This window comes from Platalea leucorodia (assembly GCF_965183815.1).
Source record: "Platalea leucorodia genome assembly, chromosome: 2".
NCBI classification, from domain to species: domain Eukaryota; kingdom Metazoa; phylum Chordata; class Aves; order Pelecaniformes; family Threskiornithidae; genus Platalea; species Platalea leucorodia.
Genome location: NC_138824.1, coordinates 65649901 through 65867045, shown reverse-complemented (window position 1 = coordinate 65867045; position 217145 = coordinate 65649901). Strand labels below are relative to the sequence as shown.

At 39.4% G+C, this 217145-nt stretch overlaps 1 protein-coding gene across 1 annotated transcript; it reads right to left on the bottom strand.

Annotated features, from left to right (window-relative positions):
- Positions 1-73820: 73820 nt before the first annotated feature.
- ATP11A (ATPase phospholipid transporting 11A) lies at positions 73821-205681 on the bottom strand. Its single transcript, XM_082330564.1, has 29 exons — positions 205511-205681; positions 140406-140528; positions 129496-129585; positions 128268-128348; positions 124598-124705; positions 120506-120634; positions 119914-120017; positions 117144-117194; positions 114806-114870; positions 113157-113238; positions 111735-111885; positions 110328-110525; positions 106562-106735; positions 104975-105138; positions 104622-104693; positions 102807-102880; positions 102451-102554; positions 100505-100686; positions 99564-99815; positions 96863-97037; positions 95509-95611; positions 95109-95254; positions 94078-94137; positions 92356-92483; positions 90723-90858; positions 84778-84843; positions 84348-84451; positions 82331-82496; positions 73821-75049 (listed from the first exon to the last, which is right to left on the bottom strand). The coding sequence occupies exons 1-29, from the start codon at positions 205547-205549 to the stop codon at positions 74792-74794; spliced, it is 3585 nt and encodes a 1194-aa protein (XP_082186690.1). The 5' UTR covers positions 205550-205681; the 3' UTR covers positions 73821-74791.
- Positions 205682-217145: the final 11464 nt, after the last annotated feature.

Here is a 217145-nt window from a genome sequence, read left to right as displayed (position 1 = left end):
AAGTGTTAATATTTAATTGTCAAGATAACAAAAAGCTTGTAAAGCCTAACATCTGTCCCTTTAATTTAAGCAATCTTATATTGCATATCTGAATTTCCTGAGGGTTAGCAATGAAATTGACCAGTTTCCAAAAGAACAAGTTCCTCCACCATTAGTAATAGAAAATACTCAGAAAACCACAGTGGATCAGACAAACAACTAGAAGAGAACGGCTCTTTATGACCAGTCAAGCAAAGTGCAGTTTAACATCTAACAAGACAGCTCTTCTAGTTTGCCCTTTAATGTAAGCCCTTTACCTTTTGAAGGCAACTAGCAATCCATTTCAAAACTTCAGAGATGTTCTGGGAAAGAGCAAGGAAACTGTGCTGATGCTGGTGAAGACCAGGAGGGCAGAACATGGGAAAAGCCTGGTTAGCACCTGGTGCCAATCCAAAGCTGTAGGTAAAGGCTACCATGATACTGGAGTTAATTAAGCAATTGCCACCACCAGTTCACTCATTTACTTAAATTCTATTACATAAAATGACCCGGCAAATGACAATTACAGGTTGGGATTGAGCAGATTTGTCAGAAGTATGAGGCCCACCTTTTTGTTCAGAAGTGAATGCATGTGAAGAACAGGAATCTGTTCAGATTAGGAAGCTCCTGGGAATTATTTTGGTCCTGTGCTTGATATGGGCCCACGCTTTCACCCAACCACACTGGCTCAGCTCTGTGTTCAGTACCCAACTGCTACTGCTGTGAGCACGCCACAAGCAAGGGAGATGACTGCGGCAGGCAGTGGGCTCACAGAGAGGAGATTTTTGTGGCAAAAGAAGGAGAAAGAAAGTGATGGGAGACCTTTGATGTCACTGCACAACTGTGCCTGCACACCACAGAGTCACGGCAAGGGGAAGCTGCTGATGTAAACCCGATGAAACAATGGCAGAGAAAAGAAGTTGCTTAAAATGGTCTATCAGATACAGCTTTATTGACATTGTCCTGTAAAGATACTACAGTTTCAGGCATATTGGCCATTCCCAGCCCATACACCCTAGGACACAGTGGTCATTCCCATCACATGCCAGCTACATCTGTAATCAACAGTAATAATCAAACTAAGGGGCTGAGGGTAAGCAGTTGCCTTTATACAATAAGTTATGCTAGTGGAAGCTCTGTTCAAAAATCATCTGCATCTGTGTGTATATATATGTGTATATACATATCTATATAAATACATATGAACATATAAAAATGAATAATACATGCAGTCAACAACATTGCCTGACCTTCCAGCAAACACCTCTGCGCAGAATCAGCTGGGGAAGAGAAAGTCAAAATTTGATGTTGAAAGAACTTTTGCTGGAATTCAGGAATACTTTAATTATTCTCAAAAGAGAGTTCTAGTTCAAACGTTGTATCTTTTAACAACTACAGCAGGTACACAACACTTTTCCATCTAGCTGATTTCTGGCAGAAGCAGCCAAAGAGGGAAAAGGGATTTGTATGCATTTACACTCTGGCCAGATACTGCTGCTCTCCCCAGCTGGGGCTGCCACATTTGAGATTAGTGATCAGCTCACCAATGAAACCTGCACTTCTTTATTTCTCTACAGGAGACAGAGAGAGCTCTTGCTTCACTTAGGAACATGTTTCTCAATTGTTCAGAAAGGCTGATTTTGCTGAGGTTCAGGACACTGCAAAATCTATGATTAGACGGGTGATTTTCAGAAGGTCCTTTCCTGAAGAGGATACCTTTGACAAAGTGTGGAATATGGTATAGACCGCTGCTGGATCTATGCATCTAGACAGCTCCCAGCAGGGGTGGGCCCTGGCTATAGCTTATGGTGTTCTCAATAAGCTAATGTGTACAGTGAGAAATGACTGCTGTGCACCTACAGAAATAGATGACATTGTCTTGCCATGCTACCGCAGGCCAGAAGAACCCTTTGAGCCTTCAGTCTCTGCTACCGTAATGTCCTTCCTCTTGAAAATGTTCTCTGTTGCCATGCATTTTGGACCCAAGGGATCCTGAGCTCAGCTCTCACCTCTTCCCTGTCAGACTTTAATTCTTTTCCACATTTCACAATCCTCCCTCTTTAGTCTTTCCATGAATGGGGTATTAATAAAGCAAAAGAGTTTTCAGTTGAGTAGCAGCTTTCAAATTCTTCTGCATGCACTGTTACACTGATTACGAATTTATATGGCGGTAATCCACTCAGCACAAAAGAAACAGTGCTATTAATGCTTCACAAAGCTGGTATGCAGCTATAAGTAATACCTTTTAGGGACCTTTTAGAAATGCTATAAAAATCACTAGGCTGTAAGAACCTATTATGATTTTTCTCCACTGTTAGGCCACTGTTAGGATACAGCACAGTAGGTTTTCTACTGCAACTTTCTGAAATGGCCATAGGGGTGCAAGAGTGATAAATCATGTAAGTGTTTGGAGAAAGAATGAGATTTTCATAAAGAATTCATGAACTGCTGATTTCAGTTATCACTCATGTAGGCCTCCAGCAAAATGGGATTTTCCTTGCCTACGGATAAACATATTTAGTTGAACTGGGATGAGGGGTGTTACCAGTGGGACATTCACCAGTTTACTAGACAGTCAAAGTTCTAGTCTGTTCAGAGTTAGTTTGCCTCATTCTGCTTATCAGCTAGTCAGTTCTAATAGACATATTTTAATTACACAATCATAATGAAAGACATTCAAACAAACAGATCTAAACACATAGTGAGAGAGTGACCAAGGTCTTTACGCCATCTGGAACCGCAAAGGACTAGCACAAGTCTGCATTTAAGTTTAAAAATGAAAAGCTCTTTGACAACTAAAAATCAACAGAGAATTTCCTTCTGAAAACATAAAACAAATGCTGTATGATACACAGTTACTTGGCAGTAATTCTTAGAAAGACTGAGAAACTCATTCCATCTATAGCGTCTTACCGGCAAGCACCAACACCGAATACAGCCACAATCACACAGGCACTGTCTTTGACCTGAGCCTGTGCTGCTGCCAAAGGGAGGATTCCTGCTCCCAGTAACCTCCCCTTCTTGCTTCCCTGGTGTGGGCATTTGCATTTGTGCAGCCACATGGTGAACGACACACAGATATGTTCCAGGTAGGACATGCAGGATAGGGACACACGACGTGGCTCCTGGTTAAAGTCAATAACCCTGGCACAAAATGCGGTATGTGGAAAGCTGCTGAAATTACAAACACTTATTGATTTCCAGGTTGGGCATACTGGTTCATGATTATTTCCTAAAATGAGTACTGCAAGCTGTGCTTGTCTCTTTTGGATTCTTCAGCAGAGATCTTCACATGATTTAATAAATTAGTGTTACTGATTACTATTTATGGCTATACACTTAGAGCTCCAATAAAGGCACAATAGGCAAATGCATCATTGGAGTTACAGTCTCCAAATGAATTATTACATCAAACATGTTGAAAGATATTGAAGCTTTTGTGAATTAAATACATGAACTAGAAATAGGTAGTGATGAAATCATGGCTCCTCTTCACATAGTCTCATTGCATGAAAACACTGAAGGATATAACATTGTTAGTAAGGAAGCTACTGAGAAAGGAAAAGCTGAAACATTACATAAAAAATTATACCCGAGCAAAAATATTTTCCTGCATATTCTCCCATGTGAATAGAGCCTACAAAGGATACAGAATGTAGATCCCCACAGCTGCAGAGCTGTACAACCAAAGGTCAATTGCAGTCAGTAGCCCTTCCCTCCCTCTCAGATTTTGGTCTCATTTGTTACATTTGGATTCACAGATTTTTTTTTTTTTCCAGACAATCTAAATGATGCTTCTCACTTGTCAGTTAAAGATAGCACTGTGCCAGCATTTGTCCCCATGCAGAATAAATGTTACACAGGCATGCTCTGCCATCCAACAAGGATGAGTTTCTGAAAAGTGTGATACTTAATATCATTACCCCGTTGCTTCAGTCTTCATCCTTAAGTGACTTGATCAATCCTGGTTTGTCTGAGGAAGATGATGATGACACTGAAAGTGCAACTCTTCAGAAAGAGGCAGCAAGTTATATCAGGGAAAAGGTTGTTACTGAGTGCAGAGACTTTGCAGAACACAGGCTTAACTATAGTTTATATAGCTCCTTATTAAACCATGAATTATACCATGCAAGATTTTCTGCATCAAACTTTAGTGGTAGAGCACTCTACAGCTACATGCCTCGACTTTGTTGCTGTCCTGGATACTTATAACATTTCCCTATATACAACCATTTAACTATCTTCAAACATTTAAAACCAATCTGGGAAAACTACTACAATGTATAGTATATGCATATAGCAAAACAAAACAAAACCCAGTAAATAACTAAAAGAAACAACTGGCTACTATGAAAATTAACAAACCCAGATATTTTAAGTAGTAAGACCTAGAAGTCTTCATAAAGCCGCTGTGTTTTGATCTATTAAAGTTCTACTTAGAATGAGCAGGAAATTTTTTGCTCAAGAAATAAACTCTGCCACAATGGCACTGGAGCTCGTGTGCTTTGCTGGAAAGATTTTAACCAGTGGGAAAATTTCTAACACGGCAGGCTGCCACCAAATTCCACCAGCCAGCCAGGCAACACGTCCCATGTGCCCTGCCCACATATCTGAGGACACAGGAGACTCCTGGAACATCTCCATCCTGGAACTCAACCGAGCATGTCCATAACAAGTAGATTAGCTTTGAGCAGGTGGTTGGACTAGATGACCCCAAAGAAGTCCTTTCCAATCTAAATTATTCTATGATCATCTTGCCCATTTAGCTCCCTTGCTATTATCCAGCCATGTTCACTGCTTTGATTCCCACAGAGAAAAAGGGAACTAATTTTGGTGCTTAATTTATATCAGTTGTTTCAATTTCCCAGTGAATTAATAATTTAGCAGAATTTTATCTTCCTCATTTTAGAGTTATGTGAAGAGGCCAAGTGGTAAAGTAAAACATTAAATTATTTATAAGTTGTACACACATGCAGGCAGATAAATGGTGTAGCATTATATATTTAACAGTTGTTGGAAAGTACAGGAACTACAAGCATGATAGCCAAACTCCTTTGTCAAAGGAGAGAAAAGTAGTCTTCAAGTCTGTTAATTTTTTTAGGCATTAGAAAGAGCTAAAGCAAATGTATTTAAGGTAGATCTAAAGCCTGTACAAACTTCAGAGCTGCCAGCGTAAGCAGTTTCTGGCTGCAAATGAAGGAATGAAGCTCCATTTCCCTATTGGCAGAATTCTTCATGAAAGGCAATTAAAGCCCTGCTCCGTGTTTTAGCAGGATGGAATTGAATAAATCACAAGTGTGCAGAACTTTCAAGTGCTGGCAGCTGATTAGGTTATCACAGACTAGGAGAATAAATTATAAATTCATTTGTAATGGGTGGACAGTGCTACAAAACAATGAACAGATCCTAAATCCTCAAGTCTCCAATTATCAACTCTATTCAGTTTGCTTAAATGAAGGATTATGTCTTCTTACTTTGGTGCTCAAGAAATAAAGAACTAAGAAATAATGTTAAACTGCTTAATTTTTATACCTTACAGCTCCAAATAACCTCTACACATGATGAAAACAAGTACAGAAAACAGAATTCCTCATAATTCAGCCTTTCTACACATATTTACTGTCTTACACATGCAGCTGAACAACCTCTTTCAAATAAAATTTAACCAGAAATAGGTTTGAAAAATGGAAACAGGTTTGAAGTATCATCCTGAGTATTTACTACAAAGTCACCGCAATACAGACCAAAATACCTCTATACTCTTTTTTTTTCCCCTGTAACTTCACATTTTTCTTGAAAACTGATTTAAAAGATATTGCTTTCTTAATGTTCATATATTTTACACAAAGACCTTCTGTTAAAATTCATCTGGCTATCTGACCCCCCCCTCCCCCCAAATGCACACAGACAGACATAGTCATTAAAAGATTGGCTGAACAAGATCTCCTTTCTTTTCTGAAGGGGGCCCCTCTAACAAAGGACCTCGGAAAGTACTCTTTATTGTTAGGCACCGGGTGATGCAATCTTTTACGGCCGTGAAGATTTAGATCCACTTCCTCTATGTCCAGACAAATAGTCACATCTCTTATCCACACTGTATTAGCATCCTCCTACCCTCTGGTTTTGACAAACTGTTACGGCTTGTCATTGATTTTAAGTTCAGCAGGAACCCCTCTGAGCACCCAATACAAGCTCCACCATACCCAGAAGGTAGTTTTCTATCCGTAACGTGTTAAGCCCATAGCCTCTGGTGTAACGACAGCAAGAGGAAAGGGTAAAGGCACCTCCAGCTTTGGGGCTTGCCACAGCTCCCCAGAAACACCCAATCTGGCCGGGAGCTCACTCCCTTCCCTGGTGCAAGCCCCTGCCTCCTCTCACCAGCAGATGACCACCAGGCACAGGAGGCAGAAGGATCCCCAGCAGAATAAAGGTGGCTGCCAGTGAAAGGTGGAGGTGAGCCTGCCAGCTCGGGGGAGGCCTCAGTGAGACTGCAGCACGAGGGGAAGGGAGGTTGGACTTGGGTAACAGAAGATGTTGGGCAAAAAGAGTCATCTTTTAGTGAGAGGAGACACTACGAGGAGCCCTGTGGAAGGGAAGGGACTTGGTACAGGGGAGGCTGGGGAGGGGCAGCAGCAACCGAAGGAGAGGGAGAGCAGAGGAGATACAGGCACTGGGAGAGGAGTAGTGTGGGGCTGGGTGCAGCAGATGGACCTCAGGCAGAAGAGCAGAGCAGGGACCTGCTTAGCACAGCAGCGATGGGGAACCAAAATGCCAAGATGAGAGTTAACTTTGCAGGACTTACATGAGGAGAGCAGAGAGCAGCTCTGCCATGTACGGAAAGCTGCTTCCACTTTGCCTGAATTCCCGCGCACTTGCTGTTTGGTGCTGGCTGACTGATACTTCACTTGGAGTAGCTGTTTTGCTGCAGTGTATTAAAGAAACCAGACAAGGAAGGTTTGGCATCATCCCATTCATATTCTATCAATGAAGAAACATTCCCTACCACGCAAGCAGGGAAGAGGAGATAGAGGAGGAGAGCGAGCAGTGCACATATGCAAGCAAGACATCCTGATAAGAAACAACCTAATGACAGCTTATTTTGACATTACGAGTATAGACTGTTTACGGACACAAATTTTAATCAAGTGTGGTAAAACACAACACCTTAGTGAGTGAGCTACTCTTACATGATCTTACAGACGACGATTAGTGGCCTACAGAGCAAAAAATGCAAGGCCCTGGACGAGCAAACGTTTGGCATTCAGACAAACCTAGATGTACCTTATTTGCTTTTCAGAGTGTGTCTTATGCCTCAAATCCATGATTTATGGCACTTTTCCAACTGAAACAAGAAACCTGAGAGCTTAAATATATTCTCATCAAACTGCAACACAACAGGAACTGATAGCATACGCAAAGTAGGGAGTATAAAAATATGTATTTCTCACATTAACTTAGCAAGTATTTTAAATAAATAATAAAAGTTAATAACCAGTAAATGACCAAAATGTTCTCAGATAACATTTAAGATAAATAATATAGCACTGCAAGATAATTTTATTATGAGTATAGACTTCTAAATGGAAAAAAACCCATATAACAAGTATGTTCCATATCAAGGCTAGCAAAACAGCATGCAGCTGCCATGTAATTGGTCTTTTCTTGGTCAGAATAGGATAAATGGCAAACCTTAACAGTATTTGTAGCTCTCAACACATGGCTTGGAAAAAACTCAAAAAAGGTGTCTCAGCAAAAAAAATTATAAATCACTTCTAGTTCTTCTTATCATTGCAGTTGATCACTTACAGGTACTTAGAAGTTTTTACTAGTATAATGTACACTTTATCTCTACTTTAGTTTAAGCCACAATGCTTTTCAGATTCTTTTCTCTCACTTAATTTTGGATTCAGCTACGGCAAAACTGTAAATTGCAACTGACAATATTCACTGAACCAGAAAGGAAGAGAAACTTACTGGGTCACTAAAGTAACAACAAAATGTCAAACTAAAAGTTACACTTTCAGATACAATCTGTACATTCAGCTTTCAGCCTTATGCGTTCCCAGATCATCATCATATTGCAGGTTTCTTCAGACATAGTGCAAGGGCAAGACGCAAAGGAAACACAGAGTCTAAGTCAATCACTGGTTGCATCTGCATCCTATTTACTCACCCTGACAGTTAAAAATCTGGTACTTGAAGAAATTCCAGTATTGGTTTATCCATAATAGAAACCTGAATTTCCCTGTAATTTCTAACTATACAGTTTTCATCTTCCAAGCCTTCTAAAAAATACTGCTTGAGGCATCACGTATTTGTTTAAGAGGTGTGAAGAATTTTGCAAAAGAGTTTGGATAAGTGGTGCCATATAAAATGTAACTATTGCTACCTTTTACAGCAGTGAAATTAAATATTGTGTAAAAACAAACTGTGTACAGATATCAAATCTTAAAGTGCAGAAGTCTTCAGTTACAGGCAGGAGAGAGAATGAGCAGAAATGTCACATGTTGCTAATTCATGCGACATGGAAGACTAAGAGCCTGATACCACACCCACTGAAATGAACCCCAAGGTAACTGCTGAGCTCAAAATTAATTAACTTGAACCCTGACAGAGGCATGCCTCAAGAAGTCAAAAGTCTCAGTCCAGAAACTGTTTAATGGGCAGTGGATCCATGCAGATCTCTGCAGAAATCAAGTACCCACAGTATTGTAATAAACAGATCAAGAAGCATCTTTCTGCCAGACAACAAACCAACAGCCATCATGTTCTACCACAAAATACCCATTTCAGATTTGAGGTTAACCAAGACAAGTAAACTTCTAAAGAGACAACGGTACTTGGCTCAGTAAGCCAGGAAACAAAAATTATGGGAGACGGTCACAAAGCCCAGGAGTTTCACCATTTCTCCTCTGGATTAACTGCAGAGCGCTAGTGAAGGGACAGTCCTACCCCATCCCTGTTCCTCCAGTGCCACAGCCATGTGTTCCCGCTGCTGCCCTGGTGCCAGCTCAGATGACCACAGGGTGAGGCAGGGCAGCCTATGGATTTGACAGTAAGCACACTTCTCTCCCCTCCACAAAAAAGCAGTTTTCTGTTGAATCAACAAACTGAATCAGTTCAATGGTTCAGACAATTGCCAGGTACCCATCTCTCGCCTGATGCAAGAGAAACCTTGGGAAGCCAAAGGCAAGGGAGAGAAAAAAAATAGGACCAACTCTTTCTTTGACAACTTGGTTTCACCAGATGGCGTGTGGTTTAAAAATTCATTTTAACTTTAGCCAAGGGTGATTAATATCCATAGATGGCTCCCAGGGCGGAGAGAGAGCAGCTCCTTCCAGATGCAGCTCAGGAGTTGGCTTCTGCACTGCTGGGTGTTCAGAGCACACTGTCCCTCTCCACTCACTGTAGAAGGCAGCTCGGATCATCCTTACTAGACTAAAACTGGCCTGTGCAAATACCTGCCTGTAATAAAACGCCATACAAAATCATTTTCTCTATCTAGATATCTGAATTCCTCAATTAAATGGAAGCAGGGCTAAGAGAAACTATATGCTTATGGAAGCACCTTTTGTCTACCTTGCAGCCAGTCAGAGTATTTACTAGTGGTTTGGCATGGAGCTCCTTCCACACCTCTGTCATGTTATCTAGAGGTAGGCTGGGAAGGTATTTCAAAATAAATGCAAACAGGTCGTAAGGCCAAGACTTCCAAAAGAGCAAACTTATCTGCATAAAACCATATGAGGCCGTCGTTTTCCAATTTTCCAATATTCATAATCAAGTACAGTGTGATACTACACTTGCATTCATGAAAAAGTATATCCAATTCTGACATTATTTTTTAAAGAAAGTATAAAGTTAAATTTAGGTGATTAATTGGTCTTGCCAAGGCAACTGATAGCCAGATAAAGCAAGTGCAAATTACATGATAACAGACTGAAAAGAATACATAGTCTCTAACTACAAAATTGAGCTGATTCTTCACACAGGATAATCCTCCCAACTGAATGACTTTAGAATTGGACAGTGTTGGGCAATTATTTCAGCATGCAAGCAGCTCCATTACTTCCTCAAGTATGTTATGTTTTGCTTTTCAGTTATGCATCCTATGACACAGTTTTATAAAACAGAAAATCAGGTTCTTTCCATAACTTATTATGCTGTCTTTGTCAGCTGCCTTCAGAAAGAATCATGATTTATTTATTTTTGGGGCAAAGTCTAATGTCTCTAACCTGTTTTTAGAAATGAAAGGAAGAACAATTTTAGATAATAATTTGGTTATTCAGCCATACTTTACACTATCTTTGCAGTAAAAGAAAAGATAATCTTTTTCACAGGCTTACGTGGTTCTGAATATGGCATGTAGAAGTAAAATACATTGTATTTGCAGTCACGAGAATATTAAATCCTCCTCTGCTTCAACACTACTGTTTTGCTAAATACAGCTAATCATAAATTTCCAGCAAACTTTTTCTTAACAGAAAATTTTTTGCTACATTAAATTATTTTTAGCCAAAAAAAAAAAAAAAAGTTTTTTCCAATGAACATTTCTCAGCAGCCAGTTGAAATTTTGTTTTTAGTAATAAAAAAATCTTACAATCAATTCCAGTTTGAAAAAAAATCACTGAAGTTTGCTTTTTTCCTTTTCGCTGATAGCTTTGGCAGAAAACTGCCTTATCATTACAAACATGGCTAAAGCTCTAATAAGGAAAACATTCTAATCCACACACTGAGGGCAAACCTAGGGAAAAAGATGTGCTTGCAAAGTGGTTTGGCACCAACTGTTTTCAAAAAGCTTCAAAATACGAAACCATAATTCTGCATTAAGCATTGTGAAATGTGGTATTTTATGCCATTTCGAATCAATTTCTCAAAAAAAATTAACGTTACAAAGATGAAAACTTAAACATTGGAGCAAAAATGCTATTTCATATCTTACTGTTCGTAACATAACTTCAGTTGCTTACTGACAGAAGCAACTGAGGTGAAGAACAAGACCAGGTAACAGCCCCAGATATCCAGGTTTACCTACAGCCATCGTCAAACAGACACCACGCAGGCTGCCTCCGGATGAGACAACACGGGTGTGATTGCCCTTTCCCTGGGGTCCCACCCTGGCCATGCCCTGACTTTATCAGGGGAGGAGATGCCTGAGTGCCAAGCCCTCCCTCGCCCTGCTCCCTCCCATCCCACCCCAGCCCAAGGAAAGGAAACCCAGGCGACTGAGCTGGGCGGGAACCACAAGAGGACTGCCACCTCCACAGGCAGAGGAACAGACCTGCCAAGAGATACCGTGGGGCACACACCCCTTGTTCTCCCAAATAAGTGCAGGCACAGCTAGAAAAACTGCTCGATGCCCGCTGAAGGTACTGTGCAGTGATGTGCCTGACCTTGTTTCTTGCTGGGAATGTTCTTCCCTCACCAATTCCACCACGCTTGTCTGATGTTTCCTTTTTTGCCGTGTCTAATACAGATAACGACTTACTCGAGGCAAGGAGCTGTCGAGTGCGGTATAGCTCATCTGCAAAGGGCTTGGCAGGCTGTGCAGTGCCATACCCAGTAACAAAAATAGAGCAGAGCAGATGACCAGCCTTTAAAACAAACACAGTTTCATTTATTCATAGCTTAATAACTTACTAATTCATTGCCTAATGTGTTATTAGCAACACACTTTAAAAATCAGGCTTTGACCCTCAAAAAACTCCTTTCTAAGGCATAAATACTTCAAACTAAGCTTTTTCCCCCTAAGTGTTTTGTGAATGCAATGGTAATTTTCAAAACCTGAGATCTCCAGTATTAATGATGATATAAAATTAAATCTGACACTTTTAATAACTTCTTCCTGAGTACTTCACAACTCCAGTAAACTGCAGCCAGTGCAGCCGCCTGTGGAGCACTCCGAGCGCAATGGGACGAAGGGCCCCTGACGGCCAGGGAGGCCCAGGCAGATCCGGACAGGCAGTCGGGTAGGATCTGCGCGGGGCAAGGCTCTGCAAACCCCTGGCACAGCACCCAGAGTGGCCCCAGCTCCCTGCATGGGACAGCAACGCACACACGGCAGGAACCGAGCAGAGCTGTGGGCCTTCCTCTTCTTGACACGTATGCGAGGCTTGTGAGGCCCCACAGAGGCTAACAAACAAAAACAGCCTCCATACGACTACCCCACAGCTGATCTGCTGCCAGAAGCAGGGAGCAGAGAGAAAGGTTAGGAAAGAGCAGAGAGTGGGAGTACAAGTTGTCTTTCTTCCTTTTCTTCCATGTGTATCTTTAATCCTGAGTACTATATACAGCATTTGCTCCTATTTAACGTCATAGGGCTAACTCACTATACCAGCCATGCATCTCACGTCTCACATGTCACGGAAACTCCCAGACTGGTTGTCAAACCAGCACGGCTGCTGGTCCAGGGCGGCGGTGATAATGAGCAAGCAGGAAGGCTCCTCTCTCTCGTAGCACTGCCTGCTCCTGCTTTCCTTCTCAGGCAGGACACACACCAGAGAGCCACCAGCGACGCCGCAGGTCAGGCAATGCCCACGTGCAAAAGGTCAGGAGCTACTTGATGGGAAAGGATGGGAGAGGAACTCCTGAGGGAACATGGGGGAACAGGAGGGGCTTCTCCGCAATGCGAGTGCCAAATGGTAACACCCAGATCCCTTCCTGCCTTGGCAGCTGCACATCGGGACTGTCCCAAATACCTGTATTTCCCTTCAAACCACTCTTGGATCTCTCGAAATTCTCGCCCTCCTTAGGGGATAAAAATTTAAATCCTGCCTGTTTTCACCAGCTCCGATAAGAGTTCCCTGCAGCATCATATACATGTCAGGCAGAGTCTTTACTGAATTCAGTCCTAGACCTTTACACTAAAAGAACCATCGGGGAGGTGAGGGAGCATTTAAAAATAATGTCAAATAAAGCCCAGAGTAATTGTTCTGTTTCCATGTTTTAAAAGGCAGGCAGTAGAATGTAGAAAAGTTTGTTCCCAATTTTCTGAAGGCTGGATGGGAACTGTTAGTACTACTTTAACTTACATAAGTGCAAAATTAACAACATAGTATTTAATGCATACCTTCACTCTCCTGATACCTTCACTCTCCTCTGTGCCATCCAGCTTTTACCAGACCTTATTCATTCCCTGTTAGATCTTAAAAAATGTAAACAATTGCTTTGAAAAACACCTCCACCTGCCACACTGAAATAATTCATCTTCTGTCTTCACACAACAACAGAGAGAAGCTGCTTCTATTAATATCCCTCTCCCACTCCGGGCTGTGTGCTCTCAAAGCAATTCAGGTATATTCTTCTCAAAGGAACTGACTGTGAAACAACGATGGCACCGAAGTCAGAGGCAGATTGCAATGTCCTTGAAAGGCAAGCACAGCATGAGCTAGGGGTAAGAAACACTGAAGAGACTCAGCAGAAGGAAATTAAGAAAGCATACAATTGGAAAGCTGGGAATGCTATATGTCGTTTTATATTTTTTTTCTTACCTTTCTTACCTTTACTTCATAAATTACTTCACAAGTGATTTGTCTGATGTGGAAATGACCATTTTTTTCTGTAAGCTGCTGACACCATTGCAAACACCATCAACAACTTCAATGGCTTCCTCTTGCTCTCTCCAACGCACTCAGATGCTCTTTGCCTGTCTTTACCTTCACATCTCTAGTATCAGAACTCCAAAACACATCCCACGGGTCACTTGCAGCCTCAGCAGCCCTCACACAGAACCCAGAAAGGGGATTTTTGGCTGTGGCTGTCCTCGACAAAACCAGCTGTGCCAGGATCACCGCAAATGTCTGGGTCCTGAGCAGACTGGAGCTGTCTCATAATTAGAGCCTGGAATCTACTCAAGTGTGAATTAAGTAATGATGATGAATTTTCATCACTCTTGTGATTCTGTGTATGTAGGTCATATTCCATCACAACTATTAAACATAAAGCTATTGTGTTTCAGACACTGTACTACGGGGGGCCCCACGTCCTACTAAATGACTATCTATGAGCAAAACAACCAGAAAATCTTTTTATATCACCTCATTTCTGCCAGCTTTCTAGTCTCATCCAAGCTTCACAACCAAACACACCTGTTCTGCTTCCTTACTCCATCTTTCTCCTTCTCTTCTCTTCTTCCACTGTTAATAGTCCTCAAAGTCAGCTGGGAAAATCCCTCCCTCAAACACAACCATGCTTTTTTCTCTACTTTGTTTCACTGAATGTTTGTGTGGGAGCTTTTATTTTGTTCTGAAGTATTTTTACAAGACTAGACCATTTTATATAAATGTACTTTGCCAGTACAAATATGCGGAATGTCTGAGTAAAATGTGTCCAAAAAGTGAAACACTAAGTAAACGAAGCATCGAGCTGCCTTTGTTAAATCTGTTGGGTATTAACAACCAAGTTACAGACTCGGCTGGCAGCTGACAACAAAACTCAGCAGAAGAATTACCTGGTGTTTGGAGAGAGGAGTGCAGGGTACATGGCAGCGAGAGGGGACAAGATGCGTAAGCCGCACAGCAGGCGCCTGCCTGAGAGTTCAGGCACTTCTCAGAGGCAGGCAGGGAATTGGACAAACCCACTCAGTTTTCATCTCTCCCCATGAATTCACCAAATGAGTCTCTCATTCTTCACTGCAGTAAATCCAAAAATTGAAAACGCTGAGATAATGGAAACAGGGAATAATCAATTCAATTACAGATACTCGGTGGCAGCAGGATACAGGGCCATAGGGAACACTAAAGTTTGGCAGGGCCTTTCCACGGCAGTTGCTTCGGGAGGCGCCATGCCTGTAGAAACACATGCAAGGTAAACACGGAAAGAGGAAACAAATGAGTCACGCAACACGCGGGTTCGTTTAGTGTACTCCATGGGCCACAAGCTGATGCAAGGCTGGGTTTGCAAAGCCTCTGGTAAAACACAGGCATGTCACATGAGGTAACCTCAACAAACTGGGTAAGGAACACAGGGTAACATGGAGCAACAACCAGCAGCCCAGGACAAGATACTGACCAAAGTAAAGCACTTTGCCCAGCCCAGAAGCCAGACACAGAACTGTTTACAGAAAGGCTGTAATTTATCGTTCAATATTTTTAGTAACAAAGGTTGTAGCCTGAAGGGTCATTTTTAAAATCAGCTATGTGTATTCTCATTATTTTCTCTTTATATCAGTTATCCTGTTGTTTCATATGCAAAGCCACCTTCCCTTTAAATTCATCAGGCTATAGGCAGGAGTTGAAAGAAAAGGAAGATACATTTCTGGCTCAACAAGAATTGAGACTATAGAAGAACTAGGACAGTCGCTTCTTGGTGCAAATTTTCTGCCTGCTTCACGAAGTGCTGAAGACAGAAAGACTTTTAGTAAGACCAGCACTTGGCAAATGCCTCAAGCACATTAAGGGGGACAGCGCTTACACCCCTGAAGTGACAGCACAGGTGGAAAGCGAAGGCCTACCTACCGCACAGGAGTGAGGTTCTCAACTTGCCAAATACCTGTTTGCCCAGATTATCAATTTTAAGAAGTCAGACTGCTGCCAAGCAGCATTACACACCCACATCCTCAAAACCAGGCAGTACCACGCTGCACTGTGCCTTATCAGCTTGCCACAACTTGAGCAGCACATTCTGCCATCTTCCCCTGTGTCCTCAAAAGGATTCAACTGCCTAAGGCCCTGTCACACCAGCTCCTCCCAAGCTCAAACACCATCAGCCTTCACATGAAGACAGAAACGTTTTGGGATGGGTATCACCAGGCTTCTCCATTTCAGTTTACTCTCATGCTGAAACTTGCAGTCAGTGCCACCTTTTGTGTGACCAAGTTTAACATCTCTCCATCGTAGCACAGGATTCATCGTGCCTGGCTCCCTGCTGCTCCAGGGAACCATGCGCGAAGCCCAACACCCAGGTCCATGCTCGTGACACACTACAACCCCAACAGCACTTCCAATCAGTCATCAAGAAATTCAAAGCATTAGTACAAAAACTCGAAAGCCACAAAAAGACCAGCAGTGACAGATTGAGGATATAACTAATATCCAAGACTGCTGTAAGTGAGGGGATCTATTGTCTGAAACTGCCCCGACTGTGCAGTAAGTCAACCTCCAAGATGATGATCCTGTCTCTACCTACACCCAGGACCATATGCCTATGCTCACTGTTCCACAAGGCTGCACCCACAGTCCTGTTAAAGGCAATGTTAAAGGCTGGACTACCAGACAGTTTGCCTCAACCACAATGCCTACATTCCTACACGCAGCAAGCCAGGTGGCTCATGCTCAAGCTATGCAGCTATGGGGATAACTGGAGAATGTAAAGTGAGGTCAAAATATCTAATGTGGTATTAAAGGCTTACCTCAAGAGACCTACAAGTGATTAATCCATATAAAAATATCCAAGATCATGCTCTTTCTGTCTGAAATAAAAGCATATCTGGCTGATATTTAATAGGACAAGACAAAAGAAACAATGAAACGAAATTAAAGTGGCTTTGCCAGATATTGTAAAACAGCAGGCTCCAACTTCCAGCTGAAATGCACTGCTTCAGATACCGAAAACCTTAAGAAGTTGTTGGGCTGACTCAGAAACAACAAAATCGCAAGCCTCTTCCGTAACTCACTTGATCTGCTTCGTTAAAGTGAGTGACCCAAATGCCTCCTGCTCCCCAGCTTTGCTCGACACATCAGCTTAGAGCAAACACCTTGAAGACAAGGCAGCCTGTATTACCTATCACCCCCCTGTCCCCGCACTGTGCCGCTCCTTTCCCGCAGAAGTTTCCTGTTACTTGAGATGCACGAGGTAAGCTTGCAGCTTGGCTCTCTGCAGTTGTACGGGTGGCAGGCAGCTGTGCCAGGCACTCTTACCAAGAAAGTATTCTGAGTCACTATGACAATAAAAATGCATCAAAGTAACAGGTTTTTTTCTTCTGTATTATGTACGTAAGTCCATCCTGCAATCCTCTGAAAAGCCACTCCAAATGTGCCATCGTTTACTGTTTAATGCCTATTTTGCCCTGATCTCCTGTTCGTCTGTTGAAAGATACCTGCACAGATTGCAATTTTCATACTGTAGTTCATCAACTGCAATTAAAACCAGTGAAAGACTCAGGTAGATTATATGATAAGAGAGGTCATTACTGTTGACAGTCCCAAAAAGCAGTGCACATGGATATAAAGTCAAGTGGGCATTTTCTTTTTTTCCTTCTTTTTTTTTTTATTGTATGTAACAAAAGAAAAAACCCTACTGAGCTGAAATGTTTTGGGATGCAATTTTTAAGTGACAATAGTTTGGTTAAAAATAAAATTTAATCAACCTTAATGTTGATGAAAATATTTTTCCTCAGATTACCAAAAAGGCAGCTCTCTTTAATAGGGACAAGACTGCTGCCAACTCCAAACCTTACTCCCACCAGTTTCACTAGATCTAGCTGTTTCAATAGTAAAATAAAGATTCTGATTTAGGCCAGAATATACTAAGAAACAGATGCCATGTAGGTGCACACAGAAGCCATAACAGTACATGCTCATACAAAACACGAGCAACCCACTCCTGATTGCTTAATTGCATTTGTTCAACTGCAGCTCCCACCCTTATTCTTGACATTTTAAACCTCATGCCAGGAAGAGCATGCCTGCTCTATACGCTCTGGCCTGGGAAATCAGAGGCATATTTCATGGTTAAGCTCAACTTGGGAGCAGGAGAGCTGAAATGCAGGGCCACCAAGCTTATACCAGACAGAGGCATTCCCCGCTACCGTTAAATGCCACCTGGGCGCAGTGGATGCACCAACAACCTGCTGATTTCAGAGCTCTCAGCTGGATCTCTTTGACTCCACCAGCTACAGAGAAAGCTGACAAAATTGCCAAGTAGTAATTTAATGCCCTTCATGCTCAGACCTGCCTGCCTGCCAAATTAACACGTGCACGCAGAGCACTCTGCCACACAGAGAAACATTTTTTTGGGTTCCCAAACTGGAAAATCAAGCAAACCGAGGACAGATGCTACAAGGGTAAGAGAGAGCAGGCAAGCTCGCAAGAGAGCAGGAATGGGGAGGACACACAGATCAGGTCTTTCCAGCTGCCCACAACTTTATAACGTCCCTTCGGTGTGCCTGAGGGTGTCCCCATTGCTCCTTGCAGTAAGCCAACTCTTTTCAGTGGTGTTGGGCTCTTGGAGGTGGTATGCAAGTCCATTCCTTCTACATCTGTTCCTAATTTGTCAAGACAGGTGAACCAGCCTTCAAAACTTCAAAAGCCTGCCTGTCAATAAGACAAAGCCAGGGAAATGAAGTGTAAAGTTTTGGCCCAAATTGTGAATATGACAGAAGATCTGGAGCTACTGAAAACTGACTGAAGCTGAAATGGCTAAGAGACGGTACCTGTACTTAAGACATTAGCACTGCATACATATTTACTAAGGAACTACATACCTGTTTATCTTCTTTGATTTGCAGATGTTTCTTCTTTTTGCAGAATGCTAAAATTTTGTTTGAGGGGAGGAAACAGATGGTAGCTGTAATAGTGGCACCTTTCCAAGGTGGAAAGAAACCTTTAGTGGGGCTACCACAGGCTTACGGCTGGGTATGCCAGATTTGTATTGCCTGTTTGCATGAATTAGACAACACCGTCACTGCAAGGCTTCCAAGCTCAGTGCCGATGCAAACGCAAGCAGTGACGGACAGAAAGAGCTGGTGCCTTAATGCCATTTCCCTATCAGTCAGACCAAATGGAGTCCTAAGCAGAAAACCCATGGCAGACAGTAATATGGACAACATACAAGGTCCCAGACCAGAACTGTTTATAACCTGGGGCTTCAACCTCTGAGCCACTGATCCACAGGGAGGAGACGTTGTGCCCATAAACAGCAATTTGTGGAAGAAGGTCTAATTTAACACAGAAACGGGACGGAAAAAGAGGAAGAAAAGTAAAAACTATGGTCAAACGAACAGAAATGATGCAATTATCCGTCAAAAAAAAAAAAAAACACGGACAAAACCAGGGATTTTTTTTTTTTAGTATCAATAATCATTTCACAGTTTTCCCGAAAAAACCCACAATTCTAATGGAAAGAAAACCTTAGGTAGAAATAGAGAATTTCTTTAAATCACTTCTGCCTTGTTTTAAGGGTTTATATGAAAACAGGGAAAGCAATAGTCTGGTCATCCAAGTCCAGGAGGCCATTTGATAGAAGGGAAGTGACCGGGAGGACTGAGGAGCATATGTGGGGGTAAACAGAGGAAGATGTCATGGGGACACCCTTATCAGCTGTTTGAAGAGGGCACGGTACAAGTTCCTTTAGAACTGTGGAGCACAAGTCAGAGAACGAATATGAAGAGGATGATACTGTTAAACTACAGAGCATGATCTTTATGACCTTAATAGCTAAATATGGTCAGAAGCAGAGGAAGATAACATATCTGCGAGGTGTTGGAGGATAAAATAGAGGTGAACAAGATGAGAAATAATCAAAGCTTTGCTAGAGAAAGCTGTGCAGATTTGTAAAAATGTAGCAGAGGAAGGCACTTGAGCGATCCTCTGAGAGGAGCACACCTTCACAAGGGAGTAAGGAGAGGTCAGTAATTTACCATGGGGGCTGGGACTGCCGAATTTAGTCAGAGCAGAGGGAGCAGAAGGGCCACTGAGGGAAGTCCTGGTGTGGCTGTGTGGGACAAGTAGCCCAGAAAGGCTGTGCCAGCACCAGGCTGACACAGGGGATGTGCTAGCGGGAGAGCAGCCAGAGGCGGAAAGGCTGTTGTGGTAAAACAGCAAAAGATTACGGGCTGCAACTCAGATTTACTGTATCTAACTTTAGGCATTGGGGAGATGCTAGGTTACGGGCTGAGCTACTCCAGGCTTCCCCCTGTCAAAGGAAGGACAAGTGCACCTCAGAAGGTGGAAGGACTTCCCTTCTGAATGTGCTCTCTTCTCTCCTTTCAGTGCACATGGATTTTAGGCGAATTCCTCTTCTGACTTAGATGCTTAAAACTACTTGGGATGAATCTCAGCCTGCTTACAGTATCGTTCAGAAAAACAAGCCATGGAAGAGGAACAGTCTTTTTCCTCGGGCGTACAGAAAGGTGGATAGCTGCACTAAGGGGCAGCCCAGGGAACCTTTGCATTTCAATTACTCCTCAGCAGGGAACTATTGAAAAATGGCCTTGGAAAAATCCTGCACATGATCCTGGGCTGTTAAGGCAATCTCGGCTTACAAAAGGTTTCTGAGTCAACAGCAAGACAGCTAGCTGTGAAGCCAGACAGTAGATAATTTGACCCAAGGACAGAATATAGCGCAAGAGTGGGAGAGCAACAGAGAAACAGTCCAAGAAACCTGAAAGGAACGGGGAAGGGGGGGAGAAAAAAGGAAAACTGAAAGAGTCACCTATAAATACAACCACTGGCTATAAAAAAGAGGTGCCTTTGGCTTGGGAATAGCTGTACAAGGATTACACAGAGGCAGAAAGAGAAGGATAACGGGGAGGAGAGGACCAGCTAAACCCCATGAACATGAAATTCGTAGTAAAGTAACAGCTGCTTTTTTTGAAAAATATGCAAGTTTAACCAGCTAAATATCAGCGCACAGTCAAAGCCTGCCGGCATGTGTGAAAACAGCACTCGGAGCTGCTGGTGGCTTACATGAAGGTCACAGTGTACCTACAGCTGCACAGCTGAGAGCCAGGCGGTGTCACGGGCAAACCAGCGAGCCTGCTGCCAGTCTGGAGGCTCTTTCTACTTCAATTCAGGAAGAAAAGTCTCCCATATTCCCAACCAATTCTACTATATGTTATTAAAAATTATCTTGCCTCATAAAAACTACAGCAACAATTTTAAGGGAGTGGAAAAAACAATGCACAAATTATTAAAATAAACTGCAAAAGACAGTATGCCCTAGCAAGTATCAGGCTGGCTTTCTTCTTACTTAAACATTCAGAAAATCAAAACAGGCAATAAAACAAATATCCAAGCATTTAATAAAGACATGTTTTGAAAATAGGATGATAATCAGGAGAAAAGTGCACAGGAAAAACAAGAAAGAAGAAAATAGTACGTATGGTGACATTTACTTGTAGTTTAATGGTTGTTCTCATCAGATTAAGTCTTGCTTCGCCCCCAAAGAAAATGTTACTAAGAAGGTAAAATACCTACTTCCCCTATCTAGGAAAGCTGATGCAGCTAATCTGTCCATTCCATGTTTGTCACGTAATCTATCTGTTCATCGGACTACAGCATCAGCCATCTTGCTAATTATCTCCTTGTAACACATGGAAATTGAAAAAGCTGAAAAAGGCACCTTTAGGAAACAGAGGACCAGGGAAATGGGAAGAAAAATTCCAAGTTTTGATACTGCAATGAATAATACCTTCGATATTCTGTATCAGCAAACCACCAGTTTACCTCAGATGACAAGAAGATGCAAGACTTCTGACATCTGTCAACAGACTAAGAATAAAGGGCAAAAGAAACAGTTTCAAAGGATGCAAAAACCACATCTCTTCTCTTTCCAGGTAACTTTTTATTCTTAAATATGTTTACATGTCTGCATGAGCACCAGCCAGGAAAACACGCCTAGATCTAATCACAGATCAGCTTATTGTACACTACTGTTCAGTTCTAGTTTTGAACACATAAGCATTTACATTTTCAAGAAAATAAGAAAACCTCTCAGAAATCATAATAATCTTTCTACAGTGCTAAAACCATTTTAGCAGATCTGCTGCAATTTTTAACCCACACAGATGTAAAACTACATTTACCACGACTAATGCATTCAACTCTTCATTCTCATGAAAGTGCAATGTAGACCCACCCAAAATACCGGCTGCAGTGCCTTACAGTTAGCCGGGCTTTTCACCGCTTCATATTAGACCCGATCTGCTTGACAAATCAGTAATTCCCCCTGCTTCTTAGCTACAGCTGACTCAGAGATAAAAAAGGAATCAAGACCCATTTAGAGTATTTGACTGGGCTAGCAGTTACCCAAAACTATTCAAGAGGACCTTTTAAAGCTTGCCTCATGAATATCTAAGCACTAAAAATGCAAATTAGCGTTAATACAAACAAAAGTTTAACCTGGTGACAAAAGCTCTTAACGTTTTCTTTCCTATTAATGCGAGCATGCATAAAGAATGCTAGTCAGATTACCAGGATTTTCTGTAAAACCTACAAAATCACTAACAGCATCCACACAACACATTATTTAAGACCAGCAGCTCCTCCTACCAGCGCACTGGGAAACCGCATTTAATCTTTGCATCAATTCTTCTAGGGCCATTTCTTCAATTTTCAGCCAGCATCTCATTCTCTGATAAAACAAAAAGAATCCACAGCAAACATGCTCCCCCTGCTCCAAGAATGAAGGGAAGGGGGGGAGAAAAAACCCCAAACCAGACCACTACAGCAGTGCTTCGCAGCCCTGCATTTCAATTACTCCACACGGATCCCCTCGGCACAAAGGGAGGCAGGGGTGCACGTTCCCTCCTGGCAGTGCCTGGGTGAGGCGGGCGCCGCTTGAAGCCGGAGCCGTGAATGTTAATGACAGCAGGACCGCTTAAAACTTCTCTCCCCTCCTCTGCGTATGGGTTTGCCCGCAGTGGAGTCCTCAAATGTCAGAATTAATGCAAAGCGTTGATTAGCCGACGTATCGCCAGTCTCTCCCAGCCTGCAGCGAGCGCTGGGAAGGGCTGCGCTGAATCGACAGCGCGGCGAGGGAACGCGAGCAGCCGGAGCTCGCAGAAAGCCCCATCCTCACGCTTACATGAACGCCAGGCTCCCTTCTACCTTCTTGCCAGTGTGCTGCAGGGTGAGCAGCTGTGGAGGAAAATGCCTTCCCGCTGACAACGCCAAGGCTACTCCGCTCTCACCAGCCTGCACGATGCCTTCATGTTCGGTTTGATATGGTCATTTTTGAAGGCTGAGGACTTCAAATTTCCTTTAAACATCGAAATAACCGCAGCCATCTTCCTGACTATTTGGAGGAGCTTGACACGTTGTGTCACAGCAGTCTCCGTAACTCCACGAAATCAAGATTTCCATAAAATCTGTACTACCACCTTAGAGAAAGGGTTTTTAGAGTCAGGATCTCTGGACCCCACAAGGCATATGGAGTATATACAAGAGAACTGCTGTAGAAGGTAACTAGGAAAAGCCAGCCTAATAGCCAGTAAACTTCCATTTGCTATAGAGGGTATACCACCACTGGAAAACTTTCAGGGATACAGAAAATCTGACAAGACTGAAAGCTGTACAATGCCTCTCTGTACGACTGCTCCTCGTAATTGATTTACAGTGCTTTTATACAGACTGGTTTACAAGTTTCAAACTATGAGGCTTTTAACACTTTCCTTTTTCAAGATTATCTCGATGCCTACTAAATCTCATTATTGGCCTGTTTTTGATGATGATCAGCTGAATTCTCAGAGTCTTCTAATAATCTTATTGGTTTTAGTTATGTCCTCTTATATTTTAGCCATTAAAATAAATAAATGGTCACCTATGGCTAAAAGAAAAAGGAATGGTTTTCTGTACACTTCAAAGGACTGTGCTGTGTCATTTAGGACAAAGATTCTTTTCTACAGATAACAGCACGCAAAAAGCAGCAGTCCTTCCCAGGAACATATATGGATACCTATAATGACTTGTTCATAACTCTCAACAATATAATGTTATTATATTGGAGGCCATGAACTAAAAAAAATTTTTTTAGGAGGACCCATCAATCTATCTGGGCTTCCTCTGTCAATAAAATTCATTGAGATCATATTTAAACACTCATTTTTAAAAAGTCCCACATTATTTCCACTCTAAGTATGATGGGCCTACACAGCAGCTCCATTTATTATATATGACTATAGTCATATATATTTTCATTTCTGTATTAATAGAAATGAAAAAATTAAGTCTTCAGTCAAGCTTTTGCCTAACAAAGTATTCCCACAGAAATACAGCATCTATAGGGACTTGATACAGGAAAAGTGTTTCGTTTTTCTGACTGCTATTTATGATTACATTTCTGCAAAGGAACAAGTGATCTGCAGCAAGATCACGATTACCAGGCCAGGCTCTGGCCATTCAGGTGATGAACCAGGAGCAAAGGAACCAGAAGATCCGTGCAAGTCCGCGGGTGCGTACGGATAGCTGAGGCTGGTTTTGAAATAAAGGCTGTGGGACAGAACACCGCGTCCAAAGACAGCCCAGGGAGAAACTCCAGATGTCAAGGAGTCAACGGGACTTGTTGGCTGCAGCAAGTTAGAGGCCTAAGACGTTTTAGCACATGCAGAACAGCAAAGTTCAGTTGTAAGATTACACTGTTTCCCAGTGCAGCAAGGAGTGCAGGAGACTCATTCATTCATAAGTATCTACTGCAATAGAAGATGCTAGTTCGATCCCAGCTTTCCTTGAGTGTCCTGCCTCAATTCAATAACAATTTCACATTTTCCTTGGAGAATCAGCAAACTGCTTAAGCCTCTCATGTATCACTAGGTCCATCTTTCCACGGCGTTTTCTCAGTGAAATAACAAATGAAAAGCAAGACATAAATGTACTGATGGATTTTATCACATCAGCGAGTCAACTTTCAGGAGCACACGCACGTAATATCTATTTATACTTGTGCAAAATGAATCGAGAACTCTAACACGCTAGTTAAGCCTCAGTTATACCAACATCACCACTATATATATACTTTCTACACCTTCAAACAAATTCAAAACACGCAAGGCACAAGCAGAGTATCAAAGTGAAAGGTTTCAGTTAGCTGGACTAAATGTTAGTTTACCTAAAACTGTTCTATTTATTAATCATTTACTTCATTTACTTGTGTAATCACGTTCATTTGGGGAGATCAGGCAGTCTTGCCTGGAGTGATACAGTAACAAGCTTAGGCGTAGTTTCTCTACTGAAGGAAACAGACAGTATTTTCAATGTACTTAACCACAGAATGAGAGATTAGGATCCCTGCTGGTTTGAAACTGGAATCGAACCAAATCATCCATGGCTTCTGAATATCCTTGAGTCAGAGGAAATCAACAGACCTTAAACTAATTAAAATCAACTCTTAACAAGAGAAGCCGACTGAGCCTTCTTACAACAAAAATCAAACCAGTACCTTACCGTGAGCTAGCTGGGGAATCAAAACAGTCCTGGAAATAATATTGTTAGCACAGCTCATGAACTAATGATTGCAATTTTCACTCTCTTGAAGCTTGCACTTGACACCCCACACTTCTGCAGGTCATCACGATGATCATATTTGGGAGTTAAACATGCCATTTCAGCCCCACACATCTCATGCTAAATTAAAATTTGTGTGTGAAAGGACTGATATCCAGTTCTAGCACTAAGAGTCTGTAAACACAATAGGAAATGTTTTCATTTTTCATGTAAAATGTGATTATTTGTAATATATATATATATATTGGTTTTACTGAAAAATTCAAGCTGCTTCTGGGATTCTGATTTTTAACTTCTGCTAATATATCACCACTAGCAAAAAATCCTTAGTGGTCCCAGGCAAGTCCCTGCTGCAGCAGAGGAATTTGTACTGAAGTATAGCACTGCGTAGAAATACTTTCACAAAGAAATTTGAGGAACACATGTCCTTTCAGTTCTGTCTTAGATGTTTAAAACGCAGTGAAAACATTTTTGTCAAATGGCCTGTACTCTTATTTCTTTCAGTGAAACTGCAAGAAGCAAATGTATTGCAGAATTTAATCAGTCAACCTCCAGGGCTACATGGATGTAATATTTGACCCGATTTCTGCAGGTTTGTATTGATTTTCTTCCAAACTTCTATTGGGTTTGAAAGCCACAACCACATTATTTTTTTTTCCTTCAGTACTCTACTTCGCTCTGGTTTTGGCTGTGGACTCCAACAAAGCCTGTTCAAACACAGCAACATTACACCCCTCTTATTTTCAAACAGCTCCAGCCAAAAAGCATTACCTAGCTTTTCAAGAAATTGTAGTTATTTTGAAAATGTTCCAGAAGTAAGATACAACTATCCTCTCATGTGAGGAGCCAAAGCAGTAACCTTAAGTCATTAACATATAATCATGTAATGAGTTTTGCCTGAGCAAAAGATACTTGCAACAATATACCTAAAGATTTCTCTGCTCACTTTACTTTGATCTCCACAATATCATTCACCAATGAGTTCCAAAATTTAACGATGTGCTGTGTGAAAAACTGCTTTTGTTTAAAGTACCTTCCTGAAATTTTTCTGGGTGCCCCAGATTGCCTTCTGTGAAGCAGTGGAAAAAAAACAGGAAATAAACACTCGCTATTCACTTCCCCAAGCCATTCATGACTATACAGACCTCCACTGTAGGTGATATTATGTCCCCTCCAATTGCCTTTTTTCCAGACAGAAAATTTCCTACACTAATTAGTTCCTATTTGTACAAAAGCAAACCCATACCTCTGACCGCCTTCGCCATGCCTCCGCGTACCCTAATTCTGCTCTAACAAAGCGAACAAAACTGGACATGCTACTCAAGAAGTAGGCACAGCAGAGATTACACAGTGACATAAGGATTTCGTTGTTCCCGGTTTCCCTCTCAGTGGTTTGCAATGCTCTGTTTGCCTTTTGGACCAACACTGAGTGCCGACTGAGCTGCTGCTGTTTTCAGGGAACTACCCACAATCAGCTGAGGTCTCTTACTGAGGGTACAGCTAGCTTAGGGAACACTGCTGTCTTTTCTCATACGTATCACTCTGTACAAACAATTAATTTCACCTACTCTACTGCTCAGTTACTTAGCACCCCCAATTTATCCTCCAACCATGTGCATTTAGCATTGAATTTGGCTATTTTTGCGTATTTTGTCTTTCCACGCTTCTTTTCTCTTTCCAGCTCATTTGGGATTATGTTGAATAGCTGAAGCTCCTGCAGAAATCCCTGCTTTACTCCACCAGTAACTCCCCTCCACCCACAGAAAACTGACCACCTAAAGCAACTCTCCATTTCTTGTTTTTTAATCAATTATTAATCCACAAGAGGGCTTCCATTTTAACCCCTAGGAGTTTAGTCTCTCTAAGAGCCTGAGAGCAGCTGCAGTAGGAGAAATACTATTTCTAGCATATAAAGTAGGACTACAAGAAATTAAAACACATAGAAGTTTCCCTGCCGCTTTGCATGGGCCCTACCACATCGCTTGCTGCGAAGAGAACAGGCAGAGCATATGGATGGTTATGCCTATGCAGCTGAATCCTCTGCCAAACGTCCCATACTGCTTTCCAGTGATGCCACGTGGTCAACATCAGGCAGGCAAGTCAGCCATGCTCTTCTCTGGATGGCCCCAACATCACATGCGACAAAACTCTATACACTGTGTAAACAATGAAGCTACAGGCATCCATGGCACCACTGCTGTCCTAAGACGCTGCAGACGTAGCCAGAAAGACTTACCTAAGCTGGGCTCCTGCAGAGCGGGAAGAGACCCACCGAATGTGGTTTTCATAATCTAGGTCCTCACAGGTCCTACAAAAAACTTCCACATACATCGACTGCACGAGAGCAATACTGATCCCCAGCCTTAAATAAAAGGGGAAAGAAAGGGGAGACAGGACAGTTGATATGAAAGATCCAAACAGAAAATGCATTTCTAACATTTCAACCTCCTCTTGGCACCAGTTCTTCCTTCATGAAGCAAAGGGATTTTTCCCTTTTATTTTTCTGAATGACTGAGTTCTCTTGGTAATCAGCCCAGTTAGGCTTTATTATGTAAAGCATCTGGGATTTGAAACTGGGATTCATAAGCAGAGATGGCAGTATTCTGGTTTTGGCAACACCTCACTCTTTCACAAGGAGAAAATTGTTCCTAGATTCACAATCTCAAGGAATACAGAGAACTTCGCATTGTACAAGTCATTACCCTGCAAATACATGCAGGACGGAAAAAAAAAAAGTCTTTTCTTCTTAAAAACTTGACACTCAAGCACCCGTACAAAGCCAGAGTATGGGCAAGGTTCATATAGGAACACAGACTAAAGAAGCCTTCAGATGTGCAGGAGCATTTAATAGAGGAATTCCACCAAAATAATGCCTTGCTTTACTAACCTATTAATTTACCAAATCCCTATCAAGTCCTCCATGTCAGATCAACCTCCATAATATTTTCTTTTGAGAAAGTAAGTGCCATACAGAAAAAAAAAGGCCTAGCAGCTGCTCTCTACGCTCCCTCACCTGGGATGTGTGTTAGCCACACACAGGGACCAGGCCGAGGTGGTACCCAGACCAAGTACTCAGCAGTAGGGGAAAAGCTTCACCCTCACCCTCTTTCTATGTAGGTGCTTCCCTTCCTTTCCACTATTGCTCAGGCCCATGGCTGAGAAGTAGTAGAAGATGGATGAAATGCAACATACACGTTTCTATTTGGTGGCCTCTTCCCCAGTTAGGCCCACTCTTGCTACAGTCCAGCTCCCAGTACTTTCAGTCTTCTTCCCTAAACATCTTTCTTTCCCCCTTATCAATTACAATCTAGCCTCTCCTTGGAAAAAAAAAAAAAAAAAAAAAAATCAAGATCAGTTCTTAAGTTTAGCTTAGCCACTAACTCTTCCATAATTCATTTTTTTCATATCCTGTATCTCAGTTTTACACTAGAGCAGCATTCCTCACACTTCTGTGAAGTTTTGCAGTTAGGCTCTTTGGCCTGAATGAACTTAAAATGATTGACCAGATCAAGGATTTCAATACTTCCTAGCATAACAGGCAGGGTCTTCTTTTTCCCCAGCCTCCCTTGCCTGTATGAAGCAAATGAATTAAATGTCATTCGAATCTCTTCCACTGATCTACTGTGTTTCTAAAGAGCATCAAGTTTCTCAGTAACTGCCACATTCAGTTTTCTTCTTCATCCTCCTCTTTTACCACATGGGATTAAGTAATCACTGCAGAGCCAACAGCCTTGAAAGAGTTTATTTAGTGTAACACCTCCAACTGCCCCTGCTCAGCTGAGGGCTGCCCCAGCCCTTTATCCCTCTCTAGACTGTGGAGCTGAACTACCCAGATGTGCCAGCAGCTGCACTCCTCTAAAAGCAGGCATGGCAATGAATGAATATTGCCTTTTTGCCAGTGCGATGCCAAGTTAAGACCCTACCCTTCTAAGTTTACTGAGATGCCTTTATAGATGAAGGAAGCGCTTTCTGTAGGAAGTCAGGAAGACCGAAGATGGGAATCATGCAGGTGAGCGGGGACAGAACCTGCTGCAAACAGAAATAATATGGAAAGAAAGGGAGTATCACTGTTATTTTCTTCCTTGGGACACTTCCACAGGTATGCATAATTAAAGGAAAGGCCACACAAGGGAAACTGTGCTCCAACCCCTAAAAACACAAAACCACAGTACTTTAAATGTAGAAGAAAGTAGAAATTGAGGAGCTCTTGTTTTAGAAGAGCAGATACTGAAAGGTACTATGATAATTAAATAGGTGGTAGAGTTTGGATGCAGAGATGTCATAGTCATATTCTCTGCCAGAGCTAGTATTTTCTATTTAAATGCAGAAATGAAATCGGTCCAGCAAACACATCTTTTGTTTTCTCTTGTCATGGTAGCTTTCTTTTCAAAGGAAATGCAGGGTGAAGAGCCAGAAAATTAATTTCTCCCCCCCTAAAAAGACAGTCCAATATTTTTTAAAGCTCAAACATTTGAGGTCTCCTAAAAACTATTACACTTTAAATCAATCCCTTTTTGTGTGTGTTCAGATTTGGAGTATTAAGAAAAGTCCAAATTTTATTACATGCCCCACTTTGTAAAAGTCACTATTTCAAAAGAACTGGCCATACACATAAAAGTTTAGCAGGTCTGCTACCATTCAAGAGTCAGGGCTGATTTAAAACATTCTCAGGAAATTACTCTGTAACAAAATGTGACATTTAACTGTCACTTACAATTGTTAATTTCACATACAATCAGCAATCTAAAAAGTATTCAGAATAAAAAAGTAGGGTATTTCCAGGACGATTCAATTTGATTGCACAGAATAAAACTGAAGTGCTTACCCCTGAGGAACAGACTGACAAGTTTTATCACAGATAAAGGACAGAGTAGAAGGATGTCAACTTTAATTCAGAACTTTTTTTAATGGGATGTACCTTAAAATTTGACTGCCCTTTTCCACTTTTACATCTTTCAAAATGCAGCATTCACTGGAGCTTTAGGGTGACAGAAAGCTTTTCCCTTCTCAGAAAAGGAAATAGTGCAATACTCAGGGAACGCACTGAGGACGTGGGAAAATGCACTTTGTGATCAGTCTGGGTGAGCTGCCCACCTCTGGAAGACGTGCCCCCCCCAAGGCTACTTACTATTCTGCCCTGGGTGCTGGCCTCCCTCCTGGACTGCACCCCAAGCACTGTTAAAGGACTTGGCTTTGTCCTGATGCAGTACAAGGAAAATTTAAGAAGTCTCAAAAAGTATCCAGGAATAGGAAAATCATTTCCAACAACCACAAGGGTATTTAGCCTGCAGCCAAACAGGCCAAATCCCGAACAAGATCTCAGTCCTGCTGCAGAACACTCGCCCTCACCATGGGTCCTTCAGTGGTGCCTTTGTGTCTTTCAAAACAGAGCTTGAAAAATTCTCTATGTTTCCTTAACAGGCCAATTCCCCCATCTATTTTATTGCATACAATCCTCAGTAAATAAAATAGCATTATTTTCTTACTCTGGTTATTTGTGTTGACAGATGCTTAATACAAGAGAGAAAGACCAGGTCAGATGTCATCAAAAGTGGCAGGAGATTCCAGGTAAGGAAAAAAAAAATGCCTCTGAAAAAAAGGCTTGTGCAGACAACTACAAATTTTTCATTTCTTGACAGGCAAAAATCACTACGTCCAGTTTACAATGACTTGTGGGGTTTTTTTAATTAGAATATGAAATAGTGAATATTTTCAGATCCCATCATTTTTTCCCATTTGATATTCTTTACAGAAGACACTACTTCCCAAACCAGCCAAATTAAATTGATCTTTCCTGGGAGCTGGTCTGCACAATACCTCACTAGATGAAGGAAAAGGATGGCTCTTCAGTTTATAGTTTCTCTGCCTTCGTTATGGTAAAGTAGGTAAATGTCATATAGGCTTCTTTACATTGTAAGCCACATCCAAACCACCATTTTATGCTTTCTTGAAACAGAAAGATTGAACTTTTGCTTTAATGGGCCTTCTGAAAGTGTTACTGTTCGTTTTCTTGAAGGACCACGGTTCTGAATAGTTACTGCTTTTGAAAGAAAAATATAAGTGTGCCTGTATGCATTTCCTTGTTATTTTGATTATGTGCTGCTGTTGCTTTTTCTTATTTTCCCGCCTTCACTCTTACAGCTATTTCCAATCCATAACAAAGATTCTTTTGTCAGTGACAAGCTTAATGCAATAGTGTTTCTTTTTACTTTCTTTGTCTTTAAAATGCAGTAAAAAAAGTGCTTTCTGACAAACTATCTATTACACATAAGAAGTTGCATGGGCTTTAATTTCAAATATTTTTTTAAGCTTTCTAACATCTGGATATTTTAAAAACCACCTTTTGAGTCGATCACAACCACAACCAAGAGCTGGCTCCATAAACCCACATAAATCCTGAGGGACCGGCTCACAGAGAGACTCATCCCCGGAGCACAGTACATCATTTCTTATTCCAACTCATGAGACGTGTTTGTTTCTAACCCTATCCAATCTTGTCAGGTCAGCTGCACAGTATTGGTAACTAATAACCTCCAGGATGCACCAACTGGTACATCAAAATATTTTCAACACTGGAATTGTCAACAGTTGCTTTGTAATTATGCTGTTCTTGCACTGTATTCTGTTGTCCATTGAGTCATGTCATGTTTAATGAGACCTAAACAAAGTTTGAAAGGAGATTTCCACAAAATTCCAGGTTCTGTACTCTTGCCATTTCTCAAGTTCTTCAAGTTTCTTTCTGCTAAGTTTTGCTCTCGGAGTTCTTCTCTTTACGAGGCCAGTTTCAATAGGCTGAAAATGACTCGCTCCTTCAGCTGTCAGCTCCCCCCAGAGACTCCGCAGAACATCAGTGCCGTCCTGTCCCGCACTTCTGCCACTTACCCATCTGCATTTACTCATCAAATGTAAGTACCACATTAAGATTGAACTGTATAGCACATAGTTCCCTCAAAAGCTCAGTAGCTCAATGCCTCCTGAAACACAGTTGTACAACTTGGATGTGCTGATTCAAAGGGCATATCTACAATGCTGGTTTTGGTTCAGCTCCAGTCAGATGTTATTTACGACACCATTAAAAAAAATTATGACAATAAAAAAATTCAGAAGTACACAAAAATTTCCAAGGAAGTAAAGGAAAAATACATTAACGCGTCTGACAAAAAACACAGCATCTCACACTATTTCATTGTACATGGTCGTATATTTGTCATAGCATACAATGCTTCTGCATGATTACTGTCAGGGTGTTAGGCCTGGAAAGGACATCAAGGAAAGAAAGAATTATGGTACTATACACCTCTTTCCAAGAGAGCAGATGACCAGTCTCCAATCACCTTCCTGCATACTTCATGGCAATGCCTGAATCTCTGAAGGAGAACATTTTGATCCTCTTCACCATTCCCACCTGCGTACCCAAGAGGAAGAGCATTTTTCAGAGACGAATACTGTCAATGCATCAGCAGAGCACAGAGGAGCAGCAGGGAGAACAGGGAGGCTAGAATCACGAAATATAATTTAAAAGCTGCAATTCCAAAAGGCAGCAGATAGACAAGGCTTGAGGATGCCAGATATCATGCACTGCAAGGCCTGACTTGAAACTTTAGCTATACCACACCAACACACATGAAAGGAAAAGTCTCTTTGGTCCCTAGAGACTGATCTGCATTAGCATCCCCCTAAGAGCCATTTACTTCCTTCAAGATCTTGGCCAACCCTTTAGAGAAACAAACAGGCATTAAGGAAGTAGTCACCTTTGCATCTGTGGTTATTAGTATGGCTGGATCTGCCATTGCTAGGATCACCTGCTACAAAAGCAAAAATCACTAAGTAACTTTGGCTGGAAGGCTCTACTGGGTAAAACAAAAGAAATGCATAAAAATAAACAACCTCGCAAATAATGTTTGAAATGATGTTATGATGTTATCAAATACAGAAGCCAGATATTCTTTAACTATCCAAAAACTTTCCGTAACACAATGTTACCTATAAAAACCTGCTACCCTACTTCATCTTTCTAAATACCAGATTTCTCTTTGCTGTCATCCCATTCATGTGTGTAAAGTAATTAGCAGTGGTGCACTAATGGGTTGCAGGCAAACAGCTCTCAAAAAGTAGAAGTAATTATGTTATTAGATGGTTTACCTTTAATTTTATTGCTTTGATGGGATTCGGCAGCATGCTGTTCAAGGAACTGCACTGTTTGCTTTACAATAGAATAAGTATTTTTGTATTAATTTTCTAGGTTTTTAAATGTGTACAGGCAACAAGGAGGGATAGGATAGGATTCGGAAGATAGATCATGAATAACAGCTGACATACCAATGATTCTTTCAGTCTACTTCTATCCCTTTCCTTCCTCTCCCCCTGACTTTTGCAAAAGAGTATTTAAAACTAAAGACTAGTTTCTCATGGAAATGACAGTACCTGCCTGCTCTCCCCACCTCCCCAATCCCCAAATAGGCTCAGTTTGTATACACAGAGCACATGGCCCATCCTAATGTAATAGTAGTAACTTAGAGCATCCAAAGCAAATAGTAATAAAAGAAAGTCCATGAAAACTTCACTTCAAGTCCTTTCTAGAGAGAGAACTCTTTAAAAAGATATACCTCAGAAATGACAGGCAACATTACCTGTGGGGAGAACACAGTAAGGTATCAGATTCAAAGGTTGTTTAATACTCATGAATAAAATCCCAAATGCAAAGGGCCTAGTGACTAAACTTACATACAATTTCATGTGAACAGCTGCCTCCTTTTAGAGAGGAAAAGGAGTTTATGAAACATTTTAAAGCCTATTTTAGCAAGCAATCCCACCATGGAATCACTGCCAGATGTCTCTATAATATTTGACAAGATACAGCCAATGTTTTGTCAACATGTGTTAAAAGTGTTTTTCTAAACAGCATAGTCTTCTCAGTACTATATGTTATTTTTCCAGTATATATGGCAAACCATTTTATGAACAGAAAGACAGTCACAAATGCGACTTCGACTTCAGGTACTTGTGACCCAGGTGACACATGAAGCTATGTTGAACATACCTCCCGAAAAACAATCCAATTCTTATGCAATTCTTGCTTAACGGAACTTCTCTTTCTTTAAGTACAATAACGCAAGTAAGTTTTAAATTAATTCTTCCTGATATAATTACACAACCACACTGTTGCACAGATTTGGTTTTGGCTTCAGCAGCTAAAGCTAAGCATCACTAAAATCTTCTAACACAATATATGAAATCATACTCCCCTCATAGACAGAACAAAAATACTAATCTGTGAGAACACATACATGTATCCCATATTGAATTAATCAAATAAACTACAAATAAAACCAATGTCCTGCCAAAATCTTATTATGAGGCAAACGTACCAGCAATTCCTTTCAGCAGCTCTTTGATCTCCAACTCCAAAAAACAGCCAAAACTGCAACAATATGTACACAATAGCACTGAGCCTTAAAAAGCAAGACTTCAAAAATAAGTGTTCAGAAACCTAGAGGCTGTCTGTAAGTAAAAATATATATATATACACACATACTGTCCATGTTTAGGCTTGTAAATACTAACCTTTCTTGTTGTTCTGTGCGACATGCTTTGGATGTTGGACATCTCCTTTGATCAAGTGGTTTATGCGAGAACAGCATAAATGACACAGCATTTGAGGAACAAATGTAGTAAAAAGGTCCAAGCGTGCATGTTAAACTCTTCTCAAATGCAGTAAAATTGACAGGCTCAGTGCAGTGCATTTAGCTTTTGCAGTGAATTTGTTTCCAAAGAAACCAATAGCTGCAGATGTTTTTCCATATAACAGGGAAAGAAAATTCAGCACTGAGATTACTTGTTTACTCAATATTTTATTCACACATTTTTTCTGATCAATAGCAAACCATTCCTCATACTCTGTTAGAAGACCAGATTGCATTTAAAAAATAAAATTAAAAAAAACAGCCTTCTCTACACATAATCTTATTGAACAGGTGTTGCTAAAGAAGGCATGCTACCTTTAAGTGTTTTCCTCTTTCAGTCTCCTCTCCCAAAGTGACCTGCCTGCCCTGCCTTGTCTCCTTCGATAAAAGCATGCAAAACCCACCCTGTATCACGAGTTTTCATCCTAAAAGGTGCTCCAACAACTTGGCAAAGCCCCAGCTTCCAAGGAAGAATGCTGACTTGGAGAGGCTACAGGAATGCCTATTCTTACCATATGGCATAGCTTTGCAAACTTGTGTCATGCTATAGAGATATCACCCTGACTGACATGATTTATGCTTCTTAGGATGAGAGTACAAAATATAAATACTTAGTAAAACCATAATGGAGACGCAGGGTAGAAAAATCCACTTTCCCTGCAGTTCTTCCACAGGACATTAAACTATAACTCAAAGTTACACATACAATCCTTACTTCTCATTTATGCTGCAGATTCCCAAGCTGATATATATAAATGAAAACACTATGGGCGCTGCTTTTTTTTTTTTTTTTTTTTTTTTTTTTAAAATCAGACCTCTTTTCTCTGGATAAGATACCAGAATATGTACCATACCTTCTGAGCTCTGAAAGCTTTTTTTCCCCCTTGTCCTCTTTCGGTGTTATTGATTCAACAGCAACATCTACTGGGCATGGAAGAGCAAGATTCAATTTCTTAAAAGAGATTAAAGGGCCAGGCACAGCAGCAGAAAATACTTACAGTATCTATTTCTGGATACTTTTGCATCCCAGTCACTGCAAAACCAGAACTGAAAGGAACAAAACTTTTAAATATGCATTTGCTCTCTACCGACCCCTCCAAAAGAAAAACAAACCCAACAAAAAGATGGATAAAATAATAGCAGTGACTTCTAGTTGCCATTTGGAGACAACATATTTATATTACATCTTCTAGGAGTGTTAGATACACTGGGCTAACAGAACCAGTTGACAGGAACTCTGCCAGTAAAAGTATTCAAACAACCTTCAAGCTCATGCAATGAAGAGGTTTATTATACACCTTTTTGCTCTTTAGATCTATTTTCCCTCTGTTAAACACTTACACAGATTAAAAAAAAAAAACAAACAGCAGTGACTAATAATCAGCCAGATCAGACCAAGCAGAAGTTCTTCAAAATTTCACGGAGAACAAGATGATCACATGTGGACCTATTAAATGCTAAAACCAAGAATCCCAAAGGACTTTGGCCTAATGACACCCAGCATTTGCCTTCCATAATGGACTCTACCGGGGTCTAAATTCCCTAAATGGAGCACAAGAAGAATTGAGGCCTTGTGAGAGGGACACAGGATAATCCACATTTCTGGCAGGCTCCATCTAAGCAAGCCAAAGACAACGACAGAGGGGTAGCTCAGCTTCATCCCTCTTTCTGCCCTTCTGCAGAGACTGCTGTTTCATCTGCCTGCTGAAAGGCACACATCACGATCAGGGTTCACAGTCATAGCCCTTGCCTGGCTTTTGACATCTACTCAATTCCTTCATTTAAAGTGCAATCAGATGAGAACAGGATCCCTAGTCCAAGCACTGATTAGGCATCACATATCAAGTGATTATTTATTAGATGTATAGATGTTACTGGAAACAGAGAGCAAAACTCAAGACTGCCATTTTACAAGTTAGGGCCTCCCTCAGTCAGCAGGGAACCAAGTTTCCCTTTGCTACCACCCCTTCTGGTCTAGTGAATCTTGACTCCTTCAAGACAGTGTCTTTGATGTTGGTAAAGATTAACCTTGCCCGTTTTATCCTAACAATACTATGGCATCGTGAAACAGGATATCTGTCTCAGAACAAGGAACCCCAAAGTGAACGATAGTTTGCTTCGTTAACAGCCCGTGAAGGACTGCTTAGTGTTGTCAAAGTTAAGTGAACTTAGGGGAAAGGTAATTCCGGCAGGGGGAGATCAGGACCACCGACTCAAAGACCACCCACTCAAGAAACCTGCCGATCCAAAAGGTTAAGGAAGTAAAGGTCTCGAAAATCATAGTGAGCATGTGTACTAATTTACATGGTAGGCAAAGAATTTTAACCAATCATTTAACAGAGTAACAATGACTATGTATTAGACGATTAAATATGTCAAAATCTTGTGTATAAATAACTTAGTTTACACCAACGGTGTGCTGGTTTGTACCACGCACCCGTATCTGTGCATTTATGTAATAAAGGAAAATATCTCGACTCTATGTGTAAATTGGGCAATGCACACCAGATAACGGACCCGAGGTTTTGGGACAACTTCTTCACCCAGGAAGAGCCCGGCAGCCGGGCAGCTGGGAATCCACCCAGCCCGCTAGGCTGAAGAGGAACCCAAAGAGTGCTCTCTTTTTGTGGGGCAAGTGCTCCAACCACTTCGCTACAACATCTGTCGGGAACCCCAACACCTCTGTATCCAGCCTGCACAAAGCTGACCATCCTACCTTTTGAGAAGCTCAGCAAGGTACTGGGCACAGGTAGCAGCTCAAGAGCATGGCACACGCCAAACTGCAGACAGCCTTCTCAAGAAGGCAGCAGCTCTGGGCAAAGTCAAGGGGACCCATCAACCCCAGGTAGCTCAATCCTCACCAGAAAAACTACTCAAGGAATTACAAAGAGAATGAGGGACGCTCTCTCGGACTTAAATATCTAAACGCTACCGAAGCCCCCCAAACACTGGCACTGTGCTCTCCCGCGCACTGCTGGTGAGCCTCTTCCTTTGCAGTGCAGTGAACCAAAGCAAGCCCAGCAGCCCTGCTGCAGCCACACCGGTTAGTAAAATGGGAAAGCAACCCAGCTGCTCCCTTGGGATCGGTCCTGGCTGCACACACGCGTGCCACTGTGATACCTTCTAGAATCTCATTTATAGCCTTTCTATGTAAATGTGTTTTGCCACAAAGAAAAGGGCAGGCACAGATGATTTCTGTGGAATGAAATATGCGAGGGTACATGATACAACACATCGTACTATTGCTCAGAGCTGGAATTATACAAAAGCATACTACAGCACACAGATGGAAGAGCAAATTTCTATACATAATATAGTTCTAGAACATACAGTACATGTTCTAAAATGAGAGGTGTTTCTCAAAACAAGCAGTAATGGGGGGCGGGGGGGAAGTAAACCTGCTTCCTTAACGAGTGTAATGGGGCATTTTTTCTGTATTTTTTTCCCCCCCACTCCTCTGACTGCAAGCCCTGCCTATGTGGAAAAAGAAACTTCCTGGAGTTCTCCTGGAAAAAACCTCTCCTCAGCACACAGAGTGCTAGTGAAGAGGACTTCAGGCAGCATTAAGAGAACTGACGCTGCTTTAGGCCCACCAGCCTTGTTCCAATTGGATTTTTTGGAAAGTCCTGACAGCATTACAGAGGTCTCCAACACATTCTCTGCACATGCACAATGTCATGCATGTATCCACACACCTCACTGAAAACAGAAGCTGCTGGCAAGACAGCCTGGTTTTTCGAGGATCTGTCCGCCACCTCCCAGAAACCTCAGCAGAAGCAACACTGATGTGGTTTCCCTGGAACTTTCACCTTTTGGACAGGTCTCCTTGGCAGCAGTTAATCCCAGGCAGCTTATTTTCCACTGATGCTTTCCCTAAAAGAAACTGAGTCAATCCATCATTTTCAGCATAGCTGTTTTGCCCCAAGATGATTCTTGGATGGAACTCACATGTGCTGCAGGGCTACCGCAGAGCCTTCCCTCCCTCCCTCCACACACTTAGTAATTAGCAAAAGTACATTTCCCCAGGTAAGCCTTTGCAAAACAGGTGCCGCAAATTTGATAGCAGTAAGCTTAAACTGACAGAGTCCAGATGCAATATCAAATTTACTTCCCTCCTCCTCTTTGCATAAAAAGTTTGTTAGTAATGGTCAATGGAAAATATATTTATCTGTTCAATAATTAGTTTAGATGACATTTTAAGACTACAAGCAAGAATCTAATTATATGCAACAAATAATTTTAATGAATCACAATTTTTCTAATGTACCTTATGATCAACAAATAGGCTTAAGCAGATCTGATAAGCTGAGCTGAGAAAATAAAACTGCTCATTAAGTAACTTAAATTGCATGTTCAAATTAAATAAACTCTCTTTAGCCTCTAGCAATTAAAATAAACACAATATCTTTAGCTGGAGGAAAAGGTTTCCCTTTGACAGCTGGCCATTCAACCAATTCCAGTCAACTCTAAACCAGCACAATTTTCAACAGGAAAGAAACCCAGCCATATCAGTATGCATCTAGTCTACAGTTTGTACCTGCGAATAATGAACAAAAGGAGTTCCCAGACAGCTGTCTATTTTCAGTGGTAGAAAGATTCCTACACGCCTTACTTGTGGACATAAATACCTGTTGTAGCTATAGCAAAATGCAAGAATAAACTTGAAAAAAAACCCAAACTTAAATAATTTATTTCATTATTTTCCAATATTTCTATCAAAGCTCCCTCCTCCTACGTAGCGATGGTTTGACTTTATAAACACTCAAAGAGGGTGCATTGATTAACCCCAACAAATCCATGCATTTGCATGAAACAGCCCTGAGTAATTCCTCAGTGCCAGAGGCAACAACTGAACCCAACATCTAATCTAGGTATTGGCTAGAACAGAGGCAAAGCAATTCATTTCCACGACAAATGGTCCAGCTGGAAGCCAGTGAGTCAATCTAACCCACCACTTTTTACCCTACAGATGTGTAGGTGATGCTGAAATGATATTAAGGCAGCACGTGAAACCTTGTAGCTCAGACAGTTTCTATTGCACCTATGCAAGACCTAATGTTTACATTCACAACTTCTCCATCTTCACAGCCTTAGGACCAAGTGCCAAATCCAGCAAGCAGTCTGCTATTACAGAAGCAGAGGAGGCAACAAGCGAGGAAGAACTCTGAACTTGCCATGCAACTGCTCTTCATTACACAGGGGGCACATTGGAGGTGTGAGATGTCTAAGGTCATGCACTATCCTGTCAGAAGAATAAGCCAGTTTCTATAAGAGTTTCTATTTTCCTGTTTAGATATTATAATCAAGCAGATTTACAAAGATAATCACTGCCTACAGATGCAGAAAAATGAGATTTACAGAATGCCTAAACAGGTTAGACATGTAACCCCTCCTGAATTTCAATTACACTGCTGCTTAGGCACTTTTCCAATTTCTTTGGAGCCACCTGAGGCACCAAAAGCACAAGGGTACTTATGTCAGGGACTAAACAGAATTGACAAAGCTTTCCTACTTTAGTTTCAGCAAGTTTCTAATGTTTCATCCTCTGCATGGAGAATATCTGAAAAGTGAAGCATAATTTAAATCAAAAGAGAAAGATTCATTACATTCAGAGGTATCACAAAAGCTATTAATTTTCATAATAAACTAAACGTTATTGCTTTCTCTTCTGATTAAATGGCTGTATATTTCAAGTAGATTATAAACAAAAGAACATCTATAACTACGTAATATTAAAATATATAAACCCAAGAAAGTTGTATTAATTTTTACTAGCTTAATGTTGCTAGAGAATAATTTCATACCTCCTTACGCAACATAAAAATGCCACTATTTGACGAAACGCCAAATTTCAGTTTACCTGCATCACATCGTACCATGAAAGTGTTCTGAACACCATGCAGAACAAAGCAAGTATAGCTTCCCTGTAATTTAATCTTAAAAAGTCCTTGCTTCTTTGTACAGATTATTGGTGTTTGCCTCTCCCTTGGCAAGGAGCTCTCCAGGCACAGAACAGGCAGCAAAATGAAGGCAGGCAGGCTGGCAGAGCTCCAGTTATACCTCCCAGGTTCACGGGATCTCACAGCTAACAAGGAACCCCAGCCAAACTCTTTCTGAAAAGCAAAAGACTCTCTAGGAAATGGGAGAATAGAAAGGGAAAAATAACAAATGCTGTGGCTGGGCTGCTTATTACAACAGAAAACAGGGAAAAAGTATAAGGAAGTGCAAAGTGCAACAACGCAGCAAAGGTATTTCCAATACACCACTAAAGGTTGCAATGGATCAGTATAAGCCACTGCAGCACACAGTACTTGGAACATCTCCCTAATATCTTTGCCAGTTGGGTTCAGGGAACTTTGAAGAAAAATTAAAAATGCTTTCATGCCTTCACTATAGCTGCAGGTGGTACCATAAGTTCTTCAACTTTATCTTAGTGTCCTGGCCAAAAAAAAGATGACTAGCAGGTAATAAAGGCTTAGAGTAATTTCAGGCAGCACTGTTTCCTGAAAAGGCCTTTTTTTTTTTTTTTTTTTTTTTTGAAGTGGCATGCTTTCTCTGTTACTGCATGAAATAGCCACACAAGCAGGAAAGCACACAGCAGTTGAACTGAAAATCCATCCAGTGTGGCACCAAATTACAGACATATATACATGCACACACTCTGAATTTTATTGCTGACATTACTGAAACACCTCTCCATAGCTCATTTTTAGCTGGCAATGCCTTTTTACACCAATGGAGCATTTCTGCTCTAACTTCTTTAACTGAATGCTGCTAGCTGAAAAAGAAGTTATTTTTATATATTCCATATTTGCTGTAATTCCCAGGAAAGAAGGAATTAGAGTAAGATGTTTAATATTAATTTCATTTAAGAGGCTGGTTAACCTGCATAGCTTAAAAGTCTTAAGATGAAAATCCTGACAAGACTCCTACTGATTTTAATCAAGCTGGGATTTCATTGCTCTATTACTTGAAGCAGCAACACAATACAAATGAGGCTTACTGTGCAAAGGTTCTCCTTTCCATGTTGTTAGATAGATTATTCCAATTAGCTTTAAACACGTCTCATTTTGAAGAGTTAAACTTCTAAGAATTTGCCAAATTCCTTCAGCAGAAATTCAGTTTTAACAAAAAGCAGTTCTTTTAACTAACAAACCCATAAAACATTGGCTCATAAACACATGCTGAGGCTGATACCAGTCCTACAGCAGCCAGTAAAGGAACAGGCCTGTAAAGACATTTATTTATAAAATTGGGTTCCCCTGTAAGCAAATAGCTTTGAACACTGAGAAATGCTAACTGTGCACACATAATATTTGCTATATCTTACTTGGACATGCACTTCACATCAAACTATCAGTACCAAACAGAAAGCTCAGCATGGATATACTTAACAGCTCCCACAATAAAATCCAGCCAGTCCTTTAAGGACAACCCACTGCCACCAAGCAGACAAAGAGAAGCATACAGCAAAACAAGTACTCTTCTCTGCCAACAGTTATGGTGATCCCAGCTCTACGTTCACAAAAAAGAAAATAAATCCCGAGTCCCCCATCCTTGAGCATTATGACAGATACCACCAGGGACAGCAATAGCTCCCAGCTCTGTGCTGGACTAAGTGGCTTGTGCACTATAGCTTAGGGACTCCTGCCCTAGTTGGCTTATTTTTAAAGGCAAAAAAGGTCATGGGCTATTCAGCATCTGCGTGGACAGGCTGAGAAGTCTACAACGCCATCTTCATTCCACAGAAGACGTACCAATGTTAATCAGATGACAGCATGCTGTTGTCACTCCCGTGAAAAAAGCGGTCTTGTCACAGCTGCAGATGGAATTCTAACACAGAAGAAATCTCCAACTGCCTCACAAATTTTGGTCTTAAATTGACATTTTAATTTTTTTTTTTTTTTTAGTATGCAAACAACCTCATAGAAAATACTTGGTATGTTGTTCATAGCCTCATTTTCTACATATACCTGCTAGCTGTATTAATCTAGTTTATAAGTAATCCCTCGATATTCATCACTTTTTACCACGTTGTTACTTCAGGTATGGTGTAGTGTACACAGCTTTGCAAATTAGAATTAAAATTCTAGTGAGATATTGAGCAGGATAAATCTTCTTGGAGAATATAAAGGAGCTCCAAGAATCAAGGAACTTTACAAATATATTGCGTAAATCTAGGACTTCTCCCCAAAAATGCACTGGATTAATCCTTGCAGTCTTTTAGTTACCAATAAAAGCAGCTTCTAAGAGATCATTTTAAGTATCTTATTTCAGCTAAGATTTTTAAAAGGTTGTATTTGTAGACATCAAGGAATAGAATACACTTGATCCAAACTGCATTAGCTACTGTTTTTCTGAAAAGTCACTTGATTTGAAACTATCATTATTACAATAATAAATGCCTACAATGCTTCCCTTGTACATTACTACTGAAATCTTGTATTTATACAGCTGTGACTAGTGGAAGCAAGGGGCTAATGAGTATAACTGAAATTCTACTCTGGGTTCAAAGTATAACTGGAGTTACCAGGATGTACAAGTGTTTAAGAGACAGCATGTTGTTAGTTTTTTCCCCCCTCTGATGTAGTTGATGAGCCATCAGTGGTCTTGATAATGTAACCTGGCCAGACTGTTCCAGACAGTGACGCTGTAGTAGGTATATAATTCAGTCAAAGCTGTCAGCTTCAGTAATGCCACTGAGCAGTGCCTAAAAGGTGTTTATGTATGGAAAACAATACAATTTAACATTTTGAGATGATACCAAGCACGTTTCTTTCCAAGAGCACGTGAATGTAACAGATGAGCATTGCAAGCGCCTGCGAGTGCAACAGTTGATGGTGTGTTTTGCAGCACTGTTACAAGTGCTAGAATTGGCACATCACTTAGTCACTCAGCCGCCTTTTGAGCTGCCTTGTAATTTCTCACACAAAAATCCTAACAATCATGTAAAATGGTAAAAAGACACCTGTTTTATAATTTAAAACTGTTTTAAAAATTTTTTCTACTCATGAGGTATGTCTTCTCGGGTAAATTGGGACCATGGAGACTTCAGACTTCAGTCAGTAGTCACCTGTATCCTTGGATTCCTCAAAACCTGGGCGGAGTCATGATAGTCCCCTTACTTTTGTAAAAGCTTTGACTGTAGCACCCTCATGGATGTTTGCTACAACGTCAGCAATTACAGTTCCCAAGACATACTAGCAAATCTTGATAGCACAAAAGGTTTCCTCTGCTTCCCTATTGCTTTAGCATCACGGCAGGAGGCTAAAAAACCCTGTGTGGAAGGTTTATATTCCAAACAGATCTGAACTGAACAAAGGAAAAAACAACCGAACGAATAAAAGGTGTCAACCGTTTGAAGGGGACCATCTCCAGAGCAGAAAAGCCTCATTCAAAAAAACCCATTGTTGTTATATAAACAGGCCTCCAAGCACAGCACTCCTGAAGTCCAACCCCAACCACGCAGAACAACATAAGAGACAGTGAAAAATAATAAAAATACTGGACTTTTTTTTTTTATTATTTATTTTTAAAGACTCAGGACTGTCTTCCATGCCTCTATCCTTTCTCCACTATCTTTCAATTTTCCAGCCTCTTCTGAAGACAAGAGGAGGAAGGACGTATTACGCACACAATCTGAAACGAGGCAATAGCACACACAAGTTGGTCAGATGTTATCACGCTTCCATCTCGGTTGTGTCCTGCCTCAAGCTGAATTTTGCATTCTTCTTCATCTACCACTTCTAAGCTAGGCTTTTAAGCCTTCCAAGATGCAACATGTTCTCAAGCAAAAGTGTGTAAACTCACAGACATAATGAAGACCTGATCTTAATTATAACTTCTAGGAAATCACTGCAGTAAAAATATTGCTGCTAATATAATATCAATAGCACAGCAGATGAGTTCCTGGGGAGGGGGAGGGAACAGAGGCGTTAAAACCTCAGCAACATATGGTTTAACTAAGAAGAGCAGCAAGATGCTCTCCATCCTACAGTATCATTAGTCTGCAAGGGAGACTAAGACCCCTCACATTTGCTTACAGAAGCCAAAAATAGAGAAGAGGGAAGACTCCAACAATATTGCTGGAGTTTATTTTCCACAGCAGCATTTTTCTTTCTGCTTTTTCCCACCAGAAGACTATAAGGCTTAGTTTCACGTAACAAGGCACTATGGCTTTCTTTACCAACCATAAAAATACTTGCTTCTTTTCCTGAAATAAGAACTTGAACAAGTATTAGAACTACAGCAAGACAACTGCTCATCCAACAACATACAAATTGCCCATTTTAGATATTCACCATGTTATGCTGCTGCAGTTCTTTTCAGAGCAGATTCTTTTTAGCAGTTCCTTGATAAAGTCAGAAATTATTAACATATAGATTGCATCAATTAAGAGCAATAATTTGTTAAAAATCAAAGCCCAATAAAATGGCCACAAACACAATGATCCATTCAATCCCTGATACTAGCAACAGTATTAGCTATGACATAGAAAGAGCTTTCGATACTGAATTTAGTTTTAAAGTTTAATAACTTCACCAGAAAACTATCTGCAACTAAGTTTCTCATACCTAGCTTTGGGAAAGCTCCTTTGCCTGTCTACATGCTGTTCTCCTCTTCTAGCCAAAAGAAAACAAACATTTTTTTGAAAACTACGTCCCACTTTTGCAGGCACAAAGAGTATTATCAGGTGCTTTTCGGTTTTGATTAATGGCTTGCAATTCAGCTGTCAAGCCAGGCAGGGATGTAATCCTCAATGGAAAATCTACTACATCTCAGGCCAGGAAACTTAGTCCAGAACTTCTTTCACTAAACTTCATATTCCTTTCACATGGACTTCAGTGACAGAAGGACAGCAGCCACAGCTAAAAGGTGAAATTAGCACAGCCAAGTATGTGCAGGTTATTATAGGCAGTCCCATGCCTATGAAGTATGTATATACACTCACTTCCTGGTCCACCTTCACTGCATTTGTTCTGATCTGTGCAGTTTACTAAGCTTCTTTCGTAGATCAACCCGTCAACGGTTGAATCACTGTTACACCAACAGAGAATACACAGGTACCTTAGTCTGAACCTAACACAGCTCTCTCCTGAACTTCTGGAAAGGAAGAATAGCAATTTTCCATTTTAAATCCTCCAGATAACACAAGACAGAACTATCTTTCCTCTGACTTCATACTCCAGGCCTGCCTTCCCACAACTCGTTTGTTTCTTCTTCCATCACAGAAGCAATGTACTAAAAAAACTTCTTGAAATCTCTTAGCCTAACTCAAAGCACTAAGACAGAATCACATACACCTACCTCACCTCCAGCAGTGGTTTGTTTCACTCAAGATTTCATTAAGAATAGGCTACAGGCTGCACAAACTCTTTAAGTAGTCTGTTTGGCAATCCCCCCAATTAGGTCTAAATCTTCTCTGCAGGAATCAAGTTTGCATTTTCTCATTCTTATTCTATTAGATACAGACAACAAGAAAATTAAAACAAGCTTCCTCCATAATTTACAAAGATCTCCACTAGAAAGTCAGAATATGTGCGCTCTCCCTTCTGCTTTCTCTTGTAGTCTAGATACGCCCTCCTTATTTCCATAGAAGTCATATTTTGTAAATCTCTGACCAATCCTGACATCCTCCTCTGGAATTTCTGCAGGGTTTTTTTGTATCTTTTCTTGTTGCCCTCAAAAGAAACCTCGTATTCTGGCTGAGACCTCACCAGTACACAAATAAAATGATTACTCTAATCACTACTTCCTGTTAAGCCAGAGCAGAATATGAATCATTCCGTAGTAGCATCAACATCATTAGCTCATTCAGGCTGAAAGAATGAGCTTTTTTTCTTTTATTACAAAGGAGTCATATCCTGCCTTGTAATTGTATATTAAATACAAAACTACATTTTAGTGAATTTCACCTTTCCGGTTTTGGATCATATTTCCAGCTTAGAGAGGTTTGCATGAGTATGTGTAGATATTTTTTAATTACCTAGGAGACTTTTTAAAAATTTATTTAACAAAATGAAATGAAGATGTGTTAATAAAGACCAATTGCTACCAGATGCAACTGCTAATCAAATTATAGAATTATAGTCCATCTGCACTAGGACCAAGGCAAAGGTCAGACAGTTCATATATGAATGCAACAGCCTCCTGCATGGGTAAATATAAGATCAGATGGCACAGGAAAAAAATGTATTCTTTATCTCTGTAACTATAAAATAGCACTCAGTACAGTTTCCTGCTTATGGACCACAGCAACAAAAGCAATGTGATAAGGTGCAGATGTATTTTGTACTTGCTTCTTAGCAGTTCTCTAAAGTATCACTTTAAAACTGTAGGAAGGTAGGTCGCGTTTCTCTGGGATGACTATTTTTTGCTAACCAATTAATTTATGGAATTATTTTAATTTCTTAGAGCAAGTATCAGTCCTCCTGAGTAAAGTTCTTCACTCTTCACTGGCTGCTACTAAACGTTTGTTTTTGTGGTGACATCATCCTCCTCCAAGTGAATACTTTGCTATTCCTTTATTTGGGCTCCCTGCCCTGCTCTCATTGCTAGTGATGATACACCATCGCTAAAATTCTTAAAGCCACCAGTCCTCCTCTTAACACAGTTTGGCAGCCAGCTGGACAGTTTTCAAAATACACTATATTTTTCTCACCTGCTGCGCTTTCTGGCACCTCCTGCTTATCTTGCACAAGCTGCATGATATCCGATACCACAACCTGAGGGTTTGTGTCTTCTTCTTTCTCTTCATTAGACTGGTTGGCTGTGGCGAAACAGTTGCAGCTTCCAGTTTCTTTGCATGGGATCAACCTCCAATACCAGTAGTCAGACATGAAAATGCTGTAAGTTGATTTCTGAAATTTAAAAACAACCAGAAAATTATTTTCTGCAAGAAGTAAGAAAAAAAAACCCTAGCTACTTAAAACAAAAGGCTCAAATAATGTTAAAACTGACAGTTACATACAGATTATCATATCTTCAATTTTATTTAAAGAGAAAATACGTATTTTATAATAGCCATTTATGGTATCATATGCAGTTCATAAAAGCCATCCATGGTATTGTATCCAAAATAAAAACTTCGAGACTCCCCTGTAGTTTCTCAAAATGCCTATATCATAGGTCAGGGAACTGATCACAAAAACCTCCAAACAATACAAAAATATCTGTATTTTCAGCAGAACAAGTCAACATTTATCTTAAAAGTACCCTCTGAAACCCAGTTTAACTAGGTGAAAGAACAGCCCAGAACATGGACTGTCAAAAAGTGAAATAATGTAAGAATAAAAATAATAATAATAAAAAGAATAAGATATGATTCCCATGATACGGGGTGCTGAAACTGCAGTTTGAAATTTTCATAAACAGATTAACTGAAGGAAACCTTGACACTGGAAATGTGGCAGTAAGAACAGATGCTTTGGTTTCTGACACAGCACCCAGGTCCTTTGGGGCTCCCTGAGCAGAAGAAAGGGGCGACGGTTCCCTTAGCCTAGATAGCGCTAATTACCAGGCTTATCTGTGCTTACAGGTAAGAGAGTGAGCATGTTCTTAAACACCTGCAGGTTTTGCAATTTACACATACAAATGCCAGAGAACTACAGCGTTTTTACTCTTTTACATGAACAAAAATCACCCCTTTCTTGAAATTACAACAAAATCACCATTAACTGCAAAAGATTTCTTCTACATGGGGAAGCAGCTTGAGCTTTCCAAATATTTACAGTTGCTGAACAGTATTTGGGAATTCTGCAAAGTGCTAGCAAGGTGTCATTTTTTCAGGAAATTACACCACATCCAGAGACAGGTTTGCTCTCCTCCAGAGGGCATGTGGGCAACAAAAAAAAAAAAAAAAAAAAAAAAAAAAAAATGGCCCAAACCTCCAAGCACAAGGGACGTGAACAAGCTTTTCCAAGTCTATCTGGAAAACACCAAGGCCAAGCAGGGGAAACGTACATCTCTCCAGGTAAATTTAATGGTTTTTGGATAAGGAAGAGATGCACGATCTCCATCTATCCTACAAGCATCGCATTCAAGTGTTTCTACCATATCTCTGTTTCTAGCTACTGATTAGCTTGAGTAAAAGCATCACTCCAGACCATAGATATTAACAATGATATGTGTAGAGATTCTCTAACATTACATTTAAAGGTGACAGTTTTATAGACCTGAAGAAAGTAAATGCCATAAAAAAAAAAGCTTCCTTGATATAAAAGGGTTATCTGCTTAAAAGCAAACAGTCAAAAATAAAAACAGCTCACATTATTTAGTACCAGATCTCCCAGGAATCACCTATGAAAGATTAAGTACTTTCTCTGTCACTTATTACATTACTTCTTCAACAGAAGAGAGGATTTCCAGACAAAACATTCTTCAAGTATTACTGCAAGGCACATCTTCTTACCAGTTTAAAGAGAGTAATTTTGTTTTATTTTAGCCAACATACTGCCAGTTTCCTCAATGCTCCCTTTGCCTGTTCCCAGGCTTTTCAGGCTTTGCAACATTTGTCGGAGGATGGGTAATGGAGTTAAAAGCAAATCGCTCCACTCTTTCTGTAGCTGCCAGAACCAACCGAATCAACAGGTTCAGGGCACGTATCCTCCTTGTCACACAGGTAGCGGCAGTTAGAGCTGTATTAAAGCACATGCTGCTTGTAAACAGTGTATGTATGTAGTACATAGTATGTGCTTTTAAGCTGCATCTGCCTCTGCAATTGTCTGACACACCACATGCAATGATGGCCATGAGCGTGCACATGCAGGTACCCAAGCAGCATGCACACAGAGGTCTTAATGAAAGAAGCATTTCATAGCACTTCAATAGATTTTGTTTCTTTTTTTAGTTCTATGGGAGCTGGAGGATTTCTTTCTACCACCCTTACACTTGAGACATTAAATAAATAATTTTTCTTCTTAAAGCAACTTAATAAAGTTTAAAGTTTTCCTGTCCAGAACTTCTCCTTTTTACCCCAAGAACTGGGACAGAGATGGGGAAGTCTCTTCTGAAGGAGACAAAAATCCCAGAAACTTCCAGTAGTTTTCCTTCCTGCTCCTGTGCAAGGTGAACTGAAAAGCAGCTGGATCTATGCTTCAGTAGTCAGCAAATTACTCTAGGAATAAAGTTTTAATTTATTGCCTTTCCTCAAGGAATGGAAACTCCTGAAGATCACCAGAAATAATTATATCCAAACACGCAGTTAGAGACACACATTTATGACCTTAATCCTACTCTAATTAATTAGTTTTCTGACCCACTCATCTTCTTTATTTTGATTTCAAGAGCAGTAATGTGAACTTAGTTTTTAAGCCAACGGCTCAGGGACTCAGAGGGCAAAAAAGTTGGGGAAAAAAATACGGGAGGGCTGAGACATAATCACTACATGTGTTGTTCATACTTTCACGAAGTGAAGCAGCTCACAGAGACGTTCACAAAATTGACTTGACCAGGATTGACTATAAAAAGGAAGCAACACATAAAAAAGGAGGGGAAAAAACCACCCGTAATTCTTTTGTCTTAAGAGCTAATGTAAAATGTTCCAAATAATAGTCACAGCATCCTTGACGGATATATGTCTACTTGGACAACTGCATTGATACTGCAGACACAAATAGCTTTCCTTATTATTTCAAGACATCCAAAGATAAACTAATGCCCTCACCTAGCCTAAAACCAGGTTGATGTACCAAGAAAACAAAATGAGAATGAAAGCTCCATTTGACATTTGCAAGTCTAAACAACTGCTCCTGAATCTCAATTTTGCATGCTAAAATCAATACTGCTTGTTGGGGGTTGGGGGTTGGGGGGGGGGGAGGGGGCAGACATTGTTCTTTGTGTTGTTTTTTGTTGCTGTTGGGGGTTTTTTCTTTTTGTTTTTTTAAACTGGACTGCAGACATCAAAGTTGGTGAAATATCCAAGGAAAAGCAAGGGCAGAATTTGGATCCATTTGTCAGGGCCTGAAGGCACCAGTAAACTTCACTGGCCCTGACCAGCCTCAGCTGGGACCTCTACGCACGGACCCAAGAGCTGCACGTAAGTTGAGTCTGAGGCCCTTAGTCCCTGCGTAAGCTATGCCACTGTCATGCCTGTCTGCAGCCCTGTCCCCTGGGCAGGCCTGTGCTGCAGCCTGCTTTGAGCCCTGGCTCTGGATCCTTTTGCTTCTGACTGGACTCCCTGGAGGGACCTGGTTCAATGCTCACCAGGTCAGGGATGGCTGGTAGAGCCTGTTACCAGCACCCAGCTCTGGTGTTCAGCCCCTGCAAGCGGGGCCCTCGTCAGGGAGTCAGTGTGGGGCCGCCCTCGGCCCCTCTTATGCAGCAGCCCTGCTCTTGCTGCTCCCTGACACCATTTATTACATTTATCAAAATATAACTCTAATGGGGATACAACAAAGCACACAGGAACACATGGGATTTGGCAGAGTACATCCGATGAACGTGGTAGTTCCTTACTGCTGTATGAGAACAGGCACAGATATGTTACAGCTTTGGCACGTGCTCTAGATTGGGAAGGAAGGAAGGTCTCCAAGAAGACAGTAGGTACAACGGGTCACTGTGAATTCACAGTCCCTGTGTAAAAGCTCTGTTCTCCCCCTGTGACGCCAGTCACTTCCAGAGGGAACGTCGGGTAGGGGTCACCATCCCCCCCATTTACAGCAACCAGTTGCCAGCTATTCTGTTATCAACTAGGTACGCTGTGTGCTTCATCTGCAAGGTCTGACAGCACACTAAATGGATGAGGTCTTAGCTTTGAAACTGTAATTACATATGGGGCCAATAACGCATTAATACGCAATGTTAAGAAGCAATATGTAATATTATTACGTAGCACTCCACATCACTTCTTATTTAAGGTGCAAACGTTTTCTGAACCATTGCTTATGAAATTCAGACAAAAGAACAGCTTTTGAAAGCAAGAGTCCTTCTATTTTCAATCACTCTGCACACATGCTTCACTGAATTTACTTCAGTTTCCCACCAGAAATCCCCCTTTAATTCAAGAATAGTGCTGCAAAGGGAGTAGTTAACAATTATCTTCAAACGCAGCCAGATTACGTAAGGCATCCAGTTATCTCAGAAACTTAAATCCATATTCTGCAACCACTTCACCACAGCAGTTAAACCTGACTCCCAGGGTCCCATTGCTCTGAGTCAATACACTACTACTGGATCTCTTGCGGCCACGTGGTGCAGTTTCTTCAGCTATTTCCCTCGTTATTTAGGCAGGGCATTATTTCTAATCAGGTGTAACATAAACATTTAAACATATCTCACTTGTAAGACCATTTGTCCGGTATTTTCAGATTATCCTGTGAATTACCTCACTGAGCATTTGGTCACTGCAACGTTTTACCATGCTTTCATCATTGCTCCATTTAAGTCACTGGGAAAAAAAATGTATTTACGTGGGGAAACCTGGTCCTAATTTAGCACCTACTAAGATTTCACACCCTTATTTTCCATAAACATGACACTTTATTCCAATGCTTTTAAAGAAAAACTGTTTAATACGTTATCCCGCCTGAACAAGCAGGCTTAAACATAATAATTCACCAAGCTCAGTACACCCATAGAGACAGGGGAGTCCAGCTGATGAAGTAAGAGCTCATCCATGTACCTCACAGGTCCCTGCAGGAGAATCGGACTGAACTGGACACCTAGGTCCGTACAGTATTAATTAATATTTCTTTATTTTAGAATGGATTAAAATACACTGAATAGTATTTAAACCCATCAATATTGTTCTGATGAGAATCTTATTTTAAGTGCACGTATCTGGGCTGCAGCATTCTGTCCAACTTTTATGCTTTGCAATACTGGCCAGTCATCGTCCCCATTGCACAATACACCAGGAAAGCGCGAAATACATAAGACACTCATACATGATAGCCCAGGTTCCTCCCACCTAAATTCAGGCATTAAACTGAGAGGTCTAAGTTAAGAACCTACTTGACCCATGTGCCTTCAGCATTCACTGGAGTAAGAGATGCACATCTCCTGAGGCTCATCGGCCCCTCGCATGGACTTGAGACAGTCCAAGGCAATTGTGGATGAACCTGAGTGTGTATGATGAAAAGTCCCACTTTTGTATACATTACCAATAGAGTGCCACAAAGAATGAGTCATGTAATAAAAGCAATAAAGCATTTTATGATTTTAGTAAAGCCTATTAAACTACTCAAGTTCTGCCTATGGAGATATTGTCTTTCTACTCTTGCCCCTCCCCCATTCTTTCACTTTTTTTTCAGAAAAACGGGGAGGCGGGGGGAAGCAGCAGCAACAAAGGCCCAGACAGTCTCATCTCTCTCTCTAGGGCATGCAGAATACCCTTACATGTTTTAAACCAAAATCAATTTAAAGACTAAATTTTTTCTCATTTGGAAGTTTACTGTGATCAACATTTAACTTGGGTACTAAGTAGTCCTTCAAGATAAATGTTCTCATTTTTTATTTAAAAGCCTTCCACAATGCATTAGAAATCACCAACAGACTTATGTAGGAAATACTAATTTCAAAGAAATTGCAAGACTATTTAGCAAGAGCTAAACTGAAGCCTCTTCAAAGGAAGGGAAAAAAAAAAAAAACCTCAAGTGTGCTTCATAAGAGAAACGCTTTCTCATTTATTCAACTTTTCATCTTATAGGGAGCCATTACTCTTTTGAGGAACAATTACAAGTTTAAATGAAGTCTCTCAGCTGTCTTTCTTCTTCCTTTTTGGGCAGCCACACAAGAAAGGTTTATCTTTTGTTAATTAACCTAGAATCATGCATCATATTTTAAGACATCTAACAAAAAGAATAAAAAAGGTAAACATACATACAGCACAGAGGGTAGCTGAGTTCTCCCAAGACTGGAGCAACCTTCCCTACTGCCTGCCTACACCGTTCTGCACGTAGGCACAGGAATAGCTTCAAGTACTCAGCCAGATTCTCTCTCCCTTTTCAGAGCTACAGGCCCAGTGCACACCAAGCTGCCCACAGACCCTCAGAGCAGAGCACGAGGGCAAGGGAACAGCTTCTTGCAGGTATGAAGTAAGGTACAGAAAAAGTCAGAAGTTCTTCCTCCTCCCCCACAAGCTACAAGCATCCTAACCTGAGCTGCATCTCAAGTCTTTCAGAAATCTGGGTCTTACACACGTGCTATTTCTACTTTGGATCCACCACAGGAAAAAACAGAGGCCCTCAGCTTTCCTATGGTATTGGATTTGCAAAGTGGCTTGCTGTCTGTTTTGTACAAACTCCATGTCCAATGGTGGGTGAAAGATCTTCCCTATCTTCAGTGAACATAACCAAAGCAAATCAGAGTCTAAGGAGTCCTAACGTAAATGTGAGAAAAGCACCATATTATAGAATTCTAGTTGCCTAGAGATCATTATTAGCAAAAGCATAATTTCCTTAGTCTTTAAAACTCCCACCAAACCACCTACATTCCTGAAAACTGAGCTTTTGGAATTAGGTATCTAAATTTCTTCTCCTCCTGCCCCCTCATACTGCCCCCACATGCCAAAGTTTTCTTTCCCACTCATTTCTCCTTCCATCCATAAGAAAACAAATAATCATACCGGCCTGAACGTGGTGTCCTCTAAAATGACATGGAGAGCAGTTTACATCTCTCTAAAACTGTTCACAGTCTGTATCCGTTTCCACTCAGATCATGTTTCAGAGATTTTTCTCAAGACCCCAGAGAATGACAAGCTAGGTTTCATTTTTAAATTAAGCCTGAAACACAACAGAAGCTGATAGTGCTACACAGCATTCTGTGGAGAATGAGGTGGTTCTGTGCTTGACCCCTTATTTTAAGGGGCTGACAAATCTCCCCTTATTCAAGTTGGCTCATGATAAACCCAACTCCCACCTCACCAATGCATTACTCTTGCACGTGCAAAGCTGCGACAAACACAAGACAATGCCATCAGCATGAAGACACCATGCAAATGCCATTTGTTTAACTCAGAGGTACCCATGGCCAAGCATGCAAATCCTAACTCTTAGACTAATTCAGTTGAAAGAAGCAAAATACACACTACTTTCTGAAGGTCAGTGAATACATGGCACGTTCTGTTTGGTTTTAATTATCATGGAAAAAAAGCATTAGAATATTAGCAGTTTCTCTTGAAATCAGAACGTCAAAGACCTTTCTCTGGAGAAAGCTCCTAGGACAGCGTTTTTGTTCAGTGACCACATAACAGGAGTACGTGCTTTCCTCAGCTTAGAGGACACAGGTCTCCGAGAGATCACTTGGGTCACTTCATCCCACTGACTTGCTGACAAACATATAATAGGTGTCCAGTTTCAAAGGGCTCACAGAACATCTACTCCACAAGTCCCTTCTCTTCCTCCTCCCTCCCAACCCCAGCCTGTCGCAGATCAAAAGCATTTTGCAATAACCCATAAAAAAACCTCAAGACTCGTAGCTTCACCGTTCAGCCGTAACACACACAGGGGGGAAAAAAAAGAACAGCTAAGGTTTCCTAAGGCTCAAGGAACCTTCCCTACCGCCTGTCTACTGAGATGGAGAGCACCGCCAATGTCTTGTGCCTGCAGAATCTGTTGAAGTGCAAGGTACAGGAGACCCTTTAGGAAAGAAGAGGTGAGTTCTCTTCTGCTCTATTTGGGATTTAATTTTCTGTTAAGTAACCATGCTGAATACTTCCTAATAAAGTTGTTATAGATTTACCCAGCATGGTAATTTTGTTAGAAATAGCAACTGACAACAACTTTCATCTTGAAAGGAGCATTGCATTAAAAGTTTCAAGTAGATGTACGTTTTAAGATGATTAAACCCGGTATCTATTTTGAAGCTCCTGCAAAGCCTCAACAGTGCACACAGGAGGCTGCCTTCAAGACTGATTTTACAGACATCTTTGTCATTAAAAAAAAAAAAAAAAAAGCCTTTCCATACAACTTCCGTAATTACTTTTGTATGGTCCAGTCCTGAATCAGTGAAGAATATCACTTCTGGAAGCCATCTGAAACACAGGAATTTCAAAGTTCAACAGAAAAAAAATTGCATGGATGTGGCCCAGACCTCCCTACAGAAGGGATAAGGACAGAAAAGAGGGTTGTGTGGTAGCAGCCAGGCCCAAAACACAAGAAATGACATCTAACATCCACAAGCGCTGAAAGAGTGCTCGATCCTCTACCCTATGACTGTGCCCTTCCTAGGCATGTGCTCTAGCACCTTCACGAACTGGGGTCCAAATCAAATTTTTGCCTTTCCCCTCCTACTTACGTGACAAGATGTGTATTTTTGTTTAGAATGGTATTCTTTATTTTCCAATATACTAACCAAACTTGCACTGGGTAAGTACACTTAATAAATAGAGACCATGTTACTGAACATTATTTTGACTGTTCCACTCCCTAAACCAGAAAGGCTGTACGTGTACTAATAAACTCCATAAAGCATTTGAAGATTGTCATAAAGAGGCAACATATAGGAGATCTTTTAGAAAATAAGTTTGGTTTATTTTTATTTGCTTTCTGAGCCTTTATTATTCACATTCTCAGTCATTCTGAAATCACTAAATCAGACTGGCTTTAAAAAAATGAAATAAACGGTTTGCAAGAGCAAATCTATTGCCAAGTCTATCAAGATAAAGTTTCACGTTCTTTTTCAAGGTTTTCAGCTAAAAATATCTTTAAACAAATCTTTCTTTCTGGCTTTTGGATTGCACAAAACACTTAAGTCCCCTTCCGTTTGCAGATACAAAAAGAAACAGAAGCAAAAAAAACCCCAACAAATCTACAGACAACACAGCTGGCTAATTTATTTTGATAGTCCAGCCCCAGTGAAATACAAGAAGTAAATAAACACCACAAGCGGCAGAAACATCCTATTTTACAGCCCGTGTGATTAACCATTGCAGGTAACACCAGTCAGCAAAGCCCCTCATCTCAAACATCTTCCCCATACCAGGGGACCGCTTTGTTTCTCTAATGCCGGGATGCTTAATTCATCTCCTCCAAACCCCAGAGCGCAAGCCCTGCTCGGAGCACCACAGCGCAGGGCGGGGGTGTGGGGGGCAGCCCCAGCCACCCCCCCACCCCACCCCACCCCGGGAGGAGAGGGCATCCCGCGGCGCCCACCGCATGTGTTTATTTATCCGTTCATTTTCAGGCAGGTTACCGTGCCTGCCTTTGTCTCCCTTCCTCCCCTAGCCCGGACCTATCGCCAACGCTACTGAGGGGGGCAAAAAAAGAGAGAAAGAAAGAGAACCCCGCCCTGACAAAACCCCCGGTGAAGTCCCACCGCCGGTGCCCGCTGAGGCGAGCCCAACCGCCGGCGGCGGCACGGGGCGCGCCCCCACACGCTCGCCCCTCACCCGGCTGGCGCGGCCCGGCCCGGCCCGGCCCGCCCGGCTGCCCCCCTGCCCGGGGGCTTCCCCACCCTCTGCCCGCGGGGGAGCGCTGCCCCCGGCAAGATGGTGGCGCTCGCCCGGGGCGAGCGGAGGCCGGGCGGGCGGGCTGTGCGGGGCTGCCCGCGGGCCACGAGGCGCCCGCCTCCACTCACCTCGGCGCCCTGCCCGGAGGACCAGGTGGCCGCTGCCGCCGGCGCTCAGCAGCTCGCCCGGGCGAGTGGGGCAGCGCCTCCCCCCGGGGCCGGCGGGATGGCTGGCAGCGCGGGGGAGGCGCCGCGGGGCCCCGCCCGCAGCCCGGCGAGGGGAGTGGAGAGCGGCTGCCTTTTGTCAGGGCCCCCCACCTCTCCCCGGCACCGGCACCCCCACCCGCTGCGTGCTCCCGGGGGAGGCGGGCAGAGGCCCTTTGTGTGGCGGGGCGGGGAAGGGGAGCGAAGCGGAGCGCTCCTCCCCGCCCCGGGACCCGCCGGCCCCGCTTCCCTCGAGCACCTGTAACGCCTCGCCCGCCCTGCCGCCAGCGGCCGGCCTCCGCCCGGGCGAAAACCCGGGCCGCCGAGGCGGGAGCGGGGCGACCCCTCCCGCCGCACCGGGCCCCTCGTTGAGGCCCTTGCGGCCGTTGGGATCCCGCCGAGGCGGGGCCGGCGGCAACGCCTCGCTTCGCGCCACACCCAGCCGGTCCGTTAACGGTTCTTTTTTGAGTGGGGGGTTAACCTGAGGGCTGAATCGCGCCTGTCCTTCAGGGCCACCGACAGGTAGGCGATGCCGCCGTGTGCCGGGGCCGGGGCGGGCCGGGAGGCGGCGGGGCGGGCTTTCCCGCGCCCCTGTGAGGCGGCTGTTCCGACTGGTGCTGGGGAGGCACCGCCGCCTCGCAGCGACGAGCCCGGCTTGCACAGGGCAGGTGTTCCCCAGGTAGGAGGAAGCGTCGGAGTTACTTAGGGTCTTCCCACGCCTTTTTCTAGGAAAAGCGGTTATTTCCAGGAAAGCAGTTACAGCCTGTAGGAGCATTTCCTTATCCTTTGGGAAACCACGGCAACTGAAAGTAAGGACACAGAGGTAGGATCTGGCTGAGCCACGCAAAAGTTTTGCAGCCTCGGTTCTGACGTTTCCTGGTATTTCAGTGTTTTATTTGGCTTTTATCAGAGTGTGTATATGAAGATAACAGCACTTCTTGTGTTTACACCTTGATTAGACAATTGAGCAGCTGGAGGTGAATTAAACAGCTTTCCCATTATAAAAAAAGAAAAAACAAAAACACAAAAAAAAACCCCAAAAAAACCAACCAACCAACAAGATGTATTTGCTTTCTTATTCGGGTACCCCCAAAGAGTAAAATCTTTGCGTATAAGCAAAATAGTGCACAGCATGTGCTTTTGTGTGCTGGATGTATAAATATGTGGAAAACGGGTGCTGCAGAGAAGGTGTGCGCTTCAGGGGAAGCACCCAAGAGGTGTGCATAACTCTGACCCCACACAGGCTTCTCCAGGCCCTTCTCCTCACAGGTGGTCAGCAGTCTTTCTAGCTACTCGCTCCATCCCTGCTGCAACAGTGGTGGTTTACATTCCTGAGAACTGAACTGCAGGTTTCGGGAGCTAAATTTTTCAGGAAGAGTGTTCCAGGTCTGAGGACAAAGGGGGGTTACCACGTATTTCTTGCACTTTCTTGAGTGAGAGGCATCTGATTTTTAGAAAAGCATCAGATGACAGAGATATGCTGTGTACACTCGTCTTCTTAATAACCTGAAGTGCTCTTTCTTAAAGCCCGGTGACCCAAGGCAGTGTCAGGAAATGGCTTACAGAAACAAGGTTTCAGTATCTAGCGGCTTCTTACAGCAGCTTAACCCAAAATGCGGGTCAAACAGAACCTGAGATGCGAGCAGGCAATCAAGCTGCCTTAGCAGTAACCATGCTCTGTTTTCCATGAGATACCCTGTGCTGCAGTATGCCACAGGAAAGAGTGACCCTGTGACACTTCACTGCAAAACAGGGGACTCTGCAGAGAGAAAGTGCAGATTCAGATAAATCACTTTTTTTTTTTTTTTTTTTTCTTCTCCCAGTACTTCACAAGAACGTTTTCAGTGTTGGTTGAAAAGATCTGGTTGTTTGTCCAGGGAAAAGGGCCAATTAATGATGACGTGAAAGCGCAGAGAGGACGCCTTAATTTGGAGATACTGGCAAAAATAGCTTTGAAAGAAGAGTCTGTGAAGCACAAGGGAGACATCGATAAAAGATACAATTTAGATTTCAGTTCTGCTTTGAGTTCCAGGCACTTTTTGATCTCTACCCCTATACCTACCCCTATCACAGTAAACTATGCAGGGCTAGGGTTCAGGCTTAAACCATGGCACATGGTCATTCTCCATACTGTTTCCTTGGTGGTGGTGTCCCCAGCGTGGTTCTGTCCTAGCAAACTAGCAGTGTCTGAAGCAATTCCCAGCGCAGCTCATGGGTCAGTGTGGGCCAGGGGCCATTCCCAGCAAACTGTCTGCATGCAGCTGACCTATTTCGGGAGATGATAAGAGAGTTTAGGCGTGCGTATGCAAAGCCATGCTGTGCCAGCTGGTTCCCGTGCAAAAGGACAGTTCCTGACCTGCTTTATTTGCTAGTAGAAACATGAGGTTTTTGACTTTTGCGATCCCCACTGTGTTCTGTGTCAAACCAGAACCTTAGGCACTGGCTGGTTTCAAGCAATGAGAAGTCAGACAAGAAGATCTGAGCATTTTTTGATCAAGCAGGATTTCTGCAGAAATCTTTGCTCAAAAGACGATACAGTTGCATTGGCTAGTAGTATCAGAATTTATGGAAGAAACTTATCTCATTACAAATAGCCTTTCTTTTGTTTCTTCACAAATGTTATTTCTTCTGCGTTAAATAAAATATATTCATTAATATAACATTGGCTTTGATAAGAGTGCTATATTCCATGGAAAATATTCTTTTGTTATGGCTATGCCAAGAAGCTGGGGTGAACTTCAGCAGGGAAGCAGTTAAGTTTCAAGCAAATGTCAAGAACAGATGGCATTTAGGAGTTCTGAAGAAATTAATACAGTAAGCAAGCCACTAGAGCAAATGTGTGCTTTCACATTACAACAGCTGAAGGTAAAAGTGGGTTGGAATGAGGTTGAGATATCTTAAGACATCCATCCTAAATAGGAGGAGTAGGGTGGGATTCCTAGGAATTGTAAACCAACAAAGTGTTATGGCTCTGGCAAAAATTGTACCACAGAGCACCTCCTTCAAATGCACGTACAAAGTATTTCTGGTGCCCCGTCAGTGTGAAAGTGCTATAAATAAATATGGGGATAGTTTTGCTGATTTTTTTTTTTTTTTTTTAAACTTTTCAGCTCAAACAAAAGCTGGGGTGAGAAAGCCCAGAAGGGTCTAACAAATGCTGAGGTGCTGGACATGCTCATCTATTGCACTATGAATGGGGATTGCAGACTACGAATGGGGAAATTCTGCAAGGTGTCTGAGCCTTGCTGGCGTAGCTGTGCTTTGGGAGCCAGGTTGGGAAGACAGGCGACAGTATTTTCAGTGAAGGGCCTTAGTTCAGGAGTTAACTTCTCCCCATCTAGTGCCCCGTGCCTGTTGCCAAATTTATCCAGAAGAACACTCTAGAATGCACGTTAACTTCAAATTGTAAGGAGTAAGAAGAGGTGTACAAAGGTATCTAAATAGGGAATCGTTATTGTGTGCATTGTGCAGTCTGGTGTGATTGTACACGCACGTATTTCAAGTGAGAGCAGAACTAACTATGGCACTGTGGGAAGAAGTTCTCTTAGTATGAGCTGTACCCTTTTCCACCAGTGATGAAGTCTGGAGGAGCTACAAAATGGCAACAGGTTGGCTTTCAGGGAGAGAGTACATGAATTGTATCTATCAAATATCTGAGACCTTTCTTTACTGAGCAACCGGTCTGAGCCACGTCTTGTACAGAATCAGAAACTGTCTGTAAAATCATAGTAATCTACTGAGGAAAAAAATATGCAGAAAATTAAGCCTCAAAGCTGTTGTTTGGAGAAGTTCTCCAGGGTACGTTAGGAAGATTTTTGAAACATGATGAGATAAAATAGTAATGATTGTCCACAGGGAAGAGGAAATTAAAAAAAAAAAAAATTTAATTGACTGACAATGATTCTCTTTTTTATAATTGTGGCAATAATTAGTGAATGTTGTAAAACAATTTTGATTGAAACAAAGGCAGTTTGAAAAAAAATCAGAGCAACTGAGGTATGTGTAATAAAGCACTGGGCTGAACAATTTATTAGTGGCAAATATAACGGAAATGTGATAAAGTGGGAAAAGGAAGAGCCCAGACTTTAGAGAATCCCATTGGTAGGCTGCACTATTCCATGTTTTTGCAAGATGTGAGCAAAATATGTTACCAGAAAACCTAGCTCGTCTTCTTATTACACCATCAACTTTAACAAATATGACTCAGGTTCAGGGGACACTGTGCAATCATACTCTGCTTTCTGATGGTGTAAAGTATCTCTAGAAATTCCTTCTCCTCTGGTATGAAATATTTACCTTAATACAAATCCTAAGAACTCCTAAAAATAACAGCAGTCTCTCCATAAATAATAGAAAGACTCTTGATTTCAGAATTATTCTATGGCTGAATATTCTATGGCTAGAAATAGTGTGGCCAGCAGGACTAGGGAAGCAATCGTACCCCTATACTCAGCGCTGGTGAGGCTGCACCTCGAATACTGTGTTCAGTTTTGGGCCCCTCACTACAAGAAGGACATTGAGGTGCTGGAGCGTGGCCAAAGAAGGGCAACGAAGCTGGTGAAGGGTCTGGAGCACAAGTCTTATGAGGAGCAGCTGAGGGAACTGGGGTTGTTTAGTCTGGAGAAAAGGAGGCTCAGGGGAGACCTTATCGCTCTCTACAACTGCCTGAAAGGAGGTGGTAGTGAGGTGGGGTTGGTCTCTTCTTCAAGGAGCAAGTGATAGGACAAGAGGAAACGGCCTCAAGTTGTGTCAGGGGAGGTTTAGATTGGACATTAGGAAAAATTTCTTCAGCAAAAGGATTGTTAGGCACTGGAACAGGCTGCCCAGGGAAGTGGTTGAGTCACCATCCCTTGGGTCATTTAAAAGACGGGTAGATGTGGCACTTAGGGTCATGGTTTAGTGGTAGACTTGGCAGCGTTAGGTTTACAGTTGGACTCAATGATCTTAACAGTCTTTTCCAACCTAAATGATTCTGTTCTATTCTCAATACCAGCGTAGCCCGTAGTAGTCCTTTTAGCCTATAGCAAGTTAGACTTTATCAAAGGGCACTGCTGAAGATTCAGCTTGCTATGGCTGGATGATCCTTTTGTGCCCACCAGAGTTCTTGATGAAGCACAGGATGATTGCTGTAACAAATGGGATTGTGTCGAAAGGAACTGGCTTGGGGAGGAATCAAATGGACAAGACGCTCAAATATGTGCATTGACTTGGAAGAAGGCTAATTAGCTACAAGGAAAAAGAAATGTGCACACCAACTGCTCTTTGATGCCCTTCCTGGACTCATTTTGATCAAAAAGCAGTGTACAGGCTTGGGCTTTAAAAACCAGATGGTAGCATGGGAGACTTCTTAAGCATTGTCACAACCTGTGTGAGGCCACACAGGGTTCTGGAGATGAAGTCATTCATTCTAAGTCTTATGATTCCCTGAGCTACTCACTGGAACAAAAGCGAAGGTAACACTCTGGTCTTGTAAGATGTAAGAGGAACGAATAAACCAGAAGAAAATTATCTCCAGGGAATCAGCTGACAAAGGGGAATCCTGTTGGAAGGTACTAGGAAATCTGCAGCAACAGGAGCAGGGACTAAGGGAAACCGTAGCTCATGTGGAGGAAGACTTTTCATTTATATTGCTCTAAAAGGGCAGGTTAAAAATTCCAAACTCTTCTGAAATCCAGAAAGGGCTTTTCTGTGCCTTTTCATTCTAATCGAACCAACACTATGTGGAAAGCGCTAGCAGCACAACGCAGGCAGTGTTTGTGCCACTGATGCTTGCCATAGCTACTCCCTGTGGCAGAGCCTACAGAAGGGGCCTCCAAGAGCTGGGTATGGCGCTCCCTGAGCAGCACAATCTCAAAGGCCCGTCACAAGACAGAAGGCGGTTTCCTACAGGCATGGGGAAATCTACAGGGCAAGCATCTCCCTGTATGTTGATTTAGCAAATATGTGAGATTTCTAGCAAATTTGTGCTGGAACCAGCCATGGAAAATCTGTCCTGTTGTTTTCCTCGGTGGTTGGCACAGAATCAGACTCTTCCAACTTCTGGTGCCTGTGAAGCATATGTGATGTGTGGAGCATGTGATTCTCTTTCCTGTCCTCCCTTCCTTCCTTTCAGGGTTGTAAGAGTCAGGCCAGGCCTCTCATTAGCAGTCCCACGGCCGTTAAAGGTGTTGGGAGGACTGGGAGATCTGCCTGTAACCCTGAGCGTGGAATACATCTAAATGGAAGGAGGAAGATTCCCTGGCTAGAGACCTGGGACTCTAAAGATGCTTAGGTCCTACAAAACCCCCCAGCTTCAGGCTGCAAGGTCCAAACCTTGTCAGCTAAATAAGATTAGTCCTAATCTGTGTATTGGGAACACGGCCACAAGCAACAAAAGTCATGTGGGAGGACGAGGCTGTAAGTCCATCCTACTAATGGCTTGGGCAAGAGCCCCAAATTCTACCTTTGCTGTTCACATTTTGAATTTTGCGTGTCTCTGTGTCTACGTTGTCATAGTGACAGAAGGCACTGAGAATATTTTGTCTTTTTTTTCTTGGACATGGATGCAAAACATCCTTTGCCATGTATGTTTTCTTTCCCGCCTAGCTGATTTTTTTCTTGGCTTTCCCAAGAGTTTAAAAAAGAACTGAAATAATTAATGGAGTTCACTGTGCTTATATTCAGTACCGTTAGACAATAAATATACATTTTTAATGTCTGACAAACAAATACAATACATAGTAAAGGACTTGGGCTGAATGTCGTGATTAAAAATATGTTGTTGGTATTATTTGTTGTTCTTATTCTCAGTGTACCATCCAACAGAGAATCTTCTGCTGGCTGTAATGGGAGCTTAGGCACCTGCATTGTACACACACAGCTGCCAGTGCCTGAACCTGAACCTCACTCTTGGCTTCTTGGATTATATTTTGATGTTGAGTTGTTCAAATACTCAGCTCCCACTTAATTCCTGCCTTGGCTTATGCAGAGAAGAGGCAGAGAGGGAGAGGAGAGTGGAAAAGTTGCTGGTACTAGAAATACGGTGTGCTTTCGGCTGCAGTGTGTAAGGAAGGGATTTCAAAGTCATAACGTGCTGCTGTCTGTTCTGCGGGAAGCACGAACTGCAGCTCAGGGTTTTGGACTGTGCACTATGAAACAGCTGAATAGTGCACCATCGTAATTGTGAAGACTAATAGTCAGGGAAAGAAAGTGTTTGGGACTGGACGAAACCATGGACTTTCTTTAAAAATATTAGTAAGGAAGAGCATGTTAGTTTTGACTACATCCCGTGTGGCGGTAGAGAATAAATGGATTTGCAACCCATAAAACCTATTAGAAGAGTAGTGTAACATGGCAGTAAGATGAAATGTCTGTGAAACAGTAATGTAAAAGACGAGTTGCAGGCAAATGTTCAAAACGGCCAGTCATCAGATTGAGAGGTCAATCCATGTGAGAAGATGACTGAACTCTACTGTGTATCAGTGAGATCTATTTTTATGCTACTATAATACTATCCTAACTCCCAAGCCAACATGTGTTAATATAGCATCCGTAGTGGCCACGCATAGATGATGAGAAGACAGACAAGAGTATTGTGGGTCCTACGGGGTAGTGTCTGGCAGCAGCAGTCTGGGCTTTTTGCACAGCATCCACTTCGTTCTTTAAATCAGTAGGATTCCAAACATACTGTCTTGGCTCAATACCTGGATATAAAATTAATTATGATAAATCAGCATTATTAAGTGTGCACCTCTGGAAAAAGTTAGGGGAACGTAAATCTTCATCAACTGAAGCGGTTAAAAAGTTAATAGGGCGGTTGGATATTAACCTTATGAAAAACATGAGTGCCTTCTAGAAACCAATTATTTACTGTTCTAAAATAGTAACAGCTCTTAAACAATGGCCGAGGGCGGAGACTTCTCGAATGAGCAGATTAGTTGCCAGTGAAATTAAGATAATCTCTTAACTTTCTGTATTTCAGTATTCATACATATTTGGAAATAAAGAGTTGGCAGATGGTTCTCATGAACTCCATCTGGAAATATAAGATGCCAAAGTTGAGTGCATGAGTATTATTCAGATAGGCTACGATGGAAGGATTCATGGCCTCGGGATAGTGGCATATTGCCAAAAGTTACTTGAAGGATATAATCGTGATTGATGCAGAACCAGATCAGTGTAAGGGAAATGCATCTTTCAGATATGGATAAGAATTTCTTTTTTTTTTTTTTTTTGGGGGGGGGGGGGGGGGGGAATTAGAATTTAAATAGCCATTCCCTTTCTATGTTACCTTAAAGTCTTTGGGTATATATGAAAATGGACCTTTTCTCTTGTCTTACAAATACTATCACTCAAAAAAAATTCTCCCTGGAGACCCTCAAACATGTGAGTAGTCAGGTAACGTGTCACTCAAGCTAAAATTGTAGGATACAGGTAATTTGCAATAAACTGAGTGGGTTAAAAATTCCTTTTTTCCAATACCTTCAAATCACAACTTTGTATAAGAAAAAAAAAAATTGAAAAAGCCCCATGAGACCGCGTATCCTTTTTGAGCAACTAGCATAAATGGACTCCATAGGGAGAGGGTTAATTTCCAAAACATGCACAATTTTAGTAGAGCAAAGGACGGATGAGCTTACTTTGAGTTTTAATTTGCTTAGAAAGCAACCTGGGAAAAGCAACAGGGCTGTATGCAGGAGGAAGGTTGAGAGAGAGATTAACGCCCAGGTGAAATTCACACCGGGGGGGGGGGGGGGTGGTTTGTCATCTTTGTGTGCACATGTTCCAGTATTTCTTGGACAGAAGTGACCAAGGCAGTAACCATTGTGGTGGTGACCATGTTGCTTCAGATCTGCTGGTTTCCCTGCTGAATGCTCCTCCGAGACAGCATGAAAGAGAGATCTCTCTTAGTACCGCGTACGGGACTATGCCGTGCTCAAACGTGGTTTGGAATGGTTTCCTTCTTTCAGAATGAAGCGTGGAGCGCTAAAAGAGACTTCTGGGGGAAAGGGAGGTGCCCCAGCATGTCAGGTACTAGAAAAGAGGCAAGAAAGGGGCAATGTAAACATAGGTCTCCCATTTGTTACTTACAGGGAGAACAAGAGTTGAGCAGGCATTAAAATTTGAAGCCCTAGTCGCACTCTTAGAATGGACAATTCTAAGTTACAGACAGCTTTTTTTTTTTGCATATGCACATTTTTTTACTTAACCAGATGTGTGTGCTCATCTAATTATGTATGTCCACTCTAAGTTCCTCCTGCTGGCTGGTCAGAGCAGTTGCTATTATCCAAATTCCCTCAAACTCTTCGTTATCCCTCAGTCGGCACATCAGACTGCATACAGCGCAGCATGGGTGCGGCCTCCCCTCAAGTACTGTGCGCGGTTTTGGGCCGCACAGTATAAGGAAGATGTGAAAATATTAGAATGTGTCCAAAGGAGGGGAACAAAGATGGTGAGAGGACTAGAGGGGATGACTTACAAGGAGCATCTAAAGATACTTGGTTGTTCACCTTAGAGAAGAGGAGCCTGCGGGGTGACCTCATCACTGTCTACAACTACCTTATGAGGGGGAGCAGAGAGGGAGGTGCGAGTTTGTCTGACAATACGACGTGAGGGAAGGGCTTAAAGCTGCGTCAGGGGAAGTTCAGATTGGACATTAGAAAAGAGTTCTTCATGGAGAGGGCGGTCAAGCACTGGAACGAGCTCCCCAGGGAAAGTGGTCATGGCCCTAAGCTTCTTGGCATTCGAGAAGTGTTTAACAGCACTCTCAGATGTACGGTTTAACTTTTAGGTTGCCCTGGGCGGAGTCAGGAATTGGACTCGGTGATCCTCATGGGTCCCTTCCGACTCAGGGTATTCTATGAGTAGTTCATGTTTTACGTGAGAGACTGGGAGTCACCTTTTGTTTAGTGTTATGACAAGGAAAGGAGATCAGAGACCTCAAAAAAAAAAAAAAAAACCCAAAACCCCCAAAACAACTCAATACTCTCGAAATGGCTGTAGTGGGACTTGCTAAATTTAGGTCAGCTGACTTAGCCAGCACTGGTACTATGATTTACAGAATGTTTTTAATTGCTGCATATTAAAAGCTCTTTGCTGCAATACCATGAATTCAACTTTTCTGTGCAGATGGCAGCAAAAGACTGTAAACTGTGTGCAATAACAAAGATTTCAACTAAATAATCAGCTTTAGGAGTAAAATCTCATTTTAAGAAAAATGTTCTCCAAAGGTTTACCTTATGGTTGTATAGAGCATTTTAGCTGCTAGTAAAAGCTGCTGGTATGACGCCTAACTAGAAGAACAAGATAATTTTAAGACAATGAGCAATCTGGCAGGGCAGGGGGTGAAGCTGATCAGCTTTACTCTCATTGTAGTGTAAAGTGGCAATGCTGTGGATTTTTCTTTCCCTATTTTACTGTTTTCAGAATGGAAAACAGAAGTAACTGAATAGAATACTTGTTTAGAAAAATCAAATCTCTTATTTCTAGGCTGAGAACAAATATGTGAACTTACACCTCCCCAAAAAAGCAGATTTTAAATGAAGTCCCAGAATTATCTCCAACAGCTCTAAGTGTTTGCAGTAAGCACCTGCTCTATCATACATAGACCAGTACTGCCCTAGAAGTTCAGATCATCTTGGACTCAAACCTGTTAACGGCAGGAACGCTCTTCTGGACATGCGCTACAATGGACGCAAGTTCACTTTCTGTGCAGCCGCTCTGATAAACCCCTCTGAGGTCAGAGGGCATCAGGCAGCTGGGCACTTCCCGTAAGCATGCAAAGTCCAGGGCCTCCAAGGAAGGTGGATTCCAAATCATCTGCTGTGGGCCTTATCCGAGAGGACAGAGAGGAGCAACTCATGCTGCAGTACAACCTACAACAGAAGGATCTTCAGCTTTTTTCCATCTGGACCAGTTCCTTTCAGCACAATGAGGCACGAACACTGCTTTTGCGCTAAACTAAGATGTAATTTGGACTTTCTAAGAAGAGTCACTTAAAAGCTGAGCGAATCCCAACCGTTGCTGAGCTCTGTCACTGCACCAGTGTTAAGCTTTGTGGTCTTGTGCCTGAAGTCCCTTAGGGGATGAGGTCTGTCTTTCTAGACTGTAATTTTATCGGAATAAAAGGGAACACAGGACGTCTTTGTAGCTGGGAATAAACAATTAGACTTCAACCTAATTAATATTGACAACTTTCTGTAGCTATGCAGTTTATAATCGTCTTAGAAGCAAGCTGCTCAGCATTTCCTAGAAGAATACTCTCCTAGGCTAGCTACTTGGTTGGAAGTATTTTCTGAAACAGAAGTCGACATACCACTTGATGGTCTTGAACCTTGACCCAGGATTTGTTTTCCTTCTTGTCTAAAGCGCAGTGTTTATTAGATTGCAACATCTACCTTTCAAATTTGGTTAACATTTCAGTGTGAAGTATCTTTACAGAATATGTTTAAAATCTCAAGGTAAGTGTTGATGTGCTTTTTGAACAACTATTAACATTGCTTTCCTTGCTAGGGATTAAGAAGCACATCAGTTTTTCCCACATTAAGTAAGGAGACTGGATGTTAACAGTTCTTCCCGATATCATCTGAACAGGGAGCCTCCGAACCTAGCAGGACACTGCATCGTATGTATTTCTAAAAGCTTAATGCACCATGAGATTTCTTAACCAAAATGAATAATGGAAAACAACAACAAACCTTTTGGTAGTGTAAAATTGAATACTCCTCCTATTTGTCGTCTTTAAATGGAAAATAAACACTTAAATTATTAAGAGTCACCACTATTAACTTACTGCAGACTCACCAGTTAAAAAAGAACTGATTGCACACTGTAATTTTCCAATAAACACATCTACACCTCTGTGGGGGACATTAAGGAACAAACTGTTCTGTATAATGAAATGACTTAATGGCCATATTTGATTTTATCCCTGGCCTATCACTTCACAGTGTAAATGAAGCCTTTGAATGGCTATCGTTTTTGCTTTAGCATTTAAATGAAATTAAAATGAAAAGAGCTGTGAGTATGTGTAATGGAAACACACAACAACAAAGCCTTATTAGAATGGTCAAATACTATTTTTAAATTCCTGTAGAGTATCACCTGAGGAAATCAGAATATGCAGAAAACAAAACCAAGAAACTTCAGTCTGTCTCCAGCCTATCTCATTTCATATCAAAATAACCTTCAAGGAAGGATTTTATACAGCAGTATTGCATATATTGCAGGAAAAAAAGGTAGTCTTGTTGTAGAATATAAGAAACAGTTTTCAATTAATTCTACAATGTAACTTACTAAAAGAGCATAATTTAAAGAACTAAAGGAATACAGGGTATTCAATGTCGAATACTGTTCAGAAACCACTGACTTTCTATCCTTTTTTTCCTTTAAATAAGTAAACATATTTTTACATGCAAAATAAAAAGTGGTCTACTTATGAGGTAATTTGTTCCTCTTACTACGGTGTTCCTCCTGAAATCCAGATGCATCATCACATTTTTTTCAAAAACAGTTTCAATTTAATATTTCTATCTAATTGCAATTTGTGCATTTTTTCATCATTACATGAATAAAGGGAAAAACATCTTCCATATTTACCTTTTCCCCTCAAACTACCTTCTCCAGAAGCTCATTCAGTAGAAACACAAAATTTCTTGATGTACAAGAGGGAGATGAGTACAATACACTTGTATTGTTTGGATAAAAAGTTCATATAAATACCAAAGCAGTACTCTAAAATCTTTATTATGGGAAGTGCGAAATCAATACAAAAGGAGGTGCCCAAGCATCCTACGTAGCCTCAGAGTGGAAGAGGAAGGTACCTAACCTAACGCTCTCACTTGCTTTGCAGAGGCTGCCTAGGATGCCTTCAGCCTGACTGCGTCAAGGTACCGTATAGTCTGTAACGGTTTTGAAACTAGAGAAAGTCCCATAATATTCTACCAGCAAATGAAAGAAAATGATGGTATTTCTGTGCACTCAGCCTCTTTTGTAAGAATCTGTGAACGCTGCTACCAACTCGGATGGCAAAGCACGTTGTTTTCGCTTTTAATTCAGTTTCTGTAAATTGCCGACATTGCAAAAGAAAGGAGAAATAGCTCTGGGCACCCCGCACAGGAGCGCCGTAAGGAAATCCCCATCTTCTCAAGTGTAGCTTATGAGTTTAGTTTGGAAAGAACTTCAGCACTTCGCCAACCTGCACAGGAGGAACAAAGCTCTCCCGGACTGCTACCGATTTCTTTGCTTTGCAACAAGCCCCACTCATGTTCCAGCTTTATCTGAATTTCCCTTTCTGCTAGCTTGCTTTTTTAGCTGGCTACATACACTCTCTGAAAAGAAATGTGACTACAAGCATATTCAATAACAGAATCAAACACTCATTCCATTTTCTGTTATCTACTTACATTTTATTACAGACTAATATGAAACCGTCTCATATTCATACTAGAATTATTTTAATTACTCGTGAGCAAACGTAAACCAGTCTTGAATGTTTATATTTATTGCAAGCAGATTCATGTCTCCTGCTTATATTCTACATAAGGATCCAAAATGTGACTGAACATAAACAAGTTATATTTGGTTATCTACAGAAATAAAAGTTAAAAATAGCACTGAAAAGAAATTTTGCAGTAACGTATTCACACACGGACTCTTCAAATCAAATAAATGAAGTGGTATAGGATAATCTAAATATTAGATTTGAAGGCTGATTTATTTTCAAATAAATGCACCTATAATTGTACAAGTAAAAATAAGTGTCAGTATTTGGTGCTGATGACTACAGACATCTTTAATGTTTAATGCACAGATAACTACCCCCCAGCCCCCATACAGCAACTTCCGCAGATTCTACTTTACATTAGATCATGAAAGGACATTTAAAATGCAACGCGTACATAGCACAGAATTTATGTCAGAGACAGTGCAGATTAAAATTCCGTGACTTTTCGTAAGGTAAAAAATTAAAGCTATATAAACTGATTTTTAGATTCTTCTGCAAAGTAGAATCACATACTTTTACACTTCCATAATACTTCCACAAATTTCCATTAAAGCTTTTTTAACAGAGACAGTAGCATGAGCACAATGATCCCACTGGCTTCCAAAAGAAAAGTAGTGCAGTTGCTCAATTAAGTTATTTTTTCCTTTTATATTTGCAAGCCAGTTGGGTCAAGACAAACAGGCTAATGCAAGCAAGAAAGTAAACTGTAAGCTTTTACATTAAGTGGCTGAACAAACAATTCTTGTACATGGTAAAACAAAAAAGATCTTTTGCCACAAGCCACTGCAGGAATATATGAACTTCAGTGGCCGAAAAGCTTGAAATACTTTCTAAGTCTTCACATACATTTGGTTAGTGCTTACCAGTTTCAAGACATTTATAGAAGCAGTTATGGAGACACTATGCTGTTAAAGCTGCAACAATTTAAACAAGGCAAGTTAGGAAGTTATATAGATTTTTCTGCTTTTCTCCTCTAATTCTGTTTTTTAAATACATAAAAATCTGTCTCTTTTCAGTGTCCCATCCATCATAAAACATTCTAACTGATTTTGATCTAACTTCTACTGTTTCATCTTTGTACGTCTGATCCATTTACAATGAAACTCCAAGTTAACACCTGCTGCAGTGGACTAGGTTTGCATGGCAATAGTGACAGGGACTGAAGCAAAAGCACATCAAGTGAAACTGAGTTGACGTTATATGTTTTTTCCATTAAACGGCCTATTTTAACAAACATCAAACAGTACCAACTTTTAAAGGTAAAAGTATTGCTAAATCAAAGCAGAAACCTCCACTTAAATTCAAGCATTCTTTCTCCTCCAAAAAAATGACACGTTTAACTAGAACTTCCCAAGCACTTATGTAGGTGTTTCAGCCCGAATAACGTTGTTGATAATTTCTAAGTGCTGGGTGACATGAAGTTTGCAATGAACTGCTTTGTTAGTCGGCAGAACAGGAATGCAGCATTTTCAAACACATCAAGCAAAAAATCTCCTTAGTTAAGGCTAAAAGGAACTCAGAAAAGTAAAAAAGCAGGAGGCTTTATAGAGTAAAAAGCTAGCAGTAATAGTATAGCGCTGTAAGTGCAGCACTCTAATTGCCACTATCACAAATGCCAACAAAACATCAATAGTTTGGGTGAGACCGACAGCGCAACAGACCTATGTTTCTAACTTGACATTCATTAGAATTTTAACATTCAGCCACAACTCCACTCTAAGCTAAATTTAAGTGGCCAAAACTCATAGGTATAAAAAAAGCCTTCAAAACATATACTTAAAAAAAAATAGAAATGGTGTGTTAACAAATGTATGCGTAAAACAGATTTATAAATAGCTACAGTATGAAAAATATTTCAGTGCAAAGGCAATTTTAAGATTCCTAAAAAATACATTACAAATAATTTGTTAACTACACACAAGAAATTTGTCACTGCTACTGGTATAAAATTTATAGCCATATTAACTTTTTAAAAATATATACACCAGTGTTTTATGTAGGGGACGGTTCTAACTGACCAACATTCAAGTCTGCAATGGCAAGAATATGTACACACACCCACACACATATGTATATTTCAAAATGTTACTGCTATGAGGACATTCTTTGAAACTTAAAAGTGCTACATGTTAAATGGTAAAAATACCTTCATCTGTGGTGCTCATCATTAGACTTTCTAAGATTCTCTTATCTTTGGTATACGGAAAATTTCACAACTCATTTTACAATCTCTGCTTGTCCCAGGGCATTTTAGTATTATTTCACTGTTCGTTTAATGTGAAAATCACTTGGAATATTGTGAAGAACATTTCCTATTAAGTTGATTTTTTTTTTTATTAAAGAGTAAATTAGTAAGTAAACTATTTTGCCTCTGTTTTTTTTAAACACAAAAAGGGAAATAGTTTTTCTCTGCCACCCTAGTCCATTCGAAAGACGCCTAACAATGTCTTGGCCAAGCCTTTTAATAAAGGCCGCAGCTCGGATGCCAAATATTTTGTTTTCACATTGTAATACATTTTTAGCTAATGTCCTCCCAGAGGTATTTAATGACACTGGTTATTAACCAGTTCTAACCACCAGGCTGAAACTGATCGAAATCAGATTACTCCTTCAGATATTTTTGCACCCCAAAATAAAACACTGGACTAAAGAAACAAGACAAGGACACAGCTAATAGTTGAATTAGTGCAAGGTAACATAAATGTAGCAGAGAAAACAGAAGTGCAAGTTGGCTGTCATTCTTAAAAGAATTCAAATTGAATCCTTGCAGTCAAGCTAGTTTCTATATTGCAACTATGGTTCAACTGTTAGTAAACAGCTGCGTGCCACCTCGTGGTTGGCTTGCTAAAGTTAACAGTTGTGTGCTTTCTAATACATCTACCAAGCCCATTAGCCAGTATTTAACCACACACACACACACACAAAAAAAAAAAAAAAATCAAAATTAACAGGATGACTCCAGATAGTAAAAGACACTTATTTGGAAAAACAGCCTTTCTTCTTTTAAGGAAAAAAACGTGTCAAAAAAAGCTTAATATATAATACTTTCTGCTATGCATATTTTACAATCCCAGGGATAGGAAGTGGGAACACCGGGTAATCTGCATCTTTGACAAATTCACAGAGACCTTCTAGGCAAAATGCTTACATTCTGGTTTTGAGTGGATTTCAACACTGATGGTATTTACCTATTTAACAGCCAACTTGACTTCGTATAGTGTGTACATACTCCATACAGGGATTGTTTTGCCTGTCTTTCTACGGGGGAAAGCTAACTGAAAACCAGACATAGCCCTGATTTGGCCACTTACAAGGAAGTGAACATTAGAGAGTGTTTCTTGAAAGCAGATTTGCACAGAGGAAACACCAGTTTGTTCTACAGAAAGAGCAAAGAAAGAAAAAGGACAGAGGAAAATCAGAAACAGCACTTGTTAAATACGCTTTAGGAGACTTTCATTGGAGATAACTGAGGTCATTGCTTCTGGCTGAAAATTAAAACTGTTGATCTCAAAATGTAGGTCACTGACTGAAACTATGCACTTCAAATAACCAAGAAAATGACTAAAGATGACAGAAGCAGTAAATGCACAAAAGTCTTGACACAGGATGAAGAGAATTTTTAGTGCTACCAGTCTCACAGTACCAGACTGTGGAGATTGTTCATTGCTCCAGTAGTTCAAAACATAAAAAGAGGCCTATCGGCCTGGAAGGGTTCATACTTCTAGCTCTTGATCCTGTTTGTCTGAACATTACCTCAGACAGCAAAAGCCACGTATAGTTTAATATATTTCTGTGACATGTTTGTTTCCTGAAAAAAGAAATGAACAAAAATACAGTTTTTAAAGGCTTGACTTGGTGTTCTGTCATACAGACGTTTCCAAACCTGACCCACTGTAGCGGTAGCCTGCACTGGAACGGCAATGCTTATTTGAATAGCCAAAGACAGATGGAAGTACTGAATAATCAACACCTCTCCAGTGCGTAAACATCATTTTTTTAGAATGAGAATTAGACCTTCTTGCTGGGGAACTGCTGCAGTCACTGCTCCTGTATCTTGGGCTTTTCAGACAGGTAAGAGGTGTGAATTCCGAGATGCTCTCCCGACAGTGCCTCGATGCATTCTGTTAAAAGGAAAAAAAAAACAAATACACAGTAAATAGATGATTTCAGAGCTAAGAGTTTACAGTTGTTCTTTCATAGGGCCACTCTGCCCTTGGTATAGTAACGCCTTTCACTAGATCACCACTCTGGCTATTTGTTTTATGTAAAGGTATAACCCCTCGCGTGTTGTTGAGCAATCAACCACTTTCAACATGATCAGTTTTATATTAAGACCTACAGAGCCAGGCATAATTTTACATATAACCTCTAAACCTGATAATGGGCTCCTTAGAGAACAGATGAGGACACAGAGGACTGCTTCCAAGTTGAGTTGTGTTAAATCAAGTCTATATTTCATTTTGCAATCTCTCCTGGTACAATTTTTTATTTCTGAACTTTTTTAGTCAGGATTTTTTTACAGGGAGTTTTAAGACAGAACATATTCAAGTACTTCACCCTGTACCTCCAAAGAGAGGGAATTCTTTACAGTCAGTTTGTGCTAATAGATGAAAGTTCCAGAGGTTTAATGCACTTGCTTTGTACTTACAAGCAGCATCTGATTTTGGACTTGCTTAGGTTACATGTAGCATCTATATAGGCAATTTATACTACACATCACAGTACTATCTTGGTCTAATTGTCCATTAAAATTTATCTGTACCACATAATCACTCCACACGCTGGCAGAATCAGCACTTCCACTCGGGAAATAGGACTACAGTAACACCACGGTGGCATGACAAGACCCTGGAAGATGTGCACAAACTAAAAGAAAATTAGCACAGCACTGTCCCCAATGCGTTTATCTCATTCTTCTCACTAAATGCACATATAATTTCCAGGCATAGAGGTGTGGAGGTTATGTGACAGCATTTAAGATATAAATGCACTATAAGCATCATTCAAATCAATGTTATAAATTTCTCTCTCCATGAATACTATATAAACCAGTTAATCCTTTATTCTTAATCATCCCCTTCCTCCTTCTCTGTTAACATCAGCACAGTAGCAAAAGGGACGAAATCACAAAATACATATTAATGATGTAGCTTACAGAAGTTTGACTGAGTTTTAATATTATGCTTTTAGTGCCAATCACGAGCTTGAAACACTACTCTTGCATAACCAAGAGCCATCAGAAAGCTCCCTTACAACAGTTACTCTTGGAAAAGTCAGCAAACGATACCAAACTGCTCAGTAACAGTGAGGTCTGGATTCTTTTAAACACAGATATAGACCAAATACCAGCATTAATACAGGAAAGTGTAGATAATCAGGTAACGGTTTAGCAGGCTTTGTTTTGGAAATGTCAGAGGGAGTAGGCAAACACTGTATGGTAACTACTTTTCCTATTCCAGCTAGAAAGTGAAGTATTTTAGTTACCATACATATTTCTAAAAATAAACCAGTTTTTTTTTCTACACATAGCTCCAGGCCAGCGCTTTCAATCTGCCATGCCTGAAGCTACTCAAGAAAGCTGGGGTTTTTTTACTACTACTTGTCCAGCAGTCATTAAATCAAAAGCACCCCTCAACTACCTTTAAGCCCTACAGCCCGCACCAGCACATTACATTGCATTTGTCTTCTTCACGTATTGGTACTCTGCACCTTCACTTGGTTCCTCATGTGCTGCTTTATGGGGTCAGGAGAGCATGAAGGGACGGAGGCAGACACGGCATCCAGGTGGGAATATATCTGAGTGAAAAGTGTACCTTCTTACTTATACACGTTAGCGGCATGGCAAGGAGCTGATGTAAAGCAGAGATCTTCATTCTGCTGCCCTAACGTTTTCAGGATTGAGGAGCTCACCACTCATGCTGCTGTCTCAGATACTTGGCAAGACCACCACGCTTCGCTCTTGATCCAAGGCAGCGATGCAGCAACGCGCTGGTCTATACAGCACACGTTACTATGGTAAATGCCGTCAGATATACAGCCCCGGTCTCCGGACCCAAGGTCCTGTTGACAAGTAACTCACTTCCTTTGGTGTGGTTATCTTCCTGTTTTACCATCTGCATTTGGTCTATATATGTATTCAAGAGCATGAGAGAGGATGGATAAACTGCTAATGTGTGAGAAATACTTCTGACTTTATGTATTCTATGCCATGGTGTAACATGAGTACGCTCTGCAATAATGACTGCAGTTCTTATAGAAGAAATGTCAGACAACACCTGTACATAACACAATGTATTTACAGGCCTTTAATAGGGGCATAGTGATTCATTGTTTTGCCTTGCACGAGTAAGTGTCTGAGACAAAGAGATCTTACCTGTGGCATGGAACATCTCTTGCAAAAACTAGGCTCTCCAAGTAAAACATAATGATTTTGTATCAGTATTGATACAGTACATCAAAAACTCTGGAGGAAACAGTTGATTTGTAAATAGCACAGTTCACCAATAGAAATGAATCCAAACTGGCAACACGTACAGTACTGTTACCTAGCTTTGATCTAATTATGGCTCGGAAGCTGAGAGATTTCCTTCAAGAAGTGGCCCATCGCTGTTCGGCAGTGCATTTAGAGCTGTTTTATGTCTCATACTCTTCTGCAAGGACGAGGAAAAACAGTGAGACTCTTGCTGAATACAAGAGGGAAAAGTGAATGAATTGTACCATTTGGTACAATGTAACTATTGTAGCAAAGTCCTGTAAAAGTGACAGATTTTCTGATATATTTAAAAGGGAAAGGTTATCCAGTGTAAAACAAGGTTTCTATTTCTTGATCCTGAGGTTAATCCTTTGCGCTACTCTGAGGATGTTTTTAATTCCATTTCAAATTCTGTTAAAAATACTTAATTACTCTCGAAAGCTCTTAAACTGTACCACGACTAAGTACTGTGGGCTGCGTGTCCTGCCCCTCTAACAATAACCTGTACGGAATGGGAGAGGTGCCCGTGATATGATGAGGCATAATCGATTCCAAATTAAGGCGCAGACGTCCCGCTTCACTGCTCCCCAGCACGACTGGTACACGGAAGGGAGCGCTACAAACGGGGGTGACGGGGCCGGTGCTAACGAAGGCTGGCTTACAGCTTAGCCATGACACCTCGGGGAGAGAGGGCAGGGGAGTTACCAAGGTAACTGCTTCCATGGGATTCAAATATTGCAACAGCGACATCCATTTCTTTGTTTTCCACAGAAGAGGAGCCCAACACATGACAAAGGCGACAGTTTGCTGGTGACCAGTTTTCTAAGAGCACTGCGGGGTTGTGCAACAGCAGCTAAGCCCATTGAGGAGCAGAAGAATGACGAATCCCCAGAGAGGCTTCCCCGGGCAAAAGTACCGCAGCAAAGGGTAGAGATCTCATAACGGGGCTGATGGGCCGATCTTGTGACTGAGGTGAAAGTGAAGTAAAAAATCATCAGTCAGAAGCGAAGAGCAAAAGAAAAACGTGTCTTAAAAAGGGATGAAAGCACAGAAGTTATTTACAGCTCAGAGTCAAAACACCTGGCATTTCAGCTACAAAATATTTGGGATTGCTGAAACACTGTCAATTGAAGCGACAATTACAAGAACGAAAAGAGGATAATTTAAAGTGAATTTATATTTTCCATAACAGAGCTGCCGAGCTTCTGCTATTAATGAAAGAAGAATAAAGAAAAAGGAAAGATAATCAATTAATGCAGATTGGATATATTAAAAAAAAACCACACCAAACTATTACTTTTTAAAAGTAAAGGCTGAAAGAAACCTCACAGCTGCGCAAATTCCAGCTAAAGCACAAAATTCAGCTTGTTTCATTGAGCCAGAGAGTCACTGGGACATGTGAGACACGAGCAGATTTGGATCGAAATTACCAAAAGACAACAGATTCCTCCAAAGCTTTTGCCAAATTACTGTTTTAGCCCAAGACAGACAACAGTTCGTATGTGTGCACATAGATATAGAAAATATACATGCACATATATATACACATATACTTGCACATACATATATGTATGTGTATACATACATACGTGGGGGGGTGTGTGTGTGTGTATATATATATATATATCACTGAAAAGCGCTCTCAAAAAAACCCAGAACTAGATGTGGAATGTTTAAAAACCTCTGAATGATAATGACAATGATGGTAAACTACCACCCACCACACACTGGAGTGACTCAAATAACTGAAAAATTTAGAAGCGTAAGAATTGCTTCAAAGGCTCCATGCGATCTTATTGCCTGAGGAGAACTAATGTAGTCACCTGGGAGGTGGCTGCTAGTCCTATGTTAATCTTTTCAACTGTTCCAGAAGCCCTTTTATTACAAAGAAAGCAACATAGCTTTTTTTTTATAGGAATGCAGTTAAGTTTAAAAATAATTGGTTAAAAGCTCAGTTCAAACCAATCCTAAGGCACTTAAAAGCCGCTTTTAGCCAGAATTTTCAATAGTGAAAAAAACTTTTGTGTGTTTTTCCTGTGACTTACATAATGCCAGTCATTTTTATTGACTGTACATTTTTTGAAGGGGGAAAGAAAGAGGAAATGTATTTTTTACCTTAACCAGTTAAGAAATACAGATATAAAATCTGCAATGGAAACCAACAGTCTCCTAGTCTTAAGTCACAAGGAGTTTCCTTGCAGACTGTAGGGAAGCCAATGTTCACTAGCATTTCTTCTACTTTTATATTAGATTAAAATTCATATACTTCTGGATCTTGAGCTGTTTTCTTTCTAGAAAGAGCACAGAATTTAATAAAATGGAATATAAAGAAAGCTCAGTTTCAAAATGTATGCTGGAAGTAACTTATTAATAAAAAAGCTGGATATTCTTCTATCACAGCAGAGCAGATATATTAATTTATTCCAGAGATTGCTTAAATGGCTTCCAGTACCACATTTTCTGTATTACGCTAGTAGCATCAGCATAATCAGAATTATCACTTCTTTGTGTGGCAGCTATTCCATTTACTCAGGTACAATGCAAGAATGACATGCATTCACCTACAGATAGACCAATGATTCAAATGAGGATCTAAGAATCCTGGATTCATGAGGCAGAAACATCATGTAAAATTCAGTAACAACAGTGACAAAAATAACAATAGTGATGGATTGTGACAATGATTCACAGAATCTTTGCGATAAACAGAAGGAAAAAAACTACGCTAAAAAGTATTCTTCTTCAACATATAGCTGACGTGAATCAGAAGTGGAGATAATGAGTACGGTAAATAACTTCTGATGATAAACTTTTTACTGTCCTTTGAATGAAATGGCCAAGCATGCAGAAAGGCAGAAAAAAGTCACCTTTTGTTCCATTAGAAACTTAGACTGCTTGAAGTCTGAGAAAGCATAAAGATGGTGGACTGCTCAACAGAAAGGCACTGATGTTTAGTCTGATTTCCCCAGAAGATTGTAGGAAGCAACCGTGCACATCATTTACGTTTAAAGCAAGGTAGCAGTTATTTAGACAAAGCGGATTGGAAGACAGGAAGAAACAAAGAGAGGGAAGAAGAAACACAAGGGATATATCTGGTTAAAAGTCAAAGATTTTCTACTAAATATTAAAAAATGAATATTGCCAGGGTTAAGCCCAAAGTCTGCTTTACAATTGATTCATTTTCCAGCACTAACATACAATGTCTGTAAGAAATGCAGTAATACCTTTGTTTGGGGCTTTTGTTTGCTAGCTCGTTTCTTTGCATTAACCCATCCATATTATCTCTCTTTAGACTTTTAAATTAAACATGCAGAGCCTATACTGAGATCACCTTCTTCCACAAGTAGCATATATGGCAAAGAGACATCTATTAAAGATATCGAAATAGAAAGACGCTAAATGCTGATCTGCCTGGGAATACTTTTCTGCTATTTATTCTTTCCTGTCCTCCTGAAGTGGGGCATTTTCACAACTGTACGTTCAAGGAATACAAAACAACGGCAAGGGGTTTTACTTTGCAGATATGAGAGAAGAATTTTTCACCTTTGCCAAAGCGGAAATTTTACTTTCGTGGGAAGTATTTTATTCCTTGATTCCTTTCCTCTTAATGCAAAGCATCTTCTCAAATAAACATCAAAATGCTAACTAATCGCTACACACACTGGTAACTCGTTATTTTAACCTAACAGTGGCATTTGATGGGCTGAAAAGGGCAAGCACAATAACATTAAGTTTCAGGTTCAACACCGCTACTGCCCTTCACCTTCATATAATATATGAAAGTTTGCTGGCGTCAAAAATACAGGTAAAATTTTCTATTGGCGTTGGTTTGTTGGCCTCAGAACAGTACCATGCGTCCCACAGAACCTGACTTCCCTTTCAGCCTCAGCAGAACAAGTTTTTATTTACACAATAGTTTCTCCTTTGGGGCTTATCAGAAGAGAGGTGGCAACAGATTTTAAAATAGTCTTCCCATTAGCACAGCAAGGCACATTTATGTAGAGATAATGTATCAAAACAGGCAAAATGTAAGTTGAAATATAAAAGAGGAAAAATTATTAATAGAATATGAATAAGTTTTAATACACATTTTTGTAACAGGCACAACATCAGTACAAAATAGTTTGCTAAGGAAGTACTATATTGAACAGATCACGCAATATAAACGTTGGCATGAATTTACTATACATTCCTTAACAGCATACTATATATTTATCATATTTATTTTAAGTGTATAAATTCTAGATTTATTCACTAATAAACACACATGCAGTTGTAGAGTCCCTTAGTATAGGACTGCAACTGCTTGTGCAAATCCCGGCTTTAAAGGGGATTTCAATAAAATCACATGCTCCCTCTTCCTACCAGTTTTAATTTGAGTTTAGCTTATTTTAGCTGGTTTTCCATTTTAGATAACTACGCTCAGCTTGCATGGTAAATGCTGGAATGTCCACATTAGAGTTTCATTTATGCAGTAGAATGACTTGGTGTGAAAGATAATTACTTCAATTCAGGTGTGTGGGCAGTGCCTCTGAACACTCCGCAGCAGCAGGAACAACTGCTGTCCAGGCCAATGTAAGTGCCTCCTGCCTACCCTTGCCAAGATCCCAATCCCCTTACCCTTCTTATCTCCTCAAGTCAGGAATCATGTTGAGCCATATACCTGTCTCCCACCATCCTCATCAGCCGATTTCCCCGTGGTTGCTGGTAGGGAGGCACAGGGGTTGCCCCAGGGTTCAGGTAAATACCTCCATGTAAATCATAGGCAGCTTCTTTCACCATGCTGCTCAAAAGTAGCTGGTATACAACCAGTGATACACACCACAGATGAGGAACCTCTGTTCTAATCTTGTCTCTAAGCTTGAAAGAGGTCTAATTATTAGAGACTTGTGATACAAAAAAATAATTCCACAGTGAAAAATATTGTTACCTGGATTCTTTCTGTTGCTGTAGGCCACAACTGTCTGCATAAGACCTTCTTGAGAACATCTGGAAGAAGGCTGACAGTTATGAGCAGAATTATACCCAGCCACGCAGGACCACTAGACAGCATTTGCATGAACACATAATACATCCTCTGATAATTGAGAAAAGGCCTAGTAGGAAAAAGATTAAATTGGTATTACACTTCCATACACAAAAGAAAGATTAGCAATGTTAAATATAAAAATTATGACACTGATGAAGTATTGCATGTTCAACTTCCCAGTTTGTGGCAGTTCATCTATCATAGTTTTCTCAAAAGGAGATCTAAACATTCCCTGACTGGAGAGAACTGCCTTACTCTTGTCTTCCATGCTGTAGGAAATACCGTGCTGTCCTCCCTCCCAAGCTGCCTCTCCCTTGCAAAGGTAAACTAAGTTACATTCTTATCCTGTTTACGCTCTTCTACCTCCTCCTTATCTTGCCCCAGATATTTTCCACCTTTCTTCTGCGTGTCCCACCTATTATTACTTTCCTCCTCTTTCCCATCACACACTCGTTTGTACGTATCCTCAAAGTACGGCTCATTGAGCACACCTTTATTCATACCTCTCAAGCTCCCCTAAGTTTCTCCGATGGTTTCATGTTATGCTACCTAACCTATTCACCACGTTTTTATCTGCCCCCAGTTTCACTGCCTTCACTTCCATGTTTCCTTGTATCTCCACGGCAGTTGTCTGGTCATGAAAATGCCATCGCTGTATGGTAATGGGAACCAGAGGCCATGTTTACTGAGAGCAAAGATCAATGGATAGGTCGTAGCAATACTGCAGTGTAAAGCTCTCCTACCAGTAGGGCAGTTTCCCGCTAGTTTCCAAAATTTGACAGAAGTCTTTGCAATCTAAAAATGTAATTAAGTGAAAATACATTGCTGCGTGTAAATAGTCACATCTCTCATACACAGCAAGGCTGGCTGGAAAACATTAGCAGGGAAAATGTCACGTCTGCAAACTGTTTTCATTCTGATGCTGAAGAAACTAAGATCTGATCTTACTGAAAAAAAAGAAGAGGCTGCTGAATATCCAAGGAGTTGAAAGGCGGTTACTCATTTGCAAAGGACACATTGAAATACAAATCCTTACTCCAAATTAAATGGCACCTTAATCACCATGCAACAGTTAGGCTCTGCTTTCTCTCCAGATGTTTACTTATGTATACAAAGTAGAGCAGTTCCAGCAGAGGAGGTTAGAAAAGAGAACCTTGTAACTGGGCACTTCATAGGTGAGAAATGCAAATTCAAGGTCCTGACGGCAATCAGGCATAGTAAGATCTTGAACCTGTTTCAACTTGATCTCCTTCCCAAAAATTTCAGTTTCAAGTACACAGAATTTTTTTAATAGAAAAAACCCCACCACTACTTTCCATCAGCTATGTACAAGAGTTATACTAATTCCTAAAAAGCTTCTTACCAACAGTAGAACAAGTAGGTGCTCAGACATCTACAGTAAATCTACTTTGCTAAGTAAGGGGGCAAATAATGAACTCAAACACAGGACTCCTGGTCATCCCCACAACTTCAATGCCAGTTCCACTCCCTGGCCCTAGTTTAGACAGCTAGTTCCCTCCAAGACAAGACAAGCAGACGGGTGGCTAGCCCCAAGCCGCACAGACGTGACCCACTCTGTGACGTTTTGCCTTGGACAGACAGCCTCAGCTACTTGAACCAACCCTTGGACTGCTTTGACTGCTACTACTGAGATAGCCCCAGTGGCAGTCTGAGGTCTGACATTCTTCTCTTCATAGTCTTCTCTAAGAATATTTTAGCAGCCATTCAGTGACAGAAGAGCTGAGCATTGTGTAATTACCATTACTGATGTGTTTAAAATGTGACTGCTATTGGGAGTTCTGCAATACATAAAAGCTAATTTTAATTTATTAGGGACAAAAAAGCAAAATATGTAACAACTTTATAGCAACAGGTTCTGAAATAACATTTGCGATGCAATTTATATTAGGGATCATACCAAATAATTCCTCCCCAGAGCAGAGAAAAGACAATGTAGAATGCCAGTGATCCCCAGATCATGAAGTGATTTATCCACGTCCAATAGTGTGTATCTAGTGCAAGCTGAAACAAAACCAAACGAGATTGTATGGTGTTATTACTATCTAGCAGCAACAGAACACTCGGCAGATGACAACATAAAATGACACCCTTTGAAAAAAAGGGAAGGATTCTACACAGAATTAGCTAAAAAAACGTTCTTCAATTTTGACCACAGTTAAGAAGGCACAGATAGCAACATCTGTACTTAAACTAATTTAAATCTATATTTAAACTGATTTAAACTAATACGACAATATATGGTTGTAGAGAGAAACCAATATAAGTAAGCAGTAATTAGAAAACAAGCTCTAGGAAAGTCTCAATGGATAAAATACAGCATACCTTACCTTCAATGTAACCGTGAATACAAGCACAGTAAACACCAGTGTTCCAAAGGTCCAGTTTCCAAACATCTATAAAAAATGGTCCAAAGCAGTTATAGGTAATATCGTCCACTACTTTGTGAATTGTCCAGAACAAACCTCTTAAAGCTGCCTATTGCTTTGTATCAGGAACTGACACTTCAACACCACCACTGAATTCTTACATAATCTATCCAGTGCAAACTGTTTTGGTTTCTTGCCCTTGCATGTACACACCTCAGATTTCATACAGACAGGAAAAAAAAACACAATCAACACACTCAACCTAAAGTTCACAGGTATGTTTGTTAATAAAGTGTAGTGCAGTTAACAAATCACTGAGATTTACAAACGAACTGCAGTAGTTTCATCAATCTTCTTGGATGTCATCTTTTTTCTGATCTCCTTTCTCTGCTGTCCTTGGTGTACCACAATTTCTTGGACGTTCAATGGCATGTTATACAGACGAGTAACAGTACAAGAAAGTACATCAGTACATCAAAGGCATGTAAGTACATAAATGTTCTACATACGTTTCAAGATAAAACACTTTTGAATTGTGGTTAATTTTCTCCTCATCTGCATAATGAAATAAAAACACTTTAGCTTTTCAAGTCGGCAGAAATGATCATTAATGCTGATGGAGGGAAGAACTGGTGGTGAATATGGTCACAGAGGATTGCTTGGGCTGCAGCAGCTATGAGATGAGCAAGTTTAGGATCCAGAGAAACGTTGGAAAAGTAAGCAACAGAGTTAGGACACTATTTTTTGAGAAGAGACTTTGTTTTATTCAGGGCATCGCACCCATGAAAGAGAAGGGTGCCCAAGAGAGCTGAATGATTTTGAGAGAGAAAACTGCTGAGATCTCATGAATTCTTCTGGAGGAAGACATGAAATTTCAGCAGAAGACTCAGTTGGCCAAGCAGGACATTTGGATATGAACTAAAAGGCAAAATAGGAGCATACAAGAGATGACAATATGGGCAGGCAACAAACAGGTAGCATAAAAGCATTACTTGGGTACAGAGGAACAAAATCACCCAGACAAAGCCCAGCTCAAACTAACATTAGTGAGGGGTGTTGAGCATGACAAAAAGGATATTTACAGGTATCCTTGTTTCAAAGGGAAAATATAAGTCCACTGATGGAGTGGTAAGACAACCTACTGGAAGGTGTTAAAGAAAATGCTGAAGTAGTCAATACTCTGGGTATTAGTCTTCAGGAGCAAAACCAGCTCCTTGCATTTAACAGCAAAGCTTGGAAAGGAAAGGAGCAGCAAACAGTATGGAAGCAACAGGTTAAGGAGTTGTTAAGGAAGGAGAGCAGTGGATGCTATCTATTTCAAATTTACCAAGGCATTTGACGCTTGGCTTGGACGGGCAGCATTCTCATTTGGAAGATAAGGAAGCCAGGGCTGAGTAAATGGACTACTACTAGAGTTGAAAACTGGCTGAACCACTGGACTCAGAAGTGTAGTGATCAATGTTCTTGATGCTTGGTTGGCTGCTGGTAATCGGTGAACTACACCAGGGACTGGCACTGGGGCTGATATTGCCAAGTATCTCTGTGAGTGGCCTGGATGGTGACACAGACAGCATCATGAGCAAATCCCAGGTGACACAAAAATAGAGAATAGTTGACATAATGAATGGCAGAGTTTCAATCCAGAGGGACCTCCATTGATGTGAGAAGTGGGCTAACAGATATCATATGAAATTAAACAAGGAAAAGTGCAAAGTTTTACAGCTATGGAGGAGTAATGCCATATATTGGAACTGACTGGCTGAGCAATGGCCCTGCTGAAAAGGAAGCTGCAGCGGGCTTACAGTGGACTCCAGGCTGAATGTAAGTCTATAGGGTGCTCTCTCTATACACAAGGGAAACTGCAAACTGAGCTGTATTGGGAGGAACATGGCCACTGAAGAAAGGTTATGACTCCCATCTACTCAGCTATAGTGAGGTTGAACCTGGAACACCTTGCCCGGTTTTGGGTCCCTCAGTTCAGGAGGGACGTGCAAAAATTGGAAAGGATCAAGTGGCAGGCAACCAAGATGCTTAGCGATCCATAGCTCTCCTGCGAGGAGAGGTTGAAGGACTTATTTAGTCTGGTGAAGGGGAAGTTAAGGAACAACTTAGTAGCTGCCCACAAATATTTGAAGAACAATTACAAAGATGAAGAACTGGAACAGACCTCTCTTCAGCAACAAGAAAAATTCTGCTTATGTATTAGGAGAATTTTTTTCCCCATAAAGGCAGAAAAACATTGGAACAGGTTGCCCAGAAGGTTATGGAATCTCCATCCTCAGGGATATTCAAAACTTGAAGAAGACTAGACAAAGCCTTGAGCAACTGCACAAAGCAGGAGTTGAACTGGATCACCTCCAGGGTCCCCTCCCATCTACCTTATTCTAGACAAGCTCACCCAATATTAGATCACAGGAGATTCACATGGGCAAGTGATCACACAAATGTGCTGCTGTGGGAAAAACTCTGAATGGAGACACATCCAGCCACAAGACAGAAATCTGTAGGAAACTAGGCTGAGATAATCTGATCAACTGGGAACAGAAAATCGTTTAAAAAATAAACAAATGACAGGCTGAAAGATTAATTATTCTGAGTAACCACTTCATTATTTTAAAATTACTCAATGTGTGACCAAGTGTACAGGACACAAGATAAAGTGCAGAAAACCTTCAGCATTTTGACCTTTTACATTGATATGTAATAGAACAATTTTATAGGGTCATACCATTGGTACAATATTTTGCGTGCCCTAAAAAAAATCAGTGCAGTTAAAACTGCACAGGAATCTGGTTCAGGAGCTTCAGATTATGCCATTTACTGACTTTCTTCTTGTAGTTAAATTTTACAACACTCTCATGTCATATCTGGCATGTCTCAGAGAGCCTAGTGTCAGTCTAAGTTTCTGCATACTGAGCAGCTGTGTCCGTATTTCCAATAAAAGCTGCTAGATTAAATAAAAAAGTTGAAACAACCTTCCCCTCTCTCTGTTTGTCAGGCTAGATAGAAAGCATCAGGATGCAACCAAACCTTTCACCTACCCATCTTTTTGGCTCAGAAAATGAGGTCATAGCACAGGGACACCAGACTCCATAAGGCTGCTAATTTGGCACAGAGAAAGCTAAGCAGAGCAATATGGGATGGTGTGAGTTACAAAAACTCAGAATGTATTTTCAGGATTGACTGTCTCAAGATACTACTTATGTCTTCAGGCTGTGAATCATTTTTTGTAAGTCTGTTTGTTAACATCTAGTTCATTAACAAACATTCTTCTATGCTCTGCTCCCAGCATATCCAAGATCTCCCCTCCTCCTTCTGCAACTGTGTTTGTTGTATCTTCCTGTCCTCCTTTCAGCTGGGACAGAGTTAATTTTCTAGATGTTCCAATTCATCATTCTACTCACTTCTCTTCCTTCCTGCTGTTTTGTATTTCCCATTCTGTTCTTCCTTTTAATTTAGTTTCTCCTACCTATCTCTGAACTCAGCTTAACAATTATATTTAATCCGCTCTGCATCAAATGTTAAAATAAAAAAATCACACAGGAAATATGTTTTATTGTATGGGTAAACTAAGATGACATTTACAATCTGCAATTACTTCTATGGTGCCTTCTTTTCTTCTTACCTTCCTTATGTAGTTGGTCTCTGACTACATGTTTTTACATTACCAACCATGTCACATCCAAAGTGGAACACCATACACAAAGCAATATCACAAATTAATAACAATTAATAAGAGATAAATCTTTGGCATCTTAGTTTTGTTTACCAGGAAATGACTGAGGCAGACCTTTATGAAGTAAATCTCAGCGATTAAAACTACACTTCTCCATTATACTAGTAACATCACTCTACAGCATGCAGTTTCAAACAAATTTCTAAATACTGAGAAACATCCTGGGGGGATTATGTTTGGAAGCAAGGTTAATGGTATATAAATTTTAGTCTGACACAGGCATCAATCTAAGTGAAAGACATTGACCTCCTTCACTTTTTACTAGTTTTGCAACAATGGTGATTAGTTCATTTCTGGAGGGAAAGAAGAATTCAAAATTTTTGCTTCAGCACCCATTTTAACAATTTGGAACCTTTTATCCCCTTTTCTGCTTTCTACCTTTTTCCTGTTCCATAATAACATAGTGTTGCGGTAAACCTTTCCAATCTTCAAACCTTTCATTCACTTTTTGCAGATGTGAGTGTAATTTAAATACTTGGAAATAACCATCAGCACCAACTAGCATTTATGTATGTATGAACTCACATGTGTATATCTGACTATTCCTGAACATTAACATTTTCAAGCCTTTAAATCTAAAATTGCAACTCAAAACCTGAAAGTTTTATACATACACGCAAGCATGCATGCTGAATGATGATGAATTTTCTAACCCACTCTGACACTCAAGAGTCAGAATGTCTCATCAAGCAATACATTTTATCATCAAATATTAACATGGGTATCTAGTTGTAGACATACACATTCAAAATTTGGAAAGTAGGCACTAGTCTGACTTTAGAGCTTTATCAAGAAGAATCTGATTTAGTAAGTGCAACAGGAGTAGACTAAAATTTCAAGAAGGAACCCAGTCAGAATATTTGCAATACAAACCATTTACAAAATGTGTATAGGTATGAGAAGTCTAATTTACAGGACTATAAATGTAAGCTGATGCAGAGTTTTGAACATCTAACAGAGAACATAATGGTACCAGAAAAAGAAGTGCTGCAGCGTAGTTATGTCTAATGGAAATTCATTCTGTCCTTAGAAAAGCTCTTTCTACCAAGTGTTCTCTCACACACTAGAAGTTCATTTCCATGGTAGATGTCACAAAGATGGTATTTAATGATAGTTGAATATTGCATCTCAAGCAAACGTGTATGTTACATATAGGCAACAAAATTGTGCTAAGTTTATTTTCTCTCGCTTTGAGGGTTTTTTCTAAAGCCATTCAAGCACTTTAGAGCATAAACTATAATAAATTTTCTACAGCAGAGAGAGTCAGCAACAAAATATAGGTCACAGAAATGCATAGAACAAAATAACAAAACTCAAGGAAGCAAAAAGCCTACTTATTTTTTAAAGTTCATGGCTCTTTACCACACCACATATACCTTAATATACCTTATACTCTATATAAGTTCTTTATATTTTAAGCACTTATAAAGTAGCAATAAAGAACATTTCTATCTATAGGTTTCAGTGATATTTTGAAATAATTATAGGAAATACTGAACTGCTCTTTAACAGTTTAATTAAAGAACAGTGAAAGATGAAATGGATATCATGACAAATCCACAATAGTCTTACCATGTGAGTGCTGGTTGTCATTAGCTGAGGATAGGAAGAGAAGCAAGTAGCAAAAAGAAAAAAAAAAAAGCACACAAATAAAATAGACCAAAATATCAATGGGTAAAATAAATAAAATGCAAAAGTTGTTAAAATTTGCATTCATGTGGCCGCAAAGCAAGTAGAGATAGATTATTTTAAGCTGCCATATGTAAAAAATAATTTAAATATTAAAAAGCTTGTTACATTTAAGCTCTTTTATGATCATTCATAACTACTCTACCAAGAGCCTTCTGATATGTTAATCAGATATTCATCAGATGCATGTTAAGCATGAAACAAGAGAGTTACTATGTAAATTCTGAAGGAATACTTGGAATTTACAATATATATTTCTCCTAAGTTGTATCTACTCCTATGCCTCTGTTTACTGATACACAGAACTCCTATTACATAGTTCAGATTTTGCTGAACAGATAATCCATCTATCTCACCGTACTTCATAAAACAGTTATCATCTGTACTGGAAATCTTGAAGAAAACAATTAAAACTATGTTCATAGCACACTTGATATTAAAAAAAATTACCTTTGATTGACTGATCAAATCCAACACTAACCTGTCCATTGCTGGTCACAATTGTGTTTTCAAACAAGAAATAGGCACCAAAGAAAAATACCACAGCATCAAACACTCCTAGGAATGTCCAATAAATAAATGCACGCCAGCGCAGCAAAGCATTCTTGGCAACATCTCTGTGTTAAACAAGATATATGCATTCATTATCAGCATGTTCAAAAAGCTTAGACAAATGATGTCACTCATATCGTTTTTTGAGGGAAAAAAAACAATTAAGAGATTGCATGCAAAACCACCACATTTCCACGTGTCAACTGTCTAACCCTTCACATTCAAATCCTTCCTGAACATCTCCTGTTTGTTGTTTTTTTGGTTTTTTGTGTTCCCCCCCCCCCCCCCCCCGAATCATAGAATCGTTAAGGTTGGAAAAGACCCTTAAGATCATTGAGTCCAACCGTTAACCTATCACTGCCAAGTCCACCACTAAACCATGTCCTCAAGCACCACGTCTACCCGTCTTTTAAATGCCTCCAGGGATGGAGACTTAATCACTTTTGTTTAACTGCTGCCTGTAATTCTGCTTATTTCAACTGTATGGTAAATTCTTCTGTGCTGCACCCTTTTACTTCTCAATCTTTTTACAGAAGGTATCTTTTTTCTGGTATTTGCTATGCATGTCATGATCCCCTGTAGATTTTAAATGGAAACACTAGAGGTCTCTGGAGACTTTGTTTTATTTCCCATGGGGTACTTCTATACAGACTATTGCAATAAAACAAAATATTAATTTTATGTGGAACACGTGAAACAAGGATTTTGCAGTTCAGTTGAAGCTTCAGGTCAAATTGGATTTCTTGAATGTTTTCCCACAAAAAATACAGGATTTGGTCAACAATAGAACTGTTCACTAGCATGCATTTTTGTATTACAGAAAAATTAAATATTACAGCTTTAGTTCTTGCCCATAGAATGAGTATATATCAACACATCACTGCACTGATTAACCTTTGGGCATCTAATATTACCTCTCAAAAAATGTTTTCCCTTTGATTATCTGCTGTTACCACTCTCTAAAATGTACTGGTTTTGCAGCTACAAGAATCAAAACTGGTTACTGTTCCTAATTTAGATGGCCACATGCAGTTAATTGGCAAGAACTGTATTTCAGGTGGCTAAGAATCTAAACCAGTCACAATTTCAGTGCACAGAAGTGAGTCAACAATATGCAGAGGACAACATTGGACACCACACAGAATACATCCTATGATACAACACTCTACCACTCAGTCCTCTTTTCTTTCAGAATAAAACATGTATATAGAAGAAACAGTATACTTTCTCTTTTTAAAATACTTCTGTTCCCCATGGCTGGAAAAAATAGAGAGTACTAAAATAAATCATATTTTGATTTGTAGAACAGTAATTTCTATTTTGCTTTCACTCACTAATGTAGCAAATGAATGGTGTGGATTGCAGTATGTAAATATACATGTAAAAGTGCATGTGTATCTATTGTATTTTATAGACTGTGCACGCGGTCTTCAACTCTTCTGTTGCAGTGTATCTGATGTTCTACTGCAACCTTGTACAGAAATCCTGAGGACTTTGGTTGTAACAGAGAGAGATTCCACAACTGAACAGTCAAACTTTGGGGCATAAGATATTAGTTTTACCTGTATAGGGAAGGCTCTCTCTTGAGTGTGTCTGCACTGACATGTTGTTCCATTAGACCATACAAGAGGATAGGAAGGGAAGTGAAGCTGATATTGTACAGTGTTAGATACGCAGTATCGTATAAAGTCTGTAGATGGAAAAGAATCAAATCAGCTAGTTTTAATTTTAAAACACTATGCACTGCATGCCATTTGATTTAAAAAGAGTGAGTCAACTTCTTCAGAAAAAACAAAACTATATCTCTTCACAATGGAGGCAAATATCCCTGAACAGCTGCTAACTGATAGGACACAACTCTGCACTTATACCCCATTCATCTGGAGGACACAAGGTCAACTAAAAGATGGATTTAATAGTCTGGTCCACATATTGGCCCCTCCTATCATTTCAACTGTAAGACCAACTCCACACTACCCAAACTGAACAACAGCAGATTCCTGTAGAGGCAGAAATTCCTCCCTGGCACATCCACCCCCTTTTATCTCCTCCATGTCCACATAACATGGAGCCATGCAGGGAGGAAGGGGGAGTACTCCAGAGGTTCTTCAGCTGTGGGTGACTGCAACGTGCTGTACAAAGAAACACCCCAACGTATCTTTGATTCTTCTTCCCTCTGAATGACTTTTCCATGTATGCATCATCATTGTAACTAGCACTCAAACTTACCACATCGCCCCATAAAAAGAGTTGTTTATTTCCCAAAACCTATGTGGTGAATCATTTATGCCACAAAAATTGCTGTCAAAACCCCCTTTTTGATTCAGATTTATAATCAGCACTTAAAAGAACAGGAAATTTTACAACTAAATTTTCACCAACACATGCTTTCGTATCTAAATCCTAATAATGCTTGATAAAAACCAACAAAGTTTTCAATGGTCATTTGAAATTAAAACCAAAACAGACCAAAAAAAATAGTTCTGTCATTTTTACTCCTCCTGGAGCTTTCTTTTGAGACATTCCACAAATTCAAAGCAACAGTACTATTTTCTCCCAATTAAATCTTCCTCTTGTCCAATTTAATCCTGAAAACTTAATCCTCTTTTTGTCTAAGTCCAGTCATTCATTCCTTTGTTTTTTGCTCCCTCATTCAGAAGAAAGAAGAGGTAGATTTTCCTGCACAAATTAGATAAATTAGAGCAAAGGGGAGAAGCAAATAAACAAAAATTTAGAAAGGAGAATACTGGATCCTCTGCCATCTGCCATCATCTGCCATCCTCATCCAGAATGATGGCACTCCTCTGGTGAGCAGCAGTTCACTTTTCCTCTTATCTTTCCGTGTTTATTTTTCCTTTTCAGCTATTTGAATGCCACTATTTGTCTGAAGTTTGCAATTCATACCTGCGCACCCCAGAGAAGACTAGTTTATTCTTCCATTTTCATTCTGAAAATGAACAACTAGTTCAATTACTTGTCTTTCAGGATTGCCTCTGTCCATGTTCAATAAGCTTAAACCTAACAGACTTTGCATTGCCATTTCCTAATTTTGTTTTCCTGTATTCTTTGACTTTGAAAATAAACATTTCATTTATGATAATTCATAAAATTGTTTTCTGTAACTTAACTGCAATTGCCACTAAAAACCATGATGCTGCTCTTTTTACAATGTGTAAACTAACCTAGAAATTTTCTCAGCTGAACAGGCGCAGTGTTAAAGGATCCATTTTAAAAAAAAAAAGCCGAAGAGAAAATGTGGCAGTGAGGGAAAAAGAACAACTAACCTGTTGTGAAAACCCACAGAAGAACTGATATAAAAACTGAGGAAAAATGAAGCAGACATTCTGAAAGACAAAGTGACACAGTTGTCAAGTGAAATATAAGCACTAATTTATATGCTGTACAATGCTATAGCTATGTATATCACAGTTTTATAACACTAGTAATAATAAACACCGCAGGAACAGTAGAAAGTGCTGCATACATTAAACATCAACATCCTCATCTACAGTAGTACTGTTAAGAAAAACACTTAAAATATTTTGAAAGCAAACTTATAAGGCTACAGTCAAAATTCAAGGGCAATGAATTTTGCAATTCAGGAGCACAGCTCAATTAATGCAAGGCAAATAAGGTACAATCCACAGTAGGACACAAACTGTGATAAGCAAGCATGGATACTCCAGTTAGCATGGTTCCCAGCAGAGTAATTTTAAGATGTTTCTAGCTGTGACCCCAAACTTCATCCTCTCCTAACAATACATATAGTCAAACACTAAGACCTTGAATTATCTTCTAGAAGGTTCCTTTCTATAATCTTCCATTGCTTACTGAAAGAACTTTGATTGGATCCCAAAATTTAGACATAACAAAACCGTTTAAACAGGGGGATGCACATTATCAACTTTCTCCACCTACACTATCCTAATGAATTTAGAAACTAATGTAAATTAAGTTACACTAAGTTCTCAAATACTATTTCCATCTTGATCTAAAAGGCCACGATAGAGAGAACCCAGAAGGTACTGAAAATAAGTAGAACAGTCTGTGTTGGAATTGTGGGGGCAGAGGGAGGACAAGGCAAATTTTGCTTTTAAACATACCATAGATTGCAGAATATATCTATATAAAAGCTATTTCACTTCATGGTCTGGATAAAAACAATAATCCCATTTCACCTTTGCATCTGGCACTCAACAAAATCTCTTTATGGAATTATTGCTTTTTTGCACCATTGACTACACAAACTGTATATAGTTAGATATTACCACGTAAGTTCTTGAGATTTATGTAATTAGAATAAGCATTCTCCTACCTTATAAAAGAAGTATTGCACAAGTTCAGATATCCTAACATAATAAAAATGCCCATGAACAAGCAACATTTTTTTCAAATGTTTAAATTTAGGTATTGCATAGTCACTGTTTCTTGCTGCTTGACGACCTTCTTTGCCAATGAGTCCTTTAAAAAAAAAGTGACGAAGCTGTTTAATAACTGAAGAACTATTTCAAGGATACAATTATTTAAAAATTATATAATAATGCTATGACATTGATCTAATAAGAGATCACCACCGTACCTCACAAAATTCCTGAGGTAAATTCACTAAAATTTGTCTAGAAAATGTATAAGCTGATTCTTTGAGATGCTTGTTGTTAAGAAGTAAATGGGTTTTGTCATTTCACTTGAACTAATATTCTAAAAAGCACACTTACCTATACCAACATGTGCTTCTAGAATCATACTGACATCATTTGCTCCATCACCAATTGCTAATGTGATAGGATGCTCCTTTGATAACTTAATCAATTTTACAATCTGGAAAAAAATAGTGTTAAAAACTCTTCTCTGTAATGGTTTGCTTATTTTGCATGAGTGTACAATTAATCAAAAATGACCAACACAGTTATATAAGAAATTCTGTGAAGGGACACAAAAAACAATATTACCCAATGCAACTACTATGCATAAAGATCACAGTAGTTTCTTGCTATTGAAAGTATTTGTTCCAAATATAAAATAACACTTTTCAAATACTTCCAAACTATTTTGAGAGAGATGCACAGGAGGAAGGAAGAGCAGAAGAAAGGAAGATATTGTTGAGATTGCTTAATGCTGTGTAAGTGCATTAATAAATTAAATGGGTTCCACAGACAGAGCGTACAATTTCAAAGAAATCCTGAAACTAGAGACCGAAAGATTCTTTAACTGTGCTGAAATTTTTTCTTACTATTTAAGAAAAGATAATAGGACTCTGTATATATCTAAACACTGTTGACATAGAAACTGTCCAAAAAGTTGACTTAAAATCTCTCCATTCTAAATGATCACCTCTGCAAATCTGATACAGAGTCAGCTGCAACTAAAAACTTCTACAAACTTCCAGACAGTTAGAAGTGCTGGCTCAATACATTTGTTAAGATGAATAAGGGCTACATAGGCTGTACCTGAGCATTGAGAAAAAGACATGACAGTTTGAAACGAAAAAAGAAGTGTATATTCCAATGTTTGTTTCCTTTAAAAGTTCTTCAGCTATATTGAGATGTTTCAGTAATGGAAGGATATGGTTTTACTTGATACAAACTAGTACACAACAGTCAAGAAGTATTTAAAATGATAATGCACACATTTTTCTGTCTGGATTCTTCTTTCATAGCTTCCCACTTACGTTAAAAATAGAGAAGAAACACCACTCTACAGTAATAAGTAACGCAGGTTCTTGTAGTATCAACAGATAGTAGACTATTCAAAGCTTGTTAGGTTAAAAAGGAAGCAATTAGTTCAGTTCATTAAATATGCTCATTTATCAGCATGTACCAACCATAAAATTTGCACAATATGTACATAAATCAAATTCAGGTGCACAGCTGGGTGCCATTTTAGCATATCATTATCTAAATTGCTTGCCAGTAGAAATTTTCCCCCTCCCCTTTTTTCTTTACTTTTTCCATTTCAGAAGATACAAAAGCGAATGATAACATTTTAAGTTATCATAGTTAGTCATACAGAATATTAACTTTCAATATTTACATACGTGCACAGCTAACAATTACGAAATGAAATACAAACCTGTGCTTTTTGCAGAGGCGCCATTCGACAGCATAACACAGCACTGCAGTTCCTGCAAATTTCAAGAAAGAGCTCTCTGTAGTTGCCAGAGCTCCCATCTTGTCTTGGCTTCATTATTAATGATAATGCTGCTCCATCAATAATTAAACCATAATCTTGCATATCAGTTGAAAGTCTGTTCAGGGATAAAATATAAACTAAGAGTCACTGTAAAATTCTCAGACATTTTAAATTTGACAATAGTTCTTTTGTCAAAATTAATTAATGAAAAAATAATGAGTATGGAATACTGAAAAATTAATATACTTCTAAAGGAAATTCCTCGTATAGGACTGCTATTTATGAAATTTTAAAATTCTAGGTTATGTTGAAATACTCAGTGCTTCACCAGTTCAAAGACAGAAATCTGATATCTCAGTGACTTCACCAGTGAGTATGAGTGTATAATTAATGACCTTTCAGTTTGGTTTGAAAGGGCTCCAAGAACTGCAGTGAGGTAAACTGAGTTGCAGGAAGAAAGTTAATTTTGTGGCACATTCCATAATATAGAGAAAAAAGTTAAAGGGAAAGGCGTTTGGTACTCTGAAATCTACTTGATGAAGCAAACAACCTTGTTTTTCAAGGGTCTACATTTAAGGAAGTAAACCGTGCTTTCAAGGAAATGCCTAGAATGGACTTGTTGGCCTGGAGAGATAAGGCCACTGCCTACATTTACAGTATGTATACTTTGCGTTTAGTGTGCTAAGTCCACTACAGGTATACCTGTAATTATAATTATTATATATGTTATCTATAAGATTACAATGTATTATTATATCTATTAATCTATTACGGGTATACCTGTAATAATTTGGACATTGCTATAAGTGTAACCGTGGTCGAATGAAGCACAGTTTACCACAACAACATATGCTGAACAATGGGGGAAGATGGTCCGTCCACACTGACTGCTGCGCTACAAGAGTAGTTTTCTGCAGCATCCAAACTCGTTATTTCAGAGCACCCTTGCACTTGCCTTCATTACACAGCAGCCTCAGGCTCAAGCTCAGCAGTGAGCGTTCTATAAACATACATCGAGGTTTATTTGTGCTCTAGTTTCAGTGCTCCAAGGTTATACTACTGTGCGCGGGTTTTCAACAAACATGGCTTCGCCAGGACCAATGTTTGTGAAGAAAACACCATATTTATTAATATTAATGTAATTTAAGTATCTCCATCTTAACTACTAGAACACACGCTATTTTTGAGAAATAACATAAAGTACTGTAAACTGTATTTAATAACAATTCACAGATATTTTCAGCACTTTGTCACTATCGGCACAAATAGGGCAACACCATTAGTATACAATGATATCAACCAAAAATGTATTATGAAGTTGAGGCAATGTACTGAATGTTTGATGTATTATAGTGAAAAATTGTCAGCGTAAATTTGAACATCCAGGCAGAATCCTGCTATTACTATCTTAGCACGTTCTCCAACTCTGGAGGCAAAGACAAAAAATTCTTATGAGTCTTAATGTCAAGAAAATTGGCATTGCATAAAAAGTTAAACAAACATGTTTAAAACATATGTTGTAAGAGCTGTGGGTTTTAAGCTAAATATAGTACAGATGATATAGAGAAATACGATTTATTTAACTGAATATACAAATGCTCTTGATTAGACCAAAGGGACTAAAAGTATAAGAGCTAAGAAAAATGCTCAGGCTCAGAGTTTCAAGCTGTAAGGCTAAGAGTTTTAGAAACTGTCTGCTAGAATACCACAAATGATTGTTCGCTTGTTGTTCCTTTACTACAAACTTATTGCAAATGCATATTAAATGGACTTGCTAGCTGGTTCCATATTAAGTAGAAAAACAAAGCAAATATCATTATGTCTGGAAGACAATAACTTCTTTTCTTAACATCTTAAGATGATAATGTTTTAGAACCTAATTCTTAGATTTTTACAGTGGGGCAAAAAAGAGCAAGTAATGTGTACCAATTACTAAGCTTCAAATAAGTAGCCTAATTTACTACCTGTATTTACATTATACCTGTTTTTTGCTTTTTAATGCCATTTTCTATCTTCTTCTATGTTATGTTTCAGGGAAATCACTTCTGTATACATGATACTTATCCTTCTTTGGATATTCAAAATACACAGAAGTCAATGGTTTCTTTATAATTTAGGGCACTTTAAGTACTTTTATGCACACCAGAAGATTTGGTACTATGCTGTTGCCTGTTACCTGTCTGTAAATGTAGCATAATCTTCCTTAGAAATAGCCCAGTAGGGCCAAATATTGTTGCTCCCTGTGGCCTTGGTCTTATCAAGAAAGTCACATCACGTTCTAACTCTGATTACAGGAATAAATCATATCTGCTTCCTTTTTAAAAGTTAGACACAGTATTTTGCTTTACTATTTTTTTTGCCAAGAATAAATATTTTTGCAGTGGGAAAAATACATAATTAAAACGTCAGTTGTGATTTTTCCTTTAACAGTTAAAGCAGTACCAGTAATGAGATAAAGACTGCGAAAATTTAAACTTATATAGAACAAACTTACACTTAATTGCCATACAATAATTCACACTTTAACAACAGAAACTGAAACATAGTATGTTGCCGCTCTTAAGGTAATTGATCAATCATTCAATTGTTTATGAAATGCACAGAAGCCCATTACTGGCTAAAAATTCAACTTTTTCCTTACCCTGAGAAAGTATCCCTGGTTAAGCTGCCATTGTGTCTTAGGACAGTCTTGCTTAGGTCAAAAAGCACATCATGTAAACTCTGTTCCTCAATTTTCTTTGTGGTTAGCTCAAGTATTTGTGTATTTCTCCGGAACAGTTTGCAAGCGTAGCAAGTAGCTGCAGCAGTCTCCATTTTGTCTCCCGTGAGAACCCAAACTTTAATTCCAGCTTTCTGGAGTGCTTCAATAGTGTCAGCAGCTTTTTCTTGTAGTCTGTGGAAGTCAAATGACAACATACATTGATAGAGTGCTTGGAAATGAGAAATTCAGAGGTCCTTATTGAAAGGTTTCCATAACCAAATAAAACATTTCAATAAAAGTTATCAGATCTAAGAATTTTCCCCAAGGTGTGAATCAAAAAATGTTTAGGGGAGTAGTACATTATAAATAATTAGTTTTGACACTTTCAAAGTGCTCAAAGTTTCACCTTTCATTTATATAGCCTAAAAGACAAGATGCTTCATTCCCCAGACAAGTACTTCAATTGAAACATTTTCAGTGCTTTTAGCTAACGACATCAAACAGCGAAGTACTGCTGAGTTGAAGTTATCTCCCAGTTTTATTTTTGAATTTTTTTAAGACCTAAAGATTCTTCCTTCATTTCCTCAGTACCCATTTTGTAGTTCTTTCCTCCAGAACTTTTCCCTACAATTTGTTCTACAACGTAGTACATGAACTGCATCTAAATGGCTTGAATATACTGATTTTTGTACACTTAACTATTGTTACTAGCTTACTAAATTACAAAGTTACTACGTGTAACTTTAGTAAGCTACGGGTATGGAATTGATTCAAATAAAGGGGTTTTCAAATAAATCTCTAATCCAGAAAAAGAATTACAAAAGAGTCTTCAATTACTTTGGTCACATTACTAAACATAAAAATCTAAGAAATGTACCAACCTATCTTCAACAGCTGTAGCACCAAGTAAAATAAAATCTCTTTCTATCTTCTCATACACTTCTGCCAATTTCTTTTCCCGGTCCTGGAGGGCCAACTTTGCATTCTGAAGCAGCTTCTGTGCATTACTATATTCTTCTGCTGTGAGCTTTTTATATGCAACGCATAATGTTCGCAATCCCTCCTAAAGAATGTAATCAAAAGAAACAAAATGCCTCTTAGAAAACTCGTCAGACTTCTTGCCAGTGTTTATGCTGGAATATTTGAAAAATTTGAATTATTTTACAATTAACATGAAGAGTCTCACTACTCACTTTTATAGTGAAGTGAGTATAGTATAGACCAGTACAGTATAGTCTGAACTAGAACATGCGTCAGCTTGATTCTGTGCTGCCCTAGAAGGGACAAACCTCATTCATCCAGAAAAGAAACACCTCAGCCACCCAACTGGATATATGAGATTACCAGGGAAAGGAGAGTCAAAGTAAAGGTTTCCTTCTCTATGCGTATAATTAGGCAGGATGAGTCAGAATAAATAACAATAATATAAATAGTAGCTCTACAGAGTCTGATTTGATGCTGTGTTGCAGCAGAGACAGGGACAAAACATCACAGAGAGTGTTGAAAGTGAAAATCCAACTGTGCCATTTCAGTGAAGTGAAAACTAGAATTTAGCTGTGGGTGTTTCAGACTGGATTAGACTTTTGGACTGTGTGATGAATAAGAAAGGGAGTATATAGACTGTGTAAGGAGGGAAAAAGCTGCTACAACACAGAAAGGAAGTTTTGCCACCTCAAATATATTGTCTCTCACAACACCACTTAACTGGCATGTTATCTTCATAAACTTTAATCCAGTAGGTCTTTGTATAGTTACTTATGACCAATCCAAGAAGTAGTACTAAAAAAATCTCCCTGACTGTTGATATTGATAAGGGCATGTTCCAGGTGGCTGCCTCTATCTTCTTGCAGAAGCTTCTGTATGTAGGAGCCAGCCCTATTTCCAATTACCCAGGATGAAGAAATAGTTCTTGGTCTGGATTCCTTTCTTGACAGACATTGGATGGATATGATATGTAAACACTTCTTTCAGTTTCACTAGCCTCCTTCACTTGTAATTATCAGACAGCTGTTTCATATAGTAAAGCTTAGCAAAGGACTTTGGCAAAGAGTTTTCAAGCTTCCCTTCAAAACAAAAGCAGGTAACACTGTAGCAATTTTTTCACAGACCTGTAATAATACTTTGTTTTCAGTTTGAGTACTGGATGCCAGCAAATTTTATCTTATAAATAAGACTGGCAGTCATATTCCACTGAAATGGGTTCTGCATATTTTTGGCATAATTCAGTATTTTACAACTTGAAATACTACCTTTTAGGTAAAACCAAGTTCTGAATTTCTTTTAGAGATGATCAGGCAGTTCATAGTTCATTTTTAGAACGCCTTTAGTGTATCCTTTAGTGTAAGGATAATCACTGCACTGTTTCCCCATAAGAAGTGCATTTGTTGCTACATTTTGCTCTAATGGCTTTTCTCTTTTAAGGGTTTGTAAAGCAATCAAAGGCAGCAAATCACAATTTACTGAAAGCAAGGATGAGATTTTCAGTGAAGTTTTTCACTTTTCTTTCATTCAAAAATTAATTCAAACCACCACAGTCATGAAATGCCATACCAAAAAGCTAATTGATGACCTCTGGTATAACATACTGTTGTGCATATCTAATGCATTCATATCTCACCACAACTGCCATTTGGAAGATGAGATGGAGGACAGATTCAAATAAGGGAGTAACACAGGCTGCTACCCATACAGCTTGTGTGCACTTCGGCATAGAATAATCTCGGTGCCTAGGAAGACAAATCTGTTACCAGATCAAACAGGAGGTAAGGACACTTAATTTTTTTTGACACTGATATCACATGAACAGATCAATAAAATGGAATCTTACCACTGCATTGCGTTCAACTCTGGATCGTATTTGGTCAATTTTGCCTTCTTTAACTCTAGGAAATATGGAAGAATCTGCTCCCTTACAAAACAGAAATATATCACCTAAAAGAGACAGCATATGGAATTCAAAATGGCCAAATACATCCTTCTTCATAAAACCATCCAAATTAACAAGTCTTCAAAAAGATTTCTTCCAACTTTTTAATAACATTTGCACTCATGCTGGTACCCGATCCCCTTTTTTTATAAAGAAAGGCACACAGACTGTGATTAATTCTTAACTCTTTGATAAACCTGAAATAAATTCAAGTGAAACAAAAACATCTAAGAAAAAACAGAATGCGACAGCCCTACCTGTTGAAGATTTAACAATTACGCTCATTCGCCGTCTCACAGAATCAAAACTCAAAACCTCTAATAATTCAAACCTGAAACAGAAACAGAAGGGTTTTTTTTTTAAACTCTGCTTTTCCAGATCCCTAAACTGGTTATTACAACTTCAAGCATATCAAATAACACATGACTTTTAACATGGAAAATTATGTTGAGTACTATGAATAGGGAACTAGTTCAGAATGAAACAAGAGGTTACAAATAATAAATATGGAAGGCCCTCAGCTCCTAATTACTTGAAACAGAATTTGTCTGCATGATGTTCATAAATATGTTTGGATGTATAGTCACTATAATTTATTTAAGCAGAAGACTAGAAACCTTGCAGTAGAGCACTATACTGCTTATAAAGTAGGTAAATTCCTACCTATAATACCTAGGCATAGCCTTAGAACTTGAAATGCGTAGGTGTTTACACAGAATTCTTAATCTGATATTTTTCTAATTTTGACTATTCCTATCTCCCAAAAGTGCCCACCTAATTTCATGAATCTTGCTCAAGTGTTGACTGACAAATTATTCAAGTGAAAAAACATTTCTTTTTACTGGATTTATATTTGCCATTGTTTTTATGACTTTATTTTATCCCATATTCCTTTCCTTTCTAGGAGGAAAAATGAACACAGGTTCCTGTTGTACTGTTTCTGTATAATTCATCAATTTATATATTTTTATCATTTACTCTCTTACTTATTTCCTTTTACCTACGAGAGACCCCCTTTTTCTAGCACAAACATAAGCATCCCAATCATTAATCACAATCTCTTCAGGATTCATCTGTTAATACTTTTCTTATAAAATAGATCTGCTTATTTAATTAGATTATTCAGTTCTAAGTCCTTACAGCAGCCTGGGATTCAAACCTGTGCAAGGCCACAGTGTTTATTTCATTAAAAGTTACAACAGATTCTAACAAGGAGCTGGATCAGGCCTATGTCTACAAACTGTGATGCATTTTGGAGAAAATCCCTATTAATTATAGTGCTTTCATTAGTCACCACGTTATACTGACTCCAGTTCTTATGAGTTGAGCCACAAAAGCCTGAAGTAACCTTCAGGAAAAATCCTCCATATTCCCCTAAAAGGGTATAGGATACCCTAAAAGCATGGTTCCTATATTTGTGTCCAAGAGTCCCTGTGTAGTTAGCAGAGTACACATGTAGGAAGATACAGAGATGCAATAGCCTTAACCAGTAGACATCTACAGAAGTGTAAGGTAACGTTTTCAAAAGTATGTACATCCCATTAAACTGCTGTACTACTTAAATGTTATTGAAAATTTTACTCAGATTTATTCTACATGTTAAAGGAAAATGACAAAAAACAGTACCTGTTTTAAATTTTCTTTGAACCAGCTATAAAAATTTATTCTATAGATATCACTCTCCTGTAAATTATACGGATTATTTGCAAACAACAAATGGGGTACATACCATTTTCTACTAAGAAAATATTATTTACCATATAACAAAGGAAAAATAGCCACAGTTCCTAAAACTATTAGGAACTACTAGATTAGGTCATGAACCCCACACCACACCTTTGTTGTTATATTAATACTTTGTACTGCATATACTGTCAAACTAACAGACTAAGTGAAAATATAGAACTACAGGATCTATTAAAATTATAAAGATTAGTAGATAGTTTATTTTTCCACTAAAATGTAGAATTTATGACTTTTCTGAATTAAAAATTGATGTATAGGGTAAGAATGATTTATTAAACACATCAATAAAAACATCAGTTCATTTTGTTATATTTTTAACCACTTACTTCTCTATGTTATTTTCCCGATTTAAGATCTCCATAAAATTGTCCTTCAGCCTTAGATAGGTGTAACCAAGTCTGTAAAATGAAACATAAATCAAGAGAATGAATACAACAAATGCATAATTATCCAGTTTAAGCATGTCATAAGGATTTAAGACCAAGCTTATCTTTTGAAAACAAAACCCAAACTGTTTTTATTTGGTTTATGAATAAAAATAATCATGACTATGTTAGGAGAGTCATCAGCTCTAGATGATTTAGTGTTTGTTATTACGATTTTTGTGCTGTAAACAACTTTGAACTTCAGTGATTAGATCTCTAGATTAAAAAAGTATAATACCTGATTACACACATACCTCTGTATTCCCTCAACTAAAGCAACTTCATCAGGTGATGATGAAATATATATACAAGATCTTCTTGAGAGCTGGTTTTTCTTCAGTCCATCTACGCTGTCATCATCTTTTACCTGAACAGTGTGGCAAAGACAAAGAGCTCGGAAAAACAGTTCCTCTCTCTCCTAAAAAATAAAAGGAATGGTTGTCATTATGTGTGATCACTTTCAAGTATTCCTTTGAAACCTTTTCTTTTGGAAGGTTAGCAATGTTACTGATTACTCCAGTTTATTATCAAATAAAAGCAGTGTCACAGATCACATGCCCTTTAGGGGGAGCCAAGTCTTTCCCAGTAGTAACCACACGACTGTTTAATAGCTGCTAGTGCTACTAGCATTGGCATGCAAGTCAGGCTGCTGATGCCCAAAACAGACAGAGTGCATCTTTTGCCTCCTGTGAGTGCCTAGATGTGGCTAAAGCTTTTTTCTTTACTTTTGCTTAAACTTTAACAACCCGTATTAAATACTAGTCAAGGTACAATCTTAGGAGTCCTGAGTCCAGACAGAGGGATGCAGCACCTGGAGCACAAATGTTAACTGGCTTTACTGATTTCAATTGCTTAGACAACTTGAACACCTCTCAGAATTATACAAAACAAAAGGAGTGTGGACATTTTGGCAGCTGGAGCCAACCAACTTCTATAAAATTTCAGATGGTTTGGCAATGACAGCTTCTGACACCAGAAAGAGATTTCTAGCTCATGAATATCTGGCTGTGTTCTACCTGTATCTTTGTGTCTGAATCTTATTCTTCTGTGCTGTTCAATACAAACTGTCTGTGTCATTGTAATTCCAAGATAAAAACACAGTGTACCTTGGGACCACGTTACGTTCTGAGGGCCATGGGTGAGAGCCATAAGGCTGCTGAATTACACCAACATGTTTTAAGAGGCCTTGTTTTGCCATAGTGAAGGGTATGGCCAAAGTATGATTTGAGACTGTATTGATATATTTAAAAATATATTGTCCTTTGGCTATGATTATCCTGCCCATTTACACCCTGCTCATCAGTTGACATGTGAAGTCTCCTTAACTTTCAACTAATTTTGCTTTACACAGCAAAAAAGCCACAGCACATACACGCTGTGTGTAGCACATTTCAGATGTGGCTTTATTAAGTCACATTTAAAAGTAATTTAACTTGATCATAAACCATTCTCTGGCCACATCTTCACTCAGTGATGACTAAGTGTTTGCATTGAGCTCTCATTTTCCCCCTTGATGAGTTTCCTGCCTTGCTTTCCCTGTTGTAGCTAATGTTAAACGGAAACCAGCTATTGTGTTTCTTTAGCTATTACCCAGAGAAAGGTCTATATTTCTGGGTTTTATTTAATTCAGTTTTACAGCTGCAGTAAGTTGGGAAACTTCCTATTAAGCCTTTAAATCTTACTCTAAACTAGGACAGGGAAATGTCTATGTTGTGATGCATTTCCATATCTTTGATTAGTGAAATTCAAGGATGTTATATTTCTAATATTCCCTTCATCAGTACAGTTCAATTTTCATGTTTCATTGTAAAAAACCAAGAACCTAGGAAGAGTCATCATACCTTTCCACTTCCTCCTGGAGAAGAATCGATCATATCAATGCCTGTACAATCATGGAGAATTTGGCCATTGCAGATAACATGCGGTACATAAACATGCCCTTCAATGCAACATTCTATGAATTCCATGTTGTTCTCAGTTAATGTTCCTGTTTTATCTGTGAAGACATACTCAATCTGCAAATGAGCACAAATTAAAAACAGCGGGAATATGAACGGAGATTTTCCAAGGTCTCTTAACAAAACCAAGATTATTACTGGGTTACACCTTCCTTTAAAGGTCCTTATTCAGGCTCTTTCAGGAAAGGAAGAAACAATTTCTTTTGGGAATCGTCTTCCACGGAAATGTGGGCCCTGAAAGATTTTATCATACACAAGTATCATCAAAGCTATCTTTTGCCTCATAACGCATATAAATAATGTGTTTAACCTACTTTCACTCTTCTCTCAAGCTCCTTTTTGGATTTTAATGTCTTTCTTGCTGCAAGACAGATATTTATGGAAACAAAATGCACACAAATTCCATTTCCCAGGGATCATTATTTAATGTACGTGCCTGGATTTGCATCAGTTACTGTCAGAATGGTCCTTAGGGTAGTATCAGAATTCTCCCCTACAATTACGTTAGTTTGAATGAGGCCTCTGGACTAATGGTCACATACAGTTATACACATGGGCACTGTTATTGCCCTGGAAACATTCCTTTTGTCTCAATATTGAATTTTTCATTCATTTTATCTTTTACAATGAGCCCCAGCATTTAAGGATAACAACATCAAAAATAAAACCAAAACCTGAACTATAAACCAGAACAGCTAGATCAGCACAAGCTCAAATTTGGATCTTGGATATAGGTATTGTATACAGATTGCATGTATATACTTGATAAACTGAGAGCATTATGTAAGGATAGGAACTAAACTAAACAACACCTGGGGGTGCTGGTTGACAGCTGCCTGAACATGAGCCAGCAGTGTGCTCAGGTGGCCAAGAGGGCCAATGGCATCCTGGCTTGTATCAGGAATAGCGTGACCAGCAGGACCAGGGAAGCGATCGTCCCTCTGTACTCGGCACTGGTGAGGCCGCACCTCGAGTACTGTGTTCAGTTTTGGGCCCCTCACTACAAGAAGGACATCGAGGTGCTGGAGCGTGTCCAGAGGAGGGCAACAAAGCTGGTGAAGGGTCTAGAGCACAAGTCTTATGAGGAGCAGCTAAGGGAGCTGGGGATGTTTAGCCTGGAGAAAAGGAGGCTCAGGGGAGACCTTATTGCTCTCTACAACTACCTGAAGGGAGGCTGTAGTGAGGTGGGGGTTGGTCTCTTCTCCCAAGCAACAAGGGATAGGACGAGAGGAAACAGCCTCAAGCTGCGCCAGGGGAAGTTTAGGTTGGATATTAGGAAAAACTTCTTCACCGAAAGGGCAGTCAGGCACTGGAACAGGTTGCCCAGGGAAGTGGTTGAGTCTCCATCCCTGGAGGTATTTAAAAGAAGGGTAGATGTGGTGCTCGAGGACATGGTTTAGTGGTGGACTTGGCAGTGCTAGGATAACGGTTGGACTCGATGATCTTAAAGGACTTTTCCAACCTTAATGATTCTATGATTCTATAAACACTGGAAGCAAGGCAATTAGTTAGCATTCGTCAGATTGTTTAACAAACTTCAACGTTTATCAAGTGCATCAAACAAAATAAAAAACAAATTTTTGCTCTCAGTCATAAGAGAAGTTACTTAATATGTGAACCCTCCTCCTAGATTGACTTTTCTAATATTCGTTAATCGGAAAAGGCAAGTTTCCAAATTTTCCAGTGGTTTATCATCTGTGGACACAATACCCATATTCAAATTTTCAAAGTGAACAGGATTTATACGGATTTCTTTCACCTCAACTCCTGCATTCATTTTCATAATACACTTATACAAGATACAAAAGCTAGCAAGCAAAGGTGCTTTATTCATTCAGTGTGCTGCTTTGGGATCAACACCTGTTACATGAAAAAAGGAATAATGCGTGTATGTCACTATGACAGTATTTACTACAACCACAAATAAGGATTCGCAATCAAAACCTTCATTAGAAATACAATGTATAATATCTTTCAAAAACGCAGAAGCAAAATTTAGTTCATTGGATTCATACTAATAATGCCAACTACTGATGAGGGTCCCATTTTAGGGACGACATGTAAATTTAGTAGTAGTACGTTATTTTTTATAACAGAATCACAGAATGGTTGAGGTTGGAGGGCACGTCAGGAGATCGCCTGGTCCACCCACCCACCACCCAAGAGCTGGTTGCCCAGGACCTGTCCAGACAGGTTTTGGTTATCTCTAAGGATGCAGATAAGTCTGCCTGGGCAACTCAGTCACTGTGACAGTAAAACAGTGTTTCCTGATGTTCAGACAGACCCTCCTGTTTCAGTTTGTGCGCCCATTGCCTCTGGTCCTGTCACTGGGCACCACTGAAAAAAGCCTGGCGCCATCCTCTTTGCACCCTCCCTTCAGGTATTTATACACATTGGTAAGATCCTCCCTGTACTTTCCCTTCTCCAGGCTGGACAGTCCCAGCTCTCTCAGCCTGTCCTCACAAGAGAGACGCTCCAGTCCCTTCACCATCTTTGTGGCCCTTCACTGGACTCCATCCAGTATGCCCATGTCTCTTACACTGGGGAGCCCAGAAGTGGATACAGTATTCCAGGTGTGGCCTTGCCAGTGCAGAGTCGAGGAGAAGGGTCACCTCCCTTCACCTGCTGGCAATACTCTGTCTAACGCAGATGAGGATGCCATTCACCTTCTTTGCTGTAAGGGCACATTTGCTGGCTCACATTCAACTCGATGTCCAGCAGGACCCCCAGGTCCTTTTCTGCCAAGCTGCTTTCCAGCTGGGTGGCCCCTAGGGTACACTGTGCCCTGTCATCCAGATCATTGATGACCAGGGGTCGATACTGGGTCCATTCCTGGTGTACATGGCTCGTTACTGGCTTCCCACTAGACTTTGAGCTGCTGACCACCACCCTCTGGGCCTGGCCACTCAGCCAGTTTTCAATCCACCTCACTGACTGCTCATCCAGCCCATAATTCATTAGTTTCTCTACGAGGATCTTATGGGAGACAGTGCCAACTGTCTCCCATAATAATAAAATACTTGGTACCATCTTTTATCCGAATAGATATGTGTCCCTAAAAGCTTAATTACTAGTTTGGCTGTACAAAAATAAGGAAATACACCATCTTATTTATTTATTTGAAAACCTATGAAAACATTTTTAATTAATAGAGATCCTAAATATTTTGTCAAAAAATATTCATGCATATCTGTGTCAAGGTGATGGTTTTCTTAACACAGAATACTAAACATAGAATTTCTTTTGGAAAATGAGAGTGACAGTAAATCATTTTACTGGATGAAACTTGTGTCTGGAGATTTGGTGTCAGTCTAGCCAGACAAAAAGGGATTTTTTTTCCATCTGACTTTTACTCTAAGGAAGTCAGATGCTTATATAATCTCCCTCTATAGTCAATGGAGAGAAATCATTACCTTCTTAAAGTGTTTACGCTTTACTAATACAGTAATACCAACTTACATTCCACTGACTGACTGAGAAATCAGAATTTTTGGTTCTGAAAATCAGAAGATCTCAAATTTTATTTTTAAAATTAATCAGCACTAAAGAAAATGTACATTAAGCTGTGAAAAAAAAATGAAGTGACAATTTTAAAATAAAAAATTATGGTAGAAACAGTTGAAAAAATTTATCATTCAATGAAATTTACCTGTCCCAGCTCTTCATTGAGGTCAGAAGTATTCACCAGTGGTCCTTCACCTGTGTCCTCATCAAACATTTCCTCATCCCATGTAAGGAAATAAGAACCAAGGAATTTCTGCATTTCCACAGTGACATACATGGATACAGGAATAATGTAGTTGAAAAGAACCATGAATGCAAGAAAGTCTGTAAAAGCTCGAAGAAACTGCCAAAGAAACAAGAAGAAAATATTGATTTTTTTCATGTACCATCAAAAACCTAAAGATGACTACATACATTTGCAAATTATTTTTTCCTAATAACTTTCAAACAGTAAGCAACACGTGTCACAGCTCACAGTTCAGCACAGGATGTATACCTTCATGATTTATAACATCACAACTAATTTGGTATGAAGAAAAAAATTTTTTTGTTTTAAATTCGTGTTTTTCTTTACAGACATACAGGTGTAGAGTACATTTACACATCATTGTTGTAAAGTTCTAGAGCAACTGAGAGTGGTGAACACCTGTATGATAACAAGGAAAACAATAAAATGTACATTCACAGATTACCAGAAAAAAAAAAACATAAAACTACGGTAACTCATTCAAGGATTACCAAATTACATAACTTTCAGGCAGCATTTCATTAATAAATAAAGGGTTTGCCTTCCTTCTCTCAATACGAGTAGAATGTGTGCACATAACCTGGCTCAATTTTTTCAGTGGTGGAGACTTGTTGGAGGTATAGTCAACCTGCTGAGCAGGTTGAGATAGCATTACTGGTGGTAATGAGAAATCTAGAAAATGCTTGGCTAGCGTGTGCTCATCATACATTCAGGGTAAAGAACAAAATTTTCCCATGGTCTGACTGGGAGGATTTAATGACATAATATTATGCCTTCTGTGCTTTTGGGTTCAGTTCGTTACTTTGGATCATCTGGGTACCCATTCTGGACTATGTCCTTGCTCCCGTAAGGACATCAGTCACTGGCAACTCTGTTGCTGGTCTCTAGCGCTCATGACAGAGTTACAGGACTATACGAAACTAAGCTTTTGAGGAGTACTTTCACAGAGATTCCTACAGTGGATTCTTTTGAACACACATTTGTTATATGATTGCCAATAGTTGTGGGATTCCTTTCAGCCCTATATTTCCCTGCAAGAGGTCAGTTCTTCAGTAATGCACATCAATGACAGGACACTCCGAAAGATTTTCATGAGGCTTTTTATACCAAAACCAGACGTTTTCTCATCAGTTAATTTACAACTTAAATGCAACAATTTAATATACAAGAGTTCTATAAATATACTGCCACCACCGTTAGCAACACAAGCAACAATTTATGACTGACTGTATATACTTTCCAGAAGGATTCTTACAGGTTAAGCGTTTAGTGAAACTTTTTTTGGATTTTAATTTATTTCCATACCAGATTTCTTTTCCTTTCTGGCTCTGTTTTCTGATTATACCATGGCTCATCACGAAATGGCTCACTCTGCCAGACATACTTCAGGACGGTATTTATTAGTGCTTTACTGATGAGAATACAGAGGTATACAATAAGGAATACATTCATTGATCTAAAAAAAAAGTCAAAATAAAAATTCCATTAGCATACAAACTACAGTTTACTAAAAACGTTACACTTGTGCTTAAGCCTAACATTTGCTGCAAGTCTAACAATGCTATGGTCTTAAATAACTTCTCTACAGTGTTTTCCCAACAAAGAAAAATATTATTGAGGACCATTTTCTATTTGAAATGTTAACTGCTATAATTGTTTCTAAAATGCGTGTGACACATTATCAAACCTGGTATATTAGTGAAAATGATATCATAGATGGAATCATAACAGAATAACCGGGCTTGTATCTGAAGACCTTTCTATGCTGTTTCCCTGAACCAATATAAAAACTTTCACATAACCACTTTTTTAGAAATATAAATCTATTGAGAACATTTTCCTATGTGGCCGTAATGGTTTAACTCTTGCTAGACAGATCTAAAAAAAGAAAAGCAAGAACCCTTTGCATTTAAAATTATATTTACATTAATGACAGGCATGAACTAAAAGCCATGGGTTATACATCAATAACAATAGAAAGAGACACATCATCATTGCTCCGTCACTGTGTAAGAGAAGGGCTGTCAGCTGGTCAGTACATCTTGCCTTAATCAATGACATCTTTTTTTTCACAAGGTTGGACACCTTACTCAGAGCTGATGATTTCAGATAGCAGAGTAGGACTAGAAAATAGTCCTCTCTATTTTAAAAAAAGTAAGCAATCAATGTCAGGTCATCCCTTGAGGATTGCAGTGTCTTCCTTCCGCATCATATATACCCATATAGAACTTTTAATTTTAGCTAAACCATGGAAAACCTGCCACAGACAGGCTTTGTGTTACTGCAGTTGATCCAAAGTGAAGTGCATCCAAAAAGTTATTTTTACTGAACTCAAGACTTAATTGCAATGAAAAGGAATGTTAGGATATTGAAACACAATCTTGGAAAACTGTCAGTAGGTGTACTCTAACCAGTGAAAGAAAAGTTTTCCGGAAGAGCAAAACACATCGTATCTTAAAAAGGTAAGCATTACATTAAGGTGTTTTTTTAAAAAATATTAAATATTTAATAAAAATTCAGCATCAAGAACCTCATGTATATGGCGTTATATTGCACATTTTAAAAGTAAAAAATGGTACACAAAAAAAGGCAAATTTTAAGTCCCTGTACCTCTTTTTTTAATTTAAATCAATGAAACATACACGTTTAGAAAAAAAAAAAAATCCCCTTCTATTCACCATTCAAATATGCAGTTTTCCACCCCCAAAATAATATTAGAAATTTTACTTTTCTACAGCAGATCGCTTCTGTGATTTTGCCTGGTAATTTAATGCCATCTTAGTTTCCATGCCAGTGTAGATAGCAACACCTGAAATTAGATAACTTGTTTTACTAAAGATTGCACAGTACAATAACTTAATAAAAGCACAATTCACTAGATTATTATACTCTGTCATTTCTTTAATTCACTGTAGTCTGAAGAAAAAGAACAAAGATTTGGATGATATTCAAAAACTAGAAATGGCTTTAATACCTTGGTTCTTAAGAGGGAAATTTTAAGCAGCATTTACATCCCGTTCTAGAGGCACAGTTCACAACTGCTAACATGTTGCTATGTATCAAAGCCAAACCAAAGCTGGGCTTTGAATAAATTTAAGTTTTTAAAGTTTTTTTTGGCTTGAATTTTAGAATCTAGAGTCATACATTGTAAAAGAAAATCCAGATAGGGCTAAACTACAGGATACATCCAAGAAGAATAAAAAGCAGCCATCAATTTTGCTTGCTTTAGGGAAATTTAATAATTCATGAAGAGTGTTCTTTTGATATTACCAATTTCCTGTTGATAACACAAATTGAGAGAGCAAACTTCAGAGGACTAAATACAACAACTAAAAGAAGCTGTAAACAAAACAATGGATTTAAAGTACTTATTAAACCAGCACACCTGTACATTGCTAAAATAAAATAATTTAGGATATGGATTGTGCTGGGGTAATGGCAAACACTGCATGTGTTAGGCAGACCAGAAACAACCACTCATATTAGGAACATCTCTGCCCAATACACAAGTTAACAGAAATATTAAAACCATCCTCTGAAGTTTACAGAAATACTTACTACAAACTAATTATATCAGTTCATCTATTTTAGACTACAATTAAAAGCAAAGAGAGCAAGTTTAAATTAATATATACTTTTTACAGTCTTTTTGGAGAAAAAGTTGAAAGATTTTGGTATTTTAGGCTTAGCTCATGGCTATCTATGACCTTCTTTCTTAGGAGTACAGAAGTTGTATATGATAGAGGATGACTTGGATCCTTGTCCCTTTTGTCACCAGCAAAGAGTGGTTTGTTACAATGGAACTACTACTCCCACTAGGCTTTCTTGAAGAATTTTCAAAAACTAAAAAAAAAAAATGTGCTTCCTATTTCTGCTAAAATATTCAAAATTTTCCATGGAACAAAGACAATTCATACACACAAAACACACTGGCTAACAGAAAGTGTAATTTTGATCAGGAACTGGATTTTTTTTTTTTTTTTGATCAGCCATATTTATATCTGGTTGGGGCACCTGTTTTGACAAATGAGCAAAACAGATTTAAAATTTTTCAACAGACTCATCAACTGCTTTGGGACAACAACACAACATTAATTCACAGTGCTTGTTCAAAAGCCTTATATTTACATGAAGAATTTGAGTCATCTTCACCAACTCTTGAAGACTAAACTATAAAATCCCACTCCCCAAAATCTCTATCCTCGTTGTACATCATTAACAGTTACTTTACTGCAATTATCGCAACAGTAAACCTCATAAAATAGTTGCAAATCAAGTGATTCAACAGAAATCATATGCTCAGTAGTAACTGTAAGGTTGTAACCTTGTTTCATGTTTGCTTATTACTTCAGGGTCCATTTAAATAAAATATTTACCAAAGATTTTTTCTGTATTCTTTAAAGTGGCTCCTCTAAGAAGCAGATTTTCAGATCCTAATGGCCTGCAAAAGATAAGTATTACAAATATAAACATTTAGAGAGAAACAGCAGACCTTAGTGGAAGCCACATAAAACAGGAAATTAGTTTTACTCAAGTGTTTGTATTTTGTGTAACAAAATTATTGGACAGTACTTAAAGCTTTTAAGTGGAAATTAAAAATATATATATAGATGCCTAAAATTAAGCTCATAATTTCACAATCCAAGTCTTAAACCAGTGCATCTAAAAACCACATATGTAGGTACCTAAATAAAGATTCATCAACCTAATTGTAAGGTGCTTATTTTTAAGAACACTAATTCGAGTCTTTTTTAGGCTTATATAAACTACAGTGTACTGCATGTTGTACTGCATGTTAAAATTACTTACTAAGGACAATACATTCTTCCATTTTATTTTAAGTATAAATGGCATACAAGTTATTGTTTGATACTTACTGTATACATTTCAAAGCATAAAGATAATTTATTGAGGAGTAGGGGAATTAATGTAAGGATCCCCATGCAGTTTAAAATAATATTTTGGAGCATGATATCTAATACAAATGACCATAGGAGTGTAAAACCAAGGACTACTTTATAGACCGACAGCATGCAGAATTGTCAGACTATTTATACAGCAATGGAAAAGAAACAAGAATTAAGTTCAGTACATTTGAACGTTATTCAAAGCATTTTGTGGTATGAACCCCCCAAAAATCAAGAAACTCTGAACAAACAAAAACCCTAGGGCCAAAAGTATGATGTAAAACCCGAAACCAGTTCCATTTAAACCAGTGGAGTGATGTTATATGAGTGGTTTGGGTTATAAGCCATTATACACCAATATAGTAAAAAATACCAACTGCTCTAATAGTGCTGTCCAAGGAATACAAGTCTTAATGCCACAGATTTTCTTCCCATTCACAGTGTTATACACAGATCAATCTATTGCTGCTGAAATTAAAAAGGTATTTTCTGCTTATTTTTCCTTTCCTCTCCCACCCAAGTCCATTTCCAACAAACTTTATTAGTCAAAAGAATCTTTAAAGTGAAAGAAGGGAAAAAAAAAAAAAAAAAAAAAAGAGACTTTTCACAGCAGCCTGTAGCAATCTACTATTACACGACACATCACTCAACATGGAAAGGACAGTAGGATCCTCAGGAAAGGATGCCTACTCCCTGGAACAGCTCACGTGGCCAGTGCTCTGCCTGACCCTCTTATCTGAGGGACCCCAGGAAGAATACAGACCAGAACTGCCAAGAGATGGTCACTCGGGATGACGATAGAGATTTTTGCGCTGTTTTACAGTGCAGTTATGCAGGTGTTTCCTAAGGGATCTATGACAGCGACACACTCAGCAGCCAGATTTCCCCTCCTCTTTGCTTACTGAGATACAAAATCACGTCTCTACAGACACACTGAGGTTAGGAAGGGACTTGGCCAGAATGGAGTAACTTCCCCCATGCTGGGGTCTAGGATATCACCCGAGTGAGAAGCCTTTCCCTCCTATTGCTTTGCCTCTTTGTGGCAAGGTCCTGAACAAAATCAGGTACAGCAAGTCTCTTCCTTGCTGGGTAGACAGAAGATCCTAGGCAGAAAAGATAGAAAGACTCGTGCCTCTTTTGTACTGCATCATTTTACTTCTCTATTTGCTGGACAAGGAATGTCCTGGGCTACAGACTGCTCCTTGAGCAGAAAGCACCGCACCCCCTCCAGGACGAAACCTATTTGCACAGGAGGCAGACCCTTCTAGGCGGCAGACCCAGGGTAATAGATCGCCATCTCCTACACCACATACAAAATGCATTTCCCTGGATGTTGCCTTCCTGAACACACACAACATTGTGGACATTTTGGACAAATTTACAACCCTCCCTTAGTAAAACCAAACATGGTATTTGGCATGTTCAAACACTTCAATTTCTAAGAAGAAAAAGGAAAGAAACACACAAGTGATACTATTCGTACTGTTTGGTGTACTACCAAGACCCCATACTAATGGCGCAGTATTATCCAAGTACTGTCAAAATCCTATCAACATCATTTATAAACTACACACATATCAAATAAAAACTGGAGTTGAATAAAGACATAAAATAAGAGAAATCTAACTGATTAAAATATGAAATATTTATGATATATGAAATTAAAATCTGTAAACTTCCAAAAGAAAAATATTTTATCAATAAGACAAGGGAGCACAATGTTGGTGAAACAAAGGTAATTCTCATTATTGATACTTATTCAACCCTAAAAATGTTTAAATGAGTACAAACCCTGGATTTTCCCTACCTTGCAGTAGGCTCATTCCTATCATGGTAAACATTTATTCGACCAACAAATCTGCAAGGGAAATACACAAATAGTTTAACAGCACTGCTAATTTGTGCATTCTTATGTATATATATCCAAATATTTCAGTTTTTTAAAATGTACATTACAAGGACATATCATTCTCTCTATATACAGATGTATATATACCACACATACATATTCTAAAAGTGAGAGTAATTTGCTTTTTTAAATCTTTAAAAAGTATATGTGAGAATAGATTATTTGAGAAGTATTTTATAGAAAGTATTTATTACAGTGAGCAAACAGCTTCCAATTAAACACACTCTCATTATCCAGGACGTAAAGAAGAATACAGAGATTCATATGGGTATACTTAAAACATGTAGATACAGAACAGTAAGTCAATGTAAAGTTTGTGTATAAAAAAGATATCAAAGATTATAAAATTATAAAAAAATCTTCTAATTAGACAAGAAATCTTATTCTCTAAGCTACCTGAGGTAAGTAACAGTGTGATTACTATCCTTCACAAAACTTAAAACTTAGAACCGAGTTAAAAACAAAACAAAACATAAGCATAAAGCCAATAAGCAATTTTCCCTCTGAGTATCTCTAAGTACGTTTTATCCACATGTGGTGGGTTGACCCTGGACAGCAACTAAGTACCCACTTACTTGAGCCTCTTGCTCATTCCCCCACCCCACCTGAGCAGGACAGGGGGGAGAACTGGGAAAGCAAAAGCAAGATAATGACAGTTTAAGAAGTGAAGGAAAAAAAAAAGCAAGCAATGCAGAAGCAACCACTCACCACCTCCCATAAGCAGATCGATGCCCAGCCAGTCTCCAAGCAACAGCAACTTTGGAAAGACTCCCTCCCCTGCCAGTTTTATTGCTGGGCATGACATTGTATGGCACAGAATATCCCTCCGATCAGTTGAGATCAGCTGTCCTGGCTGTGTCCACTCCCAGCCTCTTGCCCACCCCCAGCCTCCTTGCTGGGAGGGCAGAGTGAGAAACAGAGAAAGCCTCGACACTGTGCAAGCACTGCTCAGCCATAGCTAAAACACTGGTTTGTTATCAACACTGGTTTAGTCACAAACCTAAAACATTGCACCGCATGGGCTGCTTTGAAAAAAATTAACTCCATTCCAGCCAGACCCACTACATTGTATTTGCAATAACACTATCCAAGTGGGTAACCTCAAACCCAAAGAGATTAAGCTTGACAGTAGCATTCTGCAGTTGGTAGGTCTGTTACCCTGGAAGGGAACCTCTCTGGCTCAGGAAAGAAAGATTCGCCACTGTGGTTTCTTGAGGGGTAAAGTGCCAAGTAAAAATTAGCAGAGAGAGAAGCTGTCTACCAATGTGTTCTCATTATTCGTGTCTCAATAGCTGTCCCAGGAAATTCCACTGTCTATAATGGCGTGAGCTTCAACTTCCAAATGCTCACTTCACGAGCCATGTATTTAAAAAAAGGATCAAGCGATTGATGAAATTGGTTTTCTAAAGAATCTGTTCTCTTGCAGATTGCTAGAGCAGTTCCTTGGTCACGGACATCAGGGAAAAGAGATACTTCCACACCTCAGAAATAAGCAACGTTTTCTCTACATCTTCCAACAGTATTTGCTGACAAAAGAGTGCATTTTAGTTCGCCACCGTATTGTTTTCTGTGTATTATTTCAGCTATTTTTACTGCAGCAGGAAGAACAAGAGTTTCCCCAATGGTATGTGGCTTTTTGTCTTTCACTATTAAGAAAGAAACCTCAAAAGAGGCTTCTAAAGATTTATCATTAAGTTTATTGAAATTTTGTACAGTACTTCTGTAAAATATTGAGTATTGCATGACTATAAACATTGCTAAAAAACTGTAGAAGTTTTTGTTCGTGTTCTGGATGCTTAGTTTTTAAATGTCTCGCTAATCACGATGGCTTCATACTGTCATTAGCTAGTATCTCAAAGCACGTAGGGTGAGGTTCATCGATAATGATAGCAGATGTAAATCCACCTTTCAAATAGTCTTGACAATTTCAAATTTTTTTTGGCTGACTTCTTCTCAGATCTGATTAGATTAGCATTGTTTTTACCTCGTAATCTAGCTGATGAAGAGCTCATACTAGGGAGTCGAAGCGTTTGCCATTTTCTTGTTGTTCACTTGTGCTTGCATTGTTAGTATTATCTTCAATCTGCAATTTCTTTTCAGGAATCTTTTTAAGCCACTTGACCATTTTGTGAGGGTTAGTTCAGTTAAAACTAGATAATATAACCCATAAATCCACTTAACCAGGCACACACAAACTGCAATACTTCGCAACATGCAAAGGAACGAGTGAGGACACCACTGGCAACCTCTTTGCGTTGTGGAACACCCTCTCTTCCCCCAGGACACCTCGCAAACTGTATGCGACATGGGTCCCTCTGACATACAGACTGAGTGACGGTACCAGCGTCAATAAATATATCAAATATTAGTAAAGCTTTATTTCTTCCTTATTTTTAGATTTAAAAAAAAATAGAACGAGAAGTTCTAAAACTTTTGTCACACACCCCAATGGATCGTCTTACACAATCCCCTTTGGAGACCACTGCCCTACAGCAGACCACTGAACTACCTGCAGTAAAGGAGCATGCATGGAAGACTAACCTGACTTCAAGCTCACCCTGGGGCCCACTCTAACCATGCAGATGCAGCCAGTATCTTTTCATTATGATATTCTTATAATTTACTGGGAGGGTACCTTAAACGAAACAGGTAAGAATTATTTTCTTACTTATAAAGGTCAGGCTGAGGTTGTTCACATTCAATGGTAGCATGTAGTGCATCAATTTCTTGTTCACTGTGAAATGCCTTTGTATCTTGAACCGCATAGTAAGTCTGGAATGAATAAAAAGGTGTAAATAAGATCAAAAGAGTAAGGACAGATATCCAAGACATTAATCTGTAGATATACTTCAGTTCAGTGTGAAACAGATTTACTAGCTTTTACATAAGAGCTCGTAGTTCAAATAAGATGCACCTTTAAATGCTCCTAATTGGGCACCTTCTTAGATTATATGCAAGTACCTTCCAGGGTATTCACAAATCAGGTCACCGTGAAAAGCATTTAAGTACATAAAGTTTGTGCATTATCTCTGTAATGTGCATGCCTATACTGGACACCGACAAAAGCACGAATGAGTACATTTTAAATCTTTCCATAAAATAATGAAACTTTAAGAAAAATTAAGTCAAGTGGTAGAAACGAAAAGTTACACAAGTCAGTCTCTGTGCTCACACATATATGCATGAAGTCATAGTGTGATCTGTGTAAAAAATTAAATGCAAACTTTGCCTTAAAAAGAAAATGTAGAATATTATATTACTTTATGACTGGATTCACCATCCAAACTAGCTGTTGTAACAAAACATGTTCCATCTCCTCTACTACTTGATAGAAGTATTAAGTCACATGGGAATGTTTCATCTTCTTTTACCATTACAATATCTCCAACCTAGGGGGGGGGAAAAAAAAAAAACACAACAAAATAAAATACATTTATCATTTATGTAGCAGCCCAAATTTCAAAAACAAAACCTAGGTTCACTCAAATATTTTGAAAATTCATCATTTTATTTACACCAGGATTTTACCACAGGAGTGACGAACTACAGAAATATCTCTGAAAACTGAATTACACCTTGGAGAACAAATGAGGTCTACTGTGTACTACCTTTCCTCTCAGGATCTCAAACCATTTTGCACGTACTGTCTTATTAAGTTTTGCAACATTATCTGAGAGATGCAAGATACTATCCTTGTTTTAGGACTAAATACAACAAACTACTGTTTCAAAAACAGCTGGAGATGTGACCTACTGTTGTTGGCTCCTGAGGAGAAGCATCTAGCTCAGAATATTATAATTAGAGGTAGCTGAAAAAGCAAAGAATTCCAAGTCTGCCAATGAAAACAGGATACACTTTCAACAGAATCTGTCCCTAGACGTCCATCCTATTTTGTATCCATGTTTAAAAGTTAGAAAATTAATTCTTATTCATGTCAACATAGATAATATCTTACAGCCTGTTAGAGTGTCACAGAACAGTCAACCAACTATAAATTCCAAAGATTACTGTAAAGCATTCGTTTGAGAAAAACAGTCTTTGGTACATTTTTGGAGCTCATCTTTTACAAAGGAATGTATTTAAAAAAAAGAACAAATGGCAAAGATATACTATGTGTTTTAATAATAGTGAAGTGTCAATAAAAATCCCACGAAAATATGTAATTTTTGCAATTTTTCATGTAGCTCAGCATCTGCTCAATATACTTTTATGTCATGATTCATTATTATAAGATTCAGCTTAATCATTGCTCTCTTATTTATAAAGCTAAACTCCAATATCCTTAGCAGTCTAGCAGGAGTCAGTAAATTCTAGTTAAGCAAAATAGTCTGATAACAATCAGCAACAGTAACATCTAAAATACAATTGTGACAGATTTACTGTCACATAAATGTGACAGTACTAAGAAAGTACTACTAACAGTACTAAGTGTACGGATTTGCTAAAATGTATTGAAGAACTAGGATGATGATAATAAATGAGATTTAACTTCTTGTAGATATGAAAAAGGCTTTTTTTAATCAATAGCAATGAAAAATTGCAATTGTACATATGGCATAAGAGAATGCAAGTTGCTAAGCATACCTGCAACAATCAGGTATGAAAATTAACAGAAACTTCCAATACGAAATTTTCCATCTTTTGTGCAAACGATGGCATCTTTTTGAAAATCACGACTTGTAGTGCAGCAGTAGAGCTGTATGGTTTACTAATTTTCATTCTCTGAACAAAAATTAGAGACGTATTAAAACAGCATAGTGACAATTGGCTACTCCACTTCTTGGAGGGAAAAAAGCTGCACTTTTAACAAATAATTAAAAGTTTGGGACTGTTCAAATTTAGGAAGGGATTCATTTCCTCATGTATTTCCTTTTGATTAAATGACTTCTCATGTATCATTCTGCAGACCCAGGGAAGTGAAGACACGTAGTGAGACAGAGAAGGGGTAGGTTTGGTACTGGAGGCAGCAAATGTCTTGGCTGGAGCCAGCCTGAACGATACAGAGCCTTCAACCTGAAGAGCAGTGGAGCCTGACGGACCAGACTACTGCTCAAGTTGCCTTATTCTTTCAAGATGTGTCTTCAGGAGAACTTGCCTTTTTACCATGAAATCATTAACTATGAAAGACAGTGACATAATAAATTATAATAAAGCCCTTAAAGTGAGAACTTTACCAAAACCAGACAAAACACTGTTAGGGAATTATCTTGAATAAACTATTAGGAGACACAGAATCCACCTGTTCCTAGAACAAGCTGTAAGAACACCACATAACTATTTTGATTTTACTAGCTCTCTTTACCACTGAAAACAACACTAATTTAATTATCAGCTACCTAAAACACAGCTATATTACTGCAAGTTGAATCATCTCTACAGATGCCATAAAAGGAAAAATCAGAATTCTTCAGAACATTGAATCTGGCCAGAGAGAAAGTCTGGCCAGAGAGGCCAGTTAAGCGAATAAACCCCTCCTGACAGTAAAGTGTCACTACAAGAACAAACATGAGAAAAAATGCCCACTGTATCTGGAGTTTTTTAAGTTGCCACTGAAAATATTTACACATCAGTAAGCGAGTTTTTAGGTGTGTCTCATGAAGACAAGAGTCCTCTTTCTTTTGATTTTCACAGATCATAGCGCTGAATGATCCGTATTATTTACTAATTAATCTAGCAAGATTTTCTCTGTAAGCCACGCATACAAGTCACCCTGCAGGCCAGGACCAATTTATAATACAACAGCCTATTAAAACAGAAGTTAATAATCTAAGCAATTTGCAAAAGAAAAAAAGGCAGGAATAAGAAAACAAAACAAAATAATTAAAAATACTACCAAAGAGCATACTCTTAATAAAATTTAAAAGGTGTTCTGACAACATTTGCCACTGTGTCAGCTAAAGGTGCAACGAGGATGGAGCCAGGCTCTTTTCAGTGGTGCCCAGTGAGAGGACCAGAGGCAATGGGCACAATGTGAACCATGCAAGGGTCCATCTCATTTTCACTGTGAGGGTGACTGAGCACTGGCGCAGGTTGCCTAGGGAGGCTGGGGAATCTCCCTCCTTGGAGATATTCAAAAGCTGTCTGGACATGGTCCTGGGCAACTGGGTCTCAGTGGCCCTGCTTGAGCTGGGGGGTTGAACCAGACAACCTCCAAAGATGCCTGCCAACCTCAGCCAGTCTGTGACTCCGTGAAAAAGAAACTTCATCTTTTAGCAATTCTCTTTTTCCTTTCTTTAATCAAATATCCACAGGCTTTAAGTGCAGAAGGGTCTACCTTTATATGATATAGTCTGCTTTCTTGTGTAACATAGTTCAGAGAATTTTACCCATTTACCCATACATACAGCTATCCCTTTCCATGCAATCATTTCCTATACCTGGCTCTCCTACCATTTAGTTGCTCAAAATACAATCTCTAAAAGGCAACAAATAGGGGAGAAATTGAGAAAATATAGGCAATAGATTAATTAATGGAATACAAATTCTAGTTACATGGTACTTTATTGCATTTATTTGGAATAGTTAAGTGTTCAGTTACATACATGGAATACTCAGCATGTGATGTCTTAATTTTTTTTATTACCAGGAAGCCCTAGGTAGAAGCTATCACACTCAAAGGGAAGATCACAGCAGAAAGGCTGTGAACACTGTAGAACCATTTATGCCCAAACAAGGCAGAGCAGAAAAAGATGTCTTTAACAAAGATACTAGAAATACAGAAATTCCAAACAAACATCTATCAAATTTGCTGAGTTCTAAAGAGAATAATGATGAAAAGTTGATCTGCTCACAAAAAAAAAAAAAAAAAAAAAAAAAAAAAAAAGCAGAAATTAATTTCTGAAAATAACCTTCAAAATACTAGGAAGGGAATGTAGCAGCATTCAGATGGCCAATGAGGAGGCTGTGATTTGATGGGTAATGAAGAAAGTATTCTGAATGTGTTGTATATATAGGTATGTATATATATGTGTTGTATATATAGGACAAATCAGTAGCATTGACTAGCATAATCAGGCTTAAATAAATTATTAATGTGCATACCCACAGAGGACTGAAAACAGAGAAAAGACAAAAGACAAATCATGAGTGAAATTCCAAGTTAAAAAATGGAAAATGAAAGGAACAGTTATGAGAGGAGTTAATAAAGCAAAGATAAAGCAGAAACATGTCTAGCTTCTAAAAATACTTTGTTCAGAGGCATTAAATTAAAAATTAGTATATTGTAGGTCTAATCTCCATTAAATGTAAGAAATGCTACAACATCATCTACACTACACTTCTGTATAATTTGTTTTACAAGAAGTGTGAAGTAAAGCCTGGCTCCTAAAATCTGTTAAGTCACAGTTACTTACTCTTAATTTTCGGCTTTGCTTTCTAACCAGTTTACCATGTTGAATGAAATGAACAGGGCATTGGTTCATTGCATTGTCAGCTTTATGTCGAAGCCAATCTTCATAACCCTAGAAAACAGTGAAATGGAATGACGCTGTGATGCACGTTTGGCTATAAAGACACAGAACAGCTCTAGCTTGCAACAGAAATGTAAAACGTTATCCTTGATCGAGATAAGGAAAAAAAAAAGAAAATATTCTCACTAGAACAAATTAAATAGTGATACACATCAGTAATACAGTCATGTTAGACATATGAAAAAGAATATTCATGGTTACAATTAGTGAACAAAATTATATATATTTTAATGAAGACATTTAGATGAATAGGGATGTTTACAATGTGTAGAACAATTTCTGGTGTTTAAGTGACCATCTCTTGCTCATGCTCTATTGACTCCTGAGTAAGTGCAAAGTACTTATATAAGTACTTATAGAAGTGGTTGCTGAGAAGATAAAGTGTAGAAAATATATTTTGGAAGACTGGGACTCCATATTGAAAGATGATAAAGTGACAACATAACTGAAGGTTGTCATATTTCCTGATTGTCATATAATTATGTTAAACTTTTTAACCTTATCTACAATATATATAGTCCTGAAGAATTTTGTTTCAAGAGACTTTGCAGAGTAACCTCTTTTGATTGCTCAATTATCCTATGAATTTGTTTTATACAAAGTAAAGGACAGGGAATCTGCAACTTTCCATTCAAAAGGTCCTGCCATGGGATAAAGATTGGGACTGACAAAGACACCAGTGGTTAAGAGATGGAAAATATCACTTGTATTCCATAGCATTTTTACATCTAACTCTTGAGCACATTTGAAAATTCAATGTAGGACAAAATATCGCTACCTTGGATGCTTTCAGAGATAATTAAGAACTCACAGAGTCTTTATAATTTTAGTGTAATATACTTCCAGAGGCTGGTACAGCTCCTCAAGCAGGTCCCAAAGTCTACACCAGCTGTCGGGAGAAAGACTCCAGGAGACAGATAGAACTGCAGTACTAGGCACAGCATGTCATAATCCAGGCTTTGATAGACCACTACCAAACTACAGTAAGACTCTAAAGTGTAACATTTAAAATCTTGAGACTGGGAAAGCCACACCTAAAATACTAGCTATTGCATGTATCACAACTTTTGCTCACCAGCAAGAGCTAAATTCTACTATAGAATATACTCAGTTATGTATAGCTAGCACTGTAAAGAAATGGAAACACTGGTCTTTGTAGTTTCTTTGAAAACTAATGAAGGAAAAGCCTGCATTTAGTATAAAGACTGTGAAGGTAATCAGTTATCCTATTAAGGGACACTGGAAATTACCCCCTGTACTGGGTCTGGCTGGGATGGAGTTAGTTTTCTTCACAGCAGCCCATATGCTCCTCGGCTTTGTACCTGTGGCTAAAACAGTGCTGGGTTACACCCCAGGGTTTTGGCTATTGTTGAACAGTGCTTGCACAGCATCAAGGCTTTCTCTCCAACCTCTTCCCACACCAAAAAAAGACCAATAGGCTGGGGGTGGGCAAGCAGGTGGGAGGGGACACTGCCTGGATGGCAGACCCAAACTGACCAAAGGGGTACTCCACACCATATGGGCATCGTGCTCAGCAAGAAAAGCTGATGCAAAGCAGGAAGAAGGGGGGTTGTTTGTGGTGATGGCATTTGTCCTCCTAAGCAAGCGTAACGTGCTGAGGCCTTTCTTTCCAGGAAGTTGCTGGGTATCTGCCTGCTGATGGGAAGCAGTGAATGAATTCCTTACTTTGCTTGGCTTGTGTGCATAGCTGTTGCTTTCCCTATCAAAGCATCACTAACATGACACACAAGTCTTTTCACCTTCCCTCTATTTTCTCCCCATCCCACAGGAGAGGGGAGTGAGCGAGAGGCTGGGTGGGTGTTTGGCTGCTCGCCAGGGTCAACCCACCACACCCTCATTCTTGTTAGGCACAGTTTTAATCATCATAGTCCATCACAGGTACATAAGAAACACAGACATCTCCCTTACAAGTTTTGAGCTAAAATGAGGAGCACTCTGACGTAGAAACTTTCTTGATGTTCAACTACTTCATGGAATTTTTTTCCCAAAAGACAGAACATTTTTTTTTGAAGCATGACATGAGAGATCTTTCTTATGCCCATGAAAAGTGCTAACTCCTTCAAGTGGCCCAGTAAACGATACTGAACGTCAGGCTGCTTGCACAAATTTTCCTTTCACATTCACATCCCATTCACTGAAATGGAGGAAAGAAATGGCTGGTGTCTGGACCTAGCGATACAGTGAAGGCTGAACCATGAAAGGGAGCTCTCTGGGCCACTGAGTTCTTACACTGATAGCTGTCCTTCAGGAGCAATTATCATTAAATTGACTGAAGGCAAAAAGCCAAACACATAACAGAACCACTCTAAAGACAATTATTTGTGACTATTACTTTAGAAGCCCAGATTTTTAGAAACTACTCTGCGGCTACAGTGAGATGGTAGAGTAAATGCAGAAGGGTGTTGTAGGCACCGAATGCCACGTACTGCTTATAAACTCACTTGCTAGTTCAAATTTAGTAAAAATTTTGATGAACTAACTTTGCACTAGCAAGGCTGATGCCAGATCAGGTATCATCTGCTCTCCTGCAGCTGTCCTGAAACTCACAAAGTCAACAAATTTGGCTCTGGCTAAATCAACAGGACAAACATGGCCTGATTCCTGATTCATTCCTGATCCAGATCAAATTTGTAATATCAGAAGCTCTGATAACACACAGATCTGATCATAATATCCCCATATTAATTAAAACATTCTGTATTCATCTGAGATTCTGCTAATTTCAATAAGATCCCATCTACATTTAAGTGTTCATGTCAACTGTAGCACTGCAGCATTAGGGTAGCAGGTGAAAAACTACTTTAATCTTTTCCTTTTGGTAGTACTACCTTGAAAGTGAAATGGCAAACCTGTACAATTCCATAGCTGTATTATGCAATCCTATTTCGAGAGAACAACTTCTGTTAGGATCTTTTATACTCGATGGTGTGGCAAGAACTGATTTCTAGAAGATACTTCAATTTTATGGATCAACTTTCACATTAAAAAGGAGAGAATACTATAACATCAGTTCAATACTAATCTGTAGAAAGCACTGCAGCTATTGTTATGAACTGTAGATTATAATCAACATATACTGAAGACTTGAACCAAAATCATTTTTATTTTCTGTTCATACTGTAAAGGCTAAGGAAACCTCCAAGGAAGCAGCAGATTTATCTTTTAAATTTTTGTAGTTCTTACTAAACTCATTTTCAGTCATTATGGAAAAACATAATAGGATGTGGACAGCTATTTATAAACAAACAAACAAAAGTCAAAGTGTGCTGAATTAACACAAGAATGTAAATGATTTTTTGGAACACAAGAACATCAAAATTATAAAATAGTTTAGAAGCTTGTGTTGAATTAGTGAGACATGATCAAATAGCAACCAATTCTACTTAAACTACAGAAATAAAACCAAAATTACTCTGTCAAAATTCATCGCAATCATTCTTTAGGCATTGCCCTAAGATATTGTAACACAAAAAAAAAACACCCAAATAATAATGTTCTCTTTAGTTTTACTGTTGCTCAATAAATCACTCACCTGTTTGATAGCTGTTACAGTGATGACAAACAAGAGTGGAAGTCCACTTGTAACTGGACTAGTAGGTGTATCAATAATTAACTGCAACAAAAGGAATGAATATTTTCTGGTTATGTTTTTGTGAATGTAAGCAGTCCGTTTTTCAAGCAAGATGCTTCAAGTAATCATTTCACCAATATGTTACAAAGCACCAAGGAACTTAAATTAAAAAGAACAGTACTTTAATACAATTTTAAGAACATATACCATACCAACAAAATTTAGAAAATAACTATATACTATAATAAGATACAATACTATATTTAGATTACATTAACATTCAGATGTTAATGCCTAGTAAAAATACTTGCTTGTAAGAGTTTAAGTACCAGACTGGAAAGCTGCAGCTTTGGAGGCAAAATTACTGAGCAGTGTTAGAAATTAGCATAGCGCTGTTTTCACATGTTATACAATACAGCTGTTCTTATGCATGCAAGGAATAAATCCTGAAATACTGAGCAGTGGCTTCTGCAATTACATACAAGGAGGTAGACTCCATAGAGGGAGTTCAGATAATAGCGAAACCAGTCTGGGAATCCGCATAGCTTTTCTTTCTGCACAATCTGGTGTACAAAGTAATACAGCTTTTCACTTAACTTCCTAAGATTTTTATTGCTTAACACATTTAAGCGATAGCAAAAGGTTCAAAATGAAGATGCCTAGAAAGTAGCAAACTAGTCATCTGATGTAATAATTACAAAAACAAATATTTATGTACCATCCTGAGCAAGCATTGTATAAGCATCTATATTTTGGTTTCTCTACAGGCTTTAGTAACAGCGCAGTTGTAAAAATTCTGCCAAGGCATCATTCTGTTATAAAAAATACAATATTTAGCAAAACTAAAAAAAGTTTATGATCCACATAATTTATAACAATGGTTTTACTGATCTGGATGTTTGTTTATTACAAAATAAAAATTAAAAATGACGCTCATTCTTTTCAATTTTATCAAGAGATGTCTTGCCATCAAACCAGTGATGGTGTTAATTTCTCTTTAGGATTCACATTTACAACCTGGAAATGAAATAAAAACAACTCCTTTTGTCACATCATGAACATAAAAGGCTATCTAAACTCAACCATTTACCTCCCCAGTCTTCAAAGCCAGTGGATTTTTAAACCTTTTTAAACTCCTTGTTTTTTTAGGAAGAGTCCAGAAATTTATTAAACAATAGGGACAGCTTACCTGAACCAGGAAAATTATGAGAAAATAGAAGTTAGCTATTCTTCTGAATTGCTCAAACAAATTTTTCGGTACAAAGTTCCAAAACGTGTACTGAAAACAAATGCACAGATTATCAGTGTTTGTGAGAGAAGTATTATTCGCATTCTATGTTCTAAAAATCAAACAAATTAATAATTCACAATTTAAGATTAAACTAAACAAAGAGTGGTAATATTTCTGTTATTTTGTTTAATAATTTACTGAAATGGAATCTCAAATCGGCAATCAGGTATTCTTAGAATCATATCAATTGCCTTAGGATTTTCTCAACTGTGATAATCTTGGTACTAGGGACCAAAATCGTTTTTGACTAGGAACAATATTCAGAGATAACTGAACAGTTCAGTTAAATCAAAGGATTTTTAAAACTTCCTAGTCACTTCTAACATCGCTTTTAATTGATTTCCATTTTTGTACACATGACCTGAGGAGGCAGGTGGCACTCAAGAGTTCACTATGCAGTCATAGCAAGTTGACTAAATAAAAGTTGTCAGCCCCTCTTCTTTTCCATAGCTTGGACACAAGCATGCTCCTCAAAATAAACTGTTGCACTGAATAAGAGCATACGGCTGTATATTTCTCTACTGATCTTATGAATTATCTGAAATTTAATAAAATGGCATAAGAAACAGTATATAAAAGCGCAAACAGAAAATGCAAAAACTTCAAAGGAAAAAATTAATATAAAAGTGAGAGAGAAGTGACCTTATGTCATCTAGTCCCTTCCTCTGCCCTGCAGCAGTTTCAAATACAGTCTTTTTACACAGCTCATTCTGTAGGTCCAAATAAACCTGCAAGGATTGCTTATTGGAATGCATATAAAAAGGTCAGCTAAAACTGTGTGAAAATGTGTGAAAAATGGCTTGAGAATACTAACATTGTATCATCCTATTATCCAAGTTATCATTTGACACATAATAAAATGACAACTCCAATGTAACTTTCATTTCAAAGGAGACAGGCTAAGAAGCTTCTCCTAATTCTTTGCTCTGCTACAAATGTGCCTTGTCTTTTCTCGGCAGATTGCACTGATACTTGCTGATATGCAAATTATGCCACGAGTTATACATCTTCTGAATTTGGCCCCGAAAGCAAAGACAGACAAAGGTCTAAAATGAAGATGCCTCTACTCCACCTGCAGATGAAAAGGATCCCCGAGAAGCATCCCTTAGTTGTACATGAAACCCCCACTATGCAGCATCATCTTTTTACTTATTTGGGGTTAAAGCCTGGGCATGTGCAAGACATAGGAATGAAATGTTCTTTTTCTATCATGTGGCAAAAATCAGTATCTATTCTAAATATGCCCTAAGTAAACACTTACCCTGCTTAATAGTTACCTCAATATTAAATCACCTGTGAGCAAGCCAAAACTCGGGCAGGCCTACATGCAGCAGCTGGAAAGTCAAGCATTCTCATCTTGCACTCATAATACTTTTCATCAGACTGGAATGCTGCTTGCACTGCCCACTACCCAGCTACTTATCTTGGAATTTCAAAACAGAACTGGTTAGACTTGATTATTTTTCCTTGCACAACAGGCCCAGTCATTGAAAGCTGCTGTTGTGATATGTGACGATATAGATTCTATTCTACATGGTTTTATTTTCATCATTAACTTTGATTATCAGGCAAATTATCTCTGTTCTCTAATCTTATGCATTTATTTCTTTATGAATCTCTGCCTGCTGAGAAGGAAAAATGAACAGAGGTTTCAGCGAAAAACTTTTGTTTACCTTTTTCTGTTTAGCTCTTCTGACAGAACAAGTGTTTTTTCCATGTTAAAGGATTTTTTTTGACTGTCAAAGTCTGATGATTTATACAAGCTCCCCAAATGACTGTTCATAAAATAAAAATGTAATCTCTTAAGCAGTAACTTCCTGTTTACATCTCCTAGAGGGTTTTTTGACTAAATGTGTGGCAACAGCATATTGTTGTCAGACTAGATATTTAAAACACCTGATTGCAGAAGTCAAGTAAATTAGTTAAACAACAATCTACAAAAAGAGTGAATGTTCATCTTTACCCTTAGTATCTGATCCTCCTCATACTCCAACCTCAGTTCACTGCTTTCCCTGTCAAGCAGTGGTCTTTCCTGCAGCTCCGCCTTTGGTCAGCATCTCTCTTCCCAGGTTATTCACATTTATTCAGGTAGCAGATAATTTTATGGTCTGAGAGGTGTTACTTAAAATGGATGCTGCTTTAACACAGAGAACTTCTTAAAACTTTATTTTCAATCAACCTGACAGACTTTTAGCACTTTATTACACCGGGTTTTAGACATACAAAGTACATCTTTATTCTGCCCATTCTTCTTCAAAGGAGACGTAACAATTTTTGAAGGAATTTAGGTAAGAAAGACAGACCACTAAGATGTCTAGACAGACCTCACTTCCCCAGCCATCAGTAGCTCAGAGCAGTATCTACAAATGGATGATTAATGTTTAACCACCATAATCATTCCCAGGAGAAACAACAGAGTGGCTGCCACGCAGAACAAGATTCATCTCATGACTGTGCTCAAAGCAGTCTCTCTGCCCTAGCTAGGCAGGAACAAAATAAAAATCTTTGCAGAAAAGACATTAAAAATTAAGATATGAAATGCATCAGATTACTGTGCACAGATAGAGAGTTAATACCATCTCTCCTCTTCAGATAATTTCTAGTCATGCTCTTTGAAAACTCTGAAAAGCAGTTTATGTATATTTAACTACCCTTTTTCACTATAACTCACTTGAAGGAAATAAGGGTATCCAAATAGTTATGCACTTGAAGCTTTTAAGTTGGGGAAGGCTTAACTGATCTTTTTCAGTTGCTGCAAAAGACTTAAAGGCCAGAGCACATACATGCCTTTTGCATACAGGAGGTAATACAGCAGGCAGCAAGTAGTAGAGTTACATATTCATCCAAGAGATGAACACATTGTGTGAACAGATGCAGCTGAAGCACTGTGCAAAGAACTGTAAAATCAGTGTCTAGAGTCAAAACAGCATAATTCAAGTAGATTTTCTTCCCATTTATAATCATAATAGCACCTACAGTGCTTGTGTATTTCTGTAATCACGTGCTCCTTTCCCTCAACCTTTTCCACTGTTTCTTGTAGACGCTTAAAACTATTCTGACAAAAATATCTACTACATTGCTTCAGCCCTGGTTTGTAGACATCTTGCTATACAGATTCTCATCCCTTCTGCAAAATGGAATCCATCTTGAGGATAAAGAATTCAGAGAAGAACAGATAAAAGCTGAACAATAATCTTGCAATCACTTCTTCAAGTTTTTTAATGTTTTTCTTTTAACAGATCAAGACACTTACACAAAACTTGAACATGTCCATAGTGTCTTCAGTATTTTTAACATACAGATTTTTATAGTGCCTATCAATTACCTAGAGGCAATACATTCTTAAAGCTGCCAGCTTAACAACCGGACTGTGTGTGTGTATATATATATATATATGTATGCATATGTGCACGTAACTTTTATATATAATAATACATTATACATTATTATGCTATTAAAACAACATAAGTATTACATATTACATACATATAGTTATCCCTGTTCAACAGAACAGCTGAAAAAGGTCTGATCAGAAGTTTGACTACTTTAGAACTCGTTTTACTTCTAAAAACGTTACTTTTTTTAAAAAAAAACACAATTTGTGAAAGTCTAATAGAGCAGAGAACTGGTAGAGAAAACTATAGTAAATGGTGTGAAAAAAGGAAACCAATTAGCTGAAATCCTAAGAACTGAGTCGAGAGTATGGCTTGTCTATCTCAAGTGACTTGCTTATAACCACATAGGAAGTTTGTGGCAGAACTAATCTATGATCTACCACGTATCAAATCAGTCTCAACTGTCTAACCTCTTCAAGCAAAAAACTTCAGATTTCTTTGCTTATATATGACTCAATAAAACTGGAATAGTAATATGCACAACATCTTGAAAAGCACTTTGCAATGTTCAGGACAATTTGGAATAAACATAGAAATATACAATTAACTACATTTTAATGAAAGCATTAACATGCGCACCACCTGCACAGTGTTTATCACTCCACTGAGGGAGAAACCCCTGTTTCTCGACACCATGTGATATAGGGCGGTTCACATCACATGGATCACTGTAAGCTCTGTTACATGTCGGGCTTTTGCACGTGACTAAGAGCCACCCGTACACTTCAGAGTGCAAAAATGAAACTGATTTGGGGAAATCCGTTCTAATGAATAAGCATACAAATTTTGTCATAGGGTTTCTTAAAAACAGTTGCTGGTAGAACAGGATTTCTACTACAAAGAAGCATTAGCAGTCCTTCTTCAGCAACACTCAATCTTATCAAACGGGGGCTATATCTCCAGGAACTCCTCTGACAAAAGCATCCCCCAGCATCTGGAGGATAATCTAATTACAATTAAAAAAACCAACCAAACAAAAAAACCAAAAAACCAAAACAAACAAAAAAAAAAACCAAAACGCAAAACACCACACCACAACCTTACAGCAAGGATGACTGACTAAAGACAGAAGTCACAGAGTTAGGAAAAGGGAAGAAAGTGTGAGAGAGTGTGTGCAACAGTGAGCGAGCTTCACTTTCTCATATGTAAAGTGAGGAGAATTACACCCGTCCTCCCTGGTGTTGGGTTTACACCTGCTTGCTTTCCTTCCTTCCTTTCACGTCTCTCGCTGCATGCAGACTCCATACTGATATGAAAAAACTTAAAAGCTCTGTTTGGGGCACTACCAGCAGAGAACAGAAGATCACTCTTAACCCTCGGCTGAGTCAGGGCAAGGGGAGATGACTTCCCCTGGGAACACAAGGGACATTGCAAGGAGCCATTGCCCTGGAAATCCCACCCCGAGCAGGATCGTCAAGAGCTAACAGCTCTTCCTTGCTCTCTCTAGGCACTGGCAGTTGTCCACAGAAGGAAATTGTATTATAGTGCCTGGAAGGAGAACCGCACACTCATGCATTCCCCTCCCATCACAGCTATGGCTGTCCCTGAGCTGGCACCTTAGAAAGTCCCATTGATTCAGAAGCATTTAAGACTGACTGCTGATCAAGCCCCTTTACTCTTCTTCATTACTAACAGCTCCTGCCCCTTTGGCACGGCTGGGCAAATTTAACCCTTGCAGCATCAGATCTGACCTTCTGCTTCAGGCAGTATGGCTGGGAGTCAGTGGATTACCTGGGCACAAGCTGGGAGCTCCATGTTACAGCTGCTTTTAGAGCAGATCAGTATGTCCACGCTAAAAGGTACACACAACATTCCCTGCATTGGTACATCTCTGCCTCTACACAGCATGCTACACAAATATTTATCAGCTTCACAAACATATGACCATGCCGGTTCCCACTGTGGGCTTTGGATGCTTTTTTGACTTTCAAATGTCATTGCTTAGGGCAGTGTTTGAACTCCTCAATTTGAAATTGCCATGTCATGGCCCTAGAGAGGCCAGACAAATCCTTCCAGTTATGAAGCATCACCATGGAGAGGTCTGGGACAGCCTAGATCTCCTCTGGGTTCCAACTGGCTCACCTTGGTGGAGGCAGTTTAATATTTCCTTAAGCTTCAGTATTAACATTTCTTCTAAATATATCAACAAAATGAGAAATCAGAGACCCCCAAGTTTTGTGGTTTTATAATGATGCTAGGAGTGAGTGCTGCAGGAAAGAGGCATAGCACAAGAGCATGAATTTCTGCTGGAAGAAAGGAGCATTTCAACAACATCCACTGAAACATGTCAGAATTACTTAACTTTATTTAACTATTAATCACTGCAATTGAGATGACTCACAGTTAATCAGATTAGCACTGAAGGTAGCTAATGTTTCCCTTGCAATTTATAGGATTTTCAACATGCAGTATTGTTTCAGACCATTCTCATACAAATCAATGTTTGGATCAGTATTTGATGAGAAGTCCCAAGGAAACATGCAGACAACAGAAGATAGTATTATTTGTGGAACAAAACCAGGAGCACTTCTGGTCCATGAATATAGTTGTACAGCATTGCCAAGCAGGAGTTAATAGTAGTACTGTTTTCCCATCTAAGTTCACCTTATTGCTTCTTTCTAAGAACCTACACAGGAAATAATGCTGATTAGTACTGTAGCTTTTCATAATTTCATGTCATAAATTAACTTGAATGAAATCTCTCTACTTTAGGGCAGTTTCTTCAAGTAACAGTTCTGCATCCACTGTAGATTCAATCTTGCATTTCACTTCCGAGTCATATCACACTACTCTGCAGTATCATCTGCTGGGAGCTTCGGCCCCACTGCTTCCAGTCATGTTAGTGACCCAGGCACAAGTGGTTTCATGTAGCTGTAAAAATTTCTCTTTCTGAAACTATGACAGTAAAAGTTTGCAGCTGGACAGGATCATCAAGGCAAAATACTAGGTATCAATTACCCACAGACTGAAAAAAATAAAAGACCTCAAGTCTCTCTAACCCAGCTTTCTCTATGGGTGGTATGGAAAAAACGATCAGTCCTCCTGCAGAATGTTCCCAGGGTTTCTAAGTTTGTCAGCTCTCCCTGATGCACTGGGAAGTCTCTGATCTCTCTCTCGTTCAACAGGCTATTCCTATCCTGGCATCTCTGAAATTTTTAGTTCTTTCTTGTGTTCATTCTTTAGGTTGTCTGTCAAAAGCAGTGAGCAACTGTAAACAAACATGTTCTTACAGAACTCCATATTGTTGCCTCAAAAAGATTTTATTTTCTGTATGATGTTCCCCTCTGCTCAAGAGACAAACGTACACATTCAATTAGTCTTCAATTCATTGATGCGGTTAGAACAGGAGATGCAAATCCCTGCTTTGGTTACAAATAAATGAGATCCTCGAAGCACAGTAGTTCTAGAAAGATATCAGATCAACATCAGGAAAAGGAATTTGAATGTTAGAAATTAACAAATGAAAAAAGAACTAAAAATATCATTATGCCACTGTATAAATCCATAGTTAGCCTATACACTGAATGCTCTGTGCATTTCTCAATCTTAAACTCTACAGATGGCTTGTGAAAAGGTACAGATCCATCTAAGCAAAGGTATGAACTAGCTTCCACACAAGCAATTATTGAAAAGACTACGGTTATTCAGCCTGGAAAGGAATATGGTGCAAGATCACTAACAAAATTCAGAAGATAAACAGGGGATAACAGTTGTTCTCAGATTCAAGGACTTGGACCATGAACAGAAATTAGCTGGTAGGAGTTTCAAAAATGAAGATTCATAGTTTCTTTAGGCAAATATTTCTAAAGTTTAACTGTGCCTCAACTATGTGAATTTTCAGAATACATGGGCTCAAAAAGTATTGAAGAAATTCACAGAGGAGAAATCCATTAAAGACTTATTAAATACAAAATCATCACTTTCAGCTCACAAATGGCTAAGTCAGCAAATACTAAGAGTAGTCAAGGGAAGTATCACTCTATGCTTGTTCTTGCATTTTTCCGTAGGCATTTACTGCTGGTAACAACATACTGAGCCAGGTGGACCTTTGGCAATTCTTAGCCGGTCAGGCATGTCCACATACTACTATACACGTACAGATACTCTGTTTAGCATACTGATTGGGGTACTTCCGGCACAAAAATATGAAGCTTGGACCTTAAGGAAGCTTCCTATTAAAAAGTTTTGTAATTTATCAGTCTTTAACAAAACCAAACTTTTGCTATTGTGTTTCAGAAGCAAAAAAAGTTGTTTCCCACCAAGTTCTGTTAACTACTACTGTTGCATAGTTTAACTTACTTTCCTTTTGATACAGTTCTACTAAACAGTAATTAATTTCAAAATGTGAATGATTTTTAAGGAAAAAAAGCAAGCAGCCTCCCTGCCAATTCAATTTTTCTTTCTTCTCATTTGAAACATTAGGATTTTCTACCAGCTGATATTTTGCCATGCTGCATCAGTGCCGTATGATAAATTCAATCAAGGGCACACAACAGCTACTTTAAAGGCTAACACCCTAGGCAGCTGAAGTAGCTGGAAGTTAGGTCAACATAAGGATCCACCTTACAAAGGTCACTACCTCTAGAACGTAACCAAACTGCATGCACAATTCAAAAGACAAATTTTTGCCTTTTATTATTTCAACACAACCTTTTTGTAATGCATTGTTAAAAATCATAATTGAATTAACACATCAAATCAAAAAAGCATTTTTGTCTGGCCAAGGTCAGTCTAGATATCATTTTTCACAACCAGGAATATGTCATTAGGCAGACAGAGCATTAACCACATTCCACAGTGACACTGCAATACACAAGAAATATCCCTCTGTACTGGAATCAGATTATTATCTTGCTGACACCAGGAAACCTCTCATGAAGCACAGTAAAGTTTACCTTTGGAAGGAAATAATATGAACCTTAGACTTTCCCAGGTATTTCAAGCTGCCGTCTTTTTTCAGGGCTTTACGACAGGACATTTGTTAGTACAGCAGTATACCCATAGTCTAATTGATGAGGTTTCCTCATGGTTTTAAACTACCCTTTTTAGAAATTCAGTCTGTCTTAAATTGGTAAAATCTGTACTTGGAAGTTCAGAGTTCCTCATCCTTGAAGAGCAATCATATACTTTCTTATATAAGCATTAAAGACCTACAAAAGCACAGCTGAAAGTTACTGTCTGTCTTACTGATGAAAGACAAAGGAAATACCCTTCATGGTTGAGGTAACATTATACAGTGTGCTTCCATGCATGTATCTTTATTTTACTCTAACAATTGTGGATTTCCCATCTTAATTTTTTATATTTTATTATTTTTCAGGAAGCTTACATCTGTGTTTCCTAAGCTGTGGTAGGTGCCCCTCCAGAGTGTTCCTAAGGGAGCAAGTGACAAGGACAGAGTGAAAGGTTAAGAGCTAGCTAGCTTACAGAACCAGAATGAATGCAAGTCAAGTCACAATGGTGCTTTACCCAGGCTGTTTGGGATGACGCATGTGAATAATAGAGTTTACTTGAAAGGGACAGTACAGGCAAGACAGCACAGGAAGTTCTCATGTAAAGACAACTGTCATGAAAACTGAGCTTTCAGCAGTCTAAGGAATTGTTCAATATTATAAAGCATTTATGTGAATTCTGTTCCCTCCTGAAATATCACAACTGTATTTACCTTCACAAAGATGACATATTTTGTTAAGTGTGAGAAGTTTAATCAAGTAACAGAAAATTTAAGAAACACTGTATATATAAAAAATTATTTCCACTAATAATCTTTTGTTTATGGAAAACTGTTTACAGATACAGTTCACAACTAAGGAGTAACATTTAACTGAACATGCTTTGAATCCGAATAAAAACATAGTGAAGTCTCTTTCCTGAACTAGTTGAAATCATACATATTTACTAATTGCCGGCAGGGATCCTCAGCTCAATCCAGGTTTAAATAATACTTAAAAATCTCACTCTACAAAGTACGGTAACTTGAAACTTCCGCTAATTTCATCATCACAAAAAGGTGTCAAACATCTTGCAGAGTTGAGTAGGATGTTTTTATTTCAGAAAGTATCAGCAGTAACTTCAATGGTTTTATTTACATATGTCCCAGATGAGATGTACGAGATGAAAAAAAGAAAGAAAAGTGTCACAGGACTAAAAAGTTTTGCATAAAATATATTTATTCTTCAATAAGCCAAAAGGCAATATAAATTAACGTGTAGAGCACAGGATTTCCCACTGTACTAGTTTAACTGTATTCCATCTGGATTATTTACTGCATTGCCTTTCAAACATTCTGTCTAATCAAAGATGCCTAGATACTATGCTGTTGGTTATTATACTGTCTTTGAATGAAGTACAGAAAGAAGGTAGTAAAAATAGTAGCAAAGGAAGGTAGTAAAATACAAAATTTCACATCAGAAATGAGGCACAGTGAGAAAAACATGGGGTTTATTACAGCTAGGCCATTATATTAATGGATGGCAAGTGTTCAGATCCACAAAGATAAACACTCAGTTCCTTGAGATCACAATGCTACCAAGGTTCTTAAAATAAGTCCGTGGATCTGAGCCACTGTTCAAAACAAAGTTTTCCCAGTAGAGGAGCTATTCTTTTGAATTCATTATTTCATAATTGGTTGAAGGTGTGTGCTCATGAAGATTAAAATCTAAGCACATTAAAAACTTGAAGTTCTTGGGGTGTTAGCCATACAATAAGCTGCAAATGTTCAGTTTTGAACATTGCAGTATGAACCTTTGGCTAAAAGCAAGCCAGTCAGTCTAAACAGGTGGAGAGTACCAACAAGTCAACAGCTCAAAGCAAGCTGCTGAAGCTTACAGAAAGATTTACTAGTTTAAAAGTGAGGGACAACTGGAAAGTTTCTAAAGGGCACAAGTGTATCGCAATACCAAGAGTTTAAGAATGATTCGCTTGTACGTGTATAATAAAGAACATTATTTGTATGGGGTTTTGTTACTATGAGTTTTTGAAGGGAATGGCACTGTTATTGTGGAGATACCTTCATTTCTTGAGCCCTTATATTGATAATACTATTTCTAGTACTTTGAGGTATTGCTTTAGATGACAAAGAATACAGTCTTTCCTTGGGAAGGTTTTCTTTACTCCAGGGTTGCCCCAAATGAAAATTGCTTTCTTACTCCTTTGTGGAAAAGCACAGTATCACTCTTAAGACTTTACTATGTACTACAGTAAACATTGGAGAAGTCATTCTATCTCTGTTCACGTTAGAAGCAATTTGGTTTTGTGCAAGAAACTCGAGATGCCTTCATTTTACCTTTGCCAATCACGGTAAAGGAGAAATATATAGGAAGTATAGGAAGAAAATCTTGTAGGAAATAAAATGAACACACAAAGAATAACTTAAGCTGATTTATGTAAGTGAATGAAAGAAAATACTACTACCTTTGATGAGACTATTCGGTTATCTGGAAATCTCTGTGGAATGTATGCTTCAGTGCCTGGAGGTGGTTCACGATGCCCAACATAAATAGTCCGACTGTCCACCCAATTCTCTTCTCCAGCACACTATGGGGGAAAAACAGTCATCATGTCAGTTCACTCAGTATTTCTGCAGTGAGATGAGTCACACACTGAATTAACTAATCATGTGTCTGATCATCAACACATACATAGCCATCAGCGCGTGACCCCTCACACTTCTCTGTATAATCTCAAGACCACTAAAACACACAAACCTAAGTCAATTAGCAAAACTCTGCCTTAATTGCACTGCACTTTCCCTTAAGGCAATAAAAGGGAATCCATGAAAATTACTATTCTGACTTTTTAGTTTTATAATTGAAAAAAGAAGAATGGCTTAAGATTTTCTCAGTCAAATTAGATATTTAGGAAGTGTTTATGTGGTTGCTTCTCATTTTACTACTGATAAAAAAAAATCAGTGGTAATTAAAGTGTTTATATATATATGACAAGCACATCTCATTTTTAAGACTAGCCAGCCATAACTTGGTATTTTATTTGCAGCAAAGTGAAACTCCATGCTCTCTGAAATACCAGTAATAACAATTTCCCCAGATTGAACAAGCTTAAGGACTTTTGGATTGCCAAGAAAAGACCTCAGCTTGTCAACTCAGATCCCGTGTTCTTTAACGGAAGCTGTGCCTGCACGTAGAAAAATAAAGTAGGAGAGACAAAGTAAAATGTTGTGATGTGCACAACTTTCTTGGAGGTGGGGGGAACATCAAAAATATAGGAAGAAAACCTATTGAATCATTAAATACAGAATAGCTGAGTAGTCATGAAGTAAAATATAAAGTGAAGTAAGAGGTTTAAAGAAAAGCAATTTCTGCTGTCCCAGATACTTATACTAGAACTAGTTAAAAAGGACCCTAAATCATTACCAATTCTTGCACATTACAGAAAAATGAAGGCATTATGTTCAGAAGCTACTAAAGGGTAAAATTACAAAACTAGGCACAAAACTAAAAATAAAGGTAAAATCAAAGTTTTTCTTAGCCATTTTAATATGTTATTCAATATGCAATAATTTGAAAGAGTCACTTAAATGTTATATGAAGACAAGCTACTTATAAAGGAAGTAAAAGTGACAGCCATTCTTAAGACACACCAATGGCCTAGTCACAGCTTATGCTAAACTCTAACTACCCTGCCTCATTGGGAGTGCACATACAACATTTCTCACACATCAGATCCTTCTAGTGTGGACCTGAAATTAGCATGTGGGTTAGTTTAAAAATTACACCGATTTTGCAGCCAGACAGCTCCTCCCATATCACTGATTGGGCTTGTCACAACTCAAAAAGCAAACTGCCATTCAGCCCACTTCGAAGACCAGGCTGGATTCTTTCAGCAAGCCAAAATATTTTGGAAGGAAGTAAAGCAGTGAAAATGTTTCCATATTCCACCTTCCTTCTATGCCAAGAACAAAATGTGGTATCTTTTATCATTTATTGGAACACAATATATTTTATCTTGTCAGTGCACCTGAATGTACAATGCACCCAAATGATTTATGGACACTGGTGCCAAGTAATACTCCTAGAAATGCAAGAGAGGGCAAGATACTCCTGAGTAGTAGATTGAATTGTACAACCTTTATTAATTTTTTGTTAGGAAGGACATTCCAGACATAAAAGCAACACAAAGATTACTCCTGATTACCATTAAGTGCCTGAGTTCAGCGATGATTGCATAACGGGCTAATGGGAATTCAACGCATGAACCTTTGAACATCAAGAAGAAATCCCTTGGCTTCTCCTTCCCTCTACACAGGCTCAGCCTGATAATTTCTCTCTTATATTTATTATAAGCCAATCTAAGACAGCTTGACAAGGACATTATTAGTTCAAAAAAGCATTTTTTTTTTTTTAAATTTCACAGTATAAACTGATCTTTATCATGACTCAGTGAAAACAGTCCTCTGAAATTACCTATCAAGCTAGGAAGTACAAAAGACATACCTCTAAACAGCATTCTCCTGTATTACTACCAGTTTTTAAAGGTCTGATGGCCCTGGAGTATTGTGTTAACACTAAGGTAAACCAACTTAATGTCACAACCTGGAATTTGTATCCCTAAAGAAAGGCTCTATAAAATTTACTTTAAGCATGGACATAAGATCAAGACAATCTCTTCTGTTAGCTTAATTGGATCTGGTATTATCACGAATTGATAAATTCGCTACAGAAGTACAAAACCATATCTAACTTAATTTTAACTATCTGCTAGCACAGAACATTTTTTATTTTTCGGTATGTTAATAGAGAATAGAAAACAAATACACTTTACTAACCCAATTCAACAGCTTCAAAACACCAAAACATTCACAGTCCAAGTGTAAAAATTTAGCAGGGAAGAGTAAAGCTATGTTTTTCAGTGACATAAAAGTGCAACACAAAGTAGCATGCCTTATTCAGTATGAGCACAAGGAAATTCACTTGCATGAAGCAGAAAGATGCTTTTAGGAAAACAGTACTATAAGTCAGGACGCATGCCACTTAGAGAAATCAAAACACACCAATTCAATGTCTGGTAATGCTAACCTACAAAGCCAAACACATTCATCCAACAATTCTTTTAATGTTCAGGTATTACATATGAGAGATCATTTACAGTATGACACCAGCATAACTGAAAAAAGCAATCTGATGCTGCTGCCAGAACAATGAACTATATTCACTTTTTTTTTTTTTTAAAAAAAGTTCTATTGCTCAAGCCCATTAAGGATACATCCAAGAAACCATAAATAAGCGTTAGCATTATCTGCTTCTATTTATAGTATAAAGCTCAATGTACTGAGACCTAGTTTCATTGGCACATCAGTGAAGAAGCATTACTTAGCTTTTACTCTTTCAAGCAGGGTCAGCAATACAGATAGCAAAGACCAGCAAAAGACTAAGTCATTTTTACGCAACACTAAATAGAGACAGTTAACAGGATTATACCTTAATGCATGTATGAGTTCAAATATTCATGCAGCTTATTTTTCCAATTTAAAAACTAAACTGAAACTAGCTTGAGATTCACCTTCATGCTACTCTGCTAATTTTTATCTAATTTAAATAAAAATATATTATCTGAAAAGACAAAGGGGTTGGTATTCAACAGGTGACAGCAAAAGGATGATAGGAAGATACTAGCTGTAGCACCTGGGAAAGTAACTGATCTTGAAAGATTCCAAGTATTTTTAGTAAAGAGATTTGACTTATGGGTTGAAAATCAGTGGAAACATTGAATGACATTTCCTGACTCTCCACTTGAACTAGTAATCTGGGCGCAATTAGTAGCAACTATCTTCAGTCTAAAATTATATTCTCTCTCCAAATAATGTAAATACAAACACTACTAAAGTAAGTTAACATGCATTAAGTACAGCTGGAAACTCAGCTAAAATCTGCCCTGGCCAGGCCATAAGTACACTTTGTTGAACGATATTCTCTCCCACTTTTTTGCTAAATGCTTTCTCAGAAAGAGTCATAAATGGATAGTACACTCTAACCACAGATTTGACAGCGATGAATTCTCAGCATCAGGTATAGCCTCGTTTGCCCAGGCTGTAAGTCAAGTTCTTTCACACAGAAATACTTTACACTTGTAGAGGCAGGCTTTGCCAACAGCTTGGTGTTTCAATAAAACGCTACTATTTGATCTCAATAAAGCAATTAGCACCACTGTTAAAATTGCACACCAAACACACAGCTGCTTAATCACTTTGGAGTTTTAAGATAACAGATACTGACAGGCTATTATCACTCAAAATCTGCATGAAGAGCTAATGGCGCACAGTGTGAGAAGACTTTCGCATGTAGAATATTTTGCTCATATTAATTGGATACGTTACAACAGCTCTGCACTAGAAAGTACCCTCAGTTTCTAATTTTTCATCCAGCAGAGAGAAACAACTTCAATATCTCAGGAAGCTGTAATTCACTGAAGTGAAAAAAATAAACTCATTTTCCTTTCTAATATCTTAAGCAAACTGTCTTCTGTATTTATCATATACTATTTACCAAACCATGAGATCATATAATCTTGTCTTTGTCTTCATTTGTCAAATGTACTGAGTACCTGTTCTTTTACAGTTGACTCAGCACCATTCTGCAGGTAAATGTGCAGCCACCTTCCTATGCAAATGATGGCACAGTGTGCAAATTTTTACCTAAACTTTCCAAATTCAATCAAATCCACTGTCCTTTTAAAGGTAGATCTGATCTATAAATCATAAAAAGCAGAATCCCTCTAAAGAAATAAAAAAGTAATCTACATTTCCTGTAATTGCTAGCCAGTAAAAGAGATTAAGAATTGAAACAGCCCCCTTTGCAAAAAATCTCATGAATTTAGATGTATTTCTTTGTGGAGATAGAGGGGTGAAAAATCTCGTCCACTTAAAGGGTCTTAGTAAGATTCTAAATGTTAGGCAAACTCACTAAGACCTATATAAGACCTATAGAGAGAGCATTTAAGATCTACATTTCGTTCACAGCATCATATCAGCCCTCCATATGAATGAACCAAGCTCAGAATGAAGAGTAAATATAACTTTAAAAGCTGTTAAGACTGGTTCTATATGTTTTATATGAATATAGAATGGCACAGATAAAGTAATTCAAACATACAATTATCAGATAAATTCCCTATCAGGTTTTATAATCTCAAAATGGACTACCTCAATATTAGGTACTGTAAACAGAAAGTAAATTATTTCATGCACCTATAAGCCGTATAGGTATATGCCATTAAGCCACTAATTTAACGGAACACCAAAATGCAGCACTTCAGAGGCAACCACAAAAAAACCCAATAAAAAACCCAAAACACACACAACAAAAACAAACAAACAAAAAACAAACAAAACAAAACAAAAAACAGAACAACTCTCTCCCAGAAACTCCTATGACTAATTAACACATTTCCTCCCGGAGATGTTGCTGTCATGGGATCTGTTGCCTTATACTGTTGCTACAGAATACTTACTACTGCATTTCTTTTCAGCAAATGCATTTTAAATCCCTACATGGTGATTTTCATCAGAAATAACATTTGAAAATAAAACTCTCCCAATACAGTTGCCTACAAATCACACAGTGTTGGAGTATATGCAGAGGGAGAAGAAAGAAGATAATAAACATGCTTTGACTTCAAATAAGTTACTTTATTTATGAATCTCAGGCAAGCGATGTGATTAGAAGCAAAGCGAGGTACCTCTTAACTACAGAAAATGGTGCTAGGTCCACAAGTAAATTTTCTGACTAAGGCATATACCATTTGGTGGATCCTGGTTTTCTGATCCTTCTTGCCATCTCCTGCAAGGGTCTTGCGCATGCAGGCAGAAGGGGAAATGGCTTCATAGCAATAGGCTGCGTAAAGTTTTGTGAAATTGCTTGAAGTTGGAAAGAGGACATGCAGAAATATGATGACAGAATCATGTAAAAGTTCTGTAATTCACAGCGGTTAGAACAAACATTCTGACACAATAGCAAATATTCCAGTGTCTGTAAAATACTTAATGTTTCTATATGTGTACTCAGTATAAATTTATCTCAGCCTTCCAGTTCATGCCTCCTTGAGCACTGTACTTAGAATAAAAGGTTTCTGAAGCTATCCTAATACAGCTATATTCCAATCATGTCACATCAGTTTGCACAGGGACACTCTAACATAGCGCTTTGCAGACAGACCAGTTTTCCTTTCTGATTTCCAGTTTGGATCACCTTTAACTGAATTCCACGTACTCTATACTTGAGCGGTTGAATCATTCGACTTCATGGATGACAAGGTGATCTATATTCCTCCTAAAAAAAGTTACAGTAATTCTTTGTTTCAAATATAAAAAAACTAGGCCAAGTTACTCAAGCAAGATTAAGATCTTTCATAAATGGTCAATTTAAACTCCAAATATTAGGTATAGCTATTTGCGATGCTCATGCTTTCTCTTCAAGAGAAAGAATCTTGATTAGTTTCCCTGTTTATTTCCATGAAAAGTAGCAATAAAAGTGATACAGACAAAAGTCTCCCATTCCTTTCACACATGCAATCTTCAACTAATTTCAAGGAATCACTGGAATGATGGTAAAAAAGTAGATCTGTGAAATATGTCAATTACTGGACAGTTGGAAAAATGCTTTTGCTTCATTTCTTTCCCTTTCTCCCACTGTACTGATTCTGACACATTTTGCTCCTTGCTGCCAGTGGGACAGAGAAACAGCGTGCCTCCTTGCATGTCTCCCCAGCCCCAGTCAAGAAGAACTGGTACATGGAAATCCTTTCAAGAGTGTCTCACTTGCAATTAGAAAGGCAAATGAGAAACAAACTACACTGCAAACAGAAGCAGTAAGAGAAGCTAGAAGGGAAAGCGTCACATTAAGACACATGATATTTGGCAGCCTTAGTACTTAAATTAATTATAAATCAAGTTTATATCCAAGTAGCTCCAGACCAACAGCTGGAATTAAGGTTTGTGGAGAAAATTTACAGCTTCCTTAGGTGCTAACAAAAGCTGCAAAATAACAAGAGGAACAAGGCAACTAAACACCACAAAGATTTGCATGCAGTGCCAGTCAAAGTCAGAGTATGTGTAAAAATACTTTAAAAGAGAGCTGTACAGATACTTCAGAATGCAGGGGTCTTATATTCTCTTGGATGCCACGAAAAACTTCTATTTGCAGTAATTCATCAAGAAACATTCTAAAGATAAACTTTTCAGGACAGAAAACTAATTGAAATTTTAAAAAATATTATTTTGCAGATTCTAAAGAAACAGGAAGATGAAGGGAGGCAAGTAGCAGATTGTTTTCATTCATTCAAAAATAAGTAATAAAAACACAGATACACCATACTATTTGCTTTCTTTTATATGAAGATATTAAGTTAAGAAAAATAAAGCAAAAATACCTGCTGTCAACCTTTTCAAAAGCACAAGTTAATGCATATGGGGACAATATGCATTGGCAAGACTGACAAGATCAGATGCAACTAAAAGTCATTCCTAAGTGGTGTTCTTAAAGGAGTTTCAGGTTATTCAAAAGGGGACATATTTTTTAGAATATGCTTTAAATTTATAGTGGTAAATTATTCTGCCATCAGCCTTCACGTGGACACGATCATAACTGGCCAGAGTGACCACACCTTCCACAAGGATTTCAGCAAAAAAATGAACCTAATATTCAATTGATTTGCCTATCCTCTGTTGACTCTCAGAAGCGCTAGTCTTCTTTAAGCAAGCACTAAACAAAACTCTGTATTTTGGTACTATACCTACCTTACCTGCAACATGGTGGCAGTCTCACCAGACTCTCAGGCCAAAATCAAGGGGAAGAGTCAAATTTCTGGCCTGGATTCCACAACAAAGACAATGAAAAGATATGGGCTTTCATATGCTTCTTTACACTTAGTACAACGGCTATCAAAATGTCTCATCTATATGTTAGCCAGTTTCTAAACTGTTCAGGTGAGCTATGGACAAAAAAAAAAGTAAGTAGTTAACTATTGCACTCTGCAGTCTATTGACACACAGCTGAGCAGGAGACCTCTCTATTCCTGCTTTCACTAGAGAAATATAATGCAGTTTTCCCACCAAGAAAACATCTTCCTTCTTCCTTGTTAACCCTTGTCATCACATTTAAATCTATAACACAACTTCACTGCAAGTAGTAACCACTCACTATCCTGATGGTCAGTTCTTGTTAGAGTTTAAAAGGATTTTCATTCCTAAGTGCATACAGAGCTAGTGAAACTATGATTCTGGCAGAAAGATGGTGGGGCTGCTTTGGGGTATCAGCACATATTCTAACAAGTCTAACAACTCAAATTGCTGGTCTTGCAGACCACCGAGTCAGTGGCCAAAGAACATCCAAACATTGTTATGTGAACTGTTCCATCCATAATAATCTAGGGCTTTGGTCCTTATGTTATGTATTTGTACTGGAGATTCACCAAAGTATAACTCATTTATACATCTATATATTTTTACATATTTACCTATTTATGCTTAGTTGATACTGAACTACAGTTTCTTAATGAACAGTGACTTACTATTTAACACCTTTTTGGTTTTGTTTTTTTTTTCTACACAAAGACCAATTTAAAAAATACGCTTCCCAGCATGTCTGTAGCTATGCTACCATACATACTTGTGATCAGGCTGCAACCCGATGAGAAGCAACTACCCCAAGAAAAATGAAAGAGAGAAAAAACTATCATATGGGTACTTCAGAAAGCAGTAGAACTAATGTAGTTAGTGTCTTCCACACATATAAGAAGAAACTAAATCCTCAGCAAAATCAGCAGCTGTTGTGTTTTGACAAATTTTCAAATTAAGACCTTGCTCACTTTCTCCAGTCCCCAACTTATTCCCCCTGACTAAGGCCAGACTGTATTGGTCTACGTAACTACCCACAGAAGTAAACAGGTAAGGTACAAATGACAAGCTTTCTCTGTATTACCAGTAAGTTTAATCAACAGCCTGGAAGCCCTGGCGTTAGTCAAAATGACAATATTAATTACTCATAGTAGAAATTCGGCTATTATATTTTGCAATATTCCCTGCAGTGTAACTTGCAAGTTATACATCTCACTTTCTTTTATATGTAATTGGTTTTGAGAGCTATTTAAAAAGTTACATCATAATCCCAGCATACCTATACTTCATCTTGAAGAAATCTCGTATTTATAGTTCAAAAATAACTTGGCTGTTCAGAAGAGCTGATTAATTATATATCATTAGAAGCTACCCAGCATTTTCCTTCATCTCCTTACTTTTTACTGCACACCAGCACCAAATCCCATGTCATGCAAATTCAGTTTGGTTAACACCGACACACAGGCATACACAATTTGATATGAGAAAGGACCCTAACTACAGATGGTTATAAAGGTTAATGAAACATTTATTTGGAGCCATTTGAAAAATTTCCTTTCAACAAATTTCAAACTCTTACATAATTATACAATAGTATTCCAGTACAGCTCTGGCACACTAAAGGAATATAAAATATTAATCTATTCTTCCAACACTGCAAAGCAATGCCATATGTGGAAGTATTTGAGGGAAAATGCCATGTGCCAATTCAAGTAAGAGCTCACAAATAGTATTTTACAGTTTTACCTACTATCATACAGGTGTTGCTGATGAAACATTACATTCAGTCCCCATGCATAATAGTGAAGATCTTTTAAATTTTCCAAAAGTAACAGGCATCAGGATCATAAATCTGACTTCATGTAAAATCTATACTGATGAAAAACAAGAGTTTTAAACTTATAAAACGGCATGAAGGACATTCATTACCTTTGGGTGTTCATGTCAGGAGCATGAGCAAACCTACTTATGGTGCATAAAAAGCTTTATGACACCAATAACCACAAGATTTTGGAATCCCTTTTGTTTCCACTACACTTGAGGAACGTGAATTCCACAAAGATTAAATATTACTTGACAATCCTTTGACGTATTGAGCTTTTTAATATTTTCTTTTACTCTCAAAGAACAGATTTAAGGATTTGCAACTGAACAATATGAAGTACAACAAATATTTCCCAACTTCTTACTTTTACAAACATCAAAAGATTTATTTCAAGAACAAACACTTCTACAGTAACCAGTCAAATATTTACAAAAAGTAAACTCTAACAGTATTTGCTACTGTTGTATTTTAAAAGTTAGATATTCATACAGAATGATTATTTAGCATTACAGATATTTCCTTTGTCATATATCCTCTCAGAAAAATGTAAGCAACACTTCAAAAAATTGGTAAAAAGTAAATGAAATTCAGTTGACTAGTCAGAAGCTAGTGCCAGTTGCTATTAAAAAAGAAAATTCTGAAGAGTCCAAAACATATATTATAGAAGTAATTAAATAGCAAACTTCAGAAGTCAAAGTAGCCAATGCTTAGTAGTCAAAACTGAAAAGGAAGTTCTGTAAACTCTTTGGTAACTAAATTCAGAGAAACTCTAATACCTAACTAACCACCGAACAAGACAGGACACTGGAAATCAAGGCCAGACTTTTGTTTTTTACCATCTTAAATAGTTCAGTGAAGACTGGGTAAAGTTTAAACCAAAATATCATTAGTAACTCAGAGGGAACTTCTCCTGATATAGGAAAGGTGAGGAACACTTACACAAAACACTTTTTCCAAACACATATTCGATGACCTGTAAGGTACTAAAAGTTGGTCCACAATGACTGGCCGTCCTGAGTAGACATTCCATACTTGTAAAACATTACTAATAAAAGCATTAATGATAGGGAACTCATAGTAAGGTCAACACGGTATGCCCAAAACATCTGAAGTCAAGTTCCAGTATACTCAGTACAGTGTCAACAACTATCTCTTGATCAAAAGCAGAGATGGTAAAAATTATTTTATTTTAGTAGAAATTGTAGCTACTTCCCACTTTAAAACATACAGCACACACTCCAGCATTTATCTATAGCTCAACAAGCAAGGTCGTAAATAATGCTATGAGACTGGTATCAATGTAATTATAGAACATGGGGAACATGCTTTTGAAAGCTTTCAATACTCTGCGTACCTCCTTTTATTCATATGTGGAAGAAGTGTCCACATTCCAGCCAGCAGTGTGCTCAGGTGGCCAAGAGGGCCAATGGCATCCTGGCTTGTATCAGGAATAGTGTGGCCAGCAGGAGCAGGGAGGTGATCGTGCCCCTGTACTCGGCACTGGTGAGGCCACACCTCAAGTACTGTGTTCAGTTTTGGGCCCCTCACTACAAGAAGGACATCGAGGTGCTGGAGCGTGTCCAAAGAAGGGCAACGAAGCTGGCAAAGGGTCTAGAGCACAAGTCTTATGAGGAGCAGCTAAGGGAGCTGGGGATGTTTAGCCTGGAGAAGAGGAGGCTCAGGGGAGACCTTATTGCTCTCTACAACTGCCTGAAGGGAGGTTGTAGCGAGGTGGGGGTTGGTCTCTTCTCCCAAGTAACAAGGGATAGGAGGAGTGGAAACAGCCACAAGCTGCGCCAGGGGAAGTTTAGGCTGGATATTAGGAAAAATTTCTTCACCAAAAGGGTGGTCAGGCACTGGAACAGGCTGCCCAGGGAAGTGGTTGAGTCTCCATCCCTGGAGGTGTTTAAAGAACGGATAGGTGTGGTGCTCGAGGACATGGTATAAACGGACTTGGCAGTGATAGGTTAACAGTTGGACTCGATGATCTTAAGGGTCTTTTCCAACCTTAACGATTCTATGATTCTGTGATTCCACGATTCTATGATTCCACTTTAATATATCAAAATTGTTCTGTGCCCTTCATGCAGGAAAGCAAAGATATATTTAAAGAAAATTTTTTCTATCAAGTTTAGAACGGTACTGTACATTGAGATTAATATATTCGGAGCTGCAATGATTTTGATAATAAAGACAAAGGAGGTTATGTAGCTTTGTCTGGGATGAGACGATAAGTGTAATCTCAACTTCCACATGTCTGCCATTCAGCGATACAGAAAAGGTTAAACAACCTTTTGATGTTGCGGGTTTTTATTCAGCAGCAAAAGCATACATAAAAACACAAGAAAAGGCATCTACTTCCAGGCTTTCATTTACTGCTGCGATTTCTTTGATGTGGGGAGGGACGGAGGTGAATAGTTACAACACATCATCCCCTAAAAACAGCTTGTGATGGGATAGTCTCTTTTTGCCATAAAACTCTGTCTCTCTCAGGACTCTAGCAATCTAAAAAATTCCCCCTTTTTTCCCCTAGACAAACATACCCCACAGCATTAACTCACATCTTTTAATGAGTTGGTGAACTACTCCCTAAAGAAATGTTTTGCAGACTTCGAAGGCTGACCTGCCATCCCTTCCCTTCGTCAAAAATAAGCAAATGAAAAATAAGAAAAAAAAAATCTAAACGCATTTTCTTCTCAATAGAAGACCACAAAGGAAACCAACATCAACCAAGAGTACCTTACAGAAGGTTGATAGTCTCCCATACCCCACATATTGGGAACCCCTATTGTAAGTAAACTCCTAGTACAAAGTACATGCTGGCAGGAAACACCTTTATTTAGCAAACTTGAAAAAGCATATATGTACTTGAGGACATCACAGGCCCTATGGGCCCTTCAAGAACCAAGTCGAGATTATCAGGCTTGTGGATAGCCTCTATGACAGATCATCTCAGGAAAAACCAAAAAAAAAAAAAAAAAAAAATCATCTTTAAATAGAAGGAGAATACCTGAGAGGTGTTACTTCAACTGAACAAATCTCAAAAAAAACTTTAAACCAGAATCATCAGGATTACCTATTTTAATCTGCTGTGTGTGACAGGCTAAAGAACCTCCAAATTGAAACAGCTAGGTAATCACAAAAATGGAAAAATATTAAATACTTTTTCCTTTTGCAACATTGTTGTATTTAAAATGTATACACATACTTAATATATGGAGTTATTACAACAGCGAAGAAAATATTTTTGATAGATTCTTTCTTTTCTTACTGTTATCTTTTTGAAAACAATCCCATAGACAGATTTTCTTTTTAAAGATTTAGCTTTTATACTCAATAAAAAACTCATGTATTCCCAGAAAATAGTGTGCCCCTCATCTGCCTCTTCCTGTTTGACTAGGAATTCCTGGCACCAGCCCAAGGAAGAAAAAACAAAACCACAAATCCTCAGTTGCTGCAAAATAGGGTTAGGAAAAGCAATGGGGAATTTTGAGCTAGCTTGTCATGCTATTTTTTTTACATCCCTGTGTCCAGGAAATAAATGAAGATTAAGTCTAAAGTGAATATCCAATACTCTTATTATACTGTAACATATATTACAAATATTGCTTTTTGGAAAATACACAACCATAAAATTTTGTACTTTGATTCACACTTCCTTATTTGCAGATCTTCTCAAATGATTACAGATTTACTGAGCAATATGATCTGACTTCGAAGTTCAATTGAATTGTAAAGCTGTCCACACTCTGAGCAGAGGTTTAGACCAAATGACTTCCACAGATAAGTTTAATTGGTTGCATAAACTGTCAGTCAAATGCCTACAATTCAGTGATTTTAGGAGAGATAATTTTATGCTATGTCTAAAAGCAGCTAACATGAGTTTACTGACTACCAAGCCAATTTCAGCAACAACTGTTTGTAAACACAAGCCTGAACACCCAAGACATTTATTCCATCAGGTAATTTTTTTACCTTAAGCCTTTAAGAACATTGAAAGCCAAAGGTAAAATCCAAATCAAGTCAGAAATCATTGTTCTAGACTCATTTTTTGTTCCCCCCAAAATGCAGTAAAAACCCAGAAGATTCTACAAATCCTACTTCATCCATATCCAAAATATACACTCATAATGAATGAGGCATGTTTGGCTTCTTCAGAAGAGCATATTATCAGTTTTTTAAAATCTGCATGTTTCCAAATGGTTTTGACTACATGCTGCACACTTCAGAACATGCATCCTACAGGCAGGATCAGCTGTCCTGCAGGCAGAGAAGATGGGGCAAGATACCAAAATTATAGTGCCAAAAATAAAACTTCAGGTGATAGCCCAAGGAGTATTACTACAAATGAGGTAACTAATCCTTGGCAGTGCCCTAGTCAGTAGTACAATGTCTTACTGGAGTTATTTCTGTCTACTTCCTAATACTTTCCTTCCCCCCCACTCCACCCCCCAATATAATAAGATTTAATCCATAAATACAAGAGGAAATTTCAGGAGGGGAAAGTCATTTACTTTTGCCTTCTAGAAATAGTTACTCTTCCTTGGTTTTAGGAAGTATTCTCAGACAATTCCTTGGAAATAAAATACAACTATGTTTAATAAATGCAGATGGGAATACCGGGCACAGATCCTGACTTGAATTCTCTTAGGAGGCATAGTACAAACAAAAAAGGAAACTCACCATTTTGTCTTATAAATAAGCAGCTGTGACTAAAACCAAGGAAAGCAGAGAATATTTTCACACTTATTTTACTTTTTAGAATACGACTGCATCTAAGGCCTTGCCACAGCAGCGGTATCGGTTACCATATCCAACAACCACATCCCTGGACACAGATAGCTGTTTTAAGTCTAGTGCAGAGAAAGATGATGAGTCTACTGGTTATCCGGTTAATTTTTTTGTAGTACACATGGCTCCTAAGGGGTCAATTATACCTTCTAAGTTGAATTCAAACAGAGTAACTATTCTGATTGTAAGAGATAATTACTTACTTTGTTTCTTAATGTAAGTTGATTATGTGCTTATGCAAGAGGCTATCCGGTGGCAGCTGGAACGTTCCACTTGGCTAAGCCACTGCCTCTAGTCAACGGGGAACTGTGAGGTGGAAATGGCACTGGACTTTCCTTCTAATGGTAGGTTAAGTCATGGTCACACCAGTTTGACAAGTTCTGGCCCATACAAGGAATAAGGATATTATGTGGCAAGTTCTATCACAAGCGAGTTAAATGTGTTGTTGTTTTGAATAAAAAGAAAGTTTATAACTCTTAAGGAGGTGTATTACAGACAATATTCAAATCATTGAACACTTCAAATTCAAGAACACTGTTTTTTGTGGGTGTTTTGTTTTGTTTTGTACTGTGGAAAGAAAGGCTTGCTATGTCCCAAATATAAAAGTTACGTTCACCTAGTGGCCCTGTAAAAACTGTAGTATTTTTCTTTGAAAGCTGGTTAGATTTCTATAGTAGTAATTATTCTTAAAAGCCACTTTGCTGCAAATCTGTAAATTTAGTATCAAAGATAGCTGGTTTAGAAAACATCTAAATTTTAAGTACTTATGAAATAACTAATGTTTCACTCAAGACCAACAAAAAATAAAAATACCGTTTCTCTACAACAGTGTTATTTATGTCCAACTGATGAAGCTGCTTGCTTCAGATCTACTGAAAGTACATAGAGGTCACAACCATATTATCTATTTTATGTTTGGGTGCATGGCAGAAAAAAATCCACAGTATCACACTCAAAGAACTCTCCTGCATTTCCTCAGGGAGCTGACATAGGATGAACTTTAGAAGAAGAGTTTTCTCTTCATGCGTGTGCACAAAGGGAAGCAGGCTACACGCAATGGAGATGGAAGGGACAAGGTATCATGAAGCAACTCATGCTGGAAAACTTGTATCATCTAACAGATACCCATGCTTTCCAATTAATGCTCAAGCAAATAATTTTCCCTCCCCTTGTTATCATTTTAAATTGTATGCTGCTGACCATTTTAAGGGTCTCCATACTTCAATACTAGCAGATTTAATACCAGGCAACAATTATATTCTAAATTACTCTTTGAAGTAGGGGAAAGTTGGTGGTGGAAGCAGGAGATTAAATAAAGCTGATCAACAAATTATTTTGGGAAACAAATTGTTAAAAACCCAATGTTATTGCTAATTAATTTTCAGCAAACTGGATAAATAGTCCAGAAAGTCCAAATTTGTACTTTATGGTGAGGTGTCCATTAAAATGAACACTTCTACAAGACTCTCCCATCACTAGTTTTGCCTTCAAGTTCATCATGAAAGCAATATCAATATTGCCGATTCAGTGACAAAAAGCACATTTTATGTTTTTTAAAGAAAAATTAGTTACCCCATCACATAGAAAACAATCAAGAGTACAGAAAGAGAAGGAGAAAATATAAACTTGAATAGCTAGTATGACAAACTCAAGTTAATTTGCTTAGCAAACTGAAGTACTTTCAAGGACAAACAATATTTTATATCGAAGCCTGAAACTATTTCATTGTTGAAAACATTTTGAATAGACAAATAGTAAGTATATAAACAGGTTATCTTAAAAAAAATATTATGAAGATTGATTTTAACTTTCAAGGTATTTAAAATCTCATATCATAATACCTTAACACAGAACATGTCAAATTTAGTCAGATCTGGATTTAAAGATGGCATGTGAATTTTGTCAGTGTCATAACTGTGATGCTACTTGCTTTAGGTTATCCATTACATGGAACGTACACTGCTTCAGCACCCTGTGGTTTCATGGCGTGAAATATTAGTTTTCATGTTTCTCTCAATTTAATCAGCGTAAGGTAATCCTTCTAGTTCTCAGATGCTATCTTTGGCTTTTTATTGCACTTTCTCCAACATTTAAACAGACTTCTTAAACGTAGATAGCAGAACAAGGAAGAATTAGCATACCAGTTTCATTCTTAACGGTATAGAAATCTGCTTACTCCTAATGTTTGCATTTTAATGTGACATACTTATTTGAGGCAAGTGAAATATTATTTACAAATCCCTTTGTGCTTTGTTTATACATCTGCAAAAATATGAAACTGGACAGATGGGAAAGTTTTCCTCAAATGGGACACTAGCTGGAAACCTTATGGGTAAAAAACAAAACAAAAACAAATTCCATCTGTTAATAAATATTTTGGTTTCAAGATGAAACTGAGTATTTTTTTCCCCTTTTAATCCCTCACCTTAATATCAACTTCCTTACTTACATCTCCACTCTGAAAGTCTAGGCATTTCTAAATATTGTAAAGATTAATATGGCATTTGATTTGCCAAATACTCAATAGTCAGGAATACTCTCATGACAAACACATAGTTTTGCCTCGATGTCTTGTGAGGTACCCAAGTCTTGGTGTACCTCAGGTATACCTCAAAGATGAAAGGATGCAGAGGGGCCGCCCACACCGGTGAGCTTTGCAAGCTCTCCAGTTCAAAGAAAGGGAACTACCTACACTTCATACTTTTTCCTAATTTATTCACAACAGGATTTGCTAAGCAAATTAAACTGAAGACTAACTGGAAGTGAAGAGCCAGCAAGACAGCAGCTACTCACCATAGCTGTCCCTGGCTGGCCACTTGATGGCTGTCACCGGGCCGGGCAGCGGGGCCCCTCAGAAGCTTCCGGAAGGCTTTGTCAGTTAGGCCCCGGTTTTAAGCGCAAAAAGAAAGCCAACACTTGGCTGGAAATTTAGTGCAGGGCTCCCAAAACGGCAGGAAAGGCACCGAGGGAAGGGGTGGAGGGGCAGCCAACTAGACTTGCTGTGGGGAAAGAGGCAGGGAGCGCCCGGTCGCTGCCGGGGCCTGCACAGGGAGGGTCCTGAGAGACAGGGCAGCGCCCGAGAGCACGCACTCCTCAAAAACCAAAGGTGCGTGTGGACAAAGCTGATGTAGTTTGCTCTTAGATAGCTGCAAAGCCCCTGTTGTAAGACAAAGAAGCCATCAGAGTAAACGAGAAAGGTGAATTCCACCTCTAATCTTACAAGGGACCATCTGTACACTTTTTTTCCTTTTTCTAAGCATTCAGGTTTCACTGACGGAAGTGTTTTTAAAGTGTACACATCTGGATGAAGGAATTGGGTTCATAGGATACTCAGTTTCCTGATGTTAAAAAAAACCAAAACAAACCAATGTATTTTCGAAGGTCTGGCAAAACCAGCAAGTTCCACCTCTGCTGTACCCATGCACCTGCCACCCTGTCTGGCAGAGAGCACACACTACTGAAAATCTGGCCTGACACACAAAATTTAACATCACTATTACCAGACCACAAACGAACACAAGAAACAGGTAAAGCTGTTCTGGAGCCGCAACAGGAGCCGTTGCTGTACAGCATCAAAAAGCCATGACTTTACAGAGTCTGCTGAAACCCTGGCCTCGACCCCGCTACAGGTGATCTCAGCCTCATTTGGCAGTCCCAGGGACACACGAATAACACTGCCATCCAAGAAACAGTCACCATTGCCTCACACATGTGACAAATGCCAGTGTACAGGCACATTTGTTTTAAGCCTCTTTCTCTTAGGGAAAAAACAGACAGGAAAACTGCATCTTCCATACAAAACTGCGGGCACATGATAAAATTCCCACCTGTGGCAGTACATCAGCCACCTCGGTGGCTTTTTGTAGCTAATGGCCACATGGTAACCATCACCATCACCACCAAAAGGTCAAACAACACACACAAAAAAAATCTGTTTATTCCACCCCTTGGCAAGATGAAGATTAGTATCAGCTAAGAAAGCTTGTTACCCAGATCTCTCTATGAGGTTGTGAAAGCAAACAAAGGATTTCTACAAAAATATAGCACTGGAGAGATTCACTAATTTTGAGCTTTATTTACAGGCATGGAGCTATGAAAGTCATCTACCTGGGAAGGTCCCATCTAATGAAATACAGAAATCAAGGAGACAACCTTTGCAAAAAATACTGATTTGCACCAGGGATGCCGTTTTGTGGAATGATTATTGCAACAACCTCTTGCTGTTGAAAGACACTGCAAAGGGTCTTCTCCTTCACTATTCTGGGCTTCTGAAGAGACAGATATTTTCCCTTGCTGTAGAGAATAAATTTTTCCCCTCTCACCTTGTACACAAACGTATGTATTATTTGGAGAAAAAAAAAAATCAGACACATCTTAGCAGAAACAAGAGATATGTTTACTTTTTTTTTTTTTAATAATTGTAATGGTGAGCAAAAGTCATACAATGTTTGGAATCACAAAGAAGCTAATGAAAAGTAATCATTAATCTTTTCCAAGGCAGCCTTAAATTTGCTGAAATGAATATTTCTAGTCCCTGATAAGACTTCAAATTTGCTCTAAATGACCTATTCTATTAAAACTGAGTTAGTATAGAGTTACACAGAATGGCCAAAACACATAATCTAGCCCCATATTGCTACCCAGTTAATCTCCAAAACTTCTATTAGTGTTTTCAGTTCTAAGCACCGTGGACCAGTTCACACCACTGAATCAGTTAAACTATCAACATTGTAATGGATAACAAGAAACAATGCAGTCCCCTCTCAGCATCCAAAAAAGGCGATGCCAATACTACATGTTGCACTGATTTCATCACTTTCTATTTCACATGATAAACCGGGGGGGGGGGGGGGGGAATCAATAACTACTACTCTTGGAAAGTCCTTTCCTTTAAGCAGAATCACAGTTAAGTCAACTGACAATTGAACAATTTGGTTTGAGTTTTTAGAACACATCTAACCTGTATTCATGGCGTTTTAAAACTCATTTACACTGTTCTTAGATTACCTTTGTCTTTTGTCCTGGTACTCAAGTTGCCACAAACTAACGAACTCCCTAAATTAAAGTCTGAAGGTCTTCTGATACTGTATTTTTACTTTAAAGTGCTATACATCTAACTGCTGATAGCATCTTTGATCTTGCAAAGAACTTGCATCTCTCCCATTTCATACACAGCCAACATTTAGCCAGCTTTCTGTTTTGGTCTCTTCAACGTTAGTTAGGCAGTTCCAGTGTGTCTGAAATGATCACACACCAAGAGATCTAAGAACAATCTTACTCTTTTGAAATCTCTCCAAAAAGGCTGTTCCTCTTTTATTGCTAGCTTGTCATTATTGGTTGGTGCCATTTCCTTCACAAATAAGTAGCACTAAAACCTATTGATTTGAGAAGTTCCGCTTCAGGAAGCTCACATTAAATTCAGACGAATGACGAAATTTATTGGATTGTCCCATCACCTTAGTTCAAAAATTCTCTAGGTTACAGAACAAGGCTAGGCTAAGAAGAGAAATCACCTTGGTGATTCCTTAGAATTAATAAATAAATAAGAAGGCCCATATTAAACACTTATCCTTCAAGTCACAGCAAGTAATAGGAATCAATACACAGCAAATCTATTACTTTCAGTATTTTTTCCCCGTTCTCCTGTATTGAAATGAGAACAGATCACAGCTTTTGCAAGTTTGCTCTAATTACAACACTTTCAGTGATGCTAATAAGATCAATCTAAAGTTACACAAGATGGGTTTAAAGAGATTATTACTACTTGTCCAAGGCCCAAAATTGAAAGATTGACTAGCAGATGTCCATTTTGGGACATTTTGAAACTCACAACCTCTCCAGACACTTTCCTTTCCATGCTCAAGCCCTCTAGAAATGTTCAAGCTTTCTCTTTAAACACCCCTGGATGGACATTCAATACCAATACACTGAGATTACAGGTCAGCACTGTGTCTTGTAGGCCAAATATGATAACAAAGGTGCTTCCACACACAAGCTCTCTGTTGCTGCTTCTTCCCTTCAGAAAAAAGAACAGAAAAAAGCACTAAAAGGTACTTCAGTTTGCTTAGAATTACATACCCAAGATAAATTTTCACAGGTGTTTTCTACAGATCATTTAAACACCAATACTATTTCTGAGCTTTAGTAATTGCCATGACTGGGACAAACACAATACCTTTTTTGCCCTAGGAAAAAACTCACCAATTTCATCATCTCTTATATTTGGCTAAATGTATTTTCCTGTGTTTCTCCCACTACCAGACGTAGCCAAGCACACCACCACATGTCCAGTTTCTGTTAAAGAGTGTCTATAATAACTACACCGTGACCTCATAACTACACCGTGACCTCAAAATGGTAAGAGTTTTCAGTTCTTGGAGAAGTGAAGAATGGGGTCAGCAGAACCGCTACCTTGGACTTCCAGAGGGCAGACTTTGGCCTGTTCAGGAGCCTGGTTGAGAGAGTCCCTTGGGAGGCAGTCCTGAAGGGCAAAGGAGTCCAGGAAGGCTGGACGTTCTTCAAGAAGGAAGTCTTAAAGGTGCAGGAGCAGGCCATCCCCATGTGCCGCAAGTTGAGCAGGCGGGGGAGAAGACCAGCCTGGCTGAACAGAGAGCTTTGGCTGGAACTCAGGAAAAAAAGGAGTTTATGACCTTTGGAAGAAGGGGCAGGCAACTCAGGAGGACTACAACGATGTTGTGAGGTTATCCAGGGAGAAAATTAGAAGGGCCAAAGCCCAGCTGGAACTTAAAACAGACTACTGCAGTAAAAGACAACAAAAAAATGTTTCTATAAATACATTAGCAACAAAAGGAAGGCTAAGAAGAATCTCCATCCTTTATTAGATGTGGAGGGAAACACAGTGACAAAGGACAAGGAAAAGGCTTAGGTACTCAATGCCTTCTTTGCCTCAGTCTTTAATAGTCAGACCAGTTGTTCTCAGGGTACCCAGCCCCCTGAGCTGGAATACAGGGACAGGGAGCGGAATGAAGCCCCCATAATCCAAGGGGAAATAGTGACCTGCTGCACCACTGAGACACACACAGGTCTGTGAGGCCAGATGGGATCCACCCAAGGGTACTGAGGGAGCTGGTGGAGGTGCTCACCAAGCCACTCTCCATCATCTATCAGCAGTCCTGGCTAACTGGGGAGGTCCCAGTCGACTGGAAATTAGCACATGTGACGCCCACCTACAAGAAGGGCCAGAAGGAGGATCTGGGGAACTACAGGCCTGTCAGCCTGACCTCAGTGCTGGGGAAGGTTATGGAGCAGATCATCCTGAGTGCCATCATGTGGCATGTACAGGACAACCAGGGGATCAGGCCTAGTCAGCATGGGTTTATGAAAGGCAGGTCCTGCTTGATGAACCTGATCTCCTTTATGACAAGGTGATCCGCTTAGTGGATGAGGGGAAGGCTGTGGATGTTGTCTACCTGGACTTTAGTAAGGCCTTTGACACCGTTTCCCACAGCATTCTCCTGGAGAAACTGGCTGCTCATGGCTTGGACAAGTATACTCTTTGCTGGGTAAAAAACTGGCTGGATGGCTGGGCCCAAAGAGTGGCGGTGAATGGAGTTAAATCCAGTTGGCGGCCAGTCACAAGTGTTGTTCCCCAGGGCTCAGTACTGGGGCCAGTTCTGTTTAATATCTTTACAAATAATCTGGACAAGGGGATGGAGTGCACCTTCAGTAACTTTGCAGACAACACCAAGTTGGCCAGGAGTGTTCATCTGCTGGAGGGTAGGAAGGCCCTACAGAGGGACCTGGACAGGCTGGATCATTGGGCCGAGGCCAACTGTATGAGGTTCAACAAGGCGAAGTGCTGGGTCCTGCCCTCGGGTCACAACCACCCCATGCAACGCTACAGGCTTGAGGAGGAGTGGCTGGGGAGCTGCCTGGCAGAAAAGGATCTGGGGGTGTCGGCTGACAGCCAGCTGAATATGAGGCAGCAGTGTGCTCAGGTGGCCAAGAGGGCCAATGGCATCCTGGCTTGTATCAGGAATAGCGTGGCCAGCAGGACCAGGGAAGTGATCGTCCCTCTGTACTCGGCACTGGTGAGGCCACACCTCGAGTACTGTGTTCAGTTCTGGGCCCCTCACTACAAGAAGGACACTGAGATGCTGGAATGTGTCCAAAGAAGGGCAAGGATGTTGGTGAAGGGTCTAAGGAACAGGTCTTTTGAGGACCGGCTGAGAGAACTGGGGTTGTTTAGCCTGGAGAAGAGGAGGCTGAGGGGAGACCTTACTGCTCTCTACAACTACCTGAAAGGAGGTGGTAGTGAGGTGGGGGTCAGTCTCTCCTCCCAAGTAACAAATGATAGGACTAGAGCAAATGGCCTCAAGTTGTGCCAGAGGAGGTTTAGGTTGGATATTAGTAAAAACTTCTTCACCAAAAGGGTGGTCAGAAACTGGAACAGGCTGCCCAGGGAAGTGGTTGAGTCTCCATCCCTGAAGCTATTTAAAAGATGGGTAGATGTAGTGCTCGAGGACATGGTTTAGTGGTGGACTTGGCAGTGCTAGGATAACGGTTGGACTTGGTGATCTTAAAGGTCTTTTCCAACCTAAATGATTCTATGATTCTATATCAGCCTGACATTTAAAACAAAAAAATAACTTGGTCAGCTCAGCCTGTTACATACATTTCCTTATCCAATATAAAACCAAACAGTCAACTAAACAGAAATGAAAAGTCAAAACAAAACAGAAAAAGAACTATACATGCTGATCAAGCAAACCTCAGAGCAGGATCTAAAGGTTCTCTAGCTCAGGCTCTATAAAGAATTCAAGTGGATCAATTTCCAAGGTCAGAGGACCTTCAATATCCAACCTTCAAGCATAAACAGAAGTCCAGCAGAAAACAGGAAAGGAGATAGTGTCTGGGGGGAAAGGTTGTTTGGCCACAGATTTTTACAAAAACACAGCTAACCTTATAAATTCAGCAGCTTGTCAGACTTTCCCAAACGAAGTACTATGCTGTCATGCAAATCCTGTCTGCTCAATGACTCTATTTCTACTTAAGGTTTTGAAGGTTCTGAAGCACATTAGGCATGGTAACGTAAACATATTTGAAGTTGACAGAATGTGGGTAATTTTTTCTACATGACACATCAAGAATAAAGACATACCCTAGACAGACAGAAGGATGTGTTAGTTCAGGCTTCCACGAAGTCCTTGTATTTGGCACATTACCATAAACCCAGAAAAAACAACAAAGAAAAGCCCAAAACACAAGTAGCCTCAAGCACAGATAAAACACTTCAGTCTTCTGAAGGTCTTCACATCTATCCACATCACTTCTATCTTCTGCTAGGGATCTATATACCACTGGACAAAACTAAATCTGGTATCATTCTTCACTGATAATTACTGTAAAGCCAGTCAGTGACACAGTATTCTCATTCCTTACTGGACCAGAGGTCATCAGAACAACTTCCCTATGTAATGCCTTTTCCACAAATCAAATCAGCATAGACAGCTTTCCACTGCAGATCACCAAAGGCATAAAACAAGCAATTTAACTGATATGATTTTCATGCCATATCATATCTAAGTCTATAAGCTAAAGAGACAGAAATCAACTAATTTTAGGATGAACAGTGACTTGGCAACCACTTTATCACCAAAATCTTCCTTCCACATAAGACGCACACCAATCAGTAAAAATACTTCACTCTTGAAGTCAGGTATTTAAGAACTTCAGAAATATTACACATCACAATTCATTTATATAGAATAAAAAAAAAAAGACCACATCAACTTTGTTTTTCCCTATCGTTACTTTTCTCTCCATAACACATGATCACTCCTAACTGTAACAATCTTCATTTAAACACGGCATGAACAAACAAAAAAAATTCTAGAAGGGTAAATGACTCTCTCAGTGTGCCTAACCTTACCTGTACTGATGGAAAGCAACCTGCATCTCAGATTTCTGGTTTTAACTCGTTATGTTTATGAATAGATTCCTCCCTCCCTCAACAGTTAAACTACTACTAAGTCTGAAGCAGCAAAGGAGCAGATTTAATTCATAACCAAAATTTTTTTACAGTGTAGTAATTGATTTTCATATATACGATAATACTATAGAAAAAGCAATGTTCTTTCTCTGGCAGGCTTTGCCACCATCCCATGTAAATCCATCCTTCACTCATAAGACTTCTTGTTGTCCACATGACATTTCAGTCATTTGCCTTATAGTTAAAGAGGCAGAAGCCCATGTCCTCTCTATTTCAAAATACATGCAGTGTTATTTTATTGTGAATACACTATTCCCTAAATATCGCTCCACTTCAGATTTCTAAGAGAATTTTTCTACCCCTTCACTCTACATTAACACAAGCAAAATAAAAATGCTTCTTTACAGGACTATGCTGGCTTTTTTCTTCTTGGGAAAGCAAAGCACTTGGAATTTCAAACTTCAGTTTCTGTGCTCTGTTAGTAATCGCATAATAAGTGATAAGAAGTTAACAATGCACTAACTGTTACAGATAACAAGACTTACTTGTTGGAACAAACAAAATATCTACTAATATTAATGCATAAATCCATAACAAATGCTTGCAAAGGGAGAAAAAGCAATCTACTTATCTGCAAAAACAAATCACAAATACAGCAGGTTTTACTCTAGGCATCAGAAAGGAAAACTTTTGGATCAGATCATCATATTAAATACAGTGCTACACAGTGTCAAGTTAAAAAAAAAAAAAAATCAGGGTTTTAAGTTTCCTATACAGCTTCATTCCTAATTGTGTTCAAAGCAACATGATCTAAGCAGCTGTGGTGGGAATTATTCAGGATTATTCTAGAAGAAAAAGCTTTTATTAATAAAAATGGTTCCTCTTTCATGAAGGAAAAGTAAGCCATAACATAAGCTGTTAAGTCACCCATACATAATACAATAAGCAGCATCCTCTTATGCAATGTGTCACTTGCTCAATCTTTAATATAGTTTAAATTGCCATAACCTAGATACATGGAAAGGGAAATAAAGCATACAACTTGACCTGAACAGAAAAACAGTTTCTTTTGTAAGACATATGAAAAGATCTCTCAACACTACTTGCAGTTTCATCTCTATGTTTTTGTTCTCTCAAGGCTGCCACACATGAGATCTGTTTTTCCCCAAGGAGTACCAACATTTTAATAAAATCCTCCTCTGCTCTTCCACTGTTTATATTAGTCATTTCAGTTATTAAAAGTTTCTTTCCATTGTCTTCCTCTTGTGAAAGCATTTTTCTGCATCCATACTGACAAAAGGCTTCCATTGAAAAGTCAGTCTCACACTGCATTCTTGCAACTAAGTGGGCTCATCCTGTTCTTTGCTGATATGCAACTCTAACAAAAGACCAAAAAAAAATGACCGTAAGAACAGTTTTACTTTGACAGTCTTCCCACTAGAGATCAGAGTGAGTCAACACAAGAAAGCAGCCTTTAGGATATCATTTATTAAAGAGTAACAGAACCGTGAGCTAGGTCCGAGACCAGACCAGCAGCAGGACCACACACTGCAACGTAGCATGATGTGTTATTCTTGTATCAGTCCCCAAAAAACGGTTGAGTGCTGTATGAACTGGTTTATGTGTGTGGTTTTTTTTTCCTATTCCACAAATAGAGAACCTCAAGTCTGTTATCTTTTGTTTTGAACCAGAGCAAGAAGAGAAATGCAGCCTACAGTCCTGTATTTTACTACAGCAAATCAAGTTAAATTCAGAGTAGAACAACAAATCTGTTTTTTTGTTGAGAACTGCCTGATAATGAAAACCTGGAAGCTGCAATGTGTCTCATGGACACTCAGCATGGCAAGTACGCAGACTGGCCAGCAAAACAAAGGCTACACCTGTAGCTAGGGCCTGGGTGAAGTGAGCATCATCCACACCATTATTCACAGATAACTATGGAAATGTTTTACAGAGTAGTGGTAAATTTTGATGACAACATAAAGTTGGACACCCAAAGAGGACTGGGGTATTGTACTAGAACACCTTGAAAACTATAGTAAAAAAAGCAGTAAAATTTAATCATACGGAGTACAAGCTGAAGCACTTCTAAGGACTATCAGCAAGAGTTGTAGCTATAAACTGGCAGTTCATTAGTTGGGAGAGAGCCAAAGGACGAGATGCTGCCTGTAGAGAAAGTACTAGACTGATGTCATTATACAAGGCATGGGTGAGATCTAAAAACATTTATGGTTCTGGTGCTCCTTATTCCAAAAATATCAACTCAAACTCAACCAGGCACACAGCAGGGTGATACCAATAATCAGAGAGCCTTTCTGATGACAAGAAACCAACTCATCTTAGTCCAGGAAAATCTAGGAAACCTAGGAATCTAGGAAATTTAAGTGGGAAAAAAAGCTGTGGTTGTCCTCTAACATACACTGAAATAAGGAGGAATCAATACTAAGTAACAGTAAAAGTTTGGTTTATGAACAGATGTGTATAAATTGTCTGTAAAGTTCGATTGGAAATTAAAAGAAGACTTCCAAAATGAAGTTTGGTTGGTTTGTGGGTTTTTTTGGGGGGAGAGGGGATCAAAACACTCTTTCCAACAGGGGAAGAAAGTTCTAACAATTCTTAAGCTTGAACTCGATAAATTAATGACAAAAAAAGCCTGAAAGACTCAAAAGCAAATGCTGGCCATCTGAAATCGGAAGCTTTATCTGGGAGAATAAAAGCCAAAAGTCATCTAAGGAGGGAAGGGAAGGAGAAAAAAAAAAGGGGGGGGGGGAGGGAAGAGAGAGGTACTGCTAATCATTCACTGGCAGACACATGTCCTCTCACTAAGAATGTTCTCAAGCCACCACCAATCTGCATATTTTTTTTTTCACTGGAAGATGTTAATCTCCTAAAGTATTTTTCATTACAGAAACATTTCACTAGAAATAATATGACACTTTATTTTATGGAATTAGAGTCTATGAAGAGTATTTCAGGACACAGCTTAGAAAAATCACCTGACACACATCTATTGTACTAGACAATGTCTACCAAACCTAACATCTCAAATTGCTCATCTAGTCTGTATTTAAAATGTTCTTCCATCCCAGAAGATATTTTGCTGACAAACATGACTAGACAGATGAATACACCTATACATCTGTATTTATCGGATATACCTACTGTGCAGTCAACAGAACTGGCAATAAATCAGAATTGAAAACTAATGCACTCCTCAAACAAATGGAAGAAGCTCAGACTTTGCATATTTCAGTTATCTAAGCCTAGCAGGCTGCAGCCTCAAAGCTGAAGATCAGTACACTTAGAGTCTCAAAACTATCTCAACGCTAAGGGGTACTACAGCCTTTTCTAATTGCTATAGAACAGCTTCAGACACCAAGAAAAACAGCAAAATACATTAAGAGAATAGCACAATCCCAGAATTTTTAAGTTTTCAAGCTGCAGAACAATAACTACAGTTATTAAAACATCACTGGCTACCAGTGAGGATACTGCACTGTGATGAGGGCAAGCACGGCTAAATTTAACCTTTTTATAGAAATTATTTTTAAGTTCCTGGATGATTGGCAGTATTCAACTGAACATGTGCAAGTCACATGGCCTTTCTCTGCTCAAATGAAAAAAAAAAAAGTTATCCATAAGGTACCAGTGGATTCCTGCCCAAGAAAACAGTGCCTGAGACTGGGAGTATCCCCATAGTATCATATGGGGATGACGTATGATGTCAGAAGTCTCATAAACATCTTCCTGTAATCATACTTACATTGTAATTACATTAGTTTTGCAATAGGATTTCTACAGAACATTTTCAGGGCTAAAAAGGTGACGAACTAGAAGCATCCTGAAAAGAGTCATCACTGTCTGTAAGGCAATCTGTCATTCCCTCCCGATTCCCTGTTAGAGCATTCATAGCCTGCAACACACACAAATGAAGCAACTTCTGTTCTTACTCCTGTATGATCAAGTCAACATTGTGTCACAGAGTCAGTGCAGACAGACAAAGTGCTCCTGCTTCTGACGACACAGCTGCTGCCCCAAGATACAGATAAGGAACGGGAGGCCAAGGGCAATTCCACAGAAGTTTCTTCCGTCTCAGAAGGTGATGGTGCGGCTTGGAGGAGACATTTTGTGTGTGCTGTAGTCACTGAATTTTCTAAGTGTAACAGGTTATTCTGGTGAAGTAAACCAGACCAAGAATGGAATACCTGTCTAAACTTGCTAAGCTATGGCTAATGGGAGGCTACCTACTTCAGCCTTGAAAAGATCTATAGATAACATTTTGGGGGGTTGTCATATCAAGATTAACACATTCAATCTCCCACAAGCCTCCACTATAACAGCAGCCTACCTGTGAAGGGCATAACCAGTGTGCTTGGAATAAATAGCCAGCTTCTAACAGTATTTGATCCACTTGTCAAACCCTGGTTATCCAGCGGCTGCAGGCAACAATAGCTGAAGTTTTTGCGCTCCCTAAACTTTTAACAGTTACTGAGTATGGTACCAACAGTATTACAGCCAGGCATCCTTGATGGCTCCCTGGGTATAGTGAGCCCCGTACTGGAGAAACTGAACCGTGTTCAGCACTGAAAAATAAACAACTCTTGGGTCATAGGAAATGAGTTGACGAAAGGGCCAGACGATTAACAAATGTGGGTTTATACCAAAGGATTACCTAACATGAGGTTGACTGCACATCCTCTCTGCGAAGTGGCTGGGTCAGAACTTGCCCTGAAGCGTAAACAAGGCTTTAGATTATATCTTAACTGCGCCCACGAGCATATGCATGTAAAGCACCCAAAACCTAGGCATAATACCAGCATATATGACAAAGGAAGCTGGGAAGACAGTAAGAACACACAGAAAGTTTACTGTGATGACATGGCAATAAATATAAACATTATCTTAAAAAAATTCCACAAAAGCTTATGTAGTACTCAACTGAGACAAAGTTCACAAAATGCTGCCCAATTTCATTAGCACTGTTAAGCACTCTTCAGACCTGACTATTCACCAGAGAGCCATCAGAGAGAAGAATTTCACTCTTCTGAAACAAGAAGACATAGATGTGACATTCAAATCAAACAAAATATATTCTGAACAAAAAAAAAATAGGTTAGCATGGTGTCATGGTTTAAGCCCAGCCAGCAATTAAGCACCACACAGCCATTTGCTCATTCCCCCCCGGTGGGATGGGGAAGAGAATCGGAAGAGTAAAAGCAGGAAAACTCGTGGGTTGAGATAAGAACAGTTTAAAAATTGAAATAAAGTAAAATAGTAATAATAATAATAATAATAAAAGCAAGTGATGCACAATGCAATTGCTCGCGACCCACCAACTGATGCCTAGCCAGTCTCCAAGCAGTGGTCACTGCCCCCCGCCACCTCTCCCCCACCCCCCCCCAGTTTATATACTGAGCATGATGCCATACGGTATGGAATAGCCCTCTGGCCAGTTTGGGTCAGCTGTCCTCATTATGCTCCCTCCCAGTTTCTTGTGCACCTGGCAGAGCATGGGAAGCTGAAAAGTTCTTGACTTAGTGTAAGCACTACTTAGCAACAACTAAGACATCCTCATCAACATTATTCTCATACTAAGTCCAAAACACAGCACTACACCAGCTACTAGGAAGAAAATTAACTCTATCCCAGCCAAAACCAGGACACATGGGCATAGGAACAAAAATACATCATGCATGGAATGAGCCAAAAGAATTAATGTCCAGGAAGGGAATCATCTCAAGAGGTAAAGTGTGCTCTGAACATATGAAGATCAGTAAGCCCAGTATTCTCATTTTCCATGCAATTCCTGAGCCCTTCCAGGCAACAGTAACATCTGTGAGATAGCACCATATTACCGAATACGAGAAGCAAAAGAGGCTGGAATGAAGAGGAAAAATTGCCAAAGGAAAGGAAGGGTCATGAAAGGGAAAATGGAAAATAGGTAGAAGTCCTTTGAAAAATGGTGTTTCTTCTGATTTAAATCTGGCACACTTAGATGTTACTGAAATAAAATTCCTGGTAAATATGATGCCACATTAAAAAGGGAATTGACACACAACACAAATAGAGAACCTATTCTATTCCTGACAGAAATCCATTTAAGAAAGACGTGCTCTACTAGCAAATTTCTAAGCGGCACTGACACTCAAACAATACACAGATAAGGTATTTACTTCATACTCCATAAGCATCTATAAAATTATCTATCATTTTCCAAGGACTTTTTTTTGTTTTGTGGCAGTAAACAGATACCAACATTTCTGCCACAACAGAAGATATTTTCCTTTTATAAGCACTGCTACAAATACCGCAATCCACTTGCACTATTGTTTCCATATCTTGATTTTAAAAGGGGCCCTAGAAGTCTCAAAATATGGACCCACATTCTTTCCACACAGTAAATGAGAGAGTAACGATGACTTCAGCTTTGAGAGGATATTCTCTAACTGTGAAATACTAATCCTTCCATGAACCATACAATTCTTCAGAGAATTCCCACTGCACTGGCATGAGCAGAAAGTCATGCAAACCTACTTTCTCCAATGATAATACAGCTACATAAATTGACAGAATCACCAAGACTTATTCTGAGTTGAAAAAAAGAGAACAGTCCAAACCCTGCCCTTACAGGAAGATATTTTGAGTTTAAATCTCAACTGTTCAATGCATCCAATGCCGTAAGGTAAGAAAAGAACCCTAAGCATGAAGAAAACACTTTTGAAAACCTACTTTTCAGTAAGCATATCAATCTTCCCCTCTTCAAACATCATTCCTTCTGTTCAGACAATAATTAAGTTGTATACTTCATTTTAGCCAGTGACCCACATTACACAGCATTAGCTGCTTTAACAATACTTAAGTAGGAAAAGGGATTAAGTAATTGACTGAGTAAATGGTAAACCACAAAAAAAAAATAGACAAAAGGAACAGAAGCAATTTAGTGGTCATGTTTCAGTACAGTGTCAGACTTAGCAAACAAAACAAAAATACAATTTCTAGTTATTTAAACAAACACACTTTGGCATTTCAAACAAATGAGGAATTATCAAGGGTTGATTTCATAAAGCATTTTACCTAGACATAAGACTGGTGCACACACAAACTACAAATGAAGGCAAACATTTTTACCTTTAAATAAATGTTTTCCAACAGTCATACTGCCTAAAGGCAAACCTGTTCCAGCCCTCTGCAATCTTAATCCTGTCATAGCAGATTTCCACACGAATTCTTGCAAACTAACAACATCTTCACATAGAAAGAATTTTTGAAGTTGCAACAGCAAAATAACAATGAATACTTGAACTTAAACTCAGAAACATTTGTAAATCACTTCTGCAGAAAACACAACCAGTACGAAGACTGCAAAACCTCATTTTTATTCAAAAAATCTGGACTTGGTATGAATTAGGCTATGTTTTAAACTGGAGTTTAATTCCCCTGTAACAGAAAGCCTTGAAGAAATTCTACACGTTCAAAGGCTTAAGAGCAGTGCTGTGCCAGTAACGTTCTTCCAACCGCTCAGAAAGTCCAATCACGATTACTAACAGAGGAAACATTTCATAGGCTTTTGTAAAAGCTGAGTTTTCTTAAAATAGATAAAAATAGAATAATCTTCAGAAGAGTTCACAAAAAATTTAACTTTAGAGATAGCTGTATCTAGCTCTCTTAATATTTAGGTGACTTTTCACTATTAAGTTAAAAAGTCCAGTGCATCAGTTGTTAAGAAGGGAGAGTGGTCAATTCTCATCTCCATATACAAAAATTGACTATTGTCTCAGTTCAACAAAAATTAAAGTGAAAAAATAAGTTTACAACATTAAATTGACATCCAATTCAACAAACTTGCATGAGGAAAGTATGCCAAGATTAAAAAGAAATGCAAAATCAAAAAATCCAGTTGAACAATTACGTTTTATTGCTAAGTAATTTACTCCATATGGAGAAAAGCTAGTATTTCATAGAACTGCAGATTATCCTCAGTTGTAACAGATTCAAGCATACCAGAAGTCTCAACGATAATTTTAATTTCTTTTCACAGATTTTAATTTGAGAGAGACAAAACACAATCTTTCAGAAGCAGTCCTCTTAGGACACAGTTTCTAATGCAGCAAATAGAAATCCTCAATTTGTAGCAATTTCCCTTTCTGAGTTTGTAGTGTGTGGCTCTAAATATAGCATTATGTTTTAACAAGACTATTCCTGATTACATCAAACTTAGAGCTGGGTTGTTTTGTTGAGGTTTTTTTGTTGTTTTTTGTTTGTTTTTTTTTTAACTAAAAAAAGTGACCTCCATTTTATCTCTCTTCATACATTTCACTAAAGACTGTGTTCAGAAACCTCTTCCATTAAGTTAACTATTTAAGTGCATCTGCTTTAAATAATTAGTTGCAGAAAGCATTGAAAATAAGACATCTTCCACATTTTCAGCCCATTAAGGTTATGTAAATTCAAAATATAGCTCTCCTCATTCTTTGCTGCCCTCTGTTCCTCCCCTCTCCTAAAAGCAGGTCTTAAAACCAAAAAAACAAGACCTTTAAATATTTGAGTTTTTTTTAAAACAGAACATTTACTATATATGTAACTTTATATCCTACAAAAAGTGAGGAGCACTAAATTGATATCAAACAAGAAACAACCCTAAACAGCTCCCTCAAAAAAAGATATAAAGGTGAAAACAAAGAGGAGAAATAACTCCAACCCATAGGGTCTAATTACACAGCATTATAGGTGTGTAACCCATAGGGTCTAATGGCAGTTGTCTCCAGCTGTCTCTCTACAGCAGCTTACAGTGTGGCATTTATCAGTTTTCACTCACTGTCCACACTGTTTTGATGTACTGCAGCTATTGAATAACTTGTTTTGGTTTTATTACTAACTCTGGCCTTGTGCTTTACCAGGTATTCTGCTTGTGCGTCTCCAAAATGTTTTTCTTTCAATCCTAAATCAATTAGAAGGTAGTGAGAGAGATGCAGTGGAAGTATCTATTTATATACTTACTGTTCTCAGGGTGTCTTATTTACCAGAAACAGTTACTCACAATCAGCAAACGATATAGTCAAATAAAAAGCACATCAGTAGAAAGTTCCATCCTTATGCTAATAACAGTGTGCATACACGCTACTTTTCATATTATCTGCAAAAAAACAAGTATACTCCTTCCCACAGTTAGTACCCACATCGCAAGTTATTTTAAAACCTGCACGGCCACTTCAGACCCCAGCTGAGGTTGGGAAAGTGACAAACGAAACCACTCCTGTATGTGACAAGGAAGAACAGGTCAGACAAAGGAAGAGAAAGAGCTCAGTTAAACAACATCTGAAATGGAGTAAGTTACATCAGAGGGGGAAGTGCAAAATAGATTAGTTGATTAAAACGTAAACAGAAAAAAAAAATTACAATTTCAGAGCTGGTTTTGAAATTAGAGAAAACTAACCTACCCCATTTCAAAACTCACAGTATCTTGTTAGATTACAGAATTAGGTCCTCTTAGTGGGCTTCCCATTCTGCTCAGGAAAGACTGAATATATGAGTAAAGAAAAAAGCTTAATGCACACACTTACACAACTAAATACAGAAAAAAAATCATTTACATTAGTTTGAATTGGCATGAGATACTGATGTGTTTTAAAAAAAATAATTTTTTTTCTTTAAAGTTAATCATCTTGGGATGGAAAAAGTTTTGAGAACTTTGTTAGTACCTTGTAACATTTGCTCAAATGCTTATGAGATGAGACGATTTATTTAACCTTTGTTGTTCGGAGTAATATAAAAAATTTGGGAGGTCTATTTGCCCCCTTTTTGTAATGCATAAGCTACAATTTATTCTATGTTGCATGGTACTTAAATATAAGTACAGACAGCATTAAATAGTAAATCCAGAATTTTAAACAGAACTGTTTTCCAGATCTATCCAGGCCATACGAGAAGAGTTCCCTAATTTCTTTTACTGAGCATGCAGAGTTGGAAAAAAATAAAACATTAACCAGAAAATTGTGGTGGATTTCTGCTAGTGTTTTGGGGAAATGAAAGGAAGGGTTAATACCCTCACTTCCTTACATCAAATTTAAAATTAAAATTAGTTTCTGGCATCTTACATTAGATGATCAGCTTTCTCTTCCACTACCCGTAACACCTGACAGCAATCTATGGTAGGTGCTCATCAACCACCACAACTTACAGGGAGGAGACTATTCAGCTCCTCCATTTGATGAGTCATTCAAGGTGACACACAGAAAAATCTTCCATAACTGAAGCTGTAACACCTGTATTCCTCTTCACAAAAGCAACCGTGCTTAACCATAAACCTGACCCAGAAACACTCACCAAGGTCTCTGCACAGGAAACAAAATCCTCCCCTTTGTGAAGGTGAAAGTTATGGCCAAAGTTGTCAATTCAGGCCGGAAGGAAGGTGACTAAATTTTAAAACCACATCAGCTTTAGAGTTTTCACTACAGCTTCTCCTGTTGTAGATTATCAGGGCTGTAGGTGATTAATACCTCTATTAAGAATGCTGTTTTTCAGGCTTCAAAGTTCACATGCTCACGTTAGCCCACACTTGTATTCCTATATGTAGATAATACATGTAGATATATATGTAGATAATAGAAACCAAAATTTTCAAAGTTTTACACAGGAGACAATCATTCATAGGCAACAGGATTAATGATACTTTACATGACGGCCTTGAAAAGCTTGCTATTTTTGCAGTGCTTTATTTTCTTATATTTAGCAACAATTCTTAAACTGATCAGGACTCTTCTCCAAGATCTTCTGTAACCCCCTCCATAAAATTCACTCTGCAAAGTCTTTCTGTACTCATACAGTAATCCACGTAATGGAAAGTCACTTGCAATAAAGTAGTGTGACTTGCTAGGAAAAAAAAAAAAAAAAGCATGGAAGCACACCCTTTGGGTCCATTTTCCAGAAGAACCTCCTGCTTAAGTTTTACCCACAAACTTTCCTCTCACCACTAGATGCTGTTTAGCTTTCCCTCAAGTGGAAGTGATGCCACAGCGATCATCCCAGTCACCATTACTAGATTTACTCATGGTCTGAGGCAGTGATCAAAGATGCATACACATACAGTACCCAGTACACCAAGGAGTAACAGCGATGATGTTTTCTGATCCATCATCTACTCCTTTCCTAAACACTTCTGCCTTTGTTTCCATTTTTTACAGCTACTGAAGCACAAAGCTTATGCCTTCAAAGAATTACCCACAATAACAACAGAATTTCTCCCAGAGGATCACAGCTAACTAGAAGGCAGCCTGTTAAGGCAGCCCTATAAGTAGAACTGTTTTCATTCTCTTCCTGCAGCATGCATTACTTTGCATTTAGCAATGTTGAATCCCAGCAACTACTTATTGTCCAGTTTCTCTGTGTTTTGAGATTCTTCAACATCTCACAATTAATTTTGCATCACATGATGTTGTATTCCTAGCTGAGCGTCAGCACACTTTGTTCCTTTGTCTAGAACACGCATGAATTTGCTGAGGGCAATCCTTGAAGATTCCACTGGAAAGACTTCTGTGGAAACTGATCATTTAGTCTTACCCTTTTCTCATCTTCTGGCCAGTTATTAATACAACAGGAGGTGGTTCCTCTTAATCCACAACAGCTGACTTCCTTTAAAAGCCTTTGGCAGGAGGTCATCAAATGCTTTTTATAAATCGAAGTGCATTATACCAGCCATATACTTGTTCCCCACTCAAAGGATTCTAACTGCTTTGTGAAGCACGACTTCTAACTAAAAAAAAGCCATAATCTCTTTATTGTATTTATGTGTTTACAGAATTTTTATGATACTTTACTTCCTTGAAACTGTCAGTTCTACTTCCCTCCTAGGCCCCTATAGTATCACACTTGCATCTTCCACTCCTCCAGCAAACACAGCCTGATATAAGGGATGGATCACACACTTATGACAAAAAATTTGACGCTTCCATATCTGAGGTATTTTACAACTTGAGTGAGAATCATTTGGTCTGCATGATGTCCTCCTATTAATTTTACTGATTCGCTTTCAACACGTTAATTAAAAGACAGTTCCTCTTGTCCACACCTGTAAGAAGCTCTTCAGTCTGGGAATTTCTCTACAGTCCTCCCCAGTGAACACTACTGCAAAGAACTCCTGTGGCTTGTTCGCTGTAGTAGCACCTTTCTTGAGAATACCCTGACATGCCAGTCACTTAACACACTACAGCCTTCCTCACGTGCTTCCCACTGTCAGTGATAGGGATGTTATCTTAGGATTTTAATTTTAAATTTCCCACTCTCTTCCTCCTCCTATTTCCTTAGATATGAGTTCTGCTCTTTTATCAGCTTTCTTCATCCTATTTAGCCAGTAGATTTAAAAAAAAAAAAAAAACAAAAACAAACAAAAAAAAAAAAACCAAAACCAAAAAACAACTCTCTTTTGATATGTGTTACTTCCAAGTCTCCAATTTGCTGTCTTTATCTGGTCTCTGTGACATATGCAAGACTCACCTTCACAGCTACACCTCTTCACTGCTTCTTCTTTGGCTTCACTAAGTCTATGAGGCTTGCTTAAGTTTTTTGGGAAGGGGTGAGGATAAGTCTTATTAAAAAAAATTGGGGGTGTTTTTGTTCATACAAGAATGCCAAATAACAGTACAACACAAGTAATGTTTACAAGATGATTGCTGAGTAACATCTTGAACCAGACCTCCTGCATTGCTTAAGATTTCCTCTTTGCACATTGAGGCAGGTGATCAAAGAACATCCTTGACAGTTGAAAAAATGTTCTCTCTTCATCACGTTCAGTTGTGAGATTTGTTCTTCCTCCTCCCTTTTGAGAGCAACTGAAGTTTCCTTCTATTACCATAACTTTTTCCTTATGTTCTTTTATGTCTTCCGGCACTTTACGAATTCGTCAGTATTCTGATTACGTGGTCAACAGCATAGCTACAGTATTAAACCCCTTCATCTACTTTTAAGGTATATTTCAATTCACATCAATTAATAGATTTTTCTTTATCTCATTCTCCATAATCATACAGCACCTTTCTACCAAAGGAACTAATCTGTAATGCAATTCCTACATATCTGCACCCAGATACTGCAGTCTCATCCATTATCTTCCTTCCATCAAGTTTCTCAAAATGCTCACAGCATCAGTATGCTTATTTTAAAACAGGTATTTCAGTCTACTACCTTTTTTAAAAGGCACACAGCATTTTGATAAAAGCACACAAGACTCTGCACTTAATCAGCTTGTCTATTTTTATGTGCACCATTTAAGAGGACTTAATTTGCTGATACATTAAAATTCAAGAAGGAGGCAACAAGAAAAAAGGGACAAAAGTTTGTTCCTTGGGCTTTCATCACCCAGTAAAATATTATCCAAAGAAACTTTTCTTCTACAGCTTTCCGTTTTCTGTTTTCAGTTTAAGGAATAATAAAAATTTATTGCAATAAAACTAGTATTCTTTTTACATTTTATCACCACAGATTTTGACAACAGGTAGAGTGCCTTTCCAATGCCCAGGACTAAAAAGGAATCCTTGCATTTTTCATTCACCTGCCCATTCACTGCCCCCTCCTACACTTCCCAGTAGCTCTTCCCTGAAGAACCATTCACCCCTTTGCAAGTTCTGGGAGGTCTAACAGCTCAGCACACCTTCATTTAGCAATACTGCCTCTCAAACAAATGCTCCTTCTCAGCCAAACGCTTTTCATTAACCACTTTAGTGTCTCCACCAGCCTGCTGCATCTGAGCACTCTAGATCATCTTCTCCAATACTACTACACTGTTCCTGAGGATGTCTGAAAAGCTTGTTTCTTACCCGAGGCCTGCCTTTTGCTCAATTTTGGCTCCTGTTCAAGTTTTTCTTTCAGTTCCCCTTTACTGTCATCATTGCTTAACCCTTCTCAATGGCAAGCCGAGACACCTGTTTGCACACTGGTTTGTCTTATTTAAGGTCTGCTTGAGCTTTTCTGGGCCTTGAAATTACTAACAGCATGGCATTAATATAAACATTCCTACTTTATCTTAGCATAACAGTCTAGAGAAAACTAGACTTGGTTAAAACAAAACAGCAGACAAATAACTAGCTACACTAACAGCAGGTGTTAGCAAATGCCTGAGGACAAGCAAGAATATGGCAAACAACAATCCTCACTTACAGTCTCAAACTAATTTCAGCTCAGATGCTCTCTGGGTGGGATATGGTTTCTACATATTTAGATGCATGCTTCCATAAAAAATGTTAGCAAAATATCAGCATTCCATTTGTTATCACATCAAATTGAACTACAGTAGAACCTTTCAATTCTGTCAAGCACTTCTGATGCAGTTCATTAGCTGTCAAAGTCTCTTCATGCCTTGTGTTGCATCCTCTTGAAATGTCAAAGTTTTATAACCTGCAGCTGCTCTGTCACTTCATCTGACTTTGTATATGAAATAATGTAGCGGGCATCAGATTGCTGAATTTGGTCTGCTTGGAGGGTGAAAAATTTAAGTCATAGCTCAAACTTAAGTAATACAATGTGGCAGCCTTTTATTAATAGCATGAAAGCAAGTAGAGCATGGAAAAGCTTTCTTATTACACTAATAATGACATATTAGATTACAGTATGCTCATTTTTTTGTCAGATTATATATCATTGCTTCTAGAAGGACAGAGAATTAGAATCTCTGTCTAGCTTTTTAAGCGTGATAATTTTTTCCAAGAGTTTGGAGGCATCTTGGTTTTGTTGTTTTAAGAACTATCATGAGTAGCAAACTACCTCTAATAAATATGCTGCTAAACAATTAAATTGCTTAACCATAACTTTTCATTATTGTTCTATTTCAACTTTCTATTGTGACTAGAAGAGATATTTGAGTATTAAAAGGTTTAGGAAGCAATCAAACAGAGCCTTCAACTTCAAAATTAGAAGAGCTTCATTGTTCTTGTCACACTGTGCTCAATCTTGCCAGTTTCTGGTTTTCTCAGAGTACTGTTTTTCCTCCCCCCTCCTTTAGAAAAAATACCTTTGCAAGTATAAGTGGTGCCATACACAGCTTGGCATGCCCCAACATATAAAACCTGCACCTGAGCCTGCTGCTCACCCAGCAGGGAGGTCTCTTAAGGAAACCAATAAACCCAAAGATATGCCCACTCCCTCAGATAAAAACACAGCTTAAAAAACAGCTTGAAATTGCTTTAATCTGCTTATTTAAATCAACTACTTGATTTTGGAGAATGGAAAACTTAGTTATTTTCTGTATAAGCATTCACCACATTTTGCGGTTTCTTTTTCTGTGTAAAGCTACAGTCAAGCTGATGAAACCAACTGCTCAATGCTTGTTAAAACTAAATACTTTACACTGTGCATTACCATACCGCCAAGCATAATAGGTAGACAGAGAACGGAGTGCAGTTTGAAGAGACAGGCAGACAAATCAGGAAGATGTCTGAGGTCCTAGGAGTCCATCTTGTGAGCACACCTCTTCTTGCCCTTTAGTCAACATAACCTGCTTTTGTTTTGCTGCTCTAATAACATGCTAGTCATTAGCATGAATATGAACAAAGGCAAAGTGCCAAGAAAACGTCAAAAAGATATTTAGGAAAAAAGTGCACTTAGAGCAACACATCCATTAGGTACGAGACCAAATCTGAATAATCTCTAAACTAAGTTATTTGAAGTATATAATCTTGCATGGTGGCACGTTGGGTTTCACTCCTTGCCCAGTGTTACTCAGCTACACTATGAAAGTCAGTTTCTCAAAAGGGCAGATACGATTTGTTATCTCTTGCTATACTAATTTTTAGAACAATACTGTGGGGGTTTTGGCAAAGTCATCATTATCAGCACCTCTCTCTGCAACAGTGAGATAAAAAAACAAGATTACAAAAGACATTTAGGAGGGACTTTTCTAAGAGGCTTTTCAGACAAAAGCACCCTCAGAATAAAGGCCAACTTGGTTCATGTTACTTTATCTCCTTAAGTGACATGTCCCTTAAACTCAGTACATAAATTCTCAGTGTGCATGCAGTGTTCCTTTAAGAAGGAGTGCAGTTAAATTTAAAAATAATTTTAGTTCATAGGACTACATTTATACACTTGACTGGACAGAGCTTTAAAACAAGTAATAACAGAAGCTGAGTTTTAGTAAGCCACGATGAAAGCCATGAAGATGCAAAATGTTGGGTGTGACTTTTTTACTACTTAGTAGTTTACAAGAATAGCATCAGAATTTAAGACAAGCAGATGTTGCATACTTCCCTCCTTTGCATTAGTGAGGGGGCTGAATCCGGCAGCTCAATAGAGGGGAGGCTGCTTTACCTCCAAGTCCCCAGGTTCAACCAGGAGCAAGGCTCAGCTTACACTCCATTGGCACACACACAACACACGTACATACTTATATACCATGGTTGGCCAGAGAGATCAACACACTGAGCACTCAAACACACACAGGCAGCACCACAGCCTCATCCTGCTTCCCTCTCCAGTCCGAGCAAGGTGGAGGTCCAGTAGTGAGGATATATCTATACGTATGTACAATGCAGATCCCTCCAGCAGTCTGCCCAGTAGCCAACCCCGGCATCGCAGTCTCGCCAGTTGCTGCCACACGGATATAAGAGCCCCTAAGCCCGTACTCCCCTTCCAATTGCTAGTACAGACTGCCTCTCATGCACCCGCACACACAGCTGGCTGGAACCCCTCTGGACCCCAGTAGCCAAACCCTCGTGGTCTCCCCCTTAGAGACACACTGGTCTCGCTCCTAGAGACCCTCAGACCCCACCAACTCTCTGGCAGCTGATGGGACTCCCCTGGTCCTACCAATAGCAAGCTCCTCCCATGGTCTCATCCTTAGAGACACAAAGGCACACCTGTCTTCCAGGCTTGATCTTTGCTAGTTTGCAAAGCTAGTTTGCTTTGATCTTACTCACTGGCACAAACACACTCTCTGCAGCTACTGACACCACAGACACAGGGGCCCCTGTGACCCACGGTCCCACCCCAGCTGCTGGCACTTACATTCCCCCACTGCAGCATCTGCAGCTGCTGGCACCACAGGCACATGGGCCCTTCCACCTGTGATCCCACTCCAGTTGCTGCACTCAGACCCCCATCACACACCCCCAGGAAAAGAGAAAGTAATGTAACAAAGGGACAGGACAGGCTGCACTGATCAGGTGAAGGGTATGGACAGATAACCATACAAACAAGCCCTCTATTTACATGCACCCAGCCTTTTTTATCCCCTTATCTCTCTGTTTTCCCCACACTTGTTCCTCCCCAAATGACCTAGATCCCTCCCTTCTCTGCCTTTGATTCATCCCCTAAACATCCCATAGCAAGTCTTGTGCTATCCCAAAATGCTCTCCCCCCCCCAGTCCAAAAGGTGCTAAAGCAGTGACCCATCTTGCTCAGTTTCACTCCTGGACACCAGGGCTGAGGGTCTCCTGGGACAGCCCTAGGAGGGGCTGGGACAGAGTCTTCCTTTCCTCCGAGTCCCTAATTTGGGTTCTTCCTGCCCACCATTTTGCCTCTGTGCTCCTCCATCAGCTTGTGGAGATGGGCCTTCGAGGGGCTGATACCTCCTGGGATGGGCCTCCACATACAGACAAGGCAGGGTACTGGTCCGGGCACCTCCAACTGCCATTGTCTCTCATCATTTATCTTTTCAAAGCTTGTGATTCAAAACTAGGCATCCTAAGCTTGAGCTGTGTAATTCACCTGCCCCTTTTAAAGTAAGCAACAGTGGTAAACAGGAAAAATTAAGTTACTTGCAGCTGATCTGAAATCTCTGCTTAAACACAGGTTAAGAGTAATTTTAAAACCTTAGGCATATGTATGTTTTCTCTTAACTTGTCTTCAACGTACAGTCTTCTTGGTGCTAATGCCTGGCTAATGGTTAAATGGAAATCAGGTAGGGAGAAAGTGATAGCAGACAACTGCACAGTGCTTTCACTGCTATCAGTGCCTCACCTGCCCTGCCGCAGGGCCACTTCTGCCAGTCCTGCCAATGGACAGATCACCTGCTGGGGCCCTGCAGAACAGATGGCGCTGAAAGATCAAAACCTACATTTTAGTTGACCAGTCTTATCAGGAAGCCCAGTCTATCGAGAGCATTCACTACGCGAATTCTAGTTTTCACTGTTGCCGCTAGGTTTGAGGGATCCTGGCCAAGTTGCTTACCCTGTCTAGAACTCAGCTTTCGCATTGCATATGAAATAAACTCATCCAGCTCACTCAGATCTGGAAACAGAGACAGCAATTCACTAGCACTTAATTCCTTGATAAGTCTTCAAGCATGCCCAGTACTGACCTAACTAATCTCCCAAGGTCAAAATTACAAGAATTCTTGAATGTATTAAGTGAGTTACATATTGAACTGTATTTGGAGGGAAGGGTCTGTCTGTTAGTTTCTAAAAAGCTTTAATTCATCTGATCATAATTGTATATATGATGGCTTATCCTCCTGAGAACCAGGCATATGAATAGCTCTTCTTACAATTCAGTCCACAAGCTGTGACACAACCAGAATACCAAACTGAAGATTAATAATCTTGTTTTATAACAAAACTACTTGCTTCATAATTGCTAACTAAATGCCTACCAGTTTGTTCTTTTAGTCCTCCTATTCACCAGGTTTTCTTGGTAATGTAAAGCTATCAGTTGTATGCCATTTTCAGCTTTAAGATGCTCAGATGACCTGATGTGATACCTCAAATCTTTGCTTTTGCCATTTACTCTTAAGGGCTTAAACCTGTACAAACTTGTTCTTGAGAAGTCTAAGCTGCATGCCAGACCCCACTGAGTGCCCTTCATTCATTTTTGGTGGCTTAGACTTGACTTGGATAAGAAAAATTCAAGAACAATTCAGATACAAAACCAAAAATTTCAATGAACAAATGTTTACTTGCCACTGGGAGACCACTTGTCAAGCTCCGCTTTCTCAGTAACAGGCCTGATGACTGGAGAAATGAGAGCAACACTTTTCCCTTGAAGCAGACTCAGATAGTGTATCATACTGGTTAGAAGGAATGATACTTCATGGACAGTATCGCTGCTGGAGAACACAGAAAAGGAAGGCCATTCCGTAAGACATTAGAAAGCTGTGCCAGTAATGGAGAGAATGAAGTTACTTATCCACAATGTGTAACAGCAGCATGCAGGATGCATTACAACATAAAAGCTTCCAACATGCACACAAAAGAAAAGTTACATTAAAAGGCACATCCTGAAATGTCTCTACAGTAAAGAGGGTTGGTTTTTTTTCTTTTTTTAATACATAAAAGTAGGGTAACATCTATATGTACCATCACAATGGTTTGTGAATTGCAAGGGATTTATCCTCTAAGATTAAAACACAACTTTTTGAAGAGTGCAATATTGAATAGAGGGCAGTTACCACCAAGAAAATGAACAAAGCTTCATTGTAAGTTCAAGCAATTTACTTAATACTTGAGTCGATTTACCTTTTACTAAATGGCATGATAGTATGCAATACCACCAGATTCAGAAAATACGAAGAGGAAGAAACCTTAAATTGATTTTAGAAAATATTTTCCAATTCTTTATGCAGGCAACACCTTCTTCCTTCTCTCCATTTATTTCCACCTCTACTGCAGCAATATCAGACCAAGAGTTACATTACTCTAGGTCATCAATGTTATAAATATGGCACTGTAGGAAAGTGTCATTGCTATCTGAGCAGTTACCTCTGATGAGGCATTTATCAATATCTCTGTAGTAGTAGAGGAGTCTAATGTTAGCACTGTAGTACACAGTAATATTGCTAATCAAGAGAACAAAACATACTTTACAGTGTATTCATCAGGGAAGCATCTTTCAAACAAACTGTGCTGCAATAGAAGCCTTCAGGGACTTCTGCAGAAACAACCAGAAAAGCAATACTTCTTGACTCCTGATAACTCTATCTGGTATCTAGGAGTCTGGAAGGTATCTTCATGCAGGGAACAGCATCTTTCAGTAAGTGTCCTAACAACCCACCTGTGGAACTGGGTCTAAGCATTCTCTTGGGTGTCGTGTTTAAGCTTACACTTAAACTGATTAACACTGACAAGTGTTTAATTCTTCAAACATTTTAAATAGTTGAAGTATGAAATTAAAGTCCCAGTCCACAACATGATATGGTCTGAGAAACAACTGAGTGTTTTATATCACTTTTACAGTTTCACGCTCTCCCTGCTTCTCCTCCACACCAAATTGCAGCTCTTCACTTGCCTACCACTTTTCCACAAGAATTGCTTTTATTATATCAGAATTGGAAAACTGCATGACCCACAGCCACATTAGATCACTGAAAGCATGGAAAGTGTTCAAGGACAACACAAAAGTCTGCATGCATCTGCAACTAATCAACCAAAAATAGTCAAGAGTATTAAGACCTTCTACAAGAAAAGTATTTGCTCAATCGACAACCTGTTTCTAGCTTGTCTTTCTACTGAAAGCATAGCTTGCTGATCATTAACTGTTTCGGAAGCATCCTAGGATGCTTTTTTAATCAGAAAGCTATCTAAGCTAGTAATTTTCCCATCTTATTTTTGTCTCTCCTTATTTCAAGGAGTGAAACATAGCAAGAACAGTACTTTATTTCAGTGTTCCCTTCTTACATCAGTCTCCTCACAAAAAAAAAAAAAAAAAAGGGCGGGGGGGGCCCTCCAGAGTGCAGCCTACTTAAGAGCTGAAGTCAGACTGAAGTCAGATCAATTCTGCTGTTAGCTTACCAAGTGGTAAATGGGCTTTGAAGGCAACCCTGGACAGGGAGGCTGCTACATGAGAGACAGGATTTTCCTCCAACCTGGAGGAAATAATGACCCTCACTAAAAAAGAGCAAACTAGTAGCAGAGCATGCTAAAAGAACTTCTAGGATGAGGTCTCAAAATGCAGACAGGAAAGGACAGCAGAGAACTGCAAAAACTTTGCTTATAAAGGGCTCTTGAGCATGAAACCCAGGAAAAAAAACAGGTTTCTCAGAAGCTCAGAAACAGAGGCAGGAAAACCCAAGTGTGGGTTCAACCAGACATGAGTTAGAAATCACCTGTTTTGTGATTTCTAAAGAAAAGCCATTTGCTTTTTCTGCAGTAGACATCGGAGGTACCATTAAAAAAAAAAAAAAAACAAAACACACAAAACATAACCAAACACATTTTGTTATTTGGCAGAAGGACAAGTTATTTCAGAAGCACAAGAACTGGTGCATTCAAATAAGGGAGATGGGAAGGGCTACCCAGAGGAGGAATATGGAGACTTGGAACAGTGATGCATCTCTCTTTTCGTCACATTTCATTTCCTCCTCTGAACATCTATATCTTGGGTATCTACAGCATGCAATTTGTTTCCACAAAAATAGTTTTATATGTATATGTGTGTATACACATACATACAACATGCAGTATACAGTTATACCTTTATTCCCCCAAAAAGAGACAGCTTAAAATAAACTCTGAAGTCTATTCCATGGGATGTTTCAGAACACAAAAAAGTCAGTCCTGTAACTTTTCCCATGTCCAGCAATATTAACACGCTCACATCTGCTATCATGTCTTCCATTAAGGACACGGCATGCGCAACAACTGTTAGAAAGTTAACTAGCAGGCTGTATTTCAGTTCCCCAAGAGACATCAGGAGCTGGCAGAAAGATTACATACGACTGGCAAAAGTTGCTTTCATGCCTCTCCTATTGAAGAATTATCACCATGAAAAAGGTGAGATCATTTTCATCATATTTCTTGCATCTAATAATGCCCACCACTTAAATACACCCCACCACCACATTCTGAAGCAAACCACAGTAGATTTAAGCCATACCTAATGACCAATGAAAAAAAGAAATCATTAAAACCTTTTAAATGTTGTAACATATTTCATAGTATTCATGTGTATTTATTAAGCCCAGGTTATACTCTAAAATGTAAGAAAAAAAAAACCTCAATAGCAAGGATTTTATCTTCTGGTCTTACCCAAAATAGAAATATAACAGGCTCATAAAACAGAGTAACCATCAGCATTTTCAGAGGTGGTATTACTTAAAGAGCAATATAATGTCTGTGCCTTGAGCTACTGTTTTGAAAGCCCACTTTTACAGAAGTGGAAGACAGACAGCCAGATATACAGACACTCTCTAATGGCTTTAGAATGGGCTTATTTTAAAGGAAAACAAAGGAAAACAGTACTGTAATACCACTGAGATGCAATATAAAGCAGAAGCTTCATTTTTATGGAGCTAAACTTCCATGGGTGTACTTTGGATCTGTCTTTCCCCATTTGCAAAAAAGCGAATTTGGATAATTTATGTTAAAAGTTGCTAGACACATTCATGTATTTTTAAAGAGAATAATGTGCTTTCACTCCAGATACACTCAAACTTATAAAAGGCAACTTATATTCTTGTTTGGAGCATAATAAGCAAGAAAGGAAATTAATACTAGTACATAAAAGTAAATCCCAACATCAAAAGTAAACTGCAGAATTGAGGCATGAAAGCAAGCATGTTTGAGCTTTTTACTTAAAAAAAGGATTATTCCTCTCAGGAACGGCCTTTATTTGCTTGCCAGGCAATCCTGCTCATTCTTTTTTAATGCTCTAAAAACTACAGTGGACTCTCACCAGACCAGGATTACATTTTACAGCCTACAGTGAGCTGGGTAAAGGCCATCTCAGTACATCTCCCATCACTAGCACAGACTCAGTTTTGAAATATTTTGAAATAAGGATTTATTATCCCAGGGGGAAGAGGGAGGAACCACAAACACCTATGAAAATGGTAATACTGAAAGGAAGCACATTCTCAGCAGACAGCTACCTCCTCAAACAGCTGGCCCTTGCCATAAGAAGTAGGTAAGCTCCTACCTTCTTCAGAAGTGTTCACATTTCTCCTCAGTTTTATCACTCTTCATTCCAAGCAACAGAAATGGAACAGTAACAGTGAGGAAGGGGAGAGGGGCCAGGTACGGGGTGTCTCAACCAATTAAACATCCAAGGGCTTGCACTTCAAGCTTTATGTCTCAGGACAGAGGGGTACCCACAGGTTTTTTTTTTCTTCTGTAACTTTGGTCTCCTTTACCTTATATGTCTCACTATTTCTGTTCACTCCTTCCCTAGTCTCAAACAGCCTGCATACTTTCCTTTTGCATTTGAACAAAGAAGAAAGAGTACTTTTTGCATGTTCCATTGCACACTCAAAGCATCAACTACACTTGCTTCACATGCTTTCCCCTTCTGCTGAAGTTGTAGCTATACCAATAATCATTGTCATCTTTAAATACTAGTAAGTCACAAGGGAAATTCATGTTCCCATGAGAGTTGATAGCCATGTCTACTATCTTAAAAAATAAATTTAAAAAAATTAGTTTCATTTTTACGACTTTCAAGCAAACAATTCATGCTTTTCAGAAAAAGGATTACAAAGCAAGCTCTCCTAAAATTGAGCCAGCTGAAGTATGGAGCAACAGGAGAATTTCCAACATCCAACCTGTACTACAGTACCATCTTGGATGAAGATATATCACCCTCAGCCGTAAAAGTGGTATTACTTAGATTTTTATCATGCTTAAAACCCACCTACACCATTCATGTCTTAACTAAACTGAGACCATTACTCCTGCCATCTATGTATCATAAACCAAACAAACCCGATCTTATGTGCAGCATTTCATAAATAATTTAGAATGACAATTTCTTTTCCTTTAGATCAGGACTTCAGCCCGTTGAGAACAAGGAATCTTTACTACTCTTATTAAATATTTACTATATGGCTGTTCTGGCATCATCACAAGAAACACTGCATACAAATGTTATGCATTAGAAAAATACAAAAGCTACGTTTAAAACATTTAAAAGATGCTGGCAAGTGGACAATAGCTGGGAAATGCAAATAAAGCTGACAGCCTAACTTTCACTGTTGATTCTTTCCAGGACAAAAAGCAGCCACACAAGACAGCTTAACTCTTTGCTTTAAGGTCAACATGCATCAAGGTCAACATGCATCAAGGTCAACATGCATCAAGGTCAACATGCATCAAGGTCAACATGCATCAAGGTCAACATGCATCAAGGTCAACATGCATCAAGGTCAACATGCATCAAGGTCAACATGCATCAAGTAGTTTTCCATAAAATGGACATTTGTCACTACCTGAAAAAAAATTAAGTAAAAACATTTTTAGTGAAGCAAACAGACAAATCAACTTGTTTCCCCATACAGCTTTCCATCAGTGTATGTTATAAACTTAGAAAGGTCACAAGTGTTTACCAACTTCATGTATGCAATAAAAGTGTATCTATCCCCCTCTCCCAGCCACATTTCTACCGTAAGAAAAGCAAACCTAACAAATCTAACTAGGAGTGTAACATCTACAAGACAACCCATATGATGATGCAGAATGCAGGGGGCCTTAAAGTAACACACTATCTTCAGCATCCCATCCCCTGTCACCAAAGGGGATTAACATTATGTTAAATTAACATTACCATTATGTTAAATCTGTTGTCTTAGACTGTTTCACCAAGCTTTTACATAGCTGTCCTGGCAGTAGTCATATAACCATATCTCAAAGCAACAGGCACACAGCACACTTACGAGACTTAGTAATCCCATTGCCACTTTCAGATTTAAAAGCATAACTGCCTATCCCAATCGACAGAGCTACAGCTTGCACTGCAGCAATAACCACAATTGCTGGTTTCTGGCAGGACTCAGCACACACTAATGCAATGATTTTTCCAAGTGAGTCTCCAGTAAGAGGCCAAAGGAGCATGCTTCCCTCAGCCACTTACTCTCTCTACAAAACTGTTAGAAGACAATATTAAGTATCACAGTCTCCTGCAAACCATGTGCCTGCAATAATAAGCTTCCAGATTTTAAGTGAAGCAGCAGCAACCAGTGCCCTCACAAAAAACTTTCCAGCCTAAGCATCAGATCATTATTTGGATAAACAAAAATCTTCCAAAACAGACTTGGACAAGACCAAAATAATGCTGGATGGGAATGTTTTCAGGTGATTCTCCCAGGTACAAAGCTTGCTTTCTAGCTAGTAGGCCAGACCAAAGTTTCAAGGCCTTCAGTCTCAGGACAGCAGGGCACCTATTTCAAAAGATGCCTTTATTTTCTAACGCCTTTCCTAGCAACAAGCAACCAGGCTGCAACACTGGCCATTCTGCAATCCATTTCTCTGAGAGCAGAGGGTGAACACACTAACATTTCCCCATTGTAAAGAATGAAGTAGCCCTGAGCTACCATAAGCTAATCGCTACTGTGCTCAGCACCAGCTTTCAATCCTCTTTTGCTGCCAGTCTGAATTGCCACTTTCAATTCCATCAATCAGACAGACACCCACTGAATTAGGAACTGCACTTCTTCCTAGCACAGCCGGCCAAGAGAGCTGCACTGTTTTCTGTACTAATGACTTGAGAAGGTACTAAAATAAAGTTTTGGCACTGACGTCCACCCAGAGAAGGTACTCCCATCATTACTGGAGATGGCTATCATTGTGTTTTTCTTTTTAGTATAAGAGAGTCATGCAAAAATATATTTAGTAACCTAGTATGGCATAATCCTTTCAATCATATGCTTCAGCTCAGCTTGAGGGAGATAACAAAAGCACGTTTTGTTGGCTGTAGTTTTCCAAGCACCAAAGGCAGTTGGATCTGAGGATCAATTTATCCCTCCTACATAAGGCCCACCACACAGCAAGAGCTGATTTGGCTCAGCTGGGGATCAGATGACCCAGATCAGGCCGTTGGGAAGGACAGAGGCAATTTCTCTGTTAGGCTAGGAGAACTCATTTGGACTTCACTGTGCCATTTCCTGTAACTTCTCAAAAGGGATGCATATGAGAAGATAGACAGGCCTAGGGCAAAGAACAGCAGCTAAACCCTACCGGCATAAGAGTACAGGCTCAAGGAGGGTAACCGTGGAACAGTGAACCAGGAGACCTGAGCAGAAAAGGACCTGTAAGAAAGGCGTTTCAGAAGAGATAGGAACCATAGTAAGATCAGCTGAGGCGGCACTAAAGGGAAACTGAGGCACTAGAATAGGATGCGTCTGGGCTTCAAGACCAGTATACTATTTCGAGATGGTGCATAGAAGAACAAAGCATCCTCAACCACCTGCAGAGGAAGCAAAGCTGGACAACCAGTGCTTTAGCAAGCCATACGAGGCTGTTAGATACCATCCACAGCAAGGGTTGCATACTTTCTGGTATTGATTACAGCTAGAGTTCAGGCTCAGAATTTAAGCCTTTTCAGGAATGTCTCCAGCGTTTTAAAAGGCTGCTGCAAACAGACTGCACACCCATGAACTGTGCAAGGTGAGACCAGATGTTTTAACACATTTGCTAATGAAAATACATTTTTAGTGAAGAGCAACAGCTCAGTAGTTTTATGTAAATGGATGGAATGGCTGAGCCCAGTATGGAAGGAGCATCATTAATCCCACAGAAGTCTTCTTCAAAGAGATGAAGAAAAAATCTTCCTCCTGGAATAGTCTGTCAAAGCTTCCAGATCCTCTTTTAGAACCTGCATCTTTTAAGAGTGCATCCCACAATTTAAACCACTTAAGCCGGTAGATTCACTTTGCCCCTTTTATTTTATTTCATTTTTTTTTTTAAGACCAAACTCCAATCAGAAGCCAGAAACCTGGCTTAATTTGCCAATTTAGTGGTCAAGTTCTAAATAAAAGTTCCAGCAAGCTTCAATTGACCACATAAGTGGAGAACAGAGAAGTATTTATAGCTCGCTCTCCCTCAGCCACCAGCTCAGAAACCACAGAAGGACACATTACAACACATGACTTCAAGCACATGACATCAAGTGCTCAACTTCTCTTTCAGCCAAGGACTCCCTCTTCTATGGAATATTCTCTCACCTTCCTTCTTTCTTTGCTATTTTAAAACAGATATAGAAACCCATTGCATTAACATGCCCCAAACTATTTTAAGAACACTTAAGTCAGGTACACTGAGATCAAGGCGGTTTTACTTCCTTACTTTCCTTCTGAAGAGTCAAATAATCTTCACCACCTTTTACTCAGCTTAAGACCTCAGAACCTTTCCAGAACTCATCAGCTCTTAACCCAGTAAGAAGTCCTTCAAGAACAGCTTACAGACCATTATTGTGATCCAATATTTTTTATGGTAATAGCATTGAATAAATAAGTCTGTTTATATGGACACCCGGAGTTGATGCCATTTTCCATCTTCTGTCTCTCATTCCTACATTCCCCAAACTGAACACACATGTAGTTTCAACACGTAAATAAAAAGCTCCAGAATAACTTCTCAGAGTGCATGCACCCACAGTCAGTGCTCCACGGTGACACAAACTATCTTGTCATGAAAGCTGAGACTGGCCAGCTTAAGTCTCAAGGGCACAAGCATTTTCACACTTTTTGTTACTAATTAAAGTCTAGTAGCTTTTCTTTTCCAGTCTCCCAGGTCACACTTACACACCAGCAGCTTCCAAATCAAGTTATAGGCATGTAGCCTCTTCAGGCTCCAGGAGAAGTTCCCCATCCACGGCTCTCTACCCATCTAGCTACTCACTACCATCCTCTTTCAAAAAGGTTAGGGCTTCCTTATATACTATGAATATCTGGATTAAGGAACATGAATCAGTCAAGCTTAACAAATTACTCAGTAGTTGAAGAAAAATCCGTATTTTTTTTTTTTTCAATGGAAAAAGGTTTTGGAATAGCCACATGAGCAATTAAAGCCAGTAGGGAGCGATGACAATAACTGGGTATAGGCTGATTGTAATAACTTTTATTTAACTGGAAAAACAGGCGCCAGGAGAAATACTTTAACCTAGTCAGGTCCACAGCTATTAAAGCCTCAGCTCCACCTACAGTAGTTTTTACTGAGCAGATATACGCAGGGAGGTTGCTGTGAACCTCTATTATGGTAATCTTAAAGCATGAATGAACAAACACACCAAGCGATATAATTACTGCTCAGAATAACAACCTGTGGAGTCTGTAGGTTATCACTTTAAAATGTTATGCAGCTTTATCCACAGAGCCTGTTTTAAACCAGGATGTCTGCTCAGAGATGAAAACCAAGATGGCTGCAAAAGAGGCAAGAGAGTATTTTCTCCTTTAAATTAACATTAAGCAGAAGTCAATGGTTCTTATTTTAGAATCACAATAATGCAGGCTAGAAGGGATCTCTCCAGATCATCTGGTCACTTTTTATGGAAAGAGTTAAAAAGCATGAAGCATTCTCAGACTAGTCTGACATTAACAAATGTTTTGTTGCCTGTTTTAGCAATACCAAGTTTAAACAATTATTTTCCAGAGAAAACCTTGGTTTTTAAGCATTTGACACTGGCCTTTCACACTAAACCAAGGAAACCTTCCTTTACCAGTCTCCTACAGTTGCCTGTGAAACGGCTAAAGGCGTTATAGGCTTTCACAATCTTAAAAACAGATTCCTGCGCTGGCTAGCATCCTTATTTCAATAAAACATGTTCTAATACACACATGGGAGGAAATGCTAAGCATATAATGGCTGTTCCGTTTTCCTTCAAGTCATTATGCTTGGATTGCACTTAGAACTTTGGGAAGGTCATGCCACATGACATGCAAGTGCTACAAGAGAGTGCACATCACAGGCTTAGTTTGGGGAAGAAAGGTTGGAGTTATTTCCTGGTTGGTCAGTTTGCTTTTAAGTAACATTCCCTCCAGTATGTAGTCCCCCAAACACTTCTCCTCATTCCATAAATCATAAGGCTTCCTGACACTCATATAAAAGCGTTAACTCCCACCCCTCTCCCAATTCCTCCTTTTCTGATGCCAGATGCTACCTGCAAAACAAGCCAGTGTTCCACGGATGTCAGCGACTTGTCAAATCAGCCCTGACTCATCAGTCACTCTGGGATGTCACTGCATCTCAGCTAGAAGCACTATCTAGAATGCCAGCACTCAGCAGCACACTTTCCGTCACAAGTGCAACTTGCTACTACTTCACCCATTTCAGCTTCAAACCCAGAGCAACAGCTCACTTTTCAGAAATGCACCCACATATACTCCTTGCCCAATGGTTTGTCACTCAGAGTGAAGTAAAACAGATGTCTCTATCAACAAGCCAACAGCACATCCAAAATAGAAGGGAAAAGAAAGAGCAAACCTGTCTCCACTGCCAGAGTCCCTTCTGACAGCTCTTACAAGATTACAAGAGCTATATGCCACTGCATCAGCCTGCTTAACATTTCTTTGGTCTTTTCTACATGGCACAAGAAACTGATGAGAAGTCCAGATCACACCTTTAATCAGTTTAAGGAAGAAGTGACATGATACAGCTGCTGGCAGCCAGCAGCAGCACCACAAACCTGCTTTTCCACTCCTGTGCTGATCTAACCACCCAGTGCCAGGCAGGAAGCTCCCTGTGCTCAAGTCCGGGGGCTGTAAAGACCACGTTTCCACTATTCCCCTGTGCATCTCCAAGACACAGATATGAATTTGACAGTGAAGAGTGCAATGGCACTTTCTCTCCTCATCATAATACTCTTCAAAGACCAGCTAAAAGCCACATAACCAAGCAGCTGCTATTCTGCAGCAAAAAAGTCATTATAAGCAGAATTAAGTGGTCTGACTGGGGGCAGAGAGAGTAGGTAAGAAGAAAAGCCAATGCTACAGTCTTACTAGCCTTAAAGGTTTAGAAGTATTTGCAGTTGTCTCACTTAATGACTAAACTGCAACCATGACTCAACCAAACTTTGTTTGGCTTTTGTCATCATTTTTAACATGCAAAAAAGCAAATGCATGTGTAAAAGCATTATTATTTTCAGTTTAAAATACCTTGTAATTTGTTACATGCAGGAAAATAGCAACAGAATACTGATATTTTAATTCTACATGCCCAGCAGAAATCTAGCCTCAAGTCATCTTTTTAATATATTTTTTTAAAATCCTATTTTATATATATGCTGACATAAAAGCTCTTTGAACAAGTTACAGCAGACACCATTAACAGAGTAAAAATGCTCAAGGTAACCTTTTCACTCACTCCTTAGGAAGGAAGTCTGGGGCTTAAGAACCTCCCTTTAGGGAAAAAAAGATAAGCCTGGGCTGGAAGAGACAGGAGATGTAAAACCACAATCCAGATTGCCCTTTATAAACCTGTGTTTATACCTGCCTGTGTTCACTGTGCACTGCTTCACAAAAGCACGTGAAGCTTTCCTATTGCTTCTAGGTCATTACTTCCATTAAGTATGGAAGTTTAACTTCCTTATGTCAGCCAAAAACTTAACAGCATCAAGAAGTCAACATATTCATGAATCATGTTAAAGGGATCATGCAGTTGAGGGCTGAGGACAGAGCATTTTTTTCATTTTCCCTTCATTTCTCCCCTCCCAATGCCAATACACAGGCACCTCCTAGCAAATTAGGCCATCTGGTCACCTGACAACTGTAAATAGTAAATGGTCAGTTAACACTATTTAAGAGATTAACAATACTCCAGCATTCACAGGTGAAGTTATGATAAACCTGTGGGTTAGGTTTTTTTTTTTTAATCTTAGAAGGTGAAAGAATTTTCTAGTTGTGCTCAATGACTGTCATCAAACAAAATTCTTATCTCAGCTTTAACCAACCTGCCCCCATCCTCCCCACTATGATATTAAAGACCAGCCATATATTTAAGTCGCTATATATCTGTTGTACAGAGGATATACATTCTTGCAAAGACCTTAAAGTCAAGAAAAAGTGGATTTATTTAGAAGCCCTAGAACTGCTTTAGTTTAAGGTAGTCAGGAATTGGTTGAAAATCTGGTACAAAAGGATAAAAATACTAAACATTCTTAAAAATGAGACAGTACAAGACATTTTTTAAATCTATACATTTGATTTTAAACATTAAATTAACTTGACAATGTTTGTAATACTTGAGGTTACCTAATAAATCTTTGAGGGTTTTTTTTAAGCCTAGATGATGAACAGAAGGTTTTTATGAGAACTAAGCTTTCCAAAGTTCATACTGGTGGTCAGGAAGCTAGAACGTGAAAGATTTTTAAACTAACTCTTACGATCACACTTACTGTTAACGTAATTCCACTGATAAATCAAAGAAAAGGAAACTACATGTAATTTACTAGAAAGGAGTTGAAACTATTCTATAATACACAAAACACCAACAGCATTTTGGTACATTCCATGTTTACAGAGAAAATGCTGAGCATTAAACTAAAGAAAAGCACTAACATTAATCAATCAAAATCTGCTTATAGTGTAAGGAGTCTTTTTAACCAAAGCAAAATGTCTGGCCCAAACTTATTTACATTATATTTCTGCTAACATCAGCATAAGAGTTTATTTTTTTTAGCCACGACTTGGTCAATAAACTGTTTTGAGCCTACCTTTGCAGTATCCTCTCTCATACATATCATATTTCACATACTGAAAGAGCCTGTTTCTACATAGGTACGTTTTATGGTAAGATTAAATGGCAGCCTGGTTTCTAAGAGCTTTCATGGCAGTTAAATTTGAAGTAATGTCTTCTCCCTCTTAAGGCAGGGGTGGATCACAGAATAAGCAGGACTTCAACCTTCCCAAAAACGTTTCCTCCATATTTGTTATACTCTACCCAAAACACATCCAGTGATTGACAGGTCATTTCTGTTACTCACCAGTAAAGTTTGATACCAGGCTTTATAGCTAAAGTCATAATGATAGCCTATCAGGTACCAGGATTAAAACATCTGAAGACAGAAGGCATGCAAGGGCATAGCGCGAAGCCAAAGCCATAGGCAAAGACACCAGATGTATTTTAACAGAAGACCACAACTCTCCTTGAAGTCAGCTTTGGGACCCCAGAGCCAAACACTCCACTTATTCAGGAAACACTGTTTATGCCAGTCTGAGAAATTACAGTTTATTTGACTCCAAGTCACCTCATGAATAAGATGAAATAGACTTCAGCTTTTTCCAGACCGCCCTTCTTCAGGTGTATTATTATCCATAAGTAAGACTAGACCGAACTCTCTAGACTAGTGTTCTGCAAGAAACAAAACTAAAGGAACTATGACTATCAGTAACCTACCTACAACTGCTAGTAATAAACTTGACTGCAAGAGCAATTTCACAGAGGCAAGGGTCACTTAACTATCTTCTTTGTACCTTTGCAGTGTACTGTCCACATGTCATGGAAGTCAGTCAGTTCTATCATTTGCAGGACGGATTTGGTAGCCAAATCTCCAAAATACACACAGCCATTTTTTCCCCTCACATTAATCATTATACTGTCTTATGCACATCGTATATGTTCCAATAACAGTAGTGTTTTTCATGGCTTTATTTTGTAATGACCTCCTGACAAGTATTGCAGTTTTATGTTAGCTATCAAATGCCACTGCTGATTCAGATCCACCTCAAGAGAGGCCACTTATATTCATTATGAGTGGCATAAAATAGTTATACAAGCACAGAAAATGGATACTAGTGTTTGTACTTCGTTATAATCATTTGTGCAAACAACACATTAATAGTACTTTGAAAAGATGTGAAGGGCTATGTAAAATGCTAAGCATGAACTGCAAGTTGCTAATGCAATTCCGATTCCAAGAAATCCATTTCAGTTCATCTACATGTCTACTTCACAATGTAAACTAGAAGCATTAGAGACAAAAAAACTACTGGGTAAACAGTTCAGTTCCTTCCCTCTCCCCAGTTCATCCACACAATTTTCTCCAGACAAGTACTTCATACACAAAGTTTCTTTTTTTCTGCATATAACTGGTTTGATTATTGACATTAATTTTGCAAAACTTTACTGGCACATCTGATGTGCTTTTCAGAGGATTTCACAACATCCTGTCTTAGTGGTGAAGTAGAAGAGCCTAATTGTCCTTAATCCTCTATTTAAAATAGGTTAGATGAAATCCTCTTTTGACTGAAGCAAAGAGATTAGTCAGTGCCACCAGGAAAAAGAAACACTATTCCCCCCTCACCCAGCCTGGTATCTAGATGAGTTTAATGATTAATGAAGGAAACAAATTAACCAGTCTCTTATTTCTAAAAGGGAAATTAGTCTACAGGGAAGAGCAGAATAAGTGGAGAAGTGTCCCTATGAAATCTCCAAATTCATAAGCTTTCATGCTTGTAGTAACTACCATGATAACATAAAGAAGAACAAGCATGTCAGAACATGGTTTCACAGTATACCTCAGTAACCAGACAGAAGAGCTAGTATGAAGTCGTCGTCCCCCCTCTTTTTTTTTTTTTTAACATACCAATACACATCTGGATCCCTGGTAAATCTTGGCATAATTCTTGACGTTGCCAAATGAAGTGCATACAATTTCAGGAAGTACCTGTGCACACATCTGCATGTGAATGCACATGCATGTATGCAGATAGAGTAATAAAGGGGGAAATCAGGGGTAGCAGAAGGGGAAGCAGTGTAGAACTGCTGAAGTTACTGTTAAGTAACAAGAAAAAAAAAAAAACAACCCTAAAACAGTGATTATAGGCTTATGTCCACACCCAGTTTTCTTCCTGTGACATAGTAATTTTATTACCTGAAAGCATTAAGCAACCCTTACAACTTCTCTCTATGGAAGAGCTGGGTAATACTTTGATCCCTGTCCTAAGGAAAGATGCATGCACAGAGAAATTGACATCCAGATCCACAAAGATATTTAGGTGCCTTATCAGTCTGTGGTCTTCTGTGATGTTCCAAACAAACTCCCCAGCCACTGGCTCATCTCGGTCTCCTAGAATAATCCAGGCTAGGCTGACAGTTTCTTCCTAGAAAGAGTGCATTTTTAATATAGTATCACAAATACTCAACACTTAAAAAACTAAAATCAAAGTTAAATTGAAAAAAAAACAAAACACTTTTCATGATGACTCAGAGCGTGTTTGTGCCACAGGCTTCTCAGAGTCAGTACAGAGAGTGAAGAAAAAAAAAAAAAAAAACAAAAACACACAACTGGTGTCTGTATGATATAGAAAAAGAATCCTTGGTTTGCCTTGTCTACCTGCAGCTGTTGCCATGGCAATTATAGCAGAGAAGATAATAGCATTCCAGTGCCATTCTGCCTCATAGCTCAGGATGAACTTCAACTGAAATGTCCCTTGACAATTATACAAATAGAAATACTACATTATCCTGTGTAATGGTAAACCAGTAGAATAAGAAGCATTATTCTGGAAAAATATAATCTGACTAAAAGAATTACATGAGGAGAGGCAGGCTATTTTGCTCAAAAACACCCAGTAAAGTTTAATCCAGTTGCATAACAGGTGTTAAAACATCTGCTCAGTCTTTTCTGTGGCACAGGTTTCTCTTGGTTTCCTCTCACTGCCACACCTGCAAATGACATGGAGGAGGCATCTCACTGTCAATCAGGCTGCAGCTCCTCAAAAAACACAACTGTTTTCTAGTCACACTTAAACCTAGTTAGATCAAACAAGCTTATTATCCCCATCTCGACAGCACAAACAGTAGCCAGCTATGATATTTATGGAACGTTTTACTTGTCAGCCCAGTTACTGTTTTCTAAGTGTTTTGGGTTCAAAAAAGCAGACTCAGAAAATCCCAATCCATTTTACCACTTTTCTTGTTTCAATTACTATTGTATGACAAGAACAAAGAATGAATGAGAAACTATGACCAGAGATGTGAAGCTATAAATGGGCTACGTTGTATCTTGCCCTCTTTCATTCCCAAAAATTATTTTGAAAAGGCTTCCTGCTTTCAGTATTGATACTCTGTGGTGCTTTAGAAAAGGCATAAAAGCAGAACTATATTAAATATTTTTTTTAAATCAATAACACACTATCAAAAGACAAAAGGAACTATGCAGTTCTCATCTCGGAAGAGACAAGTATTTTTGATGCTAAAAATGGCAAGGTTAAAAGTTCTTGATCTATTTTAAGTCACCGAAACACTTCTACAATTTAGATGCTCCAAAAGCAATGTTTTCTACTCTCAGAGAGCATCTGATGAGTACAGATGAGCAATGTTTTGTAGTCAATAGCAACCAGCTTGTAATATGTACTCTGGCTTCCTGCAAGTGAGCTGTTTTACATACACAATGTCCTATTTTAATTTGTTTATTCTCAAAAGAAAAAGGAAATCATGTTTTTCTTGTGTAAATTAGCTAATTGATGGGGTAGGTGGAGGGGGAAAACAAAGCCCATGCAATTCTTCATGCTTACTGCCCCTCAGCAATAATTAATTGATAGGGAAAGGAAGGGTGTCTGGGGTTTGGTTTGGGTTTGGTTTTTTTTTCTGAGCCTCAGATTATACTGAAACATCTTAAGAGTACATTACAAAACCAGAATGAACACAACAAGACTCACTGCTAGTACACAAGAGCTAGTTCGGTTTGCAGAAGTGCCAAATCCTGTCAGCCACGCTCAACGTTCAGCAGAATTAACTTCTGAGGCAAGTAAAGCTTTCAAACTTTGCCTTTTTTAAATGACAGGCTGAAAAGCATGCAGGCAGCACGCCATACAGACTCTTCCCACCCCCCAAAAAGAAGTAGTTAGGACAGTAACAAAGCAATGGCGCTTGGGGAAAGAGGAATTCAGAAGCTACTCCTGCTGTCAGAGGCGCTCTGTCACGCATCCCACACCAGAAAGAAGCGGTACGCACAGCAAAGCAGATATACCAGATGGGAAGCAGCTCAGGTTTCAAGAAAACATTGTGACACACTGACTTCCACAAGAGGTAACAAAAATGCATTACATACCAGGTATAGACACAAACTCTTCAGAAATGCAAGTTATCAGTTGCTGACCTGTGAATACAGGCAGAGCCCCTATTGAAAACATCTTTTGTACAATCAAGACAGTTTGCAAAGAGTCAGGACATAAACACATTTATGTGACATTTAAAACAGCTTAAGATTTTGTCAAATTATATCCCTGGAATGTAAAAAAAAAAAAAAAAAGCAACAAACCACAAACCTTTTGACTTACAATAAGTGACAGCTAGGAAGAAAACAGTGTTTATTTTAACAGGCACCCTGACTAAGAAACATCGAGACAGTACTAGTTTGATATCAGTCTGCAAGGGTGCAGAGAAAGCTGAATGACTAGGAGCAAAAGCAAGAACTGGAACGCAAGGGTAGCCTCATACGTATTAACTGAACTTAGATTAAAAACAGGAGGTCATCTGAAACGCTTGATAAATGGACTGTTGTTTTAGACACAAATAATTCCAGAGCACTGAGGCTTACAATTTCTCCAGCTTTCAGGTCAAAGCAGTTACCAGCCTTTGCTGTATCAAAGCTAGATAAATGGAAAAAAACCTGAAGCTCAATATTCATTATTTCTACCAAGACTACATACACAAGTAAAATACTTAGAAAGTCTAATTAGGAAACAGTTTTAGAATTATACTGCCAATAGAAACAACAAAATTGTCTAAATCGATGACCAAAAGCCACAGGCTGCTGTGAAACTTAGTAGGGAACTTGCTAAAAACCCCTAACGTAACTTCCTGGTTAGGCTAGGCAATCACCATCTCAAACTATGATTAAAGTTGACCCACTTCTATAAAAGTGAAAAATAAAGCATCCATTTGTAAACTCATTTATTCTAACCTCCCCAAAAAAAGATTTTTCATAAATATCTGCAGAACTAATAGGCCAGAAGCTTCCCAGAGGCCAGAGCTGTAACAAATCACTGTTCCTTCTGGAAGTGAATCTTATCTGCTGCTATACACATTTAGAGATATTTACACAGGCAACAAATACTTAACATCCAGATTTGTAATCCTGAAGTAATAGGAGAACATGAAAGAGGAGAAGCGATAAAGTGGCAGGATCTCTAAATATACTACATAATACAGGCAAAACAGTTCAGTAATACAGACCTCTGACCCAGTAGTATTTATTGTACAACCCAAAGGCACCAACCTGGGCAGGAGCATTTACTGATGAGGGCCAGCTGTCTTACAAATACAGAACAGACTGTCACCATAGACTGCAAGATGTTTAGCAACCATTTAGTGTCCAAACAAACATATGCTGAAGAGTGACATTTTTCCAGATTGCCCAGATATATTCAAACCCACAACATTCAGGAACATTCAAATCCACATTCAGTCATAACCAGCCATTGTGAACATACAAAAGACATATGCACATGTTTTATTAAGGAAAGTAAATGTTCATTTTATGAAAGACAAGATGTCATCAAGACTTGTTTTAAGATTATTAGCCATCTCTTGACCATAAAGAGGAAGAACCCCAGAAGTCCCAAGATCAGCAAGAAATAATTTACCAGAGATAACTAATGCAATTGCAGTTATATGGGCAAAACACATTGCTTCATGATATCCACACAGCGTCCCAAATAATCTAACTATAAAACAGAAGCTAATCTTTTATGGACACAGTTTTAATTATCATTATATGTTTGTTTTTTCTCTAACTACTGTACTGCTTAATATTAAGCTAACAAGTTCCTCTCATTACTGAGCACACAGCAGGCTCTGTGTGACACTTATAGGACAGTACACACTAATTCCATATTCTCAGGCTGTGAGGCTGCCCCCTCCTTGGGGTAGCACACATCCTCTGAGAAACACACAAGCAATCCAAGGAGAAGACAGAGAAGCATGTTGTCTGATGCAAAAGCAACATCCAGAAAGAGGTTATATTTCAATAGAGTATGTGACAAACAGCAGCCCCCCCAAGGCAATTTTCATACTACCCCCACATAGCCATTATTTCTATTATTTGGGAAAGTAAATTAAACAATACAGTTGTCAAAATTTATCTTATCGTAGAAGGCTTATTCAGATTCTGTGGTTCCACATACTGGAAAAGCTGTATATAAAGATGTTTCTATCTTGTTACTTACAGATGCCTCTACTATAGCTCATACAGTTTGAAGCAGTAAAATATATAGAATAATCTCAGACGCAATTAAGAAAAGTTACATTGCTATATTTCAACTTGAAGGATCATGAAGCATTTAGAAAACTTCATTGAACTTCATGTCAGCTGCACTGCGGTGAAACAAACAGCTTTTATATATCACCAACAGTCCTAAAAATTGTGTATAGCTGCAATAATGGTAAGGGGAAATAAGAGCTAAAGTGAAAAAAAAATTAAAAAATTTGCAGGATGGATATAACGAGGCAGAACAACAGAATGTCAATTTAGAAATTTAGTAAGACATCACTGCCTCTGTCCTAAGAGGCTACACCACCTCTTGGCGAAGAGGTATAAACTATAGTATGACTAGCATGCTGAACATGTATCTTATTCAACCCACATCACTGAACTGTTCCAATGCGTGGAAGATACAAAGACGACACTCAATGCAGTTAAAACAGCAGACAAGTATTTGAAAATGCTAACCAGGAAACTGACTTCAACTTGAACTGACAGCACCCAGTCACTGTTACGCTTCCACAGGGCCTTGGAGATACGTGCTATTTTGCATTGCTCCAGGACAGCGACTGCAACAACAGTAAGGGAAAGGGGGGACCTTCACAATCAGGACAAGAACCCTGGTATTTAACTTATGCCTTTATGTCCTACGACATATAGTACAGGGAAGGAAAAGAAATGATGCAGAACTCTGAGAAACCATCCTCTTAGAAGTCTCCATTAGTACAATGCATAGCAACTGTTTGTTATCCCACGATCACACCATAGCACCGGTAAGAGCTCCCAGCTACCTCCACATCTCCAGCCTGCATCAGCCAGGGTTCTCAGGATAATCCAGAGACCAGTCTGCTCTGGGAAGGACCTGCAGCTGAGCAAGGCCAGGACACAACTTGCAGAACAAAAACTCATAGTTCTAGGACCTCGATCATTGAATAGTTTCTGTAGAGATTTTAACTAAACCCAAGCTTGAGTTTACTTTGATACAAGCACAAAATGTACCTATGTTCTCTGGCTCTCCTGCAGAAGTGTCACTGCCTTGTTTCCCTTATTAAAAAGCAGCTTGGAAAGAGGCAAGCACATCTACACTTGTGAGGCATAGCTGGTGTGTATAGAGCTTGAGCGAACAACTATGGAGCAATACTGACAACATGCATCTGCTACTCATGTACAGCAGTCAGTTTCAGGCCCACCATTCAAACCATTAATTTTCATTTTCACTGCTGTAGCTGTACAAAAATAGTTGAACCACGGAGATAAAAAAACAAAAAGAACACAAACCACACACACAGGCATCAGCTTGCCAGATATTAATAACCTTACTGAAATTATGAACAAAATTTATTTACAGCAGCTTTTTTCAAAATGATCTTTCCTTGGAAGAAAGGATTCAAAATTAAGAAACTGAAGGAATGCAAAAGAACAAGAAGCAACAGGTGAAAATATACAAGGGAGCCTGGAACAGCTAGGCACTTATTTAGACATAGCCTATTGGCATACATACAATACAGAAAGTAGTGTGATCTAGGAAATAGGAACACTTCCTCACATGAGATATAATAATGTTTCATTTAGCTTTTAGACTGCACTCTCATCAGCAGTGAAAGAGGGCAATGACAGTCCACAACTTAAAAGCTCAAGTGCCTTATTTTCAACACACTGTCTTCTCACATACATCTTCATCTTTTAAAGTAACTACTGTAGTTACTCTCAAGCCTGTTTCTTTTATATTCGATGCTTAAGTCTACTCTGAAAGAGAGGTCAGCAACAATGTTACGCAGAAGAGATTTTAGAGACCACAGTATGCTCTATGCACAATGAATGCATTATTTGTACAGGTTCCAGAAGTGAGCACACAAACACACATACAAAAAAAAAGAAAAATCTTAACCTGAATCCAACAGTTTGATCAGCACTGATAGATCACTACACCCAAACTGATCCTGCCTGCTTCCAAACAGAGCCCAGCACAGTTCACCTGACCTATGCATATCCACAGAGACTACTACTTCTCTTATACCTCATTATATTTTGAGTATTCTCCTCCTTCCCTCACGGCCACTGTCTCAGGATCCATATACAGATAGCTGCTTTCAGTACACTCCTCTCCATTCTCTCCTCATCCCACATAATACACTATTGTAAACAGAAAAAAAAAAATCCAGTCATTTTTCACCTCTGCTATTTTTCTTTGTTCATACTTAAAGAAAGACTTCAGCCTGTATTATGTGGAGATAGCTCCTGACACGCACAAAACTAAGTGTATTTACTTTTGCTTGGTCAGAGCATGAAAGCTTCCTCACAGTACTTTCTGCATGGGAGGAAAAGCTACATGTATTTGGAAAGCCCAATTACCTCCCCCCATCTTTTTTAAATTTGTTCTACATCCAAAACCAGAAGTTTGGTTTGCAGTTTCCTGGTATTAGTGGTCCCCAACCCTTGTATTGTACAACCCGGCACTGACTGGCATTCCACCAATTTATTAAAACCATTATCCTGAACATTTGTTAGGGATTCAATGAAACTGGATTCCCACTCACTGCCACACCTCAACCTATGCTTGAATCCGCTCTAATGCATTACTGATTTGCTCTTTCAGGCGGTATAGGTGGGGGAAAACACATTGACCGATAAGCAAGATCAACTCTCTTTCCCCAAAGTACACCACGTTTAGTGCGTTTGAATCTCACCACGCACTAGAAACCTTAAGGCTATTCTGACCATTCGCCAGTGGATTTAAATTGGACAATTCCCCAAAAAGCAGCTTGACTGAAATAGTATAACAAGGAGAAAGAAAGAAAGAAAAAAAAAAAAAAACCACACACACTAGAGGTTTTATCTGCCCTGATAAGCACGTATCTCAGCAGACTGTACATTACAGCGCTTTGAACTTAGGTCAGCCCGTTCTGGTTTGGCGAAGGACCGCCCCGCAGGCGGCCGCCCGGGGAGAGGGCTGCAGGGAACCCATTCGCAGCCGCGGCAGCCCCCGCTGACACCGAAAAGGGGGTGCAGCGGCCCCCGGGGCCGCCCCGGCCCCCGGGCGAGTCACGGGACCGCCGACCTCCTGACCGAGCCCCCGCGGCCAGCGGGGGCCACCGCGCCGCCCAGCCACCCCGCAGAGGCTCAAGGCCTCCCTCCGCCTCACCGGGCGGCGGGGGCTCTCCCATCCGCTGGGGTACGAGCCGCGCTTTCAGGGGAAGCCCCGGAGAGGGCTTCCTCACAGGCGGCTCCCGGGCCGGCGGGGCCCCGGCGGGACGGGCCCGGCCGGCGGTACTCACGTATCGGCTGATGAGGGTCCGGAGGAGGCTGCAATCCATGGCGGGCGGGCGGCCGCCGCTGCCCAGGCACTCAGGACCGCGCCGCCGGGTGCTCGCCGGTGCCGCCGGGCTCCCTGGCTCGCCTCACTTTCCACATGCAGGGGACCGCGCTCGCCCCGCCGGACCGCTGTTACCCCGGCCCGGCGCTCGCCGCCGTCCCCGGCTATGCCACGTGCTCGCCGCCGCCGCTGCGGCGCGGCGTCCCGCGGACCCTCATGCCTCCCGGCGTCGCCGCCGCCACAACACTTTCGTGGAGGGGAGGCGGGGAGGGAAAACCGCCGCCTACCGCTGCCGAGCCCGCCGGATCCCGTGAAGGGCTCGCCCCGCTCCGGCTCCCGGCTCCCGCCCCCCGCGCTGCTCTGCCCGCCCCGCGGGGCCGCCCAGGGCTTTATCCGGCGGGCGGGGCGGGGGGAGGAGGGGGCCGCCCTCACGCGCGCCGACCCGCCCGGTACCGGCCCGGCTCGCGCCGCTCTCGCTTTGATCTCGCCGGGCGGCCCCGGCAGCGCACGTCACGCGGGGCGGGCGGGCATGCGCGGGCCGCCACCCCCCCCCCCGCCCGCCTCCTTTTCCACACATAGGCGCGGCGCGGGGCTGGCGGAGCGGTATGCTCGCGTGCCCGCCGCCGCTAACGACGGCTAACGGCTCCCCGGCGGGGGGGTCGCCCGCGCCGGCGGCTGGCCTGGGGGCGAGCATAAAGCCTGCCGAGAGGAGAAGAACATTTACAAGCCTCCCTCCCCGCCTTTACCTGTCCCCGGTGCTTCCCCCCGCCCCGGCCCCGCTGCTTGCCGCGAGTGGCGGCGGAGCGGGACGCGGGGTGGGAGAAGCGAGGCGGGCGCCCCACGCGAGGGGAAGGTGAGGAGGCAAAAGAGAAACAGGGAGCGGCCGCCGCGCCCTTCCGGGGAGCTCCGGGCCGGCGGTGTTGGCCGGCCGCCGGGCGAGAGGCGCCCTCCCGTCGGTGCGCTCGGCTGAGGGGACGCTGTGCCCCGGCGTACGACCTGCCTCTTGTTAGACCGCAAATACGTTTAAATACCTGTTAGCGATACCGCGGGGCAGGCCGAGATTGTATTAAAGGCACAATCATCTCCTTCGCAGGGGCCTGCGCGTGTTCCTTGGCGTCCCGGCGTCCGAGGAAGGGCAGCGTGGAACATAACGCTACGGCGGTGAGGCGCAGCGCGGGGTCAGGGCGCGGAACAGGTGGAAACTTCCCCCTGCTTGTAAAGCGCAGCAAAAACAGCTCAAGCAAGCTCTCTTCAGTGGCTGAAGCCCAAACATTACAGCCCTAATAAGCCGGGAAACAGTAGAAATGACTTGTCGTCGGTGAAGGGATAAGCAGAAGTCAGCAAAAATGTGCACAAAGAGAAGTAGGAGCTTATCTTTATTCCATTTTTTTAAGATACCTGAAACAACACCTCTCAAGGCCTTTGTTTTCCTCAACTGTCGTGTTTTCATGCCATTCATACCAAAGGACTTACTCAAGTTTGCAGGACTCTTGTAGGTAGTCGCAGATAATTTGTGTATTACTCAGTACAACTTAATATAAAACTAAGACTTTAAGCTAAATGCTTTCTCCAAAATAAACTGGAACTTATTAATTTCATAAAATTCAATATTTTACTTAAAAAGTTAATTTTAACAAAAGCAAACAAAATCAAAAGCGTTTTATACTTAGGAAAATCCATTCCTTTCTTTAGCAGTGATCACATAAGCTATCCTTTATCGCCTAGCTCGAGGCCAAAACTAGGCAATTTTTGCTCCTTTGGTTTTTGTGTTGTCACAATTCAGTAGTTCTCTGGACACCATAAAATCTAACCTAACGAGTATCTGAATTTCTATGCAACTAATATATGTGGAAAAAATAGAGGTTACACTATTTGAGATCATCACATAAATACTAAGAAAGGACATGTGACTGATTCTTTACAGGTCACCTTTAATTTAGGTTCATTATATATGTTCAGCATTTTTTATTACTGGTTAGATTGCAAAATGTATAATTTAATGCGCAGTAAGTGCAGTGTGGTCAAGCTAATGTTGCTATTAAAAATCTAAAGTGGTGTTGGTCTAAAACCCTATTTTCTTCATCTCACTTACTGCTAATAATTTATATTATTTTGCAGCACCTCCCATTTTCATGCTCCTATTTACAGATGTAACACTCCTGTAACATAGGGTTGTGTACTTACATTTCACTTTCCAGAAATTATCACTGAAACTGAAAAGGGAAGAGGATTAAAAGAGCTATGAAATGACAGGAATTTTTCTCAAAATTAGCAGTTCTGCATGAGTTAACACAAAACTACTTTCTTATTTGTTTATTTATATGAACAATTACATATTAAAATAATATTCTGTGTACATATCACTCTTTAGGGAACTAGTTTATTACGAAAAACATAGAGGAACCTAATTTATGAACATAAGGTGATAATGTCAAAATACACAGATTGCAGAGCTGAAACAGGAAATTGTTTTAGTTGGTTTTTAGGATACTTCTCTGTCTAGCCATTCCGTTTTCATAGAATCTATGGAATATTCATATTCATGTAATATTTTTATGACTTATTCCACTTCCAGTCAAACTGTGCCATTTAATCAATCCAATGTCTTTAATGACATTGCTTCTTACCCAGATTTGGAATGAAAGCAAATTTTCAAATTAGGCAGAAAATTGCTTTCTAAAGTTTTGTTTTTTTAATACTTTCAGTAGTTTCTTTCATCCAAATACCACAGTATATTTTGCACATAATTAAGTGTCATTTCTTTATAGAAGCAGGTAATTACTCCTACAGGTTAAAACCTGCAATATGTATACACTTTTTCCATTAGAGAACCCGTGTGAGGTGCCTACGCTGCTTGGTGCACTGCACAGAGCATTCCTGAAGGGAAGGCAGTTCACTTGATGGGCCAGTAACAGTTAACAACAGCTCAGTGCTGAGCATGATCATCACGGGGATATTTCTGAGATCCTTGCTGTCTCCTCAGCTTAGGTAACCAAGACGGGGCTGCGAGAAACAGTTTCCCTGGATCCAGAGCCTGGGGTCCGCTGGTGGGTGTAGGTCCCAGGTGGATGCAAAGGTTGGCTGTATTCTCTATGGTGAAAAAAGGGCCATGGCTTCTGTTCTCAGTGACTCTTTCAGTCAAGGGCAGGGGAAAGGGAAACACGCTCAGATCCACATTTGCCGTTTCCAGGCTACTGCTCAAGCTAAGCTGAGCAGCATCTTTCTGCCCTTCCCATTGAACCTGTGGCACTGTGCTGCCAAGAAAAAGAGAGAAAAGGAGCGCAGCTGGGCGCACGTTGAGGTGAAATCTTAGCCTGCATTAGTTGTCCTTTATGCCCGTATTTCCACAAAAAAGAAGCCTAAATGTGCAGCCCGGAAAAGAGCACTGGTAGGCCACTGAAGGTTAACACAGCACGCCCTTGCCGACCGGGCAGTGTTTGTGCAGAGAGAACTGAACAGCAGATATAGATGCCTTTTCGGAGTAAGAAGCTCCTCCAGAGTTAGTAAGCAACTGAGCAGGGTGTTTAGGTCATACTTTTGGACTTAGGTACCTCAAATCTGCCTAAATCAGGCTTAAGGTGCTTGAGTCCTTTATTGGATCTAGCCTGAAGTGACTTGCTAAAGGTCACATTGTGACTTCACAGTCGAGCCAAAAGAGGAACCTTGATCATATCCGTCATGGATCTGTTCTGCCTATTACGCAATGTTTCACTTTTAAGCAATTTATTAAACTAATCGTCTTTGAATATGCCATCACATTTATTTCACTCCTCATTTCTCGTTTTAAAAATAAATTCCTAAAATTACTTGTATGCTGTCTCTACCTTGCGTGACCTAGTTGTCTTTTCTAAATTTCTTGCTTCTTTTCTGACTGCAGATCAGACCTCCTATTCTATTGCTCTCCATTTCTCCTTCCTGCTCTTACAGAATGATTTCTTCTGATCCATTACTGGCCTCTCAGCCTGCTCCTACCTGCCCAGCTGAATTACCAAACGCTCTAGATCTTGCTACTTACCACAGAATCTCACATCCCTTCTGATTTATTTACCGTATCATTACAGCTCTGCTTGAAACATCCCGCTCATTGTTTAAAATAGCATTAGACATCAAGGTGAATATGTTAGTGGAAAAGATTTACTCTTCTAATGTACAGCTGTATTTTCTGCTCCTTTGCAATCCTTATTCAGTTACCCTGTTTCATAATTGCAGCAAAAATGTTGAGAGACTGGTCCAAGGGCAGCAGCTCACTTCATGCTGAATTCTCTTCTTGAGGCAGTGATCCTCTGTGATTTAGTCCACCTCAGCTTCGGAAGGTGGGAAGGCAAGATTTAAAGCTGGGCCCCAATAAAGTTCCACAATTATCATAGGCGCAATGGTGATATAGTATACATTGATAATATGGTAGACATCAGAGGCACTGGAGTTCTAGATTTTAAGACGTTTAACATCTGTTTAGATTCCTGCTTCCTGTTACATTAGTGACTAGGTACCTCTAGTAGTTCTGGCCAAAGAGACTAAATACTTCTTGAAACAACTGTAAGTGGTAAGAGTTGACTTGGGCATATGCGAGAACAGTGTGAGGAGAGGGAAGCGACCACAGACTGAAAAGCCATTAATGGTATGCAGCTCATCTACTTGACAAAGTGGTGTATGCCTTGAGTGAAATCGCTTATCCTGCAGTGATCCTGCTTTTCCCCTACAAATATATCACTCCTTACTTGTGTCTCTCCCTCTATTATATTTCTGAAGAGCTAATCGAAAGAACAACTTCTTCTCTTTCTTGCATCTACACCATATATTTAAACTAGTTAATTTGTATTAACAAGGGAAATTATTCCCTCGGTGGAACAGATGTTTGTGCTTTGATCTATTGCAAATAGCATTTTCTCAGATCCTTCTGAATATTGTTTGTGAAAAGAGATACCAATACTAATTTTGAAGTCTTTGGTTTATGTTAAAAACATTTCACTGCCTGGCGTTTGTGATAGGTGTACTCCATTTGAAGAAGAATGTAATTAACGGTTATTGTGGTACTCTGAGGACTTACCTGCCTGGGACAGTTAACAAATTGAAGGTGAAGTCAAAGTGTGAAGCCAAAGCAAGTACAATGGCCAGCATCAAACCGCTGTGATGATGATTTTATTCAGAAGTAGAGTGGCCCAAAGGACAGAGGATTAAGCACTGGAGATTGAAGATCACCTCACTCTTGCTTGACATTCTTTGCCTACATCTGTTTTTTCCAGAAAGTACGTGTGAAAATGAGACATATCTCTGACTTGTTGACCTCTCTGTTTCTAACCTCTGGGAATAATGCATAACTGTTATAATCAGAAGCTAAATGCGCTGTCATTATGACAAAATGTAATTCCCACATCCTTGCTAACAAAGGTGACCTTTGTTATATAGTTTCTTAACAAAATCCTCTAAAAGAACAGAGTTTGGCTTCTAAGTATCCGACACAATCAAACAAATGCACGTCAGTTAAAACAGTTTGGCTGCAATCTTCTGCCGGCTCAGGCAGTTCTCTGCAATTACAACCAAGATTTGTTCAGCTGCCTTACCTGTGTATGTGTAACTGAATGAATCACAGGGAAATCTTGGTCACTAGCAAATACCTCTTTGCAAGAGATTCAGTCCCTGGCTGCTGCAAAGCAATCCTTTTCATCAAGAAAGGCACAGCATTCAGGAAGGTCTTACTACTGACACGACAGTAGACGGTCCCATCACATGGACTGTTTGGAAGACTTGCCCCATCACTGTGAAACTGTATTAAACTCATTAAAAGGAAACCCAACCTCCACCAGAGGCAGCTTCTCCTGGGATGAAATGCTGTTGGCTGCTATGGTTACTAATGTGATCTTCCATTTATTTCCTTGTTCGCTCACCTGCTTTCCCATTCAAACGCCACACACAAGTACCTTCAGAGATCTTTGTTGTTGGAATAGTGACAAATCTCATTAGTGGCAGCCATGCATAACCAAAGAGAAAAAAAAAGATACAAATGAGCAGCAAATAAACAGAAGAAAGGAAAATGCTGGAATCTATAGGTATTGTGAATAATAATCTATCCTTGCTGCTGTGTGAACTTTGTGTTCTCTTCGCTTTGGATTTGCATTAATGTTAGTCTTGCCTTATGTCTCTATTTTACACTTCACTGCCTTGATCCAGCAATGAACCCACAGTCAGACTCCTGTGGCTGTAGAGCTGAGTGCAGTATCAGGATCTAGATGAGGAGAGTATTCTGGGTTATTTTTGGTATCTTAAAGGGACAGAACATTATTTTGCTATTTCATTTTATTTTTGGTAGCACTTCACAGGTCTGGTTCCCACCTTTACATACATATTTTTCACCTTTTTCATTGTTCTGATCAGCCTGTCTAACTGTGTAATAGTTCTACATTGTGAAACTGTCAAATTCAAAATAAAATGCGTGTATTGGGGCTGCTTGTTTTTCCTCCAAATATCAAGAAAAAAGAGATTACTTTTTAAAAAAGCATATGAAAATTCCTACCATATTCCATGATAATAACCAGATGGACTAGTTCGTACAACTAGTATTCGTCATAACATACTTCCAGGTTAGGAAATATTTTTTGGCAGTATTTTCTAAGCTAGTACGACTAGTGTTCAGCATAACATACTTCCAGGTTTGGAAATACTTTTTGACAGTATTTTCTAGCAATAAAGGCAAATAGCTGATCCTCCAAAAGGATAGTAAATAAAAAGGATATCACTTTCTGGCTACTTTAATGTCATCTGTAAAATTACTTTTGTTCTGATGTAGCATTCAATCGAAGCTTGAAGAAATCTTTTAGTGGTTTGTTCTTTCCCACCAAATAAGGCACTAAATATAGCAGGATCAGCATTCTGGCCTTCAAAAAAGCTGTGGTTCAGGTTTCTCAAGAATATCTGCTTTTTCTCCTGACTGTGTTCAATTTGTTTTATAACTGTTTCTTTAGGAAGCATGAGTAGTTACAAATCAATACATAAAGTACCAGAAATATTAAACACTACAAAAATGAACCTTTTGCTTGGATAAAAATGATGCAGTGATTACAGTCATCAGATTTTCCAGTTTGAAAGTTACAACCAGCTGGAGGACAAATGCCTAAGAAAGGGACACAGCACTGCAGTCTAGGGCAACCTGACTTGTCCCACAGAGAACAGCCCATGTACCTTTGCGTCGTTCTGCTCTTCCCCTCCCTCCTGGTTATTCTTAGATGCTGCATTCTCACGTGCTGGGAGTGGACACAGCAGAGGTGGAATGGTGTTGGGAGGAGGGTGTCCGGGAGGAGGTCCTTTCTTCACCCCTCCAGACCTCCTGATGACCCCCCACAGGCAATAGGGATGGAAGTAGGACAGGTACGGTCCATATTCTTTTCTTTCCTGTAGGTAAATCCTAGATGACAGTGACACAGATCGCACCTCTTTCATTTCCCTTATCCAAAAGTCATCAGCATTTTCTCTCAGATTAGCAAAGATACCAGTATTCCAATAAATGTTTTTGAAATAATTTTTGGTGATGTTTTCAATATTAATGCTCTATACACAGCTTTTTCATATCCATGTAGCAAGTATCAAAACCTGCTGCTATAGCCACAGCTTATTCAATTGAGAATTGGTTCTTTAAGATGCTGCTATGTTTTCCCTTACTGCAGCTATGTCTGGCTCTTCTTCTTGAGCACTGCAGAGGCTCGGCGTGGTGAGCATTGTGTGGACTAGGAATCTTGCTGTGAGGGAACATGGTGAGACTTAGCGTTGCGTAGACGGGCTCAATGAAGTGTATGAGATCCCTGAAGCTTTCAACCATGACAACATTCAATTCCATCATGTCACTTGCTGTGAAATGTGTAATGGCCACAGCCATTGGGGTTTTTTTTTTTCCTGCGGGAGTTTGCCTGTAATTGCAGTAAAGTTGTTGTTACAAGTTTGCTCCAACTTGACATTTGTATATTACTAGAAATTGTTTTAGTTAAGTAGGCAATAATTCTCAGGAGAAGGTTTCCTCCTGACAGAGATGCTCTAACACAAACCTTTACATCCTTACAAAAGGGCTTATAAAAATAAAAATTACAGTTTCATAAAAAGCCAAAAATAAAAATTATATTAGCTTTTCCATTGTCTTAGGTTTCCTCTCCAGGGCACAGCCTGTTGACTTTTAAAATATCTCTATATTATATATAATTACACAAGTTTGAATTCCATGTTCTCCTATAAGGTTCCACTCATTTAAATCCTGTGGAGGGGACCAGGAAAGGGAGCCGGGCTGGTATAGAGGCTGGTATTCTCTATGGACAGAAGTATTAAATGGCAAATCTAGGAAGCAACAGAGATCTTCTGGTCTCTTCACAAATTTTATAAGCGAGGGGAAATTTGTGTAGCTTGCTGAGAGCGCAGAGGTAGATTTGTATGACTATGAAAGTAGTTTGCTCCCGCACAGTATGTGTGCTTTTGTTGTACTGGAAGTTTGGTTTTTTTCTGTGTCTTTCTTACTTTATTTCATGTAATGGGCGTGTGTATTTCATGCTAATTAGAAAATGATTAATAAACCGTGGTGACAACATCCATGCCTTGTCATGATACTTCCCAAAGCTGTCAGTTCTGAAAGCAGGAAACCCACCTGACATACGGTTGAGTAGGAAGGAGAGCTGGTCGACAACGTCTACACAGTGTGAAAAGCCTGGCGAGGGACAGATTTTATCAAGAGGCTGTGGTTTGCAAAGTGCCAGTTTCTTCTGAGATGTTAAGTCCCTGCAGACTAAGGTGACTGGTTCTGAGGAAGCTCATGTTTCTGTGTAACTGGGCTTACGGTCTGGTTAGGCAAACCAAAGCTTTTCCTGACTTTGTGTTTACACTGATTCTAACCTGAGACATCTGTTTGCTGGGTTAGGCTTTTCTGGCAAGGGAAATCAGACCACCCCATCAGTGGGTGAAAGTCTCTTCTGGTCCCAGGCAGAGGCTGCTGAAAGAGGGGATTTGACCTTCTAGTGTCCAAATGTGGGACAGAATAAAATACCTTTAGCTGGGAATTATTCCAGGAGAACCGATGCTTAATAGTAGTGAACTAATAATGGAGGTGGATAACACCAACAGAAACCATTTAAGAGGGATGTATCTGGTAGTAAGCTAAATACTATGATTAAGTGCCACCAACAGTACTTGATCCTCTATAAATAGATACGTATACTAGGGCAGTCCTGCAGCAGTCGTTCAGTGTTGACTGATTTTAAGACAGTCAAGGCTACTGTTGCTTTGCCCCATTTTGATTCTACTGCCTCTGCAAAGCTGGCTGGTGCTGGAAGGGAAGGGCGGAAGTGTGACAAGCGCATGATTTGTATCCTCCACGACTAATGCTTTAACATCCTCAGGCGAAAGGAGAGAATACAAACTGTCTTACTTCTTGAGTAAGCCTCTTTCCTTTGCTTCCTAAAATAATTGTTTACTGGCAGTTTACTGCTTCAAATTAGGCCGTCATTAAAAATGATCTTCAGTGTTACCGCAGAGAAATTAATGAAGCTGAATTTTCCTGTACATCGAGATACAGTTGTGATTCGAAGCCATGTGAAGTATGAGTGCTGTCCTGAATTGTACAGGCCTGCCCTGACGCATCTGAGCTGGGAAGTGTGTGTGCACGTGTGACATTTCTAGAACTAATCATCCTGGCAGAACGAGTTGTATAATGGGTATTGATGTATGACTGATGTGGGAGGATTTGTTCATGTTTTCATACTGCTGTTGAAATTTAATTCTATCAGTTAGCGACCACTTTGCCTCCTCTATACTGAGAAGTACATGAGCAAAGAGCAATCGCATATGCAGCAGAATTTTAAATTTCTGCCTTAGTTTTCCATATAGCTTCGAGAAGGGAGTAAGGGAAACGTCAGTTTGTTCCACTTTTCCCAGCTGTGCCCTCCCCCCGTTTGGAAAGGGGAGGTGGCTCACGCTACTCATCAAAGGCAAGATATTAAGGGAAGAATCCAGTAGCAGGAGGAGTGATTTATGAAGGCTTCCATGCTTCAAGGTCATGAGTCAGGAATTCCTTCCTTGAAATACTTAGCCCTTAGGCTCCCTTCCCATCTTTGCCTGCTACGGTGTAGCCCCATTGACGTCAGTGGGCTGGCATGGGTGTAACTGAAATGAATTTGCTCCTAATGTTCAGCACACATTATCAATCTGAGTGGCTTCTTGGATTTCTGAGGAACTGCTTCAAGGGTGAAGGGTGGTGGCGGTAGAGACAGAAACAAAGCTGTATGAAAAAATTTGACCAAGGCTTAGGTAACTGCTAGCCAGAGAGAAGAGGGATGAGGGGAAGGGAGGAGGTGGAACAGAAGGGGGATGGGTATTTGGTAGATCTTTATTTTATCAGTTAATTCCTGGCCTAATTATTTATAAATGTGTACACAGGCACATGCATACAAACTCCTTTTTTCTGTTTAACGTTTTGATTACAGTGAGACCCTTTAGTACTAGTCATTGTATATACACACACATGGTGATACAAAATCATGGCACCTTTCTAAGAATGCATAACCCAGTGGCTGATGCATTACATATATGTATATATAGCATATATACAGGCTGATGCAATGCATATATATATATATGCATTACACTATTCATGAAGAAGAACTTGCTGCTAAAAATGAATTGGAATACATTGGTAGCTGAAACCGTACTACTACGTTCTACTACATATCCTTTAAGTGTTAGAGTTATGGGGCACATAAGCTAATTTTAGTCAAGAAGCAACATATGTTGTCTCATGACTAGAGTGCTGCCAGTGCCCAAGCTAGTGAGCATAAAGAGAATTTGGATGGCCCCATTACAGTTCTGTAGTTTGTAGACAAGCCCTTAATGGCACCGAAACCCTGGATAATAAAAGCATTTGTTAAGTCATAGTACTTTCTATTCAGTCTTGTCCTCAGTGAGCAAAAGAAGGCTGTGGGAATACTATGTTACACTCAGGAAATTTTAAAAAGCAAACAAACAAAATTTTATCTCACGGCTGTGCATCTGCTGGTATAAGCAGGACATATTTAGCTGTGTTTATACAGAAAGTAAGCAGGTAATTGGACTTCAGCAAGAGTCAGTGAAGTACTCTGATGGGTTTTTTTTTAAGAAACATTTTATTTTACAGTGAAAGCATGGTTGGGCATTTTTACTGCATGAAATTGGAAACTGCTAGAAATATGAGTATCGAGTTGGTTTATTCTTAAGATCATCACAGAAGCAAAATACTGTAAAAATAACTTTACTGAATAATGCAAGAAAATAGCATTTAGTAATGAAACTATAGTAATGTACAAAGGCCTAAAGAAGTATTGGGGTGCTGTATATGCCAATAATGTTATACAAATGCATTAGAAAGCCTAGTTTAGAAGCCTGGATTTTAATTGTGTGTTAATTAGTGGGCAAAGAATAGCAAAGAGCAGATAGCATGAGATCACCCTACTTTTGTTACACTTCTAAAGATGCTCTTATTCCAAATACACAATTGTTATTACTTGAAATAGATACTACTTATTGCTGCTTTTACTTAAGTATTAGTTTCACTGAGAAAAGCATAACTGTGCTTCCTTTTTGCCCAGCAATTTTCC

Coding starts and splice junctions, on each gene's coding strand:
- ATP11A (XM_082330564.1), bottom strand. CDS start 205,549: ATGGATTGCAGCCTCCTCCGGACCCTCATCAGCCGATAC. Junction 120,018..120,505: donor ATGGTGAATCCAGTCATAAA/GTAATATAATAT, acceptor TATTCATTCCAG/ACTTACTATGCGGTTCAAGA. Junction 114,871..117,143: donor AGGAATGAGCCTACTGCAAG/GTAGGGAAAATC, acceptor TATCTTTTGCAG/GCCATTAGGATCTGAAAATC.